The sequence below is a fragment of the Oryctolagus cuniculus genome, chromosome 18, assembly GCF_051225735.1.
Source record: "Oryctolagus cuniculus isolate XC-2025 breed Fujian yellow rabbit chromosome 18, ASM5122573v1, whole genome shotgun sequence".
Lineage (NCBI taxonomy): Eukaryota > Metazoa > Chordata > Mammalia > Lagomorpha > Leporidae > Oryctolagus > Oryctolagus cuniculus.
In genome coordinates this window covers 69,906,095-70,189,853 of record NC_142884.1, presented here as the reverse complement: position 1 = coordinate 70,189,853, position 283,759 = coordinate 69,906,095, and the positions used below count along the sequence as shown (strand labels likewise).

The 283,759-nt window shown below is 45.8% G+C and overlaps 1 protein-coding gene, 1 long non-coding RNA gene and 1 other non-coding gene across 5 annotated transcripts; 1 reads left to right on the top strand and 2 right to left on the bottom strand.

Moving 5' to 3' along the window:
* Positions 1 to 33,558: 33,558 nt before the first annotated feature.
* LOC127491418 (U6 spliceosomal RNA) lies at positions 33,559 to 33,666 on the bottom strand. Its single transcript, XR_007920078.3, has one exon. It is a non-coding gene; the product is annotated as a U6 spliceosomal RNA (small nuclear RNA).
* Positions 33,667 to 40,349: 6,683 nt separating this feature from the next.
* NUDT7 (nudix hydrolase 7) lies at positions 40,350 to 53,127 on the bottom strand. Of its 2 annotated transcripts, none has more exons than XM_089319324.1 (4): positions 53,025 to 53,127; positions 49,839 to 49,992; positions 43,329 to 43,591; positions 40,350 to 41,002 (listed from the first exon to the last, which is right to left on the bottom strand). In XM_089319324.1, the coding sequence occupies exons 3-4, from the start codon at positions 43,536 to 43,538 to the stop codon at positions 40,640 to 40,642; spliced, it is 573 nt and encodes a 190-aa protein (XP_089175450.1). In that variant the 5' UTR covers positions 43,539 to 43,591; positions 49,839 to 49,992; positions 53,025 to 53,127; the 3' UTR covers positions 40,350 to 40,639. The 2 variants fall into 2 exon arrangements, with proteins under 2 accessions (XP_089175450.1, XP_051702990.3); XM_051847030.3 differs by having other exon boundaries at positions 43,329 to 43,487.
* A 2,310-nt stretch (positions 53,128 to 55,437) lies between these two features.
* Positions 55,438 to 197,951, top strand: LOC149121025 (uncharacterized). Of its 2 annotated transcripts, none has more exons than XR_016224798.1 (3): positions 55,438 to 55,591; positions 134,759 to 134,885; positions 197,832 to 197,951. It is a non-coding gene; the product is annotated as an uncharacterized LOC149121025 (long non-coding RNA). The 2 variants fall into 2 exon arrangements; XR_016224799.1 differs by lacking the exon at positions 197,832 to 197,951 and adding an exon at positions 138,641 to 139,395.
* The last annotated feature ends 85,808 nt before the right edge of the window (positions 197,952 to 283,759 follow it).

Here is a 283,759-nt window from a genome sequence, read left to right as displayed (position 1 = left end):
GGCACGACACCTCGTCCTTAAGGAGCTGAGAAATGTACTTTAGGGGAAATAAACCCATAGTTTTGAGAAGACTTAAGTTTTAAGGGGGGCCCAAGAAGATTACAAAACAAATGAAGTGCATCTAGCATGGGGCACAATAGGAAGAGGTGGGGACTGTGGTAAACAGGAGTGCACATGGCATTCAAAAGGGATGGCAGTGACTCAACTTTGATCCATCATTGCTGTACAAGACAGTGAGCGTAGGGCTGTCCAGTCTTGTGAATGTTCACAGGAAGCCAACAGTCTGATTTTTATGTGAACTGTACTAAATATTAACTCCTGAAAAATATGACACAGGGTGAACAAAACATACCTGTGAGCCAAATTTAGTGCGTGCTCTAAGCAAGTGGTTCTCAAGCAAGAGTGATTTGGGGACATGTGGCATTGTCTGGGGACATGTTTGTTTGTCACATTAGTGCCTCAGGCGTCTAGTGAGTGGAGCCCAGGGATGATGCTCAACATCCTACAATACACAGTACAGCCCCTACAACAATTATCCAGCCCCAAATGTCAATAGCGCCAGAGTTGAAAACTCCTGCTCTAAGCCATAGACTCTTCAGTCCTGGGAGCAAGGAGGCCTGCGGTTTTGACTTGCTGCCTGTGCAGCTTTGAAAATGTCCTTGTTCCAGTCGAGAAAAGAAGGCACTTGGACTAATTGGTGCTCAAGGGACTTTTCAGCCCACAGGCTGAGGTCACATCGGTCCTCTGTGTTGCCAGTGGCCTGGCAGGGCTCTGCAGAGGCGACATTGATCAGAAATGATAGCTGCCGATGTGACAACACACACCAGGGGAGTGCTCCCAACCTGGAATTCTACGTGTCTTTCCAGTGATTTCAGAAGGCTGTTTCATGCAGGTCCCACTCCAGACACTTGAATGCACTTGAAACTGATGTTGATGGCTACTAAGTCATTCCAGGCAGTTTTGTCTTAGACTATTCATATTTCGTTGAGGGAAAAAAAATCAAAGGACACACTGTAATGTGCTACTGCCTTTCTGAGTAGAGACAGCCTCGTTATTGGTTTTGAGTTTGGGCATTGCATGTGCCTGTTTATCTAGTAGGTTGTCATGAACAAAGCTGGCTTTGTATCGTAGAGATTTAATTCAATCATGCCCATAAAGGGACTGAAGCAGGTTGCAGGATGTGGTACGTGAGAGAGGGGTGGTGCCTTAACCAAGATAAGCAGTGATGGAGTGGGACAGGAAGTGCACCAAGGTGCTAAAGACTGGAGTCTACGGGGCTGGTGTTGTGGCACAGAGGGTTGAGCCTCTGCCTGTGATGCTGGTATCCCATATGGGCGCCAGTTCACGTCCTGACTGTTCTACTTCCAATCCAGCCCCCTGCTAATGTTCTTGGGAAAGCAGTGGAGAATAGCCCACACGATTGGGCCCTTGTATCCATGTGGGAGACCTGGATGAAACTCCTGGCTTTGGCTTGGCCCAGCCCTGGCCATTGTAGCCATTTGGGGAGTGAACCAGCGGATGGAAGATCTGTCTCTCCCTCTGTCTCTCTGTAACTCTGTCTTTCAAATAAATAAACAATTTTTTTTTTTTTTTTTAGAAAATGGAGCTCCCAGTACATATGCCCAGCAGATTACTTCTAATGCTCACAAGTCACAAGGCTGCTGGATTAGTCTGCTTGGACTGCTGGGATGAAATACTAAAAACTGATTTGCTTATCAATAATAGAAATATATTTTTGTCACAGTCCTGGAGAGTGGAAGGGCAAGATCGAAATGCTAGCAGGTTTGCTGTCTGGTGGGTCTGCCTCCCGTCTCATAGACTGGAAGCTTCTGGTGTATCCTCACATGGTGGAGGGGGCAAGGGGTCTCTCTTGGACCTCTTTCTCTTTAAGAAGGAGAGCATCAGTCTCTATACAAAGGGCCCCATCCTGATCACAGAAGGCCATTACCTCGGCAGTGAAGATTTCAACAAATGAATGGGGCAGGGGCCCGTTCATTCTGTCCAGTGCACTTGTATGGTGCCATTACGTTCTTCCTTGGCATGCTGCAGGGTTTCTCAAACTGTGGTACATCACTGGGAGGTTGTTCAGGGAGATCTGGGTGGTGACTCTTTCCCCCTCTTCCAGAGAGGGTGCAGCCTTTGGTGATGCTGGGTTTCATTCAAGAACCAGGGAGCCAGGTGTTAGCAACATTTACTTTGAACACAGGGTGCAGATTGCTTGGGTAAGTCCCTCTGGAGTGGGGTTGCAACCTTGAGCTTCAGCAAAGCAAAACCTTATTCTGTATCCTGTGGGGACAGTGCCCCCTGCACCTGTGCCCCTGCTGTGCCCTGAAGAACTGCTCCAGAACATGAGGCAACTGCCCCTTCCCAGAGTAGCTTTCAGTACCCTTAGTTTATTAAGATGGGAGGTCAGTCAATTACACGGTGGGTATATGAACACAGGCAGGCCATCCCTGACAAGTCCTGACACCTGAAGCGTAGCAATGACATTCACTTTACAGGTGAGGTGTCTTAGTTTAGGTTTTCCTTAAAGCAGATCCAGTGGCCAGCATTTGAGACCAGGTGTTTGCTTCGGAGAGGTTTCCAGGAAGCCCCGGTAGTGGAATAAGTCAGGGAATGAACGGACACCAGAAGAGGGGGCATTTGCAAGCAAAGGGCTTTCCCCGCTGGGGGATGCCTGAAGACCACGTGGAACACGCTTTTGAGTTAACCCAGATGGACCCTGATGAAGCTGCGATATTCATGCAACAATAATTCCCCCTTCCATCGTGCGTTGAGGGCTCCCTGCAGGAGCGCTAGTTCCTCAGAACTTCTAGCTTGTCCTGCTTTCAGGGCACCTGTCGCAAAAGTCCCCAGGCTGAGAGCAGCAGGTGTTCAAAGAGAACAGCTCTAGGAGTGTTCAGGTGAGTGCTATGGGGAGAGAGGTTGGGGACTGGTGCAATGGCATATTGATTTAAATTGTTAGAATTACTGCACTACTTGTATGAATGTGCGCCAACTGTGATGTCCTTAGGCATACAGCTCTTATCAATAACTCTAAAAGGCAAGACATGCTTGTGTATTAGCTTTTGAATGCAGTAAAAAGCAATGCAAATCAAAATAACAGCAATAACTCAACGTGATGCATGGTGTTGTTTGGTCAGGTAAACTCAAGATTTGCAATGCCATGTGCTACTGACTACATGTCAGGTTACTTTGGACCCTCATGCCTGTAATATTCTGTGAAAACTGGACTCCACCCTACTCTCCTACTACTCCACCCTCTCTTCCAACTGCGGCAAAAGTGCTGCAAGCCATGACATCATTTGGCCTTCATTTGACACAAGTGCATCATTTTATATTAAAATTTTTTTAGCAGCTAAGGTTCTTCCTTAAAACTAAATGATTTACCATATTAAGGAGTCAGTGAGAAGGGTGCTGGTGGCTCGCAGTGCCCCTGAGAAGTGTGCAGAGTGAGGCTGTGCCGGAACAATAGCGTTTGAGAAACAGCCAGGACTCTGCTGTCACCAACTCTGGACCCTTGTATTATCTGTGCAGCAGCAGACACTGGGTACCACTGCACTACATGGCCATGTTGCTACCAACATCCTGACCTTGAGATTGTGTGTCTATCTGTAAGGGAGCCTCGCCCGAGAGCTAGCTCCCTGGCTGGGAGGGAGGCTGGCAAAGCAAACCATGCAGATCCTCAGCTCTGCAGTGGGATGCAGGCTTTGGTAGGCGTCCCTAGCGCTGGCCAGATGACTAATGTCCACTGAAGTCCTTTGCCTTTTGATTCTTGATAGCGCGTCACAGTTGAAGAGGCCAAGGAAAAGTGTGGTGTGGCCTTTGGGCTCATTTACGTCCTGTGTAACTCAGGGTACTTAGGCTACCCACCATCCCAAACGTTTATCATTTCTTTGTGATGAGAACATCCAAAATCTTCTCTTGCAGGGCTCTTGCATTATTACACAGAAAGGTGACTACCGCTAACATAGTGTATCATATAGCTTAGAAAGGTGTTGAAGTCCCAAAGATAGGGAGAGGAGGGCTGGGTACCTGAGGGCAGTGTGGCCTTGTCTCTCTGTGTTGTACCTGTTCCTAGAAGCAAGAGGTGAGCCTTAGACTTTCCTCCGTGCCTGAGAACAGGCACTGAATGTGTGGGCTTGCAGGAGACGGAAGTGGCAAGGAAGAAAGCTTGTACAGTGGAGAGCGAGTGAACAGAAGCCCGCAGATTTTTAGAACAAAGAAGGAATTCTACTTTGAAGGGCAAAAGGGAGCAGAGAAGTCATAGTGAAGCCTAGGAAATAGGAACCCTCTGCTATAAAGAAAGAGCACATGGGTACAAACCCAAGAAAGACCAGGGTGCTTGGAGGAATACAGAAACCTATTCAAGGACTGCTTGGCTTTTTTTTTTTTTATTGTTGTTGTTTTGTTTTGCCTTTTTTTTTTTTTATAGGTCCTTGCCTTGGGAATAAAATTCAAAGAATTTCTAATCAAAGCCCTTGAGCAGCTGTCCTTGAGCACTTCAGTTAGCACACGAGCGGGGTTTTCCCTGTGGCTGGGGGAAGGCAGGGGGTGCTGGGGGTTCTATTATTCTTGATGAAAACAAAATGTATACGGTCCCAGGTAAATATACTTTTCTGACCTTAATTCTGCAAAAACTAAAACTGTCCTCACTAGAAGAATATTGGAAACTGAGAGACTGCAAAATCTATTTGAGATTTTCCATCTGTATTTTTGGGCATCTGGGTATTTACTAGGGATTTTATGGACAGGCACATGCTCAGAAGTGAAAGTTCTCTTTAGATGGACACAGCCCAGTGAACAGACCACCCCACATACAGAAAAGGCCAAGACCGGCAACCGAGCCCGGGCACTGGTTTCAGAAAGTGCTGGCTGGAGAGCCAGAAGCGTCTGAAGAAACAGGCTCAAATAAATGAAAATTTGAATCCTGACCTCTCTTCTTTTGTCAGTAAATTTTTACAGACTTCTTTATTTGAAAAGCAGGGTTACAGATAGCGGAAGAGGGGGAGAGGGGGAGAAGGGGAGAGACGGGCTGGTTCAGTCCCCAAATGGCCCCAACGGCAAGGGCTGAGCCGAAGCCAGGAACCAGGAGCTTCTTCTGGGTTTCCCATGTGGGTGCAGGGACCCAAGCACCTGGGCCATGTTCCACTACTTTTCCAGTAACATTAGCAGGGAGCTGGATTGGAAGTGGAGCAGCCAGGACTCGAACCAACTCCCATATGGCACGCTGGCACTACAGGTGGCGGCTTTACCTGCTGTGTCACATCTCCGCCCCTGTAAGTAAATTCGTACAGTGTGTGAGAGAGCATTTGTGTGTATTTGTGTCTGGTTGCTACCATACAGCATGGTTGTACAATAGGGAGAAACAGTCACATGGAGTGGTTTTGCCGAGGTAGCAAGTGGGATAAACATTTAAGAAGGTAATTTGCTTATATGAAGCAAAAGCCTTAATAAGATTAAAATTTTGGGCTGGCACTGTGGTGTAGAGAGTAAAGCCACCACCTGCATCCATGTGGATGCCAGTGTGAATCCTGGCTGCTCCACTTCCAGTCCAGCTCTCTGCTATGGCCTGGAAAAGCAATGGAAGATAGCCCATGTGCTTGGGCCCCTGCACCGAATGGGAGACCCGGAGGAAGTTCCTGGCTCCTAGTCTCAGATGGGCCCAGCTCCGGCCATTGCAGCCATTGGGGAGTGAACCAGTGGATGGAAGACCTCTCTCTATATATACATAATCTGCCTCTTTCTCTTTGTAACTCTGCCTTTCAAATAAATAAATAGATCTTTTAAAAAGATAAAAATTTTGATAATTTTGATGCTTTAATTCCCTTTGCAGGAAGCTATTTCAGGAAGTAATGGAAGATGTGTGAAAATATTTCAGCTCCAAGCATTCTCATTGCAGCATTAATTAAAATAGTCCAAACCTGGAAATCTACATTTTTAACTGCAGGAGCCAGAGAGATTTGTTTTTCATATCCATGCAACTGAAAGCCAGGGGACCTTTGAAGGTATTGTCAATGGAAGAACATTTAGACCAGTTTAAAAAGCCCCCAATAATAGAATCTTATATTTGAGACACCCACCTGCAAGTGTGTGAAGTGAGTGTTAAAAAGATTTGGAAAGATCTAGGGCTGAACACTGATTATCTTGATTGATGATTTCAAGGTTGAGGGATTTTTTCTTTTATGCATTTTTGTATTGTCTAATTCTTCCACACTTAACATATACATTTCTTTTATGATGAAACATTTCACACAACCATATCTTTGAAATCATCCCAGCATTTGCCCTTTCTATTTTATCGATGAGAGAAGCAGGAAGTCATTTTTAATAAGTGTGAATAGCTGTATGATTCATGATGTTGTATCCATCAACCCATGAGTTGACACAGGATCTTGTGACGTGGAAAGCACCTTGGTCTGCATTGTACTGCTCTTGACAAGCATTGAGAGATACAGGCACTGTGCACCATAGAGAATGAAGAGGCTGGGTTTCACCCAACCCAGCTGGTTCCCAAAGCCCTATCACCTTCACCACACCAGTTGTCACCCAGGTCCCAGAGGATCTTCCCAGGGACTCTCTTACCCCTGAGTTTCACTTCCCACATGTCTGTCCTCAAATTGACCTTGAGAAATCAAGGCTCCTTTTCAGGGAAGGCGGGAAAAGGAGCGTAATTCATCTGACTTTGCATATCCAACAAGTACCCTTGCAGTGGAATTATTCCCATGCCTGCCACTCTCCCCGAGTCTCCAGTGTAGGACAACCATAGTTAGTAATAGAAGGAGCAGAGACAAAGCACTGCACTTGGCTGAACAGAGTTCAGCTGCTCTGTGCCTGCCTCACTGGAGGGGTCCCATGTGCAACTGCATCCCTCCTCCCAGGGGGCCACTCTGAAAAACACCAACCAAGGAATGGGAAGTAACTCTGCCTTCCCGCAGAGCGAGGATTAAAAAGACTAAGGCAGGGGAGGAGGGCATAGGAAGCATTTACAAAGGATTAAAGCATTTTTTTAACCTACCATCTGCAAAATGGGTAGCATTGAGATGTGACTTCAAACACTGGAGAGTGAGTGTCAGATTGTAGCAACAGGTGAGCCCTTGGCCCTGGGCTTGCTGGGAGTTGAGTGTAACTCAAACTCCAGACACAGGACTGTCAGACACATGCCACATCCTGTCTCACACTGACTGAGTGTACATGTGACTTGCTGATGTTAAGTTCCCAGTGGATCACAGCATTCCTCTCTTTAACTTTTCTTTTGTTCTTAGCTATCTCATTGTTTTTAGACTCTGTCATTATTTAATCCTCTCCTCTTGTCTGTGTTGCTCTACTTGTTGAGTATGTGGACACTCAACATGCTATACACAAGGTATATTCAGATGAGTGCTACTCCCTTCTCCCTGCTTCCACTTGGTTCCTCCTACTCAACACTTGCAGGTAACTGCTTCATTGTTTTCTGGCTTATCCTTTGTGTTTCTCTTTGAAAAGATTAGTACATCTGTACGTTTTCTTTATTCCTCTTCTAGCACAAAAGATCGAGTTCTTTATATGCCTTTTTGCACTTCAAAGTATCAGCTGGAAATTGCTCAATAATTATTTCATAGAGCTCTTATTTCCTTTATAGCTACCTATACTCCCTTGTGCACGTACCAAAGTTTATTCTTATCCAGTCTTTAACTCTTGACAACTAATTTGATTTCTAACACAGAAAGAAGCACTTCTGTGAGTGGTGAATTTATGATCTTGGTCTTGGCATTAGAGTGGAGTTCAAGATGTCAACAAGAGAAGGAAAAGGCTGGAGTTGGTAGGGTGAGAAGCAGAAGCAGCCACCTTATGGCTGGGTGCTGAGACTCTCTCCCAAGGCTGAGAAAGGGTTTTGGGTTCCATGAATGATTGGGACCCACACTTCACTCCCTCCCTATGCCCCAGAGAGGTAACAGATGTCATAGGAAAATGACATGGGGGTGAAGGTTGGGAGGTTACAGGGCCCTGAGTATCAGAACCCTCAGCTTCCACGAAGCTTCTGCACTCCAGCTTCGTGACAGCAACGCAGAAATCTTTCTTCAAGGACTTGATCAGTAAGGACCACAGGCCCCATAGTGAGTAAAGACAAGCCTGTTAATTTTATTTTCTGCTGTATTGGTAAAATGGGGCATTGGCATGCATTTTTGTGTGTGTTTTGTGTGTGTGTGTGAAATCTACCTAACAATACACAAGATTCATTTGTTTGTAGCTGAGATGGGAGCCGACATTGTGGCACAGTAAGCTAAGGGTACAATGCTGGCATCCCATATTGGAGGGTTGGTTCAAATCCCAACTACTCCACTTGGATCCAGCGTTCAGCTATTGTGACTGGGAAGTCAGGAGAAGATGGTTCAAGTACTTGGGTCCCTGCTATTTAAGGGGGAGGCCCAAATGGACCTCTGGGCTCCTGTCTTTGGCCTGGCCCAGCCTGGCTGTTATGGCCATTTGAGGTAAAAAGCAGCAGATGCAAGATCTCTCTCTCTCTCTCTCTCTCTCTCTCTCTCTGTCACTGTGCCTTTCCAATAAATAATCTTCATAGCTGAGATGCAGAAGGCTGTCATTGTTAGACTTGATTGGGAGAGACAACTTTGACATTTCTTGCCCCTGCAGGTTGGCATTAACTTCATGCCCACTCCCTATCTACTCTCTTACTTGATTCTTCCAAAACTCCTGCCAGGAAGATACCATTCCAGCTTTATTTAAAAACGTAAGGTCCAGAGGGACTAAACTTCCAGCCCAAGACCACGCAGCTAATAAATGGAAACACTGAAGTTTTCACCCTGTCCGACTCCAAATCTCCAGTCCACCTTTTCCAAAGAGTAGTGCATCTCAAAAACAACAGAACAGGCAGTGAGTTGAGTGTCAGAGAAATCCTACTCTTCCAGAGAGTTAAACCACTTTGGTTCATTTCTTAGTTAAAGTTCAGAGCAGCCCAAAGCTGTACTAGTCTGCACTAATAAATCAGCAAACAGCCAGGAGTGTTGGTGAACAAGCAGATAAAGTGTGTGTGGAGATATACTTGCCACGTTTTTGTGAATTGCATGATTCCATTGTACTTCTTGGTTGGGAAAGAAGGAAACTCACTCCCGCAGGAGGAGAAGCTATGAACACTTCACAAAGGCTGATGCAGTGAATCAATGAGATTGACTATCACTGTGGCTTTGGCTTTCTCACTGCTGTCTTTGGTTCCAAATGAAATGAACACTTTGACAACGAGCGAACGGAAAAAGTAGGTGGCAGCCAAGGGCGGAGCAAGACCTTGGGTTCCAGAGGGCCGTTTGTAGCCTGTCTGGGCAATGCAATGTCTTACTCTTTGCTTATCTCTGCAAACGTGCCTCTTCCTCCTCCTTCTCCTTGCTTGTCTGTGCATATGGTGGAAAATTATTCTTTTCATTTTCAATGTGCCTTAAGTAAGTTGACAGGTGGGACTTGTTCTTCTGGTGAATGTCATTCTCATGGGGAATGACAGAGAAGGGACTTAGTAGGGAATCAAGAGCCCAAAGGAGACTTCCCCCTCCCGAGTGCCAAGGGTCCTGGCCATAGGTGTAGAGTTGGCTCTGCAGCTGATGGGGCGGGGGGTACGGGAGGCAGTGGGGCAGGTGGAGACCCACATGTCTCCATGTTATACGGTTCCCAGAGACAGAGGATTTAACCCATCTCTCGTTGATTTAAAATCATCCCACTAGGATTATAAAATAGGATGACGTTCCCTCTCCTGGCTCCCTCCTACCTTGTTGGGTGCTTGAAAATTAACCAAATTAATGTTAATAATATTTTGGGAATTAAAGAGTTCCCACATGATGTGAAGAGGGTACTGCTACTACACACAATAGGTGTCTGAGTACTTGCACCACCAGACCCTGGATTGGAGGAGGCAGGGCCGACGGTGGATCCTGACTGGATCGACAATATTGGTCATCCTGTCGTTGAGTTTTTTAGCGCCACTTTTGATTTTTTAGAAATACACGATTCGACTGTTCTTTATCTCGATAATGTGGTTTTGTTGTTGTTGTTGTTGTTTTTGACAGGCAGAGTGGACAGTTAAGAGGGAGACAGAGAGAAAGGTCTTTCTTTGCCATTGGTTCACCCCCCCAATGGCCACTGCGGCTGGCGCACTGCAGCCGGCACACCACGCTGATCGGAAGCCAGGAGCCAGGTGCCTTTCCTGGTCTCCCATGTGGGTGCAGGGCCCAAGGACCTGGGCCATCCTCCACTGCACTCCCGGGCCACAGCAGAGAGCTGGACTGGTGTCGCTCCCCGTCTTCATGGAGGAATGACACAGGACCCTGCGCTGTTCTTTTGTCTGCTCGGCCCTCCCCGGGTTTGCTGCTGGTTCTTCCCAGGTTGGCTATCGTCCCTTCCACCTCCGTGGAAGGGCGGTTCCCCCTGCCACTTTCCCCACTTCCGCGGGGGAGCGGCACACCGCCGGCCGGCTCTCTCGGGGGCTGCACAGGTGTTCCTTCAGATAGATGTTCCCGGTGCATGTTGTCTCTCTCCTCCTTTATAGTCCTCTTCCACCAATCCCAACTCTGCTACCCACACGCCGAGTACGCTGCTCTCCTCCAATCAGGAGCAGGTCCTACAGTTTATTGGTTGAACTGGAGGCAGCTGTGTAGAAGCTGTTTCCTCCTCTCCCAGCACCATATTGTGGGAGAGCAGATGCATAGAATAAGTCTTAATTCCAGTAACTTAGTCTAGTCTGAGTTGCTCCCCACAGACTATAAGAGGAGCAACCGGGACAGAATCCAGTGCCCCAACCGGGACTAGAACCCAGTGTGTCGGTGCCACAGGTGGAAGATTAGCCTATTGAGCCGCGGAGCCGGCCAATAACTGTGGTTTCTGATGTGCCCTTCAATTTCACCTTCAAGGAGAGTGACTCACTCTCCTGACCCTCATCCTGACCTGTGGGGGCTCCTCTTGCAGTAGGGGTTCCCAGAGTGAGGGACAAATATAACTAGGGCTCCCCAAGATCGTTTTGGGTGGTACATGGCCATGGCATTGGATGGCACTGGTTACTCCGTGAGCAAGTTACTTTTTCATTTTTCCGCTCATTTCCTCACAGTCTAACCAAAGTAGAAAACATCAGGTTGGGTGATAGGAAATACTTGACAGCTGCCTGACACTTGCTAATCTACGCTCAGTACAGCGGGAGATGAGAGTTGAGGCTCAATCCTCAGGAGGTGTACCGGCATCTTCTGTGTGCCCTCCAGGGCTAGCCTCTCCCCTTCTCCGTACCCTGCTCTGTGCCCTGGGAGGCAGTCTCCATGGAAACCATTGGAATGGGTCAGCCCACCAACTTGCCCTCTCCTTTCTGAATTGCTCTAATAATTGGATATACCAGCAGCAATTGGCAGCATCTTGATTCCCTCAGCAACCCCGTCTGGTTTGGTTGTCTGCCTCTAAGGAAGGCTGTGGCTCTCCCTGGACAGTGCCTGGCTCCCAGACACAGCTCTACCCGGGACCCAATAGCCCTCTGTGATCTCTCACAGCCAGGGTAGTGTTGCCAGAAAATACAGACCGTCTACTTAAATTTGAATACCAGATACATGACAAATTATTTTTCAGTACAATGAACCATCATAGATTTCATGGAATATAACTATATCCCAAAAATTATTTGTTGTTTTTTTGAAACTGAGATGAATGTGGTTGGGTTCAATACTCACCTCTGGCTTCTGATCGCAGCTTGCTGTGAATGCAGACTCCAGGAGGAGTCTCAAATAGTGACATCGATTCCACTCACGTGGGAGACCTCGATTGAATCCCAGTGTTCTGGCATCAGCTGTAGCCCAGCCTTGCCTGCTAAAGGCATTTGTGGAGTGAACCAATGGCTGGGAGGTCCCCCTGTGTCTGCCTGTCTGTCTCCCTCCCTCCCTCTCCTTCTCTCTCTCTCTCTCTCTTTCTCTCTCTCTCTGTGTGTGTGTGTCTCAAACACATTAAAAATAAAATTTAACAGGACATCTCTTTTCTGTTTGCCAAATCGGGCAAGTCTAGCCTTGTAGGCAATTACTCTCTACTATTGCCAGCCCCTTGCTGGTTTCCCTGAGCCCCGCCCACATCTTTGTTAACAATTTTTCAATTAAATTCTCCTCTGTTTTCCCGTTTTGGAGTGGAATCTACTGTCTGGTGAATCCCAGACTTGGACTTGTATGCACAGCACCTGACTAGAATTTAATCAGGTCATTTTATTTCTCCTTTTCAGTTTCTCTTTGTGGCAAGTGATATTGGCTTTCCTTTCATGGTAGTAAAATATATTTTTCTTTAGAAATAAATGTATTTCGTTTGGAAAAAAACAGCAGAGGGAGAACATAGCTGTGGACACAATCAGAGGGAAGGTTCCCGAGCCGGCTGGCTTTTGAGACACTCAGAGATGAGAAGCAGGGCCTCTCAGGTCGGATGAGCTCTGCTTGAAACCTGCGTTCCACCACACAGGACTGACGCAGAGATGAAACGAGACCGTGGAAGCAAGGTGCCGGCGGGGTGCGGGGACTTGGTTGGGGGCAGTGTCGCGTTTATGTAAATACACACCCCGTCACCTAGCTCTCGTGGAAAAGTGACTCACTCAAAAGCACACGGCAAATGCGAGCCGAGCTGAGGCTAGGGGCAGCACCTCGACCCTCAGCCCGGTGTTTTTCCGCGACACCACCCCTCTGCCTACTGCGCAGAGGGGCAGCTCCGACCCCTGCAACCCTCTGGCTCTCTGCATTGCCCTGCGAGAGGTCTGGACGGTCCCCTGAGGCTGCTGTTTCCGAAGGCTGAGTGAAGACCTTCAAGCCTGGCCTGCTGATGTTCCCAAAAGACGTGTGGAAGATGACATTTGCTTTGCTAGTGAATGAACGAATGAGTTCGGGGAGGTGTGAGGTGAATCAGCCTGCAGAACCAGCATCAATGCCCAGTTCCACACTTCCCGCGCACTGCTTGCCAGCTGCAGGTTGACTTCCGGTGGCATCCTGCCTCGTCTTGGGACTCACTGCAGGAGTTTTGGTCTGGCCTAAGTCCTCAGCCCTCTGGAAACTTGGCGAAACAGCTATTGATGTGGCATCCTGGTTGTCACCAATACCGACCAAGAGTCTGCTCTGTGCCACGCACGTCGGTAGGCACTGAGAGAAGACTCGGGAATGTGCAGAATGACTGAGGGTTTCCCTTTTCCCCAGGCAAGGACAGAAAAGGCGCATTTATGGAGCCATCTGACCTGCCATAGGACTTCACACATAACCTTCCCTTTGGGTCTACAGCAGTCCTGAGAGAGGGAAACTGTCCCCTGGCGCCAACGGCAGTGTCCGCCAGTGCGTCTCTCCTTAGCTCTTTGATCTTCACAACCTGTCTGGGGAGACGGCACTCTCATTTTCTCAACTTACAGTGGTGTGGGTCAAGGTTGCTCCACATTACACAGCACGACGTGCAGGAGCCAGAATTAGAACCAAGTACCGCAGCCAAACATCCCAGCCTCTTAACATCAGGGCCTGGTTGGGCGTGGCGTTAAGAACTCTGTTCTCATGTCAGCCAGAAGTGTAGCAGGATTTAATTCCAAAACCTTTCCTCTACAACTCTGTTCCTCATTGTGCATCTCAAGGTATTGTGTGTTGTGATCTTAGAACCCACTTTTCTGGTAAATTGGGTTCACATACCACACAAGGACTATATGGTACCAAAAGTGAGATAGTGGAGGGAAGGGAAAGGGGAAAGACAAAACCAATATGGGTTGGCATGATGGGAGGTTATAGAGGAGGCGGCACTGAAAGATAGTGGGCTTTTTATGAGATGGCCATGGGGGAAGATACAGTGTGAACAAGGAGGACACTGTGGACACACAACTGAAGAGTAATCTAGAAAGATGTCTTGTGTGTGCTGATCTTGGTATCTCTAACATAGACAGTTTCTGGTGTGTGTTCTGGGCCCATTCTGTAGAAATCCCCTTTCTGGATTAGACTCTACTTCTCAGTCCATAACCACCTACAGCATGAATCTCCTTTTTCTTTCATCTTTATGAGCCAAGGCTTGCTGGGATAGCTAGGGGCAGGCACAGGTTGAATAGAAATTAAAATTTTGCCAGGCCAGCGCCGTGGCTCACTAGGCTAATCCTCCGCCTGCAGTGCTGGCACGCCGGGTTCTACTCCCTATTGGGGCGCCGGATTCTATCCCGGTTGCCCCTCTTCCAGTCCAGCTCTCTGCTCTGGCCCGGGAATGTAGTGGAGGATGGCCCAGGTCCTTGGGCCCTGTACCCACATGGGAGACCAGGAGAAGAACCTGGCTCCTGGCTTTGGATGAGCACAGTGCACTGGCCACAGCGGCCATTGGAGGGTGAACCAATGGTAAAAGGAAGACCTTTCTCCCTGTCTCTCTCTCTCACTGTCCACTCTGCCTGTCAAAAAAAAAAAAAAAAAAAAAACAACAACAAAAAAAAACACTTTTCCAGCCAGAAGAACTTTCTATCAAAAATTACTTTATTTTCTGGGTTGTGGTCATAGGAATGGACTTCTGGTACTGTACACTGAAATCCCAAGGCCCTTGGAAGGCACACAGTCCTGCATGAAAGTGTCTGTCAGATGAGCAAAGAGTTGCATTGGCTTTGCCGGAAACATTTTTTGTTTTGTTTTGGCACAATGCCCTGTTACATCAGGTCCTTTTTTTCTGAAGTGAAGAACATCATGACTTTGATATTTGCCTTCTTTGATGAAAGGACAAAGCCTAGGGCTTTGCGTTCTTCCCGATTCCTCGCAAAGCAGGCTTTGAAGAATGGTAAACAATCAAAGAAATGTTTACAGAGGGCTTCAGCACTTTTGATCCTTAATATATCTATTAGGAGGGACAGATGTTGTTAGCTGCTATCCAGTGAGTCACTGATCTCTGTAGACAGTTGAGTAAACTAAGACTGGAATTGGCTAGTAGGACTGAGGAGTGAGAACTGAGCAAATGCCAGATTCCAGTAGTTGATTCGGTATGTGTGTGATTATCTTACGCTGTCTGCTGGGCGCCGTTTCTCCATGATTTAAATCGGGTGGTATATTGCACTTCCACTTAGCATGATGGCGTCCATGTAGTGAGGGTTTAAACGTTGTTAGCTACAAAAGGCAAGTGTTAGCAAGGATGTGGAGAAATTGGAATCCTTCTGCAACATCAGTGGGAATGCAGAATGGTGCAGCTGCTATGGAAAGCAGTGTTGAGGTCCCTCATTCATGGGAAAATGGAACAACAATCTGACGGAGGACTCCAACTTCTGGGTATTTGTCCAAAAGAACTGGAATCAGGATCTTGAAGATAAATTCGCACTCCCATGTTCATCATAACCGTATGCACAATGGCCAGGGTGCAGAAACCACTCAGGTGTCCACCAGCAGATGAGTGGACAAAGAGCATGTGGTATATATGTATGATAGGAAGTTTCTCCACCAAAAAAACAATGAAATTCTGGAATGCGTGACAATACAGGTAAACCTTGAGGATGTTACAATAAACGAAATAATCCAGCCACACTGAGACGTATCCTACACAATTCCACATAGGTGTTGTATCTGAAATAGTGAGATTCATTGAATAAAGAGTGGAATGGTGGTTGCTGGAGGGACTGGAGGACATAGGAAGTTACTGATCAATGAGCATTATATTTCTGGAGCAAGTTCCACAGGTCTGCTATTAAAAATTGTCTATAGCAAAAATAGCTTCACATGTCAGATTTTATCTTAAAATGTTAAATATGTAGAAAAATGAGCTGCTATGACTTCTTGTGTCACTGCTGCGATTATTGTCACCACTTCTCCGCAGCACTGAGATATTTGTCCCCAAAGCAGAGGCTCCGTGACGGGGGGCAGGGTGACAGGATAGGGACAGTGTGGAGTTTATGGGCAGACTGGGCTTTGTGTTGTCTTGGGGCAGGTCACTTAATCCTTTCCAGGGGCAATTTCTTCAATCACACCATGAGGATAACCTACCTACCTTGTTACTCTGCAAATCACTAAATCAATCTAGTGCATGATGAGCCACATGTGAAAAATAGAATAGAGCACACAGAAAAAGCAGGTGCCATAATGCATTAAAGGCAGTGTGGAGTTTCATGGAATTTTACATATGTGTAACGTATATGTGTGACCTGTGTTACAATACAAAATCAATTTCTTGGGGTGGGTGGTATCCAAAAGTTGTAGGAACACTGATGTAAAGATTATGGACAACCAGGTAAAGTGAGTGCTGGGCTGTAGTGAGTGATCAGACGGTCAATGTTCTCGTTGTTGTCGTCTTTGCTGTCGTTTCCACCTGCACACAAGCCAGGAAAATCGGTCACTGTCTATCTGCATTGAACCACGAGGTCCACTGATCCTAGGAAACCAGGTGGGCAGGTCAGTGCTCCTTAGTCCTGCTGACCTTGAGAAGTGCCTGCAGATGCCTGTTTAAAAGGCACAATGCCCAGGACAAGCACGGGCCCTCTGGATCTGAAAGCACTGAGCACTGAGCACTGAGCACTGAGCACTGAGCACTGAGCAGCAGATGGAGCTTCCCTTGGAGCAATCAAGGTGCCTCCCAGGCCTGCTGTGCCAGGAGCTCTCACCATTGCATACCAAGCGTCCCCTCTCTGGTTAAAAAGGCCTGAAACAGGAACTGCTGTGTCGATGACCACTGAACAGCTGTAGCCCCAGCTCAGATCAGAGTGGCATCTGGTTGGAACGGAACATCTCGCTATGCCGGTCCCTTTCTCTCCGGCAGCTCAAGCGTGATGGTGCGTGCGAGAGACATTGAGCAGATACTTATTCAAACACCTACCACGAGCTGAAAGGTTAATTTAATTGTGCTGAGCTTTTGCAGAATAGCTTCCTCACTGTCACCAGAATGACCTGTCTTCCACGTTGCTCTGGCTTTGTCAGTCCCCAGATTTTACCCTTTTGTGATTGCTAGTTACCAGCTTCCTTGGTGCAAATCCAAAGCTCTTCTAACGTGATCCTTTTTAAAATATATATATATAGATAGATAGATAGATTAGAGAAGAATATGGATTCTTACATTTATTATAAACATGTTTAAAAATATTTATTTATTTGAAAGGCAGAGTTAGAGAGAGAGAGAGAGAGGTCTTCCATCCACTGGTTCACTCCACAAATGGCTGCAGTGGCTGGAGCTGGGCCAGTACAAAACCAAGAGCTTCCTAGTCTCCCATGTGGATTCAGGGGCTCAAGGACTTGAACCATCCTCCTCTGCTTCCCCAGGTCATTAGCAGGGAGTTAGGTTAGAAGTGGAGCAGCTGTGGGGTGGTGCTGCCGTGCAACAGGTTAACGCCCTGGCCTGAGGTGCCGGCATCCCATATGGACATCGGTTCTAGTCCTGCCTGCTCCTCTTCCAATCCAGCTCTCTGCTATGGCCTGGGAAAGCAGTAGAAGAAGGACCCCTGCACCTGCGTGGGAGACCTGGAAGAAGCTCCTGGCTCCTGGCTTTGGATCAGCGAAGCTCCAGCCGTTGTGACCATCTGGGGAGTGAACCATTGGACAGAAGACCTCTCTCTCTCTGCCTCTCCTCTCTCTGTGTAACTCTTTCAAATAAATAAATAAATCTTTAAAAAAGAAAAAGAAGTGGAGCAGCTGGGACAACTCAAACCGGTGCCCATATGGGATGCTGGCTTCGCAGGCAGTGGCTTAACCGGCTATGCCACAGTGCCTGCCCCCTCCCACAACATGGTTCTTAATGAGTCCTTTGCTTCCTTCTCTGATCTTCCCAGCTTTTTGTGTTATGCTCTGTTTTCCTAACTGCTACAACTCCCTAAATAGGCTTTGCTGTTTCATATTTTCTTCCACGCTTTTGCAAATGCTGTCTCTTAGTGCTTGGAATGTCTCACCCTGTCTGGGCCACCTTCTGCATTTCTAATCATTTTTCAGGACTTGGCTCACCTCTTTTGTGCAGTCCTCAAGGTTAATTATCGCCTTCCATTGGAAACACAGGAACCTGTGGGATATGTTCATTAATATTGGATTATGATAAATTATAGTCAGTTTGTTTATTTGCCTTTCTCCAATGAAGACACATGCAGATGGAATGCACTAATTGTCACATCCATTAATGAATAAAAATCCCAATCAGCTTTTTATAAAGGATCTGCTAGGTGTCAAATTAGACACCCAGTGGAATCTGGGGATGTTACTTTAAAAAGAACTCTGCAGAAATGATTAAGGACCTTCAGACACCGTATCCTGAATCATACAGACAGGCCCTAAAAGTAATCAATCACACATGTCTCTGGAGGAAGCCATAGAAGGAGAGACACGTGGCAGTGTGAGGACCAAACCCAGGGGCTACCCTGCCGACTTGGAAGTTGGAGAAAGGCGTCAGGAGAAGAAGAGGAGCTCCACTGTGCCTGAGGGCTGAGCATGTGGAGAAGCAAGGGTTGTCCTCTTCCTCTCAGTGGCTGGAGAGCATCAGGCGTCAGCTGCCCTGAAGAGCCCCCAAGGGGAGAAGCCAAGGGCATTCAGCAAGACCGAGGAGCATGAAAAGGGCCACAATGGAAGAGAAAGCACAGAGCCAGCAGTGAATGGAACAACTAAGGTGTCCAAAGCCAGACCAGAGCCACCAAGTGGAACCTGTCGTTTACCCATTCCCAGTTCAGTGGCCTTGGTGGGCCCCCATCTGCGGCACTGGTGTCGCTGGTGCTGGTGAAGATCGCAACTCCTCTGCCCCTGTCATGGCAGCGATGGATTCTCTCAGAGCCAGGGTGTCTGCTGTTCTTCCCGAGAGCTCTGGGGCTTCTGACCTAAATATGCTAGTGTCCCTGTGCAGCGCTTTGGATCTATCACCCACGAAGTTCGTGTGTTAGCACTTTAATCCCCAAATCCATGCGTTAGTGGTATTTACAGGTAGGGTTTTTTGGAAGGTAGTTAAGCTTACACAAGGCCATGAAAGAGGTGCCACTGTGGTGTTACTACTTTTAAAGAGACTCAAATAGCACACTTGCTCTGTCTCACCATGGGATGCCTTCCACCATGTATGGTGCAGCAAGAAGGCCTTACCAGATGCCACTGCCTTGACCTTGGATGTCCCAGACTTCCAAAGTGCAAGCTAACTAAAGCTCTACTCTGTGTAAATTATCCAGTCTGTACTGTCCAGTTGCAGCAACAGACATCTGACAAAAGGCCCGGCCTTGCATTTACAAACTATTGGTGGTGTTTTGTGGTGTAGCGTTTCGTGGCATAGAAAGTATAGGAAAACCCTTGTATTTTTGCTAAATTATTAAAGATCATCACAGGTTAGCAGGAGAAAGGCAAAATAAAGGTTGGGTAGAGAGCTTTCAATTTCGTGATGGCAACTTCGACTGCTGGCTTGTATTTACATAATCCCTGAAATGGACGACCTTTTTCTCACTGCTCTGACACCCGCCCCTTCAGTCCACCCTTTAGAGGCTCCTATTCTGGTCTCCAAAGCTACTTTTTTTTTTTTTTGTTTTGGTCTGGGCAGCAGATTTCATGGAATTTTAGGGAGCATTAGTGGTCAGGAAAGGCAGTGAAATTGTGGGCATTAGGGGACTTCAATTACAGATCCATTAAGAATGCAAATTTTAAAATCAGAGGTAGACTGAGCCTTAGCTTTACTTAGAGAAGTTAATCCTCCCTGTGACTCAGTTTCATCATCTGGTAAAAAGGAATGGAAATAGCATTTAACCCTGACTTCACGGTCTTGGTGAAGGTAAATACAAAAATGCTTTAGACAAAGAAATTATGAGATATGTACATCATGGAATACTATATAGCAGTTAAAAAATAAAATCTCATTGTTTGCAACAAAATGGATGAAACTAGAAAACAACATACTTAGTGAAATAAGCCAGTCCCAAAAGGACAAATACCATATGTTCTTCCTGATCCTGTGGTAACTGATAGAGCACCCATAAGGCAACCTATAGAAGTGAAATTGACACTTTGAGATGTGATGTTTGAACAGCCTTTCTCTTGACTTTTGATGAATAGTTCTTTTTTTTACACTACTTGCTGAACTCTTTACTAGAGTTTATTTTATGTGTATAAAGTTGATTGAAAAAAAAAACAGTAAAACATAAAAATGGGAATAGGAAAGGGAGGAGGAAGAGGCATGGGAGTGTGGGTACAGTGGGAAGAATCACTATGTTCCTAAAGTTGTAGTTAAGAAATGCGTGAAGTTTATATACCTTAAATAAAAGGTTTCTGGGGGAAAATTGCTTGATGAGGGTGCTGCTGACTTTGACTGTAGAAGGCCCGTCAGTTAACACGTTTGGCTTTGGAACCCAAAGCTCTCTGTGGCAGCCCCTCAGCGCCATCAGCATGATGCGAAGACAGCCACAGATAATATCTAAGTGGATGGGTCTGGCTGTGTTCTAAAGAAATTTTTTACAAAAACAGGGCTTGGGCCATAATCTGTATGCTTGTACCTTAGAACAACACAAGCAAGCCTTCAAAAATGACAGTGGTGGTATTATTATTATGAGAACATTGCTATATGGACCTAATCTTTACTCTTCTATTTGACTTTCAAAAACTGGGGCTGATGGCTCCTTGCAGAATTGTTGGGGTGGAAGAGAGGGGGTGGATTCTTCCCTTTGGACCTTAAACCTGCCAACAAAATGCTATAATTCAAGAGCTTCTAGTATTCTTTTCTGAAAATGTTGGTCCCATAATGATTTAATTTTTATTGATCCAACTTTTATGTTGTGGGGATAATACACAAAATAAACAATAGACAGCTTGATTCATTTCTCATTAACTCAGCCCAGATCAACTGCAGAGCAAGAAAGGGAAAATTTTATATGGGGATAATTAGCTGCAAAATGTGAGTAGACCAAGATAATCTAATTATTTCCTTTTCCTTTTAGCTTTCCCTGAAGTCCGAGTACTTAAAGCCAAGAGAATTTACTTGATGAGTTTAGTCCAAGAAACACAACTTTATTTTCTCACTACTAGGAGAACATAAGCATCAATTTAACAGTGTTGCATGCCCTGCAAACATTGATGGCCTCCTGTTCCAAACGAAAAAGTTCATTAGTGAGCTTATCTCATGATGGGTTATTAGCTGGAAGCCAAAATTAATGAATTTTGTCACATTGCCTGGAGTAGAGATAGGAAAAGAATAGAATTCTTTGGCAGTCAATTTCCATTTGGTTTGCTTAGTGTTTTGTTTTGTTTTTCTTTGCTTTTTAATGTTATTCCTGCAGAGGTCTTTTGAATTGGGGATGGCCTGGAATTCTCAGGACACAATGGATGAATAACACTGCCTTTTCCTACCACTGTAATGCCCTTTCAAACATCTGTAAACCTGCTACCTAGGTAGGAAAAGTGACATGGGTTCTATTACAGGAGTTACAAAATAAGTGACTGGGAAAGTCAAAGATGTTGGTAATATTTGATACTAGCATTCCTTTGCACGAGAGAACCAATTCAGGCTGGCATAAGCGAGAATTTTATTGACACATGTGACTAGGAGGATCACTGGGGACTGATGGCCAAGGTCAATATGAAAATGTACTGGATAGATTAAAAAAAAAGTATGCCATTGGCTATTAAGGGACTTGAACATCTAAAGATTTTGGTATCCATGGGATTCCCATGGGTATCAAGAGACAACTGTGTTGATTCCATGATAAGAATCCTCCCTTGAGTAGCCCTGAACATTACCCTTACACTGTACAGGAGGGTTAAATCTTGCACATAGGATCATAAGGATAACTAAATTAGAAGCAGAGTGAAAGCACCCTGCAAATAAGCATACTTGTTTGTTTGTTCTTTGAATCCTTTTAGAATAAATTGTTGCCAACAGAGTGGGTGGAAGAAGAAGCCAATAGGAAAGAGTTGTTTGATCAGTGTGGGCAGAAGTTAAAGGTTTTCAATATCTCTGAGTCCCGTGAAAGTGCCTACTGTTGGATTTGTGTTAAAAAAAATCAGCAATGCAAGTGCTTTCTTCATGTGACTTCTCAAACTAATCATTAGAGTGATAATTTATTTTTTCCCAAATAATTACCCACATCTGGCAAAATTTGAACACTTACCTGTATGCCAGGATAGCTGTGATTGTCAAGTGGACTTGGAATTTTCCATAATTAAAAATTATCTTTTTTCCCATCTTGGTGAGTGAGTCTTAGGGATACACCTCAAACTTGGTTAAGACAAGTGATGGCAAAAGCCTCCAAGTCCAGCAAAATTTCATCCACGGAGTCTTTGGAGACACCTGTGTCCCCTAAGGACACACATGTGAATTGCTGACATGCAGGAGAAATAGCAGCCGCTACAGTCCATCCTGTGTTGTGATTTTCTTTTTACCCATAGGTTCTTCTGCCCCATCTCATCCTGTTACACTTCATTGTACTCCTAATAGGTTGATTTCCTTATAGAGGCTCTGCGGCAACTTGTTTGTAGTAGGATACCCCACCAAGCTCTGACAGGCTTATGCCTTGTTGGGCCCCATGGCTGGCCAGTTTCAATTCACTTTCCCAGGTCTTAAGCCACCTAATTGATGAAGAAAAGATGAGGGAGGGAGGGAGGGAGATAGAGGGAGGGAGATGGAGGGATGGAGAGAGTCACTAGTTCTCTCCCATTACTTTGTAAATTCCCAATTTCTCAGAGTGCTTTATGCATGGCCGGTTTGTACCATAGGCAGGTGAATGACTACAGGGGATGTAGAGGGGGTGCTGTTGAGGAGCATGCAAGGGATGGAGCAGGAGGGAGAACAAAGAGGTGGTTATCCCAAAGCCATAATCAGCTCTGCTGATGCTGCCTGGGCAGCTAAACCCACACAGGTCAAAGTTGTGCCAAGAACCCCTGTAGCAGCCGGCGCCATGGCTCACTAGGCTAATCCTCCGCCTTGCGGCACCGGCACACCTGGTTCTAGTCCTGGTTGGGGCGCCGGATTCTGTCCCGGTTGCCCCTCTTCCAGGCCAGCTCTCTGCTGTGGCCCGGGAGTGCAGTGGAGGATGGCCCAAGTACTTGGGCCCTGCACCCCATGGGAGACCAGGATAAGTACCTGGCTCCTGGCTTTGGATCAGCGCGGTGCGCCGGCCGCAGCGCGCCGGCCATGGCGGCCATTGGAGGGTGAACCAACGGCAAAAGGAAGACCTTTCTCTCTGTCTCTCTCTCTCACTGTCCACTCTGCCTGTCAAAAAAAAAAGAAAAAAAAAAAAAAGAACCCCTGTAGCTGATCACCCCAGTGGAATTCAGGAGCTAAAATTTTGGTTTCATGATTTTTACTTTCTGCCTTCCTCTTAATATTATTTGGGCTTTAGGATTTTGTTTTTAAGTTGAAAAAACTCTTTTCTTGGTCTCAAACATTCCAAGTCCCTATATTTTATAGCCTCTCAAAAGTTTGTTTTTCAAAATTGCTGTTTCTGGTGATCAAGGCCGTGCATATTTATTTTAGAAATCAGGAAAAATAGAAATACCAGAAAACAAAGAATATAAAGGCTATTCACAATCCCAATCTTGAGACCATAATCCCAATTATCTTCTCCCTGAGAAGATAATTTTTTACTCCTTGGTGAAAATCTTTACAAAAAGAGAGGTATGAATAAACTATTGTTAAAAATGGAATTACAAATATTTTTCTATAATTTACTTAAACACTTCTCACATTGCTTGTGTCAAGACTGTCCTCCACTTTTCCTAATGCATGCAAATATAGCACTGAGCTAATAGACAAGGAGTAAATTAGACCTTTTTTAAAAGAATTATTTATTTGCAGGAGTTATAGAGAGGCAGAGGCAGAGAGAGAGAGAGAGAGAGAGAGAGAAAGTTCTTCCATCTGCCGGTTCACTCCCCAAATGGCTGCAATGCCTGGAGCTGGGCTGATCTGAAACCAGGAGCCAGGAGCTTCTTTTGGGTCTCCCATGTGATTGCCAGGGCCCAATCACCTGGGCCATTTTCTACTGCTTTCCCAGGCTATAGCAGAGAGCTGGATCAGAAGTGCAGCAGCCAGGACTCAAACTGGCACCCATATGGGATGCCGGCACTACAGGCAGCAGCTTTTACCTGCTATGCCACAGGGCCAGCCCCAATTAGACATTTTGTAAAAGAGGAAAACTACTAGCAATTAAAAAATGTAATTAAAGATGTATTAAGGATTATAAAATGTCCCCATAGTAAAACAGATGATCTACATTAGAAATGATAAATGTAGTAGCAACTGGACATTTTTTTTACCTAATCATTGACCTGACTTCATTCTTGCATTCCCTTAGTTCTTTGTGGCAAAATGGCTTTATCTGGTTTTTGGCAGAATTAATTAATTAGTTATTAAAGATATGTATAGAGCTCCTAACAGAAAATAAAATGTAGGGGCCAGCGCTGTGGCGTACTAGGCTAAGCCTCCAAATGCAGCACTGGCATCCCATGTGGGCACTGGTTGGTGCCCCAGCTGCTCCTCTTCTGCAGCAACTCTCTGCTATGCCCTGCGAAAGCATAGAAAGATAATCCAAGTGCGCAGGCGCCTGCACCCACTTGGGAGATCCTGAGGAAGCTCCTAGCTCCTAGCTCCAGCCATTGCGGCCATTTGGGGAGTGAACCAGTGGATGGATGGGAGACCTTTCTCTCTGTTTCTCCCTCTCTCTGTCTGAAACTCTACCTCTCAAATAAAATCTTTTAAAAACATAAAAGAAAATGTAACGAAAGGTACTCATACTCAGCTTGTTTTATACCAGGGAACACAGAAAAATAAAAACAAGGAAACACATAAATACGAGTATATGTTTCGAAAGTTTTTGCACCAAAACAAGTTTATCTTGGGACTGGTGCTGTAGTGAAGATAAGTCCTATTAACCCTTGACCTGCAGCCTTAGCATCCCATATGGATGCCAGTTCTAGTCCCAGCTGCTCCACTTCCAATCCAAAGCCCTGCTGATGTGCCTGGGAAAGCAGTGGAGAACGACCCTAGTACTTGGGCTTCTGTACCCACATGAGAGACCTGGAAGAAGTTCCTGCTCCTGGCTTCAAATCAGCCCAACTCTAGTCATTGTGGCCTTTCAAGGAGTGAACCAGTGGATGAAAGACCTCTCCCTCTCTCTCTCTCTTTAACTCTGCCTTTCAAATAAACAAATAAGCCTTTAACACAAACTTATCTTACAGTTTCATTTTACCCTGAAACTTTGCAAATACCCTCAAAGGATACAAAAATGTCAGATATGAGCCGGCGCCGTGGCTCACTAGGCTAATCCTCTGCCTGCGCACCGGCATCCCAGGTTCTAGTCCTGGTTGGGGCGCCGGTTCTGTCCTGGTTGCTCCTCTTCCAGTCCAGCTCTCTGCTGTGGCCCGGGAAGGCAGTGGAGGATGGCCCAAGTGCTTGGGCCCTGCACCCACATGGGAGACCAGGAGGAAGCACCTGGCTCCTGGCTTCGGATCGGCGCAGTGTGCCGGCCGTAGCGGCCATTTGGGGGGTGAACCAACGGAAGGAAGACCTTTCTCTCTATCTTTCTCTCTCTCTCTCTCACTGTCTAACTCTCAAAAAAAATGAGATATGGATATCTAGTGCAGAAATTTAAAAAGTGGATGTGGAATAAAGAGTGCTATCAGGCTAATATTCTCCCAGGAAAGGGCAAGTAGGCCGAGAATTGATGATAAAACTGGTGTCAACTGTACAACAATCAGGCTAAGACCATCCTGGGGTGGGGGATAGCTGGTGCAAAAGCACTGTGGTGGGGCGGAGCTTGGTCTGTTTCAGGAAGATCAGTTTGAACACAACTTGGTGCCCCAGAGTGAGAAAGTTCAGTGGTAGGCAGGATCTCGAACACGCCCGTTTTGTCAGCCAACGAAGCAGCTTGAACTTTTTTATCGGAACAATTGGAAAGTACCAGAACATTTGAAGCCATGAAGTGCCGTGATGTTAGCCTTGTTACAAAGCTCACTCTGGATACTGAGCGACGAATGGAGTGCAGGGGGCAAGAATAGGTGTCAGCACGGAGGCAGAAAGCTGTTGCAGGTCCAGGTGGAGCTGATGGGGGCTGGGAACAGGTGTCACAGGGAAACTGGGGAGAACAGGGTGCTGTTGGATATGAATTAGATGTAGAATGAACAGCGAACTTGCTGATGGAGTGCACGTGGAAGATGTGAGAGAAAAACAGGATCAAAGACAACACCTAGGGAACTACCAAGAAGGAGAATTACTTTGTCTTGTGGACAAACAGAACAGTAACATGTTTGGAAACCTATTATAATATGAAGCGTAGAACAAAACCTTTTCTGATAGTAATAGTGCTATGGAAGTATCTACCATGTCCTTCATTCTGGTCCCTCTTTCCCTTATTGTGTGTAGGGAGATGAAATGATATATGTCGACTTAAATTCTATCCTTCTCACCTTACTTTCTAAATTACCAAATAACCCTTGTTTTCCATATGGCCTTTGCCCCTCTGAGAATTGCATTGCCAAGGAAACAGATTTTTAAGCAGAGGCGCTGCAGCTAAATCCTATTAAATGTGCAATAATTCAAACGAAATGCACAAAGCCAACCAGTACTTGGGTTTGCAATATTGGCATCTGAATGCCCCCCTCCTAATCCCTAACTATACACTTAATAAGGTTCAGCATTTAGATGCCTGGCTAATTTTGCCCAGAGTTCTGGACTTGTACATTCCTTCACCAAATCCATGCCCTGAATGTCAGAATTTTTAATTAACCTCTCCGAATGGTATTTTTTCACACAATAAATTCTCTGCATGCTGCTAGCTTTAAACAATAGGCCAAAAAGTGAGTCCTTTCTTTTCCTCAGTCAGACTTTTCCTTTGTCAAACATTAAGCAAAACTGCATAAACACCTGCATATGCTAAATACGGCTGGAGAATGTCCAGAATTAGAGCGTTCAGGAGCAGAAGGAGTTTAGATACCAACGAGCTCAAATCTGCTTTACACATAAGGAAGCTGATGTGCAACAAGACAGATTTATGTCTCCAAGTTCACAGCTTATTAATGGGCAGTACCAGGGGCAATGCACACTTTTCCTGGCTGGTGACCCAATACTGTCTTTCTTTGTCACAAGGTAATTCCTCTTTCCACCACTCCTAAAGTCACCTTCACTCTTCCTGCAGTGTAAATTAATCACTCAGTATTCTCTCTCACCTCCATTCTTCCTACCCCACTCTCCCTCACTCACCCTCATCAGCGTAGTCCCAGCCTCCCCCTGCCCACTTTTGTCTCCAGTAACCCTGGTTTCCTCCTCAAGTGCAGCTCATTACTGCTGGTCTCACTTCTATACTTACCCTTCCCTCCTATCACCATTTCTAAGGCTCATCTATCTCCTTGCAAGATTAATGAATTTACACATCTGAAGTGTTTTACCCACAAATCTCTTGCATCCATCCAGTGCCCCTGAGTTTGGCTCTGAGGCTGTCCTCACTTGACCCTTGTCATTTCATTAAACAGATGTCTAGTGAAGTGAGAGAAAAGTATAATTGGAACCAGTGTACTGCAGATAAACTCACTGCTGGGTGCCTAGGGTGAGCCCTAGCGAGCATGAGATGCAAGGCATCAAATGCATATCATCCTTCTGCAAGGGAAATGAGCTCCTCTTTAAGCGGTGAGACACACAGAGAAGGGAGTTGGAAGGGAAAGAGCACTGAGCGAAAGAGCCTCTGCCCCCTCATGCTGCACTCTAAGTTAACCTCGATATTCCCATGTCTCCATGTAAAGTCAGGAAGTGAATTTTACAAAAGGCATCTTAGGAAAAATACAGAGAAGCAGTCTGTGTCCTGGATTTTGGTTGACACTAAGACAAAGCAGGGCTAAAAGACCTCTATGTGAAGAATGCAGAGCTAGAATTCACTGAAGCAAGAAAGTCACTGAATTTGGAGGTGATTAGAAAAAATGTAAGTCCTGAAGGATGTGAATAAATCTTGGAGACAACATCGAGCTCTGCGCTGGAATTGTACTGGGGATTCAAGTCATGTTTATCTACATCGGAAGGGACAGAGCTGCAAATATATTGCAGACATTGGTGCTGGAAAGATGAAGAGATCTACTTCTTCTCTTTTCTATTTTATGGTACATCAAGACAGCAAAGTATGGACATAGTGAAGTCGCAGGACAAAAATAGGTTAAGAATAGGAATTTCTCAGTTATGGCCACTCTGGTAGGGTGCTTCATAAACTTACACAGTAAATTACGGAAGGGGTGACTTACAAAACTTTTGGGGCACCCCTTGTCAGATGGTCTACTGGGAAGACACTGAATTTTACTTAGACCACTGAATTAGCTATCTGGTTGTAAACTTCTACTCCTTATTTATCGATGCCCCCAACTTACAATGGAATTATAGTCTGATAAAAGTATTAGAAGTTGAAAATATAATAAGTTGAAAGTGTACTTAATACACTTAACCTACTAAATTAGTTTAACCTACCTTTAATGTGTTCAGAACACATATTAGTCTGCAATTGGACAAACTCATCTAATATTTTGTATTGAAGTATGAAATGTTTCATCTAATTTACTATTGGAAATCCCATATAATATTTTTAATATTGTACTTAAAGCAAAAAAAGTGGAAGGGGTATGCTTTTGTAATAAAGTTAAAAAAAATCTTTGTTTTCTTTCATGTGACAAATACTCAGTGAGCGTCCATTTACCAAACACTGTGCCAGAAGTTTGAGTACAAAACTGAGACTTGATCCTGCAATTATGAATCTTGGATTCTGAAGGAGATGAGGGGCATCGATAAAGGATTTAGACAGAGAGACTATCTTGATAACAGGGGTTACGAGGGAGAGGTCCATGGTAGTAAGAGAGCCTATAATCAACAGACCTGACCTAGTGTAGGTGTCAGAGAAGGCTTCCATGAGCCATGGGAAAGGGTTAATCAGCCAGATGGAAAAGTGAAGTTATTCCAGATTTTATATCAGTTTGTGTAAGAGCCCTGTGGCATTTATGAGCTGATGCAAGGCCAGTGTTGTCAGAATGGAATGAGGAGGGAAGGAAGGAGTACACAATATGTTGGGGAGGCAGACAGGAGTCAAAATGTAAGTTTTGTATGTTCAACAAGCCTTTCTCATAAAGACCAGCAAGGATCCATCATGAGTGTCTCAAGCAACATAGGATCAAATTTAAATGTTGGGGACCGGTGCCCTGGTGCACTAGATTAATCCTCCGCCTGTGGCACCGGCATCCCATATGAGTGCTGGGTTCTGGTCCCAGTTGCTCCTCTTCTGGTCCAGCTCTCTGCTGTGGCCCGGGAGGGCAGTGGAGGATGGCCCAAGTGCTTGGACCCCTGCACCCACATGGGGGACAGGGAAGAGGCACCTGGCTCCTGGCTTCGGATCAGCTCAGCGCCGGCCATTGCGGCCATTTGGGGAGTGAACCAACAGAAGGAAGACCTTTCTCTCTGTCTCTCTCTCTCACTGTCTGTAACTCTACCTGTCAAATAAATAAAAAATTAAAAAAAAAAAAAACTTAAATGTGGAAAACGTAACTCTGGGGCCGGCGATGTGGTGCAGCAGGTTAACTCCCTGGCCTGAAGTGCTGGCATCCCATATGGGCACCGGTTCAAATCTCGGCTGCTCTACTTCTGATCTAGCTCTCTGCTATGACCTGGGAGAGCAATAGAAGATAGCCCAGGCCCTTGTGCCCCTGCACCTGTGTGGGAGTCCGGAAGGAAGTTCCTGGCTCCTGGCTTCAGATCGGCACAGCTCCAGCCATTGCGGCCAGTTGGGGAGTGAACCATCAGATGGAAGACCTCGCTCTCTCTCTCTGCCTCTCCTTCTCCCTCTGTGTAATTCTGACTTTCAAATGAATAAATAAATCTTAAAAAAAAAAGAAAACATAACTCTGGCTCTAGAGGAAAGATAATACACTTCGATAGTTACCATATAGATATTTTCAGGAGTTCATGATGTTTTAAACCAAGTCAACATCAGTAAGGATGGGACGAACTCGACTGGGCAGACATTCAGAAGGTGAATTCATTAGGATTGGATATAGGATAGACACAATTGTATAAGCAGGGCACATTGGTATGGGAGTGGCAAAATGAGGCAAAGGAGGGAAGACAGTCAACAAAAATAGGTATGAAGCTAACTCCCATGGTGGAAAAATGGAGCTCACTGCATCTTGGGAGTGAGCACAGAATACTTCCCCTTGCCAAGGGGAAGAAGCTTTACTATTCTTTTTTTTTTCTTTTGACAGGCAGAGTAGACAGTGAGAGGGAAAGAGACAGAGAGAAAGGTCTTCCTTTGCTGTTGGTTCACCCTCCAATGGCTGCCGCGGCCGGCGCACCGTGCTGATCCAATGGCAGGAGCCAGGTGCTTATCCTGGTCTCCCATGGGGTGCAGGGCCCAAGGACTAGGCCATCCTCCACTGCACTCCCTGGCCACAGCAGAGAGCTGGCCTGGAGGAGGAGCAACCGGGACAGAACCGGTGCCCCGACCGGGACTAGAACCCGGTGTACCGGTGCCGCAAGGTGGAGGATTAGCCTAGTGAGCCGCGGCGCCGGCCCAAAGCTCTACTATTCTTACACCAAATCCCATCAGTTCATGGTTGCAGGCTGTGGCAGGGTGCGGGGGTGGGGGTTGGACATTAATTCTCTGGCACTTCCAGCTTCCTACTCTGAATCTAAAATGAAGAAAAAATATCTCCAGGAACAAGGAAGCAAGCGTTGGCTGTTGGAAGCGGTCTGGAGCTCACTGCCATGGTACAGGGGTAGGGATGGAGTGGTGCACTGACTGTATCCATGACGGGGTGAGAGCAGTGGCAGCCCCTGTCAAGGATGATCCAGGTGTTTTGGTTGATCTGCTGAGACAAGAAGCATTGAAAGTATTGCATGCCAGAAGTGACTAAGTCAAGGAGATAACAATGAAGTCTGCTTTCAAAGAACTTAACAGCTGAGCTCATCAGTGAGAACAACACCCCAGGAGGTATCAACAGAAGGGGGTGGCCATCAGAAAAAGATGAGAGAGAGAGAGAGAGAGAGAGAGAGAGAGAGAGATTGCTATGCGTTTGTATGCACACATACAATGACTTTGGTCTAAGAGATGTGGTCATTGTTTCTCTAGTATCCTAGTCACAGAGGAGTCATCTACAGGAGCCATGTCCAATGGAAATATATTGCAAAGCATATACTATACATAACTTTAAATTTGGAAAAATCAATTTTAATGCTATATTCTATTTTACCCTACATAGCCAAAATTCTATCGTTCCAACACATAGGCATTGTTAAGTCTTTCACATCCAGGATGTATTTCACTCTTCCAGCATCTCAATTCAGAATAGTCAGAGGAGTGTTCTCTGCAGAGACATATGTCTACCGGTCACCGTGTTGGAAAGTGGAGCTCTAGAGTTAGCCATCATGTGGGCTAGCACAGACTGAAGGGCTGGGAGTATTAGTTCACGTTCTGTTACTTGAGCTGAAACATTTGATTGGGGCTTCTTTGGAGGAAAAGGGTTTATTTAGCTCACACTTTAGGCAGCCCCACAGTCTGGTGTCTGATGGGGGCTGGCCATTAGCAGAGAGAGCCTAAATCAAACTGGAACATAAAAAATAAAACCACTCCTAAGGGCCATCTACCAAGAGCAGGTCCCCACAGACCCACCCACAGACCTCCCACTGAACTACCTCCTAACCGCCACAGTTAGATCAAGGCTTCACCCTTATCCAGCTCTATGTGTATGTGTGATAATTTGTTTTTAGTTGGAAATTTTTAATTAGTTTTTACCAGATGCAATATAGTTTGTAGATAAAATTCTAACATAATGATATTCCCTTCTTCCCTTCCCTCTGTCCTCCTCACTTCCTCTCTCCGTCCTTTCCTTTCTCTCTTTCTTTTAGTTTTTGAGATGCTATATTTTAAATTTACATTAGAGTAAAAAGGCTTACTGCTTCACCAGATGAGAAGTTTAATAAGTAAAAAGCAAAAAGATCCTGTTACAGGGAGTATAGCCTATGGCTATAAGTAATAATTGAATGGAAAAATGATAATTTCATCCATATATAATAAATTCTAGAGTAATCCCAGATCATTAAAATTGTAGTATAGCATTGTTAACTATTGGTTTGACAGAGGTACAAAACAAAGTTTAACTATATTTGCAGCAGGTGATACGTATAGACATTTCTTTCTCTTTTATTTGTTTCTGTTTAATTTTAGCTCCCACATATAATGGAGAATGTGTACTATTTGTCTTTCAGTGTCCAGCTTGTTTCACTCAACATCATGTCCTCTAGTTGAGTTTATTTTGCTGCAATGGCAGAATTTCATTCTTTTTTATAGCTGAATAGTATTCCAACGTGCATATACACCACATTTTCCTTATCCATTAATCTGATGATGGACACCTTGTTGATTCCAAATTTTGGCTACTGTGAACAGTGCTGCTATAAATGTGGTAGTGTAGCTATCTCTTTGATGCAACTTGTGTTCTTGTCTTCTGGGTATATACCCAGTAATGAGATTGCTGGATCGTACGGCACATCTATTTTGAGTTTCTTAAGGAATCTCTATCCTCTGGCTGCATCTGTTTGCATTCTTACCAACAGTGTGTAAGTGTTCTCCTCACCAGCATTTGTTACTCTGTGTCTCGGATTTTAGCCGTTCTGAGAGGAGTGAGGTGATATCTCATGATAGCTAGTATTTTTGAAATTTTTTTCATGTATTTTTTGGCCATTCGTATTTCTTGTTAGAGAATTGTCTATGGAGGTCCTTTGTGCATTTCTTAACTGGATTGGTTGTTTTTTGTTGTTGCTGAGTTTTTTAAAGTTGCTGATATATTATGGATATTAATCTCTGTTTGCTAGGTAGCTAGCAACTATATTTTTCCCATTCTGTTGCATGTCTCTTCACTCTGTTGATCATTTCCTTTGCTGTACAGAAGTTTCTGATTTGATATGATCCCGTTTGTTTAGTTTTTCTTTTGTTGCCTGTACTTTGGGGATCTTGTCCAAGAAATCATCCCTTACATGAATATCTTGGAGTATTTCCCCTACATTTTCTTCCAGCAACTTCGTAGTCTCAGGTCTTAAATTTAGGTCTTGATCCACCTTGAAGTGATTTTTGTATGTGGTGAGAGGAATGGATCTAATTTCATTCTTGTAGATATACACATTCAGTTTTGCTTAATGAACTCTTAACACTGAGATTTCAGAGTTTAAATAATTGTATGACTTTTGGTGAGACAAATCGTACTCAACCCATAACACTGGTCTCGTTAAAAGACTGTGAGGAATGTTGATTTTTTTTTTTTTAAGATCTACAAAGTTCCAGAAGGAAAAGGAAGCGGGGGAAAGGGGGGGGGAGGGAAAGAGATGGAGGGAGGAAGGGAGAAAGGGAGGGAGGGAGGAAGGGAGAGACAGAGACAGAGAGAGAGAGAGAGAGAGAGAGAGAGAGAGAGAGAGAGAGAATGTGTGTCTTCTATCTGCTGGTTCACTTCCCAGATGGATGCAACAGCCAGGACTGGGACAGGCCAAGGTCAGGAACCTGGAAGTCCAACTAGTTCTTCTAAGTGGCAGGGCCCAGATACATTAGCAGGCAACTGAATTGGAAGTGGAGAAACTGGGACTTGAACTAGCTCTCACAGAGGGAGTGCTGGCATCGCAGGTAGCAGCCCAACCTGCTGTGCCACCTGCTGGCCCCCAAAGAATGTTGAGTTAGTCTTTGATATATTTGCGTGTCATCCTTGCACAGGGACCATGCTAATCTCTGTATCATTCCAATTTTAGTATATGTGCTGCCAAAGTGAGCATGGTCTTAGACATGTTTGCTTTGACTTCACTTTACTGAACTGGCAGAAAAGGAGATGTAAATGACACATAGGTATAAAGGACATGAGTGAATGTACTTGGGTTCTTCATGCCCTCTTTTGTTTACCAAAGAAACTCAAGTCTGTACATGGAAGAGTCGTAGGGCCAACCATGCTGGGGAGCAGCACTGGGTCTTTCCACCAATACCTTCCTCCTGTTGGCTGAGTCTGCCTTTCAGAACAAAGGCAACAATGTCTGATGCCCACCTTTCCCTGTTTTCTTACAATTAGTGATGGACCTGATCCATCCAGTGGGTCATTTGCTGAGTGATCAGGGATTGATTCTAACCCTGAGTTCTACATCTGTATCACAATGTTTCCAAAATACTCTACAAATGAGTGGATCCACTCTAAGCTAAGAAATACTAAACGAAAGGTCCCCATAGTATGAAAGGATATAAAAGAGAAGCAGAGAGAATTAAAGAATGTGCAGACATGTCCTTTGATGTATGAGGATATTTTCACGGGAAAGTTACAGAAATCCTTCTAAGCTTGCTAGCCATGGAAACACCCAGGCTTCAAGAACAAACTTGCAGGCATTTCAATGCCCCTGGAATACACTACTGATTTTTGCTGCTGTTCTGTTCTGCCATTGATTTTTTTTCTCCTCTCTGTTGTTACAGACAAGCCTTCTCTGCTTCCCAGGGCAAATAATGACCCACATACACACCCACAAATGCTCCCTTCCAGAGAGCAGGCAGACAGACTCTGGTGCCACTTGGTCATAATCCCAAGGAAATTACTGAATGGATATGTCTTATTAACTGACTTTGGGTTGGTTTCCAACCCCTGGACACTAAACAGAGTAGTCTGTCTCCATGCTAATCCTGACACAGGGGAGAGTTAGTCCCCCAAGTGGGGAACTGTTTCCTAAGGCTGTCCTAACAAATTACCACAAACTTGCTGGCTTAAAACTATTATTCAGTTCTGGAGGCCAGAAATCTGCATGATGTCACTGGTGGGCTCCACTCCCTTTGAATGCTGTGAGGAGTGTGTTTCCTGGCCTCTCCCAGCTCCTGGTGGTTCCTGGTGATCCTTGATTTGTAACAGCATAACTAGTTTCTGTGTCTGTCTTCCCCACTGTGTGTGTCTCATTGTCTCAAATCTCCCTTTTATTTGTCAAGACACCCTGGTGGGCCCTAAATCCAGGATGGTCATATAAAAACCATTAATTTAATCACATCTGTAAAGATCCTATTTCCAAACAAGGTGACATTGACAAATACTGGGATTAGGAGCTGGGCCTTTCTTTCTGGGGCTACTATTCAATTCACCATAGGGGGGTAAGATAGACTGATACCTGTTTACAATAGGTTAACATCCTAGCCAGAATTTTTCACTATCTTCAGTTTATCATTTAGTTTGATGCTAGGTCATACAGATTTAGAGTAAGAAGAAAAGGTTTTAGGTAACTTTTCAGAATGCTTTTTGGGATCCATAGAAAGCAGCAGATTAAAAAGAAAAAAATGAGGCTGGTGGACGGAGATGAAATGAGCACAGAGTTAACAACAACAATAATAGGATAAACAATCAAATGAGTACAAGAAAATCAGAAGGAAAGCTCCAAATGTCACAGGGGTCATAAATGAAAAAGAGAATGACAGTGCCCACAAAAATGTTGTTGATAGCCATGACAAAGTAGGGAATAAAAGCTTGAAGATAAAGTGTAAAAGGGGGAAAGTTATTGTCAAGGGACTATCATACCAAATCTGCACTTATAAAATAAAAATTGAAGGACTTGAGTATGAGACCTTAATAAAAATCTTGAAGAAATATTTGCTTCAGGAAGTATTTCTTATTCTTCCAGGTATAGCTGGTGGAATCCCTGGTGTGGCAGCAGCAATGACACAGGCCCACCAAGTAGTCCCCAATTAATCTTTAACCTTGAATTTCTTGGGCTTGCTCTAAAATATTTAAGACATCAGGGCACATTTTAAAAAAGTTAATGGAAACAATATAGTTAAAAGATAAACTTATTTTTATGTAAAAAATCTTTGAAATCCATAAATAGGTTTTTTTCATAATATTCATTTTTTCCAGGAACCTTTTGAAGATGCCTTGAACATTCTAGTAAAATTTAAAGTCTTTGGAAAATATCATACGCTTAGTCCAGTTATTTAAATAGACCACACAAGTCGTAGAATACTGGTCATCAAATTAGGGGCTACCTTTCAGTTGCCCGTTGGTCTTGGTCCATTCACCTGAGGCAAACTAAAGGGGCTTGTGGTATGTAGGGCTATGCCTTTCAGAATCAGGCTGGGGTAAGCACAAATACACCATGTATTATACAGATATGCAAGTAAGGGCAATGAAGTAGCATCCTGCTATCGAGTGGAAGCGTTTGTACAAGTGGGCATAGAGGACTTGACTCTTAATGACTGAGTTGTGTTGTGTTCAACAGTGGGATGGCACATATGTGTAGCTGTGTAAGAGTTCTGAATGAAATATGCACAGAGAGAACCCATTAAGGACCCTTTGTATGCCACATCTGAGATAAATGGACTCCCAAGTGGGTGATGATCACTCCAGCAATTTTATGAATGCCCTGCACTGTTCTCAAATAAGCCAACTGAAAACCAGAAAGAAACAACTTGAATTGTGTTTAATCATCTTGTCTAAGGGGTGGAGATATGTTTCCTCATCTCAGTTCTTTAACTGGAAAGCTGGTGCCATGAATGCATTGTTGAATTAGCAACTATGCCAGGACTTTCATTTATTAATTGGTATGTTCCATTTAATTAAAATAATCCTAGCTAATTACTCATTTCAATGTTCAGCACCAGTGGAATAAGCTGGAAGACATGATTGAGGCAAAAACAAACTGTATTCTCTTCAGTTTATTAACTTTGTATTGCTTTCCCTTTCACACATAGTGGTTCAAGAGAAACAGGAACTTAACCTTCTATTCTTGTCGCATCTTGAAGTGGGTGGGTATAGTAGAAAGAGTATGGGCTTTGAAACTCATACGTATGAGTCCAGATGTTGGCTCTGCCGTTTATGAACTGTGAGACCATTAGCAAATATATAAGCTCTCTGACCTTGTTTTTGTGTCTAAAAATAGAAATAATATTTGTACTCATAACAATAATTAGTGTGAAGGTTAAATGAAATAAGCAAAGGGAAGAATCAAGTATTTAGTAAGTGCTTAAATAAATGTTAGTCCCCATTATCACCTCCACTAACCCGAATGGGTAGCATGTCTTCATCTATCAGGCTTAGTTCAATTACCACCTCCTCTGGGATGGTTTTCCAGAGTCCCAAATCCAGGCTAAGTACTCCTCCTCCTTTTGTGTGCTTATCCCTATCATACAGGGTATGTGAATCTTCTATTTAGCTGTGTATCAAACAGGTGCACACATCCCATTAGTAAATGATGTGGCTATTTAAGGCTGAACTGAAAATACATTTTTTCAGTGCATGTACATTATACATGTTGAGCATGTATAATCCAAAAATCTGAAATCTGAAATGCTCTAAAATCTGAAACTTGAGTTGTAGACATGACATCACAAGTGGAAAATTGCACACCTGATCTCATGTGACAGGCCACTGTTAAATACAGGCACACTAAAAATGTATGAAATTACCTTCAGGCTATGTGTGTTAGGTATATATAAAGTATAAATGAATTTCATGTTTAGACTTGGATCACATCTCCAAGAGATCTCATTATGCATATGCAAATATTCCAAATCCAGAAATGTCTGAAATTTGAAATACTTCTGATCCTATATATTTTGGATAAGGGACAGTCAACTTGTACTTTCAAACGGCTACCAAGTCAGTAGGATACAAACATGCATTGTGCTTTTAGTACATAACTACATAATAAACAAAATTGTTAGGTATCATTTTTTAATCTCGATGCACTGTGAAAAAGCTACCGTGATGGGAAAGACTGCAAACTGAGAAAGTTCTGACAATTCTGGTATAGTGATATGGAGAAGCTCTGCACTAGAGAAATAGCAAGGCTTATGATGATAATGGTGATACAGTTATAATAATACCATAATTAATAGTTGGCAAGTAGTTAAGCACTTGCTCTCTTCCAGCACTGTTATGAACGCTTTGGTATACCTCAAATAAAGGGGTCACTCATCTTAACTCATTTAATCCTCTGACAGCCCTAAGCAGAAAGTTTATTTCTCCATGTTACAGGCAGGAATCTGAGGACTACAGAGAACAGATAGCTTGCAGAAGGTCACAGAACAGACTGATGTGGGGGCTGGTATGCACACCTCAGGGCTCCTAATGACTTCTTTACCACGTCTGTAGGGTTGCATAGAAGACAGCGCTGGGCAGCCTACACAGTGGAATCCTTAGAATTTACAGACTTTGGGGACTGGCCAGAGTAAATATCTCAGGCGTCCTTGTGCTACACTCGGGGTTCCTGACTACATCTGTATCAAAGTTGTGGTGTTGCAAAGAAGACAGAGCTGAGCCCTCTGGATGGAATCTATGGAATGTGGGGAGAGTATGTTTTGGGGTGTCCTTGTAGGCCACAATGACCCCTGCCCTTGAAGGTACTCATGGATTATTGGAGACAGCTAGGTGACCCATGTTAGGCCAGATGGAGCTTTTTCCAAGAACTGGAGGCCAAGGTGCTGCATTTCTCTTGCCTCTCTATTTCCAAATAGAAGATTCCCGTCACAGTAATGAGAGGACACACAAAGGAGCTTCACGGCCTCTTGGTGTTGGGTTAGTCAGCTGCTTTGACCCTCTTTGAGGCCGATTTGTTCTGTGGTTTTATAGGTTCTTGGAGAGCTGTACTTTCCCAGTAACTTCTCCTTTTATTCGAGCCAGATTTGAGATTTAATTAGAACCCCATCACAGATGTCATAAAATTTGCCAGCAAAAAGAAATGAGGAGGCAGAGAAGGCAATACCTCCCTTACAAAGTATCCAGCACCCTAACTTGAGTGTCCATGAATGTCCAGTTGTAGACCTCCAGGAAACCAGGTTCATCTCTAGAGTTTGCACGGATAGTTCTGATGGGGTACTTTCTGTATTGCCAGAGAGGTCAGCCATCCAGCCAGCAATTATACCACTGTCAGACTGTACATACACATTTGCAAATGCCTCTGTAATTGTTCAGAAACAGAGTAGGCCTGCTCCTGCAGGGCTAGTTACAGAATGTTAATGGGGATGCTTACCCAACATCTGCTTTCATGGCTGGAGCCAGATTTCTGCAGTTTATACATTCATGGGTACAAAGCAGCAGATTGAGTATTTGCCGCTGCCAACGCTCAACAAATAACAGTCAGCAGCGAAGGATGGTTGCATGGCTGATTGATGGGTTCGGTGTAGGCATCCTGTTTTCTAAAAACCTGGCAATGCTCAGATGGACGTGAAGTTGCCATCCCAGAATTCCGGTTGTTGCTTTACTCACTGGCCTTCCTGGTCTTGGGCAGGATGGCTAGTTAATGCCGTAATTAGACTAAGAGATCTCTGCTAACCCTACAGCAGCATATATGGAGATACCAGCATGAGAAGTGGTGGGTACCAAGGCATCGGCTCAGAATGCTTGTCTTTTTGTCTTTCAGTGTGAGGCTTGTGTGTGAAGTCACTGTTTTTCAGCCTTCATCATCTAGAGGCATCTTTCTCACTCCCAGTTGACAGGCATGGGAGCGATTCATAGTCCCACTTCCAGCTCCTCTGTGGCTGCTCAACCTCACCTCACCCAAGGGGATCCTGCAAATGTCACAGAACCGACACGGTCAGTGTCAGGTATCTGATGATACCTCACATTTAGATGAATATCCATCCAGCCATTTTCAAGAGTCGTGGTGTACTATTCAGGGTTACAGTGAAGTTGCAACACCCCAATTACAGTGGTAGGGAAAGGACAGAATTGTCTTTTTCTCTTGTGAAACAGTCCCAAGGGAACAACCCAAGTTTGTGGGCTGCTCTGTTCCACAGTCATCCAGAGAGCCAAGCTGTGGCCATCTCTTGGTCCTGGCATTCCCACCAGGAATTATCCTCATCTGCCTGGTCAAGGCTGGGTTGCAGACAACTTCATGTTGCAGCCCATGGAACTGCAGGGAAACTGGTTTATCCCATATATCAGAGATGACCTGCAAGGACACTTTTCACTCACATGATATTGGCCTAAACTAGGATCCAGAATCCCATCTAACATCAAGGGATTCTGGGTAACACTATTTCTACCTAGGACATTATACACTTGTCTTTTTTTTTTTTTTTTAAGATTTATATTATTTATTTTAAAGGCAGAGTTTAAGAGAAAGAGAGAGAGAGATCTTCCATCGGCTGGTTCATTCTTCAGTGACCAGGGCTGGGTCAGGGCAAAGCCAGGAGCTTCTTCCAGGTCTCCCATGTGGGTGTAGGGCTCAAGCACTTGGGCCATCTTCTGCTGCTTTCCCGAGTACATCAGCAGAGAGCTGGATAGGAAGTAGAGCAGCTGGGACTCAAACCAGTGTCCATATGGATGCTGGCATCGCGGGTTTACCTGCTATGCCACAACACTGGTGCCTATGCGCTCGTCTTAAACTCTACTGGCATGGAAGAAAGGACAATAGGTTTTGATGGGTGGCCAGAAGTTTCTGTCTCATCTAACAAAAGTTTCCAAAAAAATGACAGTTCTCACAAACGAGATAAACATCACAGGTTTATAATGAACAAATGTTTATTTATATGCCAGATACTCTTTCTTAAATGTATTAGACAAATATTGTTAACACACTGGGGATTAAAATTTGCAGCACTATAAACGCATCTTTCCACTTTTCAAAGATTTTGCTCTCTCAGATAACAGAGGCAAATGGAAAAAAGTTTTTTTTTTTTCCACTTTCATATCAGGAAAAATACACCTGTAAAATTCCAGCGGCTGACATTATGGTTGTGTAAGCGCACACAAACAAACCTCTTGGCCAGGTGTCTGGATGCTGGTCTCATAAATCATAGCTTGCTGATAGTCTGTTTATGAAGGAGGTACTTTTTGCAGGTTGGTATTAGGTCACTGAGGCCAAATCCAAACTCAAAGGTGGGTTTCTTTTCCAAAATAATTAAGGCAGCCAACACGGCGAGTTTTGCAGTTATTCCCTTGATGATGTAAGTCACGCCGTTCTCAGGGTTTGTGTACTCAAAGCAATGAATAGTGAACCGACGACCAGCGTACGTGATGTGGTTCTGGTAGTGGACGCGAGGATGCAGGAAGTAGTCCAGAGGCACCAGGAACACATCCTTGACTTCACTGGGGTTAGGCTGGGCCTGGAAGTTGTGGTCTATAAAGCCCACGACTGGCGTTATCAGCATACCTTTCTGCAAGCGGAAAACAAAAAATACACAAGTGGAATCTGAAAATCTTGTCCCTCCTAGGTAAGCTGAGAAGCAAACCAAAGCAGTCAGTTACCAAGGAGGCAGTCAAAGGGGACAAACTTGTCCAGAAGTGAACTATGCCCTGTGAACTGGGAGTACTGTCTGCCCTACCTGAGGTTACTCTGAGAACGCTATCTACCGTAAACATAAGCTATGGGTACAGTGGTCTGGAATGGCAATTTGGCAGTGTTATAAAATATAATCTCTTGACCTAGGAATTGAACTTGTATATGTGCATCATAAATTCATGCCAGCAAGAAAATATATACTACATGTAAGGCTGAAACATTATTATCTGCTGCCCGAAACTGTAGTTATAACTCTTCAATTGGTGGACATCTAGGTGAGATGAACTTCATTATAGCCACAAAACAGACAACACAGAGCTTAAAAATGTGATACAGTCCTTTCTCTCTCAGAAAGACAAGGATGCATGTGAAATATTTCCATTTTTAGGAAGATTATGTGTATATATAATTATGTGTCACACATACATTAAATTATATATAAACTGTTTTACATGGTACATACAGGTTTAGGGGAACTGGAATTAAAAGACAAGTTTATTTCAATGCAAAAACTTTTTGAAATCACTGCATAGTTTCTTCCTAATACATATTTTCCATCAACTTTTTAAAGTCTTCTCAATGTTTACATTATATGGCACTTGTGTTGCAGGGAGGATTTCTATTTATAGCCACAACAACTTACAGATGAATATGGGGCCTGCTAAATCCAAGACTCCTTGTTCTAATGGAAATACTGAGAGCGATGCCTGGGGCTAGCCTAGGTGAAGGAGTTGATCAGAGCCGCAAGGCCTTGAATTAGAAAGTGCAAAGAATGGGCAGTTCCTGGGACATCCCAGGGGACAGCAGGAGGGAGAAGCCAGAGGTAGGCACATTGTGAGCCTGGGAGGTGAGGAAGGTTAAACGGGCCTATAGAAAATTCTCAAGAGAAGGGGCACTGATGCATGTTTACGAACAGAGAGCACTCAGACCATTAACTGAATTAATGGTGAAATCCAACATTTTCACGGGAGGTGACAAAGGGAACATACACAATTAACCCAGGTGCTGTCTCAGCACCGTTGATCTTCACGACGCTGTAGCATCAAGACAAAACCAAATGGAACACATCGGATGATCCAAGCCACTGGTTTCCTAATTGTTAGGTGACATTAAAAAGTTTATACCCACCTCTGATATTAGGTGATGCGGGCACTCCACCTCTGCAGTGTTCTGCCCTCAAATCATGACCCGAGTTTAACCACGAGAAAAATATTAGATGAACCCAGATGGAGGGACTTTCTACCAAATACCTGACCAGTCTGCCTCAGAACTACCAAGGTCAGAGAATAAGGAACGTCTAAGAGCTGTCAGAGACGAGAAGCCCAAGGAGGCAACCCGCTGAGACTCAGGCTAGAAGGAGCTTTTGCACTAACGTAGAAAAAGGCAAGTGCCGTGTGCTTCCCCAGTTGTTACAAATATGCCACGGGGATGTAAGGTTCAACTGCTGCAGAAACTGGGTATGGGGCTCACAAGAACCCCCTACTGTCCTTGCAGTTTTTCTGGGCAATCTGTAAAATTACAATGAAAGGTTGACATGAAATGTTCATACTGCTAAAGTAATGCTGTGCTGTCATCCAAATTCAAATCCTTCTCTTCTCAAGTCAGTGCAATAGTGAGAATGTGGTGGTGATTTCTTAGGAAACAAGGTCTGCACGGAGCAGGTTGGCAGTGTTTGGGGATTTGGGATATGCTGTTTTGGTGGACACCGTCGAGCAGACCCTGACTCACAGCAATGCAGTTACACACAGACATAGTTGTTAAGCAGCTCACCTAGTGACCTCAGGCAACTGATGCCCTATGGACACACTGTATTCCACGGTGTGGACAGAAATAAGGATCTTCAGGGCAAAGGTAAAGCACTGGTAGCCTCCGAGGGGATAAAATCTGGTCTACGCACCCTGGAGTGAGTGTTACCCTCCTTCTTGGCTTGACTTCTCAAAGTAAGTGAATACTGGAGAAAAGCTGATGCGAATGAACATTAATGGGATAATCCAGAAGCATCTTCGGGCTCCGTAACACCCACCATGCAACTCAGGGATGGAATTCAGCTTTTTGATTGCCAGGTAGAGGGTAAGGGGGCTTGCCCACAGCCACTTAGCTAACAAGGGGAAAGTACTCTTTGGGGTTCAGTTTGGACACACATGGGATCTTGAGGACTGTGGCCCCACTGGGAGCTCAGGAGAGGCGGCGACAGTCCTTACCTGAAACGGCTGTGGCAGCAGGCAGCAGATGACCTTCACCTGCTGAGGATGCAGCCCCACTTCCTCCTGGGCTTCCCGCAGAGCTGTGGCTATGTCATCCGCATCTGTAGGTTCCCACCTTCCTCCAGGAAAGCAAACCTCTCCAGGAGACCTTCTTAGCTGGACATTGAACAGAGCAGCAGGGGTGACTGTGACTTGAGAACCCTTCATTCCCTCCACAAATGCTTTCTGAACCTCTGTCTAGTGCCAGAGCCATTCCTCTCCTGATGGTATGAAGTAGTGAACAAAGTTAAGATTTTCTTTCCCTTCTGAAAATTTTCTTTGTTGGGGCCGGCACTGTGGCGCAGTGGGTTAATGCCCTGGCCTGAAGTGCCGACATCCTATATGGGCGCCGGAACTAGTCCTGGCTGCTCCATTTCCTGTCCATCTTTCTGCTGTGGCCTGGGATAGCAGTAGAAGATGGCCCAAGTCCCTGGGCCCCTGCACCCACATGGAAGACCTGGAGGAAGCTCCTCGCTCCTGGCTTCGGATTGGCACAGCTCCGGCCTTTGCAGTCAACTGGGGAGTGAGCCATCAGATGGAAGCTCTCTCTCTCTCTCTCTCTCTGCCTCTCCTCTCTCTGTATAAACTCTTTCAAGTAAAATAAATAAATATTTTTTAAAAAGTTTTCTTTGTAAAACAATACACTTTGAGAATTTCCTTCACTGCTAATTTTTCTCTACTTGAGCCTAAAAGGTATCACATCCATGCAGACACATTGACCCTGGTTGGGGCAAGAGCAGAAACAAAGACTAACATAAAGGACAAATCTCCTAACAGATCATTTTCTTGGGTCCTCACCAAGTGCCTACTGTGTTCTGGGCTTGCTGTTCATGAGCATTTTTTTTTTTTCATTAAATCCTCAGAACAGTTCTATAAGCGGCTCTTTTTTTAATGAGGTTAAATTCATATAATATTAACAATGTTAACAATGCACTGACATTGAATACACTGACAGTGTCATACAACCACCACTACCATCCATTTCGGGAGTATTTTCATCACCCCAGAAGGAAACCCCTACGTATTCACCAGCTGATACCCATTCTCTCTGCACTGCCCCTCTTTCTGTCTCTGTGGATTGACAGTCTGCAAAATTTCATGTAGATGTGACCTTTTGAGCCTGACTTCTTTGACCTGACTAATTTCTGAGGCTGACCCATGTTGTATCACATATCAGCGCTTCATTCTTCCCAGGGCTGATGAGCATCCCATGATGGAGATGAGTATACATGACCACGTGTCTATCCGTCCATTCACATGTGGACACATGCGCTACTCTCCAACTTCTTTTATTTCCACTTTTAGAAAAGGAGAAAATAACCTGACCGAGTTCATACAAAGAGCTGGGAAGTAAAGGAGGGTTTAACTCTGGAGCCTGCGTTCTTAATCAGCACACTATGTATTTAGTGTTTACAGAAGCACAGACACCGTCTGTGGTCATTGGAGCCAACAGTGCTCCTCAGCTCAATGTCCACATACCTTTGCACACTTACCTGAAGGAACAGGGGTTTCTCCTATCCCTGCCGCTGCCCCCTTTCACCTAATCCTTGGTTCCACAATTTCTGACTTAAGAACCAACTCTGTTTCCATTTGTAGCATCTTAAAGATTTCCCCCATTCCTGTCTCTGTCTCTAAGATGACTTATCAGGGAGGGCGTTTGGTGCAACCTGTAAGTCTCTGCGTGGGATGCCTGTATCCTACATCAGGATGCCAGGGTTCAAGTCCCAGCTCTGCTTTTTTTTTTTTTAAGATTTATATTTTTTTATTTATTCGAAAGAGTTACAGAAAGAGGTAGAGACACAGAGAGAGAGAGAGAGGTCTTCCATCTGCTCATTCACTCCCCAACTGGCCGCCAACAGCTGGAGCTGAACCAATCTAAAGTCAGGAGCTGGTAGATTGTTCTGGGTCTCCCACACTGATAGAGGGGCCCAAGGACTTGGGCCATCTTCTACTGCTTTTCCCAGGCCATAGCAGAAAGCTGGATAAGAAGAGGAGCAGCCAGGACTAGTACCAGCACCCATATGGGATGCCGGTGCTTCAGGCCAGGGCTTTAACCTTCTGTGCCACAGTACCGGTATCTCCCGCCTCAGCCTTGCTTCTGATCCAGCTTCCTGCTAATACGCACCCTGGGAAGCAGCAGATGATAGCTCAAATTCTTGTGTCCCTGTCACCCATGTGAGAGGCCCACATTCAGTTCCAGGCTCCTAGCTTTAACTTGGCCCAGTCCTGGCTGTTGTGGTCATTTTGGTAGTGAATCAGTAGATGCAAGATCACTCTCTTTCTGTGTCTCTCTACCTCTCTAAAATAAAAATACATAAAAACTTTAAACAAATAATAAATAAAATAACTTCTTTCTTATCTTGAGCAAGGGGAGGGAGACAAAACATCTCCACATTTCTCTTTTGCAGGAGCAAACTCCTCAGCAAACTGACCCCAACAATTCCTTTTTTCCCTCTCCCAGTAAGTGTCCACTCTCTCCTCTCTACTGTACTGTGCGGGACACCACATGCTCTTCTCACCTGTGTGCAGTGTGCAGTGTGCAGATGTGCCCCTCCCAGGGCAACAGAGGTGTTTACATCAGCTACGGCTGGAGCACATGCAGGGCCTGGCCCGACTTCCGGATTTCATAATGAGAACTCGAAAGGTCAGTTCTTGATGTTCAGATGCTAAATCAAGAGGTCATGGTGGCGTTTTTCGCTCTTGGGCTGACTGACAGGTTTAAGGACAAACTAGACGCCTGCTATGGTCTGAATGTTTGTGTCCCCCAAATTCATATGTTGGCACCCGTACTCCCAAGGCGATGATACCATGGGCGCAGATCCCTTATCAGTGAGACCAGTGCTGTTAGGAAAGAGGCCCTGTGTCCCCTCTTGCCCTGTGAGGACACAGAGAGAAGATAGACACCTAGGAAACACGAAGCAGGCCCTCTGGAGACACTGGATCTACTGGTGTCTTGAACCTGGACTTGAAGCCTCAGAACTGGGAGAAACAAACTCCTGTTGTTTAGCAGCCACCAGCCTAAGGTGTTTGGCTGGAGCAGCTGGAAAGGACAGGGACGATGCTGTTACAAACATCTTGGAGTTCTATGGTGTAAAAGCCTGCTTCTAAAAACATAGTTGTTTTCAAGTTCCTCTCTGTTGATCCATTTGGAGCACTGCAGGCACTGGATCAGGAGATGGATCCTCCTCCCCATCAAGTACAGTTTGGGGGGTGGGGGGGACATGGGGCTGCTGTCTGGAAGCCCTCCAGCCACGTGACGCCTAAGAAATGGACCTAACGGCCATGGCCTCTGAGAAGGCATTGCCTGTTGCCCTGTTCACGTGCAAGGCAGGCAGTGACAGGCACCCACACGGAGTCATCTGGCTTGGAGAAACCTAACCTTATGAAATTCTTCTTGGAAGCCAAACAGAGTTGTGCAGACTAATTTTCTGCGGCTTCAGTCTAGGTTTTGCTCTTGAATTTTCTCTGGCCTTCGAGCTCCAAGAGCAGAGGACAATGGGAAGGAGGAAGAGGAAGAGGATGGAGGGGCAAAGGATGGGCTAAGAAGAAGCACAGCAGCTGACGCCTGCAAGTGTGAAGAAGCGGCCGTGAGGGTCTGCAGGGCTGGGCCCTGGAGTGGGTGGGGCAGAGGGCTTTGCTGACTTCGCTGGGCACCAGCATTCCATAGCTACAAAGGGGGTCCCGTACCTAAGGTGGCCACCGACAAGGAGGAAACGAAACCGTAGGTGGCAGTCAACACCCCTGGGTGCTGGGCAAGCCAGCAGTTGTGCCGACACTTCACAGCCGTCTTTAATTCTCACAACACTGCACGTCAGGCAACTTTTAGTCTCAGTGTAGGGATGAAAACACAGGCCTGGGCGACGACAGACTTAGCTACCGGCTGCAGAGCTGGAGGGGGATCCTGACTTAAGCTAGGGAGCCTGAAGGTGCCTGTGAGCCTGGGGTGACTCCAGGCAGGGCGGAGCTTCTGGAATGCCCCAGCGGGGATTTCTGAGCCCCACAGCCAAGGCTTACAGTCAGATTTAAGTAGGCTAAAACACTTTTACTACAAATGTGATGGTTACTTGTCAGAGGAGAGGGGTTGCCAGAGTGAGTTTCCAGTGTTCTCTTCCTTAGCTGCTTGGTGTAGAAATAAGAAGCAGAGCAACAATATGCAACAAAGCAGAAACTTTTATTTGGCAAGTGACAGAAACACATCTGGAGCAAGAGGAGAGCAGGCGGAGTGGCCAAAAGGGACCCTTGCTTTCAGGAAGTGCCCAGGGTGTTGAAGGCATTCTGTCCGTTCACTGGGTCCTTCTACCCGGGGTGCCCATTGCATGGGGGTTTCACCTTATGTTGACTGGCTTGGGGCTCATGGAGATAGTGGGAGGGTTCTCCTAGAGACAGCCCGATTCCCCTTAGGGCCTCAGCCCCCTCCTCTGTGAGCTCTGGGGGGAAGACTGCAACCAACTTGAAGGTGTGATTTTAAACTGCAGGGTCACAGGAAGCACAAGAAGTTACTAGTGGGGGAGAGACCAGCTGGTCTGGAAACAAGTTTTCCAGCCACAGCTGGCAGCCTGCCTGTGAAGGTCATTCTACCCACATGTGGTAGCCCACAGAACCCCAGCCCCATGGGTCGGCCTCAGTGACAAGGCCCCAGAGTTCATGGTCTGTTGAGTCTCACTCAACAAAGTTTCCCTGGGAGACCACAGACCCACCTGCTGAATGGTTTGGCTTTATCTGGATTATCTTCATTATTGTTTGTGTGGTAATTAGAAAACACATTTGTCCACGATTGTGCTTACTGGCAGAGTTGGGGACAGATATCAGTGTCTTGGTTCCCAGTTAACTGCCTCTCCCTGGAGCCTAGACTTTTATCACTGCCTGTATTTATGTCACTGTTGCCCAATCTAGACTAAGAAGAATCTATGTATCTACCCCGTCTCCCAAACTCCAACTGACACCTCAGTTTTGTTAAGATGTTTTTCATTATTTTGCTTGAAAAGTCACATTAATATGGCCCATTTTCATTTTGTACTTTTCTTTAAAAATTATTTATTTATTTGAAAGCTAGAGTTAGAGAGAGAGAGAGAGAGAGAGAGAGAGAGAGATCTTCCATCTGTTGGTTCATTCCCCAAATGGCCGCAATGACCAGGGCTGGGTGGGCCGAGCTTCTTCCAGGTCTCCCAGGTGAGTGCAGGGACCCAAGTACTTCAGCCATATTCTGCTGCCTTTTCCGGGCCATGAACAGGGAGCTAGATCAGAAGTGGAGCAGCTGGGACTCAAACTGGTGCCCATATGGGATGCCCATGTCTCAGGCTAAACCTGCTACACCACAACGTTGATCTCCACTTTGTACTTCAAAAGTGCCCCTTCCCCCTCCCACACACACAGCAAGAAGGGTGACTGCACTCAGGGGTGAGTCAGAAGCCCCATACCAGCCCAGTATCTCTCTCAAGGGAAATCATTCATCTTCAAACCTCAGGCTATCAGTCGGCACTAATGACGACAGCTGATACTTAGTGATTCCTTGCCAAGAGCCAGAGTTGTTCTAGTACTACACAGTTTAATTGTGATTTATTTATTGTTACTTATCAGAGAGTGTGCAAGAGAGCATTCTTAACTAGTGATTCAGTCCCCCAACCCCTGCACTGGCCAGGATGAAGCCAGGATCCAAGAGTTCAATCCAGAATTCCCATGTGAGTGGCAGGAAGCCCACTACTTAAGCCATCACCACTGTCTGCAGGGTAACCATTAGCAGAAGCTGGCATCGGGAGTGAAGCCAGGACCCAGGCACCCCAGTGTGGGATGTGGACATCCCAGGGAGCAACTTAAACCCTGAAACAAAAGCTCAACCCAAGGAGCCTTTACATTTGTTACCCTGTAAAATCCGCAGCGGGGTTCCATGATGCAGGTGCTCACTCACAGAGAGGGTACGTAGCTAAGACAACATCACACAGCTGGCAAGGAGACAGCCTGCATTCAACACGGGCCTACACTGTTCAAGTCTGTGCTCCAGTATCTTCACTTTAGACCTCCAGTGGGATTAGTCTCCGACACTGGATCTCAGGAGGCAATTTCATCCTTCTTCCCCAAGCCCAATCCCAGAAGGGATAGCACGCAAGGTCCGGAGACACGCGTGTTGTCACAAAGGCACGCATGTGCTATGGGCATCAGGCAGGTAGAGCCAGGATGTTGCTACACATCCCACTGCACACAGGACAGCCCTCCATATCGAAGAATTAGACATCCCCAAATGCCATCAGCATCAAGGTTAAGTAGCCCTGGTCTCAGAGTATTTTAAATTGCTAGCTAAATTCCTTAGTTTTCTTTCCAAAAATCTCTCTCTGAAGAATGCCACATCATCCTATGGCTTCTTGTACTCCTTCAACATTGCTGTTTGGAAAGTCTAAAAAGGTGTACAAGTGACAATATTTCAGAAGTTGCAAAAATCCTGAGATCATGGCAGGAGTCTTTCTGTCCACTTACCTTCTCTGACCGGAGGGTGAACAACAGGTGGAGTTTTCCTTCTTTATACAACAGTGGTAAAAGGACAGCACTCTTGTCAGCTGATAAGCATGCATATCTGGCCCCAACATCATACTTTCTCAAGCGAGCCTTAGCAGCCTCTATCAAACTGTTTCTAAAATGGAAACAAACCAAATATTTTAGTAACCAGAATGATGGTAAAAAATAAAACCCTGTCCCACCCTAACTTCTGCTCTGTTGAATATCTCAGGGTTTACCATCTCTGAATCTCAGTGTAGTTTTCAATAACATGGAAGAAATGGCAGTACCTAACTGGCATGGCTATTGGCAAGATTAAATGAGGCAAAAAATTACTGAGCACACAATTTAGTCCCTGAGTTCACTTAGAATCCTCAAATTTAAATTCAAAGTATGATAAAATGCTTTTTTCAATAATGCAATAGTTGAGCTTTTCAATCCGTTCGTTACATTCAGACAAGATGGGTTTGCCGAAGTCATACTGAGGTTAGACCACTTTCACTCAAGGCCCTTACCTCATGTTACCAAACCCTCATGGGGGCCGGCACTGTGGTGTAGCTGGTTAAGCTGTCACCTGCGATGCCAGCATCCCATATGGATGTTGGTTGGAGACCCAGCTGCTCCACTTCTGATCCAGCTCCCTGCTATTGCGCCCAGGAAAGCAGCGGCAGATGGCTCAAGTACTTGGGCTCCTGCATCCACATGGGGGACCCAGAAGAAGCTACTGGCTCCTGGCTTTGGCCTGGCCCAGACCTGGCCATTGCAGCCATTTGAAGAGTGAACCAATGAATGGAAAATAATCTCTCTAACTTTCAAATAAATTTAAAAATAAAACCTTCATGTCTTTACTGCCCTAGAACCATGGTTTTCAAATTTCAGTGGCAACAGAATCACTCAGGGAACTGCTTACAACACACACTGCTGGGCTCATGCCTTGTGACTCTCACTTTGAGGTAGAGCTTGAGAATTTGTATTTGAATCAAACTCCTCCTAAGTGATGGTGTTGCTGAGTGAAGCAGTGTTGAGGATCCAGTGTTGTTGCCTGGATATGCAAGTATCTTGATTCATAACTACAAATCATGCCTTTTCATGTTGCTTTGTATCCGTACACTTGTAACAGGTGCATGCTTTGTTGCTGGTTTGCATGGTGCCCACCTCATCCCCTCAACCTTGCGTCTACCTAGAACCTCTGAATGTGGATTTTATTCAGAAATGGGATCATTGCAAATGAAATTAGTTAAATATCTTGAGATGAAATGCCCTGGATTTTAGGTGTGTCCTAAATCTAACGAATGGTGTCCTTCTAAGAAGACACAGAGAGGGGACAGGGTTGTGGCTCAGCAGGTGAAGCCACTGCTTGTGACATGGCACCCACATCAGAGTGCTAGTTCAAGGGCCAGCTGCTCCACTTCTGCCTGGCCCAGCCCTGGCCACTGCAACCATTTAAGGAGAGAATCACTTGATGGAAGAGCACTGACTCTCCCTGTCTGTCACTCTGCTTTACAAATAAATAAATCTTCTAAAAAAAAAAAAAAAAAAGACACAGAAGAAAGAAGGCCCTGGAAGACAGAGGCAGAGACTGAAGTGATGCTGCCGCAAGCCAAGGGAAGCCAGAGCCATCAGAAGGTGGAAGAGGCAAGGGGCCCTAGAGTGGCCTGAGGAGGTGCCGCCCTACAGACACCTCCATTTCTGAATCGGTCCTGCGGAATGTAGCACAGGAGTGTCCTGCTCTAAGCCGCCCAGCTGCGGGACCCTGTTACAGCAGCCCTAGGAAATGGCCAGTTTGGTTCGAATGCTTCTAAGGAAAGGCAGGGTTGCACAGGGAGCAATGGCAGACATTCAGGTGAGCCACGGTGCACTCAGCAGTGTAGCCAAGTGGCCTCTCCGAGCCCCGGTGCAGGCCTCCACCGGACGTGCGGGAGGCCATCTGTGGCGAGAAGGTGCTGTTCATACCCCGCGCACGGTAACTACCCTCACAGAAGCCCCAGCACTAGATAAGCAGTGTCTGTGCCCGGGTTTGCTGTCTGCGCTTCCAGGCGGCACGGTGCTCCTGAAACGCAGCTGAGTAACAGTAGTGGAGTTCACGGATGACCAAGCGGCCTGAAAAGTCACCAAGTTCTGGCTCCGGGGGCTTCAGATGGCACCGATGGGCACAGCCCACGCCCAGGAAGGCAATGGGAGTCCCGCGTGTGTACTTGTTACTGCACAACACCCCAACCTGGGTGGAGGCCTTGCTGTAGGACCCCCAAACTGGGCCCACTAGCGACGCGCAGAAGCCAGTCACTGACGGGAGCGTGAGTGAGGTGGAACAAGGAAGGGACTGGTTGCACAGCGCAGGCCAGCTACTGCTTAGCCCCCAGGCTCCTAGAGGAGCTAAGGTGCACGGTTAGCTTGTGTCTAGGATCCTGGTTGGTCAGTGATGCCGTGCCCTTCAGGGAATTTATGGTGGCTGGGGGTCTCCAGTTGGCCTGGGGGTTATGTGAAGGTGGCAGTGACCTTTTGCCCAGACCTGGAATACTCTACACCATCAGTGCAGGCCGATGCTGGCCATCTTATCAGAAGCAAGGCTCCTTCATCCAGTGGTCAGAACCTTGGAACCCAGCTGGGTCACGCCCTCTGGTCAGTGAATTCCTTCCCATCAAGGGCAGGTGAAGAGAGATAAGAAGCTGGGTCCTGCTTTCACATTATGGGGGTTCGGGTTCAGGCTGAGCTACCACGCCGGCCTCTAGGGAGAAGCCCAGAGCCGCAGGACAAGGCTGTAAAAACCTGTTCTTTCAGTCCGGGGCTGGCCCGTGGCAAGATCACCAAGAACACCAACTACGCCAGAGTGACGTCACCGAGACCCCCCCAGACCACGACCGGAAGCCGCCCCCCCGGGGGCTGATCTCGGGGCTGCCGGGTGCGGGGGCTGGACCGCCTTCAGGGGGTCACAGGGCCAGCAGTGGAGACGCGGTTTGCGTCAAGAGCGAAACAGCCAGGAAGGGGCCAAACCCGCGCGTGTGTGAACCCTGTCAGCCGAAGCCGGCTCTGTGGCTGGCGGGGGACACTGCGGGCAGCTGGAGCCAGGGCCCGAGTCCTGCCGGCGGGTGGACTGGCGGGGGCCGCAGTATCGGTCACAGACAAAGACCTCGACGGCCCCCGCCAAGGTCAAGGCCGGGAAGGCTTTACCTGTCAAGTTCCTGAGGAACACAGAGTCGCGACATAGTCCGGGGACTGTTTCCGGTCGGAGACTCCTCGAGGGCGCTCCCCGGACGGGCATGCGCAGAGCAGCACTGGACCTGGGGGCGGGGCTGCTGAGAGGTGGGGAAAGGGGCGGGGGTTGAGCGGTGGGCGGGGCCTTAGAGCTGAGGCGAGGGATGGGGTGGGGCGCGGCTAGACACTGAACCGGAGGAGGTACGGGGCGGGGCCTGCAGCCGGGGGAGGCGGGGCGGGGGCGGGGGCGGGGCCTTAGAGCTGAGGCGAGCGATGAGATGGGGCGCGGCTAGACATTGCGCAGGGGGCGGGACGGAGGCGGGGCCTGCACCAGGGGGCGGGGCAGGGCGGGGCTGGCCCGGGGAAGCCCGGCTTGAGAGACGCAGGTGGCGCTGACCAGAACGCCGCGGTTCTCGGGGTGTGGCGCTGCGGGCATGGCCTCAGCCTCACTCCAGGCCCTACCGCTGGAAGCCGGGCCGTGTGGGCTGTGAAGATGCCCAGGGTCTGTGAGCCGCTGCCGCAGGGGCCGAGCGGGGCGTGAGGCCGGGAGAGCCAGGAAGACCCCACTCCGGGCAGGAGAAGTCAGAGAGCCAGGGAACAGGGCGAGCTGAGGTTGGGCAGGCCCGGGGGACGCAGCGTCTGGGGCCCGGAGCAGTGTTAACCGCCCACGGAGATGTTTTCTCTGAAAAGTCTTGCAAAACCAAAAGAGGGAAGTGAGTGTAATAATGTGCAGTATGTCATCGTGTCGCTTGGCTCATTTCCATCCTAACACCAATGCAGAGAAAAGAGAATTTTTAAAAAGATTTATTTATGTGTTTGAAAGGCAGAGTTAACAGAGACAGTGAGAGAGAGAGGTCTTCTATCCGCTGGTTCACTCCCAAATGGCCGCAAGGGCCGGAGCTGGGCCGATCTGAAGCCAGGAGCCAGGAGCTGCTTCTGGGTCTCCCTCGTGGGTGCAGGGGCCCAAGCAGTTGGGCCATCTTCCGCTGCTTAGCATGGAGTTGGATTAGAGATGGAGCAGCCGGGACTCGAATCCGTGCCCCTATGGGATGTCAGCTCTGCAGGCATGGGCTTAACCCACTACACCACAGTGCAGCCTGGAGAATTCATTTTTCAAAGTATTTTATCGGAGGAGGAAAAGTTAGCATGGTAAGCCCTTGTACAGAGAGCTGCAGCCCAAATCTGTGACTTCCTCCCGATAGTGACGATGGCAGTCACACACACACACACACACACACAGGAACGTCCTTGTCCCTCCTTGTCTCTCGGGGCAACCTCCATGAACAGGATGGTTTCGGTGGAAGCATTACGGGCCTCTGTGAGGATACTTTGCAGTCGGTGCAAAATGGAATTAAAAGATAAGTTGGTTTTAGTGCAGGAAAAAGAAAATCCATGAGTACAGGGCATCTTCAGAAAGTTCATGGAAAAAGTGAAGTATGAAAAGCTACGCATGGATTTTTTAAAAAGTTGGCACAAAAATATGTCTTTTAATTACATCTTTTGATAATTTTATTTTATTTATTTATTTTAAAGATTTATTTATTTGAAAGGCAGAGTTAGAGAGAGAGAGAGAGAGAGAGAAACTTCCATCCACTGATTCACTCCACAAATGGCCACAACAGCCAGGGCTGGGCCAGGCCGAAGCCAGGAGCCAGGAGCTTCATCAGGTCTCCCACGCAGGTGCAGGAGCCCACCCTCTGCTGCTCTCCCAGGTGCATTAGCAGGGAGCTGGATGAGACACTGAGAAGCCGGATTGAAACTGGGGGCCAAATGCACAGCGGCTCAACCTGCTGTGCTGTTTTTTTTTTTTTTTAAAGTGCCTGTATATTTACAGATAAGGAATTAAAAATCTCACAAAATTGAGGTCTCACAGCTAGCATGCGAGCTAGACCGTTCTGTGACCCATTTGTTTCAACACTTCTATAGAGAAGCTGCCCTATGAATTATGTGGCTCTGATTGTGAATGAGAGAGAGACAAACTAACCCTCATCCAATATTCCTCACATAGGTGCCGTGGGCTAGGCATGGGTAGGGGCATGACTAAGTCGTGGCCCCTTGATGGGGTCTACTAGGGCTCCTCCGTCTAGTGGGTGGCAATGGACGTGACTCCCAGCTCCGGTAATCTGTAGCATGCGCTTGGCTCTGGGTGACAAGGGAAAGGAGAGTGGGTCAGACGATTGACTTGAAGAGTGAAAATTGTTGTCTGGGGATCTTGTTTTCTTTCAGTCTTTGAATCCTCAGGTTTGAAGATGAGCAACCTGAGCCTCAGAGTGGTTGATTGCCTTGCTGTGGTCACACAGCAGATAGCTGTTGAGGCCACGTGCTGATCCCATCTGGCGAGCTGCACCTGGTACTTGCGGTGCTATTAAAGAGGCCTGGGTGGCGAGAACAGCACTCCGGGCGCGAGAGAAGGCGCCGGGCCTGGGTGGGGAGTCGTGTTCAGAGGGGCAGGTTGGTCAGGGTGCCTGGAACAAAGAGGGTATTTTGCTGAGCAGGTCCTCGGGAGCAGAGGAAAAGGCTTTGAAAACCATGGCGAGGTGGAGGTTGGTGTTCTTCCCAAAAGTGGGGGAGTAACGAGTTCGGGTTTTGGGACTGTGTGGCAGCAGAGAGGAATCTGGGTGGGCCGTGGGAAGAGATTGAAGGCAACCAAAGTGTGGGCTCCATGAACCAAAAGAAGGTAGTCTTGGGAAACAAACTAACCCCTCCATATTCCTGAGTCAGAGTGCAGGGGGGTTCGGATGGCTTCAGCCTGCAAAGGAGCATCCTGAGAGATAGCTTGGGGCACACCGAGCCTATGTGCACAGTATCTTCTTCCAAGTTCAGAAATATTGCCGTGAAAGTTGATAGCTTTTATGGTCTTTTTAAGTCTGCAAGCCACTGCACAGGGAGTGTGAAATGTGTTGTGACTTGTGTGTGTGTGCGCACACACGTGCGCCTGCAAAACAACAGGGCTTCGAGGCAAATTGGCAGTGTCTGGGGAGAACTAACTTGTTTCTGTAGCTACTGCACACCCACTTGTCGATAGTAATGTAATTCTGGAAGCTATGCTGAACAAGAGCACACGTATGGAAAGGTCAGGCCAGCCAACACCTGCTTGTGATTGCAACTCTCCCAACGCAGCACAGCCCAGGGGCCAGGCTGGGTGTAATCAGCCAGCCACACACCTGGAACCTTTATCCCAACCCACCTTGGGGCCAGGCCGGAGTGGTATAAAGAAAATGCCCAGAGCAGCCACCAGGAGCAGAGGCTATCTGGGGAAGGAGACCTACAACACACAATTAGCTTTAATGCCAGGTAGGGGCTCTGGAGAATGAGGAGCAGTGGGAAGGCAATTAATTTTGCCTGGTAGTAGACAGGCAGTCTGGGTGTCTGGGTCCTTTTGCAGAAAGGATAAAATAACAAGGAGCACTTAGCAAGTTCCTGGGAAAAGAATGCCCAAGAAAGGGCCTCCGCTTTTCAGTTGGCAGGAATGTCTCTAAGCTCCTGCAGGGAGGCCTCAGAGGAAGCTTTCAGATTGTCTAACACATCCCTTGGTTTCAGGACCCCTTGAAGATACCAGACTCTGCAGGTACGGGAATCCCTCACATACAATGATATAATCTTTGCATGTAACCTACGCACATCCTACCACATGCTTTAATCCATCTCCAGATTGCAAGTACTTAAATACGTAGTACGTACACTGTATTGTCTGGGGAATAATGACCAAAAAAGTCTGTACACGTGCAGTTCTGTTGCAGTATTTCTGCCCAGTATTTCCGACCTCTGGTTGGAGGGATCTGCGCATGTGGAATGCTTGCACACGGATGGCCAGCTATACCGTGAGTTGAACATTTCACAGAGCCCGTATTCCTCCTCGTATTCTGACTGCTCACCTCCATCATCTCCCTACCCTCCCCCCCGCCCCACCATCTTGTAAGTTATAGAAAGTCCAATAGGCACAGTTGTCCCCCGTCAAAGGAGAGGGAGTTGGGAGCTCTTCAAGAGCTGTGTGAAATAGGAATTTCTGCATACATGGGTCAGGGGCCCTCAGTAACAGAATCATCTGAGGGTGGAATGTCGCCTGGACAAGCCCCAAATCCCACCCAGCAGGTTCTATATCTGGGTTTCCAGGTGATTCTGGTAAAGGTTGAAGACACTGGTTTGAGGGCTCCCAAGGGAGATGGGTCATGTAGAGAGGATAAGGCTACCTCCAACAGCCAGTGAAGTGGCAGCGTCAGAGGGAGGAGGAGAGAACACACAGCCAGCAAGGCCTGGGAGACAGCACTCCCGGCCGCACCGCTGCAGTCTTCCTTGCTGGACTTGGGAGTTGACAGTGTGGGCAGGGCCAGGTCAGGAGAAACTCCAGCGATGTCCAGTAGGGGATTGGTTTGTGGAAAGTGGGCTGGGCTGCACAGATTGCTACAAAAGACTGTCCTCACCTTTTTTTGTTGTTGTTATTTAAAGAGACCCATTAAAAAGGAAAGTTTGTCAGTTTTTCAAACAATAGGATAGGGTTTAGGCACAAATGTCACTGGGACATCAGCAGAGGATATGAAACAATTTCTAAGTATCTGTCTTGGCTTGCTTTGCGTGAGAATGTTCCCAGCGGCTTATCTTGTCCCATCACACTCGGGAGGAGGGTGCCAAATGTCATACCACACCCCAGGGACAGTAGGTAAAAGTTGTAAGGGACCAATTCTTAACTAACTACAACCACAAGGACTGGGCAGGTGCTAGCTCAAAAGGAACAAGAATCAGCTTGTCTCACTGTTGTTAGAATCTGTTAGGCCACCGAGGCCTAAGCCCCTCAAAACCAATAAAACTGTGCAAATAATCTATAGGCTGGTGGAATGTTGACAGCTCTGGAAAGCCCCTCACCTGGGGCATTCCAAACTGCTAAGACAATGCCTTGCGAACTTTAGCATGGAGCCTTTCCACACACCCCCTACACACTTTATCAGGGCCCATGAGCTCTCTGCACCTCCCCCAACAAGAGCTTAAGGAACTCTGCCTGCTGCCCAAATAGAATAAAGCCTGGCTTCAAATCCCTGCTCTCTGTTTGGGCAGGCTGAACCCTACTCATCCTATCCTTCCCAAATAAAGTCTCTATTTGAACTGGCCACCTTCTTGGAACCCTACAGTCTGGATATGGGAGGCATGAAGAAGCATGACCAGCTTAGACACCTGCCCCAGACTGAGCCCTGGCTCTTGATATGTGACTTCAGGGCCCTTCATGAATCCTTATATATCTATATCTGTATCTATTTCTACACTATGCCTATGTATCTACATATCATCTTTACAGGAAAGACCAGGCTGCCTCCTGGATTGGAAGGCACTGCTTTGGGAAATATCCCCAATGGACTCCTTTCCTGCATGATTGCGGTAGATCTTTCTGGACCTGTGATTGCGTTGTTGAGAATGTTTGACCACGCTCACCAAGCAGGGGTGTATTTGGTTTGTTAATACCGCTGTTCAGTACAGTCTCGGGTTGAGTGCCAACTCTTGACTGGGCATCTCATTAGATCTTGGAGACAGAGATTCAAGCAAGTGGGCCCTTGCCCTTCAGGAGTTTGGTGTCAAATAATCTCCACAAGAATCTCTTGTGGGGCTGAAGAAGCAGTTAGCACTTAACCTGTAGCCTCAGGGATCCTGACTCAAGTGAGGCCCAGGCATCAGCATTGGCAGTCAGACTCTTGGGTGTTTCTGATTTAATTTTATACTTGGAAGAGTAGGAAATGGAACTTGAATCTGAAAAAAAAAAAATTAGATGAGTGGAAAGCATTAGATACAGGTAGCCTGGATGGGCACTTGAGCCAGTAAGTCACTGACCTGAGACTGAGTAGGTGTGGACTGGTAACTAAAGGTTATATGAGATGATAGGAAAACTCGAGAACTGCTCTGGATTACCAGATATAAGGGCTGGGATTTTATTTCTAGTTGGTGCAAATGTGACTTCATAGATGGTGTTTTTCCCATCCAAGTACTAACCAGGCCTGGCCCTGCTTAGCTTCAGAAATCAGACGAGATTGGGTGTGTTCAGGGTGGTATGGCCGTAGACCATAGATGTGTTTTTCATCCATGCTTAATTTTCTTATTGTGACAGTAAGATAGATACATATTCTTGCGTATTAAGATGCCTTAAATCTCTGGGTTTCCATGAGACAGCCTACGCAAAAAGGGACATGACAGGCAAGCATCATTCTTGGATTTTATACCACTGTTGGTTTTCATTCCTGCAAGCCTTTAGAAATGATATAAAGATCAGTTATGTTCCATTCTTTGACTGCCATGTAATCTTTGTGTAATGGAACAATCAAAGAGGTTTAATTACCAGTGACAGCCAGACTGCAAAGTTTGTAATCTAAATGAAGGCTCGGCCTGGGAGGCACATCCTGGTGTGACTACGCCTCACAATAAGGAGCAGCCTGCTCTCAATTAGCATGATAATTAGTTGTGAAATTGGCTCAAGATTTTCCAGTGCATGTGGGTACCTGGGTGTCTGTGGGAGAAATGCACTGTGTTCTGTGGGGAATTTGCTCCCAGTGGCCTCACCTTGGCCTTGGGTCTGCCTGCCAGGATCTCATAACTTCACCCTGCTTCTCCTCTGTGGTCCTGACCAGCTGGTTTGGGGAAGTAGCATCTCCCGTGCTGCTTGAAATCCAGCCTCTGTTTCACCAGCTTGGTGCTTCACTCAACCCAAGCCCTGCCACTACTTAGCAGAGATCCTGTGGAATTACAGGCTGCTGTGTAAGCTTTGGTGCAGCTGTGATGATAGACACCCCTGCATAGGCAGACAGACAGACGCACAGACCCTTTGAGAAGGAGACCATCGGATAGCTGCTGGCTTCTGGTCTTAGGTCTGTCCTTTGGCTATCTTAGGATGACTGTAAAATAGTCTTGCCTGGGAAGGAGGTAGCCAGCTATTGCTACAAGTCCTCAGAGGATACTGGATTAGAGTGTGGGTTGTCCTGGTGTAATTTCAAGGCTCTCATGGCAAAGGATTGCATTTTGAGTATTTCCAGCAGTACCAGGCCATACTACTCTCTCCAGTGGTAGAAACAATCTATATCTGTGCAAGTACAGCCACTAACCTCATGTGGCCACTGACTGGAAATGTGGGCAATGAGACTGAGGAACTTCCTATTTGTTCACTTTTAATTAAGTTTCAACAGCCACAGGTGGCTAGTGACTCCCATATTAGCATGATCGGTGGATTGTAGCTTCTAGCTTTCCTCCTGTCCTGCAACCCTCCAGGAAATGATGGCTTCCACAAAGGGTGGAAATGAGTCTTCCTCAAAGGGTACCATGCTGTTCTGGTTAAATCCTGCTGTAGCAAAATTTCCTTTAAAAAATGTGGATTTATTTGTGAGGCAGAGAGCGAGCTCCCACCGGCTGGTTAACTCCCCAGATGCCTACAGTGGCCCGTGGCAAGGACTCAAGCTGGGAACTGGGATTGCAGTGTGTGGCAGGGACCCAGTTACTTGAGTCATCACTGCTGCTTCCCTTGGCTGCATTAGCAAGAAAATGGAGTCGGGAGTAGAGCCAGGTATTGAACGCAGCTACTTTGATAGGGGATGCGTGCGGCTTAATCTGTATCTTAATTGCTGGCCTAATGCTTGCTCCAGAAAAATTCTTAAAGGTGTCTTCCCGAAGTATTTTTGGAAGATGGAGACTCGGGGGAATAAAAGCCTAATTAACTTGTCTCTTTCACAAACAAAAATTTAAGCTCAGACACTTCTCCCATCTTGCCCACCAGGGGGACCTACTCCAATCCACCCTCTGTCTTACCCAGCGAGGGATTTGAAATTTGAAATTATCCAAAATAGACTGTTAGCAACCAATGCACTTATTTTTTATGCCTAGTATATTGTATGTAGGCACTGTATTGAGTGTGTTGGATAGAACAATAGGATGTCATGCTTGTATTTAAAGAGTCCCTGTCCAGGAAGGGAAAATGCAGTATTTCCCAAAGTGTGTTCCAAGCGAAGTTAGGCTTCCAGAATGCCCTGTGGGAGGCCATTGTGGTTAAACACATTTGGAAGAGACTACAGTTGATGCCTTCTCTTACAGATATACAATCTGTATTCACATGGTAAACTTCCCAAAAAGTCCGTTGCTTTACTTTGTTGAGCTCAGTTTTTGCCCTGATGAACTTGGCCACGGAGTTATTTTGTCCCCCAGCATCCATTAACATTGACCTGGTGTTCTGCTGCAGGCTGTCTGCATGGTGCTACTCAAGACAAAGAATTATTTCCTCTAGGGAATAAAAGGAGAAGCCTGTTGCTGCCCTGCAGATGGCATCTAAAATACAGACAGCCCCCCAACTTGGGATTTTTCAACTTGATGCTGGATGTGTGCCTTTATTGAAAACTGGAATTCCAGTTTGAATTTGGATCTTTCCCCAGGCCAGCGAGCAGATGCAGCTCCCAGTTAGCAGTGCCAATACTCCAATACTTGAATGTGTTAAGTGCATTTTTCAACTTAATGATGTTTTCAACTCAAGATGGGTTTACTGAAATGTAACCTCATCAGAAGTTGAGAGGCATCTTTATCATCATTTCTGATTCCTTTTCTTCATAGCACTCATCTCTAGATTGTATAACACTTGTTTGGGTTTCATTAGTCTTCTGCCTTACTTGACAACAATCTAAGCTGTGGGAAAGAGGGAACAATGCCTTTTCTTCCTACTGCTGCAGACCCAGCACCCAGGTCATGGATGCCTATTTGTCAACTGAATAATTAAGTGAAGAAACATTGCAGTTGGACTGTGGAGGAGAGGAAGGGCTTTGATGGACTAGAGTGGAGGCAGTGTTCATGCTAGACGAAGGAAGGAGAGGCACAGAAGAAGTAAAAGCCTTTGTGTAATTCTGCAGAAGCTGGCTGTGTATGACAAAAAAGGCCAGAACCCAGTTGTGGGAGAGAATACTGCAAGCAGAGGTTGAGGCTGGCGTGTAGAACAAGACGGCAAGGAGGACTGGCTCGATGACAGGAGCCACTTCTAAAATGGGCAAGACACTGCAGGCTCCTCTTTGTCTCTGGATAGTGCTGGGTTCTCCATTGGGGAAGAGGCTGGTGTGTGAAGTAGCTGTTGTCTCTTTGCTGCAATTCTGATCATGTTATCGGCCCACAGGTGTATATATTGGTATACATGAACTTGCACACATATGCTACACACATACACATTTGCTTTTACAAATGTCTACCAAATTGGGTGTGTAAAATGGACCTGCATCAGCATTATCTGTATGGAAGCAAAGTGCATAGCATGAAACCTGTGTCCCGATGACTCATGCGTCTGGGAAAGGGCATGGCTGTCGAGCAGTGTTGACTTTCTGCTGTCACTCAGAATGCACCTGTGCTGTGGAGGCAGCGGTCAACAGCAGCACCTGTTTGATTGTTGTTTGTCTTCCCTCATAGTTAAAAGCAACATTTTGTTCCCCAGATAGGTGCTCGGTGGCAACTGCATTAACTTGTTTATCCTCATGGGAAATGCGGATTTATCGTTCGCACATGGTGAGCCCTCCCCTGACCTTGAGCAAGGATTGAGATGCAGGCGCTGGTTAGTGTGGTGCCCAGAGTTTCCTGGAGAGCTTCCCCTCCAGCAGCACGGCCTGGCACTGTGCGTTCCCTGCCTCTCATCCCCCACTGAAGTCACAGCTGTTCTATTTATTAATTTATTTATTTGGACAGGGAGAGTGGACAGTGAGAGAGAAAGACAGAGAGAAAGGTCTTTCTTTGCCGTTGGCTCACCCCCCAGTGGCTGCTGCAGCGGGGTCACTGCGGCCGGCACACTGCGCCGATCTGAAGCCAGGAGTCAGGTGCTTCTCCTGGTCTCCCATGGGGTGCAGGGCCCAAGCACTTGGGCCATCCTCCACTGCACTCCCGGGCCACAGCAGAGAGCTGGACTGGAAGAGGGGCAACCGGGACAGAATCCGGTGCCCTGACCGGGACTAGAACCCAGTGTGCCAGCGCTGCAAGGAGGATTAGCCTAGTGAGCCACGGCGCTGGCCTGCACAGCAGTTTTAGATTTCTCTCTCCCACACCGCCACCAAGAACACTGGTGTGTGTGGCCTGTGGGACTCTGTTCGCTGCTGTTCCATGGATGGACTGGTGGAGCGCACAGCCTCCCTTTCCTTTCCCATTTGCAGAGGGGCTTCGTGAGTCAGGAGCCAAACAACCTGGTATGGAAAAGCAGGCATAGAAGGAGGAAGGCTTCAAATAAAAACCTTTGCACTCCAGTGTCAGTAACCATTATGGGACATTGTGATCCTTACTCAGCGCTGATGGCTTTTAAAGATCTGCATGAACTTCTTTTTCCTTTATGAAGTTTTTAATGGGGATACAGTTTATCTACTTAGGGAGTGCATTGATGTTTTTATGCACGTATGTGACACCGAGTGATCAAATCGGGATAAGCAGCTTTTCCATGCCCTCAAACATTTATCATTTCTGTGTGTTGTGAACCTCTGACCTGCAGCATTTAACTCATTTGGAACTACATAATAAATTGTTGTGGACTGTAGTCACACCACTGAGCTACAGAAACCCAGAAACTCTTTCTAGTTCGATTTTGATGCTGTGCCTGTCCTCCTCCTATTCCTCTCACCTTCGGCCTGTCCCAACTTCTACCGCCTTCTATTCTGCTCTGTTTCTAGGAGTTGAACATTTTTAGCGCCCACTCATGAGCTAGAACATGCAGTATTTGTCTTGCTGTGTGTGGCTTATTTTGCTTAACATAATAACGTCTAGTTTCTTGATGCTTTTATGTCTGTTGTTGTCAGCGTCCCTCTGAGCTTGATACGGACACACACACAATTTCATGTGTGTACGTATATAGATGCCCTCAGACAACCTTTATTTGTAATGCACATCCTGCCTATTTAAAAAAAAGTATTATTTTACTAATAATAAAATTACTATTTAAAAAAATTAGGTTGGTTTATATTGAAACTAAGGGTCACTGGAGGGAAAACGTGAGCCTTTTGAATGGGAAAAGGGAGAAGTTTGCAGAACAAGTTGAGCAGAAAGAGGGCAGATGTTCACTGTGCTCGAGTTTGTCTTGGACTTCGCAAGTGGCCAAGGGAAGAAAGCAGGAATCTTTGCCTGCTGTCTAGTCCTTTCCTGCAGCCTGCTCAACGGCTCTCCCTTGTGTTTGCCTTGTGTTTGCCCACAGAGGGTGGGCGGGCTGCTGTAGCTATTGGGGAGCAGCTGGGTCCTGGTCTCTCTACGTCTGTTTACAGAAGAGGAGGTAAGTGTGGATCAGCACTGAAGTCCTAGGCCGGCCCTAGCCCCTGAGGGATGCGGCATTCTGTGTGTGGTCTGTGGAACTGACTTTACAAAGTCACAATGGCTGCAGTCCTGGACCCAATTTGAGCATTGGATAAAGGCTTAAAAGATTATAGCCCATCACTGGTTAAATCGATTTGTGTAACTATTGTTGTGCCTGAGCGAGTGCTGACAGAGGAGCGCCACACACTGAAAAAGTCTTAAGTCCTTTATTGCCGGCAGCTGAGAGTGGGCTCATGCCCCAAAGAACTCTCAACCCCGAGGCCCAAAGCTACAGGGTTTATAAAGGCAAAAACCGCAAAATCGGGAGGGGGAATACATGGTTGCTAAGATCAAAAGAGTACATAGTTACTGGGGTCAAGATAACCTAAGACCTAAGTGAAATTAATATCCATTATAATCTTGACAATACCAGTTACAATCTTAACAATTATCAATTATGATCTTGACATTAATCCAATTATTAGTTTTAATTATATGTAAGACATAGACAAATCACATCTTTATTATTAACCCAGGTGCAACCTTTCTACTTTCAAGCTTGAGCGATCGTGCTAGCGGGTTTCTGTGCTCTGCCAAGGGTGATGCAGTGCACTGCTATTGTCCTATTTGAGATCATAGTTTCAGACCAGAGTCTCATGGTGGGGGGGTGCTTTCCCAGAATAGAGTCTCAAGTGCTCCAAAATGGAGTCCCTACTGTCAAGGTGCTACTTCACTATGAAGATCCCCCAGAAAGGCATTATGGAACTACAAATAGCATTTTAAAATTTCATTTATTTTCATTTTATTGGAAAGGAGGAGAGAGAGAGGGACAGGGACAGGGAGAGGGAGAGGGAGAGGAGTCACACTGTGGTCACCCTTTTCAGGTTCTCTCCTCTTGGATACATAAGTGACAACACTTTGCAGCTTCCTGTGCAGCTAGGCAAGGTCATGAGGTGAGTTCTGGCCAAGGAAATGCGAGTGGAAGTGTTGTGTGTGTCACTTCTGGCTGAGAGAGTAAAGAAGTGTTTGCAGGAATATTCATTTTGTGCCCTGCAACAGGATCTTGGAGCCACAAATTAAGGAAACTGTATCCCAAGATGGCAGAGATGTTAGCCTTGGGCTTTGAGTGAATAGATGAAGCATAGCCCCTCCCATCATCATTACACACACACAGCATGGTGAATGTGTAATGTGAGCATGAGATAAAAATAAACCACCGAGAATTTCTGGTTATGTGTTTGTTGCTTAGCTTTCTGTCTTTACGAATAGAGCACTTCAGCCTACAGATTCCCAGGACCCAGGGGCAAACTTGATACAGTGGAAACAAATAACTCAATTTCTATTGAAATTAGAGCTCATAAAATGATGATAATAACCTTGCTTGCACTGTTACTGAGGAATTACAGCGTTCCATCAGCAAACACTGAGATGGTGTTAAAGAATGTGTGCTTCTCTAATTCTACATGTTCAGCAGTTGTTTCTATTACGCTGTTCTTGCTGCTGCATTTGGGTTTGGAAATGCTCATTATAGTTAAGTGTGTAGCTCATCATAAATACACCAAGTGGTACAAAGCCTATTTGTGCAAAATATATACATATGTATTTGTTAGTATGTGACAGTTGGATGGCTCAGATGAAAGCTATCTCTAGATAAAGATGAAGCTGGAGTCTGGCCTGGAGTTTTGCATATGCTGCTATACTCTTGGCCATCATTGAAGTTGAGAGAATATTTGTTAGGAATGGTTCTGTATTGGTCCCTAATGCATGTGGCAAGTACACTCGGACTTCGTCCCTCATCTGTAAGTGAGATGAGGCATGCGACAGAAAAGTTGCAAATGAGGAGAGCAGAGGGATGCACTGCAGCCGAGAGCAACGGTTCTCAGACTTGGCCCAGCATTGGAGTCAACTGAGGACCGTGTTAAAGCACAGATTGGGGCCAGCGCCACGGCTCACTAGGCTAATCCTCTGCCTTGCGGCACCGGCACACTGGGTTCTAGTCCCGGTCGGGGTGCCGGATTCTGTCCCGGTTGCCCCTCTTCCAGGCCAGCTGTCTGCTGTGGCCCAGGAGGGCAGTGGAGGATGGCCCAAGTGCTTGGGCCCTGCACCCCATGGCAGACCAGGATGAGTACCTGGCTCCTGCCATCAGATCAGCGCGGTGCGCTGGCCGCGGCAGCCATTGGAGGGTGAACCAACGGCAAAGGAAGACCTTTCTCTCTCTCTCTCTCGCTCTCTCACTCTCTCTCACTGTCCACTCTGCCTGTCAAAAAATAAAAAATAAAAAAATAAAAAACACAGATCGCCAGGCTCCTCCCCAGGGTTTCTGACTTGGTTAGTCTCAGGAAAGAGTGAAAATTTGCATTTTAAGTTCCGTGTAACACTGATGCTGCAGCTCCAGGAAATACCCTCTGAGAACTGCTCAGAGCCGTGATGGGCAAGTGCGGTCTCTGAGCACTGGTATCACCTGGGAGCTTGTCGGGCATGCAGTCCCAGGCCCACTCCAGAACTGCCAAAGCGGAAAAGCTGTGTTCACAGTGAGTTCTGGGAAGCATGTATGGGAGGGAAGGAATTGTCTGAGCGCTGTCGGAGCTCTTGAGAATCCAGCAGCTGCCAATAATATTTCAGTTTCCCCTGTGTCTGCTGAGTCCAGCCATTGTCTGTTTCTGTTTTATGATCACATTGAATGGGTTTTCATGCTCTCAGTAGTCAGAATTCTAAGTTCCCGGTTTGCACAGTTCTGAGACAGAGGCTACAAAGCCTCCACAGTATGTTGTAAAGTGTCGCATGCAACAGTTGTGAGTTTCTGTTCAGGCTTCACAGCTTCATTGCTTTGTGTCTTTGGACAAGCTAATCTCCTTGTGACTCCCTCCAGGTGGAGCCCAGCTGCAGGATCCACCTCATAGGATTGTTAATGTGTGTGAAATTATTAGAACTCTCAGCATATGCTGTCTCTTACTTATTCTTAGGTTCTCCTGTGAAGCTTTTCAAGCCTCAGCTTCTATCAATCTCTTATCTCTGTGTCTAAGCACATGCTGTGAGCCATCATCTCTACCTTAATAGCCTTTCATATGCTATAGATGCTCCGTGTATGTTGGCAGAGTAACCGAACCTGTATAGGTGCGGGTATCGGCTCTGTGCTCACTCTGCCTATCAGACTGGGAAATGGGCTTCTTAGGCACATTAAAAAGTCTAAGATACAGTGTAATCAAGCAAGAAATGGTTTGCCTAATTTCCTCACTCTTGAAAGCAAACTTAAGGTGCTGCTCAAATCTCAACTGGACACAAGAGTTAGCAGACACGCCTAGGAGAAGACAGATAGCAAGGGAGATGGGGAGCCAAGACCAAAACTCAGTCCCTGGCCAACTGCCTCAAGCTCACTCTTGAATGGGTTGTGCCTGGCAGGTCCTGGAACTCACCTGCCCACAGGAGCTGCCACACCTCCTCTCATCTCCTCCCCACCAACTCTTCCATCTTCTCTCAGCCTGGTCAAACACTGATGAAAGACAAGAAAACCCAAGGGAGGGTCATGGCCCACTGTGGCCTATTGAGACATCAAAGACAGGCTATCACTCAACTCTGGACTCAAGGAAGTGCCTCCTTGTTCAATCCAGTACCTGAAAAAGACTTTCCTTGACCAGTTTTAGTTAGGCTCTTCTGAGCCCTCCTCTTCAGGAGGCATCAGCTTTGGCCCTTGTCATCCCTTGGGCCTGCCTAATCTTACTTTTAGCAAGAGTCCTGCTAAGTCAGTTTAGCAAGGGTCCTTAGTCTTTAATATCTGAGCACCCTCAGTATCTGATGCTGTTCCTCATACCCTCAGCTTTGATATATCAGTACTTGACATACTATCAGCAAGATTTCCCATGCTCTGAGGACATCTCCTCTTAGCAGCTTTCCGTCTACTGTCCCGCTCACTCTGCTCTCTCATTCCAGTTTTAGGATTGGCACAAGTCACTTGAAGCCCTGCTGTATATGGTCACCTCCTAAATCTTAGCTTCCCTGTGTGGTGGTTTGTGATAGAGCCCATGTGTTCCTGATCCCAGGACCCCAAGTCCCACACACCCTACAGCTGCTGACCATAATGATGAACATCAGAGCCAGTCCTCACCTGTGTCTTCATTAAACCAGCCAATCCACATCCAGGGGAAAGGCCCCAGGGGTGATGCCCACGGGCCTGCATAAAGGCACAGATGCAGGTCCTCTGTTGGGTGTTCCTCTCTAGCTGGTTGAACTCCTTGCTGCCTGTGGACTTGACGTTAGCTCCTCCAGTCTCTGAGAACTGTGAATTTTCGTTTTCTGTTTTGCATGTTGTAGTTTCACCTTATTGTGTCTCTCCTGACAGATACGTTCACATCCAGCTGACCTTATGGTCAGGGCTCTGCAAAGGAGTGGCTGTGTTGGTTTAGGGCCACCCTCTAGAGAGTAAACCTCAAACCAAGTTAGAGGAAAGTTCCACAGCGACCCATGACAGCATGGCCCATGAGAACAGACACACAGAACAGCAGGGTGCATGCGGTCAGAGAGCTCTGCCTTTCTAGCCATGGGACCTTGGGCAGATGACTTAACCTCTCCGGCTGCAGCTTCCTCATCTGAAAAATGCAGCCAATAGCTGTACCTGCTTCCATGGATTGTTTTGAGTGTTAACTGGAATATTGGCTGGAATGCATTCAGCACTGGGTATGGCACCCAACAAGTCTTAAGGGAATGTTAGAAAATCATGGAATGGTGAAGATACAAGGTAAACTGATAAGTCATAGTAATAAATAAGGAACTTTCAGTTGGTTTCCTGAAGAAAAAAATACACAAAGTTCTAAATGACAAGATTCTAAGAAGTAGAATCTTTTAAGAATGACTTATTTGAGAGAGACAGAGACGGACAGAGAGACTGACAGAGTGCTCCTATCTGGTGGTTCACCTCCCAAATGCCTACAAACAGCCTGGGAGGCCACAGCTGGGAGCTGGGAGCTCCACCCAGGTCTCCTACAGGGTAACAGGAATGTACATACTTCAGCCATTGCCTGTTGCCTTCCAGGGTCTACCTTAGGGGGAAATTGGAATCAATCAGGAGTGAACTCAGGAGTTGGACGCAGACACTCCAGTATGGAATACAGGTATCTTAACCTCTAGGTCAACCCCCCAACCAGAAATCAAGTGGATTCGTGCTGAGTGAAGGTTTGGGGAGTGCGGTACAGAAGGCCTTGAAGTGGGAAGGAGCTTGGGACATTGGAGGACCCAAAGGAAGACCAGGTGTCTGTAGGCAGGGGAGGGGTAGATCACGCAGGGCCTGTTGAAGCAGATTAAAGAGCTGAGGATTTCAGCTTCGGCTGCAGATGGAGCGTTCTGAGCATCCAAGGCATTCCCTGAAGAGTCTCTCCTTAACTGCCTTGCTGTTGCCGTATTTCTGAAAACTGTTTCTGTGGCAGCTGCTGCAATGAAGCTTTGTGTTTCGTGATTATGCCTCTTGCTAGCAGCTGTCCTTCCTCCTAGAACTCTGTTTACCTAATTTGGTTAGGCTGGTGCGCAGACAAATGGGCTTTGATATGATAAATGGGCCATGGACAGGGAAAGGAGTAGTCATACAACACTAATTTCCATTCTATCCAGGAATAAAGAAGAAAGGCTACCAGCTGTGAAAACCACCCCTGTGGAAGCAGGCTTCTGATTGAGAGCCCGCTGGGAGATAATCTTGTCGGCATGGCCTACAGAAGTGGTAATAATTTGCAATTATGCACTAGCCTTTCTCTTAGGACACACAAATATTTCCCCAAACTCAGTGAGGCATAGATGCTGGGTTGTTAGTATTTTGCAGTTAAGAAGTTATCTTAGAACTGCTTTAATCATCTTGCTCATACTTGCTTATGGTGGGGACATGACCCTATCCAGTTACCACAAACCTTAAAGCTTGGCACTGGTATGGACATCTCTGTATCGCTAATGGCTTAAATGCTGAAGCATTGCCCCTCCCACCCCCCGCCCCGGTACTTCAAAATGTTCACAAAAAGTAGAATTAAAAGATATACTTATTTTGGTGCAAAAATTTTTAGCAATTCATGCATATGAGAAGTCTCCAAGAAGGTCATGAAAATGCGGGTAGTGGAGGAAAAAAAACTACGCAATAATTTTTTTTTAAGATTTATTTATTTGAAAGTCAGAGTTACATAGAGAGGCAGAGAGGGAGGTCTTTGATCCATTGGTTCACTCTCCAATTGGCTGCAACGGCTGGAGCTGCGCCAATCCGAAGCGAGGAACATCTTCCGGATCTCCCACATAGGTGCCAGGGCCCAAGGCCTGCTTTCCCAGGCCATAGCAGACAGCTGGATGGGAAGTGGAGCAGTTGGGACTCAAACTGGTGCCCATATGGGATGCCGGCACTGCAGGTGGTGGCTTTACCCACTACGCCAGCCTGGATTTCAAATAATGTCTTGCACCCAAACAAACTTCGCCATTAATTAACTGCATTATTCCATGGACTTTTTGAATAAATAAAACCTTTCTGGGGCAGTATTGTGGTATAAAGGGTTAAGTCTCTGTCTGCAATGCTGTCATTCTGTATGGGTACCTTTTGCTCTACTTATGATCCAGCTCCCTGCTAATGGCCTGGAAAAACAGTGGGGAACGGCCACAGTGGGGAATAAGCCAAGTTTTTAAGCCCCTGCAGCTACGTGGGAGACCCACATGAAGCTCTTGGCTTCTGCCTGGCCCAGCCCTAGCTGTTGCGGCCATTTGGGTAGTAAACCAGTGGATCAAAGATATTCATTCTCTCTCCCTCTCTCTCCCTCCCTCCCTCCCTCCCTCTCTCGCCCTCTCTCGCCCTCTCTCCGTCTCTCTCTCTCTCCTCTGCCTTTCAAATAAAATGTCTTAAAAAAATAGCCTTTCCATAAACTTCTGTATTGGAACAGAGCAAACTTTGAAAGCTAGAGTGTTAGGCCAAACTTCCTCCAGAACCAGCAACATGCTGGTAGTCATGGTGATGAGTTACTTGCTGAAGTTCCTCTGGGAATGTCCTACAGTTCTGTGCGAGATGTATCTTACTGGTTGATTGGTTTAGAAATCCTTCTACAATGCATGCCAGCTGTGTCATTTACAGAGACCCTAAAGCCTCTATGCCAGGCATTATAGTGAGGACCCTGACAGAATCCCAATATGTGCAGTCTCTAAATAACCTTGCTTTTGAAAGTCAGTGAGATAGTGTGATTTTGGCAAAACTGGTCACTGTGAAGCTTTTGTTTTGCCCCCTTTCTCTGCCTTTTAGGAATGTTGAGACTACCAAAGGCAATAAGCCAAAGCTATATGAAAATCATAAAGGGATGTGCATGTGAGGGTGTTTCAGAAAGTTTGTGGAAGAGTAGAATTAAAGATAAATTTACTTGAGTGTGGAAAAATATGAATGTGTGTAGTAGCTTTCATGTGCATTTCCTTGAGTTTTTGGAAAGCCTCTTGTGTCCATCAGGCCTGCTGCCCCTCCCCTAAGCTGACCCAGAAGTAAGCTTTGCCACCATCATCTCCTCCTGCTTCCTCTGCAGCTTGGAGGGACCAGTCCACAGCACATATCCTCCTCCTTTCTCACTGTCGCCTTGTCACAGTGGATACCACGCATGGATCCCAGGACGCATTTAGAGCCGAGTCCGTCTCAAACAGTACTTTCAACAGCCAATCATACTGTAGTCTGGCTCTGGGAGTCAGAATCCATCCAATCAAGGCCCAGAGGTCACTTCCACCTCCAACTGTGTGATTCTGAGCCTGGACTCCACTAGGTTAAAGGCAGGAGTTAGGAACGCCAGCCAGGTCTCTCACGTGGGTGGCAAGGACTCAGGTACTGGAGGCATCACTTGCTGCATCCTTGGCTGTGCAGTAGCAGGAAACTGAACGGGGGTGGAGCTAGGATTCATGATCGGTTGCTTTGATATGGGATAAGGGAATCTGAAGCAGTGGTTTAACCACTGTGCCAAGCACTACCCTCATAGAAGGTATTTTCAATGATCCTTTCAGTTAGACTTGGTTGAAATTGTCTTAGGGATGGCCTAGACATTCTACTTGTAATAGGAAAGGTAAACTGGTAAGTTTTAACTTTTTTTAAAAGCAATTTCCTTGACTTATATTTACAACCCAGACTATAGATCTGGGCTCCCTATTAGTAGTAAACCAGGGATGGAATAAATTTCATGTGTTAGATTAGATTTGGGCCTTTGTTCTGATCCTTAGACATTATTGACTATTGATCATTATCCTTGCAGGAGAGGTCCCTGGAAAAATGCTTTCCTTGGGAGACAGAAGAGATTAAGTCTCTGGACTATGCCTAGTGTCATAGGAACCTGGATGTGAAACAGGCAGATGTAGCTTGATTGTGGCACAGATGTTGGACCCCAGGACATATTTCTTGCTGTTTGAAGTGTTGAGAGTATGCATTCATTTTCTGAAGCTGTGTAAGAAATTGCCACAAATTTAATGGCTTAAAATGACATACATTTTTGTCCTCATTTCTGAGTGTCAGGAGTCTGGACAGGGCTTAGCCCAGACTGATTCCTACCTAGGGACCCACAAGGCTACTGTGAAGCTCTCACCTGGGCTCTGGGGTCCTCGTCCAAGCTCATTGCAGGTGTTGGGAGTCAGCTCCTAATGGTTATAGGACCCCATTTTTCTGAGGACTGTTGGCCAGGGGTTGCTTTCAGCTATGAGAGCTACCCCTCTAACAGCACAACTGCTGGCTTCTTTTCAAGCCAGTAGGATCACCTATCTCTGAAATTTGACCTTACAAAGGTTGGCCCAACTTGACCAGACACACCCAGGATAATCTTGCTTTGGATAAACTCAAAGTCCACTGACTAGTCCCGTGTTCCATGGTCAAGGGAAGGGGATTATGAAAGGGATGCACCTGCCACAGCCAGTCCTCTGGCCACAATTTACCTCCAGCCCACCATGATGTAACAGTCCAAGATGCCATCTAACTCACGTTCATCACTGGCTTTTATCCCGTTGCTGTCTTGACCTATATGCAGAGGAGGTGGGGGCGACACAGTTGTGTACACAAGGAGGTACAGATCATGCGTGCTGTTTGGGAATGTCTGATCACAGAGCGTGGAGCTCTGACTCAATGAGTGCGAAGTTGCTTTGCCAGTGGTGTTGCAGTCGTTGAATATTAGGCCATCCCCGATGTGATGGAGAGCCAAGCCCTTGATAGCTTTTTCTTCCATGTGATTGGCTTTCCTGCTCCCTACTTGCCAAGCCATTCCTGAACGAACCACAACTGCCCACAACCAGCCTCAACAGGAGGACTTCCCCGAGACAGCTCCCTGGTCATGACACCCAGCTGTCCAAGTTGTGGCTGTTGAGCCTGCTGGATCATAATGCGAGTTCTTGCCCCCGCCAAGCGGATGAGAGGACCGTGGTGGTGCAGGTGGTTGGACGTGAGGCCAGTAGCACCACACTCATCCCTTTTCCTCCATCAGCATGTCTCCACTTCTATCTGGTGGGGTGAGAAATTACAGCTCTTTAGCAGGAATTCTTTTCTGGTCTTCCACATGGGATTTTGGAGAAATGAGAGGAAGCCTTAAAGGCATGTGTGCATTTTTTCCAATTTTGAGTCTCAGACTCCAGGTAAAATGGCTCATTGAGGGAAGAAAAGCCCATTTTTCACTATCCTGGAACTAAGGAAAATAGTCTTTTATCATATTAATAAGACTGAAGAAATATCCTTGTTTTATCTTGATTCTTTGATACAATAGACTTTCAAAAATTTAGAAATTTTTAAGGTCGGTAATTTTTATCTGATTTTCAATAATTTTTATACTTGTGAATGAGTTTATATTTTGAGATTAAAATTTTCAGATAAAAAGAATTAAACATTCTAGAAAACTTAGAAAATAGATCATAAATAAAGCAGAAAATAGAGTAACACCAAATGATCACACAGAAATAATTATATTTATTTCTTCATAACTTAAATGTTTTAATTCATAAGTACTTAAAAAGGAGTTTTCCTGCCGGTGCCACGGCTCACTAGGCTAATCCTCTGCCTAGCGGCGCCGGCACACCGGGTTCTAGTCCCGGTTGGGGCGCCGGATTCTGTCCCGGTTGCCCCTCTTCCAGGCCAGCCCTCTGCTGTGGCCAGGGAGTGCAGTGGAGGATGGCCCAGGTGCTTGGGCCCTGCACCCCATGGGAGACCAGGAAAAGCACCTGGCTCCTGGCTCCTGCCATCGGATCAGCGTGGTGCGCCGGCCGCAGCCGCCATTGGAGGGTGAACCAACGGCAAAGGAAGACCTTTCTCTCTCTCTCTCTCACTGTCCACTCTGCCTGTCAAAAAAAAAAAAAAAAAAGTTTTCCTATTACAAATAAGATTATACTATAATGCATGGTTTCATGTACCGCTTTTTTTAAAAAAATGTTTGTTTTGTTTGAAAGAGTTATAGAGAGAGGGCGGCAAGAGAGATGTTCATTCCACTGGATCACCCCCAACGTGGCTGCAAGTTTTGGGCCTGTGCCATGCTGAAGGCCAGGAACTTCTTCCAGGTTTCCTACATGAGTGGCAGGGGCTCAAGTACTTGGTTGTATGCTGTTCTCATCATTGAACATCATCTATCATAAACTTTGCTTTAGAGCATGCATTTCAAAAACAATTTGAAATATTTAATAGATGAAAGTTGCCCTTTTGATGGATTGAAGTTGGGGTAGGTTCTTGTTTCTTGATGGGTTGATGAATCTGATGTCACTGAAATTATTCTCTATACATGACAGTCATGCCAGTGGTACTAATTATAACTCTGAAAGAACCTCCTTTTCCTTTTAAGTCACAGAGTGGGACTTTTATATGTGGTGACTTGTTGCTGACTGCTTAGATATTGAATGTTAAATAGAGGATGAAGGAGGGGATGTACAGTGATCGACATTCAGCAGCATCTTAGTCTGGTTTTGTTACTGAAACGCCAGAGCCAGGCTACTGCACAAAGGCAAAGTCTATTTTGGCTCATGGCTCTGGAGGTGCGAGGTGGGGGAGTCTCAGCTGGTGATGACCTCTGGGCTGGCGGAGCCCCAAGGAGGCACAGAGCATCGCACGGCGAGATAGGGCGGGAAAGCCTGTGCCTGCCTGGTCCCTCCCCGTCTTTGAAAGCCACCAGGATCCCATCACAGGGGCTGTCTTCAGTGACCTTACCTGATCGTCACAGAGGCCTGACTCCGCAGTGGAAGTAAATTCTAGCCTCCTTACAACAGGGGTTGAACTTCAACAGGTGGAAGTTCAGGGGCTCTCAAGCTCCATCCACACCGTAGCTAGCAGAGTTCGGGGGTTTGAATTCCAGCTGCGCTGTCCTGGGCAGTGTGGCTTGGGTGAGCTCCTTACCCTCTGTGTTCCAGTTTTCCCATCCATTAAATGGAATAGAAACAGTGGTTATCTCCTAGAGCTGTTGGAAGTAGCCATTGTGACAATGAAGAACAGTTGAAGTGACTGCTAAAATGAAGTGCAATGGTGGGTGGTTTCTTCCTCTTCCTCCTCCTTCCTCATCAGGGTGTCGGTTTTTACTTCAGTGTTTTCTCTGTCTCTCCAGCAAGGAAACTCCACAGAAAGCAAAAAGGATGCATATCTTTTCTTCATCTAGCATGCTGTCCTACACTTAGGCTTAATAAATATAAATCGCTTTCTTGTCTATAAATAGATAAGCCTTTTACTGTAAGGGCTGTATTCTAGTTACTTCTGTAAGAAAAACGTACAGTAGTTGCATAGTAACACTACTATTTCACATATTTCTTTTTTCTTAAATGTCTAAAAATATGTATTAAGAAAAATGTACTAGGTAAATTTTAAAAGAGAAATAAAACTAAAATGTAAATCTCCCAATAAATTTACATCAAAATGCCACATTGGTTTTTGCTAAGGTAACGGTGCAATAGAATTCAGTAAAACCACTCAGCTTTCACGGCTTTTACAATCTGTCTTTATACCCTCGCCAAACTTACATAGGGTTGGTGCTACTATCCACTTTTATAGATAAATAGAGATTCAAGGGAGATAACTAATTGAAAATCTGGCTACGTGAAGGATGCACTCAGGCTCCCATATTCTCTTGAAAGACTACCTCTTAACATCAGTGAAACCCGCTGCACCAACAGGAAAAGGTGGTAAGAAAATAAAATCATAAAAATAAAGCACGGAGTCATTGACTACTCACATTCCAATAATGTAACTTAGATGGTGGCGGAAGTGGAACACATTCAACGTTTACTTCTTGAATTGACCAGTCAACTTGGCCATACCGTTGTTACCAGAGAATGGCAGGGTTCTTGTCTTCGTGCAAGACAGAATTCAGGCGTGAGACAGTAGTGGAAAGTAAAAAGTAGCAAAGTTTATTAGGATAGGGACATCCGTAAGAACAGATGGGCACCTCTCCAGACAGGACCTGAGTGCCCAGTAGCTTGGATGGGGGTGGGGGTGGGGCGGCGAGGTTACATGGTTGAGTAGAGAGATTACACCTGCAGGTGGCTCAGTAGAGAGGCAGAGAGCTGAGCACGTCATCCGGTTGAGGACGGGGGTTTTTAAGGAGCTGGGTCTTTGTCTTCACACATCTCCTCCTGAAACAAAGGATTTTATGGATGTAAATATTAAGAAGCTCCTATCTGAGTTTGCCCTTGAAGGTATCAGACAGGAGGAAGCCTGGCTGGTGCCATCCTGGGTTCAGAGGAAGGGTGAGCAGGACCCCCTAGAGAATGGGGATCCAGAGCAGGGTGTTTGAAATGCAGATACTGGGCTGCATCTGGGAGATTGTGGAAGATTTGTCAGGCAGAAGGGGCGGGGACCTCCACCTGGCAGGTTATCAGGTAGAAGGGGCAGGGCAGAATGCGAATACTTTGAGATGCATATGCATATGCTGGACATATGGCCTGTTGCACACACACAAGCTCACATCTGACTCCCTACCTAACACCATCAGGGCACCTGCCACGTGACTGGCCCCTCCAGGAGCCCAAAGCCTACCACAGCTCTTGCCTTTGGGCTGTCTTCAGCATCTCACTACTCTATTTTTAACAAATTTAGAGACTTGACCTGATTGCTTTTGTCGTTTAGGGCTGGTGAACGTCCAGTTTGGGGAGCAGTGTTTGGTCTTAGCAATTTGAGTCATGGCTGAATAAAAAGGAAAATGTACTTGTAATTGAGTTCTGAATTTGAATATTCTGCACAAATCGTGAAATGCAGGCATGTTTGCTAAAGCAATTTGTTAGGCTAATTGGAATTGCTATTCACTTCTTTCTCTCATAGAAACAAAAGTAATTGGGTACCAGGGTGTCACAAACAGTGCCTCAAATTATCGGAATGATTAGGGTGGAAGAGCCTGGTGCTAAGGGAGGCTTGGTGGTGTCCTCCCCATCAGTTTCCCACCCTCTCGCCTCTGCCCCTTGATGCTCACTCCCTGTTTTCCTTTCTTTTTATTAAACACAGTCATCCTGCATGGCCCAATTTAAGATGCACTGTGGAACTCCTCTGGAGCAAGAGGGAGCTGCCTCAGGGCTCATGACAACTCCTGTTTGCAGTAATTACCCATCATCTTTACCACACAATTAACATCTCCATTTCCTGTATCCTAATTAGGCTAGATAGGATGGAAACCCTAGTTCCTTATCTGAAGCTTTCTTTTTATTTTTCCTCATAGCTTATAACTCCCTGAAGTTTTGTTTGCATTTAACTCATTGTTTGTCCAATCCACTAAAATATAAACACTGAAGAATAAGGGCGTATTTTGAATTGATTGTTCTATCCCCAGTGGCTAACACAGTTCCTGGTTCATAGTTGGTGCTCAAATTCTTTATTTTTTAAATTTAAAGCTTTGTTTACTATTTGACAGGCAGAGTGATGGGGGAGGGACAGATGGACAGAGAGAAGGAGGGGGAGAGAGACACAGTATCTTTGTTCCACTGGTTCACTCCCCAAATGGCAGCAACAGCTGGGACTGGTCCAAGCTGATGCCAAGAGTCAGTAACACCATCCTGATTCCTCATGTGGGTGGCAGGGTCCCAAGTACTTGGACCATGCTCTGATGCCTCCTCAGACACATTGGAAGGAGGTGGATCGGAAGTGGAGAAGCAGGGATTCGAGTTGGCACTGTTAGAGGGTACTGGCTTTGCAACCAGTTTAACCTGCTGCCCCACAATGCTGGCCCCGGGTGCCCCCTGCTGAAATTCTTAGTGAAAGAATGAATATGCAGATGTCTTTTGGTATTGGTATTGGTGGAGGATTTTCCATCTGTGGCTTGCTGAATCCACCCATGTAGAGCACATTGATAAGGAGGATCATTTTGAAAAAAATTTCTATTAAATACTTTAGCTTTCATTTAAAAGAATTTATAAAATATAATTAATAGCAAAGTAATAAGCAAAAATACCATATATTTACAGAATGACCATGTATTTATTTACCATACATTTAAGAAATAAAACTATGCACAAAGAAACTTAATTATAAATGAATAGTTTTGTTCCCTTCCTTCTCTCGTTCCTTCACTCACCAATTATTCAACCTGGCCCAGGTATTGTGCTGGTACTGGGGTTACAATGGTGAGCAAAGCACATGTGGTAACAGCTCTCATGGATTACTGTTTAGTGGGGCAGCTACACATCAGTAGAATAATCTGGCCACCCTGGAGCAATCATACTTGAACAGCGAAGGGAGCATGGCCTGTAGACAGGGTCGGCAGAACATTAGTGGCTGTATCTGAGGACTAGAGAGAGGCCTGTGTGGCTGAGGCTGAAGCCCACTTATGCAGAATTTTGGGGTCAGGTTTACTCTAAGGGCAATGCAAGGTCACAGAAAAGATAGTTCAAGCTGCAGTACCAGGAGCAGTCAGGAAATTGGGCTAGATCAGAGCAGACTGGACTGCGGCTGTAGTTCAGAATTACAGACTTGGGATTTGGACTGGAGTTTTTTTTTTTTTTTTTTTTAAACAGAGTGGACAGTGAGAGAGACAGAGAGAAAGGTCTTCCTTTTGCCATTGTTCACCCCACAATGGCCGCCGCGGCCGGTGTGCTGTGGCCGGCGTACCGCGCTGGTCCAAAGCCAGGAGCCAGGTGCTTCTCCTGGTCTCCCAAGCACTTGGGCCATCCTCCAATGCACTCCCGGGCCACAGCAGAGAGCTGGACTGGAAGAGGAGCAACCGGGACAGAAACTGGCACTATAGATATTTGCACTGTCAATGTGTTCCCTTGGCTATTGTGTTCCATGTAGGAGATATTACTGAAGTGTATTTTGGATACTAACATGCACATAGGATCTTAATATGGTTCCTTTCTCAGACCTGGTAGCAACAAAGGACTTGTACAACTTCCCCAAACTATGATGCCCTCATGGCCACTGTGTACAGAAGGTGTGTTGTGAGACAATACCATTATTTAGTTAATAAGTGAAATGATATAGAAAAAAAAATCACATGGGTCAGAATTTCATATGTCCCATAGGGCTGCAGTGGCTTGTTTGTTTACAAATAGTGGCTAGGGGTGGATTTTCTGCCTAGGAGTTAATTTCCCAGTGAATATGCACACGTTCCACATAGGAGTGCCTGGATTTGATTCCTGCCTCTGGCTCCTGACTCCAGCTTCCTGCTAATGTTGGCCCTGGGAAACACCAGTGATGACTGGCGTAACCGGTTCCTGCTCCCCACGCAAAAGACCTGGGCTGAGTTCCTGCTCCTGGTTTCAGCACCGGTCCAGTGGCACTGGGAAGTGAACCAGTGGATGGTCTTTGTACAAAGTTAAAAAAATCAATCTTAGTGGAGAATGGGACTGGGAATGGGAGAGGGAAGAGGAGGAAGGCTGGGTATGGTGGGAAGAATCATTATATTCCTGAAGTTGCACTTATGAAATGCATCAAGTTTGCATTCCTTAAATACAAGGTTTCTTTGGAGAAAAAAAAATTTTGTGGCTCAAGTCTCTACTGGACAACATAGGCGTAGAAAATCTAGCTGGTTGGATTTATCTGGATTAAAGTTTTCTTGGGCAGATACTTCAAAAACACAGGGAATGATAGAAATTAGAATTAAGCTGGAGTGACAGAATATAAACTGATTAAGAAGAGAAATTAGGAAAAGGGAAACAAAGATTAGTTGATCTTGATTCCAGCAGCGGGGCCAGTAGATGAGGCCTTGCAATGAGGTCTCCCACCGTGTGGGCGGGTAGATTAGAAACGAGGAGACGAAGTTACGGTAAAGTGGCTGGTGTAGTGATTCATGAAACAGCAATTACTGGGGATGACACAGTCCGAGGTGTGACGATGGCAGGTGGGTAGCAGAGTGGAGGGAGTGCTTTGGCAGCACCGAGGGCGTGAAGCTAGATAAGGCCTTCAGGCAGACATAATGGGCCCTGGGACGTGGTGGGGGATTTGTGACAGGGAGGAAGATGACAAGCTCGGGAAGTGGCCTTCGCACGTTCAGAGAGAAGGTCAGGGAGAGGAGGAGCAGCACCCTGAGAAGAGCACGCCCGTGGGTTTGGTTGTGGTGACTGTCTGGGGGCCAGCACTGTGGCGTCGTGGGTAAAGCCGCCGCCTGCGATGCTGGTATCCCATCAGGGAACCATTGTTACATGCAAGACTTGACCAGTGTCTAGGATAAAGATGGTATTCTGCCCTCTTCTCTCTCTTAAGTGACTTAAATGTCATAGCAGTGGCAACAACAACAAACGTAAAGCACAAACAGGTGCCATGTCTGGATTTTGCCAAAAAGTTAGTGGAAAAGTGTTTGTCAAAGTACATTTATATTTGGGTGCAAAAAGTTTGAATCCATGTGTAAGTTTGTTGTAATATATTCTCCAGGAGCTTTCTGCATATTATCCTCACAACCTTGACTTCTCACGTGCAGCCTGAGAGCAGATCTGGAAGTCCTGTTCTCAAAACACTTCTTGAAATTGGCCCTCTGCCTACTGCTCATGTCCAAGCGAGCATCCTCTGCCCAGGCAGAGAACAGCTGAAGTCTTTTTACTGACATCGCTGCTTCTCTCTATTGGAATCGTCTCTACACGCAGCAGTGACAGCAGTCTTTGTAAATCTGAAACGCTGCAGTTGTTTCCTGCTGGGAATGGGACACAGGACCCCAGCTGGCCTTGTGGCCTTGGCAGCCCCACGTAGCTGCCCCTTCCTGGCTTCTCGGTGTCACCCTGTGTTTTCTGTCTTTGGTCTGCTGTGCTTGAACCACTTGCGTTTTTCCCTGAGGACCTGGAATGTGCCCAACTCGTCCTCAGCTCAGGGTCCTTGCAATGCTCTTCCCTAATCCTGGAATGGTCCCCTCCACCCAGCTCCTTCTTTGGGGGGCTGACATAGCACCTTTGCAGAGATGCTACCCTGCGCATCCATGTGACATCTTCTCTTAGGCTCGCACTCCTCTGGTTTTCCTTGATTGCCTGGGTGACAGCATGTGAGGACTTGCTGTCCCCTCTGGGCAGCAGCTGTCTTCCTCACTGTTCTGTTCCCAGGGCTGAGCAGGGAGCTGTTGACCGGGTGGTAAGTAGCTGCTGCTGTTAGTTTCCTCCGGCTGCCCTAAGACTGTCATGAATGTGCAGGTTCAGGCGATGGAGGTCAGAAGTCCAAAAGCCGTCTCCCTGGGCTGGAATAAAGGTGTTGGCAGGTGTTAGAGGCTCTGGGTACTTCAGGGAACAACTCATTTCTTCCTCTTTCTGCACTTCCGAGGCTGCCCTGATTCCTTGGCACCTTGTCCGCCTTTTCCATCTTCCAAGTCAGCCACATGGCATCTCCTTTTCCTCATAAATCCCTCTTCTTCTGCCTCTCTGTTCCAGTTTAAGGAGCCTTCTGGTTACACTGGGCTCACCTGGAAAAGCCTGGAAGATCCCATATTTTAAACCCAGTGGGTTAGCGCTCTTAACTGCGTCTGCTACTGCAGTGGCCCTTTTGCCATTAGTGGCACAGATTCATAATTCTGGGGACTAACAGGGGACATCCTAGGGAACCGTTGTTCAGTCTTGATAAATACTTGTGGCATATTTGAATAAGTGGCCAACTAGCTTGGAAGTCCTTTGTGGGCAAATGGCTCCCTACATTTCTTCTTGTGACTTTTTGTGCTGGCTCGAGCCAAGTCAATCTCTCGGCTCAGTGATGACTTTGATGGGCACATTGTGTTTCCCAGAGAAGCACAGAGGACCCAGGGAAGAGCTCTTTAATTATTGGCCTCCGAAGAGGACCTGGAGACCCTTAAAGTATTGGATGAAGGAGTTTTTGAGATCTAATTAAATATCTAATATTCTTAGGAAGGCATGAGATTTATGGTTGGTGCCACTGTAATTGGCATGGCCTCTCCCAGAGTGACAAATGCAGGCACTGTGAACCTTCGCACCTGCAGGGATTCCAGCCAGGGTGATTAATTTCTGGGAGATTAATAGAGGGGCGCTGAAGGCCACATTTTGCAATCAAGTAGAGAGTGTCGGCTTCCACCTGGGTTGAATTCCAGCAATGGAGTGGAAAACAATAGAGGTTTCCCGAGAGCCAGGTGAATGGTGGTCCCCTCACCTAGGGGTGGACGGACTCAGTGTGTTCACTGACAAGAGCAGCAGACACCCAGCATCCAATAGCTTCACATTCTCTCCAAGGTCAGCATGGCCAAGTCATTCACCTGTGCAGGATTGGGTTTTGCTTCTCAGGTGAGCCCGCGCGTTGGCATGTCAGATCTCCGGTGATGGTTGAAGTGCTGGTGCTTTCTTCTCTTCCCAGGCTCAGCACAGGGTTGCTATGCAACAGGACCATTTCCTGGTGGGTTCTCGTTACTCAATGGACCAGGCCTAGGCTTAAAGCTTAGGCGAGGCTGGCTCCTGTGCAGAAAGAGCAGTGGTGTTGGAATCCCACCTTCCAGGGACCTTACTTCTCTCCTATTTGTCACCCTAGGAAAATCACTGTATCTCTCCAGGCCTCCATCTCATCCTCTGCCAAATGGGGGATGTCAAAGGGGCTGGTGCTGTGGTGTAGCGAGTGCAGCCAGCGCCTACAGTGCCGGTATCCCCTATGGGCACCGGTTCGAGTTCCGGCTGCTCCACTTCCAATCCAGATCTCTGCTATGGTCTGGGAGGTCAGGGGAGGACGGCCCAACTCCTTGGGCCCCTGTACCTGTGTGGGAGACCCGAAAGAAGCTCCTGGCTTCAGATCTGTGGAGCTCCAGCTGTTGTGGCCAATCGGGGAGTGAACCAACAGATGGAAGATTGCTCCCTCTCTCTGCCTCTCCTCCTCTCTTTGCATAACTCTGACTTTCAAATAAATAAATCCTGTTAAAAAATGGGGATGTTACTAGCAACTCAGTCATGGAGACTGCGTGATGCAAATGTGATCGCATATGTGAGGCACTTTAAACGTGGAAGCTTCCCTCAACAGTGCTCTGTCTATAGTTTGCCCAAAATGAGTTGTAAAATCATGAGTGGGAAACCGAGGAAATCCTAACACTTTGGCATCCTTCTGTTCTTGTGTTTACTAGAATCTACCAGAAGGGCAGTTCTCAATGAAATTAAAAATAAGAATAACGTGCGTGCCAATGCTCAGACACAGCTGGAGCCCTGTAACTTCTTAGTTTGGCTTGGTAAGCATCGTGGAGACCCCAGCCAGAGTTGTTCTGAGAGGGGACAGAGTTTAAGGGCACCTGGGACGGAGGTCTGGACATTTGTAATCCACGGGTGATTTCCTTTACTCTTCTTTAGGGTTAATTATTGGTGTGCCTGTGCTCTGGTGAGAATACACACGTAAATCTGTAGGGCCCTTCAAGCACAAGGTTCTTTCACATAGGCGATAGCATTTGTGCATATAGCGCTCTTGCTTTGTAAATGGGAATACACCCAATTCCCAACTATCCCAACGACAGGTACTATTACTGCAGAGGGCAAGCAACTTAGCTGAGGTTGCTCAACTAAGATGTGCTACCTGAGCACTTTGCAAGTGAATTTTCTTAACTCCAGAATCCAGTTCTCTCTCTCTCTCTCTTGCTTTCATTTTAAGCAGATTTATTTGAAAGCAGAGTGACACAGAAAGAGACAGAAGGAGATCTTGGTTGACTCCCCAAGTGGCCATAAAAGTCAGAGCTGGGCCAAGCCAAAGGCAGGCTCCAGGAACTCCCTCTAGGTCTCCCACAAGGGTAGCAGAGGCCCAAGCACTTGGACCGTCTTCTGCTGATTTCCCAGGTGCACGAGCAGAGATCTGGGTTGGAAGTTCAGAGCAGCCGGAACTCTAACTGGTGCTCTGATGTCGGATGCTGTTGGAGCAGCCAGACTCAGCCCCTTGAATTTCACATTCACAGAGATGCCGCCGCCAGGGCAGGAAAGGTAGTGCTCTGGTCTCAGTGTTTTTTCTTTGCCCAAATTCCTAATGTTAACAGGTGAGGCCTTGGGGGGTGCGGATTAGGTCATGAGGGTGGAGCCCTCACAGGTGGGATTAGGGTCCTCACTAAAGAGTTTGTCCACGTGAGGAAGGACAGTCAGTGCCATCTGAGGAACTGGCTCTCCCTAGAGGCTCAGTCTGTTGGAATCCTGACCTTGGATCTCTGAGCCTCCAGAGCTAGTATGGACAGAATATTTTTCTGTTGCTGATAAAATACACAGTCTCACGGATTTACATAAAGCAGTGCAAATAGGCTCAAGCAGGTAACAGTCTATCCTGTATCACAGGGAACTGAGCCATAGAGAAATGCAGTGATCGGAAGTCACTTGGCCAGGTTGCTATTAGAAGCCGGACTGCAGATTCTGAGAACAGGGATTCTTCACTTCCATCATACTCTGCTAACTGTACAGGGGAGGCTGCTTTAGATTCTTGGTGACCCAGCCATTGAGCTCACACTTTGTACATTTTATTTTTTTTTAAAGATTTTATTTATTTGAAAAAGTTACAGAGACAGACACACACACAGGGAAGGAGAGAAGTCTTCCATCTCTTGGTTCACTCCCCAAATGGCTGCAGTGGCTGGAGCTGAGCTGATCAGCAGCCAGGAGCTTCTTCCAGGTCTCTCACATGGGTGCAGGGGCCCAAGGACTTGGGCCATCTCCTGCTGCTTTCCCAGGTGGATTAACAGAGAGCTGGATCCAAAGGAGCAGCTGGGACTCATACTATACTGGTGCTCATGTGGGATGCCAGTGCTGCAGGCCAGGGCTTTAACACGCTGTGCCATACATAGCACAGGCCCCCCCTTTTATTTCTTTTAAATCATTTTTTAAAAGATTTATTTATTTGAGAGGTAGAGTTAGAGACAGTGAGAGGGAGAGACAGAAAGAAAGGTCTTCCATCCACTGGTTCACTCCCCAGTTGGCCACAACAGCTGAAGCTGCACCGATCCAAAGCCAGGAGCCAGGAGCTTCTTCCCGGTCTCCCATGTGGGTGCAGGGGCCCAAGGACTTGGGCCATCTTCTACTGCCTTCCCAGGCCACAGCAGAGGGCTGGACTGGAAGAGAAGCAGCCGGGGCTAGAATTGGTGGCCATGTGGGATGCCGGTGCCGCAGGCGGAAGATTAACCTACTGTGCCACAGTGTCAGCCCCTTGTTTCTTAAATTAGGTTAACATGAGTGCAATAACAACTCTTGTCCAGTGGGGGTGATCTAAGCATCAAGCACTTCTGGAGCTCTTCAAACTGTTGAGCATCCTAATATCCCTGGGTTTCTGTTGAAGGCAGATTATCATTCTCTAGGCCTGACCAAGGGCCTGTGGCTGCATATCTGGTTAGTTTCCAGGTGCTATGGAGGCTGCTAGGTCACATCCACACTTTAAACAGCAATATTTCTGTTCAACTCACCAATAGGAGCTGAAGAACTTTTTGTAGGCTGAATGGCATCAAGAGCTTAAAGTCTGAGATTTTCAATCCCTTTCCCCCTTTTTCCTGCTTCGATTCTTGATGTGTTATCTTGGGTTGATCAAAATTTGGATCTGGGCCAGTGTTCTGCTGCAGTGGATAAAGCTACTGCCTGCAGCTCCAACATCCTATATAGGCACTGGTTCATGTCTTGGCTGCTCCATTTCTGATCCAGCTCGCTGATAATGGCCTGGGAAAACCAGCGGAAGATGGCCCAAATACTTGGCCCCTCCTACCCATGTGGGAGACATTAAAGAAGTTCCTGTCTCCTGGCTTTGGCTTTGCAGAGCCCTGATGATTGAGGCCATCTGGGGAGAGAAACAGCAGAAGGAAGATCTAGTGTTCTCTCTCTCCCTCTCTCTCCATACTCTGCCTTTCAAATCTTTTATTTTTTTTAGATTTATTTACTTGAAAGTCAGAGTTACAGAGAGAAGGAGAAGCAGAGAGAGAGAGAGGTCTTCCGTTACTAGTTCACTCTGTAATTGGCTGCAGTGGCTAGAGCTGTGCTGATCTGAAGCCAGGAGCCATGAGCTTTTTCCAGATCTCCTACATGAGTGCAGGGACCCAAGGACTTAGGCCATTTTTCTACTGCTTGCCCACGCCATAGCAGAGAGCTGCATTGGAAGTGGAACAGCCAGGACTTGCACTGGTGCCCATATGTGATGCCGGCACCACAGACAGTGGCTTTACCTGCTATGCCACAGCCCTGGCCCCTCAAAAAAATCTTTTTTTTTTCCTTTTAAAAGTCTTTTGAGGGGCCAGAACTGTGGCACACTAGGTTAATCCTCCACCTGTGGCGCCGGCATCCCATATGAGCGCCAGCTCTAGTCAGTTGCTCCTCTTCCAGGCCAGCTCTCTGCTGTGGCCCGGGAGTGCAGTGGAGGATGGCCCAAGTGCTTGGGCTCTGTACCCCATGGGAGACCAGGAGAAGCACCTGGCTCCTGGCTTCGGATCGGTGCAGCGCCGGCCATAGCGGCCATCTGGGGAGTGAACCGATGGAAGGAAGACCTTTCTCTCTGTATCTCCCTCTCACTGTCTGTAACTCTACCTGTCAAATAAATAAAATCTTTAAAAGAAATAAAAGTCTTTGAAGTCAAACATACCCTCCACAAAGAGAACAAACAACTTAGGAAGGGGAATCAGTAGAGAAACAGGAGGGCTCAGCCTAGGAGTGAGCTAAAGGCCAGCTGCAGGAGATGCTTTTGGGAGGGGTGGGGTCTGCTGTAGAATAAACGCAAGGTGTGGATTAAGGAAACATCGCTGCAAAGCCGTAAAACACCCTGATTCTAGCGTGAGTTTTGCCAGTGGTCCTTCAGAGCGACTTTTTGTTCTGATCTGTTTGCCACGGCCCTGGCAAAGCAGGTTTTCTTGTCTCCATTGCATCGCCGACTCCTGGTTTCTAAGATGACATTGTGTCCTAAGTTTTCTGCAGCAACCCTCCTTTCATTATCCTGTCGTGGTGTCCAGTTGTGTACTCCAATCTACATACCCTAGTCTTTGATTTCGAAAAATATGGTGGTTGAGAGAGAACGATGAGCCCCTGAGACTTGTGTGAACGCTTAGGATCATCGTCCCAGAAAACGTAGGTAGGCAAAAGTCCTGAGAAACTTTCAGAGAACCTCGCCAGCCCACTCTGAGGCAGGACTGATTAGCGCCATGGACCCCCGTTTAAGAGCTGCTGCTGTTTTTCTTGATAAAAGGAAACTTCAAAAACCTCGTTGAAAATGGAATTAAAAAGGATAGATTTATCTTGTTGTGAAAACATTTTGGAACGTGTATATAGCTTTTTCATAATGTGCATTGTTCATTAATATTTTGAAGATACCCATATAGCGTATCAGTGTGTCCTCCAAAGCCCTGCAGTTTGACTTCTCCCCTCAACAAGAGCACAGGGGATTTCTTACCCGTGGAGAACCCGTGGAGAACCCGTGGAGAACAGGGTATGTGCAGGTAGATTTGTGTGTCTTCTGAATATGGGCGGCATTTCATTTCTTTTCAATTCAAGTCAGGCTTTTCCATTTAATACTATCCTCCTCTCCACGGACATGAATTTGCTTGGCATGTCAGTTACTCTTGAAAAGGAAAGAAAACAAAAGCCAGGGGAGAAAGGATGGGAAGGGGACAGCCTAAAGGCAGTGTTTGGAAACATAAGTGCCTTAAGTTTAATCACATTTTATTCACTATTTTTGTTGAAAGCAATATTATAACTATGGTCCATAACAAGGTATTATATACTTAAATTGCTATGAGTAGATTGTGTTTCCAGAACAGAATTACTGTAGGTAATGGATATATTACATTGCTTGATTTAGCTATGCTACAATGTGTTATACACTTGGGCACAGGTTTTTCAAAAAGTTCATGGCAAATACATTGTGAAAAATCTATGCATGAACTTTAAACTTACCAAAGTTGGTTTTTCATGACCTTTTTGAAGTACTCTTGGATATTAAAAAACATTTTATATACTATAAAGAGCTGGTTTGTCAAACAAAAACGATTTTTAAAAGATTTTTATTTTATTTTAAAGGTAGAGTTAGGAGAGGGAGAGAGAAGAAGAGAGAGGGAGAGAGAGGGAGAGATCTTCCATCCCCAGTTCACTCCTCAAATGGCCTCCACCACCAAGTCTGGGCTGGGCTGGGCTGGGCTGAAGCCGGGAGCCAGGAGCTTCTTCTGGTTCTCCCAGACTTGGGCCAAACTTTGCTGTTTTCCCAGGTGCATTAGCAGGGAGCTGGATTGAAAGTAGAGCAGCCAGGACTTGAACTGGTGCCCATATGGGATGCTGGTGCTATAGGCTGCAGCTTAACATGAAACACTACAGTGCTGGCCCCAACTACAAAAATAAAATTTAAAGGCGATTTGTGGAATGACAGTTGAAGTTTAGGAAAAAGAAAGCAGTGCTCTGTGAAAGTCATCGTTGGAAATGAGTGGTTCGGAGAGCACGTGCTCTGGATGCTTCATGTGGGATCCCCAGCTCCCCCCTTCACAGGCATCCGGTCCCACTGACAGAGGACGCGGAGCCCAAAGGCTCGACAGAAGTCACAGAGCCAGAAAGCAGAAGAACTCAGATGGGACCTTTATCATCATGTCTCAACCTTTTGCCTTTTTCTTTTTTAAGAAAACTATTTGAAAGGCAGAATGACAGAGAGGGAAGGAGGGACAGACAGATTCTATCCATGGATTCATTCCCTGCATGGCTGCCACAGTCAGGTTTGCTCCAGACTAAAATAAGTCACCCAAGAACCCCTTCCTGGTCTCCAATGTGGGTGGCAAGGGCTGAAGTACTGGTGTCCTCTTTTGCTGACGTCCTGAGCGTGTTAGCAGGAAGCTGGGACTTGAACCGCAGCTGCCATATAAGATGCCGGTATCACAAGTGGCCGATTAATCCATGGTGCCACAATGCTGACAAAGCTTTGCCTTTCTTGAAAACTGCATTTTGTTTCCCATTCTGTCAGATAAAAGTTGCCTCCCTTCCCATTCCCTCTGAATATGTGAGCTGATGGTGGTCTTACAACCTACTCATAGGACCCTCAAGTGGGAGGAAGCTCAGCCTTTGGATTTCATAGGTAGATAACGTGTCACCCAAAGCAATAGTCCCCCTTGGTATATGATGAAAAAAGTGAATAGATGTGTGTTTTGATGTTATAAAGTCACTTTACCGGTTGCTCCTCTTCCAGTCCAGCTCTCTGCTGTGGCCAGGGAGTGCAGTGGAGGATGGCCCATGTCCTTGGGCCCTGCATGCCGTTCCCTTGCCCTCAAAGGAACGACAATACTTGCAGCTAATCGGTCTTCAGTAGACTTTTATTGAGAAAATAACAGTGACAGAGAAAGCATGAAAGGAGGAAGAGAGGAGAGAGAAAAAAGCCCCCTCCTTCCTGGGCACACAGCTTATATACGAAATTCAACCAATCACAAGCAGGCTCTAGTCCATGCACGGAACACTCCAATCTGCTGCTTGTTCACGCGGTGTGCACGCGTCCTCTGGCCAATCAGATGAAGTGTCACGCAGCAGACAAGCTCACTGCACAGTCCTCGGCACCATCTTGTTTATGAGGCAGGCTCAACTTCTCTGGAAATTCCCGACAGCTGGAAAGCATTGCCCTAACCGAAACTAGCAACATCCGCCTTGCACAATGACAGCTATCAGACCAAACCCTGACGTGGGGGCCCCATGGCTGGCCAGCCCATGGGGCCCTACATGCACCCACATGGGAGACCAGGAGAAGCACCTGGCTCCTGGCTTCAGATCAGCATGGTGCGCCGGCTGCAGCGCGCCGGCCACAGCGGCCATTTGGGGGGTGAACCAACTGAAAAAGGAAGACCTTTCTCTCTGTCTCTCTCCTCTCTCACTGTCCACTCTGCCTGTTAAAAAAAAAGAAAAGTCACTTTAATAGACAAAGTTTATAGAACTCCCTGGAGATAATTTGCCCATGGAGGTTTACACACTACAACCAATATTGTATCGAGGGAGCTTTGAGTGAAGCCAGCCTGTTGCACCATCTCAACAAAGACATGGGCTGTTTGCATGTGACATGAAGAAAGTCTTCAGTTCCACAGAAGCCCTCTCTGCCGCTTAGACTGTCGCAGGTGGCTCTCTCATTCTTTCTGCTCCTGTACCTCTTTTCTTTGTCTCTTATTAGTTGGAAGATTCAGTGGTTTTCCACTGTAAAAGAATGACAGTAATGCGACTATAACTGAAAAAGAACTTCTGTGTCAATATCAGGGGCCAGTATGGAGAGCTTGGCAAACTGGATTGTTAGGGCCCCATCAGAACTAGATAGCTGTACAGCTCAAACTACTGTGTCCATGAGGAGTACATGTGGACGAAGTTTCTGAGTTTTCATGGAAGCTGAAAATGTAGGAGTTAAGCAGAAATCTCTTGACTTCAAAAATCTTGCCTGTATTGGCTTTTTTTTTTGTTTGTCTGTTTTTGCTTTTTTAATACTGTGCAGCCCAAAGAAAACATGTGCACAAGCCAAATCATATCAATTGGCCACAAATTTGTGATTTCTGATGGAGTCCAACTACCCCACGTTACAGGCACCGTGCTCCAGTCCAAGTTACCTCTATGTACAGACAGGGGGTGCAAGTGTTGGGGGAATGAAGCTAGGTCTCCAGACTTTAATTAATTAATTTATTTTATTTGACAGACAGAGAGAGAGAGAGAGAGAAAGAGAAAGGTCTTCCTCCTGTTGGTTTACCCCTCAATTGGCCGCTACGGCTGGAGCTATGCTGATCCGAAGTCAGGAGCCAGGTATTTCCTCCTGGTCTCCCATGTGGGTACATGGCCAAGCACTTGGGCCATCCTCCACTGCACTCCTGGGCCACAGCAGAGAGCTGGCCTGGAAGAGGAGCAACCGGGACTAGAACCGGCACCCATAGGGGATTCTGGCGCCGCAGGTGGAGGATTAGCAAGTGAGCCACGGCACTGGCCCTTTAATTTATTTCTATTCCTCTTCCCCCTTGCTATTTATTAGTTTCTTTCTCATCATTTTGACCTCACATTGAAAACAAGCAAAATCCTTAACTTTAGGTTGCATGCAGAGAAATATGAATCCTGGAAACGTTCTTCAATTAAGTGCCAGAGGTTCAAGTATCTATTACTAGGTGACATTTAAGTGCATGGCAATCACACTATTTCTGGTAACAAGAACAAGCACTAAAAATCCTGAACACAACTTACTTTCATATTCAACCACGACATGCTATTCTCTGCAGATAATATGTCTTAGAACATACTGTGTTGGGAAAGCCATTAGACCATAAATCAATTACTGTCTCTTGAACATCCTATACTGAAATTACTCAAGTAAGAGCTTCAGATATCTGCACCCAGAAGTTCTTGCAAGCTGCAGAGTTCTATGATAGTAGAAAACTTACAAAATACATCTTCAGCCTGATTAAATTCCATGACGATGTTTAAGAATTTGTCAGTATTGCAATTTAGGGCTTTAACGTGATCTAGTGAATTGATGCAGAGAGAATAACTCGCTTCGAGGACTCTCAGCGGAATAGTTGTATTGATTTTTTTTCATATCCTACATGACATCTCTGGCCAGAATTGGAGTCCTAGAGGGACAGACGCAAAAAATGAAACTTATAAAGAACATTCCTTTACCATGTCAGCATGGGCAAGAGGAATTCATGCAAGAAGTAAGTTAAAGGGGGGAGGACCCAGAGCTGCTGTTCTCAGGAGACGAACAGTGTAGCGCTGGTGGGACCTTGAGTCCTAGAAACAGTGGGAGACCTTCCCAGTGGGGTTAGTTTAATTGTGACGATCACAATCAGAAAAGGCCTTAATGGAAGTCTTCTGGAACAAGGACAATGTCTGTCTTTTCCACCCATCTACTTGCAACACCCAACACGGAATTGGGTGCTTGGTAAATAGCCATCAGAGGTCACAGGTCTTTTTTAAAAAACCCAAATCGCTCTCAAAAGAGCCCTGTAAGGAACATACGATTATTGTCTTCATGCTGTGGTTGAGAAAACTGAGGTTGGGCGGTCAGAAAGACCACTCGGGTCACATGACAAGGAGGCAGCGGGGATGGGAGTTCGGCCTGGTGCTCAGGCTCGGGCTGCTGTCGCTAATCTGTGCTTTGCCTCTATTGAAGGAATGCATGGATGCATAGATGGATTAATGTTACACAGTTTTGACCTCTGTAGAATCAGGGTTGAGTTTGTCTTACCTGGTGGTCTGGCAGAGGTGAGCATGTCCAAAAAGAATAAAATTCGCCAAAGTTGACTGCAAGGGCTTGGGAAAGGGAAGTTGGCCACAGGCCATTCAGGATCTCGAGTGACCTCCCAGCTGGTACATTCATCTGTGACAGATTAGCTTCCTTCTGCTGGAACTACGTATAACCCGGATCTGCTTAGGATTCACTGAATGCCTTCAGCAAGTTCCTTAAATGCCCCAACTTTTGGACTCCTTTTCCAAAAAGTGAGATACTTATTTTAGCAGGCGTTAGTATTAAGTTAGATAGTATTAACACGCTTCTTAACACGCTGTGACTCATGTATTATTGTATCTCTGATACAGTTTTCCGATGTCTCTGATAGCTCAACGCTTACCCAAAGGATGGGGAAGGAAGGAAGAGGGGCCTAGGGAGAAATTGCTCTCCCATCTTGGGAGAATGAGATGATGAAGATGTGTTCAGTTCTGTCTCTGGAAGTCCAGATTCTGCTCTTTCCACTTTGGAATTTCCTGATGTTCTTTACAAATTCTGGATTCCTTGACCTGGGAAGTACGGGATTGCTGGCATCTGTCCCGACTAGAAGATGTAGATGAGTCCCAGGGGAACACTGTGGTAGGCCACCTCTCTGGACTGGAGACAGTCAAGTTCCATGCTGTTCTTTTTTTTTTTTTTTTTTTTTTTTTGACAGGCAGAGTGGACAGTGAGAGAGAGAGAGAGAAAGGTCTTCCTTTGCCGTTGGTTCACCCTCCAATGGCCGCTGCGGCCGGCGCACCACGCTGATCCGATGGCAGGAGCCAGGAGCCAGGTGCTTCTCCTGGTCTCCCATGGGGTGCAGGGCCCAAGCACCTGGGCCATCCTCCACTGCACTCCCTGGCCACAGCAGAGGGCTGGCCTGGAAGAGGGGCAACCGGGACAGAATCCGGCGCCCCGACCGGGACTAGAACCCGGTGTGCCGGCGCCGCTAGGCGGAGGATTAGCCTAGTGAGCCACAGCGCCGGCCTCCATGCTGTTCTCTACACCCCCTGCCCAGGAAGCTGCAGTGCTGACATAATGGGTAACACTCCCGTTCCCTCTGGCGACTACAAATTGAGTTGCCCAGTAGGAAGCCCTTAGTAGGAACTGGGTGGGAAGGGAAGGTGGGAAGACCATTGATTAGGCTGCTAACTTCTTTTTTTTAATTTTTTTTATTTATTTTTTTATTTTTGACAGGCAGAGTGGACAGTGAGAGAGAGACAGAGAGAAAGGTCTTCCTTTTGCTGTTGGTTCACCCTCCAATGGCCGCCGCGGCCGGCGCACTGCGGCCAGCGCATCGTGCTGATCCGAAGCCAGGAGCCAGGTGCTTCTCCTGGTCTCCCATGGGCTGCAGGGCCCAAGCACTTGGGCCATCCTCCACTGTACTCCCTGGCCACAGCAGAGAGCTGGCCTGGAAGAGGGGCAACCGGGACAGAATCCAGCGCCCCGACTGGGACTAGAACCCGGTGTGCCGGCGCCGCAAAGGCGGAGGATTAGCCTAGTGAGCCGCGGTGCCGGCAAGGCTGCTAACTTCTAAGTTTAAGGTTGATGTAGAGGATAAGGGTCCTGTTGAATGAATTTTCACAGTGAGCACTTGAGTGCCTACAGTGCTTCATATAAAGAATGAGAGATTATCACATCCTATAACCGCAGTGCCCGTCCTCTGTCTTCACCACCTGTGCACATCAAGCTATGTGTTGCCTGTCTCCTTGCTTCATAGTCACTTAAGGCTGCCACTGAACGTCAGCTGTAGTGACCATTCCTTGCAAAGTGGCCAATTCTATACTACATTTTCCTCTGTGGATCCTGGAGACCATTCCCCCCTGTTCATTCTGGCATGGAGCTTGGCTGTAACTAAACACAGGTTTCTGCCCTACTCCTTGCCTATGCTACACACACTTAGATCTTTGTCAAATAGTCCCTACAGCAAACTTAACCATCCTGTTTTGAACGCACCATCTGTTTTCCATGGAGACACCAATAAATAATCCTTTCTTTAGCAGGATCAGGGCTCTGCCAATGACCAAGCTGGGAAATCTGAGAAGGATGTCAGAACTGGACAAAGTAACTATACAATGGCTTTCAGATACTGTCTTTTGTCTTTATGTAAATCAACATAACAATTTTTCAGTGACTTCCTATGAAGAATTGTCATATGAAAGATGCCCTATTTGATGGAATGGGTTGACTAAAAACTCACAAGTCAGCTAGAAATTCCAAGCTAGAAATTCCTGGAGGGAAAAAATGGGACTGTAGATAGAGATGGAGAGAAATTGATGAGCTCCAAATGTTTACAAGATAGAAAGTATGGGACTTGGGGCTGCTGAATTGAGGAGGAAGTTGTTAAGGAGTCTCCAGGATCTGCAGTCTTGTGGCTCACAAGAACAAAGGGAGTGTTGAGTCTCATGACTGTGACTGGGAGACTGTAGGGGAGTGAGAAATGAGCTGGGGTGGTGAGTCTGAACAGTGGTTCACCAGCGGGACAGGGGGTGCATGGGACTTCAGCTGTGGAGACATGGTATGTACAGAGGCCCTGAGGCATAAAGAAGCCGTTGGGGACGCTCGCGTGCTGGGCAGTGTTTCTAAGACCCTGCTGAAATTACTTGAGTACTGTTGCTTGTTACAAAACATGGGTAATAATTATGTATGTAACAGCAGGTTACTTAACATTCTGTTCTCCTTAAATTGCTTTATGTTTACTTAAAGATTTAGGAAGGAACATTTTAAATGCAAAATTTCTTTAGAATATTAAGTTTAAATTGGAATCACAAGTTTTACACGCTAAACTGTGTTTGTATGCAACACGGGCATCTGTCAGGATCTGTGGGGGGTTGGTTTCAGGACTTCCTGTGGATACTAAAATTCACAGATGCTCCAATCCCTTACAGAAAATGACAGCGTGTGTGCGTACAACCCTGGCATATCTCATCTCACCCTGGTACTCATCTCCTCTCTAGAGGACTTGTAATTCCTGATACAACGTAAGAGCTGTGTGAATAGCGATCATTCTCCACCGATTGGAGAGTAATGATAGGGAAGAAATCTGCATTTCAGTAGAGGTGCAGGTTTTTTCTCAGTGTTGTTGATCTGCTGTTGGTTACATCCATGGCTGCAGGACCTGTGGATATGGAGAACCCTGACTGCACACAATGAATTAAACACTTGACGACTGAAGTGTCAGGAGCTCCTCTGTGCACGGCCTACCTCCCCTTGCACACGCTGTCTCATGGTTCATGAGATGGCAGGTGAAGAGAAGAGACAAGATGGAGGATCAGGAGTGTGTACATTGGACTAGACACTTAGCTCCTGAACGGCCCCAGGGACAAATCCACTGGGACCCATCTCCTCCACATCTTCAGGAAACACAATGGGGCCAGGAGGGCGCCTATTTTGGCCAACTATCTTTTCAGCAAGATAATGGAAGACCAGAGTGAGGCTCAGGACCTGGGTACTTGCCATGGAACATGGGAATAGACCTTGAGATAGAATCTGGCTTCAGGGTCCAATATGCTGATGCCACCAGTGGGCCCAGCAGACACTGGAGATAAATGAAATGGAGTTGACAAAGTAGAGAACCTGACCTTGACCTATTTAAGCTGAGCAGTACCTTAGGCTCACCAAATGTTGTCAAGTGCAATGGGCCCAAGATCTTTAGAACTGTTTGTCAAGAAAGTATTTTTTTTTTTTGGTTGATTGTATTCTCAACTCTCTCCCATCCTCACCAAAAGGCAAACTTCTGTGGCAGAACCAAAATGGATCCACGAACCCAAATAAATCTATAGCCCATAGGTTATAACCTTTAAGTGCTTCACCTTCCTATCCAATTTGGTGCCATTTCTGACGGTATCAACTTCTGCTTGATCACCTATAGAGCCTGAGGACTCACTACCTACCAAACCAATCCACTGCACTTCCAGAAAGGAGATGTCTATGGTCGACAGAACATCCTCAGGAAAAGCAACCCAAATGTCCAGGACAGGAGTTCAGTGGCAGCCCCCCCGGCCTATTACAACGACACAGCTTTATGCTGTCCTCTCTTTGCCTAGACTGGCCTGCCAGGGCCTGCTGACTTTACCATTTGCATGCCTCACATGAATGTTTTGCTCATAAGCTCCTCATGTCTGGCATGTTCTTCATTTCATAGGCAGAGAGAAAGCGTTTCCATCCACTGATTCATACACCAAATGTCAGAGTTAGATCCTCAGTCCAGGTCTCCCAGGTGTGTGGCAGGAAGCTAATTACTTGGGCTGTCACGGCTGCCTCCCAGGGTCTGCACTGGCAGGAAGCTGGAGCCAAGAATAGAACCTAGGTACTCCAATGTAGGACATGGATGTCTTTAAATTTATTTATTTATTTATTTATTTATTTTTGATTTATTTGACAGGTAGAGTTATAGAGAGAGAGACAGAAAGAAAGGTCTTCCTTCTGTTGGTGCACTCCCCAAATGGCTGCCACGGCTGGTGCTGTGCTGATCTGAAGCCAGGAGCCAGGTGCTTCTTCCTGGTCTCCCATGCAGGTGCAGGGGCCCAAGTACCTCCTGGGCCACAGCAGAGAGCTGGATGGGAAGAGGAGCAACTGGGACTAGAACCTGGTGCCTATATGGGATGCTGGCACTACAGGCAGAGGATTAACCAAGTGAGCCATGGCACCAGCCCCGACATGGGTGTCTTAACTGCGAGGCAAAATGATTGCATCCTGGGCCCTGGTATTTTTTTTTTTAATAAGGTTTGCTTATGTATTTGAAAGAGTCAGAGACAGAAATATCTTCCATCTGGTGATTCACTCCCCAGATGGCTACAATGGCCAGGGCTAGGCCAGGCTGAAGCCAGGAGACTCATGTGGGTCTCTCATGTCAGTGGCAGGGGTCCAAACACTTGGGCCATCTTCTACTGCTTTTCCCAGACCATTAGCAGGAAGCTGGATTGGAAGTGGTGGATCAAGGACATGAACTGGTGCCCATAAAGGATGTCGGCATTGCAGGTGGTGGCTTTACCCGCTATGCCACAATGGCAACACCTGGGCTGTGCCCTTTGATGTTCTAAATTTATCCCCCCCCCCACCGCCAGAAACATTTAAGGAATACAAGCTTCATACATTTCACGAATATAACTTTAGGAATAAAATGATTCTTCCCACTGTATCCGCCTTCCCACCTACACTCCTACCCCTCTTCCTCTTACCTCTCCTATTCCCATTCTTATTTTTTACTACAATCTGTTTTCAATTAACTTTATACACATATTATTAACTCTAAAGAGTTCAACAAATTATATGAAAAAAAAAAAAACGTCCTCAACAGTTGAGACAAGAGCTGTTCAATTTCATTGCATCTCGAAATGTGAATTTCACTTCTATAGATTACCTTTTGGGTGCTCTATTAGTTATCACAGATTTGGCATTTGTCCTTTTGGGACTGGCTTACATCACTACATATGATGTTTTCCAGTGTCATCCATTTTCTTAAATAACAGGATTTCATTTTTTGTTTTAACATTGTGTAGTATTCCATGATATACATGTCCCATTATTTCTTTATCCAGTCTTCAGCTGATGGGCATTTGGGTTGATTCCATATCTTAGCTACTGTGAATTAAGCTGGAATAAACAGGGGGTACAGATAACTCTTTGATTTGCTGGTTTAATTTCCCTTGGGTAAATACTCAGGAGTGGGATGACTGGGTCATATGGTAGGTCTATATTCAGATTTCCATACTGTCTTCCACAGTGGCTGCACCAGTTTACATTCCCACCTACAGTGGACCACGGTACCTTTGTCCCCACATCCTCACCAGCCTTTGTCATTTGTTGATTTCTGCATGAAAGCCAGTCTGACAAAGATGAGGTGAAACCTCATTGTGGTTTTGTTTTGCATTTCCCTGATGGCTAATGATTCTCAGTATTTTTTCATGTGTCTGTTGGACATTTGGTTTTCATCTTTTGGAAAACACCTGATTAAGTCCTTTGCCCATTTCTTAACTGGATTGTTTGTTTTGTTGAATTTCTTGATCTCTTTATATATTCTAGTTATTAATCCTTTATTGGTTGCATAGTTTGCAAATAATTTTTCCCATTCTCTCACTTGCCTCTTCACTCTGCTAAGTGTTTCTTTTGCAGTACAGAAGCTTCTCAATTTGAATGTAATCCTATTTGTCAATTTTGGCTTTGATTGCCTTTGTCTCTGAGGTCTTTTTTTAAGAACTCTTTGCCTAAGCCAATGTCTTGCAGGGTTTCCTGTAATAGTAATAATTTGATGGTATCAGGTGATGTTCTAAATTTGATAGTCCATTCCTAAAAGCTGGTAAAGACATGTCTGCAAAAGTAATGAACTTCATGAAAAGGCAAATTGTTTATTTTGAGTATGGTCTGAAAAGGTCCTCAAACTAAGCCTGCCTATTTGAACTTTACAAGTTAAAGGCACAGGAGATTTAAAGGAGGAATACAAAAGTGGCAAAATGAAAGTTGCATGTGATTTCCTTCCTAAATACATATATTTTTCTTGTTAAAAGGCTACACTTTAGATTTACTGGAAGGAGTGAGATAGTGGGAAACATAATTGATTTGGGTGATAGAAAACATTTCTATAGATTAGATACTGACTTTTTCTAGAGATTTTCTGTGGTAAGGGCTCACAACAGGAATGTCCTGAACTGGCAAAAAAGGAACACATAACATTGTCACCAGTTCTTTCTGAGGCCATCACAGGCAGCATTAATGGAGCACAGCACTGCCCCCAGAATGTAAGTTCCACCGGTCAGGGGCCACTATCTACAGTTCACTGGTAGGTTTCCTACAGCTGAAACAATTGCTGACATAAGGTATTTATTAAAATGTTTGAATGTTGGAACTACTACATTCCGAGTCACTCTGAAAATTGGGCTCTTTCTGTAGATACCTATGATCAACTGAATTGGTATGTGATTGACTATCCTTATGCCAGGTTTCTCTTAGAGGCCCAGGATTAGTGCGAGTTGGGGAAAGATTCCAGTTGAAAGTCTGGTGGGATGTGTTGCATTTAGCCAAGTGGCTAAGATGCCCCTGTCTCAAATGGGAGTATCTGAGTGCAATTGCCAGTTCGAGCAGGCAGGTCGTCAGAGGCTGCGGTGATGGCTCCAGGAACTGAGTCCCCGCCATCCACGTGGGAGACTTGGCTGCTGTTCTCCATTCCCAGCATCAGCCCTGGCTGTTGGAGACAACTGGGGAGTGAATCAGAGAATGGCAGCTTTGCTTCCTGCACTGCTCTATAGTTCAAATAAATTTTTAAAAAATCAGAAAAACCTGATGGGAGATGGAGTGGAGGAAGACTTGGCCTTGGGATCTACGGTAATGGGCCTCTCCCACCACCCCCGCATGTTATCTCAGCATAGAAAGGGTTCGATCCTTAAGGCAGTGAAATGAGTTGCCTCCACGACAGCACTGTGATCCATGATGCTAATTTCTCTTGCAACTGGAGGCTACTGTACTCCTTCTGTCCTTGTGTCTACAGTGTGCAACGTGCTAGGCCTGGATGACACAGCTCAGCTTTAAGGCGACAGGAAGGTGAGGGAATTCAAACGCTGCGGCCACATTCACTCTAAGCTGTCCTCTGCACTCAGTCCAATTACAGAACAGGGGGCTCACATTTCTCTTAGGAATGAATGTGCTTTAATGTGCTTTTTTTTTTCTTTTTTTACAGGCAGAGTGGACAGTGAGAGAGAGAGACAGAGAGAAAGGTCTTCCTTTTGCCGTTGGTTCACCCTCCAATGGCCGCCATGGCTGGCGCACTGCAGCTGGCGCACCGTGCTGATCCGAAGCCAGGAGCCAGGTGCTTCTCCTGGTCTCCCATGGGGTGCAGGGCCCAAGCACTTGGGCCATCCTCCACTGCACTCCCTGGCCACAGCAGAGAGCTGGCCTGGAAGAGGGGCAACCGGGAAAGAATCCGGCGCCCCGACCGGGACTAGAACCCGGTGTGCCGGTGCCGCTAGGTGGAGGATTAGCCTAGTGAGCTGAGGCGCCGGCCAAATGTGCTTTTTACACTCTAAGATTGGGATGACTTCCCTGGAGGTGTTGGCCACAGCCAGCTTGGGAGGGAATCCCTGGACCCTCCAGGGAAATGGAGTTTAGCAAGCACAATCGCAAATAATTACGTGCTTTTATTTTTTTGAAAGACAAAGAGCTCTTCTGTCTGCTGGTTCATTTCCCACATGCCTGCAACAGCTGGGGCTGTGCCTTGCTGAAGCCAGGAGCCAGGAACTCTATCCAGGTCTCCCAGTGGGTGGCAGGGACCCAAGTCCTTGGGTAATTAATCACCTGCTACCGCCCAGCATGCACATGAACAGGAGTTGGAATTGAAAGCAGACCGAGGACTGCAACCTGAACACCCCGTTAGCGCACGTGGTGTCCCGAGGAGCACCTTCACTGCTGCGCCGATCACCTGCCCTCAATGAGTAGCTGTTGAACCACACGCTGGGCTGTGCTGGATACGCTGGATGCAATGTTCTTTCCCAGCCCTAGGGCACAGCATTGTTCTACCCGTTTCACTGATTCTGATGCTGAGAAATAGAGGCTACCCCCCTTGCCTGAGACCTCCCAGCTAGTTATGAAGCCAAGATTTGAATCCAGAGCACTTAGTCCTCCAGCACCGTGTCTGTAACTGCCAAACGTAGCAGAGGAAAGGCTGGGTGCTCACCCAGCTCTTCTTGCCCCCATGCACCCATAGCAGTGCTCTTTTCAGTGCAATTCTCCAAAGCTGTGTGTTCAGTGAGCCTTTTCTTTGCTTCCTGTCGACATTTCCAGAGAGCATTTATGTTTCGTGGTCTTCCTTCTTGACTTGACGGCAGATTGCCTTTTTTTTTTTTTTTTTTTTGGCCCTTGGTGTTCTCATGCCAACTTCTATTTCTCACTTACAGCCCAACTAAGAAAAACACTTCTTCAGTAACCTTCCCTGATCCACCACACACCTGTCCTGTGTCTCTTTCTCCCTCTCCCACCCTCTCTCATCCGTTGTCTCCTTTCCTCCTTCCCCTCCTTTCCTTCTCTTCCTCCATCTCCCAAATGGATTTGAAGGCTTCAGGCTGTGTAGCTGGTTGGTGGTACAATTTGGATCTGAGGTTAAAGGAAGAAAAGAGGTCTCCTCCAGGCCACTTTTCTGGTACCCTGCTTGCATGGTGGTGGGCAATGTCCATCTGTACTGCAGAACCTCTTTTCCAGGTGCAAAACTTGTCCGTTTGCCTATCTCCTCAGCTCCTCCAAAGACTAATAGGTAACTGGTGAAGGTGAGTTCCAGGCATTGCTGGGTACTTTATTCAATTCCATCTTTTTTTTTTTTTTAAGATTTATTTTATTTACTTTAAAGAGTTACAGAGAGATGTAGACACAGAGAAAGAGATCTTCCATTCACTGTTTCACTCCCCAGAGGGCTGTAACGGCCAGAATCGAGCTGATCTGAAGCCAGGAGCCAGGAGTTTCTTCATGGATGCAGGGGCCCAAGGACTTGGGCCGTCTTCTACTGCTTTCCCAGGCCATAGCAGAGAGCTGGATTGGAATTGGAGCAGCTGGGACTCGAACCGGCACCCGTATGGGATGCCAGCACTGCAGGCTGGAACTTTAACCCAGTGCACCACAGCGCCGGCCCTATCAGTTCCATCTTCAGGTACTAAAACTTCCAAGTTCACCGCATTTTCAGCTGGTGTTTTGCTTGAGGCCATCCCATGAGCAATCTAACATAGATACAGAAGGAGATACAGGCTGAAGTCTCATAAGCAGATGACTAGAACACTCCAAGTAAGGAGCAAGACTGCCTTTAGAGGACTGGCAAGAAGGGATCACGGCGGAGGGGTTGTGGGATAGGGTGGCGGTGTTTGGCAGCTTGGGATAGGAGAGAGGATTAAGAGCTTGGAGGCCAGAGAGCTGGGTGCAAACTTTCCATTAAATGGCAGATGGACTTCTGTGGACCGTTGAGTTGCTCTACCATCAGTTTTCTCTGGCAAGTGTTGCTAGGTTGATGATTATGTTGTCTATTACAGATGTCTGATTAGCCCAGGAGGCTAACAAGGCGAAATGCTACTCTGATTTGCTCTTGGGGAGAGGCAGCATCATTGATCAGAAATGAAAATGTGAGAGGTACCGTGGGCGGCTGGGATTGTGGGGAATCAGTGGTAGACTCCAGCAGGTGTTGTATCCCGGGGAGGCTGCCAGTCTGTGCTTTGTTCTGTTTCTTTTACAGAAGGAGTAATTATTAGAAGGACAACAGGAGCAGATTATTGGGATGGGATGTGGATGTGACTACAGGATCTACATTTTTTTTTAATTTAACTTCATGGGTCCTGCTAAACCACCAGCAGCTAGAATATAAAGGCTGCTCATTTTTTTTTTTTTTTTTTTTTTTTTTTTTTTTACGATTTATTTGTTTGTTTGAAAGTCAGGCTTACAGAGAGGTAGGGAGAAACAGAGATCCTCCATATGCTGGTTCACTCCCCGTATGGCTGCACCAGACCTGGCTCCATCAGGCCAGAGCCAGGAACCTCATCCGGATCTCCCACGTGGGTGGCAGTGACCGAAGCACTCAGGCCATCCTCTGCCCTTCCCAGGCCGTTAGCGGGGAGCTGGACAGGAAGTGCAGCAGCTGGAACATGAACCAGCGCCCCTGTGGGATGCTGGCTTTGTAGTGGATGCTTCACCTGCTGCACCACAGCGCCGGCCCTGAGGCTCGGCTGCTCTTCACATCCCTGGGTGGGCTTGACTGTGAGGCTGATCTCTGCTCAGATTCGCTTTCCCTGTGCCTTGTGCTTCAGCACTGTCTGCAATAGCACAGGCACCAAGGGCCATGTGACCCTGGGTTGCCTTTCGCTCATTTCTGAGAGGATGCGCAGTAGCACTGTGGATGACACAGGCATTTTGACATTTTGCTAAGAATTTGTTTGGAGGTAATCCCAACCTGCACCGGGTTGCTTTTGGCAGTCCTCGCAGTGTGCCATCGAGTGGTGAGCCATCCTTTGTTTCCCTAAAGCCAGAAGCAAGTGCTTCAGGGTGTTAGGATGTGCAGTGATTTGCAGCTGGTAGATTAAGGCCTTTGGACACACGGTCGGTGGCTGCCCACTCCCTTCTGAGGCACGTTGCCCTCTGGAATCGCCTGATATGCCGGGATGGCTACGAAGGATTTGGGAGTGAGAAGGCTTTTAAGAGGGAAACAGAACCTTGGAGAGTAGGGTAATAACTACTGGCTACAGTGAGTACCCAGGGAGCAGCAGACTTAACTTACACATTAGAGGCATTTCCTGTAATTAGGGGGAAATGGATTTCGGTTCTGTTAGAGTAGAGCTAGATGAAAAAATTGACAGAAATCTCAGAGCCCGCGAAAGAAATGCACATCCCGGGCTCCCGTTAGAGTATGACGTATCTTCTCTTAGATGAGCGTCAGCTCTAGATGAGGCTGACAGGAAGGAGATAGTAGCAGAAATCACCACCCATTTCTATCCCCCAGTGTATAGACCCAATCTGTAGACAAAAGGAGACACCTGGGGTAACCCCGGAAGCACCTCCACTCATCTTTGGAGCCTGGGCAAGAAACTGGCCATCCGTACCCTTTCCTTCCCCATCAAAGGAGCTGCCCCAACTTTGTGATTCTGGGGCGATGGGCCTATGTGCCATGAGACAGGACATGTGATTTTACCGTATTGTATGTAAGATCCAAGCTGTGGGCATGCTGGGACAAACAGAAGACACCAAGGAAGCTGCAGTGGAAGAAGAGTGGTAGAACCAGGAAGGGCAGTCATGATAGGCACAGAATTTGCAAATAGTCACTTGTAGGTGGAATCCCTGTTCTTGCACCACCAGACAAGTTACAGCACATTTCTGAGCTGCAAATATCTCATCTCTAAAATGAGACAACAGGGACACTTTGCAGCCATAACTGAGAGGGTGTGAAAGTAGAGTTAGGCCAATTAAATAGTATGAGCAGTTAACATCTGCACTGCCTATATTTTTCTTTTTTAAAATTCTTATTTCTGAGGCAGAGAGATAGGAGACTGCTGATTGACTCCCCAAATGCCTGCAATGGCCAGGACTGGGTCAGGTTGAAGCAGCGAGCTGGTAACTCATTCTAAGTCTGCCACATGGGTCGCAGGGACCTGGTCACTTGAACCATTACTGCTGCCTTCTAGCATCTGTATCAGCAGGAGGCTGGAGTTAGAAGCTTCGTGTTGTGCCTCTAATATGCAATGCAGATGTCTTAACTGCTAGCCAAAGCCCACCTCCTGTCTCACATTTGATCTGCTGGACACAGTTACACATTTTTGTCATTCCTCTCATTGAAAGACAGAGCCAAATCCCCTTGCCTTTGAACGTGGGCTGGCCCCAGGGTCTTGCTTGACCACTGGACTTCCGTTCTGTGACAGATGAGGCTAGGTGCTAAGGAATCTTGCGGCTTCGGACCTGCTTTTTGAAAATGCCTTCTTGAGCCTGAGCCAGCATGCGAGTTGGCAGACCCAGACTGTCGTGCTGGGAGATGACAGGAGAGCGAGTGCAGCGAGGGGCCTCTGGGCTCTCCAGAGACAGCTTCCCGAGTTCCCAACCTTCCAGCCCTCATCCAGGGGTCAAGCCAGCAGAGGAGCCAGGCGTCCTGGGGCGGAGATGAGCTGTCTTCTCTGTACCCGAGAACCATGAGCATACTAAGAGGTGATTTTAATCCTTTAGGTTTTGGGGTGGAGTGTTACACACGTCCTACACGGCTGCTCTGGTTATTTGGGTTTATGTTGTTGACAGTTACAGAAGGTGAACCCGTGAATGTTTCCTTTCTAAAAGAGCCTTCGTAAATTCTCCACTCTCAGACTTGATTCCACCCTGTCTGCATGTTATCTGGTTCTGAACACTTGGCGCTATGTTCTAGTTTGAATATAAATAACCACATTGAATTCACAGGAACATAAAACAGAGTAAGTTTAGGAATACACCTGGTACATGGTAAATACCTATTCAATAGTAAATCAAATAGAAATCTGATTCTCTCAAGAATCTGTCAAATAAGTGACTTTGTTAGATGAGACTAATTTAGTGGAGCAGAGTAGTCCACAGCAAACAGTTTGTTGTGACTTAGAATGCTGGTGTGTGTTAGCTTATGTGTTTATTTGGGGCTTTTTTTTTTTTTTCATAAAAGAATAATGGAGAGAGAATGAGAATGAGTGAGCTCCCGCTTGATGGCTCACTACCGCAAATGCCTTCAACAGCCCTGTACCAGGGGCCAGAGCTGGGGGTCAGGAACCTAACTTACGTTTCTCACATGGATGGCAGGAATACAGTTATTTGAGCCACCACTGTTGCCTCCCAGGTTCTGCATTGTCAGGAAGCTAAAGCTGGGAACTGAAGCTGGAAATGGAACCCGGGTTCTCTGATACAGCACACAGGTGTCTTAACTACCAGGCCAAATGTCCCTCTCTTTGGGCTGTTAACCCAGTGTTTGTTCCATCAGATGAAGAAGAGTCCAAGCATTTCTCCCAAAATCGGAGTTGGATGAAGAATGCATGAGGGGTGAGGTCCTTCCTGCAGAATCTCTTCCTAGGCCTTCATAGTCATATATGATAGAGAAGAGTTAACATGCTTTGCCAGAAATGAGATGATATTTGCTTGATAGAAATTGGTGAGTGATTACTTATCTTGTTTTACCTGATGATTTTCTCAGTTCATGAAGATTATGGGTTATCCTTCTGGAAAGATGCATATATACACACACACTATTCTTCATATAGTCATGGAATGTGATTCTGGGGTCACAGACGTCCATTCTCAGGTTGAGCATCGCTTTCCCATAGAGGGATCTTGTAAGTGGACAACAGTTTCTCCTTAGATAGCCTAGTGCCCAGGATGCACTTTCTGCAGGAGGCGTAGCACTGCAGTTAAGAAGATGGCATTCCACGTTGGAGTACCTAGGCTCCATGCCTACTCCACTGAACGCAGCTTCTTGCTAATGTACACTCTGAGAGGCAGCAGGTGATCACTCAGGTGCTTGGTCTCTACCACCTATTGAAAGATCTGCCTTGGGTTCTGAGTCCTTGGCTTCAGCCTGGCCCTGGATGTTGTAGACTCTTAGGGCTGAATCAGCAGTTGGAAGATACCCCCCCACTCCCAGCTCACTTTAATTCTTCCTGTTGCTCTGCCTTTCAAATACATAACACTAAGTTAAAATTTTTTCTTTGTTTGATTTTCCTACTTAGGTTATATGGTTTAGAAGAATCCTTCCTCTTCTGCAGGCTATGAGGGTCTCTTACTATGGAGTTCCGCGTGTTGAAAAAATCTTGAAAGCTCTCACTCGGCTAGGTTATCAGGAATCATTAGGCTGATTCCTTCCCTTTTCATTTGTTTGCTTTCCTCTTGGAGGTTTTGGGACTTTGATCCATATTAAAACCACAGCGAACGGGCTTTTGAAAGCATGATTTGTGAGAAGCCATCTTTAACCTAAAATAAGCTAAGCAAACTCTCCTTGAAGCACATTGATTGTAGAATGCAACACATAATTAAGTGTTTACTGAAAAAGCCAGCAAACAGGTCTTGGGGGAATATGTCAGAGCAGCTCTCATCTCCATAGCAACCTCCAATGAGCCTTCCAGAATAATGAACGAATTCTCAAGATCACTGATGTGAAATGATAAAGCTGCAGCTAACAACACTGCATCATTATGTTGAGAGCGCTAAATATTTAATACCTTGGCTTTGAGGCATTCAATAATCCTCACTCGATTTTAGTCATTTCTAAATTGTTTAAGTGGCGGACAGCTGACATCTGATGAGGACACTCATGACTGTATCTCTCAGCATTAGTTGCACAGGACTGTGGAATAGGTTCTGTTGGTCGTTGGGAAAATTCAGTGTCATATGATACAACAGGGTTTTATTAGCAATGATGGCAGCAGGTCCTTTCTCATTGTCTTTTTTTAAAAAACAGTATTGGAAATGAAAACCACTCTAGTACACTTCGGGCCACTTTCTTGCCTCTTTCAGAAGCATCGTCTGTTATTCTGTGGTCCTGGGAGAGGGGTGAGTGGGGCTGAGACACTACCAGTCTCCTCGGGGTGTATTTGCTGGTGGTTCTTGGAGTGTCAGAGCCACCCTTTGTCTAAGAGGCTGGGGAAGCCTCAGCTGCCACTGCAGGGCTGTCTTCCCCTTCCTTGGCTGATCTTCTCATGGGGTCACTTGGATCCAGTTGGTCAGGGTTGCTTCCTTGCCCAAGAAGCACATTTACTCCATCTGACGCAGTGAGATCCCCATCCCAGGACAGGTCATCAGAATGTGCTTCATGGGCGTCAGACAGTGCAAATCGAGTGGAGATGAGGGCCTGGAAAAAGATGATTGTTGGTATTTTCTCTCTGATACATACTGGTATCCATCTTGCAAATGCACAAACAATTGCTTTAGCACAGGCATGTTGGTGTGTGTGAGAGTACAGTCCTGTGTACACTGTACAGCAGCAGCCCTTGTTGCCTGTGCAGTGACTAGACTTGCCATGGGCTTTGTACTATCTCACATGGATTGTTTGGTTGTAATAGTCCAGCCACATGTTTCATCACCATTTTTGTATGAAGAAACTAAGGTACAGAAAAGGTGAATAATTTACCCAATGCTAGTAAGTGGTGGGTGCAGATTCAGGTCAGATTTTGCCTCTAAAGGTGGTGGCGTGCATAAACCTGTGTGTGTGAGTGTGCGTGCTGGTGCATATCTCATGGAGCGTGATTAGGCAGAGTCACATGGCTGGCTGATGGATGATGCTACTCAACCCAGCGCCAAGGGTATTGCACCCCGGCAAGCCCTCTGCTTGCTTGCTTTCTTTCCAAGATTTATTTATTTGAAATTTGTAGTTATACACACACACACACACACACACACATCTTGTGTCTGCTGGTTCATTTCCAGGTACCCACAGTTGCCAGGCTTGGGCCAGGCCTAAGTCAGGAGGCAGCGAGCTTCATCTGGGTCTCTCATATGGGTGACAGGGGCCCAAACACTTTGACCTTCTTGCACTGCTTTTCCCAGGCTATCTGCAGGGAGCTGGGCCTGAAGTGCAGCAACTGGGACACGAACCAGTGCCCATATGGGATGCCAGCATCGCAGGTGGCTGCTTTACCCACTATGCCACGGTGCCAGCTTCAGAGATGGGTGCTTTCAGCTAGGATGGCATGTGGCAAGAGCATTTCTGAGCTGTGGTTTGCCCTCCCTGTCTCTGAATTCTAGAAGCTTTCTGGTAGGATTCTTTTTCCCTGCAGAAAGGCTGAATAGGCAGGTAGTGTTCAGGAACACTGCTGGAGAGCAGTGTATTAGGATAAATACATGTAGTGTTGGCTGTGTAGGTCACGAGTGTCAGCTGATGAGCATTGTGCTAAAGTCAGTCTCCTTTAGACATGAATTGTGCTGAATGCAAGATCTGAGATTAAAGGAATCGTTGGGATATGAACAAACTGTAGGGTATATACGTAGAAAACAGTCAGTGTAGGCCTTGTGGCACAACAGGTTCAACTACTGCTTGGGATGCCTGTATCCCATATGAGAGTGCCTGATTGAGCCTGGCTGCTTCACACGCTTCTGATCCTGTGTCCTTAATGTGACTGGAAGGCAGGAAGTAACAGGTGAGTGCTTGGGCTCCCACATAAGAAACATGAATGGAGCTCCTGGCTCTTGGCTTTGTCCTGGCCCAGCCCTGCTATTGTGGATGTTTGAGAAGTGAGCTAATGGACAGAAGATCTATTTTCCCACTCCCTCTCCCTGTCACTGCCTTTCAAGAAGTAAGTCTCCAAAAATAAATCTTAAAATATATGTATGTATTTATCACGTTTTGTCACATTTATATGTGTGTATGTATATATACAAGGGATATATATAGTTCATGGAAGGTGCCTTTTATAAAAACATGATGCATGGACTTAAATTTTTTTTGCCTCTGAATAACTTTTTCAATTCCATTTTTCATGACTTTTGGAAGTGCTCTCACACGTACGGGCATGTGCACGTCCATAGACACTGATCACTTTTGGCTTTGGGGGTCTCGTGTAATACACAGCTTCTCAGTGGAATGCTACAATTTGGAGGTTGGTTCGATGACCTGAAATTAATATGCAGATGTCGGCCAAAACTCTCAAGGAGTGTGACATACATCATTACTTTTTAGAACAGCCTAGAGCAAGGTATGTTTCATTAGTAAACAAGATATTTCAACCTCCATAGTGATATTGGTGGTAATTTTAGTAAAGACCCAATAAATGGCACAATGGTAATGTAATACAATAAGAACTAAGGGCTTACTGTGGATTATCTCATTTAACCTTCACAGTAACACTTTTGTGTAAAGAAATGGATGTTGACTGAAACCAGGTGTGTGGGCCAAATGCACAAAGTGTCGCTCCCTTGCCCGCAAGGGAACGACACTGCTCCCAGCTGACCGGTCTTCAGTAGACTTTTATTTTAACAGGATAGAAAGAGAAACCCTTGAGCAAGGGGAGCTCCGAAAGAAAGGGGAAGCTCCCATTACTATTTCACGAACAGCTTATATAGTATATCATTGCAGAAGCATGTAAGCAAGCTTAGTCCATGCTACAGTCCACGCAGCGATGCTCCAATCGGGTGCCTGATCACGCACAGTCCATGCACTCCTTGTCCAACCATAAAGGTGATCACGCACCTTCATCCAATCAAGCTCCTGGTCACGTAGCAGGCGACTCGGGTGCTAACAGCAAGCTTCCACCTGGTGTTTTCTCAGCCTTGGTCAGTGGGAAAAGAAGTACGGGAAGCCCCAAGGCCATAGTTGTTTTGACTCTAGCCTGGGGTTATGAAACGGTCCCGATATCGCAGCTCAACAGAAACCATAAACATCCACATAGCAGTAACTATTGCCAACGGTCAGCAAGCTAAGCCTTAGCATGTGGGCCCATGGCCGGCTCATGGGTCCCCACACAAAGCTGGTACGAGATAAGATGGGCAGCTTTGTCTGTAGCTGTCATAGCCAATACTAGGTTCAATTACTAGGTATTTTCAAAGAAAACCTAGAGAGTCAAGTCTTTCTTTACCTGTGTTTGTGACATATTCAAGCTGTGTTGCAAGTGGGGATGCAATGATACCCGTAATGGGGATGGCTTCTTGTGTGTTCAGTGGTTCATTCGTTGCTCTGTGGAATGTCACAGATCACACACAGTGAGACAATCTATGCTGAGTACTCGGGCGGCAAAAATCAGCCAGGGACAGGCCATGAGAAGGGTCAGACAACTCTGTAGTAGCTTGAGGCGACAATGGTACTGGGAAGCCAATAAAATGGATGCCTTGCTCAGGTTTGGGGATGAGAGTGGAGTTGATGGTAGTAGCGTGGAGCTGGTAGGAGATGCCAGGAAGCTGTTAGAAGTGATAGGGAGGAGTTGGCCAGAGAATAGAGGCAGTTGAAAGCCAGAAACTTCCAGCGGTCTAAAGACGATGGGAAATCCTGCAACGGTGGACTTTCTCAGCAGCATAGGAAACTCGAGTTTTGTCACTGCGACCTTTTCCATGGTAGCTTTACCCCAGGGATATTCTCGGAGTATCATTTGTCTTCCCCCACTGTAGCTGTTGTCTGAGAAAATATTTTGTCTTTGTAAAACTGACCAGTATAGGAATGTAAAATACTGCAGCCAGTTTGGAAATCTGATGATTTTTAAAAAATTTACAAAGAAAGTTGAAACAACAACATAAAGCAAGAAGTTAAATATAAGTATACGAGACTGTGCGTCAGTTCTATTCCTAGATTTCTGCCCAAGAGAAATGCAAGCGGATGTCACATGCAGATTTAAGAGCAACATAATTCATGAATGTCAACAAGTGGAAATAACTCCAATGTCCATCAGCTAGTGAACAAATAAGCAAAATGTTCCACATCCTTTAGTGGAAGACTATTCAGCAATAAAAAACAACCAATCCTGGTGGCACGTAACAGCATGTGTGAATCTCAAACATAGGTTAAATGAAATAAGCCAGATATGAGAACATTTTGTATGACCCCATTTATATGAAATGCCACAAAAAACAGAGCTTCAGAGCCAGGACATTGGGGTTGGCTGGGGGTGGGTATGGGGAGTACCGACAAGCTAGCATGAGGGATTCCTTAAGGTTGATGGAGATTTTTTTTAAAAAAAATATTTATTTATTTATTTGAAAGTCAGTGTTATACACAGAGAGAGAGAGGTCTTCCATTCACCGGTTCACTCCCCAATTGGCTGCAATGGCCGGAGCTGCGACGATCCAAAGCTAGGAGCGTCTTCCAAGTCTCCCATATGGGTGCAGGGGCCCAAGGACTTGAGCTATCTTCTACTGCTTTCCCAGGCCATAGCAGGGAGCTGGATCGGAAGTGGAGCAGCCGGGACTCGAACTGGCACCCATATGGGATGCCAGCACTGCAGGTGGTGGCTTTACCCACTACACCACAGCACCGGCCCCATTTTTTTTTTTTTTGATGGAAATTTTAAAAGCTGGATTAAGGTAATGGGCGCATAACTCCGAAAATATATTAAATATCATTTAATCATGCAATTAAAATGAATGAATTTTAGGGTGCATAAATTAGAACTTTAGTTTTTTTTTTTAAGTGTGCAATAACCTAACTGAAATTTCTGTTTCAGTTAGATGGAGTATCTGAAGTGTCAATTTAACCATTAGCTGTGATAGTCGTTTTGGCTTTATGCTCCGCTAAACACAACTTGCAAAGCTGTTTCATTCTTTGGCTTAGGAAAGCAGGGAGCACAGGACTCAGATGGCTCAGGGACTGAGCAAGTTATTGGAGCTGTAGCCTTTCGTCCTGTGAGCTGAAATGGGAAGATCTGTGATTTACAGATGTTTTCCTGCAGATCAGAACTTCTTGTCACCATTTCAGATTGTGCAGTGCTTTCTTGGAATGTGTTTGTGTGATTAGTGCTGACGGCTTCTTTCCATCCTTGTGCTGCATCCAGCGCTGGCCCTGGAAACGAGCGGTATTGCTCAGGTAACGGCTGTGGCTGAGCCAAGACAAGAGCGTGTTGGTTTTGGGGGAGGTATGTATCAAATTAGCATTCACATCATTTCATAGCTCTTCTGAAGAGCTCTGGACCACGAGTGACAGGAAGCAGTTGAAGGAATCCAGTTTGCTTGGTTTCCAGGCCTTTGTATTAAGCCAACTTGTCTTGGATAAAGACTAAAAAGTCAGTATAGGAGCCGGCACTGTGGCGTAGCGGGTAAAGCCGCCACCTGCAGTGCTGGCATCCCATATGGGTGCCGGTTCGAGTCCCGGCTGCTCCACTTCCGATCCAGCTCTCTGCTATGGCCTGGGAAAGCAGTAGAAGATAGCTCAAGTCCTTGGGCCCCTGCACCCATATGGGAGACCAGGAAGAAGCTCCTGGCTCCTGGCATTGGATCGGTGCATCTCCAGCCATTGCGGCCAATTGGAGAGTGAACCAGAGGATGGAAGACCCCCCATTCCCCGCCTCTCCTTCTCTTGCTGTGTAACTCTGTCAATTAAATACATTTTTAAAAAAAAAGTCAGTATAGAAATTAATTCTAGAACAGGGATTTGTAATACCAGCACAAATCATTCCCAAGAGTTTTAGCAGGTGTCACCTGACATGTCTGACTTGAACTTTGACCTCCCGCAAGAGGTGGGTCACCTATTCTCTGCTCCCAGAACATCAGGAAGAACTGGTCACTGGCCTCAGACAAGCCTGTATTTGAGTTCTGTTCCTCCTTCCTCTTACTACCAGTGCAACTTTGGATAAGTAATGGAATCTTTTTAAACCTCAGCTTTCTCATCAGTGCAATGGGCATAAGAATTGTATCTGCTTGAGAGGATTCCGGTGAAGTGTTACAGAAATAATTCAGATATAGAACCTGGCTTCAATTAGGTGTCCAAACATAGGCTATTAGTAATAGTGATTGTGGTATCCTGTAGAATCTTCTCTCAGTGCTAGGGCTTTTATTTAGTAATTATTATTATTTTTTAACTTTTATTTAGTAAATATAAATTTCCAAAGTACAGTTTATGGATTACAAGGGCTTCCTCCCCCCCATAACTTCCCTCCAACTCATACCCCTCCCATCTCCCGCTCCCTCTCCCATTCTATTCACATCAAGATTCATTTTCAATTATCTTTATATACAGAAGATTGATTTAGTATATATTAAGTAAAGATTTCATCAGTTTGCACCCACACAGAAACACAAAGTGTAAAATACTGTTTGAGTACTAGTTATAGCATTACTTCACATTGGACAACACATTAAGGACAGATCCCACATGAGGAGTAAGTACACAGTGACTCCTGTTGTTGACTTAACAATTTGACACTCTTGTTTATGGCGTCAGTAATCTCCCTAGGCTCTAGTCATGAGTTGTCAAGGCTATGGAAGCGTTTTGAGTTTGCCGATTTCGATCTTATTCAGACAGGGTCTAGCCTGCTCCACTTCTGACTCAGCTCCCTGCTAGTGCACCTGACAAAGCAGTGGAGGATGGCCCAAGTGCTTGGGCCCCTGCACCCATGGGGGAGGCCAGCAGGAGGCTCCTGGCTCCCGGCTCCCAGCTCCTGGCTTCTTCCTGGCTCAGCCCTGGCCTTTACAGCCATTTATTTGGGAAGTGAACCAGCACATGGAAGATGTCTGTCTCTCTCTCTCTCTGTAATTCTGACTTTGAAGTAAATAAATCAATGTTTTTAAAAAAGAAAACATGTTTGTGAGGGCAGAGTTGCATATAATAACACCTTCATCATACGGCTGGGAACATTGAGACCTGTGGTGGTGCGAGTGCCAGACAAAGGGTAGGGCCCAGCCCAGGCGTACCACCTGCTCACTCCCGGTACTTCTCATGCCGACATCTCTAAGCACACAGGTAATAATTTCTCCCATGCTTTCCTCTGATGTGGTGCAGGTAAATCTGTTGCATTTTCTTTTTCCTCTGATAGAAGAGTCAGTCTTGAGTGTGTTGTATAATCCTGCCCTCATCTGGTTAGCACGTGTATTGCAGCCAGGGAAAGCCCATGAGGAATCCACCAGTAAATCAAGCCCGTCCCCACTGTGGCAGATTCTGGAAGGACAAGCAGCATTTTCTGTGTACACTGGTGTATGTGTGCACGTGTGTGCAGGGGAAGTGTGGGCTTCAGGAAATTTTGTCCTCTAATAAGCATAAGCTTATTAAAGAGCTGGTGCTGAGTGGGGAGGAGTGTTACTGTTGCTTTCAAGTGGACCACTGGGCACAACACTACTTTGACTACCTGGCTGGTAGTGGCACCTGGCCAGTAGACACAGAATAGGTTTGAATATCTTGTAGTCCCTTGTAATATCAGAGTCGTGTGTTGCAGGAGTCCTAGTGTTCTCTCGTTTCTGAGTCTGTGAACACTTAGGAATTGGTTCATCAAGACCTTGGAGAGTGGATGTGAAGAGTGAAGAGGAATTGAAAAAGCTTTGCTACGTGTGAGCGGCTTTACAAGCAGGATGATTACAGAGTCTGGGACAGAATGCAGCCACGAGAGGGCCCAGCATTCATCTTGCTTGTCAGGTTCCTCAGGGTCTTGTAAGGCTGCAAAGTCCCACGAGGACAGGGACTGCTTTTGTCTTGCTTGTTGCCTACCTCCCCAAACTGTGTAACAGTGCCTTGTATACATGTGGTGCTCAATAAATAGTTTTTGGCCTGACCCACTGAAAACTATGTTGTGAGGCTCTGTGCCCTGTTGCTAGCTAATAGTGGAAAAGTCCTTCGTGTTTTTTGAGTAAGTGCGGGCAGTGTGGGTCATTGTGTTGCAGTGGTTCTGCCCCCTGGAGTAGGTTGGGCACCGCAGCCTACAGATCTGAAGAACTGAAAGCAGGAGTGGACTCGGCATTGTGAGTGTCGAGCCTACAGTTTCCCGAAAGCCGTGACTATGGGGAGAGCAGAGCTTAATTTGACAAATTTTTGCTTTGGCTCACTATGGTTTGTGTTTGGGTCTGGCAGTGACTGGTGTGAGGATCTGGGCAGTTACTCAACATTGCTAAGCATCTGTTTATGAATTTAAAATATTTATTTATTTGAAAAGGCAGAGCTATGGAGAGAGAGAGGAGGGAGAGAGATTTTTCCATTGGTTGTTCACTCCCCAAATGGCCACAGCGGGACTGGGGCAGGTTGAAGCCAAGAGCTTCATATGGGTCTCCCATGTGAGTGGCACTGGCCCAATTACTTGCAAGTACTTGGGTCATTTTCCATTGCTTTCCTAGGCATGATAGCAGGGAGCTGGATTGGAAATGGAGCAGCTGGAACTTGAACCGGTGCTCATATGGGATACTGGCATCGCAGGTGGCAGCTTAACCTATTGTGTCGCAATGCTGGCCCCTGTTTTTGCATTTTTTAAATGGACATACAAATATTACACATTTTATAGTTTTGATCTGAAAAACAAATGAGTTAATACATTTGATCTGCCTAGTAGCATGGTTGATGCATGCAAAATATAAAACAAATAAGGAAGGCAGAAGAGCAGTGACGGAGGAAGAGACCCCGCTAAAGACAGAGGCTTTTGTGCTGTGGACTTCCTAATCCTTGTTACACTGGTCAACTATTAGGCGTAATGGTTATTAAAGGTCATTAAGTAAATTGGTGTGCTTTTATATAGTTGATTCAAAATTTAGGTTTTCATTTCCCAGATTATTGAGTTGAAGAAAATGACCTTTTAAAAATGCTGTGTTTTCTTTTTTTTCCTATTTCAAAAAATAATGGATTGTCACCATAGAGAGATTGGAAATTAGGGCAAAGCACCAAGGAAGAAATTATCATTAACCCTCTCTTTATTTATTTGTCTCCTCACTATATTTGTACTCTATAAGCTTCAAGGCTTTTTATATTTTATACAATTCCAGTGATTAAAATTATTCCACTTTGTAACTTTCTTTTCTCAATTTTTAACATGATTTTCTCCCAAGACACCATATATTAAGTTCTTGGAGGTTGTCTAGTGGCTGAACGGTGTCTGCTTGTTCATTGTTGCCATGGCAGAGTTAAACAGATCGTGCCACTGCAGGACTTGAGGTGACCCCACCGTGTGCTCTGTGGTCCTGGCTGTGTCCAGCCTCCTGCTCATCCAACCTCTGCATGCCTCTTAGTACTTTGTTGGGGGCTGACTACTGTGGTTGCACAGGAGAGCCAACACTCAGGCCACAAATGCACCATGATCCCTCAGACAGAGGGACAGATAAAGGCGGTGTGTCCACACTCCACTCTCTGGACTTGCTTATCAGTTTTGATCTTCATTTTGCTTCAATTCTGCCTTCCTCAATGGAAGTTTGAGTTGCTGCTGCTTCTCCAGTCAAGGTTGCGGCAGCTCTGGGCTATGGCCCCAGTGCTGTGCTGGTATTTAACATACAGCCCTGGTGAGCTGATTTCTGTGGTTTAGTAAACACTCCCAGTATGGCTTCCAGCCACTAACCTGCCATTCCTGAGTGAGTGGTTGGAAAGAAAAGCACAGTGTTGATCTCTAGCGCTGGGATGAACCAACGTACCACCATGGGTACCCACAGAGGGTTAACACAGCTAGCTGCCTGTTACCCCCAGCCCACTATTCTAAGTACCCCTGGATGGCCAACAGCCGTGTGTGTATACCCGTGGACCGTCAACACAGCCGCCTGTCTCCTGTTCCCTCCTCAAGAGAGCGGTGATGTCAGAGAGGCAGGGCATTATTTCCATGCCTCTGTATCCACAGCCTTCATTAGTTCCTTGAAAAGAAGGAACTAGAATTTCAGGAGCAAGAATATAAAACATTTCAGTGCCTCTTCTCCACTTCTCAAAAACTTTTCCATCTGGTTGTGGGGACTTCAAGCTTCAGAAGGACGTACATGCTGCTTTTTCATGATGATTGGTAAATAATTTGATACACAAACATCTAATTGTGGTAATGCATATTTGCTTATACTAAAATAAAAATGACTACTGTAAGATTCTTTCCAGTTTAGATTGTGGCAAACAGGGAATAAGTGGGTGTCAGATGTCAGACATTCTTTTGCATTAACTACTTCAGCTTATAAACTAAAAGTGAAATCCCTGACAGATCCCTTAGAATGCACAATTACAGTTCAGTTGTTAACTTTTATATATATTTCTTGAGCATCTTTGCACATGTGAGAGTCCATACAGCTTGTGAAGATGGGTGTGATGCTGGCCAGTGAACACTGTGCACGTCTCCTGTCTGGTTTAGTCTTCACAGTCTGCGTGGCTGGATACCGCCATCTTTATCCTACAAAAGATAATGGATGTTTAAGCTCATACCCACCTTAGTGATTCTCACGTCTGTCTGCTGAGCCGCTCAGTGTTAATCTTCTTGGGCTGCCATAACAAAATAACATAGACGTGGGGTGGGAGTGCTCCAACCACAGAAGTTCACTTCAGGTTCTGGAGGTGCAGTCACAGAGGAAGCTCCAGCATTGTCCCGTTGTTAAGGGCTGTGCTTGGCTTTAGGGTGGCAGCCTTTTTGCTGCATCCTCACTGGGCTGGAAGGCAGGGGCTGGCAGAGAACGTGTGCAGATGATCTTAGCCAGCTCTGGACTCTGCTCCCATATGCTCGGTCCTATCAGGTTCGGGGCCACCTGTTAGGACCTCATTTAATTTCAACTTACCAGTTCAAGATTGTGTCTCCATATCCAGTTGACTTAGGGAAATTTTTGGAGGATACAATTCAGTATATGACATGTTTTAGTATGCTACTTTGGTTTTGACAGCTTAAAAATATTTTGGATATATATTTGAAGGTAACTGAAAAAGCTCAACAAAAATTGAATCAAAACACAGATTTGTTTTTGTGCACAGAACCTTTGCAAACCATGTATTGTATCCCTGTGACTCTGTTTATATGTCTCATATGGGCATTGGAACTCAGCAATCTCTACTCAAAGTTTATCATCCCACGTGGCTTAATCTGTTAAGGTTGGTGAGTTTTATCAAACGTTAATAGACATCAATACAAAATATGACCACATTGTATTGGTTTACACCCCAAGTCAGATGAATCTCAAATGCCGTATAGCAAGTGAAAGAAGCCAGTCTCAGAAGACCAAGTAAGTCACGTATGATTCCATATGTGTGGCATTGTGAGAAAGATTGAACCGGAGAAGTGGGAAGCAGTCCATGGTTTGTGGGTCTTCTGGAGTTGGAATTTGAAGAGAGAGGAAGAGAGGGGTGGATTTCGAGAGATATGAGGAATTTGGGCAGTTGATGGGCTGTTCCATATCTTGAGGAGGATGTGGTTACACAAGGTATGCATTTATGAAAACCTGCCGAAATACATCCTAAAAAGTGCTTTCTTTTTATTGTGTGCGGATCCTACTGAGAGAGTGTTGGGATTGCTGTGACTCAGGCAGTGTCACCTGAAGTTGGGGCTCAGAGTTCTGCAAAAGGGACTTGTCATCCAAAATGCTTTTTGTAGTCACACATTAAGCATAACTCTTACATTCTCATTATCTCTCTCTCTCTCTTTGTAGGAAACGGGCTGTTATTGGGCAATTTCACATACGATGTTCAGCATTAAACACATTACATTGCTATGACTTTAAAATAAGTGTCTCGTTTCCTGCCTAAGACGCTGAGTCATGTGTTTCCCCCCCAAGTATCTTGCCTGTGCTCACGTGAGTGGGAGAACAGTAGAACAGGATTTAAGTCACAAGATGACCGAGAGCACACACCTTCGGTTATGGCTCCCTGATCAAACATTGTCACACGTTAAATAATTCCAGGTTGCCCTTGAACAATTCAATGTTGATTAAAACTCAGATGCCCCTTGACTTAGGGTGGACATATCGTGAAAATGACATGAAGTTGAAGAGGTGTTCAGTCTGCCTAACTGACCACACATCACTACCAGCAGCCCAGCAGGCTTTGCAGTGTTGGTCTCCCTCTGCTGGCTTGCAGGACGGACTGAATGCTGGGCTCACTACTCCACTGCTGACTGGCCAGACAATACGGACCTGCATGAAGCTATCCAGAAACTACCAAAATACAAAATGTGGTTTCCACTGAATGTGTGTCACTCTCACACCATTGTAAAGTAAAAAACAAAACAACCCTAAATTGAACCATTCTGAAGGTGTGGAACATCTGTGCTACTTAAGAGAAATCTCATCTCAAGTTGAACTCCCTTGCGATCCCACGAGAATGGCCAACATCAGCTGATGTTGATGTCCCCAAGATGCCCCCTCTCCACATCTCATTCAAGCACCTGTCCAACTCTGAGATAATTCTTGTAGACATGGGGAGGTGGGCATGTATTCAGCAGCTTAAGCCAGTGCTCAATTTAATGGCACAGCTAGGAAACACAGTTCTGTTCAGAAGGAGGAAGTGGGGTGGGAAACTGGGGACGTTTCTAGAAACTATCTGCTGTAGTCGTCAAATTTGACCAAAAAGCCAAGTCACTGGCCAAAAATATGTTTCCTATTATCTGTGTGTGTGTGTGCCGACAACATCTTTTATGTGTAAGGGCTCAGACGGGAAGAGGAGGTGTCGTATCTGACACCCACGTGTGCAGTCATTCTCCGGAGGAGCACCTGTGCTTGCTGGAGTGTAGCTGCGTTCTTGGTTACAGTAGTGGGGAAAGAGCTTACAAGGCGGCTTTGGAATATGGCTGAATCTGGGTGTTGGCAAGACCTTCCTCCATAACTGGAGTGGCATTAGAAGTCACGAAACCTTCCTTTTCTTTCTAAATCCACAAGCATCCAAAGCCTTTCGTGCGTAAAATTCTGGAGAGAGTGGAAAGATTTGTGGTTGCTTTTGTACAGATATTAAGGTAAACATTTATTGGGTGTTTTATGCAGTATACATTTATGGGACTTCTAAGCAAAAAAAATGTGGAGACTGTCAACGCTGTGTTAATGATGCAGCATTCGGAAACCATACTCCCTTGCCCAGAGGCCTCCATTTGTGAGGCATTCCAGGTCTGTACACCACTTGTTGCTAGGAAGAGAGTGTTGACTTTCCATTTCATGTTTGTGATGAGCTCATTGTCCCTCCTATATTTGTTCTTTGGGTCTTTTCTTACAGTATTACTGACAGAATAAATAGTAACAGAATAAAAACCTACATTTCCCAGTCTGAGCATGAGATGAAGTTCTGTTCAATGAGATGGAAACAGAAATGGTGAGTGTGACTTCCAGGAAGTGTTCTCGATGGGAGTGTCTGTGACTTTTCTCCTCTTTCCTCCTGTCTTCTGGTTGGAATGCAGATGAGTTGGCTGGAGCAGGAGCCATCGTTTGAGAAAGTGAGAGTGGTGTACTGAGGTTGGTAGAGGAACAAGATGCATTTGGGTTCTTGATGAACATGTGATCAAAATAGCTCTGGGTTGCCTATGTTTATGTAAAAGGGAAATTAATTATCAGCTGCAAAGCTATTATCAGAGATTTTTGTTATTATGAGGTTCAGCTTTAAGAAGTGATGGCTAATGATTTGAACAGTGTCTGGTGTATAGAAGCATGTAGAAGTAAGACTTTGCATTATCTTTTAACAATAAGAATTATTATTTTATTTATTTTAATGATAAGGAGGTGAGTGTTTGGTGCAAATTTGAGATGCTGCCTGGCCCATCCGCATCCCACATTGGAGTGTCTGGGCTCAAGTTCTGATTCTGCACCTGATTCCAGCTTCCTGTTAATATTATCCTGGGAGACAGCTGTGATGGCTCCAGTAGTTGGGTTCCTGCCACATATGGATTGAGTTTTCAGCTCCTGGCTTGAGCCTGGCCCAGCCCAAGCTGTTGCAGGTGTTTGATGAGTGAAGCAATGGATATAATATCTCTGTGCCTCTTTCTGTATCTCAGTAACATAAATAAAAACTTAAAGAGAAGTCCAAAGTCACACATATCCCACGTGGTGGGATATGGATTTGAATCTGGGCTAGCTGGCTTTAGGACTCCTATACTTAATCTCCTGGTTACCATTGGCCCATGCCAATTATAGCACACAGCCTCTGCTGGAGGAAGACACTCAGAGGAAGCTCCAGTTTGACATAGCACACAGAGGAAGTTATATGAGTATAGCTTTTTTCAACAATTTATTTCTGATGAATGCAGATAATCTGAACCATATGGATTAAATTGCCATTGAAATGCACTTGAGAGTTTAAAAGTTAAGAACAGAGCTTATGGCCAAAACGCAGCATGTGTTGTTGAACTTGTGACATTACAGGGCTCAAGACCTTGAGGTTTACCTTATTCTAGTTAACTGGGTTTTGTGGCACTTCTGAAGTATCTTTGGCCAAATTAGGGGTGAACAGGAAGCTTTGGTCCAACCATCTCGCACGTTCCAGAGGACAAGCAATGTGGCTGTTTCCATGTCTTTTTTTTATTTTATGGTTTTTTTAATTGACAAACAGTAATTGTACATTTTATGAGGTACAATGTAATATTTAAATACATGCATACATTGTAATGATTATATTAAGATAATTAGCATCCATCAGTTCATATAGTCAAGGCTTCTTTGTAGGGTGTGCATTCAGAAATCTTTCTTCTAGCTATTTAGACAAGTACAGTATGTTATTGTTCACTATTACTACCCTACTGTACAACAGAACACCAACAGGCTTGTCTTTACAATAAGGGAAGAAAACCCCTTTTTAATTCAAAAAGAGTAAACCTTTATGAGATTTGACTTACATATCTATCTATATTTTTTTGAGGGAGTTAACTTTGGAGAGGAACCAAAGAATGATGCGTCTTTTACGAGCACTCAGGCATTAGGTACAACAAGTTTTAAGCATTATAACATTGAATGGTCATTTCCATTCATGTTTTTCAAATGAATCAACCATAATAATCAATTCAGATATCCAGCTTGTATATAATTCCTTCAAAAAGGTACTTTAAGAATCACCATGCCTGTGCTTAACTTTCTTTGATCAAAACTTTCCTTTTTTAAAAAATGTTTATTTACGTATTTATATTTATTTGAAAGGCAGAATGTCAGATAGGAGAGAGAGAGAAACAGGGAGAGAGAGAGGTGTCTATCTTCCATCTACCAGTTTACTTCTCAGATGCCCACAACAGCCAGGGCTGGGTCCCCCAATTGGATGGCAAGTCTCTGGTTTCCATGCCAACAGAAACCAAAAAAGAATATGTACAACTATCATTTTCAGCCACCTACTGTTATGCAAGGCACCTTTAATCTCACTGAGATTTGTTATAAAAGCTAGGGACAGTGTAACTTGCCCAAAGCCACATTACTGTGAATGCTTGCTGGTGAATAACCAAGTAAACGAGGAATCCCCCAAAGCCCGTATGAGTTAGGGTAAAATCTTCTGTGATCTGTCGCCTTGGATATAAATATGAATCTCTGAATTTCATCTGATTGAAGATTGCTTAACCTAGCTTACAAGGTATCCTAAGGGGTTTTTAAATAAGAAATTCTGAGATGGAAACAAGAACAACATAACAAAAAATAGGCTGGTCAGGTTACACAGTGAATTAGACGTGGAAACAGAGACATGCCATCCATTTGTTTCCAACTAGACTAAAGGTGCCTTGCATAACAGTAGGTGGCTGAAAATGATAGTTGTACTTATTCTTTTCAAGGTCCTATGCTAAGCCAAGAAAAAATGAGAATTAAGTTAGAATATATAGTACTGATGATATGCCAAACTGTCTGTCCACCTTGACACATGCGGCTAATTATTCACTTGTTTAAATGCCAAGTCTTTATTCGGCACTTAGTATTTTCCTGACATGTTAAGTCCTGAGCACGAAGTAGTTAAATTGATACTTGGTTCCTTATCATTGAGAGCAGTCCCATACAGATCCAATGTGAGCCACACATAATTGGATTCTCTAGGAGTCATATCAGAAAGTAGAAACAAGTAAAATAAACTGAACAACCTAATAAATGGGATAATATATTTTCTTCCAATTATCTCCATTATTTCAACATGAATATGTTCATATTCAATGTAAGAATTCAGATATTTGACATTTTTTGTGCAAAGTCTTTATAATCTAGTGTCTACTTTATGTGTAAAACACATAGATGAAGATGCCAAATTTCCATCAGAAATACTTGTAAGTTTCACAGTATTTACATCTAAAAATCTATATTAAAGTCAAGTTTTTACATACCTTTAAAATTCCCATTAAGGAAATCAAGTATTAGCTTCTGAGTTGAAATGAAAATTAAATGTACATTTCTGTAGTTGCCCTATCAATGTTTCAGGTGTTCAATAGCCTCAAGCAACCAGGGATTACCAAACTGAACAGTGAAGGTCTAGACAGGGCAGGAATCATTAAGCAGTTATCTAGTAATAATCCAGTTAAAACCTAAGTGTTTCAGGGAAGTGGGAGGCAATGCTATGAAAATGCATCAGTGCATCGACACCTGTTCTGGGATGCTTTTTTTTTGACTGAGAACTGAAGGATGATCAGGAATTGTTTACAGGAAGGGAGCCAAAATAAAGGCTATGTGCAAAGACCCTGTGGCAAGAAGGAGCATGGAAGGAGAGGATGGAAGAAGGCAAGTGTGACTGAAGTCAAAGAAAAATGAGGAGTGGAGGGGAAACAGCTAGTGAGCTTGTCAGGGGCGGGACAGGTAGGGACTTCTGGACTGAAAACCCAAACCCTTAGCACAACCTTGCAACGTTGGAAAGCCATTGACAGGTTCAATTTCTTTTCCCCCTTTCCCCGCGCTCTCTTCAAATCCTCAGTAGAGCTTCGGGAGTCACTGACACACAGTCAGAGTCAGCAAGTGTGAAGAAACCCACATTCCATCTCAGCCTTATGAGGCCTCATTTGCAATAGAACCCAAATGTAAAATGGGACCTGGATGAGATTAGCTGATTGCTTTCCCGGCAGGTCTCATGGACAATGAGATTCCCGATCAGTCAGTGATCATGTTCCAAGGAGCTTGTGACCTAAAAGGCTATTGGAGCCGTAAATGATAGAGAATTGTACGCCAGAAATGGAGCAGACATGAGGTGACCAGATGTGCGGCCCTGTCAGCAGTGAGGCTTTATACAAATTGCTGAGCCACTTGGCGACTCAGGTTCTCCATCAGTTGCAGGAGAAAAATAATTCTCATCTTGTGAAATGGTGTGAGAAGTAAATGAGGAAGCCAAGAGTGCCCGTGGGTGGGTGATGAATTCATGTCAGTTCATCCCTTCTCCCTCACAGAATAGCCCCTGTCCCCTCTCCCATTAGAGCATTTAATGTAAAAGGAGAGACAGACAAAACTCGCTCCTGTTAGCTCTTTTGCATCCTTCTCCAGAGAGGGGTCTATGCTTTGTGTTCAGCACTGTGCCTGGCATATGGTAACTTAGAAAACACATCTAATGCATGAATATCTAACAAGACCTGGACACATGAGAAAATAAAGACATCGAGGATGGGAAAAGCTTGTGTTGAAGGAGCTGAAGAAGGCAATCAAAAGTGTGAAGTTGCTGTTCACTACGTTGCTGCTTTTCCTCCAGTGTCAAACGACACTCTTCTGAGTGCTCTACCAGGCTGAAATCAAGTCAAGGGCGGGGATCACGTATTCTACATGAGTGCTTCTCAAACTTGAAGCTACCCAAGGTTCTTGTTAAAATGCAGACTCAGCAGGTCTGTGGTGGCACCTGAGACCAGGTGAGGCTGAAGTTGCTGGTCCCAGACCACACCTGAAAACCTAAGCCCATATGGAAACCTGCATACAGATATTTACAGCAGTTTTTTTCATAATTGCCAAAACTTGGAAGCAATCAAAATGTCCCTCAGTAGAGCAGAGGTGGATGGCTTATTGAGGGACATTTAGGCAGTGGAATACTAGTTAGCGGTGGAAGGAACGAGCTATCCAGCCATTAAATGATACAGAGAAATCCTACATGCATTCTGCTAAGTGAAAGAGGCCAATCTAAAATGTGATTCCAAGTGTATGGTCTGGAAAAAGCAAAGCAATGCACAGGCAAAAAGATCAGTGATTCCAGGAATTAGGGCCGAGGGAGGGATGAAGAGGTGGAGACAGAGGATGTTCAGGGTGCGGAAAGTACTCTGTGTGACCCTATGGTGATGCACACAGGTCATTGCCTATTTGTCCAACCTCCTGGAAGGGTGACCTCTCAGATGGACTGTGGGCTTCAAGTCTCCATGAAGTGCCAGTGCAGGTTCGTCAGCTGTGATAAACCTTCCACTCTAGTGGGGAGGGTGATAATGGAGGAGAGGGGCTGTGCTCACATCAAGCAGATAGCGAATGTCTCTGGATGTTCCTCTCAAATTTTTTGTGAACCTGAAATGGCTTTAAGGAATAAGTCTTTGAAAAAAACTCCCTCTACACTCTTTTGCCAGCCAACCCCTCAGCCCCTAACAGTGACCAGTCTTTTTAGTCTATCCTTACTTTTACCCTTACCAGGATTTCATAAAGTTGGAATTACACAAACCTTTTCACGTTGGCTTCTTTGAGTTAATAATCCATCTTTCAGGTTTCTCCATGTGTCTCTATGGCTTGACAAATTATTTGCTTAGAATATTGTTTCTCTCTTGTCCAAGGTTAGCTGACTGCATTTATTTTTAAGGTATTAATCAACCAATCTTCAGGAGAAAGTACGTTGAAGTGAGAGGCAATCCCCCAAGTCAATGGGGAAAACCTTAGTACTGGCCACATCTCAGAAAATGTCCTTGTTAAAGCAACTTGCTGGCCGGCGCCACAGCTCACTAGGCTAATCCTCTGCCTAGCGGCGCCGGCACACCAGGTTCTAGTCCCGGTCGGGGCGCTGGATTCTGTCCCGGTTGCCCCTCTTCCAGGCCAGCCCTCTGCTGTGGCCAGGGAGTGCAGTGGAGGATGGCCCAGGTGCTTGGGCCCTGCACCCCATGGGAGACCAGGAAAAAGCACCTGGCTCCTGGCTCCTGCCATCGGATCAGCGCGGTGCGCCGGCCATGGCGGCCATTGGAGGGTGAACCAACTGCAAAAAGGAAGACCTTTCTCTCTCTCTCTCTCTCTCACTGTCCACTCTGCCTGTCAAAAAAAAAAAAAAAAAAAAAAAAAAAAAAAAAGCAACTTGCTTTTATGAAGATCATGTAATGCCAGGTGATACTTGCTTTTTAAATGATCTTACAAGGCAAATGGAATTGTTATACAAGGCGTTATATATAATTTACCCGTTGACAGTTTATCCCCTTTAAAAAAATATGCTGTTTTTGACTGAAATTCACTCGACTTTCAGTTGAGGATGATTTAGAAGTCCCAGTAAAGCGTCCACTAGGGGGAGAAGTTTAGTAGCTTTGGAATCTCCTGACCAGCAAGAAACGCTCTTTCCTCTTAGAAAACCAACTCCTTGACAAACAGAAGATCACTCTCGAAGCAAAACGCTTGCCTGCCAGTGGGTCTGGTGTTCTGAGCAAGGTGGAGGCCGGGAGGAAGGGGCTGAGCGATGGGAAGCACAGCCCAGCCCAGTTTACCCAAGTATTGCAGCGGCAAGGGTTTATTCATGGTGTGCTGAGAAAACCCCTGGGTTATCGAGAATAAGGAGTTGCATGGAGATTGTGCTGGGCTCCCCGGTTGCTGTACACACAGCTGGGCTGTTCTCAGCACAGGTGAAGTCAGAAACCCTACAGGTGCTGATTCTTCCTGGCATAGAACAAGTGTACCCAGAACACATCCTCTCCAAAGGGAAGGCGTTTTCCCTCACCTTAGGTGTGATTTTAATGATACAGTGAGCGCTACACTTCCTAAAGAGACATTTCTCTTTGTGCCACAAGTCCCAGAATTGCTGGATGCTATTTTAGAAACCCAGACTCAAGACAGGCAACATTGGTAAATGCTTTGCCCAATTCCTACCATGGTGGTGTGGCACATTTCTTTAGTTTGCTTTAAATAATCATTTGAAAAAATGTTACTTTAAAAGAGATGTAGAACTATTATAACTGGAAAACAAGTTCCACTTACCACAAATAGAAAGCATGTGTAAAATTAAATTCAACCAAGACATGATACAACTAAATTCCAGCCAGATACTGTGGCCTCCTGTAGGCTTTGAGCCAGAGCTCTGCTCCCTAGTCAACAAGGGTGTTAGCAAGTGTTAGAAAGAGGTGTGCAAGATGTTTCAGGCTCCACATGAGATTCTGTTTTTTTCTTGACAAAATAATCAGGAGGGCTGAAAGGGAATAGTTCCTCCCAAAGTCATTCAGAGTTATTTAATGTCTTGGGTCTGTAGGACTCTAATGTTTGGTTTAATACAGCCTCAAATTAAAGAAAGCATTACCTGCCAGAAAGGTCTCCTTCTATTCCCCAGAGGTGAGAAGCTGATCAATCCTTCAAGAAGAAGGAAAGATGTTGCAGATCTACCCCCAAAGAGTGTGGTGTTCAAAATCAGAGGTAAGCTAGAATGTAAGGGCACCCACTCTGTGGTTAGCAGGCTTTGTCTTTTCTAGTGTCTCCACATAAAAGATCGCTAAGCAGATTTCGTGGAGTTTTATGTTTCCCTTTCCCCAGTATGTCATACTCATCACACTCCATTGATTATTTAGTCTTGTAGTGTTTGCCACCAGCCCCCCGCTTTGCATCTCGAAGGATGCTGCTTTAATCTAAGCTTTCATCTGCTCTTGTCTCATGACTGAACACTGACAATGCTTTCCTGCCTGTGAGTCTCCACGCTGCAGTCCATGGTCTATAACACACACACCACACACACACACACACACTGTGGTCTTTCCATACTTAGATTTGTAAGCAACGTGCCCAACATGATGCACAGAATAGGTGGCAGAGGTGGGATCCCAGCTCAGCTGTGTGGTTGTAGATGCCGTTGTTTATGATCCTATGAGTTTTTGTTGCCAAAGACAGACCTTTTGCAAAGACTTATTTGTAGGCTTCTAGCACCCAAATAAGCTTAATTTGAAAATGGTTATTAACTGAACCAATCAACATTCATTTATCAGTAAACAAATCTGGAGCCCTTCCTGGAAGATACAGAAATGCAACTCAAGTGAACTGAAATAGTATTTTATATTGTGAAATGTACCCTGGGTATACGTGAACATTTTGGGAGGTAGAACTGGCTTGTGGCCTGGCTGAATGGAGAAATGTCACTAAGACAGTCCTGGGCTCAGTGCCTCTCAGTCTTGCTTGCCTCTGTGTTGTTCTGTTCTGGGCCAGATCGCCCCCTAGTGGTTATAGGATGACTGGCAAGAAGTTTTCTAGCCCCAGCAATCTACACAGGGGGACTTGGCTCTACTAGACAAAAGGTTTAGAATTCAACCTCATCCGCCTAGCTTGAGTCAGGTGACAATCATGAACAAATCATTGTGGGCTGGCAAATGAGTTAAGCAAATTTTCCCCACCCAGGTCATGTGCCCACACATGGAGTCGGGATTGGGCTCACCCCATTTGAAACAAATAGACACAGGCTGGAAGAAGGTAGTTTTCCTAAGGGAAATTGGGAAGAATGAGAAGATGGGAATAGATTCTGGTCGTGTTAGACCTACTCTGTGATTATGATTTGTTGTATATTGTGTGTAGCAAGACACACAAAACAAGTGAAAAATAACTGAGGGATGTTACCTGTGTTTTGTGGTTTGCTGCAACATGGCTAGACTAACAGGAACTCACTTTTGAAGGTAAGGAGTGGAATGTTAGGAAGTCACACTGGAGGAAGGAAGTCTTGAGGGATGGGTAGGGAAGCAGTGCAGTTGTGTCCTATCCTCCATGGCCTCCTCTGCTGGTGTGCTTCCTGTGAATACGTTATGTTAAGTAGCAAAGGGGGTCTGCGTGTGACATTTAGGTTGTTTATTGGTAATCTGTAGTTGGGCGATGCTCAGGCACTGAGTCATCTGGGAACCTCTCACTGCCTCTCTTCTCAGGAAGTTGCCCTTAAACGGAGTGTGGGTGACAGGAAATAGTGTCCTCTCTGGTCTCCTGATCAGACAATGGGTGTTTGTGTTACTTCTGGATGTGAGAGCAGGGAACACTGAGTTTGGGTACTGAAATTCTGAGATTTTGAGACGTTGGGAGGCATTGTTAGGAACCATCAAAATTGTATTTTAGGAGTTTACCATCCTCAGAGTCACTTAATGGTTAATAAAACTTCAGAATCTTTCAAATAAGAAGCCAGGTAAAACCCGGAATTCTGCCTTTTGAGATAATCTTCCCAGGGTAACTGTGATGTGCATTTGACTACTAGGGCCACTGGCTTGTGAGATCAGTGGGACAGGATTTTAGGAAGTAAGACTTGACATAATACTGAAGTTTGAGCTTCTGCTCCGTAACTCTTCTGCTCCCCTTCCCTCAACCATCCCTTTCTGCTGATCTACTTACTTGAGATGCTGGTGGTTATATTTCAAAACCTGCAGATGGGCGCATGGATGGTTATGGGTGAGACTGGTCTGTCGTGGAGTTATTCAAAGTGTATGATCTGATGGTAGTTAGGGAAAAAATAACATTTGAATTCTGGCTTTCTCTGTCTCAAGCTCTGCTTCTCCACCTAGAAGAGGAGATCTGAGCTGGTGGCCCATTGATGCTGTTAGGGTGCTTACAGGGTTCTGGTGGCTGAATTTCAAACTTTGTGCTGATACTTACATGTGAATTAGAGGTCAAGGTAGAGAGCTCAAGAACTTTGTCAATAGATCAGATTGTTTTCTGATCCCGAGGAATATAAAAAACTACTCCCTAGGAGATTTGTATAGTCACTCACCAAGGTCAGTTCACTAGAACTGCGTAGGAAGAAACTGGACAAAATCTACCTCTTCATCTTTTCCTGAATTGGAACTCTGGAAGTCTGAGCTGCCAGCCCAGCACCTTTCCTGTGTCTTGGGATTATAGAAATATGAAAGGAATTTGTTTTGCTGAGTAATTTTGAGTAATTTGAGCTGTGTATTTAGGAGAAAAAGAAAAATCTACCAAACACTCCAGTGCCCTATGGCATGGATAGCAGTTCTCCAACCCAGATGCCCCCTTCCAGTTGGAATCACTGTTACCCTAATACCCATTGGGTGGTCCAGGAAGTGTATGCCTGCTTTTGGAAAGCCAGACTCATCACTGGGGTGATCATTAATAGAATTCTTTGTTGAACAATGGTTTTCACCCCAGAATGTGATCACAGCTGTTTTATTTTAGCTAATGCAGCAATCTGAGCAATTAAATCCTTATTCCTCTGTGGCTATTTATTTTCATGGAGTTGTTCTCAGTGTATTGTCATGAAAGAATTCTTTGAGACTTGCAAAGTCAAAACAGAACATAGACTTTTTTTTTTTGCTTCTAAAATAGCCACATCTGCTTCTCTAAGTTATCTTTCCTTTGTTGATATCTTGTAAGGATGTCAACTTATAGTCTCCAGGAGTTGGGTTCCACTGGGAGAGATGAGATTGATTATTCTGAATCTATAGGATTATTATTACAGCAAACAGTAAGAAAGCAGAAGAAGGACCTAATTCTTTTAGCAGAAAAAAAATCACTTAAATCATGGAGGTGATGTCGAGATTTTGCATTGTTAGAAAATTAAATCAAACATGAGTATTTCTTGGTTGTAAACTTGTATAGGATCAAAAGGTCTGACACATCAGATTGTGTGTCTTTCCTTGTGATTATATATTGTGAATTACCTAGTCATTCGATAAATACTAATGGGACTACTTCTCTGTCAGAAATGGTGAGAAAGAGGCACAGCTCTGGATTTTGTGCTGTTTCTGTGCTATTTCTGGAAATGCCGACAAAGAGGAAGGCAGTAGAGAAAAGAGAAGGCCAGCTCTTGGCATAGTGAACTAAGCCTCTGTCTGTGGTGCCAGCATCCTGCGTGGGCACCAGTTCTAGTCCCTGCTGCTCCTCTCCCAGTCCAGCTGTCTGTTACAGCCTGGAAAAGCAGTAGCAGACGGCCTAAGTACTCCCAGCTCCCAGCTTTGGATCAGCCCAGTTCAGCCTTCTGTGGTCATTTGGGGAGTGAACCAGTGGATAGAAGACCTTTGTCTCACCCTCTCTCTGTCTATAACTCTCCCTCTCAAATAAATAAATCCAACCTTTTTTAAAAAGAGAGAAAGAAATGAGTAGAAGAATTAAAGGTTGTGGCATATGCTAGGAAGGAACCAAATAAGTGAAATGAAAAATAATTGGGAAAAGAGTTTAATTTGACTAAAAAAGAGCCTTGGAACCCCTGTTTGGAGACTGAATAGTTAGACTGAGATTTAAGTAAAGTACAGTTCTTAGATGAACGATTCATGAATGGATCGTACATGAGTAGGTAAGAAGAGCGTTCTAGACAGAGGAAATTGCTCGAGAAAGAAAGAGCTTGGTGTGCTTGAAAAACTACAGGGTAAGTGACATGGAGCATGATGAGATGACAGTGGATGGAAAATGAGTGTTACTGCTCCCCCTTTCTGAATGTGATAGCACTCCTGAATCTGAAATTATGCTGGCCTTGTCACTGTCATCCTGCTTGCTACTCCCTGGGAACAAGGTCTGCCCCTTTCGGCAAACTCCAGTGCTGGCTGTAGAGAGTTAGTGAGTGGGTAAAAGGGATTGGCATGGGGCTGGCGTTGTGGTGCAGTGGGTTAAAGCCCTGACCTATAGCACCACATCCCACATGGGTGCTGGTTTGAGTCCCAGCAGCTCCACTTCTGATCCTGCTCTCTGCTATCGCCTGGGAAAGCAGTGGAAGATGGCCCAAGTCCTTGGGCCCCTGCGCTCCCATGGGAGACCAGGAAGAAGCTCCTGGCTCCTGGCTTCTGATCAGCCCAGCTCTGGCTATTGCAGCAATCTGGGGAGCGAGCCAGCAGATGGAAGACCTCTCTTGCTGTCTCAGTCTCTCTGGCTCTAACTCTCTCTCTCAAATAAATAAATAATAATTTTTTTTTAAAGAAAAGGAGTGGCATGCTTTGACAAGGGAACATATTGAGTGATTAATTTGTATTTAGCAGCAATGAGTGCAGCAAGCAGCCTGCCAGGTTCATGCAGCTAGAAGGCAGCCAAGATGTTGAAGAAATTCTTCTAGTAGAGTGAGGCTCAACAGGAACTTAGACCAGGGACAGGAGACAATGTTAGATCATTTGTGCTTGCTGGATTGACCTTGTTTTGTACCCATTCTGAAAGAGTAAGAGAAATTGCCTAACTTTGCAGCCTCACCTGTGCTACCAGCAAGTGAGAAAGGGTTTCTACTTGTATCACCTGTTCCAAGAATCAGACTGAGGAATGCAGGGGGGCAGTCCTGGGTGGAGATTGTAGCAGGAATCAGAAGGGGAGGAAAGAGAATAAGGTTTGTTTTGTCAACTTACCCTCCTCTACTTCCCCAAATGAGTCAGGATATTATTTTTTAATACATGCAGCTCATCCAAACAATCTAAATATATTGGGATTGGATTCATCTTCACAGAGCACCTGTTCTAGGCAAATCCCTGTGCTAGATGTCTTAGGGGATTTTAGTATGACTTACATACTGACTCTCGCCTTCAGGGCCCTGGAGAGAGTAAGAAACATGGTCATGTGCATAAATAAGGGTTGCAATAAATCAAGGTAGAGACAGATTATTTCTAGAGGGAGACATTTAGGAAGGTTTTGTGGAGGAAGAATTTAAGCAGAGTTTGATTAGTGAGATATGGGTGACATATTGAGAACTGCAAAGAATCTGAGGTGGAGAAAACATGGTCATAAGGCAGTAAGACTTATCACTGGTGTCTGTATACATTGCCTGGGGTACCAGGGAGAGATAGTAAAAATAAAGTAAGAGATGGCCAGTGTTTGTCCTGGTGATTACCATGATGGTTAAGATGTCTTCATCCCACATCAGAGTGCCTGAGTTTCACACCTGCCCCTGTGTTATGGAGACCCTGGGAGGCAGTGGCGATGGCTCAAATAACTGGGCTCTTTCCACCCATATGGGAACTCTGGACTGAGTTCCCGGATACTGGCTTCAGCCTTGGCATAGCTCAGGCTGCTTCAGGTATTTGGGGAGTAAATGTGTGGATGGGAGCTCTGTCTCTCTCTCTCTACTCACTGTCTTGCTGCTTCTCAAATGAATGGAATCTGTACTTTTTAAAACTAGAAGTTAGCAGCATCCATCCCAGGGATTCTGCTTCACAGGACCAAGGATGAGGCCCAGGAATCTGAACTCCAAAAGAACTGAAAAAAAAAAAAAATCTGGTGCAGAGGTCTGTGAACCCCACTTGGAGGAATGCTGGTCTGGAGGGGAAGGTGAGCTCAGGATTAGAGGTTCTTGTTGGAGAACAGACTTGGAAATATGGGATCAGCTTGGAAACATCAGTAGGAGGCAAGTGTGCTGAAGTCCAAGGTGCTAAGTACTTTATTTTGCAACTGAGCTACCACAGATTGAGCAGTCACCATGAACTCAATCCCCCAAAGAACACTGTGAAAAAGTTACTGTAGTCACACTTAAAATGCTGGCACCTCGCCTAAGATGAGGTCAAGCTACATGTTCGAGTTCCCTGCGTAGGAACCATCAGAGCTGGTGTTCAAACCCAGCTTTGTCCAACAGGTAACGGGCAAGAGGAGGATGGCAAGGCAATGGGAACGGAGGTCTAAAAGGACCCCTGAGTGCATGATGAAAGAGGAAAAAAAAACGGTCACGGAGGCCGTACTGAAACAGTGCAACAAGGGCAGGCACCAGAGATGTGCGGCTGCAAGAGAAGTTTCCAGAAACCCCAGGTCACATGGGGCTGTCGTGACCAACCTAGAACTCTTCAGGCTCTCATTACCCCAGTCAGATGTAGGAAGCCTTACATGACCGCTGCTGCAAAGCCTCTTCCCTGTTGTCACCCTGGTCATGTTTACTCCCAAGTCTCTGGCTCCCAGCTGGGCAGTAGGCAGATAACACAGGTATTGAAATCAGACCTTCCTGGGTTTAAACCCTAACACACCCCTTACTGCCATTGGGTTTTAAAATTTCTGTGTGCTTCAATTTTCTCATCTCTGTGATGGAGAGTAATTATCTTCAAATAATTGCTATGGGATTTAAGTGAGATAGCATGTCAAAAGGTTTAGAACCACGTCTGGCATTGAACCACTCACTAGATGTTAGGATTTACTGATATTGCCACCACTGCAAAAATTTTATTTAGATTTTTATTTTTTTAATTTCTAGACCTTGTGACATTTGAGCATGCCTCTCTCTCAGTTCACAAACTACAGACTTACTCATTTGTTTTTGAGAGAAGTTCTGTGTCAAGTGCCTGTCTCCTGAGGAGCACAGCAGTGGACAGTGATCAAAGGTAAATTCCTTTTCTGATTCATTTTATTGCTTTTGCAGCATCGGGGAGTATGAAGTGGGCTGGTGATTCAATACTACAATGAAATTAGAATAGTAAAGAAAAGATCTGTTGTGCAGTCATGTCAAACTGGTTTCTCCCATGGCAGTGAGAAGCTTTGTCATGGGCAAGGCACTGCTAAAGTGCAGGGAAGAGAATATTTGGCCCTTAACACTTTAGCCCAGTCCTGGCTTTGTGACTTCCATGCAAGGTGCACATGAGGAATGGCAGCAGGTTGATATTGCATGGTTGGACCCCCACCTCCCGCCACACACACACACACACACACACACACGCTGAGCAGTGCAGCAAATCTGTATTTGAAAGCTCATTTCTTGTTAGCCTTTTCATGCATTTGGAATTGGCCCTATTGTTGACCTAAATCATGGCAGTTCCAAGACTGATACTGAATAATGCTGGCTGTAAGGAAAATAAGCTAAATTCTCTGAAGAACAGCTTCACATGGTGAGGAAGGGGTTTTTATTTGGAGTTCTCAAAGGGAGTTACATTTATCTGCTTTGCAAAAATTCATTTATTTGAAAGGCAGAGTAACTGTGTGTGTGTGTGTGTGTGTGTGTGTGTGAAAGAGAGAGAGAGAGAGAGAGAGAGAGAGAGATCTTCCATTTGCTGGTTAACTACCCAAATGCTTCTTTTTTATTTTTTTAATTTATTTTTTATTTTTTGACAGGCAGAGTGGACAGAGAGAGAGAGAGAGAGAGAAAGGTCTTCCTTTGCCGTTGGTTCACCCTCCAATGGCCACCACGGCCGGCGCACCGCACTGATCCGATGGCAGGAGCCAGGTACTTCTCCTGGTCTCCCATGGGGTGCAGGGCCCAAGCACCTGGGCCATCCTCCACTGCACTCCCTGGCCACAGCAGGGAGCTGGCCTGGAAGAGGGGCAACCGGGACAGAATCCGGCGCCCTGACCGGGACTAGAACCTGCTGTGCTGGCGCCGCAGGCGGAGGATTAGCCTAGTGAGCCACAGCGCCGGCCTACCCAAATGCTTCTAAAACTGGGACTGGGCCAGGCTGTGGAGCTAGAATCCTGGAATTCCAGCTAGGTCTCTTTCATGTAGACGGCAGAGACCCAAGCACCTGTGTGGGCCATCATCTGCTGTATCCAAGGCGCTTGCAGCAGAAAGCTGGATCAGAAGCAGAGATGGAACTCGATCCCAAGCACTCTGACAGGGAATGGGGGCATCCCAAGTGAAGGTTTCACCTGCTGGGCCATGATGCCCACTCCTGAGCTGGATATTTAGACTTTGAGGAACGGTAGTCCAAGTGTGGAGAAGGCTAAGCACAAGTCCCTGAGCCCTTTTCCAGGAAAGAGTTGGCAGATTTGAGGGACTGTAAGGAATCTGTTGGCTTGAGTGTGGAGAGGGAAGGTGTGGGTAGAGTGAGAGAACACAGCCACGTCAGAAGCCAGGGTGTTCGGGGCATGAAGTTCATGATTACGTCTGAATAGAATTGGAGGTGTGGTGCATTGTGAGGCAGATATTGTGACTGAATTTTTAGGTAAGATTATGATTTATGAGTGCATATTGTAAAATGACTATCTAGAAGGGAATAGATCACATAGGACGAGAATAGAGGCAGAAAGTCTGCTGGAAGGTACTGGCTTTTGTCACGGAATAGAGTAGACACTCAGTTTTGCTAAACTACAAAATTTGCTTCCTATTGGTTGTTTGAGCTGAAATTGCAGATTGCCCTAGAGTTACTGTGTACATGAAAATGAGTCCTTGCAGCCACTGGAGAGTTAGACTCTTCCTAACATTACTGAAAATGTTTTCTGAAGTCTGAAAATAAGCTTACAAGGATCTTGGCCCCCAGATCTTACCTGTGAATAGGTGCGGAATCTGCCTTGGGCTTGGTTTGTCCAGCTTTAGAGTTCAGTACAACCACATTAGGCTGTGTTAGATAAAGCAAAAAGCCCGGACTCTTTGAGAAAGGAAACTTGTGCCAGTTGAAGGCTATTTGTGTAAAAAGTAATTAACCCAGAGATAGAAAAGGACAATGGAAGAGGGTGAGGGAACCTGAAAAAAAAAAAAAAAAAAACAGAAATGAATCCTCACATGTCACGGTTCCTAGCAGGAGCTGAGTCAGGTGCGGGGGGAACTGAGGACAGCAAGGCACACTCTTTTTCAGAGACGGCTGGATCCATCTTGCCATGGACTCATGTACTGGATGTGTCCCACCCCGAGGAGCCTGCTCAGCACCAGACAAGGACTAAGCTAATTTGGAAACTTCTGACACTCTTAGAGTAATTGCAAGTCAATTTGGACAAGGATAAATCACTGCCAACGGTGAAGTCATTTCACAGAGTTTTCCTTGCTTACCCAAATCCTACAGCTAAAGGAAATAAGTGAAATTTAAGTAGTATATGGGACTCCCAGAGCAACACTTTTAAGGTAGAAAATGAACACAAACTACAGAACCTGAGCTCTTTGCAGAAACCCGTGGAGTTAATGAAATCCAGCTTGCTCTCCTCAGTTGACCCCCCATTTTCCTTTTTTCACTCCAGGCCCTGAGCCAAGAACCAGGTTTTCAAAAGCATTATCTGAGTCTACTTGGAAGACTCTCCCTTCTTGTTGCCCACAAGCAGAGAAACTGAGAGCAATGAAGAAAATTTATAGGGATGTGTATATCTTAACCCCAAATTGGAAAGAGTATCATAGTTATTATAGCTGCCCAACAATGGGACAGACTGCCTTGTGAGACAACAATCATAATGCAAAGGTAACATTGATGGAGCATGTACTATGTCACATGCTGGGCTAACTCCTTTACATGCACTCTGTCATGTGGTCCACAGATCAGCTTATTTTATAGAGAAAAATCCAAGGCATGGAATGGGTAATATTGCATGCTGAAGGTCACAGAATTCTCTACATCAATATCCCTGGGATGGGACAGTGGTAGAAAAAAAAAAAAACAACAGGGACTGTATGTTTGCGAGAATGAAGGAATGAATTCGATGAAGTTCAAGAAATGTTTTTGAGGAGCTGTTATGTGCCAGACATAGCAGGAGGTGTTTTTGGGTAAACTATCACCAATGTGATCTGGGTTATGGCAGAGAGATCTTTCCAGACTCATAGAAATAATCTAGCAGACACTTTATAATTTGCAAAGTGAAACATTGATAAAGGTTCAAGAAACGTGGTGGTACAATTTGGCTGTCTCTTCAGGTAGACAAGTATTAGGAAGACAGATTGTGCACGAAGCAGCGTTTCCACTGGACATCGAAGGATTGTGTGGGAAGAGAGGTGGGAAGCAGATGGGCTATTGCAAGCTAGGGGTTTCGTTTTATTCACCCGTGTATGAGGAATTCATTAGTGCTGCTTATAGTCAGGGATGATCTGAAAGTGCCAAGAATTCTGAGCTAGGCTAGATATGGAGAGACCTGGTTAAAGAAGCAGTGAAGAGTGGAGGCCAGTTAATTGGGAGTTGGTGCCTAGGTCCCAGGTAGGGCTGGCATGAGGGGAAGGAGAAGGACAAGCAGCTGGAAGGAAGTTTCCAGAAGTAGAATTAGAAGTAGGGGATTAACAGAGGGGCCATAGCTAACACTGTGTGTTGGAGATCAAGTTGGAGAATGGCAAGTGATACCATATATAAGAAAAAGGGGGCAATTTGGGGTCCTGGGTGCTGGGAGAAAGAGAAAATGTGTTTGTACCTTCACCATCTATATGGCCTCATGAGAAACATTATTTCCTGCTTTCTAGCCATAGTGAGAGGAGGTTCCTGGATTGCCAGGTTCTAACCATCCATGCGGTTAACTACAGTGTTAACTACAACCACACATGTTCAACAAGTCCTGATGACTAAGCATCTGATGCTGGCGCAGAGCCACGAACAAGAGAACTTTGCCCTTTTCCTCAAGGGACTTGGATTTCTGTGGTGAGACAGACACCCTCTGTGTGAGTCTGTATGTCAGGAGTGAACCATGGTGGTGCAAGAGCTAGGAGGGAGAAGTGTCCGGAGGTGCCTCAACCTGAGATTAGACCAGACGTGCATGGAAAGTGAAACGGAAGCTAATGCCCATGTGGGAAGCAGATTCGTGCTGGCACATACGCAGTATCACTGGAGTGCTGTGCTTCCTTGGGAGCGGGAAATCCCACGGACCTCTAGGCTTTTTGAACCTGTAAGTTCCAAGCTCCAGTGGAACTCTTGGTGCAGGCATGAGAGGTCTGGATGGAGGGCTTCAGGCTGGGAGGTGTCGCTCCCTCCTTGTTGCCAGGATCAGCTCTTCCTTCTGCTGACTTCACCAACTGCCTCGTTAGTTGGCCTTAGGTTGCCTGGGTTATTCTTAAATTAAATTCTGAAAATGTGCTTCACTTTCTCCAAAGCGACGACTTGGGGGAGGCCAGAAACGATGCTGTGGTAAGAGAATGACACCGGAATGCAGGGCTGAGGGCTGAGACTGGCCTCAGATCACTCGGCCTGCCCACAAAGCTAAAAATGCACAATTCGACTGCAATGCTGGAAAATATCTCCTAATGTCTTGGCTTCTGCCAAGAAAAAAAGAGAAAGTTAAAATCACGGATGGCAGCAATATTATTGATTCAGGAATCTCAGCACTTGAACATTGGTCATTTTGCCCTAATGATTTTCAAAAAATCATCTAAAAGTTATTTCACAGGGAAGTTGTCCTCAAGAGTGTGCAGATGGCGGAGAAAAAGGGGAGAAAAAAGAGCAAGAGGGAGGGAGAACAATAGATACAGGATGCATTGGAAACTACTCAGAAATGCCACTGACTGAAATGGCCCAGAAAGCCTTATCCATCCCTGTAACTTCTGTTGTCTTTCATTGCGTGTTGTGTTGATTTGATTGTTGGACGCCTTTTCCTAGTATGTAGAAGCGTATGCCAAAGCTGATCCAAGGGAGCTGGAATTAGGCTCAGCCTGTTCATGACCATGACCCAGACATCTTAGCGGCTGTCAGTTTTCTTACTGAAAAGCTCATATTTTTTGCCTGTGTAGATAACTGGACTTCCCAAGGGGGTTTGAGTTTCGTAGAAGCCCAATGAAATGTTGACCACTGGGGAGAAAGGGCAATGTTGCTAATGTCCTCCTTCATTTCTTTTATTGAAGAGGAGAAATTGAACTGCTGAGACCTACCAGATACCTCTCTTGTTGCAAGCTGTTTCCAGGTGGCTTTTGTTTTCATTTAAAAGCATCACCTGGGCACCTGCTTATAAGCACGGTAATGATTGAATGTGTGCCAGGCAGGATACACATGGGAAAAATATTTCTCCCAAGATTATGAGCTTCTTGAGGGCAGGAATGAAGACAAACATAAATCACTACATTATGAGGTTAAGATGTGGGCACTGTTAAAACAACAGAAGGCCTTTAATGATGACCTGTCATACCATTTCCAGGCTGTGAGAGCGGCTCTGAAGAGCTCAGCTGTGGTCAGTAAAAACTTGAAGAATTCTGGGGTTTGAGGAGCAAGCATTCACTCAGTATATGAAAGTGGAGATTACTTGGAGTTGGTGCCAACTGAATTGGGATTAAAAAAATGGAAAAGGTTAGCACTGTGGCATACTGGGTTAAGCTGCTGCCTGTGACGCCAGCATCCCATATGACACTGGTTTGATTACCACTTCCAATCCAGCTCCCTGCTGGTGCACTTGGGAAAGCAGTGGAAAATGATCCAAGTGCTTGGGCCCAATGGACCCACATGGTAGACAAGGTAGAAGCTCCTGGCTCCTGGCTTTGAACCAGCACCCATATGGGATGCTGGCATGGCAGGTGGCAGTTTAACACACGATGTCACAATGCTGGCCCCTGGGAAAGGTTCTAACAGGCAGAGATGGTGGTGTGGGAGATTTGAAGTTGGGGAGATGGACTGAGAAAAATGAGAGGCAAAAAAGAAAATCCCATGTTTGTCAAAAAGTGCCCAGCTGCTGGTCTAAGATAAACCTTTCTGTAGAGCAGTGGGTCATGTGTGTCACAGGCATGATCCTCTCCCTTATCTTTGGATGTTTTGTTAAAATATAATAGAAACATAAAATATAGACAAATCACATATACAACTTACGGAATTATCATAAACTGAATGCGGCCATGTAGCCAACACTCAGAGTTGGGTTTGCAAGCCTCTCTAGACCCCACCCCCCAATTCTCTATTGCTACCCCTCCCTCTTCAAGGTAGCATTGGTTCTGACTTGCAACTGCATCGATTACTGCTTGTTTTTCGAACATCACGTAAATCTGGTTATACAAAGGGTGCTTTCTGATGTATCTGACTTCTTCCTCTGTATCATGTTTGTGAGATTCAGCCCATGGCCTGCTCACATGCATTGCTGTAATGTGTTCCACTGTGTGATTGTACCCCTGTGTATTTATGCATCCTCCTTCTGTTGTCATTTGGTTAGTTTCCACTTGGGGGAAACTATGAATACACTGTTATGACCATTCCTGTGTAATGTCTGTTATTGATGAACAGATTGATGCATTTCTGTTGAGTAAATATCTAGGAATGGAATTTCTGGATTGCAGAATTGAAAATCCCTTTTTAATGACAAAAACATCCATGCCACATGATTCTAATTATAGTTTTAATATTCCTAGGTTGAGAAATACACAGTGATAAATATCTACTGTGAATTCAATAATGCTTTAGGATCAACCAGTATATGGTCAGTTGTCGAGCCACTTACTATGTATGTGAAGTATTTTGTCTACAGACAAGCTGTCCCAAGCATATGGATAAACAGATCTCTTGCAATAACTGAGTCCCCAGTTGGGAGCCACAGACTTAGGTGAATGGTGGCGTATAAAGCCAAGGAGAAATCACAGATTTAGCTTACTGGCATTTCTACTGTTCTAGGCCAAGGCTTTAGTCAGAGAAACCCAGTGGGGTTTTTTTGTCTTCTATTTTTGCCTGAAGAACTACACATGTGCTCCATAACTAATACAACAAATGCATTATTAGGAAGCCAGTATGGCCAAGAGGAATGATTACAAAAATTAGAGGGGAAGCTGGACTTGAACACCCAACCTACTTCTTATTGTCTGACTAGGTGAAGGATGAATTATCTATGAGCCTCAATTTACTCACCTATGAAATGGGAATAAGGGTCACTGCCTAGTATGTGGATGACATTAGGTAGAACATCGACCAAGCATGACAGTAAAACATGATGACATATGACAAGTGCCCAGCACCATGCTTTCTCACTGTTTAGTAATTACAGTCATTGTTTTCACCACCTTTTTCCTGCCGATATTCTCATGTGTCTTCTTTGGGTTATATTATTTTTCTGTAGATATATAATACCTTTGTGTTTTTTCACAATGCCTATCCCCTCCCCATTACCTCATAACAAGGAAAAAACACCTTGTTTAGCACCTTGTGTGCCAGCCACCTTTCCTTAATAGATTTCTGAACATATTTTGTGCCTTTGATTCCTTTGTATCAGCCCTACTGGTGAACAGGGCAAACCTCATGCCGTCATTGTAGCCTGTGTGCTAATGGTTGAAGATGCCTTCATATGGTTTTCATCTCCCTCATGAATTTCCTTAAGTGTTTGTAATCCTGAAAAGTGACTTAAATGGGCCGGTGCTGCGGCTCACTTGGCTAATCCTCCCCCTGCGGCACCAGCACCCCGGGTTCTAGTCCTGGTCAGGGCGCCAGATTCTGTCCCGGTTGCTCCTCTTCCTGTCCAGCTCTCTGCTGTGGCCAGGGAGTGCAGTGGAGGATGGCCCGAGTGCTTGGGCCCTGCATCCACATGGGAGACCAGGAAGAAGCACCTGGCTCCTGGCTCTGGAGCGGCACAACATGCCGGCCATGGCAGCCATTTGGGGGGTGAACCAATGGAAGGAAGACCTTTCTCTCACTCACTCACTCACTCACTCTAACTCTGCCTGTCAAATAAAAAAAGTGACTTAAATGATGAACATTTTGGTCCTAAGATTTCTAGGAGAGTATTTTTAAGTCTAAGTTGTCTTTCACATGATTCTTTGAAAAACATTATTTATATGAAGATGTAGTGGTTAATTTTTAAAGAAGTTATAAAAGGTGAACAAATTTTGTGTATTTTATATATACCCTACCCTCTCTGCCTCCCATGCTCCCACCCTCCCTCCTTCTTCCTTAATTTTCTTTTTTTACAGTGACATACTTTTAGTTTATTTTACAATCATAACTTAATCCCCCACTAAGTAAAGAATTCAATAAATAGTAAGAAAAATAATCCCACTGTTGCTCAGCACTATCGACAAGGACAGCAAACAATAATCAAATCTCAAAATGTCAATTTCACTCTTAGACATTACATTTTTTTGTTCTTTGTTGGTTAACACATCTTAGACAACGTATGATGTTTGTCTTTTGGGGACTGACTTCACTAAGCATAATTGTTTCCAATTGTATCCATTTTGTTGCAACTGACAGGATTTAATTAGTTTTTATGGCTGAGTAGTATTCCATAGTGTGTATATACCATATCAGTTGGTAGACTCTGGGTTGATCCCAAGTCTTAGCTATTGTGAATTGAGCTGCAAGAAACATGAGGGTATGGATAATTCTTTCATATGCTGATTTCATTTTGTTTTGGTAAATTCCCAGAAGTATGATGGCTGGGTCATAAAAAGATCTATTTTCAGCTTTCTGAGGAGTCTCTGTAACTGTCTTCCACAATGGCTGTACTAGTTTGTATCCCCACCAACAGTGGATTAATGTACCTTTTCCCCCTACATTCTCACTAGCATTTATGGTTTCTTAATTTCGGTATGATAGCCATTCTAACTGGGATGAGGTGAAATCTTATTGTTTTTATTAGCATTTCCCTGATAGCTAGTGATCCTGAGAATTTTTTGATGTGTCTGTTGGCCATTTACATTTCATTCTTTGAAAAATGTGTGCTCATATCCTTTGTTCATTTCCTAGTTGGATTGTTTTATTGTTGCTGAGTTTCTTGAGCTCTTTATAGATTCTTAATGTTGATCCTTTATCAGCTGTAAAGTATGTAAATATTTCCTCCCATTCTGTCAGTTGCCTCTTCACTTTGTTGAGTGTCTCTTTGCAGTGCAGAAGTTCTTTGGCTTGTTGTAATCTCTTTTGTCTGTTTTTGCTCTATTGCCTGTTCTTCTGGGGTCTTTCCCAAGAAGTCTTTGTGAATATCAATATCTTGGAGAGTTTCCTGGTTGTTTTCCTCTAGTAATTTGATGGTATCACGTTGTAGATTTGGTTTCTTGATCCATTTTGAGTTGATTTTTTAAAAAAGATTTATTTATTTCAGCGGAAGAGTTACAGACAGAGAGGTCTTCCATCCTCTGGTTCACTTCTCAAAAGGCCACAACAGCCAGAGCTTCTTCCTGGTCTTCCCCATGGGCACAAGGACCCAGGCACTTGAGCTATCAGCAGGGAGCTGGATTGGAAGTGGAGCAGCCAGGACTCAAACAGGCCCCATATGGAATACCAGTGCTGCAGCTGGAGGTTAACCAACTATGCCACATCACTGGCCCCTGAGTTAGTTTTTGTGTAAGGTTTGAGATATGGGTTTTGTTTCTTTCTTCTGCATGCTGAGATCACAGTTTGCCAGAACTGTTTGTTGAAGAGACTGTCCTTCCTCCAGGAACTGATTTTAGCTCCTTTGTCAAAGGTTATTTGGTTGTAGATGCATGAATTGATTTCTGGGGTTTCTATTCTCTTCCATTGGTCTACATGTCTAATTTTGTGTCAGTACCAGGCTGTTTTGATTATAACTGCCCCGAAATATGTCTTGAAATCTGTGATGTCTCCAGCTTTGTTTTTTTTTTTTTTATTGTTGTTTAAGATTGTTTCAGTCATTCGGGGTCTCTTCTGTGAATATGAATTTTAGCATCATTTTCTTCTAGATCTGAGAAGAATGTTGTTATTTTGATTGGGATTGCATTGAATCTGTAAATTGCTTGGGGTAGTTATGGACCCATAAACATGTAAGATTCTTCCATTTCTGCGTCTTCTTTTATTTCTTTAATGCTTTGTAATTTTCATTGCAGAGATCTTTCTTATCATTGGTTAAATTTATTCCAAGCTATTTAATTTTTTTGTAGATATTGTGAATGGTACTGATCTTACAAGTTCTTTCTCGCCCATGGTATTGTTTGTATATACAAAGACTACTGGTTTTTGTGTGTTGATTTTATATCCTGCAATTTTACCAAACTCTCTTACAAGTGTCTCTTAGTGGAGACTTTTGTGTTTTTTCTATATAGGGTTGTGTGGTCTGCAAAGAGAGATAAGCTGACTTACTTATTTCCAATTTATACACCTTTTATTTCTTTGCCTTGCCTAATGGCTCTGGCTAAAACTGCTGGAACCATATTGAATAGTGATGGTGAGAGTGGGCATCCTGGTTAGGTTCTGGGTCTTAGTGGAAATGCTTCTAACTTGTCCCTTTTCAATATGATGGTGGCTGTGGATTTGTCATTATTACCTTGATTTTGTTAATAAATATTCCTACTATACCCAGTTTTCTTAAGGTTTATTTTTATCATGAAATGATGTTGTATTTTATCAAATTCTTTCTCTGCATCTACTGAGATAGTCATATTTTTCATGACTCAATTTTGGTGGAACTACACCATTGCTCTCTTGGGGCTCCAGCCTGAAGATGGCAGATTAGGGGGCTTCATCCTTCATGTGGTATGAACACATCTTTCACAGTAAATATGTTGTAGAAATCGCTATAAATTCTATTGATTCTGTTTATGTGGGAATCTCTAGTATGGAGGTCCCCTGTGTTATCTTTCATGAGTGCTTGGCACCTGAAGTGTTGTAGAAACTGCCCAGAATGTGTGTGGGGAGGAGGCTTGAGTGGAGGTAGCAGAGGTGGGTGCCTAGCAGAGCTAGTATCATCAGCCACCGATAGCCAAGTAGAAGACCAAGCAAGATAGGGCACAACAGCTTCAGATGGACTCTACACCCTTCAAAGTTAAATCTCTTTCTGCATGAAGCAAGGAGAGAGTCAGACAGTTGGAGTCAGATCACAGGACAGTGGAAAGGTTCTGGCAGTGGAATCAACAAGAGCTGAGGATACAGAAGGCAATTAGGAAGGGTGACAGGTCTCAGCCTCCTGGGACACAACGGCAACGCTTCTGAGAATGGGTTTTTAGGCAACCGTGACTTTTGATGAAGAACAGTCAGATGCCGTTGTGTTTTGTAGCATGCAACCGCAAGTCCAGCCAGCTCTTAAAATACTCGGAGCTGAGCAGACAGATTCTAACAACTTACTCATCTATTTGTAATGCCTGTCCTGACGGCCGTCCAGCTGCCCCGAGACCTCATCAGTCTCCTTGGAGCATTGTTTCTACGTTGATAAGTATTTTTCTCTCCTTCAGCTCGTCAGTGCTGCTTGCCTAAAACACTACCAGACTCAACCCTGCTATGAAATTGTAGGGTTCTCTCTTGAGATTTTAAGCTTGGATGGCCTCTCTCAGCACACAAAAGTGTGTACAGTACAAATAGAGGGAGAATAACATCTATCCAGGTCAAGAACAGTTTCTTGAAAACTCTCCTGATACAAGAATAATCATAAAATACTCATCTCTTGCTTGATATCAACTAATACTTGCAAAATATGTATTAAAGTTCTCTTATCATTTTAGCACTTGGAAATGAAAGGGGGGGAAGAAGTTACTGAGAAAAATGTGTTAGGTTTTACTAAGCCCCAGATTTCTGGAAAACAGTTTGAGATCCTTGGCCAAAGCTAAAGCTCTGGCTGGGTTTTCATACTCCTGCTATCGACAGCTAATTTCTTGAGCAAATTTATTCACTGTTTAGAAAAAAAAAATTGGCAGCCAGGACTCACCTCAGATGTGCAGCCTGTTCCGAGATTCCTCAGTTCTACTTTCTCAAGTGTTTGTTTCCTTCTTAGCTTTCAAAGAAAACTCTAGTAACGTGACATTACTTGATTGTGACCTTTCACTAAAGGGCACACAGGTGGAGAGGCCCTGCTTTTTTTTTTTTCATGAAGATAAGGCAAAATGTTTTGCCTTGAACCCATCTTTATTTCTCATTTTTTAGGGGTCAGAAGAAAGAAAAAAGTTGAGCTCTTTGGATTTTGACAGTAGAATTCAGCTGCTGGTCTCAGGAGGAAATGTCTGCATCTGCTTCAAGCTTGGAATCTTGAGCTAGAATCTGATTTAATTTATAAAAGCCAAATCATGTATTTAGTGTCCCAACTGGACCTTCGGTCTAGGTCATTGTTTCTGACTTGCTCTGTGACTCGCTCTTGGGGTTTCCTCCCAAAGCAGGGCTGGCGCAAGGAAGGACAGTGAACTGTAAACAGCAAGAACAACAACAAAACCAAACAAAAAACAAAGCAACAAAAAACAAACAGAAAAACAAAGCCCTCCAGGAATGTGGTATTCCTGAGAGGGGAGAGAGAAGCTGACATTGGGGTCACTGAGCAGTGTGGAAGGTCCTGAGTACATAGTCTCTCATATAATGTGCGCGCGCGCACACACACACACACACACACACTGACGATCAGATGTTCATGTGTGGGCATCCAGGACTCACTGCCATTGGAGAGCCCCTGAGAGCCCTTGGAAAACACAGGTCACGGAGGATGAGGCGCCAGAATATTCACACACCAGCTCTCCTTGTCATCCTGCCACCTGGGACTGCACCCAGACTGAGGAAGTCGCACAGGGACCCTCAGTGGGCACCAGAGGTAGAAGTGGTCAGTGAGCTGGAGACAGCCCAGGTCAGGGGAAGGCGGGGGCCCAAGGAGAGGCAGAGAGGCACTGGCAAACTGTGCTTCAGCGCCTGTGAACAACGTGCATCACTCTTGACGCCCATCTTGTCATCTTTGACAAGAAGGAATTGGAATTTCCAAACAGTCCCTGGATTATAGAAGTTCTTTTAAAAAATGGCTCATTAGCCAAGTGACATAAGGAAGTGTTGGGTCAAATAACCCTTCGTTTTTAACCTCAGGGCACCTTGGAGCCTGAGCACACAAAAATAGAATGTGGGTAGTAGTTTCCCAAGGTGTCTGACTACGGACCCTCTCTCACTACTACGGTTTTTGTTCGGATGACGCTGTTCACGTGTTGAGGATCTGGCGCTCTGTGGCCTGCCCTGTGGGACGTTCTGGTAGCTGGTTGCTCAGGTCCAGCTCAGCTCTGTGATGGGCAGAGTAGGCAGTAATTCCAACTCTGGAGCAAGAGGGTTGGAGGAGAGGTAAAAGACATCAAAAGGATCCTAGGACCCCCATTCTGAGGCTCAGCCTTCACCTGTGGGATTCCTGTGTCAATATTTCCACCGTAAGAACTCTCTGCAGCTGAAAACAAACAAGTGAAGTCAGGTCACAGGCCTGGTGAGGACAAGTATGGCCCAGAAGCGGTACAAGGCTGGACTCCGGCCTCAATCCCCTGGGCACTCCTGCCTTGGCTGGATAAGCACCTCCTCTGTGGGTTTCCCATGGGCACTACCAGTCTTTGTCACACCTTAGAATTACCCGTGGGGCTTTCAGACGGAAGTCTGTGCTCGTGGCTTCTCCCAGGGAGAGCGAGTCAGCTGCTATGAGATAGCACCTCCATATCTATGTCTTTGAAAATATTTGGGGGTGGGTTTTTGGCCTTAGTCGTTTGCTTTCCAGCTGCAGTTCCTGATCCTAGCCCCTGGGAGGCAGCAGTGACGCCTCAACTAGTCTGGAGACTTAGCCGAAGTTCCTGGCTTCCAGGTTTGGCCTGGAGTCCATCCTGCCCATTGCGGGCATATAGGAGAGCAAACTCGTATATGGGAACTCTCTCTGCCTGCCTGTCTCTTTTTCTGTTTTTCAGACACAAGAGGGAGAGGGAGAGAAAGGGGGAGAGAGGGAGGGAGAGAGGGAGGGAGGGAGGTATTGATTGATTTCCAAGATAATTTTCATGTATAGTTAGGTACTTTCTTTGAAGAAGGATTTTTGCTTTTGTTGTGTTTTTTAGTGTTTCTGAATGTTGTTAGGGAAAGAATAATTCAGATCAGAAATTGCTTAAACTGTAATTAAACAAACAAACAAACAAACAACAACTCTAAGAAATGTGGTGTTTCTAAGAGGTGGAGAGAAAGTAGATAACATTCGTGGTTACTCTGCTGTGTGGAAGGTCCTGAGCACATAGTCTGTTACCACTCACACACCCTGTAAAAAAGTCTATTTTTAAACTGATCAGATTTCTGTGTTAGCTTAGATTTATATTGATTGGTACTATAATAAATTACTACAAACTCGGTGGCTTAAAACAAAACACATTTATTATTTCACAATTCTGGAAGTCCAAAGTCCAGCATGAGTCTTGCAGAGCCGAATTCCCCTGGAAAGTTCCAGGGGAGAACCTGTTGATTGGCCTTCCCAGCGTGCAGGGGCCGCCTGCGTTCCTTGGCTGTAGCCCCCTTCCCCTGTAGTCAGCAGTGTCTGGCTGAATTCTTCTCATGCTCTCATCTCTCTGGTTCTCTGCAACCTTTTAAGAGCCCTTGTGACTGCACTGGGCTCACATGCAAAATCTCAGATAAAACTTCTCTCTTAAGGTCAGCTGATGTGCAACCTTAATTGCCCCTTGCCGTGTGACCTCACTTATCCACAGGTTCAGTGCTGCAGAAGTGGACAAGTTTGTAGGGGCCATTATTCAGTCTGCTATGGACACTGAGGTTAGAAGCTGGCATGATTTTTCCATAAGTACAACTTTAGGAATATAGTGGTTCTTTCCCCCATACCCACCCTCCCACCCCGACTCCCATCCCACCTCCCTCTCCCTCTCCCATCCCCTTCTTCTAAAACAATGCATGGTTTGTCTCAGCACGTGTGGGTGGAACTGTAGGCAAGTCTATCAACTTCTCTGATGGCCTTATAGCCAAGTGTTATCTTAAGGTTCCCTTGGGCATCCACAGTAAAATAGGTCACTATTTTTAGATATCCCTGGAAGAATCTTCCATATGTCTCAGCACAATTTTGGTTCTGATTGAGAGCCAGCATTGGAAGGCTCTGTCTACACCCGCAACTATGTAATTTAGGGGTTGTTGCCCCTGCTGTTAAGGAGTATGCGGTCGAGAGCCCACTGCGGTCTGCGTAATCACAGCCTGAGACAATGGCCCCATTGTGGGGCTGTCTGCACCTCGTTTCTCAGTGCTCTGTCCGCAGTCTCCGGGACAGTGCACTAAGGTGCATTCTCAAGTTTACTCAGAGGACACCTCATATGTTTCCATCTGGGGAATGGTGAGCTGAGGGTTCCCCAGACGGAAGCCTTGGGGACAGACATAGAGGGCAGGAGTGGGGAGCAGCTCTGGAGGGTGCCAGGTTTCGTTCCCTGGTCAGGGAAGGATCACTCCCCAGCTCTGGAGAGGAATTCTGTCCTGGAGCCCCATCCACCTGGTCCTGTTCCATAACTAAATGATCAGATGGTGCAGACTCACTGGGGGAATACCTGTTTCCACTCTAAAAGCACAGAGGGAGGTTTTCTACACAAAGGTGTAGAGACCTGTGCTCTAAGACATTCACCTGTCAAAACAGTCTCTTTAGCTAGAATTTCAATCTTTCAAAAAGGGAAAGCAGTCTTAAGCATTTCACTACCATTATAACTGAAATGAGTTTGTGTGTGTGTGTGTGTGTGTGTATGAGAGAGAGAGAGAGAGATGAGATTGTTGAGTAATTATCTGTGGAGATAATCTGTGTTCTGAGATAAAGACAGCCCTCTGAGCTGTGTCCCTTGGTTCCAAAATTGGAGATCAGCCTGCTTTTTTTTCTTTTAAAGATTTATTTATTTATTTGAAGGTCAGAGTTACACACAGAGAGAAGGAGAGGCAGAGAGGGAGAGAGGTGGAGAGGTCTTCCATCCACTGTTTCATTCCCCAGTTGGCCACAAAGGCTGGAGCTGGGCCAATCCAAAGCCAGGAGCCAGGAGCTTCTTCTGGGTCTCCCACGCGAGTGCAGGAGCCCAAGGACTTGGGCCATCTTCCACCACTTTCCCAGGCCATAGCAGAGAGCGGGATCGGAAGTAGAGCAGCCAGGACTCGAACTGGCACCCATATGGGATGCCAGCACTGCAGCGGCTTTACCTGCTACGCCACAGTGCTGCTCCCAGCCTATTTTTAAGAATCCATTTTTTCTTTCTTGTTTATAGAAATTAGATCCCCAGTAGCTAGGTGCCCCCTCACTTTTGCTCATGAACCATTTGGTGGGAATTCTGAGCAGATTGTTCAGAGAAGGAAGATGGAGCGAGACCTCTGAACTGTAAACTTCAGGCCCTGATTTTGGCTGATCTCAACAGGATGGGAATTTTATTAAAAGAGCATTGTTGAGAGAGCTAGAAAAACAAAAACCAGATTCAGACTTACAGGAAGAAAGATCAAAATTGTACCCTAGAATTAGTCTTATGGAAAAGCTCAAACCCTGACTCCTTGGACCCAGGCCCCTGCAGTTGCTCACCAAAAGCTGGAGATCACTGCAACCCCAGTTGCCACCAGACATTATCCCGTGTCCTGGCACATGGCTGATCCTATTTCCGAATCCATTGGGAGTGCATCTGATTGACAGGCCTGCTCCTGTGGCCATACATGGTTGCAGGAGAGTGTGGCACAGCAAGTATTGGAGCTTTTCAGCTTCTACAGTAGAACACAGCACACAGAAGGAAGTTGGAATGCTGGCAGCAACGAATGTGAAGTGTCTGCTCTGTGCAAGAGAAGGTAGAGACACCAGTGGATACAAAATCACAGTTGCATGAAAGATGCCGGGGACAGGGGCTGGAGACCCTCTCGGAGCTTACAATCAGAGGAGATGGGACACCCCATGTTCTGCCTTTTCTTACAGTTAGGATCGTGCAACTCAATAAAAACAAAGCTGCTTGGAAGCCAAAGGAGAGGGTTAGGAAACAGTTTTAGCATCATTACAAAGTTATATAGAGTGTAGCTGTAGTTGTGGCTATTAAAGCAACATCTGTATCTTAATGTAACGTGGGATAGTGGCTCATGGGTGTGAGAAATATAAATGCCACTCTTTGTGACACCAATTCTTTCAGTGTCTTGAGAAATGAGCTTTCTTGCTGGATCTTGCATTTCTAGATTTTTTTTTTTTTGGGAGACAGCGGACTGTTGAGGTCCATCAGGGGATACTCAGCCTATGGAGGAATAGGAGGTGAAATTGTAAACAAATTTGTTTCCTGTCATCAGTCAACCATGAAGACAGGTGTTTCCAGCTAAACAGGAGATGTGGGTTTCTCTCTCTCCCGCTCAGGACTCAGTATTCCCACCAATGAGTATAAGATTTAAGATGAAGAAATTTGAAATTGCTGTCGGCTACACAGAACCACATGTGGGCAGTGAGCAGGTCATTCTTGGTGAAGCAAAGCGCTCTTATATCCTACTTTCCAAAGTCATATGTCGCCGTTCTCACATTGTCTCGGTTATACTAAGAGATAGAAAGGGAAGAGGTTCTTGTTCTCATTAAGCTGAAGTGTGAAAATAGGAATAATTTCCTATTGGCTCTAATACTACCCAATGCTAATGAGGTGGTAGCCCCAGAAATGCTACAAGCAAAGTGGGTCTGGGTATAGAGTCAGAACTGCGCATTCTAGCTCCCCCTGCTAAGCTAAAACAGTCCTGGCAGTAGTAGATTTGAAAGTCCTCAAATTTTCTTTAAGTTGTAAAATTATTTTTAAAATTTATTTAAGTTGTAAAATTATTTAAAATTATTTAAAGTTATTTAAGTTGTAAAATTATTTTTAAAATTTATTTAAGTTGTAAAATTATTTAAAATTATTTAAAGTTATTTAAGTTGTAAAATTATTTTTAAAATTTATTTGAGGGGCGTGCTGAGACTGTGGCATAGTGGGTCAAGCCACCACCTGCAGTGCCAGCATCCTATATGGGTGCCATTTTGAGTCCTGGATGCTCCACTTCCAATCCTGGTATGACATGGAAACGCAGTGGAAGATGGCCCAAGTCTTAAGGCTCCTGCACCCATGTGGGAGACCTGGAGGAAGCTCCTGGCTTCAGATCAGGTGCAGCTCTGGCCATTGCAGCCAATTGGGGAGTGAACCAGTGGATGGAAAACCTTTCTCTCTGTCTCTCTCTCTCTCCCTGCCTCTACAACTCTGCCTTTCAAATAAATAAAATATCTAAAAAAAGTTATTTGAGGGGTGGGAAAGTACTTCCATCTGCTGTTTACTCCCCAAATGCTTGTAACAACAGGGGCTGGGCTGCAGCCAGGAGCTGGGAACGCAATCCATAGGCACCCAATTTCTTGAGCCTCACAAGGGATCTACATTGGTGGGAAGCTGGAACCAAGAGCTGCAGCTGGGAATCAAACCTAGGAACTCCACTGTCAGATGTTAGCATCTTGATTTTTTAAAGGACTTACTTATTCATTTGAGAGGCAGAGTTACGGAGATCTTACATCCTTTGGTTCACTCCCCGGATGGCTGCAATGGCCAGAGCTCGGTCTATCCAAAGCCAGAATCCAGGAGCTTCTTCCAGGCCTCCCATATGGGTGCAGGGGCCCAAGCACTTGGGCCATCTTCCTCTGCTTTCCCAGGCAATTAGCAAGGAGCTGAATTGGAAGTGGAACAGCTAGGACTCAGACCAGTGCCCATATAGGACGCCGGCGCTGCAGGTAGAGGCCCAACCTACTACACTACAGTGCTGGCCCCAGGTGTTAGCATTTTAACTGCTAGACTAGACAGTTCTCCCCAAGATTCTCAATTTTATTCTTGTAGAGAATTGTGTTTGGGAAAAGTCAGGAGGCACACATACCTGAAGGTGACACATCACATGATAAACATAGCACTTCCTGCCCACACCAATGCTCAGTGCTCAGCTGCACCAAATAGCATCGGGAATAAAAATGTTGAATAACATTCAATGCTATTACCCTGTGCATTCCCTATAAGAGTTTTAGTGATACTTTTTGGAAGAAGGACTTCTTATTTTTTTTCAGATGTCCCAAATTGCTGTGGCTTCAAATTGGTCATGGTAGCATCTGGTGAATCTCCTGGTTTGGCCGCTTTGGTAGGGTTTACTTGATTTCACAGTTGCGGTTTTTATGCAGGACAGCATTATTTGACCTAGCAATTTCCATGCAAATTAAAGGCTGAAAGAGTGTGCTGCCTAGTGAGATACCAGTGTTCTCCATTTTATGTGGAGCTCCACTGAGAGGACCAAAACCTCACTGGACGAGACAGTTGACTAGATGCTCCTTAAAATAAACACAGGGGAGAAAACTGGAGAGAAGGCTGATGTCTGAGTGCTGACCACAACCCAGGCATGCTGCACGCTTTGTTCCTAGACTCCTCACCCTCGCTTCATGAGGAAGGAGCTCTTATGCACAGGCTATGGATGGGTAAAGCACAGTAAGGGCTTTCTGGTGGGGATCCTGGGGTTCTCTTGTCAGTGGCATCTTAGCAAGGGTCAGTCCACCTTGACCTTGACCCTCAAATTTGGTGTTTTAGCCACATGACTGTCATTCTTACCTTCACTTGATTTTTTTTTTTTACCCTGCTGCCTTCTCACAGGACCGTGATATATGCTCCTCTCCTTGACTGCTATCATCTTTTTGCGTCCTCATCTACTCTCCTCAATGGAGTAGTGCCGGTTCCTTGTCCCGGGGTCTGCACTTGGAACTGCCATTGCACTTCCATAGCAGATTTATGTCTCCAGTGAAAGCCTGACCTCGCATCTCTGCTCCCAGGCAAGGCTGCAAGTGCCACGAGGATGCAGTTCATGTCGGGCTCTTCTCCGTGTGTCTTCAGTCCTTGCTGTTCATTGAAAGAACAGACAAGATGTGTCAAGAGCAATGTTCTTAGTTTTTCCAAGACTCACAGAGAATTCAGTGGCAGAGCTGAAGTGCAAACCAAGTCTCAGATTCCAAAGTTAGTAAGTGATGGTGTCAGAGTGTGAGTTCTAGGGCTAGGCATTTGGCCTGGTGGCTAAGTTTCCACTTGAGATGCCTGCATCCATATCACAGTGCCTCTGCTCTGGTCCTAATTCTATTCCCAATTTACACTTCCTGCTAATATATACCCTGGGAAGCAGGAGCTGATGGCTCAGGTACTTGGGTCCCTGCCACCCACAAGGGAGAAACGGATGGCGTTGCTGGATTTAGCCTGACCCAGCCCTGGCTATTGAAGGGCATTTGGGGAGTGAACAGCAGATGGAAGTTCTCACTATCTCTCTGATTTTCAAACAAAACAAAAAACTATATATGAAAGAAGTGCATTCAGGGGTGCCCAAATCATGAGTCTCTCCTCTCAGTGGTTTTAGGTAGGTTACTCAAAATTCCGAGACCTTGCTTTTTTTATTTTTAAAAATGTGATGAGTGATGGTGACTTCCTGCAGGAATTTTTGTGCCAGGTATCTCATCAGCATCATCAGTACAATCATGTCACTCTTCTGTATCTGGATATCGATACCCAATGATTATGCCGCACATGGTAAGGGAAGGATGTACGAAGTGCCTTGAATGAGGAAGCACTAACTCTGTTCTGGGGTAGTAGACTAGGATAAACTTCATAGATGAGCTAACACTGGATTTCCATCTGGAACCAGATTCAGAAAGGGGTGTAAATGATCATTTAGCACCCCTGTGTCTGGCAGCCTGGTTTATCGAATTGGGAAGATTCTGCCTATCGGCTGAATTGTACCTTGCCCTCCCAATTCATATATTGCAGTCCTAACCTCAGGACCTCAGGATATGACTGTATTTGAAGGCAGGGCCTTTTAAGAGCTAGTTAAGGTCAATTGATGCTATTAGGATGTCCTCTATCCAATCTGTCCTCATAAAAGGAGACTTGAATATAAATATGCACCCAAGAAAGACTGTACACAGACATAGAGAGAAGATGGTTGTCTACAAGCCCACAAGAGAAGTCTCAAAAGAACTCAGACCTCCTGACTATCTTGGGATGTTGTAGCATCCAGAAGTAGGGGAAAGTCAAATTCTTGCTATTTAGGCTACCTCATCTGTAGAACTTGATGGTGGTATCCTTAGCACATTAATGCAGTGTCTTACGTGGAGTCAAATACATAGAAATCCTGGAAAAACATTACATGTATCTCCAGGTTGTACCCTAAAATGAAGCCCAGTGCAACAAAGTTGGGAAGTTGGAGCCAATGGGAAGTGTTCAGGTTTGGATTCTACCTTCCTGAATGAATTAATGTGGCTACAAAGAGCGCTGTGGAAGGGGTTCCCCCTTTTCTGCCCTCTGAGGACATGGTGTTGCTTCCCTCTAGAAGATGCAGATTTCAAGGTGCTACCTTGGAAACAGAGACTGGGCCCTAACCCACCAGAGCCTTGATCTTGCACTTCTCAGCTTCCAGAACTGTAAGACATAAATTTCTGTTCTTTGTAAATTACACATTCTCAAGTAATCTGTCATAGCACAAAAGTACCAAGATGCTCCCTGAATGAAATATTTTTATGGCCAGGCTCAAGAGAAAGAGGAGTGCATTCCCATTAATTAGAAACAAAGATGGAATTCAAAAGCAGCAGACTGCAGTTGGGGGGGTCCCAGGAAGTCCTGGCCCAGAAGGTGGAGGAAAGGGATTTTTAATGTTCTCCGGAGACTGATGATGTATACTGTGGCCACTGCAAGGCAGGAAATCGGAATTGAGACTCTTGCATAAAACCAGAAAATACTGCCTTAGTGTGAACCAATGATTAGAAAAACTGTTTATCGGTCAGAGAAACGACAAAGAGTTTGTGTGTATTTAGCGTTCTGTATAGGGAAAAAGCCTCCTACAAATAAGCAAAGCCAGAAGTTAGTACCACACTTGGGTATTCAATACAGAATTTCACTGTCAAGTTGTCAGTGGAATGTAATTAGCATAAAAAATGATCCAAAAATGAAGACTGTAAGCTGAGATCCAAATATATCAGTAACCACAATATGGCCAATATATTGATTTAATTTACACATCCAAAGAGTGATATTGAAGCTGGGGGAAAAATCAGTTTTATTAATAAGTGTTAATTTTAATACAAAGAAATAGAAAAGTTGAACATTAAATGAATGGGAAGACGTATTAGACAAATATGGACAAATATTAGACCAAAATGGTCATTAGTGTCAGATAAAATAAAGCACAATATTAGCATTTATAGAGTTCTAATACAAGGATATAATATAGATACTGGAAACAATTGGTCTCATGGGTGTGTGCAGATCCAATCTAGAAATCAGAGAACAGCCAGATTTTTCAAGGACACATGGAACACTTGTAAAAATTAGTCCTGTATCACACTAGAGAGTAACTCTCAATATATATAAAAGAACCCGTGTTATACATGCCACATCCCATATATATATGTATACATATACATGTACACATATGTATATGTACATATACATAATATATAATACATATGTTATACATACCACATAGTACAATAAGCTTACCAGTTGATAATAAAAACTCTAAAAGACCATGTGTTTGGTAATTTTAGCAATTTACCTAATTAGTACATTGTTCAACTGAAAAAATCACAGTGGTATTTAGAAAACGTTTAGAACCAGATTATAGTCCAAACACTATGAACTGAAAACTTGAGGGAAATGGTAGTATGGTGCTTTAAGTAAAACACTGAGCTTTAAATGAATAGATCAGAAAAATTCAACATTAGTTAATACTCAGCCAATGCATATCTCAGTTGTCACTTAAGGAACCATCCAGTGCTCTGATTTCTCTCTTTGATCTCCTTGCCCCCAGTGATGTTTGTATACTACCTTTGCTCTATTATCTCATTGTTGCATCATATATCTTGCTGTTCCCAACACCCGTTTATGAAATCTTCAAAATATATTTCTACACCAGGGCTTTTGTACTTACTCTTTCCTTTATCTGAAATTCTCCTCCTCACTTCATTTGGGATTCTTCCTGACTACATCTTCCTCAGAGGTTCTTTCTTGACCCTTTTATCTAAACTTACCTCTAACCACCATTCTCAATCCACTGTCTATATAACTTAGTGTAATAAAAATTGGGGACATTGTGGTTCAACAGATTAAACCGCTTCTTAGGATGCCCACAACCCATATTGGAATGCCTGGTTCCAGTCACAGATACTTTGTTTCCTATCTAGGTTCCTGTTAATGCATACCTGGGGAGGCACTGGGTGTTGGCTGAAGAGTTGGGTACCTGTCAGTCAGGTGGGAGACCTGAATGGAGTTCCAGGCTCCTGACTTCAGCCTGCCCCACCCCAGCTGTTGCAGGCATTTGGGGAGTGACCCAGGGGATAGAAGATCTCTGACACTGTTTGTCTCTTGCTTGACCTTTCAGATCAATGAAAAATTAAAAATAGAGAGATAGAACCAAGCCCATGGGAAGGGAAAAATGCTTTAAAAGTTCATTAGTGATAGGCATATGTATATACACATATATATATATTTATGTTTGTTATTCTCACTGAACCATAAGTTCTGAGTCCATGATGATCGTCTTTTTTTCAGTAGTAGCTTCAGCACCCATAACTGAGTGCTTACAAATATTTTTTGATGAAATAAATGGATCAATCTATATCTTTTATAAAAATATTAAATATCTCATTTGAAGGGGAATTTTTTTAATAACCTGTCCTGTGGTTGAATTTCTTCTTTGGAATGTTCTACAAAAGTATATCTTTTAAGTGATATATGCATTATAAAATATATTCCCTGGAAGCCATAATAGAACATGTAATTTCAATGAAATTTTACTTTGAAAAGACAATGTTTAACTGAGTTGACACTATTTTCAACTCTTCTTCCAAAACATATCTTTGGAAAAAAAGGCAGTAAAAAATGTCTTCCATTTATTTGAGAATTAATCACCTATAGAACTGTATAAAGTATCAGCAGTCTACTTTACCCAAGAAAACATATGTTTTCTATTACATCAAAATTTTTATTTGACATTGTGTGAACTTTGAGAAATTGGATTTGCTGTTAATAGTTTTTGGATGGCACCTCTTAAAATTTGTAATCATGGTGTTGAAAAATATTTCATAGCCTAAAAGTGCTATATATTGCGAAAGTTGGACAGAAAAAAGAAATACTGTCTATTCTAAGACAACCTCTTAAAATCAGTTATTCGAATTTTTTCCTATTGTGGACACATAAACAATAAAAAAAAAAGTCTTCTTGGAAAATTATGATTGGTAACATTTAACCATTCCAGTTTGCATCTTCTTTGTCAGTGGTGGTTTTAGACCCAACACACTCCATGTGTTTCAGTCCATCTCCTTCTGACAGATTGGCACGGCCTCTGCGGAGTCAGTCTGAGTAAATCAAAAGTCCCAAGTTTGCCTGAGGTCTGAAGAGCTGTCTGTGTGGGCATTGCTCCTTTTCCTTCCCTCTACTTCTCCCTTCCAACCTGCTCTATGCACCTCTTTGGTGTTCTTTGGGCTCATCTAAAACAAAACCCACAGGTATTAACAGTTCTTCTTTTTTTCACTCTGCTCATGTGTTCAATGTTTTCCACATTTGAAGAGACTTTTATGAGATCCAAAGCAACTTTGCATTTTTTCTCTTATTGACAGTTCCCAGAAATAGTTCTCAAGGATTGCAAAAAGGTTTTCCATTGTGTGTTGTGTCAGTGAGGCTAGACTAGGTTATGCTGAAGCAACAACTCCTACATTCCCGATGCCTTCAGAGAACAAAAGTTTATTTATTGCTTATTGCACATGACTATGCCGACCAGGTTGATGATTCTACCCCATATCACTCTGAGCCAAAGCTTACACTGGCTGCACTTGTCTTGGAGAATGAGGGATGCCACGAAGGCAGAGGGAAAAAGAATCACATACTATCTCTTACAGCTTCTCCTGTCTCTGGCTCCCTATGATGGAACAAATCAAGGTACCTGCATATCTTGCCACCCTTCTCTTAAGGGGACTGGACAAAATGTCAATGCAATGGCATTGCACCATACTCAGAAGAGAATTGAACAGCACATCTCATTTTTTGGGAGGTACTTTCTGGAATACCATCTTGTTCACTTATCAAGAATGGCTGTGGTTGTTCACATCTGTAGTGGTAGAAACCAGGCAGCTGAATCACATGAGCTGGATAGTTTCTTGTCCTGGATGCCTCTCAGGGTGCAATCTTGGTGCTCCATAAAATTTCCATGGAGATTTCTACAAATAATAGATGGTTAAGTCTCCTTCTAGAATCTCTTACACGAAGATCCATCTCTCTGTCCGTCTCTCTCAGATGTGCAAGAACATCTGAGAACAGAAGAGCAAGAAAAGAAATAATTGTCTAGTCTCAATAGTGAGAGAATTCTGAACTTGCTGTAAATGTAAACACTGGTAACTGGTGAAGGGCTCTCTGTCCCATGACAGAAAAAGGAGAGCCATGGTGTGGACTGTGTCATTCCTGCAGGCCACATGGAGACTAGCAGATTTTGTCCTAATAACACTAGCTGTGCTAGGCTGCTCAGTGCTGTGTGCAGCAGTTGCTGAGGTTGGGATCAAAATGTGCAATGACTGATCAGCAGTGACCAGCACTGGAGCATGAGGGGTGATCGTAGAACGTTTCTCCTGGGTCAGTTCATGATCTGTCAGCTGCCACTCCATGCTGGGGGATTCCCTCCTGGTCTCACGTTCCAATTACTTGGTGGTTTCCACAGCACCCATGCTATTTGTGTAGATGTGACCCCAAGGTCAGACGTCCACTTTTCAGTCTCTGAATAGGTGTCTCTTTCAGAGTATATTGAAAACCGAAGAGAACAAACAAAACCTAAAACCAACAGCTCAACGTGATGATTTATAGCATCTGCTGCTGAGGAGTTTAATTGTATTGAGTCCATCCCGGAGATCATGAGCAACTAACTGTTGATGTGAATTCCTTCGTGTGAAAATCTGAACGTGAGCCCAATCTTCCCAGAAGGCACACTCTGGGAAACTGCTCAGCTTTCCACTCGGACATCACTGTATGCTTGCTCTCTGATTTTAATAATTATCAACTGGAGAGCATCTGAAATGGAGCCATAATTCACTGGGAGCAGAGTGGAGGGACAAACCCAAGAGCTGCTTTTGGAGGGAAACTTGTAATCCGCCTTTAAGGATAAGTGATGTCCTGAACATGTGTGAAGGTCGGGTGGAATCTAAGATCAGCGAAGAATGAAAGGCTGGCGTACTGCAAAGAGCTGTTTGGGTCTTGTTTTACCATCAGTGTGTGATTTAGGGACTGGGAAAGTACATGACTTCTTGGCTCCCAAGGAGACAGTTGGTGTCAGGCTTCTTTCTCCACTTGTAAAGACAAGTTGAGGTTGACCCCTCTTGTTAGTGGGGTCGTTGATCATTGGAGCTGAATGTTTGACAGGTGCTTCGGTTGCAGACTCCCTGGTAAGCTAATGAGAGATGGGCTGCATGACAAAAGAAATGAGAATGTTTCACCCTGCCTAGTTTCATGACTCGAAGAAAAACATTGCGTTTTTTTTCATATTGTTCGTGACTAGAAAAAATTTTCATGATCTCATAAATCTTCTAACTCAGAGTGTATACCAGGACATAAATATATTTCTAGGATGTGATGATATTTATCCAGTGGGACTGCATCTCTGGCTAGCTGCTTGTGTGCACTGCCGAGGGAAGTCTGTTCTGGAGCCTTAGATGTAGCTCATTTTTCTCTTAAAGCCTGCACAGCATAGTTGAAAAACAGATGAACAATTCCATTGACGATTTCAATGCATGTCTTGTGTCAAATGAGTGATTTTAAAGGTCTTAAAATCTGTTCTATACAGATTAAAATTGTAGAATGTTAGAGAGTCATTACTTCATTATAAGCATACTCAACAGTTTCACCCCAGGGAGTTAAAATTGGATCTTGGTGGGGATTGGGGGAATCTTAAACATTAGAATGGTTCATGGCTATCCAAAGGGCTACAGTACGTAACAGTATGTAAACCGATATATAGTGTATATGTGGTGCTAACATTTCATTGGAAGGGGACTGATAAGGAAAAAAAAGTCAAAAAAGCACCCCTTTAATAAACCTGTAAGAAAAAACATGTGAAATACTGCTCTATCTCACTAATTTTAGAAATAAGTTTTGGTAACAAGTCACATTTGCCTGTTCAGCCTGTTTTATGTGTAGTACTTAGGTTATTTTCATTTCTTGACAACCTTGAAGACAGGTGCTTCTGTACATCATTTTACATGGGTCTAGATGAAGACACAGAGCACAGGGCAGCACGGAGGGGTATAGTGAGGGTGACACACTTGACCAGGGTCATTCAGCCCATGTGAGGCAGAGCTAGCACCTTCACCTACACTGTCCAGTGTCAGAGTCTTAACTGCCTCACTGCTTGACCACCAGCTGTCCATTACACAGGTGAGACTCTAGAAGACCTGTGGGGGCTCTCTGCTTCTTCGGTAGCCACTCCAGCTAACTTGGCCTAAGACACAGGCTAGCAACCCCCTTGCAACTATGCAACATTTTGTGCAGTACGATTCTTTTGCCACTAGGAAAACCTTGATATGATTATAGTGTCCTAATCTTTGGCATGGAGTTATTGAGAAAGGTGTGACACATCAAGGGGGGTTTAATGTGTTTGGAAAAGAAATTGAGGGAATCTTCAAAAAATTTGTGGAAAATGGATATTACGAGCAATTTGGCATTGATTTTAAGTCTTTTTTTTTCTCACCCAAATAAACTTTTGTTTCCTTATAAAATTTTTGAAATATCCTTGTATAATTTGTATCTTTTAAAAAGTTAATTAATTTAAAATACAGAGTTACAGAGCTAAAGGGATACACACACACACACACACACACACACACGTATAGAGAGGGGCGGGGAGAATCTTCCACCTGCTGCTTCACTCTCCAAATGACTGCAATGGCAGGGGCTGGGCCAGCCCAAAGCCAGGAGCCTAGAGATTCATCTTAATCTCCCATGTGGGTGAGGGACCTGGTTCAAACACTTGGGACATCTGCTTTCCCAGGCATGTTAACAGGGAGCTGGACTGGAAGTGGAACAGCTTGGATTCAAACCGGTGCTCATTTGGGATGCCAATGTAGCAGGTAGCCGCTGAGCCCACTGTGCCATAATGCCAGCCCCTATACTTGGTATGTTAAGTCCCAATTTGAATTTCTAGCTATCTGTTTTAGAATTTTATTTGAAAGGCAGGCAGGCACAGAGAGATCTGCTGTCATTTGTTTACCCCCAAATGCTTGTAATAGCTGGTGGCTGTGCTAGACCAAAGCCAAGAGCCCAGAATTCCATCTGATTCTATCCCTGAGTGCCTGGACAGTCATGGGCTGCCTCTCAGGATCTGTACTAGCAGGAAGCTGAATCAGGAGCTGAGCTGGGACTCAAAGTCAGGCATTCGTAAGGAAGGGGGGAGGTGTTGCACCCAGAGTCTTAACTGCATCTTTTTGTTATTGTCAACTTCTGTGCTGTATTTCTTGTTGGAATAATCATACTTACCCTTACCCTAATCAAGCTTTCTTAAATATTATTTTTAGGGGCCAGCATTGTGGCATAGCAGGTTATGGTGCCACCTGCGATGCTGACATCCCATATGGGTGCTGGTTCTTTCTTGGCTGCTCCACTTCTGATCCAGCTCCCTGATGATGGCCTGGGAAAAGCAGTGGAAGATGGCCCCAGTGTTTGGGCTCCTGCACCCATGTGGGAGACCTGGGTGAAGCTCCTGGCTTTGGCATGGCTCAGACCTGGCCATTGTGGCCTCTTGGGGAGTGAACCAGCAGATGGAAGATTCTCTCTCCCTCTCTCGCTCACTCCCTCTTTTTCTCCCTCCCTCTCTTCCTCTCTCTCTTTCTACCTTTTTAATAAATACATGAATCTTTTAAAAAAAAACTTTGACATACAGTAAAATAGACTTCTTTTGGCGTAGCTTCTATGAGTTATTTAATGCATATGTAGATCCATGTAACTATTATTGCAGCCAGTGTTACCAGGGCCTAAGCACTCGAGCCATCACCTGTTAGCTCTCAGAATGTACAATGTCAGGAAGTTGGAGTCTGCAATCACAGTGAGGAATCGACCCAGGAGCTCCTATGTGGAATGCAGGTGTCTTAACTCCTAGCTAAACACCCACTTTCATTCCCCAATAAGCATACAGAGACCTGCACCCTTAACCAAATCTCATATTTTGATGTGATTCAGATTCCTCGGATGGTAGAATCTTCTACCTTCTCATTGCTGTGTGTCTCTGAAAGTTCTTTAAAGAATGTTAAGAGAATGAATGCCAAGACTTACTGAGTTATTACTTGGTAAATAGTACTTTATTCACTTGGCCACATTTTATTTTCATAATATCTCTTCTTCACATGCATTATACCTACCTCCATTTTGGAGTAGAGGAAAATTTAGTTCAGCAAAATCGTATAGCTAAGTAAGTGGCACATCCAAACCCCAGCTCATACATCTCATTCCAGAGTTGTAGTCCTTTGATCGTGCCATATGGTGAGACACCAACTTTATGTCTTCTAAATGAGGATATTGGAAATTTCCTGTTATATTTTCGAGACCACTGATAAATGAAAATACATGAACATTTTGGTTTGTGTTCATCTGAACAAAGTCTGCTCTCTCGGTCTGGATAGACTCAAGGCCCAACTATCCTCTTATTGTCTTATGAGACTTTTGTGAGGCATTGTAATTTCACCAATAGCCACCTGGTCCTCTAGATAGTAGAACATTAGCCTGGGACATTCAGACTTTCAGTTTATCAAGAAAGAAGCCAGCAACATGAAACCTAGACTGTTTAGCTTGGACGGGAATATTGCTCTCATAAATACTAATTTGTGAAAAGTCACTGGGGTCCACGGGGTAAGTGGATTGACCTTTGGCAAGTACGTAGTTGAGAAGCCAACGGGGCTGCCCTGATGTCAGGAAATCCCTGAAGTAATGGACTGGACACAGTGGGAGAAGCAGGCCCACCATCCTCACCGCCTGATGAGATCTTCTCAGTGGCAGTTACATGTGTTCTTTGGCAGGCAGCCATTTCCGCAGCCCCAAACCACCAGCAGTTCAGTGGATGAAGCCACGTCTCAGACGGAGTGGTTCTGTAGCTCCTTGGCAGCCTCCCCAAGGTTAGAGCTGTGTAGGAGCCCCGTGAAGATGGAGGGGAAGATAGTGAGTTCAGCAGACCAGACTGCAGTTGCTAGCTCTTGAACGGTGAAAACAGAAACGACTGAGCTCAGAGAGAGGCATCCTGGCGTCCAAAAACTGCTTGACATAGGTAGAACTGCTTGTCTCTGATTTTTCTAGGGAGTGGGACACTTCTTTTAACTGGCCAGGAATCTGACAAAATTAGGAGCCCTTGATCTCTCTCTTACACAAACAAGTGCAGATCTGCAAAATAGGTTTCTGTGCTGTGTGCAGAAGGAATGATAATAATGCAAGCAGCGTGAGATTGCCAGCTTAGGGCCTCAACCAAGGGGACAGTCCTGTCATCCACGTGAGACACCTTTGAAACATTAGATTGTCTTTGCGGCTGTCTCCCTATTCTGTAGTTCAACTGATTTGGGTTCGACAATGACGAACTGAAGACAGCAAAAAATGTAAAATGTTCATGGTCTTTAGGGAAGTTGGATAAAGGATATATGGAAACTTTACTATTGTTGCAGATATTCTGCATTGTTAAAATTATTCATACATATATGTAGATCCACATACACACATGTTGAACATTGGTAATTAAAAAACCTGAAAATCAAAATCTTCTGATACTTGGGCAAATGGCCAAATCAATATGATACCCATGAAAAAGCCCACACCTGATCTCTCGCAATGGATTTCAAACCACAGGCATGGCATGGGCATTGTGGTGCAGCTGGTTAAGCTGCTGCTTGGGACACTCATATCCCATATCAGAATGTCATTTCAAGTCCCAGCTACTCCATTTACCATCAGGTTCCTGCTAACGCATCTGGGGAAGCAGCAGATGATGGCTCAAAGCTCGGACCCCTGGCACCCACATGGGAGACCCACATGAAGCTCTGGACAGCCCTGGCTGTCACAAACACTTGGAGGATGAACCAGTGGATGGTGTTCTTTCACTTTCTCACTCTCGCTCTCGCTCTCACTCTTCATTTCAAATAGATGAAAATAGACAAAAATGAACATTTACAAAAACACAAATGCACTGAAAATATTGTCTAAAATTACCTGCAGTCTATGTGTATAAGATGTTGATGGAACACAAGTGAATTTACTATTTAGACTCGGGTCTCATCCCTAAACTATTTCCTTGTGTATTTGCAAATATTCCAAAATCTAAAAAAGCTCAATCTAAAAAACTTCTGGTCCCAAGCATTTCAGATAAGGAATACTTAACTTGGATGAAGGTGCTGCAAGAGACTTATGGAAAATAGAATTAAAAGACATTTAATTTGATATAAAATCTTTTTATAATCCATGTATATCAGAGGTCTTCAAGATGTTTGTAGAAAATGTTATGAAAAGACTATCATAGATTATAAAATTTTTATGTCAGAATAGACAGTTTTTAAAGATTTTATTTTTTATTGATTTGAAAGGCAATTTTACAGAGAGAGAGAGAAGGAATAGGCAGAGATCTTCCATCCACCAGTTCACTCCCCAAATGGCTGCAAAGGCCAGGGCTGGACCAGGCCGGAACCAGAAGCCCAGAGTTTCTTCTGGGTCTCCTATTGTGGATGCAGTGGCCCAAACACTTAGGCCCCATTCTGATGCCTTCCTAGGTGCATTAGCCAGGAGCTGTAGTGGAAACAGAGCAGCCAGGGCTTGCAGCGGTGCCTGTGTGGGATGCTGGCATTCCAGGCCACAATATTAGCCCAGAATAATTTCTCAGTTTCCAATATCAACTGATTCTTTTTTTTAAAGATTTATTTATTTCTGTGAAAGAGTTATACAGAGAGATAAGAGAGGGATAGAGAGAGAGAGAGGTGGGTGTCTAATATCTGTTGGTTCACTCCCCAATTGGCCGCAATGACCAGAGCTGCCAGGAGCCAGGAAATTGTTCCAGGTCTCCCACGCAGGTGCAGGGGCCCAAGGACTTGGGCCATCTGTACTGCTTTCCCAGGCCACAGTAGAGAGTTGGATCAGAGGTGGAGCAGCCGGGACAAAAACCCGTGCAAACATGGGATGCCAGCACTGGAGGCAGCGGCCCCCAACCGATTCTTTGAAGTATTTTTGTGTGTATGTGTGTTTCTCTTTTGGAATACAACAATAGAAGTTATATGAAGACAAAGGAACACATATGAATATGGAAAATATGACAGTAGAAGACAAGTTCTAGGGATTGAATGGAAGAGATTGACCTTGGCAACATCATTAGCAAGGAGACTGGAACAAGCACAGTACAGGGTTAAGGCCCGTGAGCTCTCAGGGTAAGAATTCCTGAGTGTGTCCCCTAGACCTAGTGTTTACCTTCTGTGTGACTTTCGTCATTTTGCACACCTGCATTTTAAAGATGAGAACCCTGAAGTTCAGAGAGTTTAATGACTGACACGTGCCTGTATGGCAGTTGTGGGAGGTAAACGACATAGTTAGGTAGAAGTCCTTGGCACATTGGCAGCATTTTATGAAGGTACCAGAATTATCCTAATATAAACTACCATCAAAGTAGAGACATGGAATTGTAGAAGTCATGAGTGAGCTGCCAACATGAGGCAAATTCTAAGTCCCAAAAGCAAGGGAGTTGTTTAAGAGTGAGGACATTTCAGAGGATGAAAACCCAGAAAGGGACAGTGGTCAGTGAATAGAATTAAGAGTTGATTGACAATGGATACAGGAAAACAAGCTGGGCTGACCGGAACTGTATTGAGAAATTTCTGAAACTTGGAGATGCAACGTCGAAGCTCAGGTCAAACAACTGTGGGGTTCTTAGAAGCCCTCTTTGTCAATGCTTAAGGTAGTAACAAACCCTGCACATCACATAAGGCTAATCTGTTGGGGCTATCACTTTGGAGATCAGGTAGCACTCAGCATTTTTTCCTGTGTGTTTAATCTCTGGTCACTTTTGAGTAAGAATTTTTTTTTCTCTCCCATTTCTATGCAGAGGCTTTGAGGATTCTTTGTAATAGGATTCTAATTTGCAATCTTAATGAATTGTTAAAGCCCCAAATCTGAGAAAACTTGCCCGCCCCTTTCATGCTGGTGTACGCACAATGACCTTTGAATGCTCTCGACTGACTTTCAAAACTTCATTAGCCCAAGTGTGACAGTCAGAAACAAGTCCAAATATTATGAAAATGAGGTGGTCATGATCTGCAATCACTTTCCTTCGTTCTAACCCTAGACAGACCATGTTATTTTCCCCCTTGAACTTAACCATGATTTAAACACGATATGTTATCATTTTAATGTCTGTGGTCTCACTCAAGAATTCAGCGATGAAAAACCAAGACACATGAAAAATGGCCCCTGGTAAAAGCCTATATTAAGAACACATTCAGAGAGAGATTAAACTAATTGCATCTAGGGGAATGTGGGTTCGGAGAGACTCGACTTGTGTTCCTACTTAGGGTAACAATTTCTGATGCGTTTTTAAAAATTTGATAGGAAATTATATTACAAAGGAGCTTGCCTGAATAATGAATGCAGTGCTAACTGAGAGGAAAAAGGCAGGGAGCTGGAGAATCTGGGCTGAGTGACGCTGAGGATGGTGCTGCGGGAAGTGCAGAGTCGCACGTGTGGAATTCTTGTTCCTCACGGCAGTGCTTCACTTTTACAATGGAGACTACGGCAAGTTCATGCAAAAGTGGGCTAGAGGATAACTTTCTTGTGGTGCAGTTTTAAAAATCCCATACTTTTCGGCCGGCGCCGCGGCTCACTAGGCTAATCCTCCACCTTGCGGCGCCGGCACACCGGGTTCTAGTCCCGGTCGGGGCGCCGGATTCTGTCCCGGTTGTCCCTCTTCCAGGCCAGCTCTCTGCTGTGGCCAGGGAGTGCAGTGGAGGATGGCCCAAGTGCTTGGGCCCTGCACCCCATGGGAGACCAGGAAAAGCACCTGGCTCCTGGCTCCTGCCATCGGATCAGCGCGGTGCGCCGGCCGCAGTGCGCGGCCGCGGCGGCCATTGGAGGGTGAACCAACGGCAAAGGAAGACCTTTCTCTCTGTCTCTCTCTCTCACTGTCCACTCTGCCTGTCAAAAAAATAAAAATAAAAAAATAAAAAATAAATAAAAAAAATCCCATACTTTTCAGTGTGTGTTTTCGTGAACTCTTGAGTGCCTCTCCTATGCATAGATTTAATACAATTCTGTATCAAAGTAGACTTAAATTTTGACTCCAGTTTCACAAACTTCGCGCAGTACTCTTGTGTATGAGCCATTGACTTGGCTACTGAGGTGGTCATTGTTAGAAGGATAGAGAATGTTTGATAGCAGTGTGGTGGTGGGCTGAAGTACAGGTCCCCTTGATGGGGGCAGGAAGAGCTGGGAGACACACTTCTGACACTGTGAAGAAAGCACTCATTTTGAAAACCCACGTTCTTGAAATCTGGGTCAAACAGAAATGCTTATTTCTGTGTCATTCCTGCTGTAATCATTGTGTAAGTACTTGTCTTGCTTTGTATCTTAACGAATATTTTTATTGTATCACTGAAACCTTGGTAAAACATGATTTTTTTTAAGATTTATTTATTTTTATTTGAAAGAGTTAGAGCAGAGGCAGAAAGAGAAGGGGCTTCTATCTGCTGGTTCACTCCCCAATTGGCTGCAATGGATGGAGCTGTGTTTATCCGAAGCCAGGAGCCAGGAGCATCTTCCAGGTCTCCCATGGGGGTGCAAGGGCCCAAGGACTTGGGCCATCTTCCACTGCTTTCCCAGGCCATAGCAGAGAGGATCAGAAGAGAAGCAGCCAGGAATCGAACCTACGCCCATATAGGATGCTGGTGCTTCAGGCAGTGGTTTTACCCACCATGTCACAGTACCGGCCTGAAATACGATTTTAAAAAATGATTAGAAGTAGCTGAAGGAAGAGTAGCTGCCATGTGTCCAGAAGGCCTGTTGACCTACACAGATGGGCTCTGGGCCAGCTGTGTCTTGAGGGAACTGGGCACCCTTGTTTGGCATCTCCATGCTGACAAATGGTTGTCTGGTGTTGACAGTGGGGGTCTCATGGCTTCTAATCCAGTGCTGGTTTACACTTACTTCTGCTCTACAAAGAGTGACATTTACCTTCCCTGGTCCTCAGCTCCTTATCCTCCATTTGATGTTGTTTAGATACCTTCAGATCTAGGATGCTATGCCTCTAGGCTTAGTACCTTAGTACACTAGAACGTAGGTTTACGTATTGTTTTTATTATTACTACTCCTTTATGCTTTCATTTTTTAAAGATTTATTTAATTCAAAAGACAGAGCTACAGAGAGAGAGGGACAAATATATATATATATATATATATATATATATGGGTCAGGTGGTGGGGAACAGGATCTGCCATTTTCTGGTTCACACCCCAAATGGCCACAACGGCCAGAGTTGGGCTGATCCGAAGCCAGGAGGCAGGAGCTTCTTCTGGTCTCCCATGTAAGTGCAGGAGTCCAAGGACTTGGGCCATCTGCTGCTTTCCAAAACAATTAGCAGGGAGCTGAATCAGATATAGAGCAATTGTGACTCGAACTGGCGCCCATGTGGGCGGCAGGTACTGCAGAGGTGGCTTTACCGGCTACACCATAGTGCCGGCCTCCTGTGCTTTCATTCTTTCAACACCCTTTCTGTTGTTATGTTCTAGACACTGATGTATTTTCTCATGTTCACAGTCACTCTGTGAAATACATGCTCTTCTGCACCTGGGGCACACACTGGCTTTGCAGATTGATCAGGAGTCATGAAACGTGGACAGTTCCTAGAAGCTGGGAGAGGTGAGAAAACAGATTCGCCTTTAGAGTCTATGCCGAACAATATACCCATGCCAAAACAGTGAGTTTTGCCCAGTAGGTGGGACTGCTCTCAGACTTCTAACCTTGAGCACTGCCAGGTGACACATGTGTGGTGTTGTGAGCCACTGCGTTAGTGGTGATTTGGTATGGCAACCCTAGGAAGCTAAGAGACAGGGTGTGCTCCAGGAGAGAGACCAGAGGTTAAAGACATTCCAGTGTTGATGCAGAGGGACTCTTGGGAGATGGAGCATCCAGGGATACCAAGAGGTGGTAGGGCTCATGGGCAGCTGGATGACAGCTTGAATGTTTGGTGTGGTTGCTGACTGAGAGCAGAAGTCAGCCTGCTGTCAGAGGCCTGGTTTGGAGTAGACTCTACGAAACGAGTGGGTAAGTTCTCCATGGATCGTGGGGGTTTGAAGGGGGCTGGAATGGAGCTGTCCGTTGGAGGCATAGTTGGCCTATCCTGGTTGGAGGCATAATGGGCCTATGCAGTCAGTCTTCAGAGGGTGGGTTTTGTGCTTTTTCTCCATCCTCTTAAGTTCAGACCTAAAAATCAGCTGCAGTGGTAGTCAAGAAACACCTGTTGGTTACTGCTCATGGTTGTGGTTATTCACTTAATCTTTATTTGTTTATTTAAAGACTGATTTATTTCTTAGAAAGGCAGAGTTATAGAGAGGCAGAAGCAAAGGCAGAGAAAGAAAGAGGTCTTTCATCCACTGGTTCACTCGCCAGGTGGCCCTAATGGCCGGAGTTGCGCAGTTCCAAAGCCAGGAGCCTGGAGCTTCTTCCAGGTCTCCCACAGGGGTGTAGGGGCCCAAGGACTTGTACCATCTTCTACTGCTTTCCCAGGCCATAGCAGAGAGCTGGATTGGAAGTGGAGCAGCCAGGACTTGAACTGGAGCCCATATGGGATGCTGGCACTACAGGTGGCAGCTTTACTCGCTATGCTACAACCCCAGCCCCATATTCACTTAATCTTTTTTTATTATACATTCTAGTTAAAACTTAATATTTATATATTTTCTTTTTTAAACTCTTATTTAATAAATATAAATTTCCAAAGTACAACTTTTGGGTTATAGTGGCTTTCCTCCCCCATAACCTCCCTCCCACCCGCAACCATCCCATCTCCCACTCCCTCTCCCATCCCATTCACATCAAGATTCATTTTCAATTATCTTTATATACAGAAGAGCAATTTAGTATATACTAAGTAAAGATTTCAACAGTTTGCACCCACACAGAAACACAAAGTATAAAGTACTGTTTGAGTACTAGTTATACCGTTAATTCACATAGTACAACACATTAAGGACAGAGATCCTACATGGGGAGTAAGTGCACAGTGACTACTGTTGTTGATTTAACAACTGACACTCTTCTCATTTATGGAGTCAGTAATCACCCTAGGTTCTTGTCATGAGCTGCCAAGGCTTTGGAAGCCTCTTGAGTTCACCAACTCCGATCTTATTTAGACAAGGCCATAGTCAAAGTGGAAGTTCTCTCCTCTCCTCAGAGAAAGGTAACTCCTTTTTTGATGGCCTGTTCTTTCCACTGGGATCTCACTCACAGAGATCTTTCATTTAGGTTATTATTTATTTATTTATTTATTTGCCACAGTGTCTTGGCATTCCATGCCTGAGAAACTCTCATGGGCTTTTTAGCCAGATCCAAATGCCTTAAGGGCTGATTCTGAGGCCAGAGTGCTGTTTAGGACATCTGCCGTTCTATGAGTCTGCTGTGTATCCTGCTTCCCAAGTTGGATCGTTCTCTCCTTTTTAATTCTTTCAGATAGTATTAGCAGACACTAGTCTTGTTTATGTGATCCCTTTGACTCTTAATCCTATCATTATGGTCAATTATGAATGGAAACTGATCACTTTGACTAATGAGATGGCATTGGTACCTGCTGCCTTGATGGGATTGAATTGGAATCTCCTGGCACATTTCTAGCTCTACCATTAGGGGTAAGTCCGATTGAGCATGTGCCGAATTGTATATCTCCTCCCTCTCTTATTCCCACTCTTACATTTAACAGGGATCACTTTTCAGTTAAATTTAAACACCTAAGAATAATTGTGTGTTAATTAAAATTCAACCAATGGTATTAAGTAGAACAAAAAAATACTAAAAGGAATAAAATGTTAAGTTGTTCTTCAACAGTCAGGACAAGGGTTGATCAAGTAATTTTTCTCATAGTGTCCATTTCACTTCAACAGGTTTCCTTTTAGGTGCTCAGTTGTCACTGATCAGGGAGAACATATGATATTTGTCCCTTTGGGACTGGCTTAATTCACTCAGCATGATGTGTTCCAGATTCCTCCATTTTGTTGCAAATGACCAGATTTCATTTGTTTTACTGTTGTATTCACTTAATCTTTAAATGAGCATTTATTTAACCATCTTATTAAATGATAAATGAGAGCACATCACAGATAAAACCCCCAACTATAACACATTCAGGGGAATTGTAATTTTAGGAGAATCTTTTCAAATGAGAAGTGTATTGGTCTATTGACACAGGGAAAATGGACACAACTGAAATACATGCTGTCACTTTCAAGATGATAGAAATGAAAAACCAGTCCCAGTGAGAAAATATTACCTGAAGGCAAGCAGCCAAAAGAACTCTAGTGGCTAATATACTAATAAAAATAAATGGAAGTCAAAATCTTTTCCATTACATGCAAACAAAAAGAGTAACCATTCTGTTTTGTAAGAATGTCCTTGGGAATTGCCCATGAAAATATTTTTTCTAGGCAAGATTTGGATGCTCGTGCTCTGTAGTCTATTTTTGAAACTGTTTAATATCTGCTAACATCGCATGATTGGTATTTCATAACATGCGGCAGCATGCAGGAACACGTTGCCACTGTTGTTGAGGATTTTTTTTTTAAATTTATTGACTGTATTTAAAGCTTTCTGTTCTCCCCAAGGAGCAAAGTCCAATAAAATAGAAATAAGAAATGGGGCCAAGGAAAGAAGAAGGAATCCATATGGTGACTCTGTGGGTTAATTTGTTTACCGTGACTGAGCTTCCGGTTTGGCTCTGGGTTTCCTACCAGCCACAGGGAGAAGGAGAGTGAGGAGGCAGGGAGTGAAAATATGCAAGGTTCCCAGCTGCAGAAAGTTGGAATGAAAACAACTCCATAAGGGACTCCCTCCCATCAGTACATAGTTTTTTTTTTTTTTATTTTTTATTTTTTTTTATTTTGCTATAAGAACACTTCTTTATTGCAGCCAGTTGAAAAAAATGGAGAAATAGTGACTATGTTCCAAGGTAGCCATTCTTTAACTCCAGCATGCGATGGAAACTCCTGGAGGACCGCTCATAGCAGAATTCTGGGCTCCATCGCCAGAGCTTCTGATTGATTATGGACAGGGAGTTTTCACTTCTAGAAAGTTCTGGGCGATTCTGATGCTGCTGACCTGGGGAACCTCACTTTGAGAAACACTGTTGTAAAGTCACTTCTTAAAGCAACAGCACAGAGGAGAAAACCCACAGTATCTCTGTAGAAGTCTCACAGCAGACACAACAGTGATTCTGATCCCAGTGTTCCTCAGAAGGTGCAGGTCACGGCTCTGAATGGGAGCTGTGCAGGGCGCTTAGGTCACAGGGGTTTGCTGTGTAGATGTCTAAAACACAGTTTTCTGAAAATGTGGCTGCTGCTGCCTGACAGCTCTCTTTGGCAGTTTGAACAGTTTATTGAGATAGGATTGGCATACAGAAAGCTAAGCATATTTCATGTCTACTTATTTTATGAAAGGAGGTCAGAATTTAGAGTTCCTAAGGGAATATATGAATAATATATTTCTAAATATTGACTGCTTCCATTACCTCTTGCTCATTTTAATCTGGAATTTTGACTTTTATTTATTGATATATTTTATTTGAAAGGCAGAGAGGGGCTGGCACTGTGGTGCGGCTGATTATTCCTCTGCCTGCCATGCTAGCACCCCATATGGGTGTCGGTTTGAGGCCCAGTTGTTCCGCTTCTGACCCAGCTCCCTGCTAATATGCCTGGGTAACCAGTGCAGGATGATCCAAGTGCTTAGTATCCTGCCACCCACTGGGGAGACCTGGATGAAATCCTGGCTCCTGGCTTCAGCCTGGCCCAACCCTGGCTGCTACAGCCGTCTGGGTAATGAACAAGCAGATGGAATATCTTTTTTTTTTAAAGATTTATTTTTATTTATTTGAAAGACAGAGTTAGAGAGGTAGAGACAGAGAGAGAGATCTTCCATCCGCTGGTTCACTCCCCAGATGGCTGCAACGGCTGGAGCTGCGCTGATCTGAAGCCAGGAGCCAGGAGCCTTCCCTGGCTCTCCCACATGGGTGCAGGGACCCAAACAGTTGGGCCATCTTTTACAGCTTTTCCCAGGCCATAGCAGAGAGCTGGATCAGAAGAGGAGCAGCCGGGATTAGAACCGGCACCCATATGGGATACCTGTGCTTCAGGCTGGGGTTTTAACACACTGTGCTACAGCACCAGCCCCCAACAGATGGAATATCTTGAAATTCTTTCTCTGTCTCTGTCTCTCTTTCTTTCTGACCCTCCTTCTCTCTCTCTCTAACTCTTCCTTTCATCTAAGTAAATAAATGAATTTTAAAAAAGAGAGAGACGGGCCAGCACTGCAGCTCAATAGGCTGATCCTCCTCCTGTGGCACCGGCACACCGGGTTCTAGTCCCGGTTGGGGTGCCGGATTCTGTCCCGGTTGCCCCTCTTCCAGGCCAGCTCTCTGCTGAGGCCCGGGAGTGCAGTGGAGGATGGCCCAAGTGCTTGGGTCCTGCACCTGCACGGGAGACCAGGAGAAGCACCTGGCTCCTGGCTTCAGATCAGCGCGGTGCGCCGGCTGCAGCGCGCGGGCCGCAGCGGTCATTGGAGGGTGAACCAACGGAAAAGGAAGACCTTTCTCTCTGTCTCTCTCTCTGTCTTCTGCCTGTCAAAAAAAAAAAAAAGAGAGAGAGACGGAAATCTTCCACCCAGAGGTTCACTCCCTAAATGCCCACAACAGCTGAGGCTGAGCCAATCAAAACCAGGAGACCAGAACTCTATCCTAGTCTCTCCTGTGGGTGGCAGGAACCCAAACTCTTGAGCCATCGTTGACAGGAAGCAGGGCCTGGGTTTGAGCCCAGGCACTGTGATATGGGACGCAGGCATCCCAAGCAGCAGCTTAACCACTGTGCCGAATGCTTGCCCCTTCAGCTGGCCTTCTGAATGAATCTCTGCTTTCAGTCCTCATGTTTCTCTTAATTCAGAAGACATATATCACTGTTGCCAGTTTAGGACTGCTGGTGGCACACACATTCAACACTGAGTCTACTTCCTTTCCTCCAGGAGTCCAGGCGAAAGGATTGGAAAGGAACTAAACCCTATCTGTCCAAGAACAGGAGCCGGTTTCTAGTCCATCAGAGACGGTCATGAGTATCCGGGGTGGAAATGCAGATAGAATCTCATAATTACCGATTCATGGAAAGTTGTGAGAAAATGCACAAGGAGTTCCATTTAGATTCGTGAAGGGAGTTGCCTTTCATCCAGTGTTCTCCACTTGTAACATCCTGTACCATGTCAAAGCCAAGGTGCGGATGCTGGTGCTACTGTTTGCAGAGTGCCATCCATTGAGGTCTGTCCATGTTGTAAAGTGCATCAACACTTACTCCTTTTCATGCCTGTGCAGTATTTCCTGGTGTGGATGTACAATGTTTATCAATCACCTATCAAGAATATTTGGAGGAAAGGGAGAGAACACACCTGGGGCAAAGCAGTGCACTCTCCCCTGGAGCCTCAGAAACTTATGTGACTTGGGTTCTGCAGGTTCCAGAAGGCGAGAGCTGGAGGGGACGCAGGAACAAAGGTGAGCACTGGAAAGTCTCTCTGGGACTTTGTTACTGGCGGTAAGTGATAGGGGTACAGTGATCCCAGCAGTGAGGTGCAGGGGGGTTTGGATTTGAGGAGGGAAGTACTTGATCTGACTGCTGCTTTGGAATGTCCACCCTGGAGTGAAGCCCCACTAGGAGGCCCGCGTTCCTGGCCTGTCCTCTTTCTAGAGGCAGAGGGCCGTGGAGTGAGAGGCCCCCTTGCAGAAGCGGAAGCTCATTTCAGTGACCTACGTGATTTTTTTTTTGACAGGCAGAGTTAGAGAGAGAGACAGAGAGAAAGGTCTTCCTTTCCATTGGCTCACCCCGCAAATGGTCGCTACAGCCAGCTTGCTGCTGCGCCGATCCGAAGCCAGGAACCATGTGCTTCCTCCTGGTCTCCCATGTGGGTGCAGGGCCCAAGCACTTGGGGCATCCTCCACTGCTCTTCCAGGCCACAGCAGAGAGCTGGACTGGAAGAGGAGCAGCTGGGACTAGAACCCAGTGTGCCGGCGCTGCAGGTGGAGCATTAGCCTAGTGAGCCGCGGCGCCGGCCATACGTGAATTGTTAAAAGCTGCATTTGTGGAATGTACAGGGTCAAGACCACCAGATGTGAGAGAAATCCACAGTAGAGGGGGACCCAGGTAATCAAGCAGAACATTTGGCCCTGGAGGACAGAAGCAGAGCGAAGACCATAAAGGAATTTCAGCAAAGCCTAATCCTATTAGTGATTATGGGTATTTTTTAAAAAAGATTTGATTTATTTATTTGAGAGATAGAGTTACAGACGAAAGGGAGAGACAGAGAGAAGGGTCTTCCATCCACTGTTCACTCCCAAAGTGGCCGCAACTGCCAGAGCTGTGCCGATCTCAAGCCAGGAGCCAGGAGCTTCCTCCAGGTCTCCCACATGGGTGTAGGGGCCCAACGACTTGGGCCACACTCTGCTGCTTTCCCAGGCCACAACAGAAAGCTGGATCTGAAGAGGAGCAGTCGGGACTAGAACTGGCACCCATATAGGGTGCTGGCACCACAGGTGGAGGATTAACCTACTGAGCCACAGTGTCGGCCCCTGATTATGGCTATTGAAAAACATCACAGGCTATACAGAAGAGGAGAAATAGAGTTCCCTCACATCACTGATTCTCACTGGGAAACACTTTACCTGCTGTGGACACCTGGCAAGGTTTGGAGACATCTCTGGTTCTCTGGCCTCAGGCTGGGGAGCTACTGATGTCTAGTGGGTGGAGTCCATGGTTGCTGCTCAACCTACAAGGTGCAAGATAAGCACCACAAGGCTTAAGCTTCCTAAGGTGTGAGTAGTTTGCCTCACACTGAAACTACTGTTGACATAAAGAAAGAAATGCTCTATTTTCTTTAAAAGATATATTTATTTATTTGAAAGGCAGAGTTAGAGTTAGTGATAGAGAGGAGGGGATTGGGGGGAGGGAGGGAGGGAGGGAGGGAGGGAAAGAGAGGGAGAGAGGGAGAGAGAGAGAATCTTCCATCCTCTGGTTCACTCCCCAGATGGCTGCAACAGCCGGGGCTGGGTCAGGCCAAAGCCAGGAGCCAAGAGCTTCTTCCGGGTCTGTCATATGGATGCAGGGGCCTAAGCACTTGGGCCGTCTTCTGCTACTCTCACAGGCACACAAGCAGGGAGCTGGATCGGAAGTGGAGCAGCCACATCATATGGGATGCTGGCGTCACCTGTGGGGGCTTTATCTGCTCTGCCAAAATGCTGCCCAGGAAATGTTCTTTGACCTTTCAAATAATCTCTCAGAATGCAGAGCAGGAGATGAGAAAAAACGCAGGAGTACAGCTGAGGCGCACAAGTCTGCGGTGTGCTGGAGTGTTGCGTGACCCACTGCTGTTCACTACTAAGGACAGCTAGCTTGGGGTGGTGCTGCAGCTCGTCTGTCTGGACGTTTTCCCTCTGCTCTCACTAGTCCTTTATTTAGAGCTCTCATTGCCCTCGTTCTCCGTAGCATTCAAGTTGCAATCATACTGGGAGGTAATCCTCCTCTTTACATAGCACAGTTTCACAAAGCAAATGCTGCAGTGTTTACTACTCGATTGACTATTTGCTTTATGAATAAATTAATTACAATGTGTACCTGCTATGTGTCAATGTGTACCTACTAGGTGCCAGGCATCATCTAATGTGTTACGGCAGTAAAGAAGATGGAGTCTTGGCATTTGTGAGATTCGTACTTTGTAGGGAGACAGATGGTACAAAAATAGATATAATACCAGGTTTTATGAATCCAAGAGAAAATGAACTCTGAATAGAGCGTGATTAGCTTGCTATTGTAGATAGGACAGGCAGGAGAGGTGTTGCATCTCGAAATGGCATTTTCAGAGAGGAAAGCGTATGGCCAACTTGTCCTTGGGCTGTCTTATCACCAAAGATTCAGAAATGCATAATCATTTTTCACGACTTTATCCCTTCTAGTACTCCCTTTGGGAAAGGTAATTGGACCCCGAGAATTCCAAGGCTGTTTTCAGGGCTGGAAAGCTGTGACACGAGATGTTCTGCAGAACAGCAAAGGTGTTTTTTTTTTTTTTTTTTGAATCAGAAAAAATATAAAGCTCAGAAAGCACTCAGATTTTCAGATAAAAAATTGCAGTGCTCACAGTCAAGTCTCCAAAGACTGGCTCCCTCAGCTCCCTGGGAGGTGTGGTGTGTCTGTATGCACAGGGTGTGGCCAGCATGTGTTTGAGGTTGTATGGGAATGTCGGGTCACTGATTCCCATCATATCCAGCTCATTTTTCACAAGCCTGACTGATGAGATCATGGGAAAAGCATGGTGGGAAGGCGGGGTACAGACAGCAAACATGCGGGTACCCGATGCTCCCCAGGGCTCTGGGTGCTTGATTTTTGTTGTTTTGAAACAGGAGATGTAGAAATTCGTGTCTTACCCCATGTTCCCCTTTTCTTATCCAGTGTTATCTTCCACCTTCCTGCCAATGTGTGCTGTTAACTAGATGCAGGCAAAGTTGCATCCTGTTCATGGGTTCCTTTTAGAACTGAGTTCTTAGAGTTCACTGCCTGGATATGGTTTTCCCCGTTGGTTCCTGAATGACAGCTCAGCCTTGGGGGTCACCCTGACCTAAGCTACAGAAACTCAGATCGGCTTCTTTTCATTTTAGTGGCTTTTCCCCTGCCACACGCACACCAGGACCTCAGTCTGGGCTCCCCACCGCCCTCATATATGTGGACTGCCCAGTGCTACCTTTCTGTGTAGTGCCAATGTCACCTCTTCAGCTCCAGGTCTGACTTACCAGTGGGACAGAGGCTAGACTGGAACTGAGTACACAGATCAGTGCCACGATTTAGTTTCCAGCGTCTTTTACTCATACTACTTAGATTTTCCTTGTTGATTTCCAAAAAGGCAGATTTACTTACTCATTCATACATTCACTCTCTTTCTTTTCAAGGGCTGCTGAAAAACAAAATTACTACACACTTGGTGGCTTAGAGTGACACCAATTTGTTCTCTCATACCTGGACACGAGAGGTGCAAAGTGCAGGCATCATCAGGGTCCCTTCCTCTGAGCACTCCGAGGGAGAATGTGTTCTAAGCCTCTCTCATGATCGCCAGGGGCTGCAGGCCATTCTTGGCATTCCTTGACTTGTGTTTTTGCCTCTCTCTTAGAAGAATACCTTGGGTTTTAGGGTCCTCTTTAAATCTATGACAGTGTTATCTGGAGACTGTCAGTCTAATTATATCTATAAAGACACCCTGCCAAATTGGGTCACATTGACAAGTTCTACGGTTAGAAAATGGACATGTCCTATCTGGAGACCACCATTCAAGCCCCTACATTCACTAGCATGTCTTTATCGTATGTCTCCTGTAGGCCAAATGTCTTGCTTAGGCTGTAGGACAATGTGAACAGAACAGAGTTCCTGCTTTCACAGAGGGGACAGAGCTTGGCAGGGAGCTGACATATCTCTAGTAACCCCAATGAGGGAGCAATGACATGGATAAAAATAGGCGACTCCTCCCTGTATGGGTATGTTGTTTTTTCCATCAACAAGTATAACTTACTTTGTCTTGTCTTAAAGCTGAGCTGGGCCTGTGACTGTTTTTACCACTAAGATGTGGAAGGAATTTTTTCCGCTTTTGGTGTTCATTCGGGATCCCTGAGCTATCAGGTACGAAGTGTGTCTCCCCTGTGGGAACAGCCACATGGGTCACAGTTGCACTAAGACTAGAGCTGACATCCCAGTCAAATTTCCAGATGGCATCAGCCTCCTCTTCCATCGAACTGCAATATCATGGAATAAGCCCAAGAAAGACCAGCAGACGACACATTCAGCTGAGCCAACTCAACCCACAGAACTGTAAGACATAATAAAATGGCTGTTTTAACTCACAGCATTTTGGAGTGTCTTGGCATGCCATGACAGGTAACCAGAATAGATTATAACTTCATTTTTTCCATTAATTGAGCTACTAAGATGGAATTGTTCTAAGCAATGTTGTTCTGAGGATAACAATAAAAATAGTGCCAACATTTCTGGCTGGATGCCAACTGGTACCAGACAACCATGGAGTAGCCTGGTGTGCCTATGACAGAAAGACTGTCCTCACTACCAGAAAAGACCTCTATGACTTTTGGAATTAAAGCCGGTTTCAGGCTGGCATATCTAGAAAACAGGACATCCTTGTCTAGTTTGGGGAGCCCTGGGAAGGAGCTGTTGGACAGGGCAGAATTACTGCCTCTGGGAGAATGGGGGAGGAGGGCAGGATGTAATTCTAGACACAACAACCAGAGAATATTGTATGACCAGTAATCAGTATGCGCAGATAGAAGTTAAAAATGGTCCCATGTTTTTTGCTGTGTCCAGCTACTGGCCTGGGATTCAGTTTTTTCCCTCCCATTTTTATGTCCCTGCCCCACCTTTCTTCAATGCTAGATTCTGTTGGTGCAAGATTTATGCATTCTTGTTTGCTTGAAATCCAAGTGGAATCATTCCTTTCTTAGTGGAGTTTGATAGTTCAAGGATGTTATGTGTCACAGCACACATAACCATAGTTGCATATGAACTTTTTCACACGGAGCAAAACTTTGGAGGTCAGTAGCATCATTCACAGGAGAGAGAAGGAGGCTTAGAGAGGACTTGACTTTACCAAAAGTCATGTGAATAGTAAATAGGGCATTGGGATTTCCAAAGTGAATACTCTACACAGGTGTTGCTATCAGCCCTTACCAACAGCGTCAAACACTATGACCAAGTGAGGTAGGTGGGACAGTCAGAGGAAGGGTGCAGAACCAGGAGTTTTTAAAGATAGCAGCTTGGAAGTCACAGATGAACTTTGCTGGATGGGGCAGGCACTCAGATGCAAAGGAAGTGGCAAGATGGAATCTAGAAAGCTTGTGATTAATTTGGGAATGCAGGAGGCATGAGTTTCTACAATTTTCTTAAGTATTACTTTGTTTTCATAATAACCTCACAAGCCAGTGAAGAAAATAGAAGTCAATCTCCTTTTTTCTTTTTCTTTTTCTCCTCCCTCCTATTCCTTCTGTGTGTGTGTGTGTGTGTGTGTGTTTATTTTCCCTCACATATTACCAATATACCCTTATGCATATATATATATACACACAACATGTGTGGTAGTGCCCTGTCCAGAACTCCTGGTCCTCAATCACTATAGTTGTTGGCTGTTAAGGGCACATGTCTGGCCTCCTCTTCAAAGAATTCTTGTCACCAGCAAGGACCCTCTTCACCCAGAAATTACTCTCTCTACTTAGGGGCATCTAGGTGCCCAGTAACGGTCCAGTTGGTCCACGGTAAGGGCTGTTTTGAGATGCAGCTCATGGACTTCGCTCCTGGCCCATTCTTTCTTCTCTCAGACATCAGGCTAATGCTCGACTTCACCAAGACCATATCCTTGTTTGACACTTTCCCTTTGCTGTCTTGCTTCTCTTCTCTTACTGTCTGTATCAAACGGCACTCTCTTAGTTAATCATATTCCCATCGATTCCTGTCCTGAGTTCTGCTTCTGCTTTGAGAAATCGCAGTCCTTACGTGAGCACACGTGTACACACACACATAGATATGTGCATTGGTACAGTGATAATACTACATTGCAGATAATAAAGCTGAAGACTGTGAATCTAAACAAGACTTGAGCAAGTTCATGTGATGAGTTAATATCAAACTACAACTAGAAACCTGCTATTCTAAAATCAAATGTTGCTTTCATTCCAAACTAAATTAGCTGTAGTCTACAACATTCATGGCTTTATTTCAGGCATGGAAAGCCAAGACACTGTGGCAAAAAATGTCCTACATGAGGGACCTCAGTGGGTGAGACCCCGGTGGAAAGAACTGGTCATCAAAGACGGCTGTACTTTTCTCTGAAGGGAGGAGAGAACTTCCACTTTGCTTATGTCTTTGTCTAAATATTGACAGAGTTTGAGGATTCAAAAGGCTTCCATAGCTCAGGCAGCTCATGTCAAGAGCCTTGGGTGATTACTGACATCATACATAAGAGTGGTTAATTGTTAAATTGATAACAGGAGTCACTGTGCACTAACTTCTTATGCAGGACCTCTGTCCTCAAAGAGCTGTATTATGAGAGTTAAGAGTAAGATTTGTCCTCAAAGATTTATTTTGTTTTAGTATATTAAGTGGAGGATATGCTTATGTCTCATAGATTTTAGTTATGCCTAAATGTCCAACTCCATTGCTCATTGCTTGTTTTCTTAGGTGCTTCCTTAATTAATGATAAAACTCATTCTCAAGGACTTAGTTTCTTTTAGTGTATTAAGTGGAGGATGTTCTTATGTCTCACAAGTTATAGTTATATCTAAGTGCTTGCAAAAGATGTATCATTTTTTGAGTGCTTCTTTAAAGTTAATTAAGTTTCTTAAAAAAAAAAAAAGTGAAATTAACTTCGAGATCCAAAGACTTTGAACAGGCCTTGTCTTTTTTTTTTTTTTTTTTTTTTTTTTTTTTTTTGACAGGCAGCGTTAGACAGTGAGAGAGAGAGACAGAGAGAAGGGAAAGGTTCCTTCCGTTGGTTCACCACCCAGATAGCTGCTACAGCCGGCGGGCTGTGCTGATCCGAAGCCAGGAGCCAGGTGCTTCTTCTCGGTCTCCCATGCAGGTGCAGGGCCCAAGCACTTGGGCCATCCTCCACTGCACTCCAAGGCCACAGCAGAGAGCTGGACTGGAAGAGGAGCAAACGGGACTAGAACCCAGAGTGCCGGTGCTGCAGGCAGAGGATTAGCCTAGTGAGCCGTGGCGCCGGCCAACAGCCCTTGTCTTGACTGTTGAGGAACAGGAGTTTTTTTTTTTTCTTTTTTTTTCTGTGAAAATTGTTGAACTCTTTACTTAGATGATCTTCTGTGTATAAAGTTAATCAAAAATGGGTCTTGGTGGAGAATGGGCCTGGGAATGGTGGAGGAGGAGGAGGGGTGGGAGTGTGGGTGGGAGGGTGAGTATGCTGGGAAGAATCACTATATTCCAAAAGTTGTACTTATGAAATGCAAAAAAAAAAAAAAAATTCACGGCTTTTCACTTCTTGGTTTGTTGTAATTGATTATATACGGCGGAATCTGTAATTTACTTCTCCGAATTCTTTACGTGAAGAAAACTCACTCTGGTAGATTTTAAGGAGAGAGATGAATGAACACAGGTACCTTGGCTGGAAGGGAGGTCGTGATTTAAAGTAAACTTCGCTCTGTGAGGTGAGAAATGTGCTGTGTAGAAGATGATGCTATCACCAAGGTCAAACATCTCACAACCTGCAATGCATGGAAATTGTGGAATGGGGCTGTTGGAAACGTTGCACATTCATAAATATTGATAGCCTGACAAAGAATTTTAATTTTGAGATGTCTGACTCTGATTATTTCTGAAACATAAACACCTTTTAGTTCTCCCCTTAGGCCAAAGATCAAACTTGGGCTGTCGCCTTTCAGATAAGGCATCTGACTGTTGGATGTGATCCAGATTTCTGCCCAGGGAAGCTAACCATTCAGCTGTCACGGCAACGAGAGGCTGCTCTTGGCCGGGACGAGACGTCCTTGTTTGTTCTGCTGTGGGATTCTCAGCCCAATCCTGGGGCAGCACTTGTGTGCTCTACCCAGGACCCCCCCACCTTGAGTAGGGGTAGGTGGGCTTGCCATGAACAACCCTTTCCTTTTCCAGCACAAGACCTGAGCAGCTTCTCACTGCACTTAGAGCCTAATCCACACTTGAACTGTGGTCTGCAAGGCCTTGCACAGTCTTTCTCCTTCATACCTTTCGCCTAGCAGGCTTGGCGCTCACTACCAAGGCTCACATACCCATTCAGCCCCTTAACACCCAATCCTTGTCCCATTTTGGAGTCTTTGCTCGGGCTGTCCCGTCTGCTGACCTCTCAGTTGAAGGGGACCTCTTCACCAAGGCCACTCTTGACCAGGAGGGGTCAGCAACCCTAGTCCTTCACATGCTGTGAGGGGTTTCATCCTAAAATTTAAATGCTGATTTGCTTCTTTAACTGTTGTTACGAAAATAGAGGCCACCTCTGCTTTAGTTTCCCTTCTCCTGCTTGCTTTTGCATTCTTTAAACATTTTAAAAAGTCCCGTACTGTTCTTGACTGTATATCTGCAGTTCTTAAGTAGTTGCTTTAGAGGCTAAGATGTAGATAATGAGCTTGTCACTGTCCACTGGAAATGAACTCCAAGTATCTCTTTACTCCTCCCCCTTTGTGCTATAATCATCTCATATTCAAGAGAGCTCTGCTCAGTTTGTGGGAAGTACGTGCTATGAACAACTCTGCATGAATTTCAAACCAAAATAAACTTAGTTTTTAATTCCATTGCTCCCACAGACTTTTTGAAACACCTTCTTTGTCTATCTGTCCTCAAATGCATTTTGAAGCACTAAAGAGAAGCATGGTGTGTTATGTTTACTTGTTGCTTTGCTCTTTCTTCATAATCAATGTTTCAGTTTCCTATCTGGTATGATTTCCCTTCTTCCTGAAGCACTTCCTTTAGGAATTTGTTTAGGGCAAGTCATGAGTGGTTTTTCTTAGTTCTTTTCTTCTAAGCATGCCTTCTTTTCACCTTTATTCCTGCAGGATATTTGTGCTGGATATAGAATTTGAACTGATAGTTTTTTTTTTTTTTAAAGATTTATTTACTTTAGCCGGTGCCGTGGCTCACTGGGCTAATCCTCTGCCTTGCGGCGCTGGCACACCGGGTTCTAGTCCTGGTCGGGGCGCCGGATTCTGTCCCGGTTACCCCTCTTCCAGGCCAGCTCTCTGCTGTGGCCAGGGAGTGCAGTGGAGGATGGCCCAAGTGCTTGGGCCCTGCACCCCATGGGAGACCAGGAGAAGCACCTGGCTCCTGCCATTGGATCAGCGCGGTGCGCCGGCCGCAGCGCGCCAGCCTCGGCAGCCATTGGACGGTGAACCAACGGCAAAGGAAGACCTTTCTCTCTGTCTCTCTCTCTCACTGTCCACTCTGCCTGTCAAAAAAAAAAAAAAAGATTTATTTACTTGAAAGACAGAGGCAGAGAGAAAGAGAGAGAGTGATCTTCCATCTGCTGCTTCTTTCCCCAAATGGCTGCAACAGCTGGGGCAGAGCTGCTCTGAACCCAGGAGTCAGGAGCTTCTTCTGGATCTCCCACATTGGTGCAGGGGCCCCAGGACTTGGACCATCTTCCACTGCTTTCCCAGGTGCATCAGCAGAGAGCTGGATTGGAAGTGGAGCAGCTGGGTCTCAAACCAGCACCCATATGGGATGCTGGCACTGCCGGTGGTGGCTTTACCTGCTATGCCACAGTGCTGGCCCCTGACAGTTCTTTTATTTTTATACTTAAAAAATGTTGTGCCACTTTCTTCTGGTCTCCATTGTTTCTAATGGTATATCTGCAGTCACTTGAACGGCTCTTCCGCTATTGAGTCTGATCTTTGGCTTTCTTTTTCAGCTATTGGATTATGATGCTTTTTGGTCTGGATTTATTTGTATCTATCCTGTTTGAGGTTTATTCCACTTACTGAATCTGTAGGCTAGGGTTTTTTTTTTTAAACAAAATTTGGGAAGTTTTCAGCTTTCACAGCACAAATATATTTTAGCATTGGATTTTCTATTCTTTCTGAGATTCTGATTTTATGAATGTTCAAACATTTGTTATTATCACATAGGTTCCTGATTCTCTGTCATATTGTTTTCAATCCTTTTTTCTCACTTTTGATTGGATAATTTCTATTCATCTGGCTTCAGATTCACTGCTTCTTTCTTTTTTCTTCACCCTACTTTTAAACTATCCAATCAGTTTTTAATTTCAGTTGTGTTTTTTAGTTTTCAAATTTTTATTGGATTCTGTATATCTTGTTTGTCTTTGTGCAGACATCCAATTTTCCCTTAGATTTCAAAAGTATTTATAGTTGCTTGCTCAAGCATTTTTTTCATACTAGCTATGCAAAAATATTTGTCAGATAATTCCACCATCTGTGTTATGTCAATGTTGGTAGCTGGATAGTATCTTCCCATCTGCGTTTAGATTTTCCTAGTTTTTTGTATGGTCAGTAATTTTAGGTTCTACCCTGGACATTTTTGGTGCTATGTCAGGAGACTCTCAGCCTTTCTGCAATCCTTTGAGAGTGTTGATGATTTCCTTGGAGAAGACAGTGGACCTGTTTGAAGTCAGACCCTAGATTCTATCATGTTCTATAGGCTAAGATTCCAGTATTTGTACAGTTTTCAAAGCCTTTTCAATGCTATTTGGATCTGCCCTACATATACTCCACCTAGTGGCCACTGTGGGTCCTGGACGTTTTGTTCCTTGATGCGCCAGTGAGATTAGCTGAATGGAATCAGATCAGTGCATGGGCTGTAAGAGAAGTCAGCTCCATGTTCACAAAACATGTATGTTTTTTTCTCTTGGGTTTTTTTAGTTTCATTCATTTCTTCAATGTTTTCTGGTTCCCTGAGGGAATCTTCTTTTTACTCACAGTAAAAGAAATAAGAGGCAAGTGGCAGATACTGGATATGCCTTGCTGGGGCCACAAGTCTGTGCTTATCCCCAAACTCATCAAGATGTGTCCCTATAACGTTTACATGTCATTTTAAAAAAGAAAAAAATGCAGAATAAAGAAGATGACATGGAGATTTACGTAGTCTCTTTGGAATTAGAAAGTACCTTTCCATGTCCCAGTGACTTCTGTCCTGCAGTTTTGTTCTCTCTGCCCAGTTGCTTACTGCCAGATCTGGTGTGTGAAGTTCGGGTCAAGGTATACCAGGGGAAAGAAAATTGGAAAACCTGCCCCTAGCTCAGTGGTGCTTTGTAATCTTCCCTTACCCATGTGCCACTGCTTACTCTTCAGTGTCTTGAGATAGCTGCTTCCTGTCTCATGTCCACATTGTATTGTTCTAGCAGAGGGAGAGGCCCAGTAGAATGTGTGTCTTCCATGTTACCCGGAACCAGAAATCCTCAGTTGTTAATTTAGGCAAGACAGAGAACCGTCTGCTATTATTATTTATTCATGAACACGAATAGCTGGCTGTGTAGCTCCTGGGATGCAGGAGGAAGTGAGGGATACTAAACAGACCTCTGAACTTGAAGGCTATAAGACTTGGGTTCTCATTCTAATGCTAGAGCAGGATAGGCATGCAATCTCAGACAAGTTAATTAATATCTCTGACTCACTGGGCAGAATGTGAATATGGTAACATTACCTGGCCCGCTTGTTCTCACCCAGTCATTGTGATGGCAGAATAAGATAATGGTTGTGGCCGTATTTTGGAAAGTATGAGTGGTATACAGAATGAATTTTTCTCTGGTGACTTGGAGGAAGTAATGGAAAGATGTGTTTTGGGCATAGGGCAGTAACTCGCACCCCTGCCAATCTAGGGGCTAAGCAGCTTTTCTCCCCCAACCCCCCACCCCCAGCCCAGTATGCTCACATGGACCTGCATCCTCCACACACAAGTCACCATTCTCAACTCCTCATCTCAGACTCCTGGGCATTTTAAGAAGCGCTGCTGGCCGTTAAGAGCTGGAAACCAGAAGGCAGGAGATGCGGCTCATGGTTCTTCACGTTCCTGCCCATTTTTAAACAAAATTTCCAGATTCCTCATTTTATAATAAAAAAGCATCAGAAGGGAACATTGATTTTCTTTTCTTTTTCTTTTTCTTTTATTTACTTGACAGACAGAGTTAGACAGTGAGAGAGAGACAGAGAGAGAGAGAAAGGTCTTCCTTCCGTTGGTTCACCCTCCAAATGGCCGCTACGGCCGGTGCTGCATCCATCCGAAGCCAGGAGCCAGGTGCTTCCTCCTGGTCTCCCATGCAGGTGCAGGGCCCAAGCACTTGGGCCATCCTCCACTGCCTTCCCGGGCCACAGCAGAGAGCTGGGCTGGAAGAGGAGCAACCGGGACTAGAACCCAGCACCCATATGGGATGTCAGTGCTGCAGATGGAGGATTAACCAAGTGAGCCTTGGCGCCAGCCCCCGAAGATTGATTTTCAAAACTTTGTGTTAGGGAGTCTTGGGGTTGAGCACTCCTTCAGTAGGAGTGACTGCTTTGGGTAGGAGTGGGAAGGCTGAGATGAGAGTTCCTCAAGTCTCCAGGCTCCCACTACAGCAGCACTGCTACACAGAATTTCCACGGGGATTTTCAATCGACAGAAAGGTCCTGTAGCTAAGATAAGTGTCAAAACCACTACCTATAAGAGATCTCCCAAGGTAACTATCCTGGGATCCCACCTTTCCAAGGCATCCATTCTTCTCCTAACTTGTTGGTGATTTTTTATTTATACTGAACTTATTTGCCTCTCATCCCCATGTGTGGACATCACTTAAGTTTCTCCCAGGACTGCATTTGACTTTTCATAACAGCTCTCCCTCAGGGAACTCGTCCAAGGGTAAAGCTTGTCCATCACTTCCCACTGACTGACTTCCGGCCTCTATCTGCTTCCCGAGCACCAGTCAAGTGTCTCCAGCCATCTGCCGACTCATTCCATCTAGGAAGTGTCAGTACATTCAACACGGGGCACCTCAAGCTGGATTTTTAGCCCGCTGTCATCCCTAAACTCGCTCTTGTCCTCAACTCCCTTTTTCCTCATGATTCTATCAGAAACTGTCCCAGTAAGTGAGTTTAAGATATCAGGGTTATTCTTTGTGATGCATTGCCTCCCTTGCAACACTCTTATAACCTCAAGGTTCTGTTGATTATACCTCCTCTATTTTCTTCCCAAAGAGTTTCCGCTTGTACACGTGCCGCTGGTCTGTATGTTATTCTCTGTTCATGTAGACTCACAGGACAGCTCCCTAAGGTGACTTTCCTTTCCTGTCCCCAAACAGGATGTGATCTCTCGATCATATTGTAATCAGACCAGCAGCTGCCAGCGGGAATTGTTTTCAGCTGTTATATCATTACAGGACTTTTCCTTTGCCTATAGGATGAAGCCCTGAAGACTCCCACCCCAACCAGCATGGCTGTGCTCTCGTGTATTAGCTCCACTTGCCTCCAGTGATCTCCTCCGTGCAGATATTTCTGTAATTATCCCCCTGGTGTACTAGAAGTCTGTCTCCATCCCTCCTTACAGCTTTCTGAGACATGCTCATACGCCGAACCTTGAGCTTATATCTGTTCCCTGAAGGCAGTATGCTGACACCCCAGCCAAGGAGACTTCCATCTGTGGCTTTCAAGGCATTCACTCTGAAATAACTCTCCCTAAAGATTGTTGTGTGCTTATTGTCTTTGCGTATTTGTTGCTTCCTGGACTATACAGAAACCTCATCAAAATCAGGAATCTATATCTCCTTGCTAAAGTACCTATGAATGTATCACATTCGTGGGGATAAGAGGAAAACAACCAATCATCCCCTTGATAAGAATAATTATTCCGGCTAATCCTCCACCTTGCGGCGCCGGCACACCAGGTTCTAGTCCCGGTCGGGGTGCCGGATTCTTTCCCGGTTGCCCCTCTTCCAGCCCAGCTCTCTGCTGTGGTCCGGGAGGGCAGTGGAGGATGGCCCAAGTCCTTGGGCCCTGCACCCCATGGGAGACCAGGAGGAGCACCTGGCTCCTGGCTTCTGATCAGCGCGGTGCAAAGGCCGCAGTGCGCCGGCCGTGGTGGCCATTGGAGGGTGAACCAATGGCAAAGGAAGACCTTTCTCCTTGTCTCTCTCACTGTCTACTCTGCCTTCTAGGTGTAACAGATAATTGTTCATGAATGTTCCTATAGCAGGGCTCCCATCTGGTGACCGGAAGATGCTCCATTGATTAGGCAGGAAGTACTAACCATATAGTCTTAGAAACCAGCTACAGAATTTATTATCGACATATTCGCAGCATCTAATCTATTGCAACTTGGGGTAAAATGTTGATAGGTTTCCCTTTTACTTACTTTCCAGCAGCACCGTTTTTGTATATTGAGCCGCTGGAGCTCAGTGTCATGCCTACACCTGCACCTGTCGATGGATGAGCACACATGGAATGTTGGACTTGTTAGTCTTAGATTTCCTAGAGGTTAGGGCTACTGATAGGATGGCGAGCTTTCCAGAGTTTTGGTGTGTGTGACTGGGAGGCATCCCAAAGATACTCTTCAGTCACTATTCAAGTATTTACAGTAAAAATGAATGGAAAACAATGGTTGTAAGACAAGCGGAAGAGTGGTTAAATCTTAATTAAAATTATTAAATCACATTGAACTTTTAATAACATGGATGTGTCCTCCAGCTTTTCGCTAAGTAATACAACTTTGCCGTCCTCACAGAATTTTGCATTTGACAGAGATGCTCTAGAAAATAAGTTAAAAGAAATCTGGGAGAAAATAATTCTTTTTTCCCCAAAGCATGCAGCTTATTCTTCCCATTCGCATGGTAACTCTAAGGAAAGCAGCAAATTTGTATCATACTCTTGTTGGATGCTCTGAAGTTTAGATTCTACAGTGACATTTGCTATTTCTTTCACTGCTCTGCTATTTCTGTGGTAGTTATCAATAAAAAAATGTTATCTACTTCAGGAGCACTTTCTGTCTTTGACGTACACTCTTTTTTGCTGAAGACATTTATTGTCGAAATAATCATAACTAAATTTAAAAAATCACTGCCTTTATTTAAAGCTCACAATAGGCCAGACAGTATTGCTGGTATCAAGGTATGCATGCAAGTCACAAGAATAACATTTTCGACTTCTGCATAGAGTGAGTGAGGGTAATTGTCTCCCTAAGTGACTGCACCCCATCTAGACTCCTTTTAGGAGGTAGAAAATCCATCAGGACTTTGGAGTCACAGGGCAGAAGACAACATTTCATTTTCATGGCCAGCTGAAGTTTCCAGTGAAAATTAAAGATTAATGATGCAAGTATCTAAAAGTCAATAAGAAGAAAAGGCCAAGACTCTCAAACATTTGTAAACAGTGTAAAGCTTTGTACTGATCAAATGGCTGTGGACAGGGAAAGCTAACACCAAGGCAATAAAACCGAGGGCTAACCTTTCACTGTGTGTCTGGTGCTGAGCTCCCAGCACTTGATGAATGACTGCCTTGTGCCAGGAGGTCACTGGGGAGTGCCTGGGTCTTTCATGTGGTCGGGACAGCTGTGGGCAATCTGTGTCTATGGATCTCCCCCGAAAGCAACACAGTGCACTTAGGAGGAGTCAGAAAATAGATGAATATCAAGAACCAATTTACCTCCTGGATGAAGTCTTTGTGGGATTTGCAACTCGACAGAAAATCAGCTTCTTGGCTTTTGATGTCTCCTTGAAATGAGATCATTTTGTCTCTGATGCGATATTTACACAAGGGCAATTAGGCTTCTCTATACATCATTCCTGTCGTCCTCGTGAGCTCTGTGAGCTGGGTGACGCTTTTGCCGTCTCATCCCCTTAGAAAGACTCAGAACAGCGCAGTAATTCATGCACTGTGGCAGAGCAAGTGAGTAGCTGAACCTGGACTTGAACTCTTGTGTGACTTTAAGGTTGGTGGTGTCATGCAGTTGAAAGTGAACAGGGGCTGGTGTCGTGGTGCAGTGGGTTAAGCTGCCTCCTGTGATGCTGGATCCCATATGAGCTCTTACTGTGCCTGGGAAGGCAGTGTAAGAGGGCTCCAGTGCCTGTGCCCTGCCATCTGCGTGGGAGATCTAAATGGAGTTCCTGGCTCCTGACTTTGGCCTGGCTGGCCATTTGGGAAGTCAATCAGTGGCTGGAAGACCTCTCTGTCTCTCCCTCCCTCTCTAACTCTGTCTTTCAAATAAAGAAATTAATCTTTAAGAAAAGAAATTATTTAAAAGTGAACCGTAGTGTTTGGTGAATGTAAAACTTCTTTCTTAAATTGAGTTATTGCTTGTCTTATTGGAGGGGGCTGTGAGGGAAGGGCAGGGTGTGTCCCTTGATTCCAGAATCCAAAAAGGACCACATGTTGACCCTGGTTTCCCTTCTTCTCTTGGCTTAATATCCCCAGTTGCACCAGGAACCCAGGGAATGGGTTTCCCTTCATTGTTTTTGAGAAGGAAATGCCTGCTGCCCTCTGACAGCAGTGTTAACGATTGCCAGAGACCCTCAATTTATTGTGCTTTTCTCAGGAGTCCTGTATACGTTTCCTTTGAAAAGTGGCTCCTCATCAATATTAATAACCCCTTGATGTCGTGCACACTGTGTCGGCTGAAATGCCTTCATGTATGTGACCTCCTTTCATCCTTCAATTGTTCTTGGAAGCCTTCTACATGTTAAGCCTGTGCTAGATTTAGTGGCTATCAGAAGGCATACAACACGGTGCCTCCCCGAGGAGCTGAGCCTGGCCTCTGGCCGGATTCGAGGAAGCGGGCTGGGACCAGGCCCTACTGGAGGCACTGCTCGCCTCGCTGTCCCTCTGTCCTCACCTTCCACACCTTGCTTGCCGTCTTCTCTGTGCTATGAGTGTTTTGACCTTGAGCCTTACCTGCTCAGTTTGCTTTCCAAGCTTCCGCTCGTGCTTCATCTGTTCTTGGCCTGCTTAGCTGACACTTTGCTGTGTGCCCAAATGAGCCCCATCCAATAAAACTCAAGGCTAAGTCTCCTCTCCTCCCCGAGGGGCATCCAGGAACTCAGCAGCCTCTCCTTCCTCTCAATGTTTATTGTGATTGTGAACATTTTATAGTTGGTGCTTGGGGTACAATGAAATTTAACATAAACTTGTTTTATTCCTCTCTGTGTAGCTGCTTTCATGGTATATCTGTAAATAAGAAAAGGGAAAAATCATCAAGAGATGTCCTAAATGTGGATATTAAAATATTGTTTAACATGCTTGCTGCTTGCTGAAAAAAATACTGGGAATAAGGCATGCTTTGTAAACTGGAGACCTAGGCCAGATTTAACACAAATATTTGTATTGTTTAGCCAGCAAAATATTGGCATGTACTTTTTAAAAATTTTTTGATTGATTGCCAATATCTAAATATTGGGAAGTTTTTTTTTAAATTTTTACTTTACTTGAGGGGTGGAGAGGCATCTTCCGTCCACTGGATCACTTCCCAGATGCCTGTAACAACTGGGGCTGGGCCAAGTTTAAGCCAGGAGCCTTGAACCCAATGTGCGTCTCCCACCTGGGTGGTAGAAACCCAAGAACCCAAGCCATCATCTGCTGTCTCTTAGGATGCACCTTAGCAGGAAGCTAAATGGGAGACAGAACTCAGACTTGAACCAGGCCACTTCACCAGTGTAGACTGTGGTACCCCAAATGGCATCTCAACCCCCAAGACTAATGTTCACCATAATATTGGGGATTTGATGTAGCAATCCAGACCCCTGCCTTTCCCTTGAAAAGTCAGAAGTTCTGGCAACATTTGGTCTACTTTGTGCCTGGGGTCCGTGGGCTGAGGCTGAGACCTAAATGCCTGTTATGTGTGGATCTCAGCAGCCCTCTTTCCTGCAGTCCCGTCAGCTTACACCACTCAGCATGGAGATAGGTGAGTGTCAGTTTGCCACTTACGATCATGGTCATCCTGACTGTTTGCTATGACAGTGCTGGAAGTAAAGTGAACTACTTCATGTTACCTATGATCCAAGGAGGGGAAACGTAGCCTGAATGGGCATGACTTCTGTTGGCTCGTCCTGTTCTTGAAAGTTCAGTGCAGTTGAGAAATTTGTCCAACATGGCCCAGCCAGCGAATGCCTCAGCTGGGACTTAAACCCTTGTCTGATTGTAAAACTCATGTTGTTCAATTTACAGCTGTAGCTTTTGGTGAATGTAAAACTTCTTTCTTCCTTAATAAAGCTGGAAAGAACTATTTTTTTTTGAGAAAAATGAGAAGAAACATTAGTATGATTACTTTGAGGCTGAAATAGAAACGCCACCTGTGGGTTTGAGATTCAGAGTGTGCCCATAGAAAGATAAGGAAAACATAGGTGTGTTATGGAATGAACCTGGCCCCTGTGTCTTTGCCACCAAAACTGATATATGTATCTTTTTTTTAAGATTTATTTATTTATTTGAAAGGTAGAGTTACAGAGAGGCAGAGGCAGAGAGAGAGAGAGAGAGAGAGAGAGAGGTCTTCCATCCTCTGATTCACTCCCCAAATGGCTGCAAGGGCCAGAGCTGGGCTGATCTGAAGCCAGGAGCTTCTCCTGGGTCTCCCATGTGGGTGAAGGGGCCCAAGGATTTGCGCCATCTTCTGCTGCTTTCCCAGGCCATAAGAGAGAGCTGGATTGGAAGTGGAGCAGCTGGGATACGAACCGGCGCCCATATGGGATGCTGGCACTGCAGGCAGCGGCTTTACCTGCTAAGCCACAGTACTGGACTGCATGTACCTGTTCTTGTCACTGACTTAGTTTAGGGGAGGGAGAAGAACACAAAGGTGGGTGGGCCCGAAGCCTTGCTCCGGTCTCTACTGGTATGTGACCTTGAGTGGGTTATTTCTAACCTCATTTTTCCTCTTTGTAAAACAGAAATGATTGTATCTGCTGAGTGATGTTATACCAGGTTTAAAACGAGATGCATGAAGACCAGATATTTGTCTGTTGTGTGTAATCCTAGTGCCTTCAACAGTGCCTTGTCTAGGTTTGGTGTTTAACAGACACTGGATGAGTGGATAAATGACATTTATAAAGCATTTGTGAGCTTGGCTCACAGAAGGCCATTTGCAACATTTAACATACTTCATTTTTTAAAAAAGATTTATTTATTCATTCTTTCTTTCAAAAGGCAGAATGACAGGGAGAGACAGATAGAGATCTTCCATCTGCTGGATCGCTTCCCAAATGGTTACAACAGCCAGGAACTGAGGGGCCCAAGCACTTGTGCCATCTTCCCTTGCCTTCCTAGCCACACTAACAGGGAGCTGGATCAGAAGAGGAGCAGTTGAGATGCCAACTGGCACTCGGACACATGATGCCAGCGTTGAAAGCAGGGGCTTGCCCCGTGTGCAATGGCTCTGGTCAGAAAAATTGTGCAGTTTGAGACAGGGCTCCCAGAGGGTGGTGTCTTCTGCGGAATGTTTATTTCGCTTTCTTTCTGGGCTCTTCCTTTCCGCAGCTGTCCGCAGCCCTGAGGCCCAGGACAGTGGAGCGCCCTGAGCTTCTTTAACAAGGAAGGGCCAAGCAAGCAGAGGAATGCTCAGGGGCAGAGGCTTCGTAAGCACATCCAAGCCCCATTCTGACTTTGCCAGCCACACAGTCAGGCCAGCCTTTATTTTGCAACATTGGCTGACTCCAATATCTTTTTTTTAAATGTATTTATTTGAAAGTCAGAGTTACACAGAGGTAGGAGAGGCAGAGAGAGAGAGAGAGAGAGAGAGAGTCAGAGTCTTCCATCACTGGTTCATTCCCCAAATGGCTGCAACGGCCAGAGCTCTGCTAATCCAAAGCCAGGAGTCTGGAGCTTTCTCCAGGTCTCCCATGTGGGTGCAGGGGCCCAAGGACTTGGGCCATCTTCTGCTTTCCTAGGTCATAGCAGAGAGCTGGATTGGAAGTGGAGCAGCTGGGATACGAACTGGTGCCCATATGGGATGCGGGCACTGCAGGCGGTGGCTTAGCCCACTATACCACAGCGCTGGCCCGGTTCCAGCATCTTCTCAGCAGACATTAAGGAGTGGTCTTGAACCTCAAGGTTTCATCACTGTTTGACGAGCAGGGAAAATGAGTGAGAACTGCCTTGGTGTCATGTTTACAAGGAGCATGCATTCGCTTGCGTGACTCTCAGATGTTGGAAGTCACCTTTCCAATGCTCTCTCAATTCATTTTGGGCATTGGCCTTAATCTTCAGAAGTTAAGAGTGCAAGGGAGAGAGAAATGAGGCGTCCTGGGTGCCAGGCTCTGTGCTGGCAGCTTCCCTAAATGCTGACTTGGTGTTCCCGGAAGTTGTTGGCCTTATAGTGGCTGCTGACTTCTCCAATTCACTCTGCGACGTCCCCTGCACTTTGCTGCAGCCCAGTTTTCTGATCTCTCAGGGAAATGCCTTCCTGACTCCCGGGGAGTGTGGTGATAGGCTCATTGGAACACTTAATGGCTTAAAGATGGGTCCTTGCTCTGTTTTTATGTATCTTTCTCCAAGTAGGTGGCAGCTGCCCTGGCTGCAGTTGGTGTGGTCAGGAAAATGCCGGAGGCATTAATCAAGTATTTGTGATGAGCATTGTCCTGTGAGACAGAGGCGAAACAGTGCCGCAGACGTCGATAAAGGTTCCTGAACTGAGACTTCAGTTTCTGTTCTTTGCATTGATAGGGACTTAACTTTTATTCATTTATTTTTAAAGGTTTATTTATTTACTCAAAAGTCAGAGTTACAGAGAGGCAGAGAGAGAGAGAGAGAGAGAGAAGAGAGAGAAGAGAGAGAGAGGAGAGAGAAGAGAGAGAGAGAGAGGTCTTCATCTACTGCTTCACTCCCCAAGTGGCCACAATAGCCAGAGCTGGACAGGTGGGCAGATTCAGAGCCAGGAGCCAGGAGCTTCCTCTAGGTCTCCCACATGGGTGCAGGGGCCCAAGGACTTGGGCCATCTTTTACTGCTTTCCCAGGCCATAGCAGAGAGCTGGATTGAAAGTGAAGCAGCCAGGACTCGAACCAGCGCCTATATGGGATGCCCAGCACTGCAGACCTGGGCTTTAACCTGCTGCGTCACAGCACCGGCATCAGATAATGTCTTTTTATTGTAACAGTAAGACATGCTCCTGTGGATCATACGAGATCTATAAATATGCGTTTATTCAGTTAGCAAGTGTGAACTGAACACTTAGTGTCTTCCAGACTGGGTACCAACAGGGCTACAACCCTGAAGAACAGGGCTCTTGGGGTTTACATTCTTATTGAAAAGAAACAGAATAATTCCTTTTTCTAATTTTAACCATTTTCTTCTCTTTGCCTAGGTATCCTGAAAGAGAAACAAAAGAAACACAAGAGGTTGAGCTCAAGACAATAAGGTGACCCCTCACCCCTGCGATAGCTCTGGGGGGCATTGTGGTGCCCTTCTGTCTTGTGACTGGTTGGTGAGTGGCATGCAGTACATGTATGCGGGCGTCTGGATTCCATTTGGTTTCGTTTTATTTCAATTAATGAGCCGTGTTAAGTTGGCGAGCAAGGTGCATGTGTGAACGCCGGCTTGTGTTGTCACGCGTCTCCAGATTAAAGGAACGAGGCTCCCAGGGAGGCACTCCCCACCTCCATCCCACCCCCAGCTCACCCTCATTCCTCGAGCCCACTATCCCAGAAAGAGGCCTGGCCTGCACCCAGCACACCTGGGACAGGCCACCTGGGGCATGGCAGCCCGAGCCCCGACTGCCTGAACACGCCCTCCCCATCATCCCAGTCTCCAGACTGTGTGCCTGCCATGGCTGTTTTTAGCTGAAATAGCATGAAAAATGAGTTCTTGTGGTGTTTGCAGTATAAATAGTGGAGACACCACAGGAATTCAAGCTCTCAAGGGATGAGCTTTCTTACAGGGCTTTCTACGTCCTGGGAAGACCCTAGAAATCTGCCCCAGCACTGGCTCTGCCCCGCCCCAGCAGGGAGGGCTGGCAGGTCCAAGGGCTGGGGACATCCCGTGGGCCCAGGGCTCTTTAGGTGACAGAAGCCAAGAGAGCCAGCTCCAGGGCAGAAGTTGGCAGATGCTTTCTGGGGAGGGCCAGCTTTGCTAACCAGACGGAATCTGTTGGGAAGACTCCACTCTGCTGTTCGAACGTGGAGGCAGCCCTGGATGATATGCAAATGAGTATGCGAGGCTGTGTCTCAATAAAACTTTATTTATACAAGAAGCTGGCCTGTCAAATGCGGTCCATCTGCTTTCGTTTGCAGATTCCTGCTCCAAAGCCTAAGCCAAGGAGCCTGGGGATCCCGATTGGGTTTTCCCACTTAGCTGCTGGGGTTGTTGGAGGGTCATTTCTGCTTCCTCATGTGTTAGGTGGGACGGGTTAAAAGCACGTGCCTTACAGCTCTGTGTCTTGCTCAGCCCATCCAAGAAAGGTTCCAGACGCAGTCTCCCCTGCGATTGGTGCCTGAGCCAGCCGCCCTGTCTGCCCAGAGGCTCTGCCCTCTGCGTAAAGCACTCCCTCCAGCCCAGGGGGGCGTTTTCCCAGAGCGCTGGTTCCTTCTCCTCTTCCAGGGCACAGAGCTTTGCATGCCCAGTGTCTGAATCCTGCTAAGCCTAAAGGCCAGTCTGCCCAGTAAATTCCCCCTGATTTCTCCCCCGGAGGTCGTGATCCACTCGCTGCTGCACCTTCCTCGTCCGGGCACATCTGCAACGGCATGCATTCCTGTTTTATAGATTCATTCATTCATTCACCACACAGCAGGGACATGAACCGTCCATTCTGCACGCAGCCCCCTGTTGCTGTCAGTGTCTTAACCAGCACTTTTTTTAAAAAAAAAAATCTATTTATTTGTTTGAAAGGCAGAGTTACAGAGAGGCAGAGAGAGAGAAAGAGAGAGGTCTTCCATCCGCTGGTTCACTCCCCAAATGGCCGCAATGGTCAGAGTTGCGCTGATCCGAAGCCAGGAGCCAGGAGCTTCTTCAGGGTCTCCCACGTGGGTTCAGGGGCCCAAGGACTTGGGCCATCTTCTTCTGCTTTCCCGGGCCACAGCAGAGAGCTGGATTGGAAGTAGAGAAGCTGGGACTCCAACCAGCGCCCATATGGGATGTCTTAATGTGCAGTTTTATGAGCCCTCAGGTGCTTGGAGGTCAGAATCCTGCTTAGCTTCTCCTGGTAGTTCCAATGCTGGCATTGGCCTTGATGTAAGACTTGTGCCTGATACAGCCTTTTATTACGGGTTAAAGAGATCCACATACTGCTCTTCTCAACTCCCTGCTCTTCTTGGCAGAGACTTACAGCCAATAGGCATCAAATAAATATGGCACGTGTGAGTGTTGCCTCTGTCATTTCAGCCTGGGATGTGGATTCTTTGCTTGAAGAAGTTGATCGGCAGGTATCTTGGCCTTTGACCGGCTCCTGATGGAAGGGTTGGATTGGGGGAGAGCTGGCCTGGCTGTGGGTCACAGGGAGTGGTGTGTGCATAGGGTGTGGCTGGTGATGAGGGGGACTCAGAATTCCAGCTCCCTGTCCTGCATGCCGTCTGGGTGGCCTGTGAAACCAGACGGGATGATTCACCTTCCAGCCCTGTGCTGTCAATCAGTTATTGACACTGTCCAGGGACGATCTGAGCAGGGCAAGGAGAGAAGTACCCTGCCCTCTCCTTCAGGTAGACCGGCCCCCTGCTGCTCCCTTCCCAGCTGATCTGAGAGGTTCTGTGGAATCCAGAATAAGGCACCAGGCTCAGAGTCTGCAAGGCGGCTTTGCAGAGAGAAGTCTCTGGTCTGCCGTCTGTGGTAAGGAGCAGTTACAACACCCACTTTATGTAGCATTGGCGCAGAAATCAGCAACAAGACAAGAGCAAGCAGTGAAACGAGTTAGCACATGTGAAATGCAGTGGCGTGCATACAGCAGGAGATCAATAAATGCATGCTGTTTCCCATTCCTCTGCCTCGAATTCTCCCTTATCCTGCTCCTCCAGGAGATACTTTTAGGGGACACCTGTTTGGTTGGAGAAAGGCAAAAAGCTGGGTGAATCTCAAACCCAGGTTTCTCCACCTTGGGGACTGGTGACATTTGGCGCCAGGTGATTCTTCGCTGGGGGCTGCCTTGGGCACCACAGGATGCCGAGCAGTATCCGTGGCCCTGGCTCAGGAGGTGCCAGCAGCTTCCCCAGGTTGTGCCACCAAAGCTGTCCACAGATCTCTGCTGGGGAGCCCCTGGAGTGTCCTCTGCTGAGAACCGGGACAGCACCCACAAAGAGTGCCTTGCAGGGTGTGCACGCCACAGGAGCCCGGGAGGGGCAGCGCCTGCAGGGGATACTGCTCCTCCTTTGTGAGGCTACGCGCCCCAGAGCATCCGAGTCCTGAGGGCGGCAGAGGGCGCCCTGCACCGTCGCCCGCCTGGAGAAGGCCCAGGGACACAGAGCTGTGGCACTGAGCTGGCCCTCGTGTTGGTCCCCAGGAGTGCAGTTGCCGGGTGTGCAGCTGCGAGTGGTTGCCCTGACAGCCTCACTCTCAGTGGGATGCCTTGCTGGTCGCCCGCCTCACCTCTGCTCGTCTTCCATCTCACTTGTCGCACAGCAGCCCGAGTGGGTTTTGTAGGAGGCAGATCTTAAACGTGTTTTTCCCCCTGTTTGGAAGCTTCCATGGGCTGCTCCGTTGCACTTGGAATAAAATTTAGGCCCCACCAGGCCTTGTGTGACTCCTGGGGCCCTCCCCAATCTTGTTTCATGCCGTTCTCTGGATTTCCATGGCTGGCTCAGTGGGGCTGCTTTCTCTCACAGGAAGCCTCCAACCCCCTCCGCCACCCTGCCTCAGGGCCTTTGCACTTGCTGTCCCTGCTGTCTGCCTTCTCACATGCCTGAGCCCCTTGTGTTGTCAGTTCTCTGCGTCCAGGTCTTGTCTTCAGAGAAGAGTACTCTATCCACGTTCCCCGACCCCAGGAGATCTGTCACAGTGCCCTGGTTATTTTCTAAAGAAATTCCTGAAGTGGAATGCATCGATTTATTTAAGCTTGTCTGTGTCTCCAACAAGGCAGGCGAGTTCTGTGGCTTCGGGAAGTTCTCAGTCTTGTTGGTTCCTGAATCCCTCACATTTACACCAGAGCCTATTGCTTGTTTACTGACTGAATGGCCTCAACTTTCCCCAATCTTGGGGACAGATGTCACGGCACAGCAGATCAAGCTACTGCTTGGGGAAGCTTGCATCCCGCATTGGAGCGCAAGTTCAAGTCCCAGCTCCAGTGCTTCCGTTCCAGCTCCCTGCTTATGCACATGATGGCTCAAGCACTTGAGGTCCTGCCACTCACAAGGGAGACCTGGATGGAGTTCCTGGCTTCTGGGTTTAGTCTGGCCCAGTCCCGGTGGTTGTGAGCATTTGTGGAGTAAATCAGTAAACAGAAAGTTAATCTCTCTCTCTCCTGCCCGCTAAATAAATAAATCCTAAAAAACTTTCCCCCAGGGGCCAGTGCTGTGGCATAGTGGGTAAAGCTGCTGCCTGTAGCATCGGAATCCCATATGGGTGCTGGGTCAAGTCCTGGCGGCTGCTCCTCTGATCCAGCTCTCTGCTATGGCCTGGGAAAGCAATAGAAGATGGCCCGAGTCCCTGGGCCCCTGCATCCATGTGGGATACTGGAAGAAGCTCCTGGCTCTGGATTGGTGCAGCTCCAGCTGTTGCGGCCATTTGGGGAGTGAACCAGTGGATGGAAGTCCTTTCTCTCCACTCTCTGTGTATAACTCTGCCTGTCAAATAAATAAATAAATCTTTTAAAAAAAACTTTTCCCCAGTCCGTCACACTATTATCAAAACTAATGTCCTAGAGCCAGGGCTGTAGCATAGCAGAATAAAGCCCCGGCCTATAGTGCTGGCATCCCTTATGGGCACCAGTTCAAGTCCTGGCTGCTCCACTTCCAGTCCAGGTCCCTGCTAGTGCATCTGGGAAAGCAGCTGAGGATGGTCCAAATCCTTGGGCCCCTTGGGCCACCTATGTAGGAGACCCAGAAGAAGCTTCTGGCTGCAGCCTGGCTCAGCCGTAGGCTGTTGAGGCCATTTGGAGAGTGAACTAGCAGATGGAAGACCTCTCTCTCTCTCTCTTTCTCTCTGCCTCTCTGAAACTGTGCCTTTCAGATAAATAAATCTTAAAAAACAAAACTAATAGCTCTAAAAGCAAGAGTTTTGTTTGAAAGGCAGAAAGACAGAGAAGAGATAGAAAGGTGGAGACACACACACACACACACATCTTCCATCCACTTGTTCGTTCTCCAACCACTGGTTCACTCCCCAAATGGCTGCAGCAGCCTCAGGCTGAATCAGTCCAAAGTCAGGAGCCAGGAACTCCATCTGAGTCTCCCATGTGGGTATAGGCCCCCAAGCACTTTGGCCATCTGCTGCTGCTTTCCCAGGCCACCAGCAGGGAGCTGGATTGGAAGCAGAGCAGCTGGGACAGAATCTGTGCTCCTGCATGCAATGCCTGATCGGTCGCACTGTAGTGCTGGCCCCAGATCTGAGTTTTCAAGTTCAAAGTTATACACTTAGCAAACATATTCTGACTTAGGAAATCCATTAAAATGTCCTTTTACTTGGTCTGTAGATTTCTAATGGTTTACTTCCTATGAGCATTTGGATCCAGTAGAACCTGATCTGTTTTGAGAGAGGGAGAGAGATGTGTGTTACTTTTATTACTCCCTAAACAGGCTGTGTTGAGTTTTCACCTTAGTTATAAAAGTAAAAACAATTACATATGCTTCAAAACATGTCGCACATGATAAATACATATAATCCTACCTCTTGGTTACAAAATGAAATAAAATCTAATGGTGTGGATACTACTGCTATGTAGAATAATAACGCCTAATGTGTAAATAGTGACTTACAAGGGGAGGAATTAGGGGGAATGTCTAACCATCATGAACGCGTCATGTATGTTAGAAACTGAGGCCCACTCAGGCACCCTGGGTCAGGTTCTGGGGTTAGGCTCTGGAATGCTCACTTTAAAAGGTTATTTATCTTTATTTTATTTGGAAGATGAAGGGACAGAGAGGACAAGACAGAGAGACAGAGAAAGATCTTTCATCTCCTGGTTCCCTGCCCCCAGTGCTGGTAATGGCTAGGGCTCTACCAGGCCAAGGCCAGGAGCCAGGAACTAACTCTGCCTGGGTCTCCCACGTGGGTGGCCGGGGCTCACGTCACTGCTGCCTCCCAGGGTGTGCATCGGCAGGAAGCTGGATGGGAAGTGGAGGTGGGGGGATTGGCACCAGGTGCTCCCCGAGTGCAGTGTGGGCATCCGAGGCTGGGGACTAGAGCCACTGTGCCACATGCCTGCCCCGGGACTGCTCACTTTGAAGTGACTTTTGATGAGGGTTTCTGATGCCCTGAAACTGGAGGCTCTGTGCCCCAGTGGAGACGCCGCAAGCTTTAGGTCTAGACCCGAATTCCAGGCTTCATGTCATCCACTTACTGAGAGTGTGACCTAGGAAACCATGTTCTGAGCGGCTCCATAAAAGGGGTTCAGCAATGTTCCCCCTCTGGACAACCGTAAGAATAAAATACCATTTTCTGAGTACCCACTAAGTGTCAGGCACCATAGGAAGAGACATTTTTATAAGTTATTTAAATGTACATTTTAATTAATTTCCCAAAAAATCACTTTTATCATGGTACTCCGGGGAGACATATTGTATACATTTGATAGATGTTGTTTATGAAGCTTATTAAGTCACTTGTTTAGGGTGACGTGGGCCCATAGTTGAGAGTTGTAGGGGCTCACCGCAGGTTTTCTGGTTTTGCGTGGGAGATATTTTTTTTAATCACTGGCCTTTCTTTCCCCATAAACTGTGGTACTTTATACCCCTCCCACTGCCATGCAGTACTGATGTCCAGGACCATGTTCCAGGTTAACACAGAGGAGAGTCTAATCGGATTTCAGCCGGAAGATCTTATCTGAGAAACTGAAGCCAATTTTGCAACCTGCAGAAAGGAAATGAGTCGCTGGGAACTTGCGATGAATCCGGACATGAGGAGAGAGCCTTAGAACCATGGGTAAGTGACGGGCCCCTGGCGTGTGTGCTTATCTGCGGCACAGGGTGGAGGGTCCCCATAACATCTGCCTTCATGCTCCTTGGCTCCCACCCCAGCTCACTCTGACCTAGCACGGGTGTGGGGGCTTTTGCCACCAACATCAATATTCGTGCCACTTCCCTGTTTGATGCTGGAAGTAACTGTTAGTGGTGGTGGTGGTGGGGAGTGAAGGCCAAGGTCAGCCCATGTCGCACAGACTCCTCTCAAGTGCTTCTCTTTCCCCTGGGCCAATTAGCCAAGAGGGTTTGGAGACTTCTTCTGGCCGAGCTGATCACAATCACTAATTGGGATCTGTCAGGAAGCAGAGGCAGAAATGAATTGATGGAAGTGGGCAGCGCTTTCCTTACATTCTTGCTCATATTTGCAAACTCCGTGCAGGAAATTGTGGGCATTTTTTCATAAACGCATCTTTGACCCCAGACATCCACGGACTCATTGTAAAAACATATAATCGGAGAAATGGTCGTGATTGTCTGAGCGACGCAGGGCAACAGGACGTGCGAACACTTGCCCCGAGGTGGGGTGGTGTTTCTTTGACTACTGCAGACTCTCCCTACCCCTTCTCGGTGGCAGGGACTTGGAACCGTAATTGGCGATGGCGTGAGATGCTTGCACAGAGGGAAGCTTATGGACCCATTTTACAGTTGGGCTATTAAGCCCCAGAAAGGCTGGGTCCATGGATCAGGATGACTCAGGTGGGATTCTTCCCCAGAGTCACCTGATCTTTAAAGCAGGGCGCTTTCCACCTCATCACAGATCTGTACACTGGGAGCGTCAATACTCCCAGGTGGAATTTCTATCGTCATGGTCATGTGAATGCGTCTGCTGTTAGGAGAATTGGTTGTAGCGGTGCTTCTCTGGAGAGTGATTTTATGTCTTTGATCTCAGGATCTCAGGGGCCGTTTGACATTTCGGAGCGACAGAGACCAGACTATTTCTGCAGGATTTCCTGCTGACCAAGCCAGCTGCTCAGGGACTGAACGCGATGCACTGTGGCCTTTGTCTTTTCTTTGCCGATTATCTTAGTGCTGTAGATAGCTGGTGTTTTTTGAACTAGTGCTCATTTTCGCTGGGGTTAGGGCTGGTGAATGGACTAGACCGAGCCTGTAAACTGAGGTTTAGAGCCAAGAAGTTAAGTTGAATTTGTAGCAGCCAAATGAGTTTTCTTCTAAATTGCCCTTCCGGCTGCTTGAGAGTGTAGTATCACTTGCATGGGTTCCCGGGAGCTCGAAGTGGTAGCAGGTAAAAATGTCTGAAGGCCCTTAGGAATCGCCCAGGTTCCAGAGGTGTGCGGTTTTGTCACTGTCCACAAGGTGGCAACCTCTCCAAGGAAACTGAGCCCCAAGCGCAGTTCTTAAATCACCCTTATCAAAATGTTTATTGGACGACTCCAGTATGCTTGGCACCGTACTGAATACTTGAAATACTTCGCCTCTGCCTTCAAAGAGCTTACCAAATATCTGCTGCAAGGATCCCTCGACTTAGACCGTTTCTCAGCCTCTTGGTTCCACCAATCTCCATGTTCCTTAAAAGAGGGTTATTTGCAAGCCCAAGAGAAGAAACAAATTCATGGAGTCCTACTGCGGGCCAGATACTGAGTTAGGTGTCTTACCTATGTGATCTTCACTGGCAGCATGTGCGGGGAGCGGTGGCCGGCCTGCTTTACAGAGAGGGAGATTCTGTTGTGATATTTGGAACCGCAATCCCAAAGAGCTTGGCAAGAGTAGGGGCAGGGTCCAGACCCGCGTTTGTCTGCCCCTCGAGTCTTGGCCCTTTGCCCTGTGTCTGACTGTAGGAGACTGATGCACACCATGCCTCCCAGGAAGTGGAACCAGAGGAGAAATGGCCTCAATATCCGTCAGGGATTTTCGTGGCTGGCCTGTCCCTGGGGGTGGTTATGAAAGAAGACTGGCTTTCTGAGCCATGCCTTGACATTTTCAAGGTGACATACTGGGCCAGCCTGTTTTCCCACAAAGCTGCCCGTGAAAGAAGGACTCATAAAGTGTCTCTTGTGTGCTTCAGCAGTAGATCGCCTGAGACTTTAGCATTCAGGCGTGGAATTGTTCCTGGGTAAATGTATCCATCAGCCTATGTATCATGTGTGTGTGTGCATGTGTATTTATATACATATATTTACATATGTGCATAGGTATGCAGTAAGTATGTATAGTATGTGGCATATATTACACCATGCAGTAGATTTAGGTATCAGCCCCTTTGGGCTGAATTTGCCGAGGGCAGAGTCTTGAATGTGCTTAGCATGTTGCACAGTCTCTTTAGGGCCTTGACAGTCTGAGAGTTGTTTCTTGTGTCCAGTGTATTCTTTGAGGTTCTCAAAAAAAAAAAAAAAAAAAAAACAAACCAGTACGCTGTCTACAAAAATAAGAAAGAGATCTATTATGAGGAAAGGGCTCACATGATTATCGGGCCTCAGACGCCCCTGGACTTGCTGGCCACAAGCTGGAGGCCCGGGAGGGAAGGGTTTCAGTCTTGAGAAGGCCTGAGAACAAGCGGAGCCACTGGTGGACGTCCCAGGCCACGTCCGAAGGTGGATGTGTGACTGCAGAGAAAAGCAGATGTGCCAGCTCAAGCGGAGAGAGTGAACTTGCCCTTCGTCTGTCTTTGTGTTCAACACAGGCTGTCAGAAGTTTGGATGACTCACAGCCAGCTGGTGGGGGTAGCTCTTACTGGTTCTGCAGGTTCAAAGGCGAATCTCTGCAAACGCCCTCATAGACGCCCAGAAATACTGCTGTGCCAGCTCTCTGGGCATCCCTTAGTCCAGCTACATTCACGCATGGAACCAGACATCCCAGCTTCCCCGTCTCGGCTTCACACGTACAGTTCTGCCGGAGCAGTGAGCGGGATGTTGGAGTTGATGAAGCTGACAGGAGCCCAGAATCAGACCTTAGGGTGAGGATCCAGGTGCAAGAAGAGGACCCTAGGGAGAGCGCTAGGGGAGGCAGGGAGGAGGGCAGGGCGAGGCAGATAGGGGAAGATGCCTTGGGAGATGGCAAGGCTGGAGGGGAGCTTGTTGGAGAACAGGCCATACTTTAGCATGGAGGGCAGGGGAAGTGAGGCTTCCTTCTACGGTCAGGAGGAGAGGAGGGAGACGGGGACGTAGGCATCAAGGATCTTGTGGCTTCTTCCCATGCCTGTGAGCAAAGCCAGCTGTATAAGCCCCAGATCAGGCTCTGAAAGAGCGCCCCCTACTGGCCATTGTAAATGAAAGCGCACAGAAGCCAGGACTGCGCAGAGGCTGATACCAAGGGGAGGGCGTGGGCTGTCATCCTCTCTACCTGCTGGGCTCTTGGTTTCCATGTGGAAGGTTTCAACTCCAAGGCCTAGTTTCACTCTTCTTCAGCTGGATTCCGGCTACCAGAGTAATTTAGCGAGTTCTTGGCTCCCATATGAAAACAGTGAGTTCTAACCTGCTTCTTTTTGGACTCGCATGCTTGGCTAAAGCCTCCATCCTGGAGGTACGGGGGCTGCTCCATTTGCTGTATTCTCTCTCTGGCTTCAGCTGCCTGCTTGGATTGGGATTGTGTAGATTTGTCATTAGACCATGCCTACAGCAGTACAAGAGCTACCACGTGCGAAGTGAGGGGTGGTAGGCTGTCAGCAGTACAGACACGCACTAAAGTTCTGGGTACGAAGCAGACCGGAACCTTTGAGCCACTCTGAGCCAGACCCCGTGTCAGATGGTGCGTGAGCTCAGGGGTTTGCCTAAAGGTTCTGTACCTGGCTGGTGACTTTCTAAGATGTCAGTAGTCTCTACAATTTGAAGCTTCAAACTCTACTTTTCCTCTGTGGGTGCCTTCAGTTTGGGACGTGGTAGAACGTTGACAGCACATTTTTGGGGCACAGGGTGGGCATGGGTTGCTGGATCGGAATGGCTGTGTTGAGAACCTCGCACCTCCAATGTGGAGAAAACACCAGGTAAAGCCATGAGGAATGGGCTGCTCAGGACGCTTCAGGCTTCTGGAGGAAAAAGCTCTTCAGGCATCAGCTGCCCCCAGAGCTGAGGGGGTGTGCGCCCCAACCAGAGGCTCTGAGTCCCCCAGAGAGCTCTGCACTGCACTGTCACCCCTGGGGCCTGCACTGTGGCGTAGCAGGTAAAGCCACTGCCTCTGACACCAGCATCCCATATGGCCTCCGGTTTGAGTCCCAGCTGCTCCACTTCCGATGCAGCTGCCTGTTAACGTGCCCAGGAAAGCAGTGGAAGATGGCCTGAGTGTTTGGGCCTCTGCGCCCTCATGGAAGACCTGGAAGAAGCCCCTGACTCCTGGCTTCAGCCTGGGCCAGCCTCGACTGTTGTGGCATTTGGGGTGTAAACTAGCAGATGGAAGATCTCTGTCTCTCTGTGTGTCTCTTCCTCTCTCTCTGTAACTCTGACTTTGAAAAAAAAATAAGTTTTTTTTTTTTTAAGTCACCCCCATGGGACACGCTGCACATCGTGGCTACCACAGAGGTAATCCCTTCAAAGAGAGTAATTATACCTCTGGGTTCTCATTCCAGTGTTTACCTCTTCTGAAGGTTTTGCACTGGGCTTAAATTGCTTAAAGCTGTGCAGAGCCTGTCCCTGCTTGACCATAGCTCTACCCAGGTGTGGACAGTCCGGGGGGAGCCACGTGCCGGGACAGCCCAGGCTTCCCTTCTGACCCCTGTCTTCTTTGATTGGCCACTCAGTTGTCTTACAGCGTGCAAATTGCCCCCGCCATGTAAACCGGTGCTACAGTAGAAGAGGAGGCCCAAGCATGGCCCTGGAGGGATGGCTGGAGTCAGATGTGGTAAACTTGAGGTCTCTGGTTTCTGATTTGGGTGGGAAGTAGTCAGGATTCTAGCAAAGCCTGAGGTCGCCAAGTCTCTAAGGAAGGAGGGAATAACGGAGATTAAGGGGGTTAACAAGTGGTCTGAAGCACACAGGGACCACTCACAGTGGCAAGCCATTGGTCCCTGGGCCTGCTGGAGAGCTGAGGACAGGGGCCGTGACCGTGAGGGTGCTGCTGGGGCTGAATGTGGAGAGAATGGCGCATCCAGGAGGTGAGGAAGTAGGCAGCTATCACGGGGGCGTGGGACTGCCCAGACTGCCCAGAGCTCGGAGAGTTTGGAGTTGGAGTGGAGGAGGGACGTAGAGTGAGCTATGAAGGCGTTGATGCTGAGGAGGGGTGAAGGGGCAGCCCTGTTGTGATGGAAAGGAGTTGGGTCTTCCTGTGGCACTGGGGAGGCACTGAAGGGTTTCAAGTGGGAAAATAGCGCCCCCTACCTGGCTTCACACAGGGTTCCCCTACACTGCTCCCCCTAGACCTATAGTCTCCTGAGGCTCAGGTCCACTTCATGAGAGCAGCTAATGGGCTCCTCCAGCAAGGGTGCTTCTTCCAGACTCCCACCTGCTGCAGTACAGGGAACTTTCTTCCCCAGAGAACATCTCCTTGGGCAGCTCCATTAGACACAACGCCATGGCCAGCACATTCCCCGATGGTGCCTCTGGTCCATCTCGATGGCCGTTTTCCCTCCTCTCGGGTTTCCTGCTCCCCCAGGCCCCAGAGACTTGTGTGTCCTAGTGCGTGCAGTCCTATCCCAGCCTGGGTCTCCTTCCAGCAGGAAGATGTCATCATTCCCCCGGGAGAATAACTGTCATGACTATTCTTCTCATTCTTGTAATAGTTCACACAAGGACTGTGCTAAGCATTCACATAAATTACTTAAATCTCAGATGATATCATCTTCATCCGCTATTAGCCTCCTTCTCCAGCTGAACTTGAAACATGCTGGGAAAGTATAAGTAGATGACTCAAAGGCACAGAGCTACTAAGTGGCAGAGCAGGATTTAACCCCAGGACAAGATCCTAAGCGCATGACCAGTCTGCTACATCATGTCGTCTGGAGACTAAGCCCAAGTCTCAGGCGTCTTCAGCGTTCCCCAGGGCCATTTCTAGATCCACACCAGCCAAATCCTTCTGCAGCCTTGTACGCTGGTCTCTGGGTTCTCTGCTCAGTGGGGACGGCATTGTTAACAGTCAGCTCCAGTCTTCTCGGATCACAACTGCCGTTTCTTTCAAAGAAGTGGAAATCCTACAAACAGTGAGATCCTGTGGCTGGGAACCCTTTACCCACTTTCAGGGTGCTAATCTGTCAGGGTCAAGAGCAAGAAGGGAAGTCAGAGAATTAGCAAATTGGTGTTCTGGGTCCAGCTGGAGGTGAGCCATTGTTCGTGAATTATGAAGTTTATATCACTTAGTTCACGTTGCAGGCAAGCAGCTCGGTATTAGAATTGTCAGTGTTTGTTTGCACAGATGCAGTGGAGAATCACACATCTCTACAGGGTCGTATGAGCCCAGCTGATGGACTGATAAGAGAAGCCACAGCCTCTGCTGCCAGCCACGCCTTTGCATATTTTTGAGATCGCCGTTAACCACATCTGTGAGAAAGTGAAAGGAAATGGATCGTTTTGATTTCCCACTCATTCAAACTCTGTGTTTGAAACCAAACATGGGCCCCCTTTTTCTGGCCTTACCCTCCCTGTATGTCCTTGTACCTTCCAGTCTGCATTTACTTCCCAGAACACTTGGCGATTTGAGTTATGATGTCTGGGACTCTGGGCTTACATCATGGTGTTTCAGATCCCATGTGGTTAAGCAGGACTGTGAAGCTCTCTTTGCACTTGAGCGAAGAAATATTAGCAAACGTTTAACAGGGACGCTGAGAGGCAGTTACTCCAAATGCTAATTGGTTTGGAAGTAGGTTTCAGAGCCAGCCTGCCTTCCATGTTCTTTGTAAAAGAACCAGGAGAACCTATGCAGTCCCTACAGCATTCCTCCCTATTGTGCTGAAATGTTATTGTCTGTGTCTGTAGGAGTGAGCAAGGCTGGGAGGGTCAGGCCCTGGTGGCATCATGAGCTGCTTCCCTCCAACCTTGCAGAAGAGAAATTACACGGCATCGGAACCTGGTTCCTCTTCCAGACTGTGTGACCTTGGCCAATTCCTTGTACTCTCTGAGCCTTCTTTCGTGTATATAAATGGGAGGAAAAGTCTCTCTCTGTCTCTCTCTCTCTGTCTCTCTCTTCCTGTCTCTCAATCTCTCTCAGAGATTTATTTATTTGAAACTCAGAGTTACACAGAGAGAAGGAGAGACAGAGATATCTTTTATCCACTGGTTTACTTACCAAGTGGTCACAACAGCCAGGGCTGAGCTAGGCTGCAGCCAGGAGCGTGGAGCGTCATCTGGGTCTCCCACATGGGTGACAAGGGCCTAAGCACCTGACCAATATTCTGCTGCTTTTTCCCAGGCCATTAGCAGGGAGCTAGATTGGAAGTAGAGTGGTCAGGACTTGAACTGGTGCCTATATGGGATACCAGTGTCACAGGCAGTGGCTTTACCCACTATGCCACAAGGCTGGCCCCAGAATAGTTCCCCGAGTCCTTGTTATCTGACCACTACCAGTGTGCTGGACACTGCTATACCTGTAGATGGTACCAAGACATGGCCCATGCACTGAAGGAACTCACAGCCACTTGGAGGGACTGATGAGTGCCACCAACCAGGGAACAAGACTATGCAGAAAAAAGAGGGGACTCCAATAGGCCTTTATACACAGGTGCAGGGAAGAAAGGGGAGGCAGTCCATATTCTTGAAGGAAAAAGAAAGAATCAACAGCAAACATAGAAATCATGGATGAGAAAGCGCTTTATAAAAATTCTCAAGGGGCCGGCGCTGTGGCTCACTTGGTTAATCCTCCGCCTGCGGCACCATCATCCCATATGGGCGCCGGGTTCTAGTCCCAGTTGCTCCTCTTCCAGTCCAGCTCTCTGCTGTGGCCTAGGAGGGCAGTGGAGGATGGCCCAAGTGCTTGGGCCCCTGCGCCCGCGTGGGAGACCAGGAGGAAGCACCTGGCTCCTGGCTTTGGATTGGCACAGCACCAGCCGTGGTGGCCATTTGGGAAGTGAACCAACGGAAGGAAGACCTTTCTCTCCGTCTCTTTCTCTCTCACTGTCTAAAATTTATCAACATCTCAGTAGGGTTTAAATTGGTTTTATTCTTGGTTTTAAAGACATATTGGTCAGGATAGGCTATGATATGGTACAGTAATAAAAAGAAAATAAAAATACAATTCAGTGATTTTATATAAAATTTGATTTTTTGTTGTTGTTGGCATCTGATGACTAGTTGGGCAGTCTCTGTCCACAGTAGACACTTAGGGATCCAGCTCTTGACGATGGCCCCATGTCCACATGGAAATCTGACCTCCAGGGCAGGAGGTGAGGCTGATGCAGTCTTGCTTCCAATCACATTCCACTGACCACAGCACGTCACATGGTCGTGCCTGGCGACACAGAGTTCAGAGGAGGCCGGTGCTGCCCTGTGTCTGGAAAGTGAACATGGCGTTTGTTAGTGGCTCTCCTGTCGTCTTCGGATATTTTCTGTAGAAGTAGTACAGACTGCTCGAGAGACAAGAGGTGAATGTTAGTTGGTTTTTCAGAAATCGTGTGTCATAGCAATAAATCCTTAAGACTTAGCAGTATCCCTCTCTCTATATGTGTGGACCAATACAAGAATCCTACGGTAGGCGGAGCAGTCGTTTGCTTTCACTCAACTCCTAAGATGTCCGTGTTCTCGTTCCTGGGGGTCTGCGAATATGTTCCCTTAATGGGCAAAAGTCAGGTTGCAGAACAGAGAGAAGGAAGGTTGCTCATCAGCTCATTTTAAAATAGATCATTTTGGATTATCTTCGTGGGCTCAGCATAATGGGCCGTAAGTGTGGAAGGAGATGGAAAGCTACCAGAGTGAAGTAATGTGAGAAGCACTTGACCTGCCCGTGCTGGCTTTGAAGATGGTGGAAGAGGCCACAAGCTGAGGCATGTGGGCCGTCTCTAGATGACGGAAAAGGCAAGGAAACAGAATTCCCCCTTGAGCCACAGAGGATGAAGACAGGTCCCTGTCTGGAAAGCAATGCAGCTCCGTGAACACCTAGACTTCAGCCCCATGATGCCCATTTCAGACTTCTGGCCTCCAGTAAAGTAGTGCATTTGTAGAGTTTGAGCCACTAAGTTTGTGTCACTTGTTACAACAGCAATAGGAAACTATTATTACAGATACTAGGCACCTAGTATCTATATAGAAGTATACAACCAATTAGACACTTAACATAAAGCATTTTCTATAGACTATAAAAATTCTCATGGATAGAAAAAAATAGGATGTGATTTTCAAGCACAAAATTTTTCACGCAAATTAAATAACCTGTGCGTACATATACATAAAACATAATTTACAGTGTCACCAGCATTTGAAAGGATATTTATCAAAGCTTCGCAGTACAATTTATGGGGGAGAAAATGAGAGTAGAGATTAGGGATAAAAGAAGAAAAAAAGAGTAGTGTGATGTAATGGAGATCTTTTATTCCCCTATCTTGGGTACAGAAGGACTTTTTAAGATATTGTGAATTTCCAGTCATTTGTTTGACTTGAAAGGGCAGTATCAGTGAGACATCTTCCAAATTCCAGGAAAGCTGGTAGTTTTCTTGGTAAATATGTGCCCCTCCAAGATAAGATCCACAGGCTTCAGGACAAGATCTGTCTGCTCATCCATGATCGCTCTAGCCTCTCTTGCCGTGCCTAATATACAGTGGGTATTAGGGAAATACTTGTAGACTTCTGTTAATCTTTCTGTTAATCTAAATACTTGTAGATTGGTTAAGGAAGAGATGGAGCTCAGAAAGTGAGTTTTCTGACTCAAGTCAACACTAAGAAGCAGAGCATTAGTGGTTGGAAACCTTTGACTGACTTACGCATTCAGGACAAGTGCTCCCCAGTCACCTCCTACGGAGTTACGGGTTGTCGGGGGTTTAAGGAAAAGTAAGCGAACCCTTGTTTGTAGGTCTTCAGTGGTTGTTTAAAATGTAAACAAGCCACGTCTTTGCCACAGGAAGCACCATGAACAAAGCAAACCTCAGCTTGAGAACTAAGGACTCAGTGGTGAAGTGGGGATGACAAAGAACATTCTAGAAGTTAAGTACAATTTTTTTCACAGTGCCAGTTGTTTGAAGTGCTCACCTAGAGTATTTGAATTAATGTTCAACTCAAGGAAACCCACTCAAGTTTGCCCATTGGACTTTGAAGGCTAGAACAAAGTGGGATTAGGAAAACAGCAGGGCACTTAGAAGGTGAATGGGTGAAAGGAGAGGAAGGCAGAGGCAGAGGGAGGCGGGTGCTTAGCAAGTGTGGCTGGGAAAGCTGCCTTTGAGGAAAGCCAGCCTCACCCTGGCTCTGGCCTGAAGGCAGTGCAGTCACGTTAGGGACACAGTGGCCAGTGCTTAGGCTAGTTTGCCTGCCGCTCTTGCCTCCTCACCACTTGGCTTTTGTCAGGCAGCGCTGATGAGTCCGTTGCCTCTTGGAAAGAATTGGGGGAAGTTGACTGGCGCACAGATAAGGAGGCAGATCTGTTCCTGTGGCTGCGGCTCTTGGCAGGTCCTGCCCAGGATTTCCCCAGGCCTCTCGGCATCACCAGAGGTCAGGCGTGGGCTGGGTGAAAACTCTGGGGTCTCCAAGGCAACCAGGGTGACTGAAGGAAGGAAAAGCCCTTTGGTGATGAGCCAGCATCTCCAGTCTTGGTAATGTGGACATGGACACTCTTTCCATCTGGAGGAAAAAGTATCACTAGAGAGAAACCTCACAGCTCATCTCTTCAGCTTTATGTACTGTGCACCTGGGGAATTCAGGGAGGATTGGGGCCAGCTGGCCTGAGATTTTGAAATAGGCAAACATCGCAGGCCCCTGTCAACTCCTCTTTCTCCTACTTACTAAAGCCAGCTTTCCCTTTGAACTCTCTGGTTCTCTTCTTCTATCCCCTTCTGCTGAGAACTCACCATTCCCGTTACTCTGAATCAGCAGTCCCTAACTGGGGCGGTTTTACCCCTCCTGGGGAACTTTGGGAATCTCTGAGTTTACTTTCAGGTCTCACAGCTGGGGAACGTGGCTGGTATCCGGTGTCTAGAGGCTAGACTTCCTATCATGCACAGAGAATAGAGAACTATCAGCCCCTTAATGTCAGTAGAGCTCAGGCTGAGAAGGTCTACTCCACACCCTTCTAATTTACGCATCACCCTTCCCCGCACCCTCTTCTCTGTCTCCATCCTTCATAGCTTCTCTCCAAGACGCTGATTCCGTTTTCCTCCTGCTTGATTTTGGCAGAATAGCAGGAGGATGAGCATCTCAAGCTTAACACAATGGTGAGCCGTCCAAGAGGTCATGTAGGGAAAAATTATGGAACAGGAGTGGGAATGATGGGGGTGGTACTGGTGGTGGTACCAGCTCTCTGTGATGCAAACATTAATGAGTGCCCAGCGTATTGGTCTAGCTAACCCTCAAAGTGAGTCTCTGAACGGAGCACTGTGTCTCAGTTTTACGGGTGAGGATACCAAAGCTCTTGGCTGATCAAGGTTGAACTGTGCAGCTGAGTGTGCCACCTATGTTCAGTGAAGCATTTCCTCCTGTTTGGGCAAAGCTTGTCCTGCTCTCCTTTCCTTTTGGGTTTTACTAACAAGCTGACATTTCCAGCCTGTTTTTGTCTTCCCTGGAAAGACTTCTATTTCTATACCAATTTTAACCTCCCTTCCCTGTTGAAATAGCTTCTGCTGCTGGAGCCTCGTGTCTCCTGCAGTCTTCCTGGGTCCCTACCTGCTGTCTCCTCTAGTGGGTGAGCAGTCAGGACACGAGATGGTCTTACAGCCAGAGGGCGACCTCTGATGTCGTAGGCTAGGCAATTGCGCAGGAGTGTGTCCGAATCTTGAACTTCTGGGAATCAGTTGTCTTGGGGTCCCTCCTGGGAATCACTCAATCAGAATCTGACAGTAGTGCCTGCCAATGCATTCTTTAAAAAGCTGCATGGGTTAAGTCCATGCCACTGACTAGTAATTAGTTAGCTACTGGGGAAACTGAGGCTGAGAGGGGAAGTAAGTTGAAGCCAGCATGGGGTTTCCTGATGGTCATTGCAGGTTTCCATTCCCAGGGTGAGGCTGTTGAATTCCTATGCCTTTCCCCTAACTCCGAATCAAGGAGAAGCTAAATAAATATTTCCTGGCTGAGTGATACAAAAAAAATCCTTAAACAAAAACATTTTTGTCATATTTGTCTTCTTTTTGTCCACACTCCACCCCCATCTGTCAAATTCTGGCATTCTTTCAGGTAATGCCATTTAGTTCATCGCTCATTATTTTAAATGTCATTCTCTCTATTTTCTCCTGAAATTAAAGCGATGCATTGCTCTCGCGTTTCCTGAAAAATGTTTATTTTCAATCCTTTTGAAATCTTTCAGATTCCTGAGGCTAATTAGAATGCAATAAAAATGAGTAACATTCATTGGTTGCGTTCAACATGTCAGGAATTGTGCGTTTCTGTCTCACGTGCATGGTTCCTGATGGGTGACATGTCAACTACAACACAGGATTCTTGTAGTCATCAAATGAGACAAAGAGAAGCCAAAAGAACTTGCCTAAAGTCACACAGGTACCAAATGCTAGTGAAGGAATTTAGCTCCAATGGTGAAGGCTGTGATAGTTTTCAGTGTGATAACATTCACGTCATCTGAGGTTATTTTCAAAAGATTTACTTGTTTAGTTATTTGGAAGGCAGAGCATCAGAGTTATAGAAAGAAATCCTCCATCTTCTAGTTCATTCTCCAAATGGCCACAATAATCAGGCTGAAGCCAGGAGCCAAGAGCTTCATCCAGGTCTCCCACATGGGTGGGAAGGACCCAAGTGCTTGGGCCATCTTCCACTTCCATCTCAGGTGCATTAGCAGGGGGCTAAACTGGAAGCAAAGTAGGCAGGCTTGAATTGGGATGCCAGTGATGTGAGCAGTGGTTGAACCTGCGGTGCCGCAATGCTGGCCCCAAATCCATGTCATTTAAATCATGCCCAGGACCACCATGTCTCCTCTTCACTGTGTGCTTTGGTTCTGAGCAAAGCTTTAATAGTGACTGTAAATCTCTGAACAATGTTTGTTTCTTGAAAGAAGATAGCTGTAGCAGCCAGAGTGCACCCAAAAACTAGAAACCAGTCTAGGTCTTTCAGACAGAAGCAACATAACACAGGGAGTTGGTTACATGAATGATGGGTGAACTGAGAAGCTAAACGGGAAATGAAGTAACCCAAATAGAACAGCATTTATACCCCATGCCACCCCCACCACACAAGTAGAGGAAAAACAGGAGCAGGTGTTGTCATCTGAGTTCAGAAGCTGAGCAGCAGCCAGAGCTGGGGTAGAGATTTTAGATGAGGGAGGGAGAGGAGAGAAAGAGTGTGTGGTAGGGGCATGGGGAGGAGCACAGATACTGTGGCTTTGCCTTTACTGTACTCATCCTCTGTTAGTGCCTCCCATGGACTAAACCCATCCAGAAGCCAGGAGGCAACGGAACACGGGAAATGTAATTTCCTGGCATGCAGAAGCAAGCAGAGAGCGGTGAAGAATGGCGGTGAGAAGAGCCGAACTTTCCTGTTCTCCTCCAGCAAACACTGCCGTCCTCGGAGCTGGGCAGGGTCTTAGTCTGTGTTCCCTTGCTAATCCCACGATGCACAGAGGGGATCAAGAGAGGAGTTTGTTTTGGCTCCCAGTTCTGGTCCGAGGTGGAGGGGCTGCCTCTGGTGATGGTCTTCTTGCTGGCAGAGTCCCGAGGCAGCTCAGGACATCACATGGTGAGAGAAGGGGGTGTGCCGGTCCTAGCCAAACTGGCTTTAATAGCAGGCCCACTCTTGAGATGGCTCATTAACTCTTTAATCCATTAATCTATTCACTGCATGAATGGATTAATCCACTCATGAGAGCAGAGCCCTGATTATTTCTTAAAGGTCCCACTTCTTAATATCTCATAATGGGGTTAGAACTCAACATGGATTTCAGAGTTTAAACCATATTTGGACCAGAGCAGGCAGACTTGAGTTTGAGTCTTAACTTTGCCATTTATATAGGTAACACTTGAGCTCTCTGATGATTTCATTGTTAACAAGAGGATACAAATATTTCCAGTCTCCCAGCATTATTGTCAAGATGAGAAAGGTATATAAAGGGATAAGCACCATTTCTCACACACACACACACACACACACACACACACACACCTGCCTCTTTTTATTGTATTGCATTTTTCAAAAGTCTATAAAATTAAGATTCAACTGCAGGGTGTTGTGAGGCATGAATATTGCATTGTTACAAGTGGATAGCAGGCAATGATAACTCTCATTTTCTTCTCTGGACAGGCAAAGGCCTCTTAAACTAGAGGTGCACACTGTATTCAAGGGGGCGCTCACTCTCCTTGCTCAGGACCCTTGCTGCCTCCCCTCTCAATACGTACACTCAACCCTACTCACAGACTCTCAGGCGTGCACACTTTTCAACTTAAATCCTAATAGATGTTGAATCCTGTACCGTTTTCTGTACCTGAGTTCTTTCACTGACACCTTGGGGCTCCCCTTCCCCTCTCGGGTGTCAGGGGAAGTCTACATCGAAGCCCACAGAAGAGTGGGCTTGCTAACACTGTAATTCAAACTCCCTCACTCTGTCTGCCCCAGAGAGACACAGACAGTCTGACCTGCTGGCGAGGTCAGCCGAAGTGCGAGTTTCCAGAGGGTGCGTGAGTTCTGGTCCAAGAACAATACTCTCTCTCCTGACCTCAGCTTATGATAAAGATGGAAATAATTCATTAGCACTTGAGCAGACACGCTTAGGACAGCTGAGGCAACCAGGGGCATTTCAAACTCAGCTCGGTTCCCACAGAAAAATGCACTAAGGCAGTTTTTTTTTCAGGCTCTCGGACTGAAAAGTCATCTTTCCAGCAGAGAGATTCTGCCTGGCCCAGGAAAAAGACGAGATGTTGCTTCTGACAAGGACAAGTAAATACAGAGAAGGTAGAGGTAGTCTATTTATGTTTGTGGGAGTTGAAACTCGGTAAAGATCAGATAGCATAGGGCAGAAGCTGCTCAGATCAGAGACTAAGGCTGCTAATAATAAGTAGCCAAACCTACATGTGAATGTAAATTTAAATTATTGACTCATTGGTTAAGTGCGAGTACACTATATGCTGACGTACTTGAAATGCTACCAGTGTAGCAGAGAACAAAACAAAAAGCTCCACTTGTGGAACTTGGTTGGGAGAGGCAGACAATACACAGGATAAAACATTTCATACACTTGAGAGCTGTCAGTGCCAAGGAGTAAAACCAGAGCAGAGAGAGGTTTGGAAAGTGTTATCGTAGATTTAGACGTGGGAGTCCTGTTGAGAATAAGATCAGGTGAGCTGTGTGTGGCTCTCTCCAGGAAAGGACCCTCAGAGAGGGAGCCCCAAATGCATAAGACAGGCGGTGGGGCCATGCTGGGGTTGGGGGGCCACTACGGCTGAGTCATGTGCCTTCCTAAAATGCCACATCTAAAAGAAATCTGTTGACACGTTGTCCATTCACTCAACAAGATGTTTTAAACATCTGCTCTGTGCCTGATGTTGTGGATGGAGAATGTTAAGAATCTTACATGTCATCATGCAATTGGAAAAAGTATCAGATTGGGAAATTATGAATTATTTAACCAGTAGTTACTGGGAACCTGCCAGAGTAGACACGGAATCAGAAAATGCAAATATCAGTACGTATGATTCCCCAGTGAAGGTGGACCCACCTGAAACAGGCATGTTGGGTGGAAAGACAAAAGAAACTAGACACAAACTTTCCTAATTTTAAGCGAGTGTATGATTGCATTACAGACACCATGGCAGGTACAGGTGTAGCCCGTCAGCGTGAGCCTGTATCCACGAGTGAAGTGGGACTGGCTGTTTTAATCTTCCCTCTTCTCCTGGGTCCTCTTTCTGGGATGCAGTAGATGCCCCCATCCTGATGAAGACACCGGGCAAAGACAGAAGTCGTGAACTAAAAGAAGCCTTTCGTAAGACAACCAAAGTAGAAATTAGACCTGGATGCTGTGAGCTTAGACTTACAGTTGCCCATCTGTGGCTCATACCTGTTGGGCGTCTTATGGATGTGTCACACTGAGCTCAGCTAGGGCTCTACCCAGCACACATCTCCTACGCAGGAATCCTATGCTCAGCCCACCTGTTGGCTGAGTTCCGGGGTGTCATGAGTCTGATCACAACTTTCCACTGTCAGCCTGGAAGCTGACACTGTCCCTGGAGCCTGGACTCTGCACCCCCTTGCAGACTCACTGGGTGTGATGGATCCGCCAATACTGTGACATGATCTGTTTTCCTTTTCCCCCTTAACGAACTGAAGCATCTCTTCTTCCTTACAGTGTTAAGGACACATGTGGTAAGAAGGTCACAAAGTGGCAGAGATGGGTAAAACAATAACCTGTGATTAACCACAGAGTAGAATTAAAAATGGTGTGTGTGTGTGTGTGTGTTGGGAGGGTAGTTACTAAGTACATTTTGGAAAGCACCCTGAAAGTGGATATTTCTCAACTTGGAAGGCATCAGGGTTGCATTGGACTTGGAAGCGTTAAACTTCATGAAGACTTTGTATAGATTAACTTTGTCATTTTTTTCCCACTCTTCAGTTTTTTTCCTGGGGCAAAAATATGTACTCACTCCTGATCCACGAGAGTCCTAACCTACGTCTGTTCCACGTGGTAGGAAGGACCCAGCTAGAAGGGATCCCGCATCGCCACCCCTCTTCTGCCCCTGCCACCCTGAATTTTTCTAAAGAAAACTCCCTCTATTGATGGTGTGTACTCAAATAAATACATAAGAATTTCAGAAAGCTCATGCAAACACAGAATTATAACACCAGTTTCTTTGGTGCAAGAAATTTTGGAGATCCGCACGTGGATTTTTCATAATACACACTTTCCATGACTGCTATTTACTGATCTCAGGGTCTGCTTACAAGAAAGTCAGCTTAAGAGACCATCTGTGTTCTTTATCCTGCTGTGTAGTAAGTTGCCTTCAGGCAGCAATAGACATTTATTCTCTCATATAGTTCTGGCGAGTTAGGAATTCGGGAGCAGCTTTATCTCTTGTGAGGTTGCCTTTTTGACCTTGGCCAGGGCTGTGGTCACTTGAGGGTGTGAAGAAGTGGGGGATCTGTTTCTAGGAGGCTTGACTGCGTGTCTGGCACGTGGGTGCTGGCGGTTGGTCTGAGGCTTCAATGCCTTGGCCTGTGGGCTGCTTGGGTATCTTCACTCAAGTGGTAATCGGCTTCCTCCGGCAAGAGTGACCCAGGTAAGAGAGGGTGCAGGACAAGGTCAATATTTTTTGTCCTTACATTGGAAGGTCACATCCTGCCTTTTTGCAAATACTATTGATTACACAGATCAGCACTATTCATTGTTGGCAGGAGCCACACAAAGGCATGAACACCAGGCAGCGAAGAATTTTTGAGTAGTCTTGGGGCCTGGCTACTTTTCTACTGAAGGTGGACTCAGTTTCAATTGTGAGATCCCATTATCCCGAACGTTTGACTGCTGTTGTGTTTGCCAACAGTAAATGTTGCCATTTTTTCTTCTCCAAAGGGCTATCTCCAATTCTAGTATGGGTGACAGGGGAACTATTGGTCTTAACCCACAAACCTAAATGCTTTCTCTCTCATTGCTGAGCAAGGCAGTGCACTCTGATGGCTCTGTAAATAGACCATCACTGCACATGTGCACACATCACGGCTCTTGTGCTGGCCGAGGATGAGAGCACTGCCCACGCCGAACACGAATCCGTACCCCCCTCAGGCTGCTGTGCTCAGGAACACTCGGTTTAGGCAATATTACGTGACGGAGGGTGAGTCACGCAGGACTGAGAAGTGGGGAACTTGGGCCAGGAACTGTATTGCTGATTTAGATGTCTGTCCGATATCCAGATACTAAGGAATGCTGTTAATTTATGGTGAAACAGAGGTAACTAATTTTCACATTGCTTTATCAGCTTCGTTGAGGGGTCTAGAGAAAAGGCTGCGAGGAAAGTCTCTTGTAAACCCGGTGTGGGGGTGGAGATAGGGTCTGTAGCGTTGCTATTTTTCATGAACTATGGATTTTCGGCATGCACGGCATATGTGGCTTTGGCTAGCATCACGGTAGGCCATCTTTAATTTCCCGTTCCCTTTTCTCTCACTTAGGGCAGTCTCTCACAGCCCCATTTCTCTGGATTTACAGGGAAGTCATTGAGGAGGGATAGAGCATAGGGCTTTCGTATAGGCATACCTATCTTTAAATCTCTCCTCTGTTTATCTGTGAGGTGCTGAACAATTAATTCACCTCTGTGAGCCTCTGGTGTGAAAAATCAGCGCTTACCTCCCAGAGTGGCTTTGAGGATTAAGTGGGATCGTGTGTCTATGTCCACGCTGCCTAACACAGTGCCCAGGTGTGGAATTACTTGGTCAGTGGAAGCGACTGCATTTATTGTCCATCTCCATCTTTCCAATGGCCCAGAGAGAAAGTGCTGTGTGTGGATGCAGAGCAGGGCGCCCTCTGGCCCTGGCACATGCTTACATCCCATTTCAGCTCACAAGGAGGGCCCTCCGTGGCTTCAGGGTCCCCAGTGCTGCTGGCCTTGGCTCCAACAGCCTTGCGTGCACTCTCTTCCCAACTCTGAGTTGAGAGAGGTTGCATTGCTGGCTCGGGATCAGTCACGATGAGACTATTTACACAGGGCAGGTGGCCATCAGAGGAATAGTTACAGCAGGAGCTGCCGAGCAGGGCCCCCGTCTACAGCCAGGTGCTCAGGACTGAGCTTGTCTTCCCTGGCTGTTCTGGCTCACTTCTTCCCTCTTTCACCATCGCTTCCCTTTGGTTCTCTCCCTTGCACCACTGCACTGTCTCTCTGTGTTTTCGAGGTTGTCAATAACGCCTTCTTGAATTCTTTCCTTCGCTGTGGGGTCAGGGCCGTTCCAGAAGTCCGGTTGGAGCGTCTGTGCTTGTGCTGATGGTGCGCCCTGGATTTCTCAGAAGTCAGATTTTAAGTGGCCCGCTTCATCCTCCCCACTTGACCGGCTCAGTGTGCGTATTAGGTGGGAATCTACTTGGAAAGCATGTGGGCTTTAACACAAGGAAGAAGTTATTTTGAATCCTAGCTCTGCCACCTTACAGCCATTTGACCTGAAGAAGTTTGCTTAGAGTTGCTATGGGTAGTTGGTACATGTGCAGTTGTAAGAACAGGGATTGGTATACACTAAGTGCTCAATAAAAGTCAGCTCTTGGTATGATTGCCTTCCTTGCTAATGTGCAGCCTTTTTTTCATGGTGTCGAAGTTCTTCCCTGTTCTGGGAAAATGTCGTGCTCAATGGGATTTGATTCTGCTTTGCTCCTGAATTTAATCCACCAGGTTAGATCAGAGCCCAGCCTTGTCTTGCCCAGTTAGTCCTCCCTACCTTCTCAGGCTATCTCTACACCCCCACACCTGTAAGGAATAGAAACTGCCAGTTGTTGAGCCGTGTTAACTGAATCAGCCCCCAATGGGCAGAGGGATATCGCAGCTCTTGCCCTCCTGAAGATGATGGGTTTATGTTGGAAGATGGCTCCGCGTCTACCACACTACAGCACGAGCGTAGTATGAGGAGGAACAAGAGCTGGGGAAATCGGTGGTCATCTAATTCACAATTGTGGATTTCGGAGAAAGCATCCTTAAGGAAATGACACGCAGATTGAGAGAACTCAATGAATGCTGAGTTATTACCCAAGTGGAAACAGGTGTCCTAAGGATCAGGTTCCCAAGAGAGAAGAGAGGCCTGGCACTTAGACGTGTCATGGTGTCATCGAAGAGTTAAAGAGAGCTGTGGTGCTGCAAGGGGGAGCCTCCAGGCTGAGTGGATAAAGGAAGTTCGCTGAGGCTGCTGTCAGAGACCTTGGCTGCGACACTGAGATTTTATCCTAAGAACCAGGACTTGATGAGCTTTCCATGCTATTCTGTTACTATTTTGCTAAGTTTGCTCTGTGTTACCTGTGCTTAACTCCTTAACAAAACCATTAGTTCTCCGGTCTCAAGCTCTTTCTCTCTAGAATAGGGAAATAAGCTCCTAACATTGCTGGGAATGTTGCATGACAGAAAGGATGGGAAAGCATGTCACAGGCCCTTAAAAGCTGTCTACTCACCGGGGGGGGGGGTAATTATTAACTGTGGATTCTGGGTGTAGCCTCATGTATCCTAGTGTACCGGAAAAGTTGATTTTGTATCCTAGCGTTCCCACCACTTGGGAAAGTTGACGACTTTTTGGATGCTGATAGCATGATTTCCATTTCACTTATGAGAATCACATCTACTGCATGTGACGTTGATGAAGGAATGTGTACAGTGTGTTTTAGGATGTAAGTTAGTTTTTAATGACTGTTAAGTTCTACATATATGCATACACACTACTTACCTGCCCCAATTTACTTTCCTTATATGAAGGAAACAAACAAACAAAAAATCCTGAATCTTAAAAAACCAAAAGGACAACTAGGACTGAGCACAAGGCGTCACAGTTCTATGACGAGATCAGGAGTTGGTGAAATGAGGGTTGTCTGTCCTACTGTGTTGAGAGTCCATCGATGCCCTTGCCCTTGACACCCCCGCCTTCCACATACAGACACACGTCAGAGGCACACACACATAGCTCTGTCAGACGTCGTGCAGCAGTCCCTCAAGTGATGGCTCACAGGCACCAAGTTCCAGTCTCCTTAACATACACAACTCTTCTGAGAACCAAGGTTCAGGATGGCCCACCTCCCTCGTACTTTGATAACCCACACTCCTGGATCTATAGGCTCATCAATTTAGGTAACAAAAAGACAGATATATTCGGAAGCCTATGAGTCATGGATTTAAAGAAGCAGTTTGGGTTTGTAAAATGTTGTCCAAGCTTTCCTGGGACCCAGGAAACTGCTAGTAATTTTAAAGCTTCCCTTTATTTCTAGGGGTTTTCCTCTGGATCACACATATAATCTGGCATGTGTAGCAAAACTCATGGCTTACATTTTCTGGGACCAGATAAGTGTAGAGCACAAGAGATTAATTAAAAACAACAGTCTGGAGTGAGTATTCCTCCCACATCTACTCCTGGGAGCAGCTTGGCATATAAATCTGTGGTCTGTGCTCTTTAACATAATTTGGAATCACGATTACCATCTCCTTATAGGTGAGACAGCATAGATCAGATGCGGCGAACTTCCGAGTTGTGGATTTCTTAAGGACGTGAGAACTACAGACGTCCATAGCAATGCTGGCCAGCTGGAGGAATCCGCCCATGTGCTTCCAGCTTTCTTTCAAGTGTGATGTTTGCTTCTCTGTGGTTTCCCACGAGGTTGACCTTTATGTTGGAAATCTGGCATTGCTTAAATGTTGGCTCATCTAAGAATTACCTTTTAGATGTTTATCAATGGCTTAGCCCTGCCTCGGCAAAGCCTTCAGTTTATTATACAAAGGTTGGCCGTGTCCTGTCTACAGTTGGAGGAGAAATGGAGTAGGTGCCACGGTAGCCTGTGGGTCTGAGTGAACATGAAGAACTGAAGTAATCACAGTGGAGGTACCTGACTGGGATTAAAGACCAGAGTCTCTGGGTCCCTCTCCCTCCTGCTGGGATCCCAGCCTCATCACGGTGAGAAGGCGGAAGGAGCTGGCCTGCCCGCCTTCTTCCTGTCCCTTCTTTTCTTCCTTATACATGGATGGGGTCTGCTCGTTCTGAGGAGCAAGGCTGGGTGTTCACTCTCTGGGCACGGAGGTCACATTTGTCCCCAAGTGCTCAGTCACAGCCACGTGTCCTCAGCTCCAGGTGCTTGTGATCTTCAAGAGCTGTAGACAAGGAAAGGGTTCCTTTGTCCTGAAGACAAGGTGCCAGCCCCTGTTGGAGGAAGTAGGATTGAGGAAATAGAAGGACCTCTGGAATACCAAGGCATTTCATCAAAGGACAGATCTGTCTGAAGAATGCGGACTCACCTTTAGCTTTCTGCATAAACAGAAGCTGTTGGAAGTAAGCTGTTACGTTTTACGTATCAATTGGCAAAGTCTTTTTTCCAGTGAAATTCCTCAAACTGGCAAGCATAAAATAGCCACATTCAGACACTACAGGGAATCTGATATGTCAACCATTCCATTTTCTATCCTAAGTGTTATGAAAAAATAATGTGCAAATTGATAAATTCTTAGCAAAATAATGGGAAAGGATCTAAACTACCACAATGCAAGAGAATAATAAAGTGATTGTTAATGGATAAAAATTATGTAACTTTCCCAGAAGATAAACATTAAGAACTCATAATGACATGGCAAAGTTCTTAGAATTATTAGATGGAGAATGTGAGAGAAAATGTGTATGTCTACTACACACACATGATTGAAATTATAGAGAATATAAAGATGTAAAGGAAATATTACTAGGGATTATTTTCAATATATAAGAATGAAAAGAATGTCTTCAGCCTTATTGGGGTGGTGGGGCAGAGGGGAGGAAGCTAATTGAGAAGCATTTGGATAGGGAATTCAGGAAGCTGCCGGCTCACGCCTCCCAGTGGGTAGACATTATTTAGAATTCAGATTTCTATCGCTAAAGCCTATTACAAGATTCTTAGAGAAAATGTGACAGAAGTTTCAGCTGTGCCTGGGAAACCATCAGGGCTTGAGAAATAGACAAGCGTGTTGATAGGCATGGAGTTAGAGCTGCTCCATCTCGTCCTCACTCAGCCACAGGCAAGGATTCGCATCTCGAGGGCCACACTCTGCAAAAAATAACATTCACTGGATGAGTCTATTTTCTTGGAATTTCAGATCAAAAACATGAGGATATGTCCAGGGGAGAGGGGAAAATGACATTTGATTTGCAACAAAAGGAAAGCAAAGCCACCTTTTCCTTCTACTTTGGCGCTCTCTTTTTCCCTTCATTGAGTTGGAAAAGCAGCAGGCCTGGTAGGTTCTAGGATTGGCCTTAACATGTGTTCGCCGTGTGAGCCTGGTGGAGGGGAGCTCTGTGCTCCGGGTCTCAGTCTCCTCGCCTGTGAAATGTGTTGACATCGGTCCTGAACAGCTGGAGACCAAGCCCCAGCCAGCCGAATTGAAGAGTGAAAATTCTTAACGCTAAACAAGACACCACAAAAATCCATGTATGTTTGTGTTTACTCTACTATAGTATAACAACTTCCAAGAACATTTACACAGCAGTAGGACGCAGTTTAATCATATTTTGGCATGGGGACGGAGACCTGCGGCTTCTCCTGTTGCAGAAACTCGGGTTCTTCATTGATCTCCAAGGGCCCTTCCAGTCTTAGCAGCTTCCCTCTCTAGGATTTTAATTCCTGTTTCTACTTCCTTGGGCTCTGTGCCACTGTGTGGACATCTGAATCCAGGGCTTTTCTCAGCATCCACTGTGGCGCTCAGGGAAGCAGTTTCAGCCTCAGCCGTCTTCTCCAGGCTGGGTGTTAGATAGGTCCTGTGCATTGCACATGATCACACGGTGTTTCCTCAACAAGCAAGGATTCAGGGCTCAGCATGGGAATCTCCCTGTCCATCACTTCCAAGTGGGGGACCCCCTTCAGGTTTTACTGGTGCTAAGAAAAGATGTTAATGCTACAGGTGGTGCCAAGAACAATAATAACAAAACAAAATAATCGTATTCACTGCTATTAGGGTTACAAGCCCTACCCATAATGCTAGCAATAGGAACTGAACTCGTTGTGGGTTTTCAGATGTAACTAACTGAGATGTCTCTGGGTCTTGCACAAATAGGAGTTTAGAAGCACGTGTGCTACCTCACAGGCTAGAAGGAAGACCTACCTGGGCAATCGGAGCTCAGCAGAGGACAGAACCAGGGCGTTTGATGGGACGATCCAGCAGAAAGCAGTAAGCAGTTTCTTGGGAGTGACACAATGAGCACGAATCCTCTCCCTCCATTCAGTCCCATCCAGGGTCTCAGGACGGTCGGCAGTGCTGTCTGGATGCTCAGCCTCATTGCCCAGGTGGCCCAGGTGCAGAAACAAACATTTCTACCTTTTTTGACCATGGACGGCACACACAGGTATATGGAGATCCGTGCCAACACTTCCTACGTGTTATTCCTATTTCCCAACCCAAACTTTCAAGGAAGGAATAGTAACGTTTTCTACCGAGTAAGGCCCCGAGGCTCAGAGGATTTAGTGCTCAGCACAAAGCTCCACAGCACGGTTGTAGCCTGGGTGACTCTGCTTCCGCAGGTCGCTCTTCCTGGTTCTTATCAGAAGATGATCCCCCCATGGTCTCAGTGCTGCCTGATCAATTCACAAAGCATCTTAAAAATAAGCTGCTTTCTGTGCTCGAGTAGTTGGAAGAACCTGACGAGCGGAGTCAGAAGGAGCCCGCTCAGCGAGGCTGTGAATCTGCGCATGGGCGCTGGTTCGTTACTCGGCTGTTGTCCTGCGTTTATTCCTGTCTTTCTCTTTGCAGCCTGGTCTTGCACTAGCTAGTCGCAGATTTGACAGCGTCGGATTCTTTACTTGAATCTGCGCCCCCCAGGAAGAGCGCTTTTGTACCCTCAGTGTCTCCAATGACGTACTTAATAAATACTTTTTGAAAGAATGGATGTGGTTGGCAGAACCAAACTGCTCTTTGTGCAGTAACGGATTCAAGGTCTAATCCTCCTACGTCCTTGTGCTGGGGAATTTCTCCTGCTTTGAATCTCCCAGGTCTTTCTGTGAGTTCCTGTGAGGCCCTGTAAGCTAAAGGCCCATCCCCACAGCAGCACACCCACCCGGAATTATCAGCTGCGTACGGCGGAGCCTGGGGGAGCCTTATTTCTCAGCAGCTGCCCTCATCCCCTTTCTTTTATTTATTTTTTTTTATTTTTTATTTTTTTTTTTATTTTTTGACAGGCAGAGTGGACAGTGAGAGAGAGAGACAGAGAGAAAGGTCTTCCTTTGCCGTTGGTTCACCCTCCAATGGCCGCCGCGGCAGGCGCGCTGCGGCCGGCACACCGCGCTGATCCGATGGCAGGAGCCAGGAGCCAGGTGCTTTTCCTGGTCTCCCATGGGGTGCAGGGCCCAAGCACCTGGGCCATCCTCCACTGCACTCCCTGGCCACAGCAGAGAGCTGGCCTGGAAGAGGGGCAACTGGGACAGAATCTGGTGCCCCAACAGGGACTAGAACCCGGTGTGCCGGCACCGCTAGGTGGAGGATTAGCCTAGTGAGCCGCGGCGCCGGCCCTCACCCCCTTTCTGATGGCAGTGGCCACGGTGTCCTCGCTGCCACCCCCAGTCGAGACACTGAGCTCTGCATTCACTCCACTCTCTGGACTGGACACCTACTCCTGTTGTCCCTGCAAGGATCTGGGCTCTCTGGGGGCATCGTAGTAGATATCCTGGCACCCCACTCTGCTGCTAGCAATCCAAGAGAGGAGGCTGGGACCCTGCTCTGCTCAACAGGGTTCCCAGGCCCCAGTGCCAGCATGAGGCTCTGTGGAGTCCAGCCTCTCCCCTTTGCCATTGGTCCCCTCCATGGACATGGGAGACATCTTCTCCAGTTCCCAATCCCTGCTGGCTTTGTTCTGCTAAGTCTCTGATTGTCTTTCTGTTTTCTGTCCCTGGGTAGCCAGGTCCCCATGACCCATGCTCAGACACTGTATCACCCTCCTTCCCCGCCTCCCTCCATCCGCTCTCCCTGTTTGAACTTCTCGGGCAGAGAATTTACAAAGTGTGCAGGCATCACGGGGAACCTGGGTAGCTTGGGAGCAGGTGCGGCTCAGGCCAGTCACTCTGCGTGTGGAAGATCCCCTGGGCAGGGCAGCACCTTGGAGGAAAAGTGGAATGCCCTCTGCTTGCAGGTCTCGGCCTCTCTGTGTCTCTGTCTCTGACTGACCCTTGTGCCCCCCCGTAGTCCAGCCGCTCAGGGCCACAGCCATTCTCTATTGTAGCTTTCTTGTTTTTTTTTTTTTTTTTTTTTTTTTTTTTTTTTTTTTAAATAAGGGAGAAATATGAATATGGAAGAATACGGTACTGAGCATACTGCTGTTTTCCACTCAGAAATCCTACCCCCCCATTTCAGGACCCAGCCTGCTGCTGTGTTTTCCACAGTGTCTTCCCTCATCTCTGTGGTCAAAATCGCTCTCTCCCTCTTTGGTCTCCTGTTACATCTTCTGTTTTCCTTCGAAGACAAATAGCATCTGCTTTGCATCATGCCTGGTGTCTGTCCACCCCACAAGACCGGTGATTCTCAAGTGGGTGCCCTTGCTCCCCTGGCCAAGAGTCCCCTGATGGCTGGGAAGGGTCTGTGTTAAAATGCATTTCTCCCAGCCCCACTCAGGGTGACACCTGCGTGCGGTGCTGCCAGCACTGATTCCTGTTCTTCCCAGAAACAGAGTTCTGATTTCCCTGTGTGCACTGTCCTCTCCCTCATTTGCCTCCAGCCTTGGGGGAATGAGTATGCAAGGGGCTTTGCCTCTTCTTTTGAGCAGCAGGCCTGGGGTGTAGCCCCTGCCTTCCTGTCCCTGGCATTCTGGAAGAACAGAGACAGAGTTCCCTGAAGACCTTCCATTGCTTTCCTTTACCAGTTAAATGAACTTTAAATAGAAAAATGTGGATGAGCCTGCAGCGTCTTGAGTCATGAGAACATGGTCTGTTGTGTCTGAGAAAAGGCAAGATGGGCGTGCGGGCCTCAGAACCCACAGCGGCCAGGGTCAGCTTTGCTTGCTTCCAGCCCAGGAAACAGAAGATGTCCTGACTCGGACTGCGCAGGGGAAAGTCTCGTGCCTTCTGCATTCTTCACAAGAACTTTCCTAGTGATTTCCTGAAAAGTAAACTTCATTTGGAGTCGTTTTATAGTGACAGAAGAGTTGTGACAATAACACAAATTCCTCTGTCTCCACACCGTCTCCCCCACTGCCAACGTGGGTTGGCTATTCGTTCCTGCAACCCAAAACACACAGCACACACAGCGCGGTACATTTGTTGACACTAAGAGACTAGCGTTGGTGCGTTGCTGCTCCCTGCATTCTTGGATCTCACCCATTTTCCCCACTAACATCATCTTTCCATTCTGGCCTCCAACCCTGGCTGCCATGTTGCATGGAATCATCATGTTGCCTTCGCTCTCTTTGGCTGGAGACCGTTTCTCAACATTTCCCCTTTTTTTTATGATCTAGCCAGTTTCAGGGAATCCTGAGGATGTCCCCATCAGCCCCGTGATTCTGACAGTGCGCCAGGCCCTGAGCGTCTTCACAGCAGGGCCACGTCTCCATTGTCACCATTAAACACCGCCGGCTCAGCAACTGCCGAGCTCACAGCTTCACAAATACACGCTGGAATAAGCATGGATGCCTGTCTTGTTGACCCGCCCCACGCCTTACTCACGCCCCACCTGCCTGACCTGGGCAAGGTGCGTGGGGGACGGAGGAGCCCCAGCTCTCTGATGCAGCTGAGTGCATTTGGCCCCGGTAGGGTTTGCAGCCAGCATCACACCCCTCCGCAGGAGAACTCTATCGACTGAGATCATCTGGCCACTTTTTGACATCTCTCCTTTTCGTTCATTCATGGATGCCTTGCTTGTGGCCCAGTGAGATGAAAAGACATGAAGAAAATCAGGGCTGCCGGAGCGCGCTCATCAGAGCTGGGGAGACAGGCTCTTGCTTGAGGCATGTTTATCAATTTAAAAATACTTCAGATGCTTTTCGATGCTGCTTATTCTGGTTCAGCGATCAGGGGGAATGCATGGGGGAGGGGTGGCGTTTCATCCCCTCTGCCAGAGGGAGCCACCTCTGTGCACCAGCAGCTTCTCTGCGGGGCTGCTTTGAAGGCGCTCACTTCCTACCTCCCCCACCCCCCCCCCCCCGCCATGGCCACAGCAACACTGCAGAGCCCATGTCCGGTCTGGCCTGGTGAATCTTCATCCCATGTTATGTATATGCCATAAATGCACACTGTGTAACGCTGACACCTCTCTAAGCAGGCAGGTGGTTGTAGGTCTTCTTTCCCAACGCATAGGGGAGGAGGAAAGCCAGGACGATCCTCAGAGCCGGGGCTAGGAGTTCACACCTCCGTGGTGGGCAGCACATTTCTCTTTTTCACTGCTTTTTAGAGACCTCAGGAGCTGCCTGTTTGCTCCCAGTGCTCACGAAGGTGCTTCTGAAAGTCCGTGGAGAGTGGAGTTGAAAGCAAGTGTATTTTGGCACAACGCGGTGTGAAGTCCATGCCTGTGAGGATTGTTCAAAAAGTTCTTGGAACATGTGTATCATGAAAAAAAATGAATGGTTTCCAATTATTTTGGCACCAAAATAAACTTAACTTACAAATACATCATTTGACAGGCAGAGAGAGAGAGAGAGAGAGAGAATCTTTTATCTATTGGTTCACTCTGCAAGTGGTCAAAACCAGGGACTAGGAACTCCCTCCAGGTCTCCCCCATGGGTGGCAGGGACCCAAATACTTGAGCCCTCGTCCACTACCTTCCTAGCCAGGGAGCTGGATCAAAAAGGGAGTGTCTGGCACTGAACAAGTGCTTTGATATGGGATGCTGGCATGGAAAGTAGGAGCTTAACCCACTGTGCCACAACTCCAACTGCCCCCCCCCCAAACCTAATGTTCAAGTTCATTTTGTTTTTTTCCACAGGCAGAGTGGATAGTGAGAGAGAGAGACAGAGACAGAGACAGAGAGAAAGGTCTTCCTTTTGCCGTTCGTTCACCCTCCAATGGCCGCCACAGCTGGCGCGCTGCAGCCGGCACCACACCGATCCGAAGCCAGGAGCCAGGTGCTTCTCCTGGTCTCCCATGGGGTGCAGGGCCCAAGCACTTGGGCCATCCTCCACTGTACTCCCTGGCCACAGCAGAGAGCTGGCCTGGAAGAGGGGCAACCGGGACAGAATCCGGCACCCCGACTGGGACTAGAACCGGTGTGCCGGCACTGCTACGTGGAGGATTAGCCTATTGAAACGCGGCGCTGGCTATTCTTTTTTTTTTTTTTTTTTAAGATTTTATTTATTTGAGAGGTAGAGTTACAGACAGTGAGAGGGAGAGACAGAAAGGTCTTCCTTTCATTGGTTCACTCCCCAAATGGCCACAACGGCTGGAGCTGCACCAATCCAGAGCCAGGAGCTTCTTCCAGTCTCCCACATGGGTGCAGGGGCCCAAGGACTTGAGCCATCTTCTACTGCTTTCCCAGGCAATGGCAGAGAGCTGGATTGGAAAAGGAACAGCCGGGAGTAGAACTGGTGCCCATATGGGATACCGGCGCCACTGTGCTGGCCCTGCAAGTTCATTCTTTTTCCGTGAACTTTTTACTTGGATATCCATGGCTTACTGATTTTTTTCGGCTACAAAATGAAGGAATTTCATATTTTTGTGCCATATCCAGCATTATACAGTGCAGTGTTCTTCAGAGTATGTCCATGAGGCAGGTGCATGGATACCCTATGGGAACCTTGTGGAAAATGCCGATTCCTGGACTCTAAATTCGACTCCCGGGTGGGATCAGAGCTTCAAAGGCGAGCCCCACGATTGGTGCAAATTCCCACTGAAGCCTGAGAACGGCTGCGCAGGGCGGCAGAGGCAGGACGTAGAGTCAGTTGTGTGGTTTCAGTTCTGGGGCTTTCTAGGTTGGTATCTTGGCAAATCCAAGCCTCAGCTCTGAAATGGGAGGCTTCTCACGCCTCCTGGTTGCTGCCTCCTCGGGGGTGCTAGGAGGAAGTGCAGGTATGAGCCTGCTCTCACAGAGCAGTGAGGCTTCTCAGCTCTCAATATGCAGGAGTTGGGGGGGACGTCTGTGTCAGGCTAGCGGGTACCGCAGGCTCAATGCTCCGCATCTGGTGGCAGGAAGCTTAGACGTAACTTTATACAGCTGGACGTAATACCACGGGGTCGGGATAAGCCCTGGAGGACTTGGGCTGCAAGAAGATTAACACGAAACAAGCAACGCCAGGAGGAATGGTCACAGCAAGCAGCGCAGGCTGTGAACCAGAGTCTCTCAGCCCCAGCACCACTGATGATCAGGGCCCACAGCGATGTGTGGTAGAAGTTGTCCTGAGTATGGTGGGACGGTGTCTAGCAGTGTCCCCGGCATCACTGCTAGATGCCAATAGCACCAAAAACGCCTTTGGGCATTGCCAGATGTTTTTGGGGAGAAGAACTAGCCCCTGCTCCAGCACCTGCTCATTTGTTGTAAAGACCTCCCCGAGAAAATAGGCATGAAAAGTGTGGCGAAATTCTTGGTTCTGTGTTGTGTATGTTTGTGTGTTCCTGAATCTTGGAGATCTGTCACACTTTAAAAATCTGAAAAAAAAAAAAAACCTCCTTTTTCTCCTTTGTGCAGAAAAGGGCTTTTCAAAATTTGCTAATTCTTTTAACTTCAGGTCAGAAGCCGTGAGTCACAGATATTTTGGGGGATGGCCCACGGGTGTGATCTGAGCTGAATCAGAGATATTAGGAGAATACTTTAGAAAGTTCGTGGAAAAAATACCATTACAAAATAAGTTTATTTTTAAGTAAAAACTTTATGAAACCCATGCATACAAGGAGTCTTCAAAAAGTTCCTGAAAATACTTATCATGAGATGTTATGCATGGATATCAAAACTGTTACACTAGAACACCTTGCGATTTCATTTTACCATGAACTTGTTGAAGCCCCCAGGACCGTATAATGGCTGACACCTGATACTCCGTGCAATATAACTCAGACTTAGCCAGATTCAGTTACACAAGCCCCTGGATGAAAGCTGCAGTGTGCTGGGGCTGGGTTGTAGCTTCTGAACAATTTCTTCTAAATTGCAGAGAAAATTCTCCTCCCCCGGCACCTTTTCCACTCGCCTGTGCGCTGGGCTACCATTTTGGACCCGCTTTGGCTGCAAGTGAAAAGTCGTTTATCTCCTCTCCATGTGAACTCTCTGGTTGGGCTCACAGACAGAGGTGAGACTGAGGGGGTGTTTGGTTTAGGTCCCCCCTGGCCTGGCTGCTGCAACATGGACTCTGTAGACAGCTGATCCTTCAAGGGAGTGGGAGGTTTCAAACATTTGGGACAAATTAAATAGCTTGACAAAAGCAAAACAGTCCCGCTTTCAAGATGAAGTGCTCCTTAAGTGCCTATATGGTTTCCCGGCCAGCTCTCACACTTCTCCTCCCCGTCTGCTCAGAAGGGCCACTGGAACCCAATGTTTGAGCCTTGTAGCTGGCCACCGTGGCTGTCTGTGGGCCCGGCTCTGCAAGCTGGGATTAGACCACAGTCACAGTCACAGTTGAGCCTGAACTTGACCTGAACCTGGAGATTTCTGTCTTCCCACCAATACTTCAGATGATTGTGGTGTTCCCCCAGTCTCCCCACATGCAGTGCTTCGAATATTTTCTCTTCCCCTGTTTCTCCTTTGACAACGGCCTTAAAACAGCTTGAACCTTTGCTGGCCGGGGCCCGGTTTTCAAGCCACTGAATCTGTCCCCCAAATCCCCTACTCCCGAAGCCTCCGTGTTCAGAGGATGTTGCGCCCTGCCTGCAGTTGGAATGAACATTCCAAGGAATCAAGTTGATGGATGTCTGTTTCCTCGACTTGTAGGACCTTGCCGTTGTATCTGGTCACTACTCTTTGATTAAATACTTCCTGGGACATGAAGCTCTTTCCCTGACAAAATACTGCACTCCCTTGTGGGATGGAATCGGCGGCTGTTCTCCAGGGCGGCCTGCTTGTATCCTTCCTCACACCTCTCAGCATCCACAACTGGTGGATTTATTGATTTGCTCACTTGTTGATTATGTGGGCTTCCTCCCCCCACCCCACCCCATAGGCTTAACAGAAGTGCTTGGTCTACCTTTGGATCTAGGGTGTTGGCCTTGAATATTAGCCGACTCAAAAGAGGACTTCAAATAGTCCATTACCTGAGCCAGGCATATCTCTGGTGCTCAGAGTTCATGTCTCAATTTGTATTTTATCTCCAACATTTACCCCTCAGCTAAGAGAGAGTAAGCTCCATGATACGGTGGGGAGAACACGATTGGGGATCAAACAAACCTATGCGAAAACCTCACCTATTCCACTAGGAAGGGCCTCAGGTAATTAGTACGTCTAAAGTCTAAGTCCTTCCATCTGTAAGGTGAGTTTGAGTGTAGAATAGTACCGAGTTGACATGTTGTTAGGAAGATTAAGGGAGCTTTTTCTAAATTACTTAGCAGTGCATGAAGTGTAGAAAATATAATTTTAATTGTATTGGGAAGGCCAGATAAGTCGTCTTTGTACAGTCAGCAAACATAAGGGGCAAGGGTGTGGCCCATCTTTCTGTCACTTCAGATGTTAGCAGCCTGCAGTGGCCTCTTAATTGGCTCTTGAAAGCCACTTCTTTGTATCGACAGAAGTCTCCCACAGATGTCTACCGCAGATGAGGTGGCATCAGCATAACAGGACTCCTGCACTTCCGCCAGTGGCCCCACTCATTTCATAGCCTAATTGATTTCACACAAGCGTTTCTCTTCTTTCCCCTCCAACTGTGGCTGCCTAGAGTTTTAAACTGTTCATTCCCCCAAGTGTGCCTGGATTCTGGGACGACTCACAAATAGGGTGCACACACAGATTCTCCAGGACTCGTCTGTCATTGCCCTAAATTAAGAACAAATCACAGTCAGTTTGAGTCTCCCAACTTAATAAACACCAGATCCCCCAAATGTCAGAGAGTCTAGTCTGCTGCAGGATCTTTAACTTGTGGCTCATATTTGAGACCAAGGAAAAAAGTGGTCAGTGACATGGAATACGGAGGAGGGTGATGTAGGAGCAGATGGGCTGCACCCCAGGCCAAGAATGTGAGGACAAGTGGTTTGGGGGCCAGTCTCTACCATGCAGCTGGACCCAGTACAAGCCTTCTGGTCTCTGCTGACTCTGCCAAGGGTCTTGAGTTCTGATTAGGAAGCCTGGGCTTCTGCTCCGTGATGAGCGGTTAGCTATTGAGCAACAGGGATTTTCTCCACGAAGATGTTTCCAGAGTGGGAGGCCTTCCAGTTCACAACAGGACGTCAGCTTTCCAGGGCCCTAGGAAACCTCATCTGTGTCTTCATCTTGCAAAGCTACATGCAGTGTTGACCATGGCTGGGATGGTACCAATACTGTGCCTTTATTTCTTGTTGCTGGTAGCATTCCCGGGAAGATTTGTGAAGTATCGGGATTGGTGAGAAAAGCATAGTATCAAGAGTCGATCTCATATCTGGATCTTCCATAAAATTATAATGGGTCCCAAAAGAAGCAACCTAGGGCTTCTAAAGACCCTTATTTCTTCATCCCCAGTCTGAAGAAGACTTCAGATTCACTGATGTAAAATTGTGGACTGTGCAGCACTGGAAATTGTAGGGCTCCCTCCCTCGTAGCTGTGTTTCAACCAGAGCAACCTCGCCACAGATGGCTGAGTAATTGCACCCTGCCCCACTGCCACCCCACGATGTCCAGCTCCAGGTCTTGAAACCTGTGAATATGCGACCCTGCATGGCAGAGGGGACTTGGCAGATGTGACTGAGGATCGTGGGATGGATAGATTACCTGGAACCATGCACGCGTGTTTAGTGTCATCACACAGCTCCTTAAAAGGGGGAGGCAGTGGAGTCAGAGAGGAGGAGATGTGATGGAGAAGCAGAGTGAGAGAGACAGAGGTTCAGATGCTGTGCTGCTGGCTCTGACGATGAGGAAAGGGGCCGCAAGCCAAGTAGTGCAGGCAGCCTCCAGAGGCAGAAAGGCAGGGAAACAGATTCTCTCTTAGAAGTTCCGGAAGGAGTGCAATCCTCCTGGCCAATACCCTGACCTTGGGATTTCTCCAAGTGAGACTTTATCATTGTTTTCTGCCCCTGAGTTTGTGGCGGTTCTTTACGGCAGCCACAGGAAACAGATACAGCCACCTGTGTTTGATGCACACATTGTGACTTTACCTAACATTTCAGCTGAATAAGCAGTTCAGTAGTTAAAAATGTACGAAAGGCACTGGGGGGGTTGGGCCCTGGGGTTAATTTCAGTTTGAGATGACTGTGACTCTGTGGACAAAGAATGTGAATATTTGCCTGTGGTCCACGTGGGGAGTCCCACAGTGTTCTCAGCAGTCACATCTATGGTCATACCCTTCTCGGTGATGTCTAACAAGTTCTTGAGGAGGTAGGGTCACTTTGCTTGCATTCACCACAATATACCCTTCTGCTGGGTCCACTGTAGGTACTTAGTAATGATTTTTTGGACTATGAAATAAATAATGACCAACCATTGGGCCTAGTAGGAATGTAGTATGGTTTGACCACTTTGGGAGACATTTTGACAGTTTCTTACAAAATTAAACATACTCTTGCATGCAATCAATCTTTATCACTCCTTGGTACTCAGATGCATTTCTTTATTTTATTTTTTTTAAAGATTTATTTATTTATTTGAAAGGGCTACACAAAGAAGGAGAGGCGGGGGGTGAGGGGGAGAGGGAGAGAGGAGGAGAGGGGGAGAGAGAGAGAGACGGAGAGAGGGAGAGGGGAGAGGGGAGAGAGGGAGAGGGGAGAGAGGGAGAGAGGGAGGTCTTCCATCCACTGGTTCATTCCCCAGTTGGCTGCAACAGCTGGAGCTGCGCTGATCCGAAGCCAGGAGCCAGAAGCTTCTTCTGGGTTTCCCATGTGGGTGCAGTGGCCCAAGGACTTGGGCCATCTTTTGCTGCTTTCCCAGGCCATAGCAGGGAGCTGGATTGGAAGTGGAGCAGCCGGGACTCAAACTGGCACCTACATGGGATTCTGGCATTGGAGGTGGCAGCTTTTACCCACTATGCAGCAGTGCCGGCTCAAGATGCATTTATTTAAAAAGCTTTTGCACCAAAATAAACTTATCTTTTTATTCCACTGCCCATGAACTCTTTTGAAGTATCCTAATTTACCAAACTGAATTGAAAACTTGTGGCCACATAAGAGCTTGCACATGGGTATTCAAAGCAAACTTATTCATAATTGCCCAAACCTGGAAGCAACCAGGACGTCCTCCAGTGAGTGAAAGGATCGACTGGTGCATCCACACAATGGAATATTACTCAACCCTGGAAGGAAATCAGCCAGCAAGCCATGAGAAGATAAGGAAGAATCTAAATGCACTTTACTAAGTGAGGGATGTCAATCAAAAAGGCTGCACTGGGGGTGGGCATTGGCCTCATGGTTAAGGATGCCTGCATCGCTTACCAGAGTGCCAGGGTTCGAGTCCTGGTCCCACCCCCAATTACAACTTCTGGGGTAATGCACACCCTTTGAGGCAGCACTGATGGCTCACGTGATTGGCCACGCATGCGAGAGACTCAGATTGAATTCCTGGCTCGTGGCTCTTGGCTCCGAGTCCTGGGTATTGGGGACATTGAGGCAGTAAAGCAGGAGATGGGAGACCCCACTTTGTCTACCTTGCATCTCTCCACCTTGCAGATAAGCAAGCAAATAAATAATTAATAAAGGGCGATATTCTGTGTGATTCCAGCTGTGTGACATTCTGACAGAGATGTAAATGTGGAGGGAGTACACAGAGGAGTGACCTGAGGTGTGAGCGGAGGGAGAGAGGATACGTGAAGCAGAGGGGGCTTTGAGGGCAGTGGAACTCGTGTGATGCTGCAGTGAGGAATGCATGTCTGTTAAAAGCCGCTGAGGGTGCGGCCCTGAGAGGGATCCCTGCGGAACCTTGGGTGATGGTGATGCTCTGTCAACACAGGTTCACCTCTTCGGACCCGTGCTGTGCTGGTGGGGATGTCCATAGCGCATACAACGGGGGCATATGTTCAAATTTCCTGTGGACCCAGAAATGCTCAACAATCAAGTTTATAGAAGTAATTCCGATCACTGGCCCAGCTGCAGTTTTCTAGACAGATCGTGCCTTCGGTGCTGCTATGCTTTGCAAGCACCATGGCCCTAAAAAGAGACTCCCCTTTTCTGTAGCCGTCTCTCAACAGCTCCTCTTTATCCAAGACTTTTTGGGAGGCTTCGCTGAGCTGCCTCCACTACCACCCAGGCTGTCCTGCTGCTCCCTGCTCATCCTCAGGGCCTCCTGGGCTAACCTCTGCCCCAGTCCTGGTTCACTGCACTGTCCTTGTCAGTAGCTACTCATGGGGCCGCCTGGGCTGCGAGTCCCTGCAGGGGTGGGGATGTGTTTTGTTTCTGTGTTCCTAAGCTGCGGCATACGTAACAGGGCTCCATAAACAGCTATTGGCTGAATGATGGAGCTTAAAAGACCTGGATGTGCTTCATAGCATCTGTTCTGGCTTTGCCAAAAGCCCCCTCTCTTTTGTTTTCCAAACTCCTGAATCTCTTCTACAACTATTCCCCTCTTGTTCCTTTCTTTCAACAATGTCCATGTCAGGTTGTCTTGTAGTCTTAGGCGAAGAGTACTAATTCACGTTTTTAAATCAACTTCCGGAGTCTGGAAAACAAAACATTCATTTGGTTCCTTAAAACAGTATTCTGCTGTGGCCCAGGAGTGCAGTGGAGGATGGCCCAAGTGCTTCGGCCCTGCACCCGCATGGGAGACCAGGAGAAGCACCTGGCTCCTGGCTTCGGATCAGCGCAGTGCACTGGCCACGGTGCACCGGCCGCGGTGTGCCGGCCGCAGCGGCCATTGCAGGGTGAGCCAACAGAAAAAGGAAGACATTTCTCTTTGTCTCTCTCACTGTCCACTCTGCATGTCAAAAAAAAAAAAAAAAACAAAAAAAAACAAAAAAAAACAAAAAAACCAGTAACTTGAATATTGGGCTTGAGATAGACATTAATGTTCACTGTTTTCCCAACCAGCAGTGGGTTTCTTTCTCTTCTTTCTTTTATTTTTTGAAGTGTATTTACAGTTATAAAATGTATCAATCTTCCTGGAATGCTGTAGTAGAAATCGGGCACATGGGGACACCCAAATGCTATCTTTAGGATGAGTGGTTGGAGGCATTGCATGAGAATAAAAGGCCCCCTGCAAAACGGGAGAAGTCCAAGTTTCCCACCCAAATTCCTTCCATAGTTCCCCACCATTGATGGAATGGAAGTCTGACCAAGGGGCCCCTAGCTATAAAAAGTCAGCGGGATGTAGGACTGGGTCCTTAGAAGGGCAGGTGGGCATCCCCTGTGGCTTCTCAGCTCCTGTACCTCTTTCATCCCTGCACAGAAGCTGAACCTGTTATCTCCAGTCTTTTCCCCTTGATGAAAGGTGTTTGTCCCGAGAAGCTTAATGACCCTCCAAGCACCTGGACTGTAATGTCCAGAATGGTCTTTGAGAGAACAAGTGTGTGTTGGATCCTCAAGAGACAAGGTTGTAAGAGAACTTAAGGAAACATATTGATCTCCATTCATATTTTTGATGCTAAATTTCCAGAGTTCTATTGAAAAATGGAACCCTTATGTTCCTGTCATTTGGAGGTGTCATGAAATTTGAAAGCTGAAATGTCCGAAGGAATGAGCTTGCACATGGACAGAGTGCCTGGTATTGCCCTTGTCAGATAGGATGTGGCTTCCATTCCACCGGTGGTGGGGAACTATGGAAGGAATTTGGGTGGGAAACTTGGAGCACCCCCAGAGGTGAGGACACATGTGTACTTGGTCCAGGGGATTCATTGCTGACCCTGGAGGTGGTAGTGGATGGGTGAGTATGTCCCTAGAAAACACAACAGCCTAGTGTCAATGGTTAGATGATACGAGGTGCAAGTCCTGATAACAAAAGGCGTCCTGCCTCTGGGGTGATGGTGGGTGCCCATCGCTGAAGGCATCTAGGCCAAGGAGGATGGTGTGGGTGAGCGGAAGTTTGCGTAGAGAACCCCCTGGCAGCTTTTTTAGTTATAGAGAGCTGAGCTTCAGCCATGGTCCAGGCAGGTTCCAGAGGGAAGAATTTAAATTCATGTCCAGTGACTGTCCTTTCCTATGACATGCCAGAGGCTTAACTCATAAGACACCGAACATACTCCTGGGCCAGGTAAAGCTGATTTCTGGTCCTGAATCCTCCTGGTACCACTGCAGGATCTCTGGGGAAATGAAGGCCCAGGAACACTAATCAGCCTGCTCAGTGTAAAATGGAGACAAGAGAGGGCACGGTGAGATTAACCAGGACAAAGCGTGCAGCGTTCTTGGTGAGCATTAGTCCCTCAAGTGATGCCAGCTTGCTGGTGTGCACCACTCAGCACCAGCTAGATGCCTGCGCTGAGCCATTCTGTGATCTGCTCGCCTTAGCAAGTCCTCCTCAGGCCACGGAGGTGACAGGGCTGCATCCTTAATGAGATTGCCAGGGCTGCAGGATCCAAGGTGGGAACCAGTGAGCCGTCGTCTCAATCAAGCGCTACAGCCTTCCGCCAGGAGCTCCTTCATTGACGTGGGCAGTGCTAATGCAGCGTTGCTCATCCCCGAGTATCTCAGCATTAGCTTAATGTCCTTCTGCACATTGCTAATCGCTCTTACTCTCAGACAGCAGGAAGTCAGAAGGACCCTCTGGATAATGCTGTACTCTGTTGAGATATGTTTACCTTAATTCTGTTTACCAGGATAGAAAAATAGGGCCACACATTAGAAATCTATTTTCAGCAGAGTAAAGGGTTGATTCTGGTTAACTTAATGGAATTCTTTAGTTGAAAACTTCCTTGTCTGTTTGTCTAGCTTTATATCCTGTCTCCCTCACTCCCTTGCCTTATTCCAGAAGTAACAAAAATTGACCCTTCTCATTGCTTTGGGAAGTACACCCTTTCTCTCCATAGCTTGGGAGTAGCTTTCAAATAGGATCTACAAAATGCTGACACAGTTTTTATTTCATTGAAACATTTTGGTTGCTTTGAATTTTGATTCATTATATCAACTTAGCTAAATTTGAGAGCCCCAATTATAAAATGTGTCTTCCACTAGAAATAGAGATATAAATAACTAAATATACTTTTTAATTATCTCTATGCACATATTAAAATGAATAATGTCTTTATTTCCTAATTTTTTCAGGAAAATTTGAGGAGGGAACTTTGCTCTCTCTTCTGCCTTTATTTCATGGCAAGCATTCCATCCCACAACACTTGAACTTGAGGAGTTTAAGCTTCTCTTTAAATGGCAGTTTCAACTCAACTGCTTATCTTAATAGAGATTTGTAAATGAACTGCTTAAAAGACTCTCAGAAAAGGAAGCGATGATCACTAAGAGTGAACCCAGAGTCCGTCCTGTTAAACTGATTCTGCTTTGTGTGTTTTAGAGCAGGACAAGTGAAGAGAGACGGAGCAATGCAGAGACCACAGTGGGAGTATCTTTGGTTTTCAGGAAGGCATATGATAATCATTGAGAAAATCAGAGAACCATGCCGGGATTATAACACAGTGGGTAAAGAAGTTGATATCCAAAATGAAGTTGGTGGGCCGCAAGTAACTAGAGGTGTTTGACCAAAGACACTCAACTGGAGCAGGGTAGAAGGGATTAGAACATCTGATGGGATATTGGACCAGGTGGGCCTCAACTCTTCCATCCATCCCTAAAACTCCATGATTCTATGAAGATATTTATTCAGTTCAGGTACCAGAATTCTCATGATCAAAAAAAATATAAATAAATAAGGAACTTGACCCTCACAACAACAGCAGTTCTTTAGTCTTTTTAGGATTTTATTAGCTTAATTCCAGCCAGTTGTTTTTTATAGCTTTCATGAATCTAATTCAAAACACATTGAGAAGCCAAGACTTTGCTGGGCTTGAGAATGTAGCTAATAAAAAGGCAAATACGCCAAGGTTGCCAAACACTGCAAAAGAGAAGTATATGACACCAGCTCTAATGTGAGAAATTGTAGAGCCTTATTTTTGTTCTCCTCTTGATAGGAAACATAAGGGTTTTTGTGTGTGTGTGCTCTTGGAGAAAGGCCCTTGCAATACTTAGCAGTGACTTTAAAAATATCATTATTATCCTACGAGAAGAACGTTCGTCTTGTGGCAATGGACTAGGTCTGATCCAGATGCTGCTCTTGTCTCCAGGGAACCTCCATGTGAGGCAATGCCTCTCAAATTTAATGTCCTTTGGCAGCCAGCAAAAGCTCAAATCCTGTTGAAAAACCAAAAGCTCACGTCGTGGTCTCCAAGGTGATGCTGACATCCTGCAGGTGGCCGCAGGAGAGCGGGCATGGGGACCAGCATGGGTTGGCTGAGGACGAAGGAACCTGTTCTGTTTGCTGACTGGTGCCTCTTCCTTTCCTGCTCTTGGCCCTGAAGGTCCACATAGAGGAGTGAAACCCAGAGCCCCTTCCCAGAAAACCTATCTGGGAGTCCAGCAGATAGAACCCCTGCTCGTTCATTTCGCAAGACGATGAAAAGTTTTGAAAAGCGAGGGATGACTAGTCTAGTTTGCCCTTCTGCTATGGTTTGACAACAGCTTGAGTGTTCCCCATGCCCACTCCCTGCCCCCCACCAGAGATTGATGGGTTGAAATTTGATCCCCACTGTGAGGTGTTGGAACCTTAACCCAGTCATGGTGTTTGGAGGTGGGGCCTTTGCAAAGCCAGTAGACTGAGATAAGGTCATTAGGGTGGAAACCCCACCGTTGGATCCCTGTGACTTTATCAGCAGAGGGAGAGAGACGGAGACACGCGGGTACTCTGCCTGTGTCTCTCACCAGGTCATACCCTTTGCCATCTCGGGGCTCTGCCAGCGTCAGATGAGACCTCTTGACCTTGCACGTCCAGAATCCTGAGTCACTGTTAACCTCTTTGTCGATAAGCCTGCCTCAGCAGCTGTGCTATAGTAATGGAAGCTGAATAATTACACCTCCAAAGTGACATCCACTAAGCTTATTCATGGTAGAATTTTCTTTAAAAATAATTCCTGGGTGCAGATTTCAGGGCCGAATAAGCATGTATTAGGCAGGGGTTTTGAGCACATTTGCTCCTTCCACCTGTAGTACTCTGCCTCTTCACCTGGTCGCCCCCACCATGTTTTTCAGATCTCAGCTGGAGCACCTGTTCTGCATGGGAGCCCCACCCCTCCCTGTCACGTCCACACGCCACGCGCTAGGAATACCACTGGCCTCACCTTTTAGAGCACGTTAGTGTTGTCCTAACTTTTCACTCATCTGGGTGATAACTGACCAAGGTCATCTCTGACATGAAGGCTGCTGTCTTTTCTCTCATACTTCACCTAGCGTTCAGCATGTCCTGAAAACCTGATAAAGCTTTGTCGAATGAGCGAATGAGCAAATGGGGAAATGTGCCCTACACTCAGCCCTGCTGCTACCACTCAGTGGTTACTGCACACTTCCCTGGGCTTCATTTTTCTAGAAAATGAGGACAAGTGTACCTAGGCTGCCTCCCTTCTAGGGCTTTTATTAATCCTCTGAAATACTGCATAGCATTTGGTGTGTTGTAGGAATTCAAATATTGGCTGAATCTAATAGCTGAGTTTTAAAATGCAGCATCTCACATTCGTGATCCTCCTCATATTTTATATTTTTTCTTCACTTACATAGTGAAGAAAAAATAAAGTTTCACTGCATGGTATTTTTCTCCCAAGGTGATCATGGCTGTTAGGTGTGGCCTTAAGGTAATGATAATATTTTACATTTTGAAGTTTCTATACATTCATGAATTGCTTAGCAATACTATTCATATGTTCCCATCAACAATAGGATGGATTTAAGGGAGTATAGTATGTTCGCATAATGGAATATTTTACAACAAGGACAAATGACGAAAGTGCCAACAATATGGTTGAATCTAACAAAGTTGAGTGAAAGGGACACAAAAAGCCCACATGTGTGATTTTCTTCATGTCAAGAAAGAGGCATAGCTTCTTTTGGTTTAGAGTCCGCACAGTGGCTATGTTCAACAGAGGAAGGGGTTAGAAGGGCGAGGGAGCTGTTGGGCCACACAGTCTCTGCTCTGGGAGCCAGTTCCGTATGTACACTCAGTGTGGGAAGGTTCACCAAGCTGTGCCCTTCTCAGGGACACCCATGTCTATGTGTGTGCTTGACACGGTTTGCAAACTGCTTTTCCTTACTTAATTTCCACCTCAACTCTGAGACTTGACAAAGCAAGATTTTTTTCCTCTAATTTTATTAGAGAGAAAGAGAGAGAGAGAGATCCCATCTGTTGATTATTTCTCCAAATGCCCACAAGAGTTCAGGAGCAAGAACCCAATCTGGGTCTCCCTTGTGAGATGGAATCAACTTCTTGAGTCATCACCACTGCCTCCTAGGGTGCATATTAGCAGGAAGGTCAAATCAGAAACGGCGTGGGACTAGAACCATGGCCCTCTGATACAGGACGCTGGTGTCCTAAGCAACAGCCGAACCACTGTGTTCAACACGCACCCCAGGGCAAGCGTTTTTACTTCTCGTTGAGAGAACAAGATGATGATACTGGGGGAGTAAAGGCTTTCACAAAACTTGGATCTAGAGAACGTAGTAGCTGAGACTGAAACTCCCGTGTCCTTAGTCCAGCACTCTTCCTACTGGATCATATTATCCTCAATAAGTTACAAAAGTCTGTTTAAAGGTGCACATGTCGTGGAGGCCCATAAGAAGCGGGGTGAGTGATGGAAGCCTTAGGTAATTGCTGAGGGTCTAACCTTGGCTTGGGGAGGCTTTCTGTTACACTCCAAAGCCCACCATATAGACAGCTTTACAGCCCGTCTCATCTAGTTGAAATAGAGCAGAGACACATTTATAAAGGGAGACTCCTCCCCTGCACCACCTCCCACACCAGCTGCTGATGGCTGTGCAGGGAGATCCAATGAGTCCCGAGCACTGTGGCGGTGACACTGAGGATGTGCACTGAACAGGACCCAGTGGAGCAGATGTTGAGCAGCTGGAACCTTGTCCAGAATGTGCCGCCAGGTCCCTGATGAGCTGATCCTGTTTGTATTCTTCAGCTCGGCACCCCACGTGCTAATCCTTGCAATGGGATGGCAGCGCCCTGGCTCGCACCTCATCACAGAGAGCTTAATGGAGGCCAAGAGATTGAGCAGAGCTCTTTCAAGACACTAGGGGCTTGGTGGGGGATGGGAAGGAAAAGAGTTCAGATGGCAGTGCACTGCAGGAGTGGTCCAAATCCACGGGAAAACTGATTTCAGGATTCTGTGGCTGCAGAAGGCATTTGAGGGAAGAGGCAAGATACAGAACAGTGCTTCTGAAGATAGACGATGAACGCAGCTTGAAAACAAGGTTTCATTTTTGTGGTGCAGAACGTGAGTCTATCAGCTCCAGGACTGGAACGCAAGTCCTGTTCCAGCTCCGAGCTTTCTGTCTAAAACACCTGCTGTGTGACCTCGAGACAGTCATTCTACCTCTCTGACCAAGAATGTGGCGCTTGTACACCAGACCTCGGGATTCTGCCCCCGGTGGAGCTCGACGATGCATCCTAGCAACCAGAGCCTGTTTGTGGACGAGGAACAGAAAAACAAGCTGGAGGGATCATAAAAATATGTTCCATTGAAGGAAAAATGAACATTCCACACTTTCTTTTGCAAAAACACCAGACATGTACCTCAAAATATTTTACAGATCACATCTAAATAGAATGCTTATTAAAGATTAATGCATGGCATTCTTTTGACTACCTCTTTTTTGGAATTGAGACGATTTTTATTTGAGTTTGCATTGTTTGATTTTCTTACTGTTTTCTAAAGTTACATTGTGTCACGGGACTTGACTTGGACCCATTTTTTTGTGTGTTGGCTTTGTTGAGGAGCAATATTTTTTTTTTTTTTTGGAAAATTGAGGTTTCCTGAAATCTGGTTTTATTTTCCCAATAAAAGCACAAAAATCCATATTTTGATTTTCTTTTCTTATATATCTTTTGGTCCTTCCTGAATGTTAATAAAACATTCCGTTTGTAATGAAGAAAAATGTGCTTATGCCCCTTGCAGAAGTTCACCAATCAGAGTTCATGTTCCTCTCACACAAATATTCCAACCTGCCAGGTTTCCAACGTTTTTAGAGCAGCCCAGCCCACATTTGTGGACATTTATCTTATATTTTGAGTAGAATGCCTTAGTTCTCGTCCTGAAGTCTCACATATCTCAAAGCTTATGTTGTTACCTCTGGATGGCTTCAATCAGCGTGATAGACGTGGAGGCATTGGCTGTTGAAAGTGGGTTCTACTCGGGTGGACTACTGCTTATTTTGGCTTTGTCTCTCTCCTGCAATCTCATATTTTATTGAATGCATAATTTCCTATCAGCTTCAGACACCAGAATCACTAACTGAGAAAACGTTGGGAGGCCAGTGTTTGACAGTGGTAAATTTGATTGTGCTTTAAAAAATCCCGAGCAACACACACCATATGCTGCCATCCGAAGGAAGACTTATTTCACGGTTTAAACTTTATGGCCTTAGATTTCAGCGTGACATGAGTGATGTGGAAGGGAAGTACATTTGGATGATAAGATGAGGATAATTTGTACTGGGAAATCATTCACAATTGTGATAAATAATCCCTGGCACACAATAACAGAAAATCTCAACCCTTGAACTGAATTATATATGTTTGTGTCTCATAAACAAGGTAGAAAATACATTTTTTTAAACTGCTGTGTTTGCAGAGTTCTTTTACTTCCAAGCTACCCTCGTTAATAATCATAAAGAAGCACATTTCCAAGTTCAAAATCACATTAATCTCCCCCCACGTGACCTGATCATGCACTTTGGGGAGAATGGATGCGAGGCAGTTGCCTCTGTGTGTAACTATGGTTTTTTTTTTTTTCTTTTCTTGTTTTCCTGGTGGATGGCTTGGAAATACAGAGTCTGGGAGAATGATGGAGAAATCAGTAGGCTAAAAATGAGTGTCTGAAGAAAACTGAACTTTTTGTAGTTAATCACTAAAACAATGATGGAGTGAAGAGATAAGGTCTTCCCCCTCTCGCTACACTCAGGAGAAGGTGAGAAGGGAATAATGTTTCTGTTCTTCCGCATGAACCTTGCTATCATATCTGGAGAAGTTGATGGGGAGACTTAACAGGACTTTTCACTTGAGAGCCCATGCTTATAAATGTTATAGGCTTGCCTTTTCCAAGAGGGGGAGGTTATCCAAGGGTTGGCGGACAGGGGAATGGCTGTAGTCAAGAAGGAACGAGAGCATTCCTCAAGAACAGGACGGGGAACGGAACAGGGAATGAGAACGGTGTAGAGAAGCAGAGGAAAGATGAGATAAGCAGGCAAGGGAGCCTCTGCCTCCATTCAGAATTGCTCCCTGGAGGACACTGAACCTGGATGGTGCCAGAAGACTAGGTCACACCTGAGGAAGCCGCACACTAAGTTTGGGACCCTCAGGGGAGCCAGGGCTCCCTGGGTCCAAGCTTGTGTTTAGCAGATTCTGCTGAGAGGAATGTCCCTTTTAAGTAATGCAGGGCCCAACACTGATGCTGGCCAGTGCCCAGTGGTAGTGTGTGTGACCTAACAAAAGGAGATACAGTGGTAGTGGAAACCACACAGTGCATCACAAATGCTTCAAACCCTGCCAGCCTTTGACCATGGAGGAGGTGCTGGAGAAGGGATCCTTATAACGAAAACCAAACTTTGAAAGCCGTTGGCTGAGTTTGATCTCTGTAGTTTCCAGAGACAGAAAATGAGCCCTTAAAGAGTTTGCTCTCAGTCCATGCAGTGAGCAGAGGGAATGTAAAGCTATCGGGAAACCTCGTGTGTCAATGAGTGGGGGAGTGACATGGCAGGGCCAGTGACAGCATCTTGATTCTTCACAGTTATCATGGTGATGGAAGGGAGTTAAGACTGTGGAATCTCTGGCCAGCACCGCGGCTCAATAGGCTAATCCTCCACCTGCAGCGCCGGTACACCGGGTTCTAGTCCCGGTCGGGGCGCCAGATTCTGTCCCGGTTGCCCCTCTTCCAGGCCAGCTCTCTGCTATTGTGGGGAGCAACTCGGACTAGACTAAGTTACTGGAATTAAGACTTATTCTATGCATCTGCTCTCCCACAATATGGCGCTGGGAGAGAAGAAAACAGCTTCTACACAGCTGCCTCCAGTTCAGCCAATAAACTGTAGGACTTGCTCCTGATTGGAGGAGAGCAGCGTACTCGGCGTGTGGGTAGCAGAGTTGGGATTGGTGGAAGAGGACTATAAAGGAGGAGAGAGACGGCATGCACCAGGAACATCTAAGGGGAACATCTAAGGAGAACACCTGTGCAGCCCCCGAGAGAGCCGGCCGGCGGTGTGCCGCTCCCCTGCGGAAGTGGGGAAAGTGGCCAGGGGGAACCGCCCTTCCACGGAGGTGGAAGGGACAGTAGCCAACCCGGGAAGAACCAGCAGCAAACCCGGGGAGGGCCGAGCAGACGAAAGAACAGCGCAGAGTCCTGTGTCGTTCCTCCACGAAGAGGGGGAGCGACAGCTATGGCCTGGGAGTGCAGTGGAGGATGGCCCAAGCACTTGGGCCCTGCACCCGCATGGGAGACCAGGAGAAGCACCTGGCTCCTGGCTTCAGATCGGCACGATGCGCCAGCCACAGCGTGCTGGCTGTGGCGGCCATTGGAGGGTGAACCAATGGCAAAAAGGAAGACCTTTCTCTCTGTCTCTCTCTCACTGTCCACTCTGCCTGTCAAAAGAAAAAAAAGATTATGGAATCTCTCAGTAAATAATCAAGTTTTGTAACCTCTGCTGCCTACCTGTTAAGTAAGACTATCCAGTACATACGTGAGTATTTCAACCAGTTCGTGTCAAATTTGGATTAAAAGATAAGTTTATTTTGGTGCCAAAAAAATTGGCATCTGTGCGTAAAATTTTCCAAAATACACTTTTTTTAATGAGCTTTTTTTTTTAAGGCTTCTCATATTAACTTTAACTCAGCCTTATAAAGCTGTGATTAGCTGTATTTCATAGGGGGGCAAAGGTCAGAGATGTTTGGTGACCTGCTGGGTTTTGATGGGCAATAAGACTAAGCTTTTCAAGACGGCAAGAGCCGTGATGCTTTGGAATCAGACAGGCCTGTGTTTGAATTGTGGCTTTGCCATTTTCATAGGCAATTTATAGAATTGCTTTTAGTCTCAGTTTTTTTGGTGTGTAAAATGAGGGCCATTATCAAAGTTTCCACAAAGAGTTTCAAGAATTAAGTCGGAGTCACCAGACAGCTTTGTGAAGCACTTAGGGCCAGGGTCTGGCACGTTTCGGCCTTGAAAATATCCTGGGAGAGAGGACAGGTGGAGTAGAGACCGTGTGTTCGCATGGAACTTTGACGAGGTGACGCCACTGTGAGGAACAGACCTCAGCAGACCAGATTGTGGGTGCAGGTCTCCAGTCTTGTCTGCCTCCTGCTGCAATGACCTTGCGTTTGTCCATGTCTTTGTGCAGAGTTGCTGAGCTCAGCGCTGTTGATATTTGGGACTGGGTAGATCCTCTGGAGCTTTCGTAGGGGTGGGGCTGTCCGGCGCTTCACAGGCTATTTAGCAACACGGTTGGTCTCTAACTATTGGACGCTGGTAGCACATTCCTCTTGTGAAAGTCAAAAACGCCTCCAGATGTCGTGGAGCGTCCCCTCGGGAACAAACAGCCCTGGCTGAGGACCGCTGGTCTAACCATTCTACTGCTGGGCTCAGGCTCCCCGGTGAGCACCTTGGCCCGGGCTCTCGCAGCAGCTCGCAGCTGGGAATATATAATAACTCAACCGAAAGCTGTCTTCCCCTCCTTAATTCCTGTGATTATAAAGTGCTTCTTTTCAGTTTTCAGCTCTGGGAATTTGCTTTTTCTCACTTGCCAAAGCCACAGCTCTGAACAACCATCAGAAAGTGATTAACATAGTCTGTCTATGCAGAAGCGATTGAAGAATCACAAGGTCTATATGCCCCCCGGCTCGGTTTGAGCTTATCAGATGACCCCAGTTAATGACAATGTGGTTTATACTTTTTAGTATACGAATTTTGATGGGAACTTTTGTCTTCATTTTGCTTTCTTTTCCAGCTGTTAGGAAAGTTAGCATTTTTTTTAATCTCCATGCTCCATTGGTATTCTCTTTGTGTCACTTTCAATACTCACGAGAATTTCTTTGAGGCTAGAGGACATCTTAAAGAAGCACGTGGTTGAAACGTGTCCGTGTGGACAATGAGGACAGCCTAGCCCGTGCGGCTGTGGGATGTGCCCCTCAGCATCTAGGTTCTCGAATATTCATCTTAGTGGGAAGGAGGATGCGTGGACATACACTGGAAGAGGAGCTGCGTGGTTGGGAGGGTAATTAGCACCAAGGTAAGCATTTTGTATCATTGTCTCATTCAACATGACAAAGGCATTATGTGAAATGGAGGGAATCCTACTGATTCTATGAAGAAAATGAATAAGGCTTAGATTGATTTACTGATCCTATGTCACACATTTTGTAATCTCAGCTGGGATCCAACCCCAGCTCTCTCATGTCCAAGCTTATACTCTTTGCAGCAGTCAATGGGATGTCCACACACAGGCACCGATGGAGAAACACTTTTGCTTTTTTTGAATCTTAGTAACACACAGAACCTTCAACCTGTGAGTAGATTCCTCTGAAAGGGTTGCCCGGGAGGACCAAGGTGTAGATTTGGCCAGATCCCAGGAAGCTCACAAGTGACCAAGCAGGCAGGGCACACCGTGTGTCACCTTCCTAAACAGAAGACATTGTTTTTCTGGGTTCTAAGTGCCCAGTGCACTCATCCTAAGAAAGCCAAAGAGGCAGGATTTTCTGTCGTCTCCATTCTGCAGGTGAGGACACAGGTCTAAGAGGTGAAACAACTTCTGTGAGGTCCAGCAGCTGAAATCTGCATCTGTCTTCTACATCTGAGCTTAACCTCTCTGCACAAGTGAGCCTTGTAAGGACGGTTGGGTGACGAGTCTTACACAAAGACAGAAAGTCTGTGGTTTTACTGCCACGGTAGAAGGACACTAAACTATCTTATTCAAAAGAGTAAACCGGCAGGACTTGAGATGAGCTCAGTGAGCTGTGTCTCTCTTGACAGCTTTCTTTGCTTCCAGCTGAGGTTGGAAGACAAGGGCTTCCAGCCTCACTGTCCTTCTTCATCCTCTCTCCTCCGCAGGACGTGCACCTTCCGGAAGAGCCCGCATTCATGCTGCTCCCTGTGCTTCTTCCTCCATTCTTGCCGGCCAGACAGATTTGTGCATTTTGCCTGTGGATTTCACTAGTGGGTGATTGAATATAATCTCAAGACAAAGCCCCTAAATAAATTTATAAATGCTAAACAGTTCAGCACTGCAAAATGAAATGAAAGAACTTTTTATTTTAAAGGTGATATGTGCTTATTTTTTGTGGTTAGGGTAGGAAAAAAGGGGGGGAGCAAGAAGGAAATGAAAATTTACTATAGTCCAACCAATCAGAAATATGCATTGTTAATATTTGGGAGTTATCCCACTCCCAACCCCATGATAAGTCTCCTTTCTCCTCCTCCTCCTCCTCCTCCTCCTCCTCCCCTCCCCTTCCCCTTCCCCTCTCCTCTCCTCCTCCTCTCCTCTCCTCCTCTCCCCTCCCTTTCCCTCCTCCCCTCCTCTCTTCCTCTCCTCTCCCTCTCCTCCCACCCTCCTTTTCTCTCTCTCTCTCTCTCTCTCTCTCTCTCTCTCTCTCTCCTTATATGTGTGTATCAGGTATCTGAACAGTTTTGATTGATATCCTATTATGCAAAACTGGCTTGAATCCTGCTTTTGTCATCCAGTTATTTACCAATACCAGGTTCTCAGGTTATTAAGTAGTCTTTTAAAACACCCTCTTGGATGGCTACCTGAATAGATGGACTACAATTTTTAAGCTAGTGTTCTGTTTGTTAGATGTCTAGCTTATTTCCCTTGTTTATGCCAAAATAATAAACATTTTTCTACATATGTTTCTGTCTGAGCTTTTTTCCCTTTCTTGTCTGTGTAAATATTTTTGTTACAAAGTACAAAGAGAAATGTAAGTTTCATTTTCATGGGATAGATATATTTGGGGCAAGCAAGAGACTGGGTTTCTTAAAGGATTTTATGCATTTTATGTATTTTTTTCCCAGATAATTTGTACTGGTTTACAATCTTATGAGAATTAGAGTATCTTCATATGCTTTATTGCCAAGACTGCTTCAGCTTTTAAAGCTTATTTTATTTAATAAGTTAAAAAAATACTCATTGCAATTCTCATTTGTGAAAGTTCCTAGTTAGGTGGTACATTGAGTCATATCATTAGCCACTTTTTATTCAGATTTCTCGTTCATGATTTAAACTTTATTTCTTTCATTTTAATTCATTTATTTGAAAGAGAGAGAAAGAAACAGAAATCTCTCATCTGCTTATTCACTCTGCAAATGCCTACAACAGTAACGGTGGGGCCAGGCCAGAGCTGGGAACCGGGGTTTCAGTGGGTCCTCTATGTGGGTGGTGGAGACTATCACCTGCTGCCTGCTTGGGTGCACATTAATAGGAGTTTGGAATCAGAAACGGAGCTGGGGCTCACCCAGGCCTTCTTTTTTTTTTTTTTTTTTTTTTTTTTTGACAGGCAGAGTGGACAGTGAGAGAGAGAGACAGAGAGAAAGGTCTTCCTTTGCCGTTGGTTCACCCTCCAATGGCCGCCGCGGCCGGCGCGCTGCGGCCGGCGCACCACGCTGATCTGATGGCAGGAGCCAGGAGCCAGGTGCTTTTCCTGGTCTCCCATGGGGTGCAGGGCCCAAGCACCTGGGCCATCCTCCACTGCACTCCCTGGCCACAGCAGAGAGCTGGCCTGGAAGAGGGGCAACCGGGACAGAATCCGGCGCCCCGACCGGGACTAGAACCCGGTGTGCCGGCGCCGCTAGGCGGAGGATTAGCCTAGTGAGCCGCGGCGCCGGCCCACCCAGGCCTTCTGATAAGGAATACAGTTGATGCAAGGGGCAGCTTAGCTGCAGAGCCAAAAGCCCACCCGTACAGCTTTGTTTCTTACTTGTATGTCTTATGCGAAGTGTCCATACTTGGGTCCCATTTTTTCCATTGAGATTTTGAGGTTTTAATTATCAGTTTTTATTAGAGTGTTTCCTAGTTTCCTTACCTGTTAATTTTATTAATGAATTTTAACATGTTTCCAGATAGGAAGGTCCACAATGTTCCCTTGTGATGAATTTAAATATACCTTTATCTAGGAATATTTTGGTAAAATTTAGAAACAGATCATTTCTTTGTCATCTTTATGAAAATGCTTGATTTAGTTTTGTAACTCTGGTGTTGATATTCCCATGTAAATCAGGAAACAAATACTGGTTTACACTCGTGTAAAAAGGGAATCTGAGTATCTTCTCCCATGTTTTCCTGCCCAAGCTATTTCAACTTTTAAAAGTTTAAATTATTTGGTAAACAAAGAAACCTTTGTAGTTTTCCTGAGCTTTCGTTCACCTTTCTACAGATTTTACTAGGGATGAGAAGTCATTTTTCAAAAAAAAATTCCCAAAGCGTTTTTAATATTCTCAGCTCCTTTTAAAAAACGATTAGGTTTTCAAATCTCTTGGAAACATTAATAAGAATTGCCTTTTAAAATTATCTGGCTGGCTCCATGGCTCACTAGGCTAATCCTCCACCTGCAGCGCCGGCACCCCAGGTTCTAGTCCCAGTTGGGGCGCTGGGTTCTAGTCCCGGTTGCTCCTCTTCCAGTCTGTGGCCCGGGAAACAGTGGAGGATGGCCCAAGTGCTTAGGTCCCTGCATCAACATGGGAGACTGGGAGGAAGCACCCGGATCCTGGTTTCGGATCAGCGCAGCACCGGCCGCAGCGGCCATTAGGGGAGTGAACCAACAGAAGGAAGACCTTCCTCTCTGTCTCTCTCTCACTGTCTATAACTCTCTGTCTCTCTCTCTCTCACTGACATCTTTTCACTGCCTTGTCTCTGTTCCTTCTCTATTTATTGGACACTTTTCTCAACTATCTGAAGATTGTAATATGGCCTTAGGTTTCTGTGCAGCAGGTGGCGTTTGTGGATTGAAGAGCTTCGCGTTGGGTAACAGTTGACTGGACGTCCCACTGCTATGATGTGAGCAGTCAGAAGGTTTGCTGCACAAGGTACAGGCATCTCACAAAGAATTCAGATTAACGTCTGTCATCACCCGTCCCCCCACCAAACCGTGTCTTAGTCCAACTCTCCATGGCACCTGGCTTCCACAGGTCCACACACGCCAGAGGGTTCTGTTGGGCTATCAGACTTCCTCCTGTGGGGCACCATTCATACATCTGGGTTGCATCTCCTGCTGTGGCCGTCATGGACAGCTGGCGTAGGTTTGGTCTGACAGAGTCTCTCTTCAAGCAAGAGTGAAGTTGTCTCAAGTTTTCATGCTTTGCAGATGCAAAAAAGTGCAGCTCCTCAAGGAAGCCTAGGAGCTGTTGGGAATCAGTCTTACCGGCAGCCTTGATAACCTTTTTAACCAGCTCAAATGGGCTTCCTTTTTCATCTCCCTCTCTCTGGTCTCTCCTTCCCACTTCCTGGGGTTTTTAACCATTTCAAGCCCTGGTCTCGGGCTTTACTTTGAGAGGAAACACACACAGTTCTTCAGTGATTTTTCTTCCATCCGCCCCTTCTCTGAGGACCCCTCTCCTAGTCTCAGGACTGTGAAATTTCACTTAGAGAACAAGTTTATGGTCACTGTGGTGTGCATATAGCAAAGAGAGTTTGAAAACATGCTTTTAAGACTACTGATATTTTCTCTCTGCATTTTAAACATTACTTTCTGCTTTAGAATATTTGCCATTATTCAGCTCCTGTAAGCATAAGATTTATATCAGTTCCTGTAGAGAAAACAAAGATACTTTATTTATTTTACCTGACTCAGCAAGTGTTGAATATATCATTATAGTCTCAGTGTATTCAAGCCATACGCATGGTGGACAAAATTGAGTTCACTGACCTGTTTTATTAAGGGCAGATGTGTTCTATTTGGAACTGTGGTAGTGACGAGGGGTTTGGAAGACTTGTAGACTTGTGTTAGGAAGCAGCCTTCATGCCGGAGTGGAATCTGTTAGGATGTAAGAGAATTTTCTGATTAGGTAATTTCCAGTAATTCCCATCTGGAAAATGGGTGGGAAAAGGGAAAGATCAAGCCTTCATTTGTAAAGGAATAGCAGTGGCAGGTATAGCCGTTGCTTGTAGCAGCCACAGAAGCATGGCCTTGAGCTCTGTGATCCCTGGATTCCCTGTTATCGCAGGATCTGGACATGGTGCTTGTTTGTATCGTTGCCCGCCATCATTGTGGAGTAGCACTGACTTTGCCTTGCTCCATCGTGGATGTTTCTCATCATGGATTTTCTCAATGTTAGTTTTCTATAAAGTTACATTTAACAGGCAACTACTACAGCTCCACCATGAGTGCTGGCCTCTTATCAATTCCAAGTCTTTGCCTGTATTGCCCAGCCAGACCTGCACTACCACAGGCGCCTTTCTCTTCATTGACTTTAATCAAAGCTCTTTAGGAACTCTGATGTGACATTATTCCACACAGTTTTACTGGTGCAATGGTCTGTGATGGGTATTAATAAGCTCTAGAGTCCATTATGCTTGGGTTCTGAGCCCCAGCTTTGCCCCTTGCTAAGCATGTCTCAACTCTAGTAAGTTCTTTCAGACTATTCCATCCCACTAAACAGTGATAAGGGTCCTCATAGGAATCCTGTGTGATATAACAATTAGTGTAAAGGAATATATGCAGTACCTGGAAGATGATTTAGTTCCTAACAGGCACACACATGATGTACATTCTCTCCCCATCTGTCTTAGTCCATGTTGCGTTACTGTAGTGAAACACGTGAATCTGGGTAGCTTTATAGAAACCCGAGAGATTGCCTGAGCTCACAGTTCTGGAGGTGCACGAACATGGTTGGGCTCTGGTGAGGACCTCATGGGGCCTGCAGTGGCAGGAGTGAGATCCCCCTCACCAGACAGGAAGCCAGAGCGGTGGGGAGGGGCGGGCTTATTCTTTTCTAACAACCTGTTTAGGAGAACTAATTCAGGGGTCCCCTAAGAGCCTCCTTAATCTCTTCTGTTGGGCCCACTTCGGTTGATCTGTGAACCCCCTACTAGACCTCACCTCTTAAATAGCCACAGACAGAACCAATTTCCCATCCCATGTCCCTTGGGAGCCAAACTCAAACACTGCCACCCTTTTGCTTCTGCCTCGATGAGAACACTCCCCTGAGTAGCCACTGGCCACAGAGGACCTACTTGTGCTTCTGTGGTTGTTAATTCACCCCCTAAAACTCCAGTAAGCATGCTGCTCTTCGCCTACCCCCTCATCTTCCTCTTGTCTTGCTCATGGGGCTGGTTTTCACTCTGACACATAGCTGGAAGGCTGAGATTTTTTTTTAAGACTTAAATCAGATTTGTATTGCATATGAAATGTTTTGGATCAGTTGTTTTTCTTTTTCTTTAGGAAGCTGGTAATAATTAATGCTGCTGTACTTGCAACAATGGAAAAATTGATAGAAATTTTAGAAGCTACAAAAATCCAAACACAGTCTCAAGTATTCTCTCAAAATAATGCAGTTGTGACGATCATGTGTTATATTTAACTGTAAGCATCAACTTCTTGGGCCTAAGTCTGGATAATTAAAAAAACGCCGACTTGTTTAGAAAAATGGGTGTGATCCTCCAATTGTGGGATGGAATTTCTGAACAGAGTTCACACAGGCACCCGACTTTTCTCTCGTGTATGTTTTTGTTTGGGCTCCCCTAGAAGCAGAGCCTAAGCAATAATTTAGGTGGAAGTTGTTTGCCTGGGAGAGGAGAATGTCTCCAGCAATGGGCTGGGTAGGTGGAACACGCAAGAGCAGATAATGGATAAAGGACACATTTTCAAGTCATCAACTCCCAACCATTGGTCTTACTCCTGCTGAGAGACCCCAGGAACCAATGTCAAACAGAATGAGGCAGCTGGGGTACTTATCTGAGGATACTCCCAGGGCACCTGAGTTGCCATACTTCTGGTTCACCCCATTCCCAAGTGGGCAGGGAAAGTCATCAGAGAAGATGTAGAACCCAGACAGCCCCGAAGTGGTTAAAGCCTACAATTGAGAACCAGTAGCTGAACACAAATTTAGATTTGAGTTACTTGGGTGATACTGTCTGAAGTTTCATATTGCTTCCTCCTTCCAAATTGTTATGTTGAAACCCAGTCATTAATGTGATGGGAACAGAAGGTAGGGCACTTTGGGAAATGATTAAGTCTTAAGGGTGGGGTTCTCAAGAATGGAGTTAGCATCCTTATAAAATTGGCTCAGGGGAGCTCACTCGTTCCTTCCACCACGGGAGGACACAGTCTGACATCTGCAGCCTGCAGCCAGGGAGAAGGCTCTCACCAGAACCCAACCGCATTAGTACATTGATTTGGGACTTCAAATTTTTATTGTTTACAAGTTACTCAGTCAATGGTATTTTGTTGTAATAGCCAGAAATGTCTTTTAAAAAATTTAGTTGTGGGACCAGCACCATGGCTTAGTGTGTGAAGTCACCGTCTGCAGTGCTGGCATTCCATACGGGTGCTGGTTCAAGTCCTGGCTGCTCCACTTCTGATCCAGCTCCCTGCTAATGTGCCTGGGAGGGCAGCAGAAGATGGCCCAGGTGCTTGGGTCCGTGCACCCATGTGGAAGACCCAGAGGAAGCTCCTAGTTCCTGGCTTTAAATTGGCCCAGCTCTGGCCATTACAGTCACTTGGGGAGTGAACCAGCAGGTGGAAGATCTCTCTCTCTCTCTCTCTCTCTCTGCCTTTAAAATAAATCAATAACTCTTTAAAAACTTATTTGAAAGGAGCTGGTATTGTGATGCCAGCATCCCATATGAGCACCCCAGTTTAAATCTGTGCTGCTCTGCTTCCAGTCCAGCTCCCAGATGATATGCCTGGGAAAGCAGCAGAAGATAGCCCAAGTGTTTGGACCATGCCACTCATGTGGGAGACTGGGATGCAGTTCCTGACTCCTGGCTTCAACTTGGCCAATCCTGGCCATTGCTGTCATTTGGGGAGTGAATCAGGATGGAAGATTCATTCTCTCTCTCTCTCTCCCTCTCTCTCCCTTTCTCTCCCTTCCTTCCCTTCCTCCCTCCAATTCTGCCTTTCAAATAAATGAATAGTTCTTTAAAAAAAAAACACTTGGGAGGCAGAGAAAGAGTGAGCCTTCCCTCTCTACTGGTTCATTCTCTAAATGCCCACAATAGCGGGGGTTAGGCCAGGCTGAAGGAAGGAGCCAGGAACTTAGTCCAGGTCTCCATGTGGGCAGCAGGGACCCGGACCCAACTACTTGAGCTGTTACCTTTTGTTTCCCAGTTGGCAGCTGAAATCAGGAACAGAGGTGGCACTTGAACCAGGGACTCCAATAAGGGACTCAGACATCTTAACCACTAGACCAATAGTTTGTCCCAGAAGTACTTTATTTTTAAAGACAAATAGCTTTTCAAGATATGGCTTGGTGAGACAGCATAAATTGGTGAGAAAGACCTAGGATATAAAATCGGGCTTATTTCCATCTTTTTCATGGTGTCTTCTTTGCTTGTCTTCCTTGGGCTCTGGTTCTCTGATACCCTCTGAAGCCAAAGTCAATTCAAATGAGGGTAACACACTCAGTATGGAGTACAACACTTGGTAGACACTCAAGAAATTGTAATTAGGATATACGTTAGGTGCAGAAGCTGAGATACCACTAGGATGCCCACAGCCCATATTAAGGCACCTTTTTTGAGTTCTGGTTCTGCTTCCAGTTCTAGTTTCCTACTAATGCACATCCTGGGAGGGAGCAGACTCAAGTAGTTGTGTCCCCTCATCCACATGGGAAACCCAGACTAAGTACTGGCTGTTATGTTTTAGACGTGAACCGGAAGATGGAAGATCTTAGATAGATACTACTCTAACAAATAAAGTGTAAATTAATTTTTTAAAAAGATTTATTGATTTATTTGAAAGGCAGAGTGGCAGAGAAAGTGAGAGGGAGAGATCTTCCAACTACTGGTTCAGTCTCAGAACCAGTGCCAACCAGAACTTGGCCCAGTGCTGGGCCAAGCCAAAGCCCAAAATCCAATCTGAGTCTGTCACACCAGTGCCAGAGGCCCAAGTACTTGGGCTATCTTTTTTGCCTTCTCAGGTGCCTTAGGAGGAAGCTGGATGGGCAGTGGTGTAGCCAGGACTTGAACAAGTGCTCCAGTAGGGGATGCTGGCGTTGCAAGAGGCAGCATACATAACCTGCTGTGCCACAATGCTGGCCCCCAACTTTTTAAAAAGTGTATTTGTTTATTTTGAAAGTCAGAGTTCCATAGAGAGAGGGAGAGACAGAGAGCAAGAGAGAACTTCCATCTGCTGATTCAATGCCCAGATGGCCACAAAGGCCACATTCAGGAGCCCAGAGCTTAACCCAGGTCTGCCACGTGAGTGGTAGGGATCCAACCCCTTGGACCAGCGTCTGCTCCTTTTCCCAGGTCATTAGCAGGGAGCTGACCCGGAAGTGCAGCAGCTGGAATACGAACCAGCACCCGTACAGGATGCCAGCATCATAGATGTCAACTTTATCACAACGCCAGCCCCCAACTTAAAAAAAAATGTAATGAAATTGTAATTTATTTTTACTTTCTCTCAGTAAAGAAAGTTTATTTGGGCCCACTTGCTTTCAGAAATTTACTGGGAGAAGATGAAAGTGAAAACAGTTTGAAGCGCTGATTTTCCCCTGTGTTGGTCATGATCGTGCGGTAGCCTGCTCCCTCCCCAGACAATACAGAGAAGGTATCTGGTGTCTGCAGCTGATGTGTGTTTTGCTGTCGTCTTCACTGTCACTGATTCCCATGCCATGGAGTAGAAGGCATTGGTCGCATGGGGTCCTTTTTTGTTAGGAGTTTCTGATTGTTGAAACAAAAGAATTTTTTTCTTCCAGTGAAGACTATTCCAACCAGGTAGCCGCAATGGTAACTTCATATACACCTGAACTGGAAGACATACACCCTGGTTGGTCACTACACACATTTGTTGATGGAAAGTCATTGTCCTCTTTGTTTCCATGCCACTTGGTTGAGAGGTCATTGAGTCTTAGTGCAACAGACAACTTCTACTACTGCCACTCCTGTTGTAGTTATTGCTGCTGCTGCTGCTGCTAATATTAACATTGTGCAACTGAGATGCCAATGCTTTTTATGACTACTGTTACTAATATTTCTACAAAGCTGCTGCTATTCTATAATTACTGCTTTAACACTACTCCCCGTTACCTCCATTGCTGCTGCTGCCATTACCATTATGGGTACTACTACTGCACCTCATGGCATTTTTTCCGTGCAGGTCTCTCACCTGGATGACAGGGGCCCACGCATTGGGCCATCCTCCACTGCCTTCTGGGGTCCATTAGCAAAAATGCTGGATTGGAAGCAGAACAGCTGGGATTTGAACCAGCACTCTGATATGGGATGCCCGTGTCGTAACCCATTTAACCCACTGTGCCACAACGCCAGCCCCTGCTGATGCTATTATTCCTGGTTCTGTGAAGACTCCCCCTGTTGATGAAGTTGTAGAGAGAGGTTGTGGATCATCTATGCACAGGGTTTGTGGGCTTGGGGTGTTTATCCTCTCTGCAACAACATGAAGCAAGCACTGTTTTTATTCCACTTTACAGGTGAGGGACTGAGGCTGAAAGAAGTTAACTTCTCCACCATCAAGAGCCAGAATCAAAATTTGATTTTGAATGTGCTTAGCTCCTAACCACTGCTCCCGATGACTCCTTTGAGCCCTCCGTCTCCCACTTTCTGCTGTTTGCAGAGGGTCAGGCTGCCCGAGTGCGTGACAAGAGGACCGAATCCACGAAGATGGATGATGGTGGTGTCATTCCGTGAAATTTAGTGCTCACTTAATGAGGGAACATGAGACTGGGAAATCCACACGGCTTGAAAGAATGGCAAATGCGTGACATGCGTTCTCTTGGACAAATCTCTTAACCTCTCTGAACCTCAGGTTTCTGGACCTATCATGTTGAAATAGCAACAACACCTAGGCCCAGAGTCATTCTGAGGATCAAAGGGACAATCTGGCCATGAACACTCTTGGTGAGCCACAGGCCTCTTCAGTCGTAAGCTATTATTACTCTAATAAATTTTGAGGTTATATGATGATTAGACAAAATATGTTAAGGAAAGTCCATGAATAAAGGCAATTAAGCAGTAGCTTCAAACAGATTATTTTATTATTGCTGCTTTGTTTATTGTGCCAAGGTCAGTCATCATGTAAAAAATATTTGGGGAGACTACTGTGATTTGATGTTTCTGGTGGTTGTGTGCAATCCTGGTTGATTAAATGAGGCAGGAAAAGTACTGTCTCTCTGTTTCCAACTCCTAGCTTCCTTCATCCCTCCTTTCGACTGGGAGAAATTTTCTAGTTTCACCCAATACCATGTGCTACTGGATTCTCCCCACCCTGGGAAGAAGGCTTAGGAGTCGAGGTTCAGCTTTATCCTTTCCCAGACTTCCTCATGTTGAAGAATTTTAGAGCTTCAGAAAGACCAGGGGATGACGAGTCAGCGCTCACAGCGTTTCTGGTGCTTTTTGTAACTCAGTTGTGGTTTGTTGGATGAATGAATGGTGTTTGAGTTCTTTCTTTAAGAAGGGACTTAATATCAGCCTTCCCATTATTAAAAAAAAAAAAAAGGAAACCTTTTATGAGCTGCTCAGTGCATATGTGGCCCTTGAAGAAGGTATAATATAGACATTTGTTTCCAGTTGGGGTTGTGTCTTCCAATCCCTACAGAATCAGTGGTGAGAAGGGTTGAGAGAACGGCCCGTGAACTGTCTTCAGCTTGTCCCAACTCCATTCTCCAACGAGCGTGGGTGATGTGATCTAGACCTTAGGGCCTCCTTACCCAGCCACACTTTCCACAGGGTCAGGTGGGGAGCTGGTCTGGAACATGCCATGTTCCCTCTTCTTCTTCCCTCCTTGGTGCCTGAGATCATTTAGCTAGTTTTTCCTCTTCCCAGAGTCCCACTCCTGGCACACTGTCCATCATTCTTTTTTACTTTGTAGGGGGAAGGGTTAGAGTGGCAAGTGAGTTCTGTGCCCATCATCATTTGGGCAGGATCCGGCCAGAATGCCAAGACAAAGCTGCATTGAACGCATCTGTGTTTTCTTTGGGGGCGGGGCAAAGGAATCATTTATGTGCATCTGTCTTAGTCACTTGGGATACCTCTTCTTCTATTCCTTGGACCCAGACTATTTTAAATAACAACTACAGTATTAAGCTTGAAATAATGTTGTCCGTAGCACATGGTCAGTATTCAAAAATTACCTTCTCAGGGACGAAGTAACAGTGTAGATGAAACCGTAGTAGAGGGGGTTCAGGACGCCCAGCAGTTTCCATAAAGAGGAGACTTTTCACCCTCTGCTTCCCTCCCTTGGAAGCTTCTTCATCAGCTCAGTCATTGTAATCGTGTTTGAGTTATTTGCACTTTGTTGAATTTCAATTGTAAGTGAACAAAATGAAGAAGTGATTTAATGTGTCTTAGTATGTTTGACCCCCCCCTTTTTTTTTCCAAAACATAGAATTCATGTTAGATCTGTGGATAGTGTTGGTCAGGGGTCACACTTGGAGATTTCTTTTCAGTTTCCTGATCCTCAGCCAAAGAATGATCAGTCACCAGGTATAATTTGGCCACCACCACTGTTCTTCCCTTGGAGTTCACAGGTTGAACTTGTACATCCAGAGTGAACTGACAGGAGCGTGAACAGGACAAATGGCCCAAGTTGCTTCGTATACCCATCCCAGAGATGCCTCTCCTAAGATTTTGCTTTGTAATAGAAGGGTAGGCCCAGAGTGCACATCATCACATTTTGTTACATACATGTCCAAATAAGCAGATTTTTTTTTAACTGTAGAACTACATTTATGCATGACATTGTTGGGCTTTGCTTACTTTCTTGAAACCTATGATACAACATACTTCAATGTAATTTGGCAAAATTAGATATATTAAGGAAAGCATTTTTATACTTTCATGTATTTGGACAATTTACAGCTTAATTTAAAAACACTTTCTCAGCTATAATAAATCATTATGTCCTTAGGTCTTCTAGTTTATAAAAAAATCTTTTTATAGAGAAATTTAAGAGGATATATAAGTACCTTTAAAATTATGATTAATGGAGGAAACGTTTAACAGAAACATTCCTTGAAAACATGAAAGTTGCTACCTTCTTCCCAAATTTTGAGATCTTGGAGATTCCAATTCTGAAAAGCGGCATGTAAGCCTGCCGCCTGAGGGGGCATGGGTGTAAGAAACACCCATAGAGTACTGGAATTGGTTTCACAGAGGAACAGTCTCTGTTTCATGTGGGGTCCTGACATGGTCTCCGGCATGATTTTAGAGCCAACAGGCAAAGCTACCGTGCACTTTTACACTTTTCCCAAGTCCGTCATGTGCTCTGATGAATTCCTCTGCCACCTGCTCTTGCTCAGCCTCTGCTTTCAGTACACAGAAAAGTCAAGTGTCCTTAGTGTGTGCAGCTGCCCTGTGGTGCTTCCCACTTGGTACTCAGCATGTCACTTCTCCAGCTCCCTCACCCCGAGAGTATAAGCCTGCCCTGCTCTGTGAGGCTGTAAGTCACTGATGGACTAGTTAAAAGAACCCGAAGTGTAACACAAGACATTTCTCTCCCCTGGCTACCAGTCTGTCTTGCACTTTATTGGGAGATGTGGTGATGGGAAATTCTCTTAAGATGTTGCTCAGCCTTGGGGAGTTGCCACAGGATGCTGACAGGTCTGCCTGCTGAGAGATGGAGCAGAGACAGAAGAGCTGCTTTATGATTCAGTTCTGCTGAGAATTTAGTGTGTGTTTGTGTCTGTGTGTGTGTGTGTGTGCATGCGCGGCTGGAGGGTGTGTGGGCGCTGCTTTCTGAAAGTCCTGTGTATTTCACCAGGTGGGAATTTGGCTTCTGGGTAAGAGTTTGTCTTCCAGTTAGATACTTAGATCTTCATAGGCTTCTAGCTGAGACAGTGCTGTCTTAGAAGATGGTTTTCCAAGTTCCAGCCAAACATGGCCAATGGACAGCTCACCACCCCAGAAGTCCTGGAGAGTGTTGGCTAGTTCTTGGGAATGATTAAACAAGGAACTAACATTTATGGAGTGTCTTGTAAGCCAGTCAGACCTATTTTGCATTTTTCTTTGTGTAAATGACTTACCCATGGAGAAAGGACCTCCTGTTACCACCATTTCACAGAGAAGGACATTGGAGCTCACAGCAGGAAATCTGCTGTGCCCCAGGACACACGAAGCTGGGCTTCCGAGAGCACAGGGTCTTGACAATGATGCTTCTTCCCGTGTGTGCGCCAAACGTCTGCTTTTCACACGCTCGTGTCAATCCTGGGTCTTTGTTCTGGGCTTCCCAGAGCAAGCGCATCGTCTATTTTGCTGCTTGCATTTTGTAATGATTTGCTTGTTTGTATCTTATTGAAATTCCTATACTGAAATCCTCACCCTGAAGGCAATGGTATTTGTACATGGGGGCTTTTGGCGGGGGTGATTTCTCATGGAGCAGAGCCATCGTGGGTGGGATTAGTGCCCAGAGAGCGTCCCCACCCCTTCCACCCAGTAAAGACAGGGCCAGAAGACGCCATCTGTGAACCAGGAAATGGTCTCTCAACAGACACCACATCTCCTGGCGCCCTGCTCTTGGGCTTTCCAGTTCCCAGAACTGTGAGAAATAAATTTCTCCTCTTTACAAGCTATCTAGTTTGGAGCATTTTGTTAGAGCTATCTCGAAACATTTCTAGAGCATACCTATGCTTGAGCCTCTTAATATAGAATATCTAGTTTAATTCATGCAGTTATCCTATGAAGTAGGTATGCATACTTTCAAGTCATTGAAAGACCTCCCGTAACCCTGTTTCTGGTCAGAGATGACCAACGGCTCTTCCGACCCATTCTTCAGTTAACCTAAGGGAAGAAGCAGCTTTAGCACATTTAGACAATTCCATTGTCCTATCTTCATTTGTTAAGCATTTTATTTCTTGTCTGGACAACCTATGATAAGACCTTGGCTAATCATCTCAGAGTTGCTTAGTTTTTTTCAGACACTTAGTATATTATTCCTTTGGCACTTCATATACAGAGATATGCTTTTGCCAAGAACTGAACATGGAAGACAGAGGGGACACCTGATTCCTTTCTATGTGATGGTTTATAATATCCCAAGGTGTTAAATCATTGTGTCTTGGGGAATGCAAATCTGGTCATCTAGAGGTGTCTTTGATTAAGAGCAAAATGAAAAAGCTGGAGTTCATTTTCTACCCCTGTCTCCTCTTTGTCACTGCCAGGAGTTCATTTGAACTTTGCTGCCGAATCACTCATATTCTCCCACTTCTCCTCACTAGCAGTGAAGTATCTGTACAAGTTTCAGGTCAGCGTTCAGAGGTAGTAAGTCATTTTCCCTCCTGCTTTTCTTGGATTCCCCCAGCAGGCCAAGCAAGAGGAATTCCCCCAGAATGTGTAATTTACAATCTTCTCACAGATGATGGATTTAACAGTTTTGTGGTGAAAATGGACCTATCGTCCCAGCTACCATTTGTTTGGCTGTTGTATTTTGGGGAAAAAATGTATTTAACATTATCTTAAAGTTATATTGAGCCTCACTTTGAGTTTCAGAGATTATAAATTACTTCCTTTGCATTACTGGATTAACAAACTGCTAATATTTTAAATATTTGATAACAGTTTCACTGTGTTAAAGAGAGATTATTGAAACGTGGGGAGTCTGTTGGAAAGTCTCTTTTCACAGGACATGGTAGTAAAAAAAATCTTAAGAATATACTTTGATCTTAAAGTTTAAAAACCTAGTTAGTGTATACAACGTTTTAGATGAGTTTCCACTTTGATGTTTCTTGTCATTAATTGAGTGTGTTTATTTTTCCTGTGTTTTTCATGAGATCAGAATAGTCCGTATGTTCATGAGCATGTCACAAAACCTGCACAGAGTGGTTATTCATTATTTAATACTCAAAAATACTAGAAAGAAAGCTGTAAAGAGACTTCCGATAGCTGAAGTTCGTATTTCTATTTTCTACACAAATGAGGGGCAGTCCTATCAGAATATTACAAGACTGAGATAGGTGTTTGGTGCAGCAGTTGAGAAGCTTCTTGGATGCCCATATCCATATTGGAATGAATATCTGGGTTCACGTCCCTGCTCACTCTTGATTCCTGATTCATGGTAAAGCACACCCTGGAAGGCAGCCAATGATGGCTCAAGTGCATGGGCCCTGCCACCCACTGGGAGACCTAACTTGAGGATTTCCAGGCTGCTGTCTTGGGCCTAGCCTAGCACTGGTTTTTGTGGGCATTTGGGGAATGAACCAGCAAATGGAAGATGTCTATTTTCCTCTCCATCAGAAATAAATAAAAAATAAATAAAAACATACGTGTTACCTCCTTTGCAAAAATTCCGAGACCTTTTCTCATTCTACCACCCAGTTCTGATAGGCAGAGCATATCATAAGGTTGGAAACAGCTCATCCCAGAGAATGCTAAATTATCTTGTATTTTGGAAAGAGCAGTCCATGTTCTTTGCTTTGTCTTGTCACCCTAATAACAATTGTTCTAAGGGTTTCTCAGCCTCAGCACTAGTGACAGTATTGGTCAGATAATTATTCTTCATTGGTGGCTGTCCTATACACTGTAGGATGTTCAGTAGCATTCTTAATCTCTATCCACTAAATGACATTAGAATATCCCCTTCTTGAGTCATGACAACCAACATGTCCCCAGACATTACCAAATGTCCCTAGAAGTCCAAAGTTATCCTTAATGGAGGTTCATTGACCTAAGCGCTTGTTTCCTCCACCATTCAGAGTTACTGAGACAACAGCAAGAACCTTGTAGTTGGGGATGCTGTTCAGGTGGACTTCTGTGGTAAGGGTCCCTGTGTCCACTATCTCTCTTAGGCAATTGCTGATCAGAAAAAGGCAGTGCGGTTTAGTGGAGACAGCTCTGTCTTTGGAGGCAGCATCACAGTATTTTAGTTGTGAAGACTCTAGTAGTTTTCTTTTCTTTTCTTTTCTTTTCTTAAAGTTTTATTTATTTGAGAGGTAGAGTTACATATAGTGAGAGGGAGAGACAGACAGAAAGGTCTTCCTTCCATTGGTTCACTCCCCAAATGGCTGCAATGGCTGGAGCTGCACCGATCCAAAGCCAGGAGCCAGGAGCTTCCTCCAGGTCTCTCACACGGGTCCAGGGGCCCAAGGACTTGGGCCATCTTCAACTGCTTTCCCAGGCCATAGCAGAGAGCTGGATCTGAAGAGGAGCAGCCAGTACTAGAACTGGCACCCATATGGGATGCCGATGCTGCAGGTGGAGGATTAACCTACTGCACCATGGCACCGGCCCCTCTAGCAGTTTTCTAACCTTTTTGAGACCATACTTTCTTTTCAGTAACTGGCCTATCCTGGCTTGTCTTTCTGTAAATATGGCACATAATGCATATAAAGGCCTTTTCAAACTCTAAGGGATTGTGCCAAGGTCTCTTACCCAGCAATATAATGTTAGGTTGTTAAAGCACAAGAGACAGTGATTTGTACACTGTCTCATCTCTTCTGGCGAGGCCATGTAGTAATTGTTCACATGTACAAATCTGCTAGAGTTTCATTGTAGCTCACAAACAGGCTTGTTTGTGTGACTGCTTATGATTTGATGAATTTATAACTTGGATGAGTGTTTTAAACATTGGAAAGAAAGCTAATTGGTAAATGTTGAATTTATTAGTTCATTTCAGAAGGTCCTCACATTATTTTTTTTTGAAAGAGTTACAGAGAGAGGTAGAGACACACAGAGAGAGAGAGGTCTTCCATCTACTGGTTCACTCCCCAAATGGCCACAATGGCCAGAGCTGACCGATCATCCGAAGCTAGGAGCCAGGAGCCTCCTCCAGGCCTCCCTTGTGGGTACAAGAGCCCAAAGACTTAGGTCATCTTCCACTGCTTTCCAAGGCCACAGCAGAGAGCTGGATTGGAAGACGAGCAGCTGGGACTTGAACCAGCGACCATATAGAATGCCAGCGCCTCAGTCCAGGGCTTTAACTGGCTGCATCACAGCGCTGCCCCCTCACATTACTTTTAGATATCTAAAATTGAGGAAAATGTATTGGCAATTTCTACACCAGAATGAGCTTCCAGAACTGGAAAATACACCTGCACCGAGATGCAGGAACTCTGAGTAAGTACTTTGTGGACCTCTGTGAGGTCGTTTATAGATTGAGTCATGATAATTTGGGTTATTTCTCATCACAATGACCAGCTTTTGTAAAATTAAGAAAGAGATAGCACATCCATTTTCTAGATTAGAGAACAGATGTGTAGAAAGCCAAATGCCTTGCAATTTGAGTGTAGTATGCATAGTTGGTACTTGATACAAGGCTTCTTCAAATTTGGATTCTACCCCATCCTCCTTAAAGAATTGAAAGAAAAATCGCCTAGATTTTGGCATTCTTCAGTTCATTTAAAACTGCTGGGACTGCATTCATTGTTCAGTGCTCAGATAAGTAGGAAGTACTGTAATCCTAGGGGGGCAAATATGTAGATATTTTTAAACATTTTGCCATAATTTCACAGTTTTTTTGCATTTTTACCTGATGTCATCATTTCTTATAATAAAACCTTTCTGATTGAAAAAAAAAAAAACCTGCTGGGGTAACTTCTTGGTAGGGATAATTAAGAGTATGAATGAACACTTGCTATTTCACATGTGTTATCATTTCGGTTTCTTGAAATGCTCTTTTTCCTCATATAAACCTATTGAATTCCTAGTCTTTCTTCGAAGCAAACCTTGGACATCACCTCCTGAAGGAGATCATTTCCATCTGTTTTGGCTCCCAGAGTGCCTTTACTCCTCCCTGTGTGACATCCCATGTTTTACTGCAAATTCAGGGTAATCAACCTTCAAAAAGCAGACTGGCATAGACTAACAAGTCAACAAATGAAAGCATAGAAGGGTTAATGAATACAGAGGGGTAGCCCAAGGCATTTTGCACTGTTGATTTGATCAACTTAAAGTAGATGGGTTGAAGCTAATTGGTGGGCAGATACATCAACTAACTTTGAAAGGGTTTAAGTAGACTCAGAGAAGGCATGTCATTTTCATGTTCATGTGCCTTTAAGAGAACTAGTCAGTTCAACCCACAGCAACAAGGATGCTAATTAACTCTGATTAGAGAATTTATTTTCAGTACTTTGTAGAGGGATAGATAATTGTAATGTTTGTAGTGAACAAATTACTTATTATCTCTTTGAGGCATTCCCACTTGGCCAAGAGCTCTTTGATCATGGGACATACACACACAGGCGATCATGTATTAGTTTTACATATGAAAGCCTTGAGTTCCTTTAATCCTTATGGGACAGCAAGATTTATCAGTGGAAAACAGATCTGAACTCTCCTGACCTCACCTTGACACAGAAATCCTTAATTCGGGTATAACGACAGGCTGGAAAGAGCAAATGCTTTTAACTAACGTCAACATACTCTGGCACTCTTTGTAATTAATCAGGGCAGAAAATTTGCAGACAAGAGAGTAACATAGGCTGCTGCAAGTCATATTCCTGTCTAATCAGCAATAGCACACACTTTTTCTTCACTCCACTTGGCGTTTCAAAAGGACCATCATTTGAAAATGACAACTGCTATTGTTGGGAATCATTGGAAACTTGGTCAGCCTTTGAAGACCCAGTGTTTATTGTTGCAGGCAAGGAATGGTAATGTGCTTTGGTTTCAATTAGTTATCCCAAATAATTCCCCCCTAGAAACCACTAAATCCACCCCTCTTACTGGGACAAAGTCTGTCTCTATTAAATCTATGTATTATTTTATAATAAGGGAGGGTAAGAGCATGAACAATGATGGTTGAGGATGTAAATAAAAAATACAAGTGTAAGAGTGGGAGTGTGGAAAACTGAATGATTTTATTAGTGCTGTGCACACAGGAGGTGACTTCACATTCCCAGCACGTGGGATCACAGCCCCCTTGTAGAGAGATGCAATCAAGCTCTCGCCAGAAGTCCCTGGACAGGTTCATATTTGTACTGGTAAACACTTTAAAGATGGCATCTTAAAATGAAAAGTGCTTTCTTTTTTAAATTAACTGGAACAGTTAAGAATAATGCTCATATTTTTATAATCGGCAATTTATTTTTAAATCACTTTCATTACACAAAACAGGAAAGATAGCAGGCATTGTAGAAGAACTCAAACTGAAAAGGGCTCAGATGTTGGCATGAAGGAAGAGACCCGGCCCCTCAGAGCCTCAGGCTCTTCATGTGCAAAATGAGGACCGAAATGCCTGCTTGGTAGGTTTATTTGGGGAATCAAGTGAAACTGTGCCCATAGAGAGGCAGAAAGTAGTAGGGATGTTGTGCCTTTAGCTTCTTTATGACTGTGCCCAGAAAGGGAATGTAAGGAAATGGTTACTGGGAAATCAAATGTCTTCCAAAACATTTCTGTAGAAAGTAATGGTATTTATGTTGTTCAACAACTGCTATGATGTTGATACCAATCCCAATGGGTAAAGGCCAGGTCTCTGGGTCTGAGCATGGGGACCAGCTGGGCCAAGCTTTAACTCTTTGGTTGCTGGATCACGTGGAGGTGTTGGTTGGGGCCTTTGGGGGAAGATAGAGGATCTGCGGGATAGAGAAAGCCTGGAGAGAAATGGCTGAGTATTAAGCTGTTAGGTTTTCTTCCCACATGGAAGCATTTAAGTACTTAAATAACTGCCACAGCTGCACTCATGCCTATCTGTGTTGTCTGTAGAGACACTGGTGGAAATACTGCCACTTGGAGAGGCAGAATCGTGTGCCATGTGATGGCTTAGTGCTGTACAAAGACCATTCGGTGCAGAGAGGGCTCACGGAGGCAGGGCGGGAACTCCATTCATCTGGGGCCATCAACATAGCGCCAACTTCTGCCCTGAACGAGGCCAGATCTGACTCTCCAGAGTCAAATAAAGCCAGACCTTTCCTCTGCTTTACTTTGTCTTTATAGGGGCCTTAAAATCCCAATACCCTAAGGCTTCAGCCCGTGTGCAGCGCCACCTTCAGGAATGCCAGTGAAGAGGACCCAAATGCGTCCTTCACAGTTCTACTCAGTTCTGCTTCCTCTTGCAGTCATCTCTCCCGCATGCTTTAGCAGCTTTCTCTTAACTTCTCTGTTGGGGCCTGTGTGTGCATTGTGTGTGTGTTTGTGTGTACACTGTGTGTGTGTGTGTACAGTGTGTGAGTGTATACATTGTGTGTGTACACTGTGTGTGTTTGTGTGTACATTGTGTGTGTACAGTGTGTGTGTATACATTGTATGTGTACATTGTGTGTGTACAGTGTATGTGTACAGTGTGTGTGTATACATTGTGTATGTACATTGTGTGTGTGTGTACATTGTGTGTGTGTGTACAGTGTGTGTGTATACATTGTGTGTGTACACTGTGTGTACATTGTGTGTATACAGTATGTGTGTGTGTTTGTGTGTACACAAGTGAATGCATGTGTCCTAAGGAAAAGTCTTGCACTCACCATTTTTTTTTTTCTTACCTTTCCTTTTAACGCTTTATTGTTTAATTCAGATTAACCGCGGCTGGTCCAGAAAGAAAGGAAGAGAACACTGGGCTGATAGTCAAAGTGTTTTTTTCTGGATAATTGGGTGGAAAATAAAAGACAAGGCCCCACATGTACAAAATACCTGGTTTATTACATACGAAATGGAGAATTGCGGTTCAGTGATCACTAGTATCTTTTGGATCAAAGAATATAATCCATATTCTCAAAGAGATAATTCAATAAAAAATAAATGGAGAATTGTATAAAATCATCATGCATTGAGAAATTCAGCATTGCATCTCCCCAATTTACACCACTGCTCCCACTCCTGACTGGTTTCTAAATTCTATGCAGTCCTAGTCACTTTCCCAGCAGGATTTTTTGAAAAAAAATTTTTGAGAAATTCTCAAGCCATATTTATAATTTTTATTACATGGAAACCTGAAATACCCTTAATAGCCAATGTGAGTTTTGATAAGGAGCAGATATGGCTGGCTTACATTAGATTATTTCAAGAACCACTGAAAAGCTGTAGTGATGAAGACAATATGCTGTAAGTATAAGGATAGATGTAAATGCATTAACCAAATAGAATGATGAATTGCAAGTAGATTGACACAATTAAAAAACTAAAGGTAATTCAATGAAGAAAAGATAAACTTTTTGAAAAATGATAAGGCTACTCCATTTATTGTTAGATGAGTATATCACTTGGGGAAAATTTCTTGATTTTGACCTTACATTACAAGAATTAACCAGGATCATAGAATTAAATATAAAACATAAAGTTAGGAGAAAAAAACATGGAAAATCTTTGTGACTTGAGGACAAATAAAGATATTATATAAGGAATACAAAGCAGAAATCTTAAAATTTTTAAGACAGTTGAATATTGTTAGAATTACAAATGTTTACTTTTTAAAAGGCACCATTCAGATTAGAGAAAAATGAAGGCTTGGGAAAAAGTTGTAGTATGTACGTTTGACAAAGGACTACAGACCAGAATATTTAGAAACTCTTAGAACCCAGTAATGATTAGATGAATAGCCTTAATAAAAATCAACATAATATTTGAACTATCACCTTCACAAAAGACGATATGAACAGCTAAGCATATATAAAGATGATCAGCACTTCTAGTCATTAGGAAAATGCAAACTAAAACCCAAATGAGACCTAATTACTCACCTACCAAATGTTTGAGTGAACCAGCGGGTAGAGGAGGTTCTTCTCTCTCTCTCTTTCTCATTCTCGTTCTTGTTCTCATTCTCTCCCTCCTTTCTTCTTTTTCTCTTTCTGATTCTGCCTTTCTCTGTAACTCTGCCTTTCAAATAAATAAATGAACATTAAAAAAAATACAGCAAGTGTTGGCAAATATATGAAGCCATTGGGATACTCACGCACTGCTGGTAGGAGTATAAAATGCTGCCACCACTTTTGAAAATTGTTTGGCAGTTTCTTCAAAAGTTGGACATATACTTCCCATGTAACTCAGAAATCCTAGATATTTGCCCAAGAAAAACGAAAGCATGTATGTTTACACAAAGATTTATGCACAAATATTCATAGCAGCTGTATTCCTAATAGCCCAAGGCTAGAAACAGTACATCAGTAGATAAATGAATAAACAAAAATGTAGAATATCCGTACAATAGGATACTATTCAGAAGAGTGAAAGAGAAATACTGTGATATGCTACAGTGTGGATGAAGCTGAAAAACCCCATGCTCAGTGCAAATAGCTACGTATTGTTGAATTGCACTGATGTGAGGAGTCTAGAAAAGTCACATTTATAGAGAAAGAAAACTAGTGATTTCCTGAAGGTGAAGATTAAGAGTTGACTGTAAACAGGAGTGTGGAAGCTTTTACAGCCATAGAAATGTTCTGTATCCTTATTATTCTGATGATAACCCACAAGGATAAACTCCTATGACCCTGCTTTCTATTGTGTGTAAATGATGAGCATATCATAAAGTTGAACTGAAATATTTGAACATTAATGAAGTAAAACTTAGCATTGTTGGTTATTGAATGAAGCAACATCTATGTACCTAGCAAGTACCTGGAAAATACCAATTGAGCATGCCTAATCCAAAATCTGAAATGTGACAATACTCCAAAACCTGAAACTTTTTGAGTAGCAACAGAATCTCAGATTTTTGAGCATTTTGGATTAGGGATGCTCAGTTGGTAGTCCATGCAAATACTTTAAAACCTGAGAAATTCTGAAATCTGAAATACCTCTGGTCCCAGGCGTTTCACATAAGAGACATTCAGCTTGGAGTAGGCTGTGGACATTTCTGTAGTTCCATCTTATGGCCTCCCTCCCTCCCTTGCTTCTTTCTTCCCTCGGTCTCTCCATCCTGCTTTCTCCCCGACAGGTCACGGTGCTAACCTTTGCGAAGGTGTGAATGGCTGTAGTGTGTCACTGTGTGGTTGCTCTCAGGGGTCTCCTAATGAGGGTCTCTTGAGATAGTCCATTTGAGGGCTTTGTGAGCGATTGGTCCATGGGGAAGAATTTTTTCTGAGCAGTAGACTTTGAAAGAGAGCTGTTATTAATTAGCCCCATGTATTGTTGTCTGGGGAAATGCCATAGCCATTTGTTTCGTAGAAAAACAAACATCAATCTCCAGATAGGCACTCTGTATTAGACAGACAAGTGGAATTTCAAGGTTTATTTCTCATGTTTAGTCTTTGTGGTAACAGGAGGCAGGGTGGCATTTGTGGATAGAGCGTCATCTTTTAAAGTGCTACAGACCTCAGTTTAAATGATAACACCACTTGTTAGCTGTGTGACAGGGAGCTCCTAACCTTAAATTCTTACTACAGTTGGATGTTAGGAAAGGAGGCATTATAGAGAGAAATGTGCCAGACACACAGACGCCACAATCCTGCAATCAACACAGGATGAGGTGGGGGGTGCAGGGACACCAGCATCTCTGAACAGGGTGGTGGGGGCTGAAGTTCAACCTCCTGTATGAAACTGGAAGTTTCTGCTGAGAGCTCTACCTAATCAGGGACATTGACTCTTCTCCCCCAATGGTATCTGTGATCTGCTCTTATTTGAATGTCTATTCCATTCTTCAGTGAACGGAGGAATGCAGACACAATCAAAAATGAATTTTGGGTTAAGTAACTCTCTGGTTAGTTGCTTTGGGGTCCAGTTGCCTGAACTGATGGCTGGAACTAAAGATCCAGGATGCCAGAAATTGTCACACGTGGCATTTTAAAGCACCATGTGGTCCTTCTGAAGGTGCACCTGCAGGTGTTCACCTGCGTGACTGTCACTAAGGCCTGTGGGGAGGAGGAAGTCTCAAGATTTTTCTCTTCTATGCTTTAAAGGCAAAGAAACAGAAGCCTAGCTATGTTTAGCAATTGTTCAAGATTCATAGCTGGGGGTGGGAGTTGAGCGTGGTGGTTAGATGTTACCTGGAACATCCACGTCATGTCTGAGAGTTCCCAGATATGAGTTGTGACTCTGCTCCCAATTCCAGCTCCTTGATAATACACACCCTGGGATACAGCAGGAGATGACTCAAGTATTCAGCGCCCTGCCACACGGGTGGGAGACCCATACTGAGTTTCCAACTTCTGGGTTCAGCCTGGCCCAGGCCTGACGTTTGTGGACATTTGAGGAAATGAACTAGCAAATAGATCTCTCATTGTCTCATTGCCTTTCAAAGAAACAAAAGGTAGGGGGTAGAGTTCATAGCTGCTAGTGGAAAAGGGTGGCCCATAAAGAGGCCTTGAGTAATAATTGCTTATCTGTTCCCCTCAGAATGCGATTCTCTCTTCACCCTTGTTTTGGTCCGTCGGTACCATCTGTGGTCCTTTGGGCGATATGGAACACTTACAGATCTGAGTTGTGTGTTCGGCATCAGGTCATCTTAGTTTTCAGATGCAGCAGCATCTTTGTGGATGGCACAAGTCAGTTTTCGTGGAGGAAGCCCAGTGTGTTGGAAAGTGTATGGGTGTACGGAGATCATCTGTTAATGATGTTCTCGGGTCAACTGTTTTGTAAGCTTCTTATCATCATCAAGTCTCCATTTCCTCATTGTTGAAAAGGATTTCCTACGTGAAAGGGAATGTCAGACGCACAATGCTGGACCTGTACTAATCACCAGAAAATGATGACTCATCTTTTCCTCTTCCATTCCTGTCTACTTCTGGTCCAGCTTCAGATTACAAGGAAAGCAATAGTCTAGAGAAACGGCTAGTGAAGTCAACAGAGGCACCAACAAGAAAACAGAAACCTACTCCTGCCTCCTCTTCTGGTGTATTGAAAGAGAGCTTTCTAGCTTATTATGGTTAATTTTCAACCTCTGCTTATAGGTTTGAGGGACTTTTAAACCCCAAGAATATACTCTAGTTCTCCAAGCAGAGACAGGATTTGACCATTGGTTTAGTTGTAGCTCTTGATCAAAATATAGCCTTCACTCACTCTTGCTCTGTCTGAAGAAATCCCTTATTCCTCTGGTCAGATAAACTTCAAAATTTAGTGCTGCTCGTCACAGGGCAGCAGGTCTGATAGAGCTCCTCAGGGCCAGCCTAGGGAGCTCGGGGCCGAGCGGGATGATGAGTGTCAGCGGCAAAGGAACCACACCAGAGCCAGGAGACCAGTCAATGCCCAGAGCGCAGCCAGGTTCTCGACTTTATTGGGAGGGGAAGAGCTTTTATAGACACAGAAAGGGGGCTGTCCAGGGCACAAGGGAATGAGCCAATCAGCTGAAAGGTAAGGCAGGACACGAGCCGGGCACGCCCTCAAGGGCCTATCACAGCCGAGGACACATGCTGTTCACGAATACGGAAGTTTCCTGTCAGGCTAGGTACCGCCCCCAGGGGCCATCTTGGATTGTTGGAAACGCTGAGTCACTGGGATGCGGAGTGGGGCAAACTCGAGCAAAGGCTCAGCGGCCTTGTCGAGGGAAGGCTTAGCAACTTTGTTTCCTTTTCGATTGGAGCCTCCCACAATTTAGCTCTTGCTTTCTCCCCAGGGAGACCCTACCAGGGTTCCTGAGGGTCTGGGATGTAAGGGTGAGTGAGCTCGTAAACTGGGAGACGCTTCCAAGCTTACGCAGCACGATCCTTTCATTCCACACACGGAGAAGTCGCAACTCCAAGGCCGGCGCCTCGGCTCACTAGGCTAATCCTCCGCCTTGCGGCTCCAGCACTGTCGCTCCCCCTCTTCGTGGAGGAACGACACAGGACCCTGCGCTGTTCTTTTGTCTGCTCGGCCCTCCCCGGGTTTGCTGCTGGTCCTTCCCGGGTTGGCTACCATCCCTTCCACCTCCGTGGAAGGGCGGTTCCCCCTGCCACTTTCCCCATTTCCGCAGGGGAGCGGCACACCGCCGGCCGGCTCTCTCGGGGGCTGCATAGGTGTTCCTTCAGGTAGATGTTCCTGGTGCATGTTGTCTCTCTCCTCCTTTATAGTCCTCTCCACCAATCCGTGCTCTGCTACCCACACGCCGAGCACGCTGCTCTCCTCCAATCAGGAGCAGGATCAGCTCCTGCAGTTTGTCAAGTTGGTGAGAGGCAGCTGCGTAGAAGTTTACTCCTCCCCAGCACCATATTGTGGGAGAGCAGATGCATAGAATAAATCTTAATTCCAGTAACTTAGCCTAGTCTCAGTTGCTCCCCACACAGCACACCGGGTTCTAGTCCCGGCCGGGGTGCCGGATTCTGTCCCGGTTGCTCCTCTTCCAGGACAGCTCTCTGCTGTGGCCAGGGAGTGCAGTGGAGGATGGCCCAAGTGCTTGGGCCCTGCACCCGCATGGGAGACCAGGAGAAGCACCTGGCTCCTGCAATCAGATGGCCGCGGCGGCCATTAGAGGGTGAACCAACGGCAAAGGAAGACCTTTCTCTCTGTCTCTCTCTCTCACTGTCCACTCTGCCTGTCAAAAAAAAAAAAAAAAAAAAAAAAAAAAACAGAAGTTGCAACTCCAGAAATGGAGAACCCAGCATAACCTTTTGGTTCTCCTGAAACTCTCCTGTAGGTACGCTCATCATGACACCTCAGAGAGGGTGAAAATTCCAGGGGCGATCATTTTTTGCATTGTCCCATAGCCCTCTGAGTAACTTCAGCACAATGGAAACCTTGTCCTGCTCTTTTCAAAACAAGAATAAGGGGCTGATGTTGTGGTGCAGTGAGTTAAGCCGAAGCCTATGATGCCCGGGTTCCATACCTGAGTATCAGTTCAAGTCCTAGATGCTCCACTTCCATTCTACCTTCCTACTAATGCACCTGGGAAACCAGCAAAAGATGGCCCCAGCACTTGGGCCCCTGCCACCCATGTGGGAGACCTGAGTGGAGTTCCAGGCTCCTGGACTTTGGCCTGGCCTAGACCCGGCATTCTTGTCCATTTGGGGAGTAAACCAGCAAGCAGAAGGTCCCTCTGTCTCTGTCTCTCTCTGTCACTCTGCCTTTCAAATACAGAGAATAATCTCTTAAAAAAAAAAGAACAGATACATCATAAGGTATGATAGAATTTAAATAAGTCTATGGAAAAGTGAAATTATAAGACAAGCTTATTTTTGAGCACAACATTTTGAAACCTATGCATAGTTTTCTAATAATATACATTTTCCAGGAACTTTTTGAAATTCTCTCATGCTTTGGGAATATTAATCCACAGATATATGGGGCATTTAATATTGTTACCAGTGGTGATTAAAGTTATGAAAAGCAAGATGGACAAGATATATTTTCTTGTTTTAAATTTTTTTGACAGGATATATTTTCATGCTACCATTAGGATTACAAGTTTGCATCTTATCCCCTGCCATTCACCAGCACTCACCATGGACAGGATGCAGGGGGTGTAAGGACAATTCCACTTGTCCTACCTTCAATTCAGTGGCTATTGGACACATGTTTAATTTGTTTTTAAATTTTTATTCATTTATTTTTATTTTTCAATTTGAAAAGCAGAGAGATCTTCCATCTATTGGTTCATTCTCCAAATGTCTACTACAGCAAGGGCTGAGTTAGCCAAAGCCAGGAGCCCAAAACTCAGCCCAGGTATCCCACATGGATGGTAGGGAACAGAGTAGCTGAGCCATCACCTGGTGCCTCCTAGCGTGTGCACTGGCTGGAAGCTGGACTGGAAGTGGCATAGCTGGGACCTGAACCGAGGCATTCTGCAATAGGACACAGGCATCTCAAGCAGCAATTTGTTGTATCCATAGCCTATACCTATTTACACATTTGGGAACAGACTAGCTATTTAGGTTTCTAATGTCTGTAATGTAATTGAGATTTCTTATGTAAAATTTTGAAAAAAAATTTTCTCTTTCTGCCTTTCAAGTAGAAGGAAAAATAGAGGGGTTGGGGGGTATCTACTGGCTCATTCTCTAAATGCCCACAGCAGCCAGGTCTGGGCCAGGTTGAAGCCAGAAGCTAGGAACTCCACCTGGGTCTCCCACATGGGTGGCAGGCACCGAAGTATTTGGGCCATCATTTGCTGTCTCCCACAGTACATCAGCAGGAAACGGGTAGAAGTGGAGTGGTCAGAACTTGAACCAGGCACTCCAATATGGGATGCTGCTGTCCCAAGCAGTGACCTAAGCCACTGTACCACAGTCTTAGCCAACCCTCCATAGGAGGTCTTTTGGCCAAAGCAGGTACTAACACAGAGCTTACCTTTCCCGGGAGAGAGTTTCTGCCCTCCCCAGTGTGGAACGTCAGCCTCTCGGCTCCGGTCCTCAGGAGGAAAGGGAATCCTCTCTGTTACAGAGCAGATGTGAGAAGTCGGACCCAGGAGAGTGAAACGCCGGGAAGACCCCTGACCAAGAGGATGTGCTCTCCTGCCATAACCAGGCCCGTCCCACAACTGTTGGGGCCCTGCTTCCCTCCCACCTCACCTCCTACTCCTCCGCTTGTCCTCTCACACTCATCCCTGTGGGACTACTTCCAGCATGCTCCTTCTCAGGGCTAGGACTTCATGCCTGTGTTGTATTTGACTACACTGCCTCCCCCTTCCAGTTATCCCTGGCTAACTCCAGAGTGTTATTCATGATTCTCTTGGTAGCTTTTCCATTTTAAGCTTTCTGGAAAGTTCCAGATAGGGTAAATATGCTCTTCTGTGCTCTCACAGTCCCTTGTTCCTACCCCTATAGGAAATAGATTAGTCACACTTAAGAAAATTGCTTACTTGTCCTAATAAACCTGATGAATTGGAGTTTTTCTTGCATATAGAACTCAAGAAGTGCCTATTGGATACATGCAGAGGGGGGATAAGATACTAGAAATAGCAAATATCTTGAGATGCAGAGTCATAGTATGAGCCCTGCTTGGTAGCTGTGTGATACTGGGATATTTAATATCTCTAAATCTGTTTCTTCATTTTCAAAATGGTGATGGCCCCACCTTTCTTGTAGGACTGTTACAAAGATGAAAAGGAGATAATATGTACAGTGTATCTCATAGATGTTTTCCATAAATGTTAATTTTTTTTTGACAGGCAGAGTGGACAGTGAGAGAGAGAGAGACAGAGAGAAAAGTCTTCCTTTTCCGTTGGTTCACCCCACAATGGCCACTGCGGCCGGCGCACCGCGCTGATCCGAAGCCAGGAGCCAGGTGCTTCTCCTGGTCACCCATGTGGGTGTGGGGCCCAAGCACTTAGGCCATCCTCCACTGCACTCCCTGGCCACAGCAGAGAGCTGGCCTGGAAGAGGAGCAACCGGGACAGAATCCGGCGCCCCGACAGGGACTAGAACCCGGGGTGCCGGTGCCATAGGCGGAGGATTAGCCTAGTGAGCCGCAACGCCGGCCAATGTTAATTTTTTTAAAAAATTATTTATTTGAAAGAGTTAGAGAGAGAAGAGAGAGTCTTCCAGCTGCTGGTTCACTCCACAAATGGCTACAATGGCAGGAGCTGGGTGAATCTGAAGACAGGAGCCAGGAGCTTCTGGGTCTCCCACATGGGTGCAGGGTCTCAAGCACTTGGGCCATCTCCACTACTCTCCCAGGCTCATCAGCAGGGAGCTTTATTGGAAGTGGAACAGCTGGAACTCTAACCGGTACCCATAAGGGATGCTGACACTGCAGGCAGTGGCTTAACCTGCTATGCCACAGTGCCAGCCCCATAAATGTTCAGTTTAATATAAATATTAAGTGTTTGCATGGAATGAGAGGCAAAAGCTTTAAAGAGTGTATTTCAGTCTCCATAGGGACAAAAAGAAAAACAAGATCCTTAAATGTGGGCATTATGAAAGCCACCAAGAGCTTTACAAAAGTGAGCTCCACTTCCCAAGTGTCCACAGAGGGCCCACAGACTGTGCTGCACATAGATTGTATCATTAATTCTCTCGGTCAGTTTGTAAGGTAGGAATTCTGTCTTCCTTGTATTCATGAGAAAACAGTTATATGAAGAGTATATTAGGCCGGAGCCGTGGCTCAATAGGCTAATCCTCCGCCTTGAGGCGCCGGCACACTGGGTTCTAGTCCCGGTCGGGGCGCCGGATTCTGTCCCGATTGCCCCCCTTCCAGGCCAGCTCTCTGCTGTGGCCAGGGAGTGCAGTGGAGGATGCCCAAATGCTTGGACTCTGCACCCGCATGGGAGACCAGGAGAAGCACCTGGCTCCTGGCTTCGGATCAGTGCAGTGCGCCGGCCGCAGTGCGCCGGCCGCGGCGGCCATTGGAGGGTGAACCAACGGCAAAGGAAGACCTTTCTCTCTGTCTCTCTCACTGTCCACTCTGCCTGTCAAAAAAAAAAAAAAAAAAAAAAAGAGTATATGACTGTCCCAGGGCCACAAGAGTTGTAGAGTAAGATTTCAATCCTTGTTTATCTAGTTCACTATTTCAGAATAGTGACTTGTGCCAGTCCCCACTTGTGCTCCAAGGGACCTGTGGGTGGTATCTGAAGACATTCATCATTGTCGCA

Excerpts from the sequence above, each read along its gene's own strand:
- NUDT7 (XM_051847030.3), bottom strand. The coding sequence starts at position 53,059 with ATGTCGCGACTCTGTGTTCCTCAGGAACTTGACAG. Across the intron at positions 49,993-53,024 it reads GTTCCTCAGGAACTTGACAG|AAACAGTTTGATAGAGGCTG; the intron begins GTAAAGCCTTCC and ends TTTCCATTTTAG. Across the intron at positions 41,003-43,328 it reads TGCTGCCACAGCCGTTTCAG|AAAGGTATGCTGATAACGCC; the intron begins GTAAGGACTGTC and ends TTCCGCTTGCAG.